This window comes from Pleurodeles waltl, chromosome 8, assembly GCF_031143425.1.
Source record: "Pleurodeles waltl isolate 20211129_DDA chromosome 8, aPleWal1.hap1.20221129, whole genome shotgun sequence".
NCBI lineage: Eukaryota > Metazoa > Chordata > Amphibia > Caudata > Salamandridae > Pleurodeles > Pleurodeles waltl.
Window position 1 is genome coordinate 1,713,160 of NC_090447.1, and position 265,434 is coordinate 1,978,593.

At 47.9% G+C, this 265,434-nt stretch overlaps 2 protein-coding genes across 6 annotated transcripts in view; both read left to right on the forward strand.

Moving 5' to 3' along the window:
* Nucleotides 1-1,071: 1,071 nt before the first annotated feature.
* LOC138249651 (cytochrome P450 2J4-like) lies at nt 1,072-175,903 on the forward strand. 2 transcript variants are annotated; one of them, XM_069203606.1, is made up of 10 exons: nt 1,072-1,286; nt 23,191-23,353; nt 39,744-39,893; nt 75,958-76,118; nt 76,570-76,743; nt 91,545-91,686; nt 115,365-115,552; nt 147,301-147,442; nt 164,437-164,515; nt 165,587-165,700. In XM_069203606.1, exons 1-9 carry the CDS (start codon nt 1,110-1,112, stop codon nt 164,484-164,486), a joined length of 1,347 nt encoding a protein of 448 aa, XP_069059707.1. In that variant the 5' UTR covers nt 1,072-1,109; the 3' UTR covers nt 164,487-164,515; nt 165,587-165,700. The 2 variants fall into 2 exon arrangements, with proteins under 2 accessions (XP_069059707.1, XP_069059706.1); XM_069203605.1 differs by lacking the exon at nt 164,437-164,515 and having other exon boundaries at nt 165,587-175,903.
* A 74,243-nt stretch (nt 175,904-250,146) lies between these two features.
* Nucleotides 250,147-265,434, forward strand: part of LOC138249652 (zinc finger protein ZFP2-like) — a 125,944-nt gene continuing 110,656 nt past the window's right edge. For 2 of the 4 annotated variants that reach the window (XM_069203607.1, XM_069203610.1), the window contains exon 1: nt 250,147-250,285. The gene's annotated coding sequence lies outside the window, so the exon portion shown is untranslated. Of the gene's footprint in view, nt 250,295-265,434 lie in introns of all 4 variants that reach the window. The other 2 variants (XM_069203608.1, XM_069203609.1) reach the window with 2 other exon arrangements.

Genomic DNA, 265,434 nt, shown 5'->3' on the forward strand with positions numbered 1-265,434 from the left:
AAGTGGGCGTGCATGAGAGTGGGAAGAGGGAAGCGGGCGCGCATGAGAGTGGGATGAGGGAAGCGGGCGCGCATGAGAGTGGGAAGAGGGAAGTGGGCGTGCATGAGAGTGGGAAGAGGGAAGTGGGCGTGCATGAGAGTGGGAAGAGGGAAGCGGGCGCGCATGAGAGTGGGAAGAGGGAAGTGGGCGCGCATGAGAGTGGGAAGAGGGAAGTGGGCGTGCATGAGAGTGGGAAGAGGGAAGTGAGTGAGCATGAGAGTGGGAAGAGGGAAGCGGGCGTGCATGAGAGTGGGAAGAGGGAAGTGGGCGTGCATGAGAGTGGGAAGAGGGAAGCGGGCGCGCATGAGAGTGGGATGAGGGAAGCGGGCGCGCATGAGAGTGGGAAGAGGGAAGTGGGCGTGCATGAGAGTGGGAAGAGGGAAGCGGGCGTGCATGAGAGGGGGAAGAGGGAAGTGAGTGAGCATGAGAGTGGGAAGAGGGAAGCGGGTGCGCATGAGAGTGGGAAGAGGGAAGCGGGCGCGCATGAGAGTGGGAAGAGGGAAGTGGGCGTGCATGAGAGTGGGAAGAGGGAAGCGGGCGTGCATGAGAGGGGGAAGAGGGAAGTGAGTGAGCATGAGAGTGGGAAGAGGGAAGCGGGCGCGCATGAGAGTGGGAAGAGGGAAGCGGGCGCGCATGAGAGTGGGAAGAGGGAAGCGGGCGCGCATGAGAGTGGGAAGAGGGAAGTGGGCGCGCATGAGAGTGGGAAGAGGGAAGTGGGATGATGGAAGTGGGTGCGCATGAGAGTAGGATGAGGGAAGAAAGTGAGCATGAGAGTGGGATGAGGGAAGCGGGCGCGCATGAGAGTGGGAAGAGGGAAGTGGGCGCGCATGAGAGTGGGAAGAGGGAAGTGGGATGATGGAAGTGGGTGCGCATGAGAGTAGGATGAGGGAAGAAAGTGAGCATGAGAGTGGGATGAGGGAAGCGGGCGCGCATGAGAGCGGAAGGGAAAGGCTGTGTGTGTGAGAGGGGAGGGGCGCGAGAGCGAGAAGAGGGAGGAGCGCTCTGCCAGTGCCTGGGAGGAGCCCCTCACACTCCTCAGATCGCTTCCAGGCGCTTTGGCCGGCTGTGCGATGGAGGCGCTGGGACTGGCCGCGGGGGCGCTCACTCTGCTGGCAATTCTGCTCCTAACGCAGTTTATGAAAGTCCGAGGCGCTGCTAGGAGACTCCCCCCGGGGCCGCCCCCCCTCCCCATCCTGGGCAACCTGTGGGCGCTGAACTTCACTCTGCACCACGAGAGCCTCGTGCAGGTGGGTGGAAGCCTCGGGGTAGCGATGCCACCCAAGGGGGAGCGCGACCTCCATCCGTGGCAGACATAGGACACTGAGGGGCTGAGTGACCATAGAGACTGATACAGCCGTGAAGGACACTGATCTTCACGGGAGCTCACACCCTCCTTTTAATCAAAGGTGCAAAGCATTATTACGGCAGCAAACACTTCAATTCAGAGTCAGCGACCCTAAAAATGTTTTATTTTTTTTATACGTATGAATCCCACTCTGGGAATCTGTAAACTTTTGCAGATTCCTAAAACGGGACGGCGACCCCATCAGATCCACTATTTGGAAGGGGCGGGTTGTGTTTTAGGCAAACCTTCCAAGTACCAATTTGGTTAGGAATGTATCAGTGTTTTGTAATCGAAATGTTGAAGTGGTTTCCCTATTCGCAAAAGGGAAGTAGGCCAGGGGGGGCTGTTTTCCTTTGTGAATGTTAAGATTTAAAAAAGTTTATTGGGGAGCAGGCAGTGGTCTCGGGGACCACGGGCAATCCTGAAAGTGAATAAAGTAAACATGTGTTAAACACACAGCACTGAAGTGTACAATATTACTGATGTGGTGGCCGACTGACTCTAGCAGATCCCCCCCCCGTAGGTAGCACAAGGGGCAGTCCCCCCCCCCCCCCGTAGGTAGCACAAGGGGAAGCCCCCCCCCCCCGTAGGAAGCACAAGGGGAAGCCCCCCCCCGTAGGTAGCACAAGGGGCAGTCCCCCCCCCCCCCCGTAGGTAGCACAAGGGGCAGCCCCCCCCGTAGGTAGCACAAGGGGCAGTCCCCCCCCCCCCCGTAGGTAGCACAAGGGGCAGCCCCCCCCCGTAGGTAGCACAAGGGGCAGCCCCCCCCCGTAGGTAGCACAAGGGGCAGCCCCCCCCCCCCGTAGGTAGCACAAGGGGCAGCCCCCCCCCGTAGGAAGCACAAGGGGCACGCCCCCCCCCGTAGGTAGCACAAGGGGCAGTCCCCCCCCCCCCCGTAGGTAGCACAAGGGGAAGCCCCCCCCCCGTAGGAAGCACAAGGGGAAGCCCCCCCCCGTAGGTAGCACAAGGGGCAGCCCCCCCCGTAGGTAGCACAAGGGGCAGCCCCCCCCGTAGGTAGCACAAGGGGCAGTCCCCCCCCCCCCGTAGGTAGCACAAGGGGAAGCCCCCCCCCCGTAGGAAGCACAAGGGGAAGCCCCCCCCCGTAGGTAGCACAAGGGGCAGCCCCCCCCCGTAGGTAGCACAAGGGGCAGCCCCCCCCGTAGGTAGCACAAGGGGCAGTCCCCCCCCCCCGTAGGTAGCACAAGGGGAAGCCCCCCCCCGTAGGAAGCACAAGGGGAAGCCCCCCCCCGTAGGTAGCACAAGGGGCAGCCCCCCCCGTAGGTAGCACAAGGGGCAGCCCCCCCCCCCCCGTAGGTAGCACAAGGGGCAGCCCCCCCCCCCCCCCGTAGGTAGCACAAGGGGCAGCCCCCCCCGTAGGTAGCACAAGGGGCAGCCCCCCCGTAGGTAGCACAAGGGGCAGCCCCCCCCGTAGGAAGCACAAGGGGAAGCCCCCCCCCGTAGGTAGCACAAGGGGCAGCCCCCCCCGTAGGTAGCACAAGGGGCAGCCCCCCCCGTAGGAAGCACAAGGGGCAGCCCCCCCCCGTAGGTAGCACAAGGGGCAGCCCCCCCCCCCCCCCGTAGGTAGCACAAGGGGCAGCCCCCCCCGTAGGTAGCACAAGGGGAAGCCCCCCCCCCGTAGGTAGCACTAGGGGCACCCCCCCCCCCCCCGGCCACACCCGGGTAGCACCCCATGAAAGTAAGCCACAATTTGCGTCTTGCCTCATTAACATTCATGACGTTACTCCAAACTAGAGTGTACAACTCACCTACCGGTGGATACAAAAGATTGGACGCGATTCCAAGGAGTAAATAGTCCATCCGCCCTTTGCTCCTTGTTATGCATGATGGCGCCATCGCGACCATGAGATCCCTGTTCTCTTGCTTCCGCTTATGAAAGAGACACGTGATTGCAGATATGTAGAAATAAATGTGCAGTATATACTATGAAGATTAATATGTCTATGTGCAGTTTTACACAAACGTGTTGTAATATTGCGAAGCACGTCGATGCCTGGCAGTGTACACACTTGGTAGCAGTCAGATCACGAGCTCCAGGGGCACATTACAGAGTGTGACCCCAAGTGGTAACAGGCGTCTCCCGACTTTTTACTCCCCTGGGACACTTTGGTATTACACAAGGGGAGCAAACATTCGCATTGACCCTTCTTTAAGAGATGGAGCGCGTGCTCTTTTGTGTGCAGACCCAATAACAAGGGGTCATTAATGGGAGCCTGGCCCCATGAAAATGACGGCATCTCTTGTCTAATGCGCTAAAGTATAAAAACAGCAGCTGCTCAATGCTGGGACTGAAGAGTCAGCACATTCTAGCCAGACCTACTGGCTTTGACAGTGCTTGCTTGCTGCAGATTCCTGGCCTCCTTCGGTTTAGTTGGTCCAGTGACCCATGGCCCTTCAGCAGCCTCGCCCCACTCATCACCTTACACGTTAGCGAAGAGCCTGCAGTTGATCGTCACACCTGCTCCAGCGCCTAGACACCCCTCGAGTCGGAAGTCTCGCTTTACAAATCCCAACAACATGACATTCACAGCGACAAGTCCGAACGGTGAAAGCCACTCTCTAGTGCATTCAGCAATAACCCGTACAGGTCCCGGCGTGTTTCTACAAAACATTTACTGTGGTATCCGCATCTTATCCTAGAAGTGCAACGAATCCCGTGGCGGTCACGATAAGAGCCACGTTGTTATTCATGGCGAGCCCCTCCCGCGACGCACAAAGCTTGAGTTGCATTGCAGCGGCTTGTTGAGGCCTGCATGTCTGTGATCAGAGGGGTGCATCCTGCCTGACACGCCCCACCCTCCCCTCGCCAAACACCCCTGAGAAGCTCGGGTTCTGCTCAGCCCCCTTCAACAGGAACAAGCATGTGCAATGCAAGGACTTTTCTTGCCGCATAAACTGAAAAGTAAAACTTTCACATAAGGGAGCTGATGGCCGCCATCAGCGCAAAACAAACACACAAAGGGAAATCTAAAGAGGGGGTAGTAAGGGCGAGAGAGGCCGCACTCATGGGAAGTAAACATAATTGTTCAAAAATGTAGAACGTACAAACAAGGTGCTGGTGAACTTGATGCCCTACCACCCATGGGCAAAGTCAAGTGTCAAAGGAGGGGGAAACGGAAAAATTCCAAAACGAAGCCCAGGTGTGTGGGTACTATGGACCATGATAAATCCAGGAGCTAACTCAAGAGAAATTACAATCCCAGGCGAACAGGAACGTGCCGAACATGAACGGCACGATTCTCATCGCCTGGGATTGTAATTTCTCTTGAATTGGCTCCTGGATTTATCACACCTGTGCCTTGTTTTGGAATTTTTCAGTTTGACTGATTTTCTTGTATTTGGACTAGCCTAATCTCAGACGCATGGACTCTGATTTCTTGTCTTATTGACGCTTTGAGTTGTCGTGCCAGTATTACGTTCAAATAGCCTTGAAAAAGTCACCAGCGTGACGAAACACGTGTTGGCTGTGTTTGCAGTGAAGCACTGTGTGTACCCTGAACACCACAATCCTGTCAATAAAGAACATCACCTGCCAAGATTTGACTGACCTGGACATTATGCATTACTTGTCCCGTCTATTCAATGGACACTAGACATCATTTGCTGTATATATGGGATTTTTTGCTTTACCTACATTTTTGTTTGTGTGCAGTGTTCTATTTCTGTTTAACACAAAGGGAAATAAAAGGTTGCTCCCAGTGAAACCTATCAGCAAAAGTGCAATTTTCCATGTAACTGCAACTACCTGTGTAACAGGATCGATGTCATGCAAAGCGCTAGACTACTGCCCAGCGAGATCGCACTGCAAAATCAAGAGAAAAAGTAGTCCAGAAGCCAGACGGAAAACATCGAGCCTTGTATGTTTTCAGAAGTTGTCCCGTGCGCTCAAGGAGGGCTAAACACCGGAAATGGCATGACGAATGACTAATGAAAGCAAGCAGATTTTAAAAGGCAAGCCCACAAACCAATAAAAGTGACTGACGTGACATGGGCATGGTTGGAAGCCCAAAGAGAGATTACTACGGGGGACGGAGCGCTTTGCGCTCGCCCCTAAAAAAGGGATACTTTTACCAAGCAGAGAAAGCAGGTATGCCCAATGGAAGGGGCGTCTCGGAGGTTGGTCGCACAATACTGCGGCGACTCACCCAGCACGAGAAGAAACTGCCCGCCAACAGGAACATGCTGTTTGCTCTTGTGTTTTCTCCCACTGGGGCGCTTTACATGGGAACCAGTTACATTTCACAAAGTCAAATCCACTATTTAGCCGGCGGACAGTAAGTTATTTGCCCAGAATCAGAGGATGTCGAGCAGAGGCCGGGACTTGAGCCTGGTTCCCCAGCTCCATGGTCTGTGGCTCTGGCCGTAATGCTAATAATGACTTTTTCTTAGAGTCTTAGCCCAGTCAACTACCAGGGAGTAGAACTATATCATTCACTAAACATATATGTACTCATTTTGTCCACTGGAATGTACAGAAAGCCACAGACTACCCTTCCTGGACTCAAATCTGGGGCCCACAGGTATTTGTATACGAGGATGGCATGTTAACCCAAACGTCCTGTCGGGCACCTTAGCACAGGGTGCTACAGGAGGACATGGCATGCCTCAATGTAAACGTTAAAACTTGTTTTAAAATGGTTGAAGCTGTACCTTATCAGCAAGTCTTGACTAAAAGCGATTTCAGCTATTCCTTTTACAGAACAATTTGTTTTTTTAGTTTGGGCCCTGGCAGCGCACAAGCCCTGGCTCTCGACATGTTGTAATCTACATCTGTGGGCTTGTAACACACCCATCTCACACCCATCAATTTCATTTGCTCCTGAACCTGCTTTTCAAATTTCTCTTGATTTCGTAGGTTAAAGCTTTAAGTTTGTCCCACCTTTAGGCTGCTTTTCCACCACCTTGGAGGCTGACCCTGTTACGTAGATTATTTCACAATCAGCCATACACTTTAGTGTGGGCACACTATATTTTAGGTGCGAGCGCAAAGTGATCCGTCCCCCGTAGTAATCTCTCTTCGGGCTTCCAACCACGCCCATGTCACGTCAGTCACTTTCATTGGTTCGTGGACTTGCCTTTTAAAATCCGCTTGCTTTCATTTGTGAAAGGCATGCAAACGTCATGCCTTTTCCGGTGTTTAGCCCACCTACACAGCACCGTTAAACTACTGAAAACATACGAGGCTCGATGTTTTCAGCATGGTTTCTGGACTACTTTATCTGTTTATTTCCATGCAGCGTGATCACGCTGGGGTTTACATAGCGCGATCGCGCTGAGTTCTTCCATTTTCAATTTCAGCACGATCGCGCTGCATTCTACATAGTGAGATCGCACTGCATCTTTAAATTTTTATTTTGTGTTGCAACAAAAGTCTGGTTAGGAGTTTGCACTGCTAATAGCTCTAACTCGAGCAAATGCGAGACCCATTGCATTGAAAATGCTTGTTTCTTTTGCCTCTCCGCTTCGCGATGCGTCGCCATATGTTGTTTATTCCTCGTTCTTAATTTGGGTATACCGCTGTTTCTTTGTGGTGTCTTCGCACAAAAGCTGCAAGCTGGAGGGGGGTTCTTTTTATTTTTTTAAAATTATTTAAAAAAAAAAGTTTGCACCTCAGACAAAGACTGTCGCTCACCATCTTCAGGAAGAACCTCAAGATGTGGCTCTTTGGATGAGGCCCTGTCCTGCCATTTGATAAAGTTTTGTTTTGACCAATGACTTTGTGTTTCACCACTGCGCATATTAGTTGCTCAATGTTCACCAGTAGCACATGGTATGTTTTGTTCAGTTGAGCCGCCTATGGGCTTTGACATTGCATTAGTCATTACATTCTGTATTCTGCCTATTGGCTTTGACATGGCATTAGCCATTACTTTCTGTATTCAGTTGAGCCGCCTATGGGCTTTGACATTGCATTAGTCATTACATTCTGTATTCTGCCTATTGGCTTTGACATGGCATTAGCCATTACTTTCTGTATTCAGTTTAGCCGTCTATGGGCTTTGACATTGCATTAGCCATTACATTCTGTATTCTGCCTATTGACTTTGACATGCTATTAGATATTCTGCCTATTGGCTTTGACATGATATTATACATTACATTTTGTTTTCAGCTCAGCTGCCTATTGGCTTTGACATGATATTATACATTGCATTTTGTATTCAGCTCAGCTGCCTATGGGCTTTGACATGATATAAGACATTGCATTTTGTATTCAGCTTAGATGCCTATTGGCTTTGACATGACACTAGACATTGCATTTGATATTTAGGTTAGCTGCCTATTGCCTTTAACATGACATTGCATTTGATATTTAGGTTAGCTGCCCATTGCCTTTAACGTGGAGTTAGACATGGCAGTTGAGAATCTAAGCTGTATTTTTCCAAGCTGTGTTTTTGCACCAGAGAACCAAGATGTTTTGCTCTCACAGTAGACTAGACCTGATAAGAGAGAGTACATGGGCGTCGTTTCTCTTCCCTTGAGCTTGGGAACAGGAGTAGTCTTGGAGACCTGGCCAGTCTCCAAAAGGCTTGCTCAGTTTCCCAGGTCTGAGAGGAGGGGGCACACCTTTGTAACGAATGTAACAGGCTGCAGAGAGTCAGATTTGAATCTGCCGGACCTCGTGCTGGAGCTTGGCGCCAGCTGCCAGCATCCCGTGTGGGTAGATGACACTCTTTCTCGCGGCTGACAGGGGTCATCAGCTTGCAGACCTTAGAAAGATGTAGCTGTAAATAGTTCCTACACGGTGAAGTATTTGTTTTGCTTTGCATTCAATATCTTATAAATATAACCTGCTGTGTATATTGCAAACTGATATATTTTGTTTGGTTAACGCGGACTTGAAAGCTACTAATTCGTCATTCATTCATAAACATTGTGGTTGGGGAAGAATAAAATAACAATAAAAGTCTTCTTTGACCTCAGAAGTGCATTTCTGTTGTGTTATGTTAGTGCTTAGAGACTAAATAAGAGGAAAGCACTACAGGCCCCTCCCCGCCCCTCCAGCGCCTTGAGACCCTCATGGGTGAGTAGCCATGCTTCACAAAAACTGATTGATTGATTGAATGTGTGCATTTGGTTTTCAGTTGGTAGGGGCACTATATTGGATGAAGTGTCGTGCTGACATCACATGGCGGAAGCCTACAGCTGTGAATGAAATGTTAAGAAAAGCACAGAAACCCAATTTAATTTAAGACCTAAATATATAGATAAGCCACACAGACAGAACTTCAGCACTTTTAACTGGGCGGATGAAAGATGCAGAAGTGACTACATAGACTGGGGCACCAAAAGCCCAGAACCAGCGAGCTCAGTGCACTATGTAAATGAGGACTGTCACTAGATCGCTGTGTAACAAAGAGACCTTGGGTACAAAGTCAGCTCGCCCACTGCCATCCTGCACTGCTATGGCCGTCACAACACGTTGTTGTACCCGAGTGAGGTATTTACAGATTATGTTACCAATACAATGCAAACAACTAGACATTATCATTTCAGTACTACTCACTGTAAAAACAAACCTCAGAACCAAGGGACCTGAAACATGGATTGGGTGGAGGTTGGGTTGGTGGTGCTGAAGAAAAGGACAGGTGGGGGGGGGGTTAAAGAAACAGGGTGGGTGGCCAGTGGGTGAAAGCAAAAAAAACACTATGACTCAGCGAACTTTAACTGCATCATAGTGTTTTAAAAAAATAGGTTGCCTGAATTTCAATGTGAGCAGCCGATGGGCAGAGAAAGAAAACTAACTACATTTGATCAATCTGTGCTTAGTCCATGCGCCGCAGAAAGAAAAGGAAGTGACATATGGTAAGAACTGCCCAATTAGAAGGCAGCATAGAAGAGTGACAAGGCTGGAAACAAATGGTAAGCAATGGGTTGATTCCAAGCCCGTTATAGAACTTAAGAGTCTCGCAAGCAAGATCGCATGCAAGACCTAAAAATGAGAAATGCCCACAATTCTTGTACAATGTCTGCATATTCACAATCCAAAACACTTCCTTTAAATTCTCACAGGAACAATGCGTTCACTATTCTGTAATCATCTTCTGTGTGGATATCTCCACCCAAGTGCAGAGTCTCTGCACATGTAATTATACGTTCTAGAAACACATTTGGAATGGACACAGGAGAGTGGGTGGAAAATGAAAATAACTTACTACTGAAGGGAGGAGTATAGAAAGGGATTAAGGAAGGGACAAGGGGTGGTTTGGGGAGGAATATGGACCCAACCAGAGAAGAGTAAGCTCACTGCTATTCATAAACTGTCCTTCTAAGAACACTACAGCCAAAAAGTGACCCAAAACTATAATAGATTACTCCATCACAGAGCTGCAGTAGGCCCAGCATCACACATTGCCATCCACTGGTACCACAACATCCTCCCGTCGAAATCAATGCAGTCAGGAATGAAAAATAAAACCCAATAGGACATTATGGTCAATTAAATTAAACAGTTAAACATATAAATGGTTTTAATTGGATGTTAAAAAACGGTATAGATTGAAAGTACACATTTTTAATTTTAACATTTTATTAACTCTTTTTACATTAACAGTAGAACAATGTTATTAAATATAAATAAGTTATGTATTCGCAATTGCAAGCATCACTTGTAACTATATATTTTTTTACTTTAGGTTGGAATTTAAGTTACAATTGGGAAAACACATTTTTATATTTTAATTTAATACATTTACATTACTTAAAGGTTTTTCAAAATGTGGTAATAGTACTATAGGATGTTTCCCTTAATTTCACATCTGATATATATATATATATATATATATATATATATATATATATATATATATATACCATTTCTCTGCCTCTTAGGTGGAGATCTCCAAATGGTAAAGTGTAAGGGGAGGTGTTCTCCATACTTTAACATAGGGAGCTACCCACCCGGTGGCCAAAATATAGTTAAGTTTAGGAAAAAGTCGAAAAGTTTACCATACTTGGAAAAAGTTTGTAAAAATAATTTTATGTTAAATATCAATGTATATTAATTAATTTACTTTTTTTTAAATGTAGAACTAAAAAAAACCTTTAGTGTACATTTGTTAAATTAAAATTATTTTCTCAAGTTTAATTTAAAACATAAATTCCCATCTAAAAGAAAAAAATATATATGCATTAGAAATTATTTAAATTGAATGTATAGAATTGCTTAAATAAATGTAATTATATTTTAATAAAATGTAATGTTACAGTAATTTTTAACAGCTATTAAAATATTTTATAATTAAATAAAATTATGCACTTTTTCTATTTTTAAACATTAAATTATAAATAATTCTATTTTCACTATTTTAAATAATCATATTTTACATCATTTTCTATGGGATTTACGTTGACGTCCTTGCCTCCATGATTTTCAACAAGACAGTGTTGCAGTACCAGGGGTTGGCAATGTGTGGTGCTAGACAGACAGTTTTTTTAACACAGTAACATACTCATAAATTCGGCTCCACCCCCTTCTTGAGTGGTTGGAGATGTTCAAGCCTACACATTTGAGCAACTTTACAGGCAAATTTGGTGAACTGCCAAAAGTAGCAAAGTTACTCAAAAGAGTAGACTTACACATCTCCAACCCCTGAAAAAGGGGTTGGAGCCCAGTAAAGATACACACATAATTTACTCAAAAGAAAATACGTTACTTACCCTTAACTGTTTCTCCAGTATTGCCATCTTTCATTGATTCACATGTTTAAATCATTCCCCATCATCGAGGTGGGAGTCCAACGGTGTAATTGAAAATGCAGTACAGGTTATATACATAGTCCAGTAGAACTACAAAGCATTCACTACAGTAAATTAACCACATCATTCCAATGAGGCAACAGCACTTTCTAGAACAATTCCCGCAAAGGCTTGACTCCCTCAGATCTTCAAGCACCAATGAGAAAAAAAAATCCTATGAAGAGAAGGAAAGCCTCTTAGGGGAGGAGGGTGGTCGCATGTGAATGGATGAAAGATGGTAATACTGAAGAACCAAAGTTACAGGTAAGTAACTTATTTTTTTCTACAGTCAGCAGCAGTTTCTGCGTGAGGGCCTCAGGGCTCTGCTCCCGTTACTTTCACCCCTCAGGGTCGGACATTACAAAAATAAAAAAAAACTCTATCTGTAAAAATATGGACACACACCTCTTGCTTGGGGCCAGGCTGTGGGCTGTTTTTGCTGTGATCATAACTGATGACAGGTCTCATGTCAAATCACACTGGCAGAGATATTGATGCGTTCCATTTTCTGTGTGTGGGCCCTTAGTCTGAGTATTTGCTGGACTGACAAGCTCACAGCCCTGAGGGTTGTGAGGTTATCAGCTCGGCAAAGATATAGCGACGATGACCATTCTCCACCCACTAATGACATGGGGGTAAAGTTAGCCCAGGAGCTTTAGGCTGAAGCCCTGTGGCCCCAGTGGCTTCGCATCAGTCAGGGAGTGGAGAGGGTGGTCATCTCACTCTTTCCCAACTCCTCACGCAGGGTGAGACCAGCCCTGTGACAAGTTGGGAAAGGGTGAGGTAGAGGCTGCAGGCATGCTGAAAGCTAAGAAACTGTGGCCCGTATTTATACTTCGTTTGCGCCGAATTTGCGTCGTTTTTTTCGACGCAAATTCGGCGCAAAACTAACGCCATATTTATACTTTGGCGTTAGACGCGTCTAGCGCCAAAGTATGGGCAAATAGCGTCATTTTTTTGCGTGAACGCCTTCCTTGCGTTAATGAGATGCAAGGAAGGCGTTCCCGTCTTAAAAAATGACGGCGACGCAAATGCGTCGTATTTATACTCCCGGGCAAAAATCACGCCCGGGAGTGGGCGGGTCAAAAAACCCCGCATTTGCGCCACTTTTTAACGCCTGCTCAGGGCAGGCGTTAAGGGGCCTGTGGGCTCAAAATGAGCCCACAGGTGCCCTCCCCTGCCCCCAGGGACCCCCCCTGCCACCCTTGCCCACCCCAGGAGGACACCCAAGGATGGAGGGACCCACCCCAGGGACATTCAGGTAAGTTCAGGTAAGTATAATTTTTTATTTTTTTTAATTTTTTTGGGTGGCATAGGGGGGCCTTATTTGTGCCCCCCTACATGCCACTATGCCCAATGACCATGCCCAGGGGACATAAGTCCCCTGGGCATGGCCATTGGGCAAGGGGGCATGACTCCTGTCTTTACTAAGACAGGAGTCATTTAAATGGCGTCTGGGCGTCGAAAAAAAATGGCGCAAATCGGGTTGAGGCGATTTTTTTGCCTCAACCTGACTTGCCCCATTTTAAGACGCCCTAACGCCATTTTCCCCCTACGCCGGCGCAGCCTGGTCTACGTGGTTTTTTTCCACGCACACCAGGCAGCGCCGGTCCGCTTGCGCCGGCTAACGCCATTCCATAAATACGGCGCCCGCATGGTGCTTCAGAATGGCGTTAGACGGCGCTAAATTTTTTGACGCAAAACTGCGTTAGCGCAGTTTAGCGTCAAAAAGTATAAATATGGGCCTGAGTCTGCACAGTATGTCATCAGGACCTTTGAAAGCATAATGCACAGACTGAGGTGTCTGCTTCCCGCACTGCTGTTGCAGGAGTCAGACGGTGTGGACACAATCATTCATGCTTCCCGCACTGCTGTTGCAGGAGTCGGACAGTGTGGACACAATCATTCATGCTTCCCGCACTGCTGTTGCAGGAGTCGGACAGTGTGGACACAATCATTCATGCTTCCCGCACTGCTGTTGCAGGAGTCGGACAGTGTGGACACAATCATTCATTTGCAGCTCCAGCTCCAGTGTTTCACAGGCAGTCAGGAACTGAGGAGCAGACAAGGTGATGAGCACTGCAGGTGCGTGTCGACATCACCTAGAAGCGTACCCGTCCTGGCCTGATCCAAACATGCGGCTTGCCAGCGCCCTAGTGAAGTACAAACATTTCCCTGACAAATTTGTTTTGTTTGTGTCTTTGCTGGTTGTTACACAATTAGCATGCAACCCTGTCAAACTTTGTTAACGGATGACCAGTCTGTGTGACTCAGCTCGTGGCCTGTTTTAAAAGGTGGGACGATGTGAATGACAGATGCTGAAACCAGCTCAACAGGACCATTTAAATACTTCTATGCATGATGGGAAGGGAATGGGTGGCAGTGTGGGTGGCTATACCTTCTCTGCATGGCAAAGTACATCCTCCAGGCTGGCCTTGAGTGGTAGAGCTGAGAGGTCGGGGCTCATTACATGGATTCTGGCTGTAGGCGCTCGATGCGTGAAAGAAGAGGCATCGCGGTTGAACAGCCCACGTGGAGCACACTCTCGTCTCCCGTAGGAAAGTGGAGCATTATATGGTGTCAGGGTTAGTCCTCACCATGTAATATTTTCACAACACCCCAAAGATGGTCCTTAGATTCACACTAGTAAAACCTTAGCTCAGTCCTGGTAGTGTGGCAAAGAGCCGTCCGGCTTTACTTAAAGGAACATGTGTTAAGAATTTCAGAGCAACAACATGGACAATAAGTAATTGATACAACTCGAAAGAAATCCAACACCACTTTTTAAAAATAGAGCATATTTTTATCCTAATTTAGACACCAAAACTAACAGAATTGAATCAGTCTAACCGGAGTTATAGATTTGAGAAGAAATATTAAATCACAGCAGAACTGGCATTCAAACTTGCATTGAAGTCCATGGAGAAAATATTACTGGTTGCGAAATAGCACTTAGAAAGTGAGTTACGTGCAACCCTTCTAGGGTTAAGATTTTGCAGTCCCTAGGACCAGATCACAACAGTCAGTTCAGTTAAACCTGGCCCGTGGCATCCAGGCGCAGTGTTGCCCTGGTTGTGCATGGTGCTAAGCGGAACTCGAGTTAAAGTCAATGGCGGGAGGCCACTGGTGATGAACGACCACTTAAAGGTCGAGCTGCCGGTAACACTTGCAGGGTTAAGGTTGTGCGGGTCCTAGGAGTGGGCTACGACAGTCAATTCACTTCTACCTGGTCTGTGAGGTGTGGGGGCGGAGTTGTCCTGGCTGTCCGTGGTGCTGAACGTGACTCACGCTGGTGCTGTTTTTACCGCTTACACGACAGTGCTGAAAAAGGGATGCAAAATCTAAGTTTTGGCTGGGTTGCAGATTTCAGTTGCAGGCTGCATGCTGTGCCCTGCACCTGCAGCAATAAGTGTGGGGCTACCGCACTGGCAGCCAACAAGGTGTTGAAATCCTTTCAAAACTTCACAGGGTCCAGGGGAGAGGTGAGTAGCCAGAAAGATGGAGGCAGACAGGACTACAACTCCCAGAAGACACTGGAACACCTAGCTTTCATTGATCCCATGGCAGGCCCGATGGCTGGTGAAACTTTGGATCCTGTGAGCGTTTTTACCTGCAGTTTGCAGAGGACTAGTGCCAGTCGTTCAAGGGAGTCTGAGGGTGCTTCTGGCTTCCACAAGGGTCCCTGTGGTCAGGTCTATGGAAGAGGGTCATTCACCCAGTTCCCAGTCTGTTGCCTCAGGGACAGAGTGTCCCTCTTTTGCTTTGCTGCAGTGGGCAGAGACTGATTGTCGGTGATGCAGAGCTCCTCTTTGTCCTTCTTTGAAGTTAGTCGGTCAGAACTGAGGTTCTGGTGTCAGGGATGTCCCTTAAATCCTGGCTTTATGGGACCTAGGGGTGTGGAGACTAGAGCCAGCTAGCTCCTACAGCTAATCTGCCCCTGAGGTGATCACATCCGGTGGGGTAGGTCATCGTTAGCTACCCAGAACCCTCCTTCCTGCCACTCCTAAGATGGCAGTAATCACAACTTAGCACACAAACCGGGCTGCTCGCTTAAGAGGTGTGGTCAGCCTGCTGGGGGAGTATACAGTTCCTGCATGCCTAATTTCCCACCTGGCCACAAACAAATGTGCCTGGGGCAGGGGGAAGGCTGGCAGGAGGTCAGAAACCTGTCTTGGCAACAACAAGCACGGTAAAAACACACAGGCTGACTGGCCAAAGCACGAAGAAGGGTGGCAAACAGGTGTGCAGCCTCTAGTGTGCCACCTGGGTGCATGCCAGCCATCTCCTGACACCAAATTCATGTTGGGAAGGATAAAGAAAGTTGTTTGACACAATACTTGACATATCTAGGCGGTAACATAATGGAACTAGCAACCCGGGTCTGCCCAGGCTTAATTCCCATGTTATCATTTGGACCGCGCTGCACTTACAGTGTACCTTAAGGGAAAGGATGATATAGAGGCATATGTGCTCGTGCTTACATGCCTGCACCTGTAAATATAATGTACCCTGCCTCCTGGGCTGCAGAGGCCTTCCTTAGGGGTGTCTGAAGTATATGTAAGCCAGTGCATGGGGCTGCGCCCTCATACAGTCGAATTTGAGCAGTTTGCACCAGTCTGGCAGTCTGCAATGGCAGGCCTGCCATCAGCCATTTGCGTGGGTCACCTAGGGTGGCACAAACTCATGCAGCAGCTCTGGGGACCCCTTCACCACCTATGCCCTGGGTACCCTATATACTTCTTACTAGGGGCTTATAAGGGGGTTCTACTGTGTTCAAGAGCCTGGCTGATAAGTGTAGGGATGTCAGATCCGGATGAAGTATCAGGTTGTTGTTCATCATCAACAAAGCCTGAAAGCTTTTTACGAAAATGTGGTGTGTCTCCAATAGCAGGATTAATTCAGTGAACCAATACACCCTGAGCCATTTCGGAGTATTAGACTGTAAAGGATCATCAATATGCCCACCAAATAATGTTTCCCCATCATGTGGCATATCTTACTTTGGACTTCGGGTCTGAAGGAAGTAGCGCTAAGCCACCCTTGTCTGCGGAGGACAGCAGCACCTGCTGTGTATATCCTGTAAAAGCAAGATCCAATCCACAGACAATCATTTCCAATGAGGCCTTTTCATCCCCAGTAAAATCTTTATTCTTTCATCTTTAAGTCCTCAGGAAGGCAATCTATGAACAGAGCAATATCTGACTATATTTGCCCGTCACAGCGGCCAAGCATCATTAGAGAATTGGCTGCTTTAACAGTATTCGCTGCCATGGTGGAAACATTATTCCTTTTGTTATCTAAATGCCTGACCACTCCATCAGGTGGCTTTAGGGTGGATGTAGAGGGTTGTTTTTGCAGTGGCACTGAGCTCCTTCAGGTATGATGGAGATCAGTTTCAGGTGTCATATTTAGCAAGCTGGTGGACTCTCAGGTGCCTTGCATATTTTATCTTATCCTGGTACGACAGCAGAGACTATGAAATCCACAACAGGGATAGCGGTAATCGATTTTCTAGAACTTCATTCATACAAAAACAATCTAATTGGTTTACTGGTGTTGGAAGCCCAAACATTTTTGCTGCTCTTTCTATGTGTGTATGAAATCCCCCAAAGATCGCCTGGAGGAGAATCTACCTAACGAGGAGCTGGTGTTGATGGTGCCGGAGGCAGGTAGTCACCCCATTCATTGGATTCACTTTGGATGTCTGGTACTTCACTTTCCTCTTAGAAGATGTTCCATAGCTGCAGGTGGAGCTGTGATTGTAGATGCTGGTGTCATGCTTAGTGTATTCACCATAGAATATTATGTGGTGTGCTCGAAGTAGGACGTCATACCCGAAGAGATTTGAGGATTGAATTGGTTGTGGTGACAGTATAACCTTTGAGGGTTCTGGAAATCTCTTGTAATAGTCTTGCAGCATACTTTGTAGATCATGAACCAAGGCTCTTGGTATTTGGACCCTTTTTCTCTTCAGGATGATAATGGCATATGGCTGATAATATTCCAAGTATGGAATAGGTTTATTAGGAAACTGTGCCTCTGAAGAGTAACAGACCTGCACAAAATGTCCTAAATTTTCCCCTGATATTGAAGATTTAGTACAGGACTATGGCTGTTGCAAAGGGCCCTTCATCTTCCGAACCCTCCTCATCCAGCAAATGAGTAGGCGGAAATGGTGTAACTTTGCTTTGAGAGGTGTGTTCTGGTGTCAGTAAAGTTGATTGGGAATGTATTGGCTGTATTGTCGATGATCACGTTGATTTCATCGTCAACATAATCAGTGTTTTCATCGCCGATGGTGTTATTGTCACTGCTATGAAATGAGTCAGTGGTTTCCTCATCAGCGATGTTTCCGTGGACAATGTAGGTGTCGATCTCGACAACGGTATTATCCTTGCCTTCGGCATTGACTACATTTCCGACTGCGATCGTCTTGTCACAATTACAGCAAATTTCTCAGTCAACAGTACATTTTTAAATGTAAAGTCAACTTTGAAGAAGTTGTTGTAGGTTCTGATTTTTACATTTTTGCGGAGATATCCCCATATGAATGTTTGTGGAAATGTTCAATTGATGAAATATGCTCTTTAAGTGACCCATGATAAGTCTTTTTTAGAGCTTTCTTAGGTGGTTCATGAGGCATTGAGCCTTCTGATCTTTCCCTTTTTTGAAGCTACCTCTGAGATTTCCAAGAATATTCTTCATCTTCTTCTGAAAGTGAAGCGTCCTTGGCTTTAAGTTTTTGAAGCCATGTCAAAAGCCTCTCCTCCCTGCCTTTAAGGGTTTTTGAAGGAAAGGTATGCCAAATTTTACAATCTTTTACTTTATGAGATGGTTCGAGGTAGTAAATGTATTCCTTGTGAGGATCTTCTGAGTCTAACCTTTTCTTCCCATTAGTTCCACAAGGTCTGAAAAGTCCTTTTTTGGTTAACTTTGACATCTTGAGTAGTCAGGTTTGAACAGCAGAAGATGTATCTTGTCTGGAATAGTGTACGTATATATATATATTTATATATATATATTTTTTTTTAACTACTTTTTTGTTTTGCCAATAACTTTGGTGCTGTTTGACAAATCTTCACAAAGGTTTTCAAACTAATACGACAGTCAGTTCAGCTGCTGTCCTGAAAGTTTTGGGGTGATCTGTCAAGCAGGGGCTAAGAAAAAGAGGGGGTCCCAAAATATGTTTTCCCCTTGCATTTTCCCATATGGTCTTTAGACATGACTACCGCCCAAACCGCTGAACGGAATTACACCAAATTTGTCAGGAAACTAGATCTTGATTTGCAGATTGTGCTTTTTGTGATTTTGTGTCCATAGTTTTAGAGATATTAAAGGAAAAAGAAATATAGCTATCTAGGGACGCAGAGGCTCTGCGGATCCTGGCTATCGCATGCTGAGATCTGATTGGTTGCCAACAATTCAACCAGGAAGTGTTGGCAGCCATTTTGGGACTCAGCTTCAGCCGATTCCCAAACAAAAACGTAAAAAAAAGAAAAAAGGGTAGGAATACCCTAACTCCCTAGACTTGGTGCTGGACCCCCCTCCCCCGGAAGGCCTGGGATAAAAAGCATTTTTTAAAAACATTTTGGCAAAATCTGCGGTGGATCTGCGGATGTGCCAAAAAGTAAAAAAAAAACAAGCATGGTCTCCTGCGCTTGTTCTTCATATAGTCCCCGGGTAGGCCAGGTCCTGGGGGCGTGCCATTTAAAAAAAAAAAAGGAGCAGTGGTGCATGCCCTCCCAAGACTCTTAAGAGTCCCGGCAACCACCACTTACCCGTGGCTATGCAAAACAAATACACAGGGGGGAACAGACCCCCTTTCTGGGGCTGTTTATAGCCCCAGGGGCCCCATCTCCTTGGGCAAAAGCAAAGTAATTACAGCGGGGGCACAGACCCCCTACAACTTGAGGACCACCACCAACCTGGGGCCATTTCAATTTTCACAGAAGGGAGAGGGGCCGTTTGGTCCCCCTTATGGGCCATATACGGTCCTGGGGACCACCAACCTCCCGGGGGTGGCCCCTACAAAAGACAGGGGGGTCCTCTTGGAGCCATATGTATGGCCCTGGGAGCTGCTATCCCCAGGGCCGGCTCCTGCTGTCTCCTGAGGTGCCCACCCTCGGGCGACAGCTGTTTGCTTTTGCTTGGCAGGGGCTGTGACAGCAGCAGATCTGTGGGCAGGGAAAGAGATTAAAGTATTGCTCCTGCACGCAGGGAGCTGCATTTCCATTTCCATTGTTTCGGTTTGCCCCGGGGAGGTGGTGGTCCCTGGGGCGGGGGGGGGGGGATCGTAAAGGATGAAAAGGAGATAAACAGCTAAGAAGCTGCCACTGACCAGCATGAAGTGGAGAACTACCACTTTCACACCACGTAATAAAGAACAATAATAAAAGTAGTCTTGAAACATCAGGCATGAAACCTCCTGTCGAGGGTTCCAGGGTAATATATACCCCCCTCTGTTATAATTGACAATTTTAAGAAAATAACACCTGCCGAAAGCAAAAACAGCCACTGGGTGCCACCATTAGTTGAAACAGACATAGTACAGAAACATTCTCACCAAACTGGTAAAGCATGGCTCATGTGCCAGTACAGGCAGTATTAACTATATCAAATGGGAGAGAGGAACAAAGCTAATTCCCTGTTCCACCCCTACTGTCTCAAAAACGTCTTAAAGCGGAATCAGCTTGTGCACCAAATAAACGGGCACCATCAAAAGGCATGTTAATTTATGTGGCTTGAACTGCCTCTGAAAATCCAGAGGTGCGTAACCATGCACAGCAACGTAGTGCCACTGAAGAAGCCATGGACCTAGCCACACAGTCAGTAGTATCCATACCACAGCGAATAATCAGTTTAGCTGCCTGCTGGCCATCTTAAATGATGGGGGCAAGATTGCTCCTGATATTATCTGGAAGCACAGGCAAGATGCTTGCCAAAGAGTCCCATAACTAATGTGAAAAACGTGTAAGAACACAAGATGTATTCACAGAACATAAGGCAGAACTCGTGGAGGAAAAATATGCCTTCCACAAAGATCTAGACTCCTGGATTCTTTGTCAGATGGAACACGTAGTAGAGCCTCAATATCATGGGAGGCTAAAGCAGCCTGTACCGCCAAACTACAGTGAGTGGGATGTTTAATTAAGCAACCTGCATCACTCAGGGGCTGGTTGGTACTTATGAGATATAGCCCAATCAGGAGAGGCCCCTGTATCAGGCTGAGGCCAAACCCCCAACAAAACATCATGTAGAGCTTCACTGTAAGGAGGCACGGGCTCAACTCCCATTTGTCTTTGATGTAGAACATCAGTAAGTGGATCACAGGATAATGCCACTGAAGGAAGTGTCAAATCCAAAATTACAGCAGCGCTTCTCAGCATGTCAGCTAGAGAGGAACATGCCTCCTTAGCAAGGTCAGGGGGTGAAAGTAGGCCTGGGGCTGGGGAAGAATCCAAACCTCCAGCCGTAGCTGGATGAGCTATCCAGCTGTCATCTATAAGAGGCCGCTTCACATATGACATGTGTGGTATAACTACCACAGCCTCTTGACAATGTTCCTTGGAAATAAAAACATGAGGGGACTCCCCAGAATGTGGAGTATGGTCAGCAATATTTGATATGACTGGCGCCATTCCCCATGTCAAACGGCGCAGAGAACGTGAATCCTTGACGTTGATGTCAACTTCAGGTGGCGAAAGGGATACAACGTTGATGGTGACACCAGCAGAGTCACTTTGGCTGATCGGATTCCTGCACCAAAGGTGTGAACCCCGAAGGGCTGTGCACCAGCACGTGACAGCTTTGTCAACTGATGCCAGAGGTCTACCTGAAGCCAAGGGCGAGCCCGCTGGCGTGGACACTTCCTTGGGGGCCCCAGGCACTCCAGGGGAAGGTGACTTCCCAAAGATAGGATGAAGGAAGTTGTAGAATTCCCACTTCTGGGTCATAGTTGACCCAGCACTAGGAAAGAGAGGGAAACGCAGGGCAGACTCAAGCCTCGACTCCTCAGCTGAGTAATGCTGGGAGGTCGAACGTCGGGACATCGATGGAGATGGACATCTATGAGAATGGCTCCTTAAATGGCCCACGAACGGAGCTCGGTACAAAAAGGAGACAATGACCAACCTGGGACAGCTCTGACATCTGCGCCACTAAAAGCTTCATATGGCGCTCCCACAGTGCTTTAGGTCGGAGACGCTGACAGGAGTTGCACTCTTCTGCGCTGTGGGGCTTGCCCAGGCACCACAGTCAAACAAAGTGGGGGACCGTAGCCAACATTTATCGACAACAGGACCCATGGGGCTTAAGGCCTGAGGACATGGACAGAAAAAAGCACACTGTTCTGTCGACGAAAATATTGATGTAGGCCAAAACGGCCTAATCAACCGTCACCAGATCCGCATTGCAAGTGTGGAAAAGAAGGAACTGACATCAGCACTTTGGTGAGGGGGTCATATGGACTCCATTGATGTCACATCTGGTGGACGACATTGATACGGAGTTGCGAGACACCCTCTTCCAATGCGCAGACATATTATGAGAAAAAAGTTTCCAGATCCAGTCTTGCGCCTGTGATAGATTCTAAAGTAAGGAATTGGCAGCTGGATGTCTCTATCAGATAGAATTTTCAGAAGTCTGTTGCATTTGGTTGCCAAACGGTTCCTGTGGAGGTCATCCGGGTCCTCTAGTGTTATTGCCTTATTGAAATTGTGGACTTTAAGTAAACCTTTAACATCTCTGCAAAGATAAATAAAACAGAGCCTGTTAGTAATAAAAATATATAAAGAGCTTGGTTTACAAAGGGAATCAATTTGCATTTGTTGTAGTACTGCTTGTAAAGATTACGAATTTCCCTTAGTCGCAAAACTCAGCAGTAGTACTGCTGGAGAGCTGTAACAGGAGCAACTTTCCATGAATACTACACAGCGAACCATTATTTTTGTAATGGCTTCCATTGCTCCAACGCATAATTGTACATAGTATACAATTAAGCACTTTGGAAATGCAATCCTTTCCCCCACAGCCCTCCAGGTTTTTGGATGATGCAGCAGTTTGCTAGAGCAGTGGTTCCCAACCTGTGGTCTAGGGACCCCTGGGGTTCCGCAAAGCCTCCTCAGGGGGTCAGCGACTTACAAAATTCAATAATATTAACAGATTAGGTCCCCAGCTTTTATTAATGACTCAGTAGGGGGTCCCTGGATTCCAATGACGACTCAATGGGGGTTCCTGGGTTCCAGTAATGATAAAGTGGGGGTCCACAGATGTCAAAAGGTTGGGAACCTCTGCGCTAGAGTAAAACCCCACTCGTGTGCAGGGTGGGAAAGAGTCAGATGATAGTTCGTGTATGCCAACAATCTGTCACTGTTTTTCTGTCTTCTTCTTCCTTTATCCTTTCCTGCCTTTCTCTCTTGCTGAGGGTAAAAGTCTGATGATGAAAAGTAAGTCAAGGTTCTCAAAAATGAGCACTGGTGTCCCCCACCTAAAACCACAGCACAGGTTAGGCACTGGATTCCTTGACTTCCACCCACCAGCTGAATAGACTGCATTGCACGTGCCACCTTCCGTTCCACTCATACCAGCCATCAGACAGGGCATAGCTTGGGTCAGTAAACTCAATGCAGCCAAATGCCAATTAATTAGGCTGTTCAGAAGACCACGATAACTTGTAAGAAAAGGTGTGGTTCTTCATGGAGGAGATCTAGCCAAGGGACAAAAGAGGCTACCTTTATGTTAGTCACCAGGGTCAGCTGAATGACCCATGGTCAACCCACCCCTAAACTCACAAATATGTGATATGTCCTAGTTTTGTTGTAGTTTTTAGTAAATAAACCACTTCAATGCCTAAAGCTGTATATTTTAACAAAGCAGATCTACACAGCAGTCTGAAACACAAACCCTGTCCACATTACACATACTTAGGAAACGATTTACTTATCAGATCAGGGCCCACAACAAAACCATGTGTTGCTCACAAGGAAACCAATGGTACTTTTCAGGCAGTCTGGTGTCATGCACATACTAGCAGTACTTTTGTATCTTTTCAGCTAACAAAAAAATATGGGAACACAATCACTGTGTGGGTCGGACAAAGCCCCATAGTGGTGGTCCATGGATATGAAGCCGTGAGGGATGCCCTGGTGACCAGCTCAGAGGCGACGAACAACCGCCCATTAACCCCATCTCTTAAGGACTATGCGAAGGACAGGGGTAAGCTTGCTCCATTTTAATGCATCATTATAAGCGTAAAGCTCACATTAACAATTGATTTGTTTCTTGCCAATCACATCAGGTGTACTGAAGCAAAAATAAAACAAACAAGCATTTGCAATGCAATGGGTCTCGCATTTGCTTGAGTTAGAGCTATTATCGTTGAAAATTCCTAACTTTATGATTTGTGAGTTTTTGTAAGTCTGGAAGTCTGTATAAAATTGCTTATGTGTTTCCACTGGCTTTACCATTACTAATTAATGGCACTTATATATGGTCTAAATAGCCAACAGTAAAAACAAATGTTTTACTAGCCAGTTAATTGCATTTTCAGGCTGCACAAGATACAGGTTCGGAATTCTGTGATAATGTGTGCTATTGGAATGTGATGTCTTAGTGGTCAGCTTGACAAGGATGTTCAAGTCTCATTATCTCTGCTGGAATGGGTTTGGTGTTCTGGCAAATATAGATATATATAATGTCATGTTTGTGATTGTTTTATTCTTCTTTGCCCTTTTTCCTCTGCCTTTCGTTTGCCTCCCTCCATATCCTTTTCACATGGCATGTGCCTTGGACACTGGAACCCGAGCATGGCGGGAAGAGGGATACATTGGGAAGGATGGTCAAACCAACATGGGTACTGTTGTCGATATACTGATATCTAACTATCTGGCATGTATTTTTGGGGTTGGGCCATCCATTCGTGGTCACAGCTGTGCACAGCTCTGCATGACAGCTCTGAATACCAATCTGAAGTGAGGCCTCAACGAAGCAGGAACATTTTCCTTGGAGAGAGGTCTAATGACCTGCCATTTCCATAACTTTCTACTTTATTTTTTTATTTGCTAGATCCTTTCATATCAACGTTGTCTGCTCCAAAGACAACATAGAGATAAGCTCAACGCCATTATATCACACTGCTACACATCCTTATGTTCTTTCAAAATAATGTCATAATCTAAACGTGAAGCAAATGAGGGTATCATTTGCTGCAGCTCACGAATTGCATTTTAAGCCTTTGTTGACTCGAGCGCCAACAGGGGCTCTTGTTAGTGGTCCCTTCTTGCGGGAGCATTTACTGAACATCTCTGAGATTACTGACGGTCGTACCTTTGCAGATTCCTAATAAACTATATGTTTGATATACAACTTAACCGACGTTTGTCATAGTTAGGTCCAACAGTTTTATGGTTTTTATTTTTTTAACATTTCCATCTGTATTTATCCATATTTATTTTGTGGTCATTTTATCTGTATTTATCCACTTTTTATTTTGTCACAAGGAAAGAATACGCTGTGGCTAGTATTTTTTCAAACTTCTTTAAATAGGCGATGCACGCTTGTTTGTTATAGGTTTAGATAGATTTATGTAGATGGGTAAATGGGTTACTGCTTTTAACAAAGAGATCCTTTTGTTACTTGTAGTTAATACATCACAATCCTTCTAATATAGCACAGTGAGCTATGAAGGACCTTGTAACCCTCACTGTCTTATGTAACATATCCTACACATTCATTTACACACATATGATTTATTGTCAAATAACGTGTGATGTAAGCGCTCTGACACCCTAAACTGGGATGAATAGCGCTATAGTGATATTTGTTTAAAGACAAGGACAGACCAACAAATCTAACATTCCTACAGTGCATCCTCATCTCATGGATGCAGGGACTGAACAAAGTCAAAAGGATGCCTCTCTTAAGTATCTGTGAAGTGATAAAGTGATAACCTCTGTGCATTTGTTTTCCCTCAATTGCTTTTAGGTGTGCTCCCCTCTCCACCTCCCCCCTCATAGCTCCCAGCCAGGATAGTTAAACAAACGGAGGCCTGATGGCCCCTTAACTTGGGCCTTTGTTATTGACTCAGCTGAAATTGGATAAACCCTGTCCCTACCTGCACTCACAAAGGCTCCTCTTCTCCTAGTAAACAGCAGCAAAGTTAAACATATTTTTTGGCATTTTTCTGTTTCTATTTATAAATACAGACAAAGGAAAACATTTTTTCGTCTCTGTTTATATGCAAAAATCTGTTTAAGCTGAAAACCGGGAGCCTTAGTCATAGCGTACCAACACCAATCGATATAATGCATCTCTACCTTTTTTAGTAATTAAAACTTTTGCATACTTGCGTTTTTCATTGTGTTTACTTATTTAGAAGCAATAACACGTCCATCAGAAACGGTTTACAACTATGTTACCCATCACCAATCTGCCACGCAAAATAATCAGTGCCAGCTTAAATAGCTAATTGCCCATCTTTTGTGAGGTGGAATTTGGCCAACAACATTTATTCAAGAACTCTAAATCGTAGCTTTCAGGGGCACACTGATATCAGGCTAAAATCAATATTTGATTACAAATTAGTTAGAGAAAAGCAGCATCACCGAATCCCACCCTGTAAATGTAGTGAAACTGATCAATCAACATCCTTGCACACACGTTTCCCAAAAGACCAGACCCCAGAAAGTTGTCAACTGCCGGCTGCCGACCCCCAGACGTGCATGTTTTTAGTTCAAGGGTGATCAACAACACCTCCTCCCCGGCCCCCCACACAAATTACAACCCTTGTCCTCACGTGTAGGAGGCTGGCCTTGTTTGTAGTGGGTACCTGTGGTACTTACACCTTATACCAGGTATCCCCTATTAGTGTAGTCAGTGTCTAGAAGCCAGACTCTCTAGGGGTAGCTGTAGCTGAGCATCCAAGGCTTATCTAGGACACATGCAAAGCTCACACAATACCACTGTAGTCACACAGTAATCACACTCATGACAAAATACTCAGTGTTACAAAATTAAAGGTACTTTATTTCAGTGACACAAATGCCCAAAATACCATAGACACTAAACTCCCTTAGGAGGTAAGTAATACACAAATTATATACACTAGTATGCAAAAACAGGTGTAAACAAAGTTAGAAAACAGTGCAATTAGTGAAAATCACAATAGTTAGAAATGGGCCTGGGGGAACACAAACCATATACTAAAATAGTGGAATGCGAATGTCGGTTTCCCATCATGGCAAGTGTAGCGTGTAGAGGGGCGCTAGGAGTATTAGAAAACACCAAAGGTAAGTAATAGAACCCACCCCAGAGCCCAGGAAAGCATGAGTATATCACAGTAACTTTCCTAGAACACACAAGAACACGAGAAAGGAGATAATACAAGAACTAGAAGAGACTGCAAGACACCAACAATGGATTCCTGGACATGAAGACCTGAGGAAGAAGGGAACCAAGTCCAAGAAGCACAGAAGAGTCCAGTGAGAACAGGAGCCCCTGAGAAGAACCACAGGTGAAGAACAACAGTCAGTATTGCACCCAAGAAGACAGATGCGGGTTCCTGGTTGGTGCGGATGATGTCCCATGCTGGATGGAAGATTGCAGTCTGGTTTGCATCACTTCATTCCGCCAACAAGCCTTGGCACATGCAAAGCTCACTGTTAGTGGAAAAAGGCACTGCTCGGGACCAGGAGGGACCTGGTGGACTCTAACCAGAAGGGGGCGTCATAGGGGGCTCTCAGCAACTCAGAGAGCCCATGAAAGACCAGGCAGCATGTGCAGGAGTCTCACAGCACGGGGACAAGGAAGGTACAAAAGGAGGCCCACGCAGCACTACAACAAAGTATCCCACGCCGCCGGAGAGCCACTCAGGAAGCTGTGTGTCACAGGGTAGAGTGCTGGGGGCCGGAGCTGCATGGTGCACGAAGAACTTTGTGGAAGGATGCCAACAAGCCTTGGCAACTGCAAAGACACGCGGTCCACGGGAGTACTGTCTTGTGTGGAAAGGCAAGTTCTTACCTCCACCAGAGTTGGACAGTAGGACGTCAGGACCGTCAGGACCACTTCAGCCCACCACCCATGATGCGGGATCCACGCAACTCATCAGGAGAGGGGACCCTCGCAGCCGGTCGTTGTTGCAGAGAGGGTGCCTGCTGAAGCAGGGGAGTGACTCCTTCACTCCAAGGGAGATTCCTTCATTCTTCTGGTGCAGGCTGAAGACAGGCTGTCCTCTGAGGATACACAACTGAGAAACAGTTGCAGTTGCTGGCAGGAGCTGAAGATACAATGTTGCAGAATTCATCTTTGCTTCTTTGTTGCAGTTTGTAGAGTTCCTGGAGGGTCCAGATACAGTTTCTTCGGTGAGAAGTTGAAGTATAGGACACAGAGGATTCCTGCTGGAGTCTTGCAATCTGAATCTGAAGAACCACCCAAGAGAGAGACCCTAAATACTCTGAAAGGGGGATTGGTCAGCTAAACAGGTAAGTACCTATCAGGGGAGGGCTCTGATGTCAACTGCTGGCACTGGCCACTCAGATGCTCCCAGAGTTCCCTGCCAACTTGGAATCCAAGATGGCAAAACCCAGGGACCCTCTGGAGGAGCTCTGAGCACCACCCCTGGGGTGGTGATGGACAGGGGAGTGGTCACTCCCCTTTCTCTTGTCCAGTTTCACGTCAGAGCAGGGACTGGGGTCCCTGAACCGGTGTAGACTGGATCATGCAAGAAGGCTACCCCTCCCAAGCTTGTAACACCTGTTTCCAAAGGGAGAGGGTGTTACAACCCTTTCCCAAAGGAATTCCTTTGTTCTGCCTTCCTGGGCTTGAGCTGCTCAAACAACAGGAGGGCAGAAATCTGTCTGTGAGGTGGCAGTAGCTGGGGCTGCCTGGAAAACCTCAGAAGGCTGGAATGGCAATACTGGGGGTCCTCTAAGGAGCCCCCAGAGTGCATGGAATCATACAACCAATGCTTGTGAAAGCATTGGGGTATGATTCCGATATGTTTGATACCAAACATGCCTATGTTCAGAGTTACCATTATGTAGCTGGACATAGGTAGTGACCGATGCCCAGTACACGCGTAAAATGGATGCAGGGGTGCCCTCACACACAGGTACTCTGCACCCTGCCCTCATGGCTAGAGGGCCTGCTATGGGGGTGACTTATAAGTGACCTGGTGCAGTGTAAATGGCATTGAAATGGTGCATACATCTTTTCCCGCAGGCTGCAATGTCAGTCCTGCAGGAGCCTTTGCGTGGGCTCCCTATGGGTGGCAAAAGAAATGCTACAGCCCATAGGGATCCCCTGGAACCCCAAAGCCCTGGGTATATAGGTACCATATACTAGGGACTTATAAGGGGGCACCAGTGTGCCGATTTTAAGTGAAATAATGGGTTACCAGTATGCAACAACAAAGGTTAGAAGAGAAAGCATAATCACTGGGGTCCTGGTTAGCAGGATCCCAGTGAACACAGTCAAACACACTGACATCAGGCAGAAAAAGGGGGTAACCATGGCAAAAAGAGGGTACTTTCCTACATTAAGTTGTTGGAATTAAGAAATCTCTTGGGTTCCTTTCCTAATTGAACGTTCTAAATGTTGGCAGAGATATTTTGTTATTTTCTGGGCGCACCCAATGCATTGGTTATGTCAGAATATACAGTATAGAAATATCATGCTACAAACACTGTCAGAAATACATTTAGAAAATGAGTTATGGTTCTGGCTCAAACGTGGCAAACCACAGAAACCCCCCATTTGCGCTCTGCGGTGCAAACCTACATTCTACCATCAATGATGACATCACAAGTGACATTAGTTGCATTACCAATGCTTTTCGGTTTTGTTTTAAGTTAGTTTTTTTTTACCCGAAGTCTTAGTGTATGGCTTGTATTTTTCATTTGACCTCGTTTCCTGTTTTCTTTGAATTTTGTGATTTTTCCTTTTGTATCCAATTCTTTCCTCTCTATTCTGCCATGCTTCATTTCTTTGTGTATTTATGCAAGTACCACAATGTTTCTTGTGTTTTGAATCATGTCATTTTTTATGTCACTGTCGCTATTGATGTCACATTCAGCGGAAGGGTGTGGCATCGCAAACCATAACTGCCAAATTTCTGTGATTTCTTTTTGCATTTGACCTAGAACTATATCTCGAATTCAGACCGTATTTTTCAGTTAATTGCACTTAATTACAAACCCTGGCTGTGCCCAGGCTCATGCTGTGTGCTCTGGAGGCTGCAGGTTGGACCTGGCTTGTGGTCAGGCCACGCACCCACCATTCCACGGGATCCACCTCCGCTGCACATGACTCGTCGCATTGGATGCAGCTGGATCCTACTGTACACACGTGACTTGGCCACATGGCCAGGACTGCAGAAAGGCCCCGTGCCTAAACCCCTGCACCCAACCTCACTAAACAGAGCTTGGAAAGAACAGCTTGTCCTTTGATCAAAGATTTTGATTTGCAGATCCTTTTTTGGTGCCAGTAATCAGGGCAAGAGCCATAACTTTGTACAGCGAAACCAGGACAAGCTTCACCAATCCATGTGGTGCCTTTCAAGGGATTATGGTTCTAAATCCATATCTGCAAAACCTCGTTAGGTAGTGAATGAGTCAGTGAATCTTGACCTGGGTTCATAGAACCTGGGAATGAACCTTTCCCTGGACCCACAAATATTTTTTTTAGGGATTTGTGGATCCCCGGCACCTAGAGTGACAGCTGAGATCTGTGGGTCCTGGCAATCAACTTAGATGTCAGAGATTCACAAATCCCTAAAATAGGATCTGAAGAGCCGGAGACTGATTTTGATCTTTTTTTTTATTTTCACCAGGAGGGGCATTTCAGGACCGCTCTTCCAAGGTCTGGGAGTGAGGGTGGGCGCACATTGACCCCCATATACAGCATGATTTACTTTTTTGTGTGCTGATACCATGACCCGTATCCTGAATTTCCTAATAGGGGAATGCATAATTCAACCAAAATGAACCCTATTCAAATGAACAATGTTCAGTTTTCAAAGCAACTGCATTTACTTTGAAAACTTGGAATTAATATGTTTCATTCTAGATAGATTGTGTATCACCCTATTATGAAATTCTATAATTCAGAATAACACTACAGTGAACTACTGCTTTGTGATACCACTTCAAGTTCCTGACCCATCCTCTGTCTCTAGCCCCTCGAAAGGGCTGTCTTTTGTACTGCAATCTGCCCAGAGATCTAGCTGTGTCTGTGTCTGCCTTGATAGATCACAAAGCTTCATCCACATGTTTGCCGAAGAGGCATTCCCCATCATATGCCATATCGAGTATCTTTCTCTGTACCTTCAGTCTAAAGGAGGTCGATTTCAGCCAAACCTGCCTGCGCAACACTGCTGCCCCTGCCAGCTGCCTGCATGCCATCAGGGAGATGTCAATAACAAAATCAATTATTTCGGCTGCAATCTGTTCCCCCTCTTGTAGTACCTTCTTTGCCTCCAGTTTAGCGTCCTCAGGTAGGTGGTCGATGTATGTGGATATATCTGACCACATTTGTCTATCGTATCTCCCTAGAATGGCTAAAGAATTTGCCGCTTTGACTGTTATTGCTGCAACAGAGAACTTTTTACCAATATTATCTAGACAACGTCCTTCTCTCTCTGGCAGGGAGGATATTGGCGCGGAGGGATTCTTTGAGCGGCGTTGTGCCACCTGAGAGACCACGGAATCCGGCTTAGGTTGTCCTATTTAGCAAGTTGGAGAGTCTTCTGGGGCTTTATACTTTCTCTATAAGCGTGGTATTTGAAAAGGTATTGTAGCTGGATTCTTTATCAGCTTTAGGCCTGCTTGCCACATAAAATTCACAATAGGTATGGCTCTCACTGACTTCTTTGAGGGCTCTTTAAACTCGTAGAGGAAACAGTCTGTCTCCCTAGATAGGATGGGTAACTCGAAGTGTTTAGCTGCTCTCTCCATCAGGTTATGGAGCCCACCTATATCTTCAGGAGGAGAGTCTAGGGGTCCTGCGAAAGGTGGTGATGGAGTAGGCATTAGTTATTCATCCCACTCACTAGGTGTAGCATCTGGTACTTCTCCTTCTTCCCTTTCTTCGTCTGTGGTCTGAGGGTCATCCTGAGGTGGGTGTTCAAAAGGCATATCCAAATCTGGTCTGAGTGGCGTTCCCGGATGAATAGGGACAGGAGTCTGTGGTTCTGCTTCTAGTTCATAAGGTTGCGGTACCGGTGTTGCTGGTACTGAGGGTGGAAACCTTTTATGGTAATCGCCCAACATGTTTTGAAGACTCGTCTTGCTGAACAATAGTTGTCCTGGTAGTGATCATCATCATCATCTAGATCTTGACATTAGACGTTGAGCTGTAATGGACTGTTGGCTACCCCAAACATTTCTTCCTCCTGAGAGTATACATCATCCTCATCGTCTAAGAGGTGTTGAGGAGGGTACAGTAACACCTTACTTGGCGTGGTATGCATAGGTAAACTTGTAGAGGATTTTTTCCTCACAGTTATCGATGATAGTAGCAAAAATGTGGGTTTCCCAGTGTTTGTCATTGACGGGTCCATCGTCGACGGGTCGCTCGTTATCAAGTCTTTTACGATTACCTAGTTTGATTCCCTCAGGAGCAGATGATTAGTCCTCAGTCCCCACCTGGACTACCCGCAACGGATCTATTCCTCCGTTTCGAGCACCCGCAGGGGGGGGGAGGGGAAAAGAGGGACTGCCTCAGATGTAGGGTTCTTCTTTGGCTTGACCTGTCTGGCCCTTCTCAAGTGTCCATTGGAGCAGGAACTAAAAAGATTACATTAATTACTTGGGGCAAACAACTTTCTATTCCAACCTACATCCAACTAAATAATCACTATATTTACTTATTTAAACCAAGAAACCTTTACCAGAGATTTAGCTGAGGAATTGCCTCTCTCTTAATTGCTGAGCTTCACTCATAATAATTGATAGTATAGAAGCTCAGCAGTTTCTAGTGTTGCTTTTATAGATAGTAGTTTGAATATGATTAGATTCTTATGACTCACTCCCTAATAGGGATTGCTGACATGTACACCTGTGTGATCGTATGTAATTATCGATGTTGCTCCATCTCTTGGTTGTGTTACTCATAAGAGTTTAATTACAGTCTTTTCTCATTTGCAATCTCTTCTGACTTAAATTGTAATTCTCTGTTTCTCTGAGCATTTACATAACGCTATGACTACTTCCTGAGTCTTTGAATATTTCCACAGTGATAAGGAAAGTCTCTATTCTCTGATTCTCTGAATATCCACCCTGAGCTGAAGCAAAACACTTTTCTCTGAGTCTCTGAATTACTGCACTTCTGCTGAGGAACAAACGCTACTCTCTGAGCCTCTTAAAAGTTAATGTCCTGGAAGGAGACACCGATCTCCAAACTCTCTAGTAGATGTTAATTATTCTCCTTCACTCTCTAATTGCTAATTTATCTTTTGACTTCCAAACAATCGAAATTATTTTGGCTTACTTGAATTCTCCACTTGCGATTCCCAAATTTTTATGTTCTGACTTGAATTTCTCTTCAAGGAATACGTGCACTCTCAAAACACTACCCTATTCTCGTCAGGAAACAGTTGAAGTGCGCAGCACAGAATTTGCGTGTGCCCGTCGACAATTGTCTTGGTTCCTGAAGATGCGAACACTAGACCAAGTGTCTAGCGTCTGCACATTCCGTTGGCCATCTTAGATCTCTCTCACAGTTTTTCCCTTGTAATCCCTGTAGTAAGACTCGAAGCACAATTTTCCAAGAAGGACATTGCCTCCTCCATTGTGGATACTTCTTGACCTTCGCATACTTAGTCTTTCTTTTATGCTCAGAAAAGTCAGGACATTGCATCTCAGTGGGTTCTTGACACTCGTCGACGAATCTTTAGTCACTGTGTCTCTCGTCAACTGGTCTCTTGTCGATGGGTCCCTCGTCGACGGGTCCATCGTCGACGGGTTCGTCGTTGATGGGTGCCTCGTCAACAGACTCTTTGGTATTGTGCTTCTCGTTGGTATGTCCCTCGTCAACGATTACCTCATCAATGCGTGTTTTGTCATCGGTTGAGTAGTCATTGATGGTGTCTTTTATATATTCTAGCAGTTGATGTGACAATCATAGGAGACACCACAGTGGTAAACATCAGCGTGATTGTCATCGTCGTTATCGTAGATGCGGTCGTCGATGCCTATGTCATCAACACTTTTTTCGGCGACAAGGATTTTTTGTCAGACTCTAGTGGGAATTTCTTTAGTTTTGTAGGCAACGGTAAAGACAGTGAAGCAATTTTTGTGGGTGCTTTCTTCACTGATGGAGTTGTAGGCTCTGAGTGAACCTTTTTTCAGGCTTTTGAATGAGTGTCTTTTGATGAGGCACTTTCTTAGGTGGCTCTGAAGAAAGTTTACCCTTATTTGTAGGCCTTTTAAGAGATTGAGAGACCTGTGACGAGGCCTCACTCTCATCAGAAGGGCATTCCATTGCTTTTTGCCTCTGCAGCTATAATAAAAGTCTCCCTTCTCTGTCCTTAAGAGCCTTATGAGTAAAGGTGCGACATATTTTGCAATCTCTCACCTTATGATCCGGATGTAGACAGTATATACACTTGTTGTGTGGGTCATCAATAGGAAGCCTTTTCTTCCCACAAGTGTCACAAATCCTGAAGAGTCCTTTTCAGGGTCAAGCCTGCGTTGCATGCGCTCGCGCATGCGTATCGCAGCGAGACTCTTTAGTGTTCAGAAAAGGGCTCGGAGACCTGTCAACTTCATGTCAGTGTTTTTTATTGGTTCGTAGGTTGCCTAATAAAATCTGCTTGCTTTCCTTAGTCGAAGGCACGCATATGTCATGCCTTTTCCGGTGGCTAGCCCTCCTCGAGCGCAGCAACCAAGTACAGAAAACATGCGAGGCTCGCTGTTTTCCATCGGGCTTGTGGACTTCTTTTTCTCTAATTTATGAGCGCGATCTCGCTTGGCAGAAGTCGAGCGCTTTACATAGTTAATTGCACTTTTTCGGGTTGCTTATATAAATGCATTTTTGCCCGATAGGTGAAAAGTCGGGTTAGGAGTTAATAATGCTATCAGCTCTAACATGAGCAAACACGAGACTTGTTGCATTGCAAATGCTTGTTTAGACTATTGGGACATCTTGTCCAATGGAAAAAACGATATATCGGACTGAAATTCTCCTGTCAGTGTAGCTGTAGAGAACAGAAGCTGAGCAGAGCTCAGAGAGACTCCCTTCACACAACGTGCATTAGAAAATCTAAGGGAATCAGCCTCTGTGGGGAGTGTTCTAGAGGGTGCTGTCGCCTGATTGATTGTAGTTCAGATTTGGTTTTTTTTTCAAAAAGAACATAGATAGGCTATAGCAGTGCCTGTCTATACCATTGAGGCCTAGTGTAGTACACTTACTGCTATATATATTTAAGGTTACCGTGGAACTTCCACCTCGACGACAGGGATGATTCAAGCATGTGAATCTATGAAAGATCCAATACTGGAGAACTATAGAGTGGTGCCAAGTATTATGTAACTCTAATCAGAATAATGATTACTGCAATATTGCGCCTGTATGTATAAATAGGTAAGTACAAATTTACGGAATATGAGTATTGGTAAGAGTGATAGATATCTATACTTAGCTAATATTTTTTACATATTTTTTTTACTTCACAGTAGCTTGATAGTCTATAATCTGGATATGATATTTTGTAGAACGATTTTTCAAGTAAAACTATGACAGAATACTGCCCAGAAGTTAACAGAATATTAAAGAAGAACACCTAAAAGAGATAAATTGATAGGTTAAAAAGGAAATGAGCAGAACAATCAAGAACATATGTATTTTTGGCATACAAATGAAGAACCAATCGCTGGGGAAGAAGGACACTTACAAAATTAGTGCTTTGAAGCCCCTTATGAGTGGCATAAGCCTCTATCCAATTCAAACACACATAAACTGCAGTAGCTTGTTCCCCTCTGTGCAATCTAGAAGGAAAGCTACCAAGGTGTGTTGCTTTCAAAGAAGTCCCTGTGATACAATGTGGCACATGTTTGGGAAATGCAGTGGCTAATGAAGTTTACTTATTGCTCACCTACTCTGAAAATAAGGCATTGTACATAGTAAAAACCCATACATAAAATGGTCATTGCAGTTATTGGCTCCAACTACAGTTCAAAAATTCAAAAATGTAATGTTCTTTATCAGCCTGCATTTTGCAGCTTTAACAACCAAGATTGAGACTGAATTTCCTTGCCAGGTTTTTGATGATAGGACCAGGTCTTAGTGAAAGGACAGAACTTTGGGTTCAGAATATATGACGGAACAACGGATGCTGGAACCACGCATGCCTGAGCAACGCGGTCGGAACAACAACTGTGTTGTTACTACTAATGCCTTTACCACAAATTCCTTAACAACACTTTTTCATTGTAAAGGCATGCCTGGTAAAGGCATGCGTGGAACGGCATGCATGGTTCCAGCATGCAACCCCTCCTGACCCCCAAACCCGCCACTAAAACAATCCTATCCCTACCCCCCCACCCCTGGCCCTAAAAACTAAAACTACCCTGACCCCCACCCCGCCCCTAAAACTTAAACTACCCTGACCCCCCCACCCCCACCTAAAACCTAAAATGACCCTGACCCCCACCCACCCCTAAAACTACCACGACCCCCCACCCCACACCTAAAACTACCCCGACCGCCCACCCCGCCCCTAAAACTTAAACTACCTGGACCCCTACCCCGCCCATAAAACCTAAAACTACCCCGACCCTGAAAACTAAAATTAGACCACCCCCCTACCCCTGCCCCTAAAACTACTGCGACCCCCCGGCCCTAAAAGTTAAACTACCCCGACCCCCCACCCTGTCCTTAAAAACTAAAATTACTCCAAACCCGCCCCTAAAACTACAGTGACCGCCCACCCCCGCCCTAAAACCTAAAACTACCCTGAACCCCCATCCCCACCCCTAAAAACTAAGATTACCCCAACACCCCCACCCACCCCTAAAACCTAAAACAAAACTACCCCCACCCCCAACCCCGCCCCTAAAACTTAAACTACCCGATCCCCACCCCTAAAAACAAAAATTACCCCAACGCCTAAAAAACTAAAACTACCCGACCCCCGCCCCCACCCTTAAAAACTAAAACTACCTCACCCCTAAAACTACCCCAACCCTCCCCCAGCCCCACTTACCAGACCGCGTCTTCTACTGATCCTGAGTCTGTTTTCCTCTACCTTAACCACGCGTGTTCATTGGTCAGGACATGCGTGGTTAAGGCAGAGAAAAACAGAGTCGTTCATGAAAGCGTGGTTCCGCTTTTGTGGAGAACGCACCTCGTTGTTAAGGAGTCATGGTTTAGGCTGATTTTTCTAAAAGGCACGTGCTTGCCCCCAAATATTAATTAAAATCTAGGGTCCATGGAGAGATCAGGAGGTTGGGACGGTGTAGGGATTCAGCACCAGACCCGTCATTTACTCGATAACTGAGACCCGTTCAATGAGCATATGGTTTTCATATGGACAATAAGACAGAATTGTTGAGGCTGTGCAGAGAGGCAATCCCAAAAGCCTGGAAGAGACGTCAAGGTTGGGATAGACTGCAGGACTGTTCTTCTGTTTTAAGGGTTGCACATGTATGCTGTGATGCCGGAGTCATTGTTTTCATTATGAGATGTATTGAGTAAAATAAAAGAAGATTTCAAAAACAAAAAAACAATTTACCATGTTTGAAGGAGAGAGCAGAAGCACTTTGGCACTAGTTAGCAGTGATAAAGTGCACAGAGTCCTAAAGCCAACAAAACAAATGTCATTGAACCGGAGAGGTGAAAGCAAAAGGTTTGGGGCACTACCACACCAAGGATGGCCAATCTAATGTGTACCCCCCCAGCTGAAAGTAAGGAGAACTACCCACCCTCATGGGAGTTTTCATCACTAAGTTGGAAAGACTCCCAGCACTGACATGACCAGACCCAGGGCAGTGTTCCACCATGGAGTTCAAGTCCTGTAGGGAGATGAACCACCTCAACAGTCTGGGATTCTCACCCCTCATCTGCATATCATCTGTATAATCATCTGAGGGGTCTGTGGTCTGTCTCAACCCAGAAGGGAGTCCCAAACAGGTCTGGTCTTTACTCTTCAGTGCCCAAACCACTCATTCCCTTTCAATGGCACTCCATCTTAGTTCACTGGGAAGTAACTTACTACTGGTTAAGACTACAGGTTGGTCCAGATCACCTTTTGGGCTCCTTTTAGATAGTCAGTTTTTTCAAGGAGGCAACAGTGGTGCCCTCTGGGGTGAAGAATACAGACCTCTCCTTAGCACCCTCAGTTAAGGTAATCTGATAGTGCATTGACATTAAGTCAAACATACTCAGGAATATGGCCAGCACAAACTGCAGTCACTCTTGCAGGCGATGCACTGGAAGAGGTTGAGGCCTTCACCTACCTGGGCAGTGTCATAAACAAACAGGGTGGAAACAATGCTGATTTCAAGTCAAGAATTGGCAAAGCAAGGGATGCCTTCATTCAGATAAAGGAGATTCAAAGCTCCAAGGACCAAAAGCTGTAAACCAAGATCAGGCTTATTAACACCAATGTAAAACCAGTCCTTTTGTGTGGAGCAGAAACTTGGAGGACAATAGCTCAGAAGGCTGTAATGTAGGTACTGGTACAGACAGTTACCCTTAACAACAGGACTTACCCCCCCCGAGCATCCATGGTGTACGGACCTAACAAGCTATAAAAACTCAAACGAAGTAAAACACAGACTAAACCATAAGTGACACACTGTGATATTATCACATGCCTTAGTGAGAACGTAATTCTGGTCCTGAAGAAAGCCATACTGACCCTTGGGCAGCTTAAACATTATGGCTGAAACATGTTGACCCACATTAAGGATGTGAGTGTTCATTGGGTTCTCACCACACATTCAGCAATGCTTTTAATCCTTGTCCACAGTTGCCAATATTAAAACATACCATACCAGTGGGTAACCTTAAGACAATTTTAGATTCACTTCTTATCTCATTGGAGATAGAAAAAGATCCGCTCAGCTGTAATCAGGCATTGAAGCACACCCCTTACATGCTAAGTGTCTCGGGTGGGACCCCAATGATGAAACAAGCCACTAACTAGGTTGGTGGGTGAGGGGTCTTTAAATAAAACCTAAGAGCGTTTTTTTCACAGTTGGGTGTGAGGGACATCTCAGAAGAAGAAATAATAAGGAAGTTGGTAGCATTCTCGCTTCTATTGGTTGTGGACAATAGTGACCACCACCAACAAAGTCCAAACCTTCATCAACACTCAAATCCGCTGGCCAAACACCATCAGCAACAACGACTTAGGGCAGCAGGTGGTCCAACTCCCGGTTCATGAAGAAATCATGAACTGAAAAATGCCTAGAAAATTCTTCTTTGAATAAGAGCTTCTCCAGAGGGTTCCTGACTGTGATATGCTGTAGAAAATCTGACAGTTGGAAACCTCTGGCAAGAGAACATCATAGGGTGCTAGTCTCTGATTGGCTGCATTTGGGATCATCTATAATGATGTGGATGGGTTACTAGAGTGTATTGGAAAGATCATTTTTATTGAGTGTAAGGCCCATACTGCTACGCTAAAATTGTTACTGGTGGTTTCCAGTCTGGCGACATTATAATTCAAGCATGTGAATCTATGAACGATCCAATACAGAGAACAGATAACCTACAGGAAACATAGTTGGAAGAATGACTTGGGATCACTGCCTAGCAATATCAATTTGTTGCTGGCTTTTTATCGGTTAGTAGTCCTCACCTGTGTTTTTCCCTAATTGGTTACATTTGCAAGTGTTAGTTCATTAGAATGTTAAACTGTGTGGTATTTGTGCTTTCTGTACCTCGTCATTTCCTATTTTCCACAGTTCCTCCTGGAGATGCCTTCTGCAAAACCATGAATCAATAAGGACATTGGTACTGCTATTTGTGTTCTTACAGGAATCCAGAAGATGCCCAGCTGGTATAGCGAAAACCCATAATCATCAGAAAGCTGTGTTTTGTTGGTTCCCTTGCTCTTCTTCTAGTTTCTTGGGTGCTCATAGTGAATTATCATCTTGTATATTAGCAGGGTTTAGTAACACAAAAGGGTTTACCAGAGCCGAATATTAGAGATACTTGAGCTGATCTGACAGTCAAGTCAAGGCATGAGATTAGGTTTACACTTTCAGACCAGTGCCCATTATCTATCCGCCACATAAGTATTATCACACCATCTGACACTAGTTTCAGTTCAGGAATGCCTACTATTGCTAGTAGTAATACCTTCTACTAACAGTCCTAAACAGTTTTCCTCTGAATGACTGATGTCCTAGGGAGGTATGCAGTCTTCGATACTAGGAGGGTTCAGAAGATCTACAGAAGGTAAGGGTAAATTATCAAAAGAAAGATATGTTTAAGTGTATACATCTGGTTATGTGAAAGGAGGAAGTCTCAACTATAGGTGTGAAATCCAATGTGAGGAAGGAGTGACATTGTCATGAAATCTTATAAACTGGCATCAAATAAACAAGGGTTATCTGGGCCAGATATCCCTAAACAGTAAATAATGGGCATGTTATCACAACAGGTGTCAGTTTCTCCAATGGGAATACGTGGAAGCAGCAGAGGCGCTTTTGCGTGATGGTGCTACGCAACCTGGGAACTGGGAAGAAGACTCTTGAACAGAGGATCCAGGAGGAGGCCAGGCACATGGTGAAACACTTCACCTCTCAGCAAGGTAGGCTCCCTGGACACTACGTAAGTAAGGCTAAAATATGTGCACTTCATTGATGAGTGAGGCGTTAGAAGGTCATGCGTGAAGCAATGAGCCTCTGAGATTTCCGTATCAACCATGCGGTTACATCTTTCGAGGCATCCTACAGGACTGAGAAGCATATTTCTAAGTTATGTACATTGCGTACAAGAAGCCTCCTATTATTCATACAAGGCTTCTGTGGTCCTCTCATCAACTCCATCATTATCCACATGAATGGCAGTTAGGCAGCTGCTACTCCTGGTGTGTGCTTTGATCTCCCTTGGTCTCTGGGGTCATGAAGGCAAGAACAAGGAGCTAACATGTCCCTATAAGAAATATGCACTTTCTGCAGTTTGCACTCTGCAGCAAGCACAGGTCTGTTTTTGAACTAAGGATGGAACAGTGGATCAACCACGTGATATCTGTGGTATTACAAGGTGTTGAGGAGTTTATGATGTAATTTCTGCTCTATGTTAGCATTTTGGTGAATTCACATCATGAGTGTCCATATGATGGCAATGCTGAGTTTATTATTATTATATAATGATTACTTCTTAAGCTTTAATTATAGTTGTCACAGTGAATTGCATAACATGCTTTAATAACTTATACTAAAGACAGCATCTCTTTGGCACCCGGTTATGCTCTGACTCAAATTCTCCTATTCCAAGTGAAGATTTTAGGACAAAGTGGTAACTTCCCAGCTACCGGTTCAAATCATCAAAAGTCCTCTGGATCACCCCCAGTACTATCCTGGGCTGTCTCTTAATCTGGGCCACTACTGTGAATTTCTATGATGAAGTCAACCACGTCTGACTTTGACATTTCCATACTCTAAACTTCCTGCAACAGTTCAACAGGTTTCCAGAACTCCAACCACTTGCACTTCTTATGTTGTCTTTACGATGAATTGCAAAAACTAAGCTGGCTCTCTGGCTTCCTCTGAGAAAATACTTCTTTTACTGTGGCCGGAGGTTATGCTTACTGCCCTGAGCTCTAAATTTCCACCTCAACTTATGTGATTAGTTGACAGATATGTGTTTTTCAATTAATGTAATTAGGTGTGAAACACAGGCATGTTTGAATCCTGGTACAAATGTCTTGAGACAAATCTTGTTTCTACTGAATTGTATTTCAAATTGTCTGTTCTGAGAGACTGGTCCTCTTTGTCTATGACAATGAACATGAAGGTGCACTTGGTAGTCAATAAGTCTTAGCTGGGGATAGAAGCTCCTGCCCTTGGCTCACCCATGGCACGCCTAGTCTGTCAGTCATGAGTACAACCAGATAGCAACAGGTCTTTAAGAGCCCTATTATTCACTTCTGCTGCTTTCTTTTTCAGTAATCCATCATCAGCAAGTAGGATGCTGTTGATGGCTTGTTGCCTGACAACGGGTCAAAGTTGTGAGTCCTGTGATACCCTGTGGTGGTGTGAAATTCTATGTGGGCACAGCTGTGGTGGTGTTAGGATCAGGCTCACACTTCAGTCATGACAAAATCTATCACACATGCCAGCCGAAGTAAAAAAGAAGATTGCTTTCTGTTTAACTGCATGCAAGAGATTTAGAACTGAATTTGACCAAACGTGTGATGATTGAATGTACTATGAAGCATGGATGTAAAATAATTCCTCATGCATTGCTATGGAAGTACTCCACAGAGGCAGGCTATCGCACCAGACAGCCAATAGAATCACTATGAGAGTTAAATACCCCATGTAGTTGATTTAAGATGTGCGTGACAATGTCCCAAGCCAGTGACTGAAGGAGGTTAATGTAAATAAGCCAATGATTGACCAGAGTCCAATTATGTATTTGATAAGCAAGAGACACAACATTGCTCATTGAGGCCAGGTGCTCCCAACCCAGACCCAAAGACTACAATAGATTTAATTCAGTATATTTTACATTATTGCTTTTTATCCTCTCAATGTCCCATATGGGATCTCTGGTACTTATATTTAACAGACTGTGTGGACTCCCAAAAATAGTTAACACAGCTCTACATGATAGGCACATATGAGGGCACCTTCCTCAGCACGTGGATGGAGATCCAAACAATCAGCATAATTATAGTTACTCCAGTATTGGAACTTTCATAGATTCACATGTTTGAATCATTCCCCATTGCCGAGATAGTAGTGTTAAAATAGGCCTAAACCTTAAAGTACCTAGGCGGACCAGTTTAGTATTCTATCAGAGTCATTTTGAAAAAAGGACTAAAGCTGAGAGTCCACCAATCAGGCAACACCATCTTTTAGAACACTCTTAAGAGAAGCCCCACTCCCTCAGATTTTCTACTGCACGTCATGCTAGGGAGTCTCAACTGAGCACTGCTCAGCTTTTCTCTGGTTTTGGGATATTCTAGAAGACTTTGCTTCACTTCTTCTGTGTTCTAAAGGTTTTGGCTTCAGTCCTTCCATTTATACATTCTCAGAAGACTGTTATCATGTCTGACAAGTAAAAGAAGACGTTCATTCAGACCCTGTAAAGCTTGTGGTAAAAAGAGATTACATTCTGAGGGCCCACACCAGAATTGTATCTACTGCCCCTACCCAGATCATTTGGCGAGGGACCGTAAGGTATGTCATACCTTTTCCACCATTACTCTGAAGGACAGAGAAGGCAGGCTGTTAATTTGGCTGCAAAAACATAAATCTAGAAAACAGCCACTATCTGATTCTGGTAGTGAGGACTCCTCTTCCTTTTCCAGAAGATCACAAAAGAGAGAGCAAGATCTCCTCAGGTAAGGTCCTCTGCAGGGTCTTACAAAGACCGCAGCACTCACTCATCTAAGGAGAAAATAGAGCATACTATAAGTGCTGACCGGGTTTAAAAAAATCCTCTTCAGAGCCTCCTACACCACCTCCAGGGCCAGAGCAGCCAGCACTGACAAAACTTACTCATGTAAGTGGTACAGATTTTGTCTATGGTGTCGACAACAACAGATACATCCTATATCTTCTTCACCTGAGCAAATATTGCCATACCTGTGGCAGCTGGCACGCTCGGGCCCAGCTCATGCCAAATTCAGGGTTCATCTATCGGCCATCTAGTCTTTTAGATGCTAATATAATTCACCCTCTTTCTGGTCCTCCAGACTCATCAAGCAATTTCTAAAGGGCTTATTCAGGGTCTTCCCACCTTTCACTCCTCTTACCCCACCATGGCATCTTAACATAGTCCTTGTGCAGCTCATGAAACAGACATTTGAGCCAATCCACAGAGCTACTTTAAAATTTCTTTCATGGAAGGTAGTTCTTCTGGTACCTCTCACATCAGGCAGACGTGTCAGTGAGATTCAAGCACTGACAATTCAGGAACCCTTCTGACAAATTAAAGAAGATAGAATAGTTCTACGCACAAACCCACGATTCATACCTAAAGTTCCCTCGGACTTTCATATCAATGAACTCCTTGTCCTAAAGACATTCTTCCTTAATCCTACAACGCCAGCAGACAGGGCTCTTCCTTCGTCAGATGTAAAAGGTGTATAAAGTTCTACCTGATGGGGCTTGGCCCGACGGCAAGATGGCCTCATCTCTGTGAGGCTCTACCGGATGGGGAGAATTGATCCTACATCTCTTGTACTCATTGTTCCTTGTTAACGGGTGGCGATTATTGCCTACATTGCCTGTAGACTGGTGTACTGTAGGCCATGGCCCCTGTGGTAGTACGGGGCTGCGGAACCTTGGACCTTGCTGAGACGCTGCTGACTCAAATGGCGCAGCCTACAATCCCATGCTTTGTGCTGTGTGGACCCCGACCCCTTTTCCCTGGAGTTAGGCCTGTGGGCGGGCTCCGTCTGGCAAGAAAGGGCCCGCGGAGCTGATGCAGTGGACAGATCCCCGGTCCCACAGGGGTGAGGGGGGCGGCCCCAATCAGCACAGTGTGCTGATCACTGCAGGACTGTGGCTGCGGCCTGGCAGGTGGAGCTTGGAGGGGGTTTCCCCATCAGGGTGACCTGGAGGAGGACTTCGCCGGTTGATTGGAGGGCCCGTGGCAGTGGTTGAGGGGGCTGATCCTTGGCCGTGGGCAGAGCTGTGACCGGGCTTGCGCTGGCTGGGCCCGGCCCGCTGCAAGGCCAGTGGTCGTAGCCTGTACATGGAGGTGCACGGCTGAGCTCTTCTGTTGCAAGCAGCCCTGCTGATAGCTCTGTTGGGCTAGAGCCGTGCCCACGGACTTAAGTGAGCTGATTATTATCTCTGGCCTGTAGGTTGGGTGCAGAAGTGGCTTGCTAGTGATTGGTGTAGCTCACTGCGAGAGTTATGATAGTGCCTGCACTCAGGTGACAAGGACTGCGCCAGCCACTGCACATGGTGCCTCAACTTAGTCCATGCTCAGCGCGCTTGGTCGTCTCTTAGCTTGCCCTGACTAGAGCCTGTATCGTAGCTGCGGCAGGGACTACCGGACTGGATTTGCTGGACTCCTGTACTGGTGGCAGCTATGCTCCCGTTGTCCTGGCAGTAGCTGCTTGCCCCTTCCCTGGGAACTGGAGTGGCTATGTGCCCCTGCTGGCGAACCTGGTGGGAAGGAGGTGTCTGTGACCCTTCCTTGGCTCGCTCTGACTGTGGGCCCTGGCTGTCTGAAACAATGTCTTTAAAGACTATAGGCCAGATGTACAAGACCTTCTTCTTGTCGCACCGTTTGCAACAAGAAAAAATCAGACCCAATTTTGTGATTCAGTAATCTATTTACCGAATCGCAAAAAGGGTTTGTGAGTCGCAATTAGGAAGGGGCGTTCCCTTCCTAATTGGTAGTCGCAGTGCAATGTATGATTGTTTTATGACCTTGAATGTGGTCACAAAATAATCACTTTTAGCACCAATTTCAAATTGGAGCTAAACCATTCGTAAACGGGAAGGGGTCCCCATGGGACCCCTTCCCCTTGGTGCATGGAAGGGAAAATATTTTTTCAGAACAGGCAGTGGTCCTATGGACCACTGCCTGCTCTGAAAAAAATGAAAAGAAAACTTTTTATTTTTTGTTTTTAAATGCATCCCATTTTCCCTTAAGGAAAACGGGATGCATTTAAAAAAACCTGCTTTATTTAAAAGCAGTCACAGACATGGTGGTTTGCTGTCCCCAGCAGGCCATCATCCCTGTGAGGGTGGCCACTTCAATTGGGGTCGCAAATTGCAACCTAACTCATGAATATTTATGAGGTAGGTAATTTGCGACCCCATTGGAAAACGCAAATAGTGTAATTGACACTGTTGTACATCAGGTTTTGCGACTCACAATTTGCGAGTTGCAAAACCTGATATTTGTACATGTGGCCCTATGTTCCTTGAGTTGAAGCAAAGTCTGGCAGGCATAGACTCAAAGTTGGATCTGCTCACCAATAGAACGGATAGGGTAGATGATCAGGATCAGTGACTCAACCAACTGGAGTGCCGTACATCAGACCTGGATGATGGGCAGCACTTCTCGTCTGAGTTCCTTCTCCAGATGGAAAAGGTTTTGGAGGTAATCAGAAACATAAATGAAGACCTGGAGGCGTGCTCGTGGAAAATATCTTGGTGTCCCAGAGACCAGGGCAATGGGACGAATGGAAGACTTTGTAGAGGATTTCTTAAGACGCTCTTCCCAGAGGGTCCGTCCTCAATTATGGTAGTTGAGCGTGTCCATTGTTCTCTTGGTTCAAGGCCGCCCCAAGGGGCTCCACCTCGCCCTAAGATAGCCAGGCTATTTAACTATTGAGACTTTGATGCTTTGCTGCACTTGGCATGGGAGCGGTGCCTGAATAGCATCTCACCATTTTTTTTTAGATTATACAAAGGAGGTTCAGGCTGCGCACAAGGAGTTCTTGGCTGTGAGACGGTCTCTGCTCCAAGCAGACGCGTCATATTCACTATCTACCCAGCACAGATGAGAGTGCAGGTTGGGGGCAAGTAGCATTTCTTTACAGACCATAAGAAGGCTGCAAAATTTGTGAAATCGATCTCAAAGAGACCCACGGCCGAGCTAGCGGCTCGGTAGGCTGATGGAGAGGGCATCCGAGCGACAATGACTACATTTGATTGCTGGCTCGGCTACTTACACAGGTGATTGACTCCCAGTCTTTGACGATTGTTCACCACCACCTGGTTGAAACGCACACTGTTGACTGCTCTCCCTAACCACCAGTCTCCTTCTGGGTGCATGATTTTGTGGCCTCTTCATCGCACCAGGTTTAGTTCGATGTGGTGTGACTACTCCCATTAATCAGGAGATTCTATGGGCTGTCCTTTATGGGGGTTTAGTAGGCCAGGCCCGATTTTGGAGTCAGCGTGGGTGTGTGGGGTGTTTGTGGCTCGTTACTTCTTGTTTTTGACCCTAGGTTTCCTGAACCCACTCTGACCTTAATCGGCGCCATTGAGCTATCCCTTGGCGCACCGGGCCACAGTATGATCTATGTATTTGAGTCCCTCATGATAATGTGATGGGATGCACTTCTAAATCATTGAAATGTATGACATGGAATATCTGTGGCCTTAATGATGCATGAAAAAATGTGCCAGGTATCAGCTTCTCATCACCGGCATGTGTTAGACATTTGTTTGCTACAAGAGACTCACTTTACTGATCAGACTGGGTCTCGCCTGCAAGCGAGATGGAGGGCAAAGTTCATGCAGCCCATTATTCTTGCTATGCACAGGGGGTGGCTATCCTCATCCGCAGGGACCTGCCGTGGCGGACCCGGTGGTAATTTATGACTCGGCTGGCAGGTATGTGATACTGGCAGGTGGACTTTATGACTGCCCATTCAGGCTGATTTCTATTTACGGCACCAATGTGGACCCTCCCAATTACTTCACTGAGGCTTGGCGGCTGGCCATGTTGCTTGGGCCGGGTACTTTACTGTGCAGGTGATTTCAACAATATACTTGACCCCAGTTTTGATAGAGGGAACGATAAGCATCTGCCCCACCTGACAGCGGCGAGAGTTCTTCACTCCATTATAGCGGAGCATCCTCTCCCATTGACTCGTGGTGAAGAAGCCATTGGGATGTTCGGGAGAGTACGTGCATTAATACCACCCACAACACCTGGTGATGCATAGACATGTGGCTGGTCACCAGGGATGCCAAATTCTGGACTACAGCAGTCTCACATAATCCTCTTACTCTGTCTGCCCACTTTGCGAGCTTTCACTTGGTGGCCGCTTGCTGGTGCATTGTAAGATCATGTCTTCCGCACGGAGGTGTGGGAAGCCACTGTGGACTTCTTTACCTGGGGACACTCTGGGAGACATTTAAAGTGTTTAATAGGGGGGTATGGTTGGCTGGATCCTCCGTGCGCTGCGACGCGAGTTGGCAGAGCTGGAACGGCAGCTCCTGGAGCTTGACCATAAATACTTTTGAGTCATGCCGAGGCTAGGTCTTAACTTATATGAGGAGGCTGCACACGGAGAGATATGCTATCTTGCGAAGGGTTATGTGTGCCAGAAGATATAGTGAGGGCGACAGGGCTGGGGAGACGCTAGCCACCTTGCTTCGCAAGCTTTGGGCCAGTGAATATATTCTTGAATTGCAGGAAGAGGATCTGTCATTGCAGGCGGGCATCGCCGAAGTTCAGCAGATTATGACTGACATTTACTCTTGCCTGTATTCTTCTTCCCTGGGACTGAAGAACACAATGCCTACTTTGACTAGATCAGTCTTCTCTGGCTGGAGGATGGGCATAGCCAAGACCTAGATAATCCTTTTACTGAAGAGGACATAATACAGGCCATAAAGAGCCTGCCTGGCGATAAGGCTCCCGGCCTAGAGGGGTTAACTGCTGCCTTCTATAAGGAGTATGCAAACATCCTGAAGCCCTCATAGTTATGTATGAGTAATTGATAGAGAAGGGCCGGCATCCATCTTCGTTAAGATAAGCATTAATTGTTACTGTCCTCAAGCCAAGGAAGTACCCAACTAGTTGCTATTCGGATCGCCCCTTATCGCTAATTAATCATGGATAAATTCATTGCATCCAGACTCCTCCTGTTATTGCTATCCATAGTACTACCAGACCAATCCGGGTTTGTCCCCAGCAGGTCTACCTCCTACAACCTCAGAACTTACTTTGCAGTTGCCCAATCACTTGACCCGTTAAAATCGGGCTGCAGTGATCTTTCTTGGCGCTACTAAAGCATTTGAATCGCTTGAATGCTCCTTACTCTTCCCTCTCCTTTCCAGGCTGGGCGTTAGTTCAAAATATTTACAATTAATCAAACTACTATATACTGATCCCTCGGGACGGTTGCATATCAATAGCACTGTGACAGAGCCTTTCCTAGTCCTTTGAGGCACCTGGCAGGGGTGTCACTTGTCACCGATTTTATTTGCGTTTGCGGTTGATGGCCCCTAGAGGCCCGGCTACGGCAGCATCACAGGCATTGAGGACTACTGTATACGCCTCGTCCTATACTAGTGTCAATGTACGTGGACGATGTCATGCTCTATGTACAGGACCCGCACAAAAATTTAGATCCCCTTTTGCATGAGTTCCTCTGCTTTGGAGATCTTTCTGGTATAAGGATCAATTGGGCTGAATCAGTGAAATTCCTGCTGATGGATTCTACCACCCCTTTCGCCTCCGAGTACCCTTTATGCTGGGCTACGGAGCCCGTGCGGTACTTGGGTATATGGCTTAGTAGAAATCTTGACGAGCTGTGGGTGGCAAACTATGGCTGCATGATCTCCTGGCTTGAAGACAAGGTGGAGTGCTAGCTCTCCTTGCCGCTATCGCTGATTGAGAGAATTGCCATTGCCAAGATGATTGTCTTACCCAAGTTTCTGTATCTATTTCTTAATTTACCAGTCCTGCTTACGTCCAGTTTCAGATCCATGCTGCGCTCCTAGTTGATATCCTTAGTCTTGGCAGGTGGACAGCCCTGAATCACGTGGGCGCTGCTCACGCAGCCTTTTGCTCTGGGCGGACTCATCGCACCTGTCCTAGACCTATATTACTATTGTGCCCAGGCTCTATTTGCTCACTTCTAGATCCACCCAATACTGCACCAGAGCATGACTTGATCAGGTCAGTGGTTCCTTCCTCTTCGTTGATTGCCCTCCTAGGTTATGAGAAAGATGTATTGAGGGGTGTGCGTAAACTGGTGGGTATGATGTTTCTGTTGGCGAAACGCAGAATCACGGTTCATTGGGGTCATAGGGGCCCCCGCTAGATCGGATTGGCAAGTGATGTGTCCTATTGCCAGGAGCTGCTCCAGTTGTACTGGGACAACATGCCTGCCCGGGCGCGCCCACCCTGATACATGGGCCCCTTACCAGAACTATTTGCTAACACTAACAAATTACGCCAACACGTAATTAGCGTGGCTCTTTAGGTACTTTAAGTTGAGGTGCAATTATGTGGTCTAGAGGTTATGTGCGCTATATAACACAAATATGCTCCTCTAGCCAATTTTACAGCAATAGTGCCAATTTTGATCTTTTCCCCCTGTTTTTTTGGTTTGTTAGCCTTCCCTTGTTTATTTCCCTATACGTTTCCGGTCCACTTGACCTACTTGGCTAAGTACCCACATGTGCAATATCGTACTGCAAATTATATTACTAGTGGATGTTGCATGCAGCAATTATTCTTCACCAGGTTTCATAAAATATTATTTTGCTGTGCAGATAGATTTCTCCACGTCTACTGTGGGATTTCCGAGATGTAATCTTGGTTTGTGAATTTGTATAGTTGTATTGCATGGTTGTTGCACAATAATGAAAATCCCAATAAATAAATATTTTTTTAAAAAGTTCTACCTGGGCAGGACCAAATACTTCCGTAAGACTAGCCAATTGGTTGTGGCTTACAGTACACCTAGAAATGGTCAACCTTTTTCCAAACAAAGCATCGCAAGATGGATTGAACAGCAATTCGTTTTTGCCACAAGCAGCCGGAAACCAATAAAAAACTTCTATTTGTGCTCCCTCCACCATAGCGGTATCAACATCCACTGCGCTGTTTGTGGGGGTACTGCTCCAGGACATTTGCAGGGCAGCAACCTGAAAGAACTGCCACACATTCACATGGCATTACTGTCTTGATGCCACTCCTCAAGGGAAAGTAGCTGTGGGCCAGGCTGTCTTAAGACATATTTTCCAGTAAAGTTGAGCTATCTCTTCCATCCCACCATCCTATGGTTAGATCTGAACATTGTTTATCTTAAAATGTATCAAAAAGTAAATGTTAATATACTGTATAGTTTCTAGTTCTCTTCCATGGGATCCTCATCAAAAGTCATAATCATTGAATTATTCCCCGCCGCGTGTGGGACCCCGGAGCACATAACACAGATACATACATATACATATATAAATGCAGCCTATATTACCAAGGTAAAAAACATGTCTAATTTTTGTTAATAAAAATCAAAGAGAACTCACTAATTTCTGAAACTCAGAAAAAAGGAGACATAGTGGGCAATACTATGTTTTATTGAAGAGAAAACTGTATTAAAAAACACAGACATTTTTAGCCAATTGGCTGCATTCAGATTAACATGGTAAAGTAAATAAATGGCACTGCGCCTTTAAGGCCTCAGAGACCTCCCTGTATCCCACCATGCCTCAGAAGTCAGGGAAAGGTGAGAATTAGGTGACAGGTCAGTACTTTTTTCTGGCTCCTTCAGAAAGGATCCCAGAGCACTTGCTCCTGAGTCTTTGTGACTAAAAAGTAACATTTCTCACATAAATTCTAAAGATTTTGTACTTTTAAACATTTTTCTGACTGAAAAGTATATTTTTTATCAGTTAAAATGCCATCTATTTTTAACAAATGTCCCTCCTGTGGGAGGAAGATGGCAATTTCTGACCCACATTCGTTATGCATTGCTTGTTTACCAGTTTCTCATAATCCTGAGGCTGGTTACCACTGCAAAACCCTCTCAAAAAGGACTCTCTGAGGCAGAGAGAAGAGCAGACGTCATGCACTTTAAGACAGAGGAAAGGTAAGACCTTCAAGTGGCCTGTGGAGGGGAGCAGGGGTCCTTTACAGAGCCCTCCTCTCTGGGACATCGAAGAAGATCAAGACAAAAACGACGTTCCTCACCACAGTCATCAGTTAGGAGAAAAGAAATACCTATCTGTTCCCCGTCAGCTTCGGGACTGACGTCAAGAGTGCCAGTCCGGTCGATGTGACACGACCGATGTCAGAGATATCACCGTCGAGGCATGGTCAGTTGACATCCAGAGTGCCAGTCCGACTGCTGTCGACACAACCGATGTTGGAGAAGTCACCGTCGAGACATGGTCATTCGATGTCGAGGCAAGCTATGTCATCTGCGCCAGGCTCACCGTCGACTAATCCAGCGCCACAAGAGATGTCGACCGCACAGGATTCGACATCAAAGCCTATCTCACATCGCACAACATCAACACGCCCTAAGGAGAGTCCAATATCTAGGTCAGGAGACACTCGATGTCAAGCACTGTCGAGTCAGATACAACATCAGCAAGACAGACACAGATCAACGTCACATCCAAGATTCTCAACGTCGAGAAGCAGATCTCTTTCCTCAGAGATCAGATCCATTCATGAAGAGACGGTACTAGGGGCAGAAAAGTTCCCATTACAATCTCCACGTCTCCCTTGATGACACCTGACTTCAGGTTCGGACTGTTCAAGAACCTATTCTCCATCCAGACCTACACCTACGTCTGCACGTCCACCATGAAGGATGCCAGGCAGATCTAGGAGTCCACTCAGATGGAGAATACCAAGTAAAGAACCACAATCTCTCAGATCGGCGTCTAGATTTAAGCATACCAGATCTCGTCCCAGTTCCTGTCACTTTACTGTTCCAGGTCTAGAAGAAGTCATAGATCACCTTCTTGGACTTCAGCTTCTCGTTCCTCCATAAGGGACTATTCACCACCGCTATTAGACTCCCCTCCAACTAGAGTCTCACCTGTGGACAACCTGGTTATATTTAATGATGTGCTGATTAGGGGAGCAACAAAGCTAAACATAGACATTGCATCGTCTGTGATTTTTGAAACACGCCATCACAGGTCTTCCTCCAGACCACTGCTCCCTCTCGTACCCAGCCTTCTTGATCCTGCTATGCAGACTTTTCTCACTCCAGTGTCTCTTTGAGCTGTACCATCAAGGTTTCAGAAAAAATATAAGGGACCTGACCTAGACTCCTTGTTCCTCTGATCAGATCCTCCCCCTTATTCGGTGATTAATGCCACTGCTTCATCCTCGATGGAACCACCGGATAAAGACAGTAAGGGGGTCATTACGACCCCGGCAGTCGGTGGTATAGTGGAGGTATTACCGCCAACAGGCTGGCGGTACCTACCTCCACTATTATAACATTGGCGGTTTGGCCATAGCCAAACCACCAATGTACCAAACCGACCACCACGGCAGCCGTCACTAGGCCGCCCATGGCATTATGACCCAGCCCACCATCATGGTTTCAGTGGTTTTGGTACCGCCACTGAAACCATGGTGGTAGGCACTATCAGTTCCAGGGAATTACTTCCCTGGCACTGACAGGGGTCTCCCCCACCCGACCCCCTCCCCAGAAGCCTCCCCCACCCTTCCCCTCTCTCTCCCGACCCCCGGCACATTTACATACACGCACCTACATACACACCCATACACACACGCATACACACATTCACCCACACATTCATACACACTCACAGCAACACTCACAAACATACATCCAGGCACACACGCAATCTCACGACACAACATGCACGTACACTCACACCCACTCATGCACACATGCATTACACAACCATGCATGCATTCAAACACAGTCACACACCCCCCCCACTCACGCTCACAATACCCCCACCCCCCTCTCATGTCAGAGAACCCGACTTACCTGCTTGCAGGGGGTCCTCTGGCAGGAGACAGGACACGGCGCTGCTGCCAGCATCAGTGTCCGCCAGCAAAACACCGTCAGGCCGAACAAGATATGGTAGGCGGTGTTTTGCTGGCATGGTGCTGCTGCTGGCAGCAGCGCCACCTTACCGCCGTACGCTGCCATGACCGTAGATGGAATTCCACCAGCCTTCTGGTGGTATTCCGTCTACGGCCATAATGCCATGGACGGTCGGTAGCCGCGGCGACGGTATGTTGGCAGCCATCGCCGTGGCGGTAGGCGGCATTTGCCACCAAGGTCCTAATGAGGGCCTAAGTAATTTGACTCAATGGGGAAGAAAATGTGTAATACCTCGGCATCATACATGAAGGTCTCCAGTGCAAATCATTACTTGGCAGCTGCGATCGGTCATTGTGGGACTCCCTTTCCAGGTTTACACAAAAACTGCCAAAGGAAGACAGGCAAGATTTTCAGGAAATCTTAATGGAGGGCGGTCTAGTGGCATACCAAATCATCAGCGTTGCAGCTGATCCCTCTGATCTCTCCACCCATGGTTATTCTCACGCATCACTACAAGGCATTTATCATGGCTAAGACTTACAGGGTTAAAGCCTGAAGTACAACAATGGATATTGAATCTTCCCTTCACCGGATCGTCTCTTTTCGACACACATACCGATGATGAAATGGCCAGAATGAAAGCGGAGACAGACACTTTCAAGGCAGTGGGGCTTGAGAAACGAAAAGATTTCAGACAAAGATACAGGTCTTATGACTGATGCCATATGCATCAGAGGGTTCAAACCCCTCACTGGGTACCACAACAGCAACAACATAGTCGGTTGCATCAGTATCCTCAATGTCTAAGGAGAGGAAGGAGTGCTCCCCGTCCCTCCTTATCCTTGTCCAAAGGACAGTCAAAGCAATGAGTCCTGGCTTCCCTCTTCTCTGTCTCCCGCTCCAGTGGGGGGAAACATCACCAAGCCATTAAAAGAGTTGCACAAGATAATAGACTGCAAATGGGTTTTGTACATTGTTCAAAATGGTTACTCAATCGAGTTCAAAACATCTCAACCGGAAGTGCCACCAAAAGCAGCATTCGCCTGTTAACAAATCTTGTTACGAACAGAAGTAGACATGTTACTTCATAAAGAGGCATTAGAGGAAGTTCTACTCTCGCAAAGGGGTAGAGGAGTTTATTCACATTATTTTCTCATCAAGAAAAAAAGGCCCGACTCAAGAATACACACCGATCCTAGACCTGAGGCTCCTTAAGGAGTTCATCCAAAAAGAAAAATTCTGAATGCTTGCTCTTCATCAAATTTACCCCCAACTCCATCGGGGGGACTGGATGTGCTCAATAGATCTTCAGGATGCCTACTTCCATATTCCAATCGCAATAAGACATCAGAAGTATCTTCACTTCAGGGCAGCATCCAAGCACTACGAGTACAAAGTCTTACCCTTTGGCCTACAATTTGGCCCTCAAACTCTCTTGAAATGCATGGCAGTAGTTGCTGCACATCTGAGGAGAAAGCGAATCTTCATCTATCAATACCTAGATAACTGGACGATCAAGAGTGCCTCCCCAGTACTAGCACAACAGCATTATCAGATTTGCCTCCAAACTATGCAGACACTGGGCTTACAGATCATTATAAAAAAATCCACACTGATACCAACTCAAAGTATCCATTATCTAGGAGTAACAGTGGATGCAAACCACGCAAGAGTGTATCCTTCGGAGGAAAGGGTATACTCAATCAGCATGACATGTCAAACTCTCCTCTGCACTCTTTGCCCATCAGCCAGATATGTGGCATCGCTGCTAGGATCAATGGCCTCCTGCATCTTCATTGTTTCCAATGCCAGACTACACATGAGACCTCTCCAGCTAGTTCTGGAAGATCAGCCGTCTCAATATTCCAACCAATGGGACGACAATATACTTCGCACAAGAGTACTCAAACAATAACTCCAGTGGTGGATGCAGAATAGGCATTTATGGATAGGAGTTCCTTTTCACCAGGAGCTTCCTACACAAACTTTGATCACAGACGCTTCCTCTCAGCGTTGGGGGGCTCACATGGGTCCTTTGCAAGTTCAGGGCCTGTGGTCGGACAAGGAACAACTTTATCATATAAACATGCTGGAACTCAGAGCAGTCCATCTAGCACTGAAATCCCACTATCCATCCATACAAATGAACTCTCTTTTTGTTCAAAAGGACGACACCACAACAATGTATTACCTGAACAAGCAAGGAGGGACCCGCTCATGACCTCTATCGTTAGAAGCGCAAGCAATCTGGAAGTGGCTACTAGACAGACTTTACCAACCAGGGACAAAGGGGAATGCCCTTTTGATCAGCTGGTCAGAAAGTTTTCTGTATGCGTTTCCCCCCATTCCTCTAATTCCGAAGGTCATCAACAAGTTCTACAGAGTCAGGACCAGGATGATTCTGATAGCCTCCGCATGGCCTCGCCAGTGGTGGTATATGGACCTACTCCATCTGTCAGAGACACCACACATGAGGTTGCTGTGCAGACCGGATCTCTTTCACAAGCTGGGGGGATGATACTCCATCCCAACCTTCCTTCGTTGAGCTTGACAGCTTGGCTCCTGAATTCCTGCAATAGGTCATCTAGGTATTTCGCAGGGATGCATGACCATTCGCAAGGAGTCCAAAAGACCATCAACGAGACATTCATATGCTTTTAAATGGAAAAGATTTTATATGTGGTGCATCCAGAATAATTTTCATCTGATTCTGGGGCAGGAGATTGGCATTTTACCTTACCTCCTCCACCTAGCAAAATCAGGTTTACGGTTTTCCTCCATAAAGGTACATCTTGCAACTATAACTGCTTATCGAAAATTGCCTTCTCAAACATCCTATTTTCAGATGCCTGTTTTTAAAGATTTTTTAGAGGACTTAAGAAAAGTTTTTCCTCATGTTCGTTCACCCTCTACTCCCTGGGAGCTGAATGTAGTACTTTCACAGCTGATGGGTCTACCCTTTGAGCCCATACATAGGTCCTCTCTACAAAATATTACATGGAAAACAGCATTTCTTGTAGCTATTAGCTCAGCGTGCAGAGTAATTGAAATTCAGGCTCTCTATGCAAAAAAGCCTTACACAGTGTTCTATGATAATAGGGTAGAAATTAGAATCCATCCTAGTTTCCTCCCAAAAGTAGTTTCTAATTTCCATATTAACCAAACTACTTCACTCCCTACGTTTTTCCCCAAATTATCCACGCCAGTAGAAAGAGCTCTACACTCTTTGTATCTAAAAAGAGTTCTAAAGTTCTATTTGGATAAAAAGAAGGACATTAGACAGTCTGGTCATTTATTTGTGAACTATGGTCCAATGAGAACAGGCATGGCTGCTTCCAAGCAAACTATCTCTAGATGGATAGTTTCCTGAATTGTGTTTACCTACCAGTTGCCTAGTAACAATTGACTGCCAGGCCCAAAGCCCATTCTACCAGAGGTAAGGCAGCAACAATAGCTCTTCTGAAAAATGTCACCATCTGAAAAATCTGCAAAGCAGCGACATGGAGATCTGTGCATACTTTCATAAGACACTACTGTCTCGATTCAGATACTAGAGCTGACACCCAAGTGGGACAGGCCTCATTATGAAATGTATTTAAATAAAGAGGTCAACTTCTGTAGCTTACTCTAGCTTTGTCCGCAGGGGTATGGGATCAGCTTGCTACTCTATTCAATGCTTATGACTATTGATGAGGATCCCCTGGAAGAAAAGGATAAGTTACTTACCTGTAATCCTAGTTCTCTTCCAGGGGAATCCTCATCAAAGACATAAGCAACCCTCTCATCTCCCTGGACGAACCTCACATACAGCAGTTCATGCTTAGTGGAGATTTTCATTCTACACTTCACCGTAAAAAAGCACTGCACCCAACTGTCACCTTTTGCTAACCTCTGAGGCATGGTGGGATACTGGAGGTCTCTGAGGCCTCAAAGCCACAGTGCAATTTATTTACTTTACCATGTTAATCTGAATGCAGCATATTGGCAAAAAATTTCTGTGGTTTTCATTACAGTTTTCACTTCAATAAAACATACTATGGCCCTCATTATGACTTCAGGGGTCTTTCAAAAAGACCGCCGAAGCCGAGGGCGCCACTATAGCCCCAGTGCTGGCGGTATTTGGAGCTCCCTATTTGGATATTTCCGCTGGGCCAGCGGACGGAAACAGCGTTTTCCGTCCGCCGGACCAGCGGAAAAGTCACATAAACATTGCAGCCGGCTCATAATAGAGCTGGCGGCTATGTTGATGTGCAGCGGGTGCAGCAGCACCTGTCGCACATTTCACTGCCTGAAATTCGGGCAGTGAAATGCGCGATGGGGCTGTGCCTGGGGGCCCCTGCACTGCCCATGCCAAGTGCGGCAGTGGCTCCATGGCCAGCCGGCCGGCAAAGGAAAAGGAGCCGTGCCGTGTGAAGGGCTGCAGGGCTCACGGTGAGAGAAGAATTGAGACCCGAGAGTCGCAGCGGCAGGATGCTTGAGGGTGTGCCTGCTTGTTGGCTATTGACCGGGGGTAAGCACAGAAGAAGGCATGGAGACTTTCAAGGGGTCTCAGTCCTCCTGGGCCCCCAAGTTCCCTGGCTCTATCTCACTGGGTAGCAGGGGCCCTTCAGACCTTCAACAGTAGTTCTTTTGGTATGGGGGGACATTTGTTGACTCCAGAGCCACGCGGGTACCCTCCATCTGGAAACTCCTCGTGCTTGTTCCCGGACCCTTATGAGAAACTTCGTTTGAACACAATCCAGTTGTAAGAGCATCCAAGGATCGTGGAACCGACTCGAGCGCCCTTCAAAGCTCAGTGACATTAAAGTGCTTTAAAAGCGTGAAAAAGTTGGCGAAGAGATCAAAGGGGACAAAAAAGGGGAAAAGGATGACTGCTAAAGGCCCGCGAAGGAACAGGTCCTTTCTCAGTCGGGTCTGAAAAAAGACCAAATCCAATCCTCTAAGAAATAAGGGAATCACTCATTTGAATATCAAAATTTTTAATTCCATTCTACCATTTGTCCAAAAGGACTCTCCTAAGACATTAGATGGTAAGGTAGTAAATTGTCCTGCTTCTAGTAACAAGGATTCTCTAAGAAAGGACAAGGATGGAGCCTTAAGTCCTGTGATTGGCTTCCCTGTGTCCACAGTGGGGGGGGTCCGGGAACTACCCCGAGGATTTTTCCTCCAACGAGTCTAACGATGCCCTCGCTTCCCCAATCTAAATTAGGTTCCCCTGTTCTAAGAATTTCAAGCAATACCCCATCTGCTAATTTCCTTTTTTCTCTAAGAAACTCAGAAACTCCGGCCCTTGTAAGCTCGGATCACTTACCTAGTGGCCCCCCCAGACCCACATATACTTTTATCGGAGTCCTTCAAGTGTCTTGAAAGAATCCTTTCGGCGGTTTTGGCCCTCCTAGAAAATTGAATAAAAAATTCAGATCATACTCAAGCCATTTTGTTATCGATACTGAAAGCTCTCTCAGACCAAAAAAATACGAAGTTCTGCGTAGATGAAAATGCAATGAGAGCCGCAGAGCGAATACATCAAAACCAGGGGCTAATTATTGCTGGCTCGAATTTGCAATCCTCACTTTCTGGTGCCCCTGTGTTCATAAGATCCAAGCCTTCCCACTCTGATAAAGGAACGCAGATGGGTAAGCCTCACATATCTACACAAGGTGGTAACTTATGTGAACCAACCTCCCAAGAGGGTATGGTTTTCTCCCTGGAGAATCTTTTATCTAGCCCCTTTTCGGCTAGCAACTCTGCTCTCGAACCCTTTGCCATGGAAAATACTCAAAATCCTGAGGTGGCTCCCTTCCCCATTTTTCTGCCGAAAGGGTATGTCAACTTAATAAAGGAGGACCAGTACGGGACCCCGGCTGGAAAGGCCGCCAAAAGGAAGAAAATGAGCAGGAAAAAAGGGGAGGAAAAAGGGATAGCGCCGAATCTTTAAGAAGAATCCAAGAAAGGTCAAGTTCGAGAACATGAAGTCCGGAGAAAGCCCGGAAGACCTTGATCTGTTCCAGACAAAGGTGAAGTCTAAACACAGTGGAAAAGATGGCTCTTCTATTACTCAGCGATCGCCTGGCAAGGCCTACTTACTTATGCCTTGAGTTCTGCCTTGGCTGTATTTTGAAGAACGCACTATCTGTATTGAGGCGAACTTTGCCTCCAATTAAAGACACCTTCTCCAACGGACTTGGGACAGTAACGTATTATTTCTCCAACTCCTGCATCCTACTAGGGATACAAATCCTTGTTATTTGATCAGACTTTACATATGTGTGCTGTGGTCGCATTGTGCCTTGAGTTCTGGGCTCTACTTGATTCAAACTTAAGTTTAAATCGTTCTTTACTACTCTCATGCTTTGCCGATATAGAGGAGTTCAAATTTCTTGAGATTAGGGACATTATTCGGGTTTATCTTGACCAGAGTGAGGGAGGGACTAAGGCAAAAGTTTAGTTTTGTTCTAAAACTGTTACAAACCTGATCTTGGCTAACAGCACACAGCTACAGCGTAAAGGCATTGATGTGATCCCAGTTTGAGGCAAAGTAAGCCCATTTAGTTGGCATCAACCATACCGTACCTTATGCCCCCCCGGTAGTACCTTTCCCCAACTAGGCAATTGTTCATTGTCTTCTTGTGAAAATGTGCAAGTTTCCCTCTTACAGGGGGTAAGGGCGGTGAAACTAATGGAAGGTGCACCTTCGCATTTCTTGGGGCCCAAAGAGGAAAACTGGAGCTGGCTGTCGGGGACCTTAAATAGCATCTGGGCGAAGGGAAAGCCTGTACTTCCCAATCAGTAACCTTAATATCTCCATGCTCTCTTGGAATGCAGCAGGAATAGGAAATTAGCCAGAAAAAATGTAAATTTATATGCTCGCTGAAAGCGGATTTAATCTGCATCCAAGAGACCTGGAGTTTATCTGACCTTATTTGTCCCGGCTATTTGGTCCTTAGTTCACAGGCCCAGGCCCACCCCCCCCCAAAAAAAGGGCACGCAAAAGGGGGTATTGCCGTGTTGTTAAGCTACAACCATAAATGGGAATGCATTTGCCATTACGCCTCTACAAACTTCTACTAGATAGTGAGAATGTATCCAAAAGTGGGAAATGGTGGGAACCCCCTCCTACTAATTGTAAATGTTTATATCCCCCGCTGAAAGAGAGTATGATATAATTATGCAACGGATGTTTAATTAAATCTCGGCTGTCAGCTCAGACTTGCAAGGAAATGCCCTGGAGGTATTGATAATGGGGGACTTAAATTGTAAAATTTCAAATTCAACACTTTCCATCTATTGTGATTTAGAGAGGGAAGTTGCGTCTAATATTCCGCCTATTCTATTTCCCCCTAGGATTAGAACTGATAAAAGAGGGTATCTCCTATTGAAAGGCCTAAGGAATCTTGGGTGTACTATTTTAATTGGGCGTTTTCCCTCAGACTCTCTGGCAGCCTATACCCACCAGTCTTCTCAGAGTAGCTCTATCATAGGCTACCATGTGGCTTCTTATAATATTGTACAACTAGTCGAGGATATGACAATGATTGACACCTCAATAAGTGATCACATGATCCTTAAGCTAAAGTTAAAAATTCAGTTGCCTTCCATAGAGTCTCGGAACTTAAAATGTGGAAATCTTACTATTAATGGGCAAACTGGGAGATTGTACTGGGCACCAGCTAAAATATTAACTGCGAAAGAATCACTAGAAAAAATGGTGGCACACATTGATGCATGGAGGGGGGACCCATTAAACTATTTCACCAAATTTATGGGACACATTACTGCTAATAGTCAGCCTGAGAGCATCAAGTCTACCCATAAGAAAGTTCAGTCTTTCATCCTAAAGTTAAACAGCGAAATTAATAAATTGGTAAGGCAGCAGCACATGCGGGAGTCTAAGGATAGGGGTAGGAAAATATCCCTCTTAAAAATAAGAAGAGCTCGGAAGAAGGTGGCTCCCCGGCAGAAGATGGCTGACCAGAAATGGGTCGCTTTGAGGAAAGCTGCTGTGTCTAGAAACTCTAGCAAATTTTGGGCTATTATCTCTGGCGGTTGTGGAAATTGTAAATCCCCTACGGCTCCCCGGATAGCAGAGGAAGATTGGAGAAAGTATATTCTTGCCCTCTATGCAGAAAATGGGTAATTGAAGATAGGGGAAGAGGACTTGTCTCTAAGTAATGGTGTTAATCTCGCCAATGGCTCTCCCTCCGTGCAAGAGATAGAGGGACTCATCGAGTCCATGCGGGCATCCAGTGCCATGGGCCCTGACGAGGCCCAGACGGCAGTCATTAAACGAGAACCCCAACTTTGGGCAAGGATCCTCCATCTGGTTTTCCGTGCTTGCTATCTTCAAGGTAGTGTTCCGGATTCTTGGACTGGGAGTGTCATAGTCCACTCTATTTAAAAAGGGAGGTAGATCAATACCCTAAAATTATCGCCAAATTGCTTTGTTAGATGCAGTGGATAAGATATTTGCGAAAAGCATATTAAAGCACCTAACAAGATGGGTTGAGGAAAATGCAATTCTACCCGTGGAACAAGCAGGCTTTAGAAAGGCACATAAACACTCTCAATAACATCCTATTAATGCAGACGATAAATGAAAAATACGTTCAGGTTAGGGGAGGAGCAGTATATGGTGCATTTATAGACTATTCTACTTCGTTCAATGGAGTGGATAGGAAGCTTCTTTGGAGGAAACTGCTCGGGTTGGGGGACCCACCTTGCCTGCTACGCCTAGTTATAGTTTTGCACTCATCCACCTGGTGCAAAGTCCTTTTGGGAGGAGAGCAGGGTTTCTCCTCCAAATTCATCACAAAAAAATGGGCTGAAGCAGGGATGCATACTGGCACCACTGCTATTTTCCCTTTGCATATATGACTTGCATGCTGCTTTAGGGAAGGCTGATGGTTATGCGCCTAGAATAGGTGGCCGTTCCATCGCCTGCCTTTTATACGTGGATGACATAGTAGTGATGGACCTTACCCCTAAAGGCCTAAACCACCGTCTGGCCGCCCTGAATCAATACTTTATGCAGCACAACCTGAAAATTAATACACTCAAATCTCATGTAATATTTTTCGTTGGGAACAAAGTTGGGAAACAAGCTAAGTTTTTTGTGGTGACTTGGGCAACATAAGCTAGAGCAAGTAAACTCATATTGTTTTTGAGGTAACATTATTTCTGGCTCTCTTAGTGATCAAGATCATATCTGGAATAATATCAGCAAGGCCCTATCTCAAGCGCAAGGTTTAGTGGCTTTTTATAATGCAGTTGGCTGGCATCATTTTCTTCATTCACTCGCAGCTTACCAAGCTAAGATCCCGGCCACCCTCCTGCATGCGATAGAATGTATTGAAATCTCGAATGGGATTTCCTTAATAAGATAGAAGGGCTGATTCTTAGACGTCTCGGCTCTTGTAAAAAGTTGGCCCCAGTGGCGGCTCTAAGGCTAGAATTTGGCATTAAGAATCTCTTTGTCCAGGGCCTTGCGGCGGTGGTCCGGAGGGCCCACTACCTAGCACATGGTGAGGAACAAACTCTGAGAAACCTGGCTTTCACAGAAATCTTTAATGGTCTGAGAGGGAAATCCAGGTTTTTCAGAAATTATACTTGTGTGGTTGAGTTGTTAGAGTTGGATCCGGTCCTTTTAACAACAGAAACGCATAGTATTTAAAAAAAAAAAAAACCTGAGGGAGGTGACATGGTCCAAGGGTTTTTCAATGGATTATGAGTCTTGTCTCCTTAAGAGGAGTCTTGAGAAAGCAACCAAAACTCTGACCCCCAAACATGCTCAGCCCTATCTCGCGTGGAATCTTCCTCATGCAGTGAGGCGCCTCTTCATCTTGATTAGATTAGATAGAGTGCCACTCAGGGAACTTATCTCCAAATGGGACGGAGCCATGAATATTTGTGATCTGTGCCAAAGGGGGGTGCAGAATATTAAGCACATATTATTTATTTGTCCTGCTCTAACTATTCACGGGAAAAAATGGCTGAAACCCCTCTATTTGTGACTAAATATCGAATCAGCCCTAAACGCTTTATATAAACCACCAAATGACATGTTTTGTATTAGGATCTTCAAATTCTTTAGGTCCTTTTTAAATTTATATTAAATCCCTCTCGTTTGGTGGGTGTAGGGGGGTTTACCAGCAGTGACTCAAGACAGTTCTACTGGATCGCTGCTGGGCGATTCCCTAGACTTACTTGGGAGAAGGGACCTCACAAGGACTGTTGATTTTAAATGTGTTTTGTACATACATGCTGATTGGTAAGAGGGTAGCATGCCTATGTTAGAGCTTTGGCTTATGGTATCAGGGACATACTGTAATTATTCAATTGTGATTATAATTTGGATATCCTCCTAAGGTGATCAGGGAAGCCAATAAGAATGATCTCTTTTGGAGTCTGTTTTCTGCAAACATAGTACCCGGCTGCCATAGATGAAGTATACGGCAAAGGGTGGGAGGGGAGGATTTTCCTTTTATGATTTTAGAGAACGCAATTGAAAGAATTAAATTTTAAACAGAATTGTATTTATATTATTTTATTGGTGTGGTTATGATTTTTGCATGTGGACCTCTTCGGAGTTCCAAATCATGGAATAAATAAATTGAATGTATGATATATATATATATATATATATATATATATGTATATATATATTATATATATATATGTATATATATGTTATATATATATGTGTGTGTTTGTGTGTGTATATATGTGTTATGCGCTAAGCAGCTGTCTTTTGAGTTATCTTATGTATGTATATTAACTTAAAGATCTTGTTCATATTCTTTTGAAGCACTCATAGCTAATACTGCAATGTGCATCACTACTGCTTACTACTCTGATTCAAGCATGGGAATCTATGAAAGTTCCAATACTGGAGTAAGAAAATGTGGGCCAGATGTACAAAGCCCTTTTGCATTTCTTAATGGTCAGAATCAGTATTAAGGGCCAGATGTATCAAAATATTTTGCACTCGCAAACGGCGAAATCGGCCGTTTGCGAGTGCAAAATAGTGGTCTGCAATGCATCAAAGGCATTCGCAGACCATAAAATAGAAATCGCAAACATTGCGATTTTTTGCGTTGCGACCAGGATTTTGCGAATCGCAATTTGCGATTCGCAAAATCCAGGTCGCAAGGCAATTCTGCAAAAAATCGCAAATTGCGATTTTTCGCAGAATGGTATTTTGCACATGCAAAATACCATTGTCTGCAACCAGTAAAACTGCATTTTTAAATGTAACATGTAAAGCACACATGCCCTTTTGGCATGTGTGTACTTTACATGTTAAAAAAAAAAAATTGGGGTGCAGCAGAGGGGGCCTTAGGCCCCCAGCATCCTGGCCTTTTGCAATTCCAAAATTGCGATTTCTGGTTCAGAAATTGCAATTTTGGAAGTGCAAAAAATTCACAGCTATGGGCCAACAGGCCCATAGCTGCGAATGGGGCCAGTATCGCAATTTGCGATTCGGTAATTGCATTTGCGATTTTTAAGAAATCGCAATTACCGAATCGCAAATGTGATACATGGCCCTTTGCGAGTCGGTAAGTGCGATTTCTTAAAAATCGCAATTACCGAATCGCAATGGGCCAGAATCATACATCTGACCCTTAGGGCCTTTAGGAAATGAAAACGGCCTTTTCTTAGGTACCCTGTAGAAATCGCAATTTGCGACTCCCTGAATAGGAAATCACAAATAATGATAACCTATTTGCTATTCCTATTTTGATGCACAAAGAATTTCCTAAATGTGACTTGGGCATTTGGAAGATGCGAGTACCACTGACTTGAAGTCAGTGGTATCCAGGTGCAATTTAAAACAAGCATTTGCAATGCTACGGGTCTTGCATTTGCTCGAGTTAGAGCTATCAGCGTTGTAAACTCCTAACCGGACTTTTCTTGCCACATAAATCGAAAATGAAGAGTAAAACAGTTTAACATAAGTGAGCCGATTCACTGCACCAAGGCTGCCAAGAGCATCAGCGTGAAGAGACACACAAAAGGAAAAAGAAGTTCCCTCACAGTCAAACTTATCGTCAAAAGTGCAGTTAGGCATGTAACAGGGGCGATAGCCAACACATTAACAAAACCTCCCCAAGGAAGGACAAATGTAAGCCATTTACCAATGTCGTCAAAGATGTTTTGAAGGGCAAGCCCATGAACGAGTGACAGTGATGGGCGTGATGTGGGCGTTGTTAAAAGCCCAGATACATACCATCACGTCGGAAAAGCAGCGCTTACACGCTGCTATGCTCGACTTAAAAAACACCCCCAGGTGCCTTTTTTTAATTGCAATAGAGCACACACATGCCCCTTAGGCATATGTGTGCTCTACAAGTGGACCCCTATTTATGGGGTGCACAAAGGAGGCCATTTACCCTTAGCCATCCCTGGTGTTGCATTTCCCTAAATAGTGGTTTCTTAATAAGAAATCGCTGATAGGAAATGCAAAACCGGCCCACTGAGTAAAATGCATTGGGATTTCTCAATACCGATTTCCTAATAGTGATTCCTACTTTGTTTGAATCGCTATCAGGAAACCTGTATCTCTGTACCTAACATTTTGCATTTCTTAAATAGCGATCCCTATGAAGTCGCTATTAATAAATGCAAAATAGCATTTTTGTACAAGTGGCCCTAAGTTACTTACCAGTAACTATAATTCTTGGAATCTTTCATAGATTCACATGTGACCCAACTACCTCCCCGGAGAAGCTCACGTTACCTCTCTCACTTACTTGTTATGTGTATGCACTAGTGCTCGGAGGGACAAAAACGTTTCTCAGGAGTGGTGGCCTCTCAGCTTTAGTCCTTTTCTCAAAGTGACTCTGATGGAACTCTGAATTGATGGACCGAGGGCCTTTAGCTCTAGGCCTATTTTAACACTACTTTGTAAAGGTACCGAGGACTCCCATTTCGATGACCAGGAATGATTTCAGCATATGAATCTATGAAATATTCCAATACTGTAGAACTACAGTTATGGGTAAGTAACTTATTTTCTTCTTCTCACTTATGGAAAGATGATTACCTAGAATGTAGTAATAAATTATATGAAACCGGTTCGGAATCCATTACCATTTTTTCAGGACACTATGCAAACAACATCCTTCAGCACTTTTTCTTTCCTCTTTTTGACAATCACTGCCTTAAACATTACAATTCTTGTGTCAATAAAGCAAGGCGTCCTTTTCAATTTCCACATAGGCAACAACATTCTACTAGACCCTATAATACTTCCTAACACAGTAGCTGATCACTGCTCATTATGGCCACTGTCCACAGACCTAGTTTTTCACCTAAAAGTAATTTGTTTCAGAGGTGTTAGACTAACACCCAGACTGCAGGTGGCAATCAAGCACAAGTCGAGGGGTGAAATCAGAGTCTTTAATGATCTGGATCGAGGTGATCATCCTATAGAGCACTCCATTGCTTTCTCTCATCACTTTAATTGTTCTGCATGTTTCCATACCACATAGGGAGATCTGATTTACACATACTCATCATTTGTTCAGTTGATTTTAAACTTATTTGGGGCATTTCTAAGAACATTATTAGTCCAGTACGTTATCCACAAATATTTCATGAAATGCCAAAAGAGAACAAGGGAATTGCCAATTTGCAGCCCAGTCAAAAGTGCCTCTCCACCTTTTAAATGTCTGTTTGATCAGTCCAGTCTTCTAAATAGTACTTTAGCTTTCATGTCTTCAGCAGAAACCTCTTTGCAACCCTTACCCATGAATTTTATATTTTTTTATTTTTTAAATTAATTTAATCTCTTATTTTCAACAATATAAAAACAGTGTAATCAATAACATAAAACATGTCAATGGCATCCACTTGAGGTTGGCACACATAACACGTTTTGTTGTACAGTGTATGCCAGATGATGGACGCATGTAGTCTGCAGAGGAGGCATACAGTGTTCTAAAGGAAAGGTGAGGGAGGCCCGATAACCACCACAATATCAGCGTGAAGACATACAGCAGACAAATCTTGGCCTCAACATGACACCATCTTCAGCAGTCCACTGGACTGTCATCAGGTTCACATAATAGATATGATTTCAATGACTGCCAGATGTCTCTAGGTCTGGTGGGGGTGGGAAACCGTTCTGCATACAGGTCTAGCTGTTTGCAACAATATATTAGGTCAGAGAGCCATTGTGTGAACTTGAGGGCCTTTCCCCTGGCCATCTGCAAGCCGCTAACCTTCTATCCATCAGAAGGGCCAGGGCCCCAAACTTTCTAGGCAGCACTGCTATTTCCTTAACATACCCCAACAGTGCTACAATAGGATCGGCTGCACTACACCGTCTATCAGATTTGACAAAGTAGCAATAACATCCGTCCAGTATGACTGCACTCTGGGCTAGGACCAAACCAGATGAAGAATTTCAAATCTAGCACAATGATACAATGATCACCCCCGAACCAAATTTATGCAAGCTTGCCGGTGCATAGTAGGTAAGTGTAAGAATTTGTAGTGCATGATCTAAGACGGCTGCTGGAGGAGGTCAATCCAGTTTGTGGCTGATGCAAACATAGGAGCTGAGGAACCCACCTCCATTGCCAGTCACCCACACACAACACCCACCCAATGTAGCACTGCCTCACTGTCACCACAGGCAGCATCAATGGAGTACGATGATGTCCCTGTGCAAACCAGTCTCATCCAGCACCCTTGTGTGAAGCGACAACACCAGCAGGTTCCAGGGTGTGGGCTCAGTCAGTGCCATGAAGCACACCATGCTGTAGATTCTGAAGCCAATGCACCGGGGTGCTGACCATGCATCTCAAAGGGGTTGTGTTTGTAGCACTGCTGCTAGTGTGCATGGCCTAACCCGTTCCATTGGTCTTTTGGCGAATGCCACTTTCACCCCATCATCGAGAAGTTACATTGCAAGTGGACACTTTAGTGGTGACTGTGTCAGGGGCCTAGGGCAGATCACCTCTGCAGTTGAAGAGCTACGAAACGCACAGATAGCAGGAGCCTTTGGAGATGCTCCTCAGGATAATGAGGACATCATCTCAAGTGTGAGTAGTGTCTCTACCAGTGATGCAAGTGTCCTGCAACGTAGCAGCAGCCATACTCCTGCCGGAGAACAAACAGGGGCTACCCATCTTAGACATGCCGCAGAAAACTGTGATGGACACATCATTTTGTTGTCATATTGGTGCGGTTGTAGTTATTTTGGTGATGTAACCAACATTTGTTTGTACTTTGCTGACCACGTGGTTATCATACAGTTTACAACTTAAACTATGCCTATGGTAGCCTGGCATTAAAGGTTGCTTTAGTGTGCTGCATCTACTCTTCTTTCATCATTTCAGTGAGTGTGGTGTCACACAGAACTTACCTTGATAAGTAATTTGTTGCAATGTGATCCCTTCATCATCTCGCCTCCGCTCCTGTACTCTATGCTGCTGAAGAGGTGGTTCTGCATCCTCAACTTCCGAATCCATATCCTCAAAAGTGATGGGAAGTCCACAATTGGTTAATGTGTTGTCACAGTTTTGCAGGCTGTCTCAGGAGCTGTTGTTCACCACCACTCTTGTGAATGCACTGAAATCTTGTTTTCAGCATGCCAATGCCTGTTCAATCACCACTCTGGGCCTCAACGAGCAGTGTTAAAATGCCTTTCATTTTGGTTTGCTGGGGCTAGGTATGGGGTCAGTATTCAAGGCCTTAACACATAGATAGTGTCACGTGGAACAAAAAACATAATTGTGAGCATGGCAGAACCTGAGATTTGACGGTCACTTTCATGTGTTATTGCATTAGCTAATAAATAGCCATCCTCAAACTCTACTCTATCCAGTTGTTGGTGTATTCCACTGTGCCTGAAGATGTATGAGTCCTGGGTGCTCCCTGGGTATTTTGCCACTATGTCTGCGATTACATTATGTGCATCACATACAACAAGGATATTGAGGGTGTGTCTATTTTTCCTGTTCCGAAACAGGTATTCTATATGGGCTGGGGTTCCATTTACACACCCTAAGACTTTAGGTAATTTGGCCACCCTGTAAAAGTTTAATTTTGTAATTTACATTTCCTCTGCATTCCTGGGTAGATATATGAACCTGCTTATGTTTAGTAATATGATGGCTAGGAATCTTTGCAAAAAAATGCAACAGCGTTCTTTGGGATTCCCCACCAACAACAGCAATAATGCCCTGGTAGCTGCCAGAAGCCAAAAGGCGCAGTGAGCTCAACACCTGCACATGAGTGGGGATGGAAGTGCCTCGCAGGGTAGTGCTTTCAAGACGTGATTTCAGTAATTCAATCACGTCTAATATCACTACACTACTTAGTCTGCATTTATCAAAGATTTCCTTCTCTGTTGGAAAATTGTAAGCCTGGTTCTAAAGATCCTCTCCTGATTCCTTCTCCTGCTCCTTTGCTGAGCAGCCAGTAGTCGCATCCTCGCAATCACATAGAGAGCAGCCATTGTGGAAACCCCTGATGCATTCTGGGCCAGTTTCTATTGTTTGCACACAGTTACCTCCTGAAAGGAATCAGTGCAAAATTGCATGTGCAAACGGGCATTTTTCCAACTATTCACTGATTGGGACTGCCTCAAACATAAGGTTTGGAAGTCGCAAATAATGATTCTGTATTTGCGACTCACAAATATCGGTTGATAAAAATAGTGATTCGCAAATCAGTCGCATCCCTACTTTTGGTTAGCGAATGCCTTGCTTAATTCACACAAAGTTCTCACTGACACACAGAAGCATAGTGATTTCAAGCTGTTTTCAAGAGTTTTTCACTTGAGGGGGTCTTCTCTGACACTTTCTTTTGGTTACCCCCTCCAGTTCTAGTTTTGGACACCCTAGTTCTCACCCAATGATCAGCCTTCCTCCCAAACTCTTGTGGGAAGACTGGTCCCAAATCTACTAGATACTGGTGCAACCTGTCATGGACACAATTACTCAAAAAGTGTTCTTTCAACATCAAATTGTACAGCCCTTCATAATCATGTACTTCTTGCCTTCTAACCATCCACCTAGCACAATTTCACAAATTCTCCCCAGGACTGACTCTGGGAATTTTGAGTCCCCCTGAATTTTATGAGGTATCCTCAGTTGTAAATCCAAAGCCCTCAATCATTGTATCCTTCATGAAGTCGAAGGATTTAGCATCTGTTTCACTCAGTGTCTGGAGCCTTTCTCTGCACTGTCCTGAGAACAATTCCCATAACAGAGTGCTCCAGTGCTTTTTTTTGGAAATCCTTCCCAGTGCAGGCTCTTTCAAACGCAATGACCATTTCTGGATATCATCTCCTTCTTGGTAGTGGGGGACAACTCCTTTTGGAAATCTTATGTTGAAAGGTTTCCCTTCTGTAGAAAGCTGGCCTGGTGTGTAGTGAGCACCTATGGTGTTATCACCTTATACCAGGACCAGGTATCCCCTAGTAGTGAGGTTTAGTCAGTGTCTAGGAAGCCAGGCTCTCTAGAGGTAGCTGTGGATGAGCAGCCAAGACTTATCTAGGAGACATGCAAAGCTTATGCAATACCACTGTAGTCACACAGCACTTACACACATGAAAGAACCACACAGTGTTACAAAAATAAGGGTACTTTATTATGGTAACACAATTACTAAAATACAATATAGGCAATACTCCACTAGCAGGTGAGTAAACACACTATTATATACACATTAGAAGTCAGGAATTAGCATAAAAGGCAATAGAAAACAGTGAAAGCAATAGTAAGTACTGAAGGCCCGGGGGGGGGGGCAAACCATATACTAAGAAAGTGGTATGCGAAAGTTGGGCCCCCACTCAAGGCACTGGAATCGGTAGAGGGGAGCTGGAGGAACTCGGAACCCCAAAAGGTAAGTACCAGATTGCCCCCCAGCGACCAGGAGAAGAGAGATAAGTATCTGGTTCTCCCCAAACCCACCAAAAGGACTTCAGAAAAGGATAATGCAAGACCCAGACAAGACTCCAAGAAACCAAAGGTGGATCCTGGTAGGAGGAAGGCCTGGAAAGGAAAGGGACCAAGTCCAGTTCTTGTTGGAGTGTCAGGTGGTGGCAGGAGCCACTACCCACCGGTGGATGCAGAACCAGGCCGACGGTGGACGACGACAGTCAGCAATGCAGCACTGGAGTAGCTGAAGAGTACCTGAAGTGATGCAATCAACGTCCCATGCCGGAAGAAGGAATGCAGTTTGTCAGTGGTGTGGAAAAACCACAAACAAGCCTTGGCAAAGGCAAATGTCGCTGGAGAAGAAATGCGGAGCTGCTGGAACAGCAAGGTCCAGGAGGACTCAACCCATGGAGGGGATTCCCGGGTGACCCTCAGCCATGATGAGAGTCACAGGAAGATGAGGCAACCCCCACAGGCGTCCCACAGGCAGGCAGCACAGGAGTCGAGGTGAGGCCCACGCAGCACACCTAGGAAGGTATCCCACATCGCAGGAGATGCTAACAGAGGGCTGTGCATCGCAGAGAAGAGTGCTGGGGGCTGGGACTATATGGAGCCCAAAGATCCCTTGGAGGAGATGCCAACAAGCCTTGGTAGCTGCAAGAATTGCGATGCACAGTGGTACTGTCCTGCGTGGAGAGTCAAGGGCTTACTGTCTCCGAAGTTGGATAGCTGGTAGAGAGGTCCAAGGTGCCCACTTCAGACTACCACTCACTGATGCAGGATCCACGCAGCTCTGGAGGAGAGGAGACACGCAGCCGTTCCTCATTGCAGTTGGCGCCTACAGATGCAGGGGAGTGGCTACTTCACTCCAAGGGAGATTCCTTCTTGCTTCTTTTGCAGACTGAAGACTCATTGCCATCAGAGGATGCACAGCCGGGAAAATGTTGCAGTTGCTGGAAGAGCCAGGGAAACAATGTTGCGAGCAGAGTCGTCGCTGTGGATGCGGATTGTAGGTTCCTGGAGGGTCCACTCGCAGTTCCAGTGGCCAGAAGAAGAAGTAAACAAAGCAGAGGAGTCCTGCTGGAATCTTGCATGTCGAATCTGAGGACCCACCCACAAGGGAGAGCCTAAAAAGCCCTGGAAGGGGATTGGTCACCTGGCAAGATGACCACGTATCAGGAGGGGGGGCTGTGACGTCACCTGCCTGACCTGGCCACTTAGATGCTCCCAGAGGACTCTGCCCGCCTTGGATTCAAGATGGCAGAATCAAGTGGCCACCTGGAGGAGCTCTGGGCACCACCCCTGGGTGGTTACTCCCCTTTGTATTGTCCAGTTTCACACCAGAGCAGAGACCGGGGTCCCTGGGCTAGTGCAAACCAGTTTATGCACTGAGGGCACGAAATGTGCCCTTCAAAGCATACCAGTAGCTTGGGGAGGCTACCCCTCCCAAGCCATGTAACACCTATTTCCAAAGGGAGAGGGTGTTAACTCCCTCTCCCAAAGGAAATCCTTTGTTCTGCCTTCCTGAGCTTGAGCTGGTCAAGCAGCAGGAGGGCAAAAACCTGTCTGTAAGATGGCAGCAGGGCGGGTTGCCCAGGAAAACTCTGAAAACTGGTAGGACCAAAGCTGGGGCCTGTCTAAGAAGCCCCCAGCGTGCATGGAATCATACACCAATACTGGCAACAGTGTTGGGGTATGATTCCGACATGTTTGATACAAAACATGCCCAGGTTCGGAGTTACCATTATGTAGCTGGACATAGGTAGTGACCTATGTCCAGTACACGGGTAAAATGGCTTCCCCTCACTTACGAAGTCCAGGAAAATGGAGCTGGAATTTGTAGGGGCACCTCTTCTCATCCAGGGGTGCCCTCACACCAAGGAGGGCCTACCATAGGGGTGACTTTCAGTGACCTGGTGCAGTGACCTGAAGTGAAAGGGTGCATGCACCTTTTCATGCAGGCTTCAATGGCAGGCCTGCAGACACACTTTACATGGGCTCACATGGATGAAAGACAGTGGGTGATTCCTGTCTCCTAAAGGTGGGAGAAGCTACCCTATCAAGCTCTTGAAAATTGTTTCTTTCAGGTATGGACCATACCAGTAAAAAATCCTTCAAGACTTTTTGAGAATCCACCAATAAATCATAATGTATAAACAAACAACATCAACCTGCAATCACTGTGGGCCCACCTTGCCCAGTTTACACACCAGGCCACCAGGGGCTAGCCAAAACCTAAGCCAGGTTGAAAGAAAAAGTCTGGTTTCCCCCCTTGGATACAGTAGTAGAATATATATGTTCTAGATGACCAGTGGGCAGAATGGCCTACACCGGTAATCACAGAAAAGAATGCCAGAAACCCTGAAATGAAGGCAGACAATGGGCTTCTGTTATAGAATTTCAGGATCTCCTCAGATCCCTTGGAAGTGGGTGTATGAAGATTACACTCAGCTGGCCTCAAGCCAACAAGTAGATCGATAGATTAATGAGAAGGATAAGCAAGTTATTTCGAACATGCATAGAACAAGGCTCTTATATGGAATGGGTCACCCACATTTTCTCACAATGTATCACAACATTTCACACTGCTCTACTCAGCAAGCCCTGGCAGCCCTCTTGTTCAGGAGACCACTCCAGGAAACCATCCCTGCATTGTCCCACTGCACCATGTGACCACCCCATGAGCCAACAACACAAGCAGGGGAATAATGATGTAGCCTGCATGGTTGGACGAGGCTGAATCAGAGACTTTCAAGTTGGTAATGTTCTGGGTTTTTTTTTTTTTTTTTTTAAAGTTAAATAAACTTTTTTATTTTTCCCTATAACTTACCATGCGGAAATGAGTTCCCTGACTATGGTGTCTCCCTATGGTAAAGTATTGAGAAAATTGAGAAAATATTTAACTAAAGATTTTAAATATTTGTGAGTTAAATATCATTGTAAACTAATTTTATAGAAATATTTTAAATGCAGAACGAAATAATAACTGATATAGCACTATTACATTAAATTCGAATATATTCCTTTACATATATTCAATTAACCTATTTTTTCTGAAGTTTAAATTCGAAAATAAATTCCCAACTACAGGAAAAATATTGTTAATGAGCATTAATAATTATTAAAAGTTACGTATGGAACTCATTAAAATTAGTTTAATTTTTTTAATAAAATTTATTTGTTCATTATTTTTTAAATTCAAAATAGCTTCATAAATTATTTAACAGGTAAATAATAAATAAGTATTATTTTTAGGTTTTTTATAAGCATTCATTTATATTTATTTATATTTGTAACTTAATTTACTGTAAACTTATTCCTAAACGGTTTTATTTTAAGTCAGTACCTTCATTACTAGATCTGGTGTTAGCCAAGACCTTTGGATTTTACTAAACTTATGTGTATAATATTCTTACTTGAAGGAACTTTCATCCACCTCTCTTCATCCATTGGCCTGTTGCTGTGTCATTCACATTTTGCTTCCACCCACTGCCACACATAGCGTAGGGCTGTGGGTCAGACTACTTCAGCTATTGGTTAACTTCACTTTGAGTGATTGCATTTTACTCTCTCACAATGGGCACGTCCACACACAACGTAGTTCCCTTTAGTTCCTATGTTTTTGTTTTTATTTAATAATCACTTTAGTGTTGCCTTTATGTTTAGACCCCGAGATGAAAGCAAGACTCTTTATACCAGATGTGAGCACAGGTCACATTCCATGCTTTATCAGTTCCAGTCTCCTGCCAATGTGTTGTAAATTCCTTTTGGTGTGTCTTTTGTTTATCGGACTACTGGTATTTTCACAGCCTCCGTATGAAACTGTTGCATTAAGTGGTCTTCTTTTTACTATGCATGCAGAAAACAAACCAAAAACCTCAATATTAAACATGTGAAATCTTAAGCAAGCATTCTTCCGAACATGTTTATTCTAGACTCCATTTCACCAGCGGTTCTTTAATAAACTTTCCACTGGTAGAAATTAAGCCTTCATCGTATTTAATTTATTGGATTTGTAGCACTTTAAAAAAATATTTTTTTTCTTTCTTTCTTTCTTTCTTTCTTTCTTTCTTTCTTTCTTTCTTTCTTTCTTTCTTTCTTTTCTTCTTTCTTTCTTTCCTTCTTCCTTCCTTCCTTGTTGCTTTCCTGCTCCCTCTTCCTTTCTTTTCTTTCTTTCTTTTTTCTTTCTTTCTTTTGTTCTTTCTTTCTCTATTTCTTTCTTTCTTCCTTCCTTCCTTGTTTCTTTCCTTCTCCATCTTCCTTTCTTTTCTTTCTTTTTTGTTTCTTTCATTTGTCTTTCTTTCTTTTGTTCTTTCTTTCCTTATTTCCTACTTTCCTTTGTTTTTCAACCTTCTTTCGTTCTTTCTTTGTTTCCTTCTTTTTTCTTCCTTTTCCTTTCCTTTCCTTTCCTCTCCTTTCTTTCCTTTCCTTTCCCTTTCCTTTCCTTTCCTTTTGTTCTTTTTTCAAGGCAAGAGTTTAGCAGCTAGTGGCGGAGCTATGGATCTGTGTTAGCTAAGACCTTTTGATCTTATTCAAATTATGCGTCTGATTTAGCTACTTATAGGGGTTTTCAGCCACACTTCATTCATTTGTCTGTGGTTGTGTCATTCACATTTTTCTCCCACCCACTCGAGCATGCATCAGGGAGCAACGCAGGAGCACATTGCAGCTATTGGTTGACTTCTGTGTGAGTTATGGCACGCTGATTTCACAAGAAGCACGTCCTTCAGTATCGGGAGTACAATGGTAATGTGTGCTTTTTCGAGAACAAAACATTTTTGCCTTTATTGTTTTTAGATTGATGAACGCCCAGCAGCTTCCCAAACAATAAAAAATTGCAAAAACAATGACAAAAAAGCATTTAAAAAAGGCTGGAAACAACGCAAGAGCTATTGGCTTTATCAATGAGTATTTCCGATGGGAGAGTGTTGCTGTACTAGCGATTTACCATACATAAGGCTGTACTTACTACAAAAGTGTAAGTTACTACAGAATTGTAGTTTGTGAAAAGTGGTAAACTTACTCAAAAGTGCAGGTTGGGTATCAGGCCCTATCAGTAACTTTGGGTTAAAATTAATTTGATTGGATGAAGCCCCTGACTGTCAATAGGCTATCAGTTTGAACAAGTTTACTTTTGGGTTTTCCACAATGGCATCCAAGACCACTTTTAGTATAGGCACTGACATTTTGTACCTTGTACCTTGTTGGTTTTGATCATTTGTGATCATAGACACTGGAGTTGCATGAACACATGATTTTGTCTTCTCTGTTCCAAGGGACTCCCACGAATCCGTTTTCTCTCATCGAGTGTTATGTTTCCAACGTGATCTCTTCTGTGGTGTTTGGACATCGTTTTGACATCAACGATAGCTCATTCCATCAGCTGATCGAAGATGCAGGATACATCACTTATTTCCTGGGCTCGGTCTGGAGTCAGGTAAGGAAGCTAACTTTCGTAGGTGCTTACATACTGCAGATCTTTTGTGAATTAGGCCACTTCTGTGCTTATTGGAGTGAACGGAGAGGTCAATTTATTTCAACAACAATGGAGTTCTCTTCCCTCCAAGATTATGGTCCACCTGCCCAATTCAAATGCAGATGACCTGTAGATTGACAACTGTGGACACTTCTCTGTCTCCACTGTGGTAGGAGGTTCAGCGTTTTTCAGTGCCTGTCACAGCCACGAAAAACCTGGCTGGTAAAGGATTTTGTAATTTGCTCAGCCCCCCTCACCATAGGAGAATACATTGTTGCGGCAGAGTTCCCTCTCCTCCAAGAAACAAGTCCGACCTGAGTCTGTGCTACTCATAATGTACACTTTCATGCAGTAACAGAGCAGATTAAGATAATGACCATTTATAAAGATGCGTCCTTGTTCTTTGCTGCAGGTGCATAATGCTTTTCCTTGGCTGGCGCGGAATTTCTTAGGACCCACCAAGACACTGAATGCGCATGTAGAGAGAATAAACATCTACGTAAAGAAAGAGATCAAGGAACATCAGGAGAAACCAGAAAGTGAACCAGAGGACCTCATTGACTTCTACCTGGATCAGATGTTGAAGGTCAGTAGCTGGAAAGTTGTAGGTCATGTGTAAAACATCCGTAAGTAATCTTGACTGAAATTAGGATTTACCAGTCTCTCATCATTAACAATCACTAACAATAGGCATTTCAGAATGTGGCTTTGTCTGATGATGTGTGTTTGGGTTTTCAAACTATTGTGACACCATTCACCTGACGACCCCTTTAAGATGTGGCAATACTCCTGAGCTCTAAAAGCTATTTCATGCTGTGTTCCCCTGTGTTCTCTTATTATGAGGTTGCCAAATTAGCATGAGAGCACTGGAGCAGATGGAAAAAAGTGGTTATTCGCTAGGAACATATAACCCGTCTGCCCCATTTTGCATACGCTCATGAACCGGGTAAAAACACGTCACAAATACAGTTTACTTTTTTTTGTATACTATTCAGGAAATGGACATTATTTTTAGCGCAGATCATAAGAAATGTTAAAGCACTTTTGGGAGGGGGATTTTATCAAATGGATATTTTTAAAATGTGGTAATGGTAATTAAAGTACATGGGATACCTATGATTACATATTTTTAAAGCAATCTGAATTGCTTCAGTATTTTTTATGTGTGTGTATTTTTTTTATACTTTTATGCTACGGGAGAGTAGCGAATAAAGTTTTATTTACTGACTGACGTCACAAATAATCTTCACCAGCATCTTTGCCATGGTAGGTGTGTCTGTCCTCTTTTGAGTTACTAGTGCCTTGAGTTATGTTTGATACTATATGTTCGGTAGCATGTGTAGCTGCAGATACACATGCTGTGCATAGTCCGCCATCTGGTGTTGGGTCGGAGTGTTACAAGTTGTTTTTCTTCGAAGAAGTCTTTTCGAGTCACGAGACCGAGGGACTCCTCCCACTTCGGTTCCATTGCGCATGGATGTCGACTCCATCTTAGATTGTTTTTTTTCCGCCATCGGGTTCGGACGTGTTCCTTTTCGCTCCGTGTTTCGGGTCGGAAAGTTAGTCAGAATCAACGGAAAATTCGTCGGTATTGTTTTGTTCGGTATCGGAATAGTTAGGGCAAATCGACACCGAGCCTTAAAGAGCTCCGGTAACCCTTTGGGGTATTTTCGATCCCCCGTCGGGGCCTGGTCGGCCCGACCGCGTGCAACATCGAGACTGATGGAACGGACCCCGTTCCGATTCTGTCCTAAATGCCACAGTAAATATCCTTATACAGACCAACATTTGGTCTGTAACTTGTGCCTGTCCCCCGAGCACAAGGAAGAGTCGTGTGAGGCCTGTCGCGCGTTTCGGTCGAGAAAAACGCTCAGGGACCGAAGAGCCAGGAGGTTGCAGATGGCTTCCACGCCGACAGGACAACAAGGGTTCGAGGAGGAGGAAGAAGAAGAAACTTTCTCCATCCGCGAATCGGATTCCGAAGAATTCGACGTCGACGAGCAACCAACCGTGAGTAAGACGTCGAAAGAAAGATAACAAGAAAAAACAGACAAAGCCCAGGGGACGCCACTGCCAACAGGCCATGGCATAACCCATAAAGTAGGTGACTGTCCATCGGCACCGAAAAAGGGCGAGCTGGTGCCGAAGTCGTCCGACTCAGGTCGAGACACAGGCACGCAACACTCTCGGGACCGAGAGAGTGCTGCAGAAAAGGCTCGACACCGAGATAGTGGCACCAAAGCTACTCGACACAGAGACAGCGGCACCGAAGCTGCTCGGCACAGAGATAGCGGCACCGAAGATGGTCGCACCGAGAGGCCAAGACACCGAAAAAGAGAAAGATCTCGTCGGAGCCGACAACAACTAAAGACACGGTTTCGGTGCCAAAACACCCGGCAATCGAACCAAAAACCAGTTCCTACTCAGAGGAACAATCACTGTCCTCCCAACTAAAAAGACACCGATTTGAGGAGGAATTACAAACTACAGAGGTAGATCACACGCAAAAGCGGATCTTTATCCAAAGGGGTACAGGGAAAATCAGCACTCTTCCCCCAATCAGAAGGAAAAGGAAACTTGACTTCCAACAACAAGACAAGCCACCACAAGCAAAGGTGGTAAAGAGGGTAACTCCACCACCCTCTCCACCACAGTCAACTCATGTATCACCGGCACAGACTCCACCACAATCACCAGCTCATACCACCATGAGCCAGGATGATCAGGAAGTATGGGACCTCTATGATGCTCCAGTATCGGACAATAGTCCAGAGTCGTACCCAACTAAACCCTCACCACCTGAGGACAGTACAGCATATGCACAGGTGGTAGCTAGGGCAGCCGAATTTCATAATGTATCTCTACATTCGGAGCCTATTGAGGATGACTTCCTCTTTAACACCCTGTCCTCCACCCACAGCCATTATCAAAGCCTTCCCATGCTCCCGGGAATGCTAAGGCACGCTAAACAGATTTTCAAGGAGCCTGTTAAAAGCAGAGCAATAACTCCAAGGGTGGAGAAAAAATACAAGGCACCGCCCACAGACCCTGCTTTTATTACATCACAACTGACACCAGATTCAGTAGTCGTAGGAGCAGCTCGTAAAAGAGCCAACTCGCATACATCAGGCGACGCACCACCTCCGGACAAGGAGAGCCGCAAGTTTGATGCAGCTGGGAAAAGGGTTGCAGCACAAGCTGCAAATCAGTGGCGCATCGCCAACTCGCAAGCACTCCTAGCACGATACGACAGGGCCCATTGGGACGAGATGCAGCATCTCATCGAGCACCTCCCCAAAGAATTCCAGAAACGAGCGAAACAAGTGGTTGAAGAGGGGCAAAATATCTCCAACAACCAAATACGTTCTTCTATGGATGCAGCAGATACAGCTGCAAGAACAATAAATACTGCTGTGACAATAAGGAGGCACGCATGGCTGCGCACATCTGGCTTCAAACCTGAGATACAACAGGCAGTGTTCAATATGCCGTTCAATGAACAGCAATTGTTTGGCCCAGAAGTGGACACTGCAATTGAAAAATTAAAGAAGGACACTGACACAGCCAAAGCCATGGGCGCACTCTATTCCCCGCAGGGCAGAGGCACATTTGGCACATTTTGCAAAACAACTTTCAGAGGAGGGTTTCGATGTCAAGCCACAGAAGCCAGCACCTCACAAACAAGACCACCTACCTACCAGGGACAATATCAAAGGGGTGGCTTTCGAGGCCAATACAGAGGGGGCCAATTCCCAAGAAACCGGGGAAAGTTTCAAGGTCCCAAAACCCCTCAAAATAAACAGTGACTCACAGGTCACACAATCCCTTCACACAACACCAGTGGGGGGAAGACTAAGCCAGTTCCACAGATCATGGGAGGAAATAACAACAGACACTTGGGTCTTAGCAATTATCCAACATGGTTATTGCATAGAATTTCTCCAACTCCCTCCAAACGTCCCATCGAAAATACACAATATGTCAAAACAGCATATAGACCTTCTAGGACTAGAAGTTCAAGCACTACTGCAAAAAGACGCAATAGAATTAGTACCAAAAACACAGAAGAACACAGGAGTTTACTCACTGTACTTTCTAAAACCGAAAAAGGACAAAAGTCTGAGACCAATATTAGATCTCAGAACACTAAACACCTACATCAAATCAGACCCCTTTCACATGGTCACGTTACAAGACGTAATACCACTACTGAAACAGCAAGACTACATGACAACGTTAGATCTAAAAGACGCGTATTTCCATATACCGATACATCCCTCGCACAGGAAATACCTAAGGTTCGTATTCAAAGGAATACATTACCAATTCAAAGTGTTGCCATTCGGAATAACGACAGCACCAAGAGTCTTTACAAAATGTCTAGCAGTAGTAGCTGCACATATCAGGAGGCAGCAAATACACGTGTTCCCGTACCTAGACGATTGGTTAATCAAAACCAACTCGCTAACAAAGTGTTCACACCACACAGATTATGTTATACAAACCCTTTACAAACTGGGTTTCTCCATCAACTATGCAAAGTCACACCTTTTGCCGTCTCAAACACAGCAATACTTAGGAGCGACAATCAACACAACAAAAGGGATAGCCACTCCAAGTCCACAAAGGGTTCAAAATTTTCACAAGGTGATACAAGCTATGTATCCAACACAAAAGATACACGCAAAGATGGTATTAAAACTCCTAGGCATGATGTCCTCATGCATAGCCATTTTCCCAAACGCAAGATTGCACATGCGGCCCTTACAACAGTGCCTAGCATCACAATGGTCACATGCACAGGGTCAACTTCTAGATCTGGTGTTGATAGACCGCCAAACATACATCTCGCTTCTATGGTGGAACAGTACAAATTTAAACAAAGGGCGGCCTTTCCAAGACCCAGTGCCACAATACGTGATAACAACAGATGCTTCCATGACAGGGTGGGGAGCACACCTCAATCAACACAGCACCCAAGGACAATGGGACGTACATCAAAGAAAGTTTCATATAAATCACCTAGAATTGTTAGCAGTATTTCTAGCGTTGAAAGCATTCCGTAACCCACAAATACATTCTTGTCAAAACAGACAAAATGACGACAATGTATTATTTAAACAAACAAGGGGGAACACACTCGACACAGTTGTGTCTCCTAACACAAAAAATATGGCATTGGGCAATTCACAACCACATTCGCCTAATAGCACAGTTTATTCCAGGGATCCAGAACCAGCTAGCAGACAATCTCTCTCGGGATCACCAACAGGTCCACGAATGGGAAATTCACCCCCAGATCCTGAACACTTACTTCCAAATTTGGGGAACACCTCAAATAGATCTATTTGCAACAAAAGAAAACGCAAAATGCCAAAACTTCGCATCCAGGTACCCACACCGGCAATCTCAAGGCAATGCTCTATAGGCTGTCGGACATGATACGGTAGCGTTAGCACGCGCTGCTTTTTTCTCGTGCACACACACTGGTGTGTTAGTTTCCCGGATTCTGGGGAAACACTGATTGCTCTCACCAAGACTACAATCAGAGTGTTCTTCCTATTACGGACACACTCGATTTTTACTACTTACTACTCGCGTATTATAATACTCGTCTCTGGATCATCAAGGGACTTTGTGACTATTACGGAGAACCCCTCGGTCTCCCTGAACTTTCACTTGGAACTCCAACGGAAACATTGTGATTCCTAATTACAATTCAGTTCATGAGCCTTGAAGAAGTCCTTTGAGGACGAAACACGTGTTGGCTGTTACCGAATTTGCATGTATTGGTCACTACATATGGACATGATTATTCCTGTATGAACAGGCTGTTACTGAACTTTTCATGTATTGATCATAAGATATGGAAAGTATCATCATGGAGTTTTACCAATAAATCTTGCTGTTATTCTACGTATCTCGGTTCCATGAGTTTGGAGTGCCCTGGTCGCCTTCTTTCTTTACATTTTGTCTAGTACAGCGCAGGACATAGGTGGCTCTTTTACAGGACCACCTGTGTTTTTGTGCACTTTGAAACCCGTGGTGGTTGGGTTTACCTACCAGGCTGGCACCCTCCACTTAGACTTACCAATATCGGATGTGCGACGCCTCAACATCAACCACCGAATTGAATACTCTATGGATGAATTGGTCAGGGATATTTGCGTACGCTTTTCCCCCTCTCCCTCTCCTTCCATATCTAGTAAACAGATTGAGTCAAAACAAACTCAAACTCATACTAATAGCACCAACATGGGCAAGAAAACCTTGGTATACCACACTACTAGACCTGTCAGTAGTACCTCATGTCAAACTACCCAACAGGCCAGATCTGTTAACACAACACAAACAACAGATCAGGCATCCAAACCCAGCATCGCTGAATCTAGCAATTTGGCTCCTGAAATCCTAGAATTTGGACACTTAAACCTTACACAAGAGTGTATGGAGGTCATAAAACAAGCTAGAAGACCATCCACTAGACACTGCTATGCAAGTAAATGGAAAAGATTTGTTTGTTACTGCCATAATAATCAAGTCCAACCATTGCATGCATCTCCAAAAGATGTAGTAGGATATTTACTACATTTACAAAAATCAAATCTAGCTTTCTCTTCCATAAAAATACATCTCGCAGCAATATCTGCTTACATGCAGATTACTCATTCAACTTCCCTATTTAGAATACCTGTCATTAAAGCGTTTATGGAGGGCCTAAAGAGAATTATACCACCAAGGACACCACCTGTTCCTTCATGGAACCTCAACATTGTCTTGACAAGGCTCATGGGCCCACCTTTCGAACCCATGCATTCTTGTTAAATGCAATACTTAACGTGGAAAGTTGCATTTCTCATTGCCATCACATCTCTAAGAAGAGTAAGTGAAATACAGGCGTTTACCATACAAGAACCATTTATTCAAATACACAAAAATAAGGTAGTTCTAAGAACAAATCCAAAATTCTTACCAAAGGTTATCTCACCGTTCCACTTAAACCAAACAGTGGAATTACCAGTGTTCTTCCCACAGCCAGATTCAATAGCTGAAAGAGCACTACATACATTAGACATCAAAAGAGCACTAATGTACTACATTGACAGGACAAAAGACATTAGGAAGACAAAACAACTATTTATTGCCTTCCAAAAACCTCATACAGGAAATCCAATTTCAAAACAAGGTATCGCCAGATGGATAGTTAGGTGCATCTAAACCTGCTATCTTAAAGCAAAGAGAGAGCTGCCTATTACACCAAAGGCACACTCAACCAGAAAGAAAGGCGCTACCAGGGCCTTCCTAGGAAACATTCCAATGACCGAAATATGTAAGGCAGCCACATGGTCTACGCCTCATACATTTACCAAGCACTACTGTGTAGACGTGTTATCTGCACAACAGGCCACAGTAGGTCAAGCAGTACTAAGAACTTTATTTCAAACTACTTCCACTCCTACAGGCTGAGCCACCGCTTTGGGGAGATAACTGCTTACTAGTCTATGCAAAACATGTGTATCTACAGCGACAGATGCCATCGAACTGAAAATGTCACTTACCCAGTGTACATCTGTTCGTGGCATTAGTCGCTGCAGATTCACATGCGCCCACCCTCCTCCCCGGGAGCCTGTAGCCGTTTAGAAGTAGATCTTGAACTTTTGTACATTTGTAAATATATTACATTAAACCTTCATTTTGTACATACGTATTTATTCCATTGCATGGGCACTATTATTAGCATACACAACTCCTACCTCACCCTCTGCGGGGAAAACAATCTAAGATGGAGTCGACGCCCATGCGCAATGGAACCGAAGTGGGAGGAGTCCCTCAGTCTCTTGACTCGAAAAGACTTCTTCGAAGAAAAACAACTTGTAACACTCCGACCCAACACCAGACGGCGGACTATGCACAGCATGTGAATCTGCAGCGACTAATGCCACGAACAGATGTACACTAGGTAAGTGACATTTTCCTTCCATTGAAAAAGCATTTGATTTACCTATAACATGGTGGACGGATTTTCACAAAACTTGGCAGTCTATTAGGTGTTGATCTACCAAGTTTCACGAAGTTCTGTCCACACTGAAGCGGGAATAGTAAATTTAACCCCTCTGAAGCCCATCATTTTCCTTACTGGTGTGCTGTTTCAAGTAGGAATAGTAAATTAACTCCTCTGAAGTCACTTTTCCTACTATTGCTCTAACTGGAGTAAAAATAGTACATCTAATCCAAAGTCCAACACTTTCCCTACTGCTGTGCTGTTTGGTGTGAAAAATAAATGTAACGTCTCAGAAGTCCAACACTTTCCCTACTGTTGCATAAACTGAAGTGGGAATGGTATATCTAATTTTCCAAGACTCCAGTACTTTTCCTATTATTGGTTACATATAGTTTTTATATTTATCTTTTTTAGTTTTATATTATTTGTTTGCATTTTCTTTTTTTTTTTAATTTATGTGATGTTTTGTATAATTGTGTTTTTTTTTTGTTTGTTTTTTTGTTATTTGGTCGTTTAATATTTTGTAATTGAATTTTTTATATTTTTCAAGTTTTACATATATATATATATATATATTAGACAAGTATAGATATATATATATATATATATAAATATAAATATATATAAACACACATACATATATATATATATATATATATGAGTAAATTAAACATATTTAACAAATACATTGAAAATATTTAACAAGTGCATTTAATGTAATGTAATGTGAAATATAATGTAAAACATATATTTTTAATAATTGTTTTATACCTTACATAAATATTTATAAACACACATATCCACACATACGCACATATGACATATATAGTTACATAGGTATTTATTTACTTATACAGTGTAAAGTATTAGTGGAATGTAGGTAATTTACAATATATTAATGTTATATACTAAACTATTTATGATGTACCATTTTAAGCTATAGATATGTGTCTTAAAACAATGTTTGTGCATGTTTTTGGACAATATTAGTGATAAACGATATTTTATTTCCAATGTTTTTTAACTTACCCATGTAGCTCTAGGGACATCTAGAGACATCTTTTTTTGGCGTAAATTATCCAAATGTATTTCTATATAGTGTAGGCAGTGATCCACCTACACTGTGTAAAAGTTTGAATTGAAAACAGTCAGGAAAGAGGTATCACCTAAGGAAATAATACCACCCAAAAACATATTACTACTGGAGCACACAGAGAAAGCTAGGACCGTACTGGCCATTTTGTCAGCTGGTCTACAGGCAAGGAAGGGGGCTGCGTTCAGAGCTGGGTGACATGCAAGGACACGACCATGAAAATCTCCATAGCTCTATTCTAGAAGCGACCCCAGAATCATTAACTGCTTACATATTTGTAGTTTTGTACATGTAACTAATTGAATTTTAATGGCGTGGATGGTAGCTCTCCACTAGTATAAAAGTCACCAACTTGTTAGGTCTGCCACAATGTTTAAATATTTTAAAACTGAGCACAACACCTGGTAGCTATTGCACAGAGCAGCCATTCTTAACTTACAGAAAATATCTAAAACAAGCACTAAAGCAGTTAAAAGGTAAAAAAACACAGCATAATAAAACTCCAATTTATAAACATAGTGTAAAATGTCATAAATAAAGAGACACCAAAACAAAAAAAATCCAAAAATGGGAACCAGAGATATGCATTTTTAACAATTAAGGTCGTCCTGCAAGGGAAATAATTAGACTTCAAAAACACAGGCAGTTTTAACCACTCATGAAGGTCAAGCAGTGGCTAGGCAGCTGCTATCAGGCTAATGCAAATTAGCCTCCAGGAGCTTCAGGAAGGTAAAAGGGAACTTTCTAAAAGTTACTTTTCCTAAATAGTTATAAAAAATCCAACTTTACCATTAGATTGGATTTTTAACAGATGGTAAAATTAGTAGTTGAATCATTTTTATGGCTGACCCCCAAAACCGAGATGGAAGAATTAATCTGTAGTTTAGTTTTCTCATAGTACAGTCAGACTTTTCCACAGTGAAAATAGCTTTGAGTGGCTAGTCACCACAGAGCTATGATAATATTACATTTTTACATGTCCCATTTTGACATACCATGAGCCCTACCTTGTGGGCTACAAGGCATACAAAGGAGTGACTTTTTAATAACTAAAAGCAATTTTTTTCCCCTGTGGAAGGGGTTATGGTGACTGGTCTGGCTGCAGGTTTAATCATCAGCACCCAGGCTGATGTCATGTTTCCCTTGCGACATTAATGGATGGTACAATAAGTGCTGCAGTGCATAGGTGACCTTTAGCTTTCCATGCCATAGATGTATTTCTAATTCAGATTCAGAGGGTTCAGATCAAATACACTGGGAACTGAACAGCAATGCCCCAGTGTGCAGAGTCTAAACACCAGCAGTAAAATTCAGCCACAAAATAGGACCATGCAAAAAGGGGCATTTTAACACAGTAATGTATTGTACAATATATATATTTCTGCATACCCTATTGCAGGGCGCTGAAGCACATTTTCAGAAGGGTAGCCGACTACACGATGGGAGATTGCATGGTTGGCAGGGCGTTGTATTTATTGTGACTCTGTGTCAGAAGACTTCCAATGTCATGCGTAAGGGATCAGACAGGTGCTCCTTTCTTTCCTTTTTTCTATAATTTTAAATACATTTTACAATGTGATATATAGGTGTCTGGAATATTGACCACTTTTACATTCCTTTTATTTATTTATTCTATGTTGATACTGTCTACATATTTGTACAATGTGAAGTATATGTATTTCTACAATGACTAAATTCATATGACCATTTTATTTATTTATTTGCATTTTGGGGTTGGTGCTGGTAGTTTCATTCTCTGCTTCCATTGATTTCTACCTTATTCCCTAATACAAAGGCAATAGAAAGTCTGATGTCCCTAGGTAACAACCATCCCAGCATTTGCAGACAGTCACAACCGGGGTCACCAATTGCAGGGGGTCTATTAGAGTCTTAGAGCCCGCCATAGAGGGCTCTACCAGCTATTAAAGGCCCCCTCCAGCGTCGGCGAGGGCCTTTAACAAGGGAGAAGGCCTTTAATTGCCGGTAGAGCCTGCTAGGGCGGGCTCCAAGGCTATTAGAACATTGTGGCACTAGAGGGCAGAATGTTGTACTAAATAAAACAAAGTTCTCAAGGAGCCCGAGGGGATTAAAATCCCCTTGAGCTCTGTGAGGCCTTTGTTCACAGCTGTTGCTGTGAACAAAGAGAACATTGGAATGTTGACGCTCCGGGTTTTTACCGGAAAGTAAAAGTCCGGAGCACTCCATTGTCTGTAATGGAGAACCCAACATTCCAATGTTCTAATACTTATTAGATGCATTGTTTTGAAAACCCTTGGGATGGTACAATGTGAGCTTTGACTATAAACACATATGTTACATCTCAAATTCCACACCCATTGCTAAGCATCAGCGTGCAGACTGATCATCCTAGTTTGCAAATGGGTGTTGTTGCACTGGGCATTTAATATTTTCAGGGTTCACGGCACACACCTGGTTGGTCAGGAAATATGTCTTCAGGCTTTTTGATCACTTAACACTTGCACGTTTTCACTTACGATATGTTAAGTTGAAACCATATTGGAGGGAAGAAAAAAGTGGAAAAATACAGATGTTCTAAAAACCATTAAAAACTGCTGCTATGCTGCAAAGTATCTGCCCAACAATAAAAGTAACAGTAATGCCCAAGGTTATGGTCAATCACATAATAAATTAAGACACCAACATTCAGTCAATAGTCTCGTCTGCTTGAGGAAGAACTGCGACAGAGCATTTGATGTTGTGGCCTCTAAATTATTCAAATAACCTCTCACCTCTCAACCACAGATACCATTCTGGCCTTTGAAAGAGCCTGAAGACACTTCTCATGTAGTCTCCAAACCCTGATAGTGCTGTGCACGTGTCATAAACTGTAGGAAGCTGGCTCTTTATATGATATATCAACATGAGATAGATTGTGCAAAGAGTCCAGAGTTTCCCTTATGAGTGGACAGGGGCTTGCTCTAGCAATCCAGATGTGCCCTTTTAAGGGGTAGTGTGGGTGAGCAGGATTATCGGAGAGTAGTCGGAGACACCCGCAAATACGCAGTCTGTAAATGAGACACACAACTCGATAAGGAGATCCACACCAATTTACAAAAATAACACATACCTTTATATATGTGCAGGCGCCAGAATCATTATGATCAGGTAAGTGGGTGTTACAAGAGAAATCTTTACAGTTTTGAAAAGTGCAATTCTTGAAAACTACAATGTTCTCCTATGGAGGAAAAACAAATAGGACAAACAGGTACTGTACATCGACTTACTGGACCAGTCTCCTGGACTTAAGGTGAGTATAGGGCAAGGGTCAGGACCACAGCAACAAGTCGCACCAGGTGGCACTGGGGTGGCCGGATGCATAGGTGAAGTATGGCGTCCGGTGCCCAATGTTAGTCAATAGGGATTGTTCCAGTTGAAAAGAGGCTGCAGATTTGGACTGGGGATCCAGTCTGGGTGAACCAACAGGTGGGTTCAAATCTTGAGATGCTTGTGGATAAGGGGACACCTTGGGTCCTCTTCTCCATGGGCCAGTGGCGATGGGTGTAGAGGTGTCCTGAGGCGTCGGGTTTTCTCCACCGGATCACTCGCGGTTGAGGGGACCTGCTGACAGAGGCTGCAGGTGCCGTTGGTGAGTCCACAGGGGTTAGGTCGAAGGTGAGCTTTCTCTCTGGAGGGCCGGGGGACCACACTGGCACCGTTAGTCCACTTCAACTCATGCTGGGCGGCACAGGGGCAGTGGTTCTTTCAGGTGTCGGGTTTTCCCTATCCAGAGTCCTCTCAGGTCTCTTGGGGTGCCTGCAGGATGCAGGAAAGCAGCTCAGCTGTTCCACAGGAGTTCCTGGGTCTTTGTTGAAGGCAGGCAGTCCTCCCAGGCTTTTGGAGGCACAACAGTAGCATAACAAGTTGACTTTGGCACAGTTTGGCGGGAGCAGCAGACAGGGAGGCAGGCTGGGTCCAAGTCAGGTGCTGCTTCCTTTGCTTTTGCGTCTCTTGAGTGTCTTTCTTTGTTGGTCGTCAGGAATCAGATTTTCTGGTGCAGGAGGCTCCCCTAAATACTGAACTTAGGGGTGTTTGGGGGAGTGTAGGGTAGTAGCCAATGGGCTATCTATCCCTGGGGTCACTACATCTCCTGTGTGACCAAATCCTGTGGAAAGTGGGCATAACCCTGTCCCAGACGTCCTAAATCTGCCAACACCAAGATGGCAGGTTTCTAAATGTTGGGTCCACATCAGGAGGCGCAACTTAGAGGTGGGACTGACCTGATGGGTGGACACACCTCTCTGAATACTAAATATCACACCTGTCCTGGTGCCAAATGGGCCCTGGGGCAGGGGGATCAGCATCTCTCTAAAAGCCAGATCTGCATACTAAGGGTGGTGGGCTTTTTTGAAGCCCCCTGCCTTGGAATGCAGTTTCACAGGTCATCCTGTTGGGTGGGGTGTGTAAATACCTCTCTCAGAGCAGGCTTTGTTTCTGACCGCCTGAGAGCAAAGGCTCTCACCCTCAGGGTCAGAAACGCGTCTGGTGGTGGCAGGCTGGCTAAAACAAGTCAGTCTGCCCGTGGTAGTTGGTAGGTTTTCAGGGAGCTCCTCTGAGGTTCCCTCTGGGTGCATTTATTAATAAATACATCTCTGACATTAGTGAGGGTTTATTAATATGAGATGTTTGATACCAAACATCCCTATTCTCAGTGAAGCCATCATATAGCTGGGGAACTCGTATTGACCAGTGTCCAGCACATGTACTTAAAAGGCTTCCCCGTCCACTCACTATTTCTAAGAATCGACAATGACATAGCAGGGGCAGATCTGCTCTCGCAGATATGCTCTCAAATGTAATATAATGCACCTTGCCTAAGGCCTGTAAGGCCTGCTGTGGGGGGGGGGCTTACATATCTTGCATGCAGTGTTAGAGGACAGGGCACACAGGCTGTGTGCCATGTCATGGTTTCACTTTTAGAAACACCAAGACACGCAGCCTGCAATGGCAGTTTGCATGTGCTAGATGAGGGCTCCCTGATGGTGGCACAATACATGCTGCAGCCCTTAGGGACCATCTATGATGTCCATGCCCTAGGTACCATGTGTACCATTTACTAGTAACTTACAGGGGGCTAAAGGTATTGCTAAATTGAGGAATAATTGCACAGTTTTAGGGAAAGAGATCTGGCACTGGGGACCTGGTTAGCAGAAACCCAGTGCACCTTCTGTCAAAATAGTGTCAAATACTAGGCAGAAAGTAGGGGTCACCATGTCAGAAAGAGGTGTTTTCCTACATAAGCCACTACCTTTTGATAGTGATGAAAAGGGTATTGTTGTCTTCATCTAAGTGCAACATCCTCAAAGATGTGCTCTTAGAGGCCAAATTTAGAATTTGGAAGACTAGCCACGCTACAGAACGGGTGGCAGGGGCACCACCTCTGCCACTCGAACTGTGGTCTGCCAGAGCTGGCATAAGAGCAGGTGGCATTTTCCTCTGAAGTGACTCCCTTCTCCAATGAAGATGCTGCTGTTCAGAAGGACCATTTATCACTTATTATACTATGGTGGACTTGTGGACAATCAGCAATTCTGTTCTGTTCTGAAGACCAGCCCACAAGCAGGTGTCCATCTTGTGGACTTTTCTTTGTCAAAACACTGTGGTAGGTATAGTGATCACAGAAACTACACTGGTTAGAATGGCATGAGAGGGGCTCCATAAACTAAAGCTAACCCCCTCAGTTTTTATTTCCAACAGTGTCAAATGCCGCTTTCCCTTTGATGGGACCAGCAATGGCTCCACTTTTACGAATGGATGGGAAACATTTGGAGGAGGTCCCACAACTCCCACATGTCTAGCACAGCAGGGACACTTCTGTGATGTGGGTGTGTGAAATATACCACCAATATGAGTACACACTGGTCATTTAATACTGTTCCTCAAAGTCATGATGATTGCTGTGGAAGTAAATTTTATTCAGGGCCAGTTCAATGCAATACAATACAACACAATACAACGCAACACAATGCAATGGAATGCAAAGCAATACAATACAATGCAATGCAATACAATATAGTACAATACGGGAGTGAGTCAACCCTGAAGAGAAAAGACCTCCTGTAACAACACGAAGCGCAACATACTCTACTCCATCACCTGGTGGTACATGAAGACCATTCCTCTGCCACACCAATGGTTGGTGTGCCCACCTATACATTAGGAACATTAGGCAATTTGACATTTTGCAGCAATGAACTGCTGAAATGCCTGAAATCTATTTATTCTGCAATATCCATGCCAACCATTTTAATAATCTTTTTCCTGTCCTCTACAGAACAAAGGTGACAAAGAGTCCATATTTGATGATGCAAACCTGTTTCAGCTTGTGATAGACTTTTTCATTGCTGGTAGTGAGACAGTTGCCACAACTCTGATGTGGGCTCTCTTATATATGATAAAATATCCAGACATTCAAGGTGAGGCAATAAAATAACTCTTTAATTGTTTTAACCCTATTTTCTGAAGTGCATGGCTGCAAAACTTAGGTCATCTGTACCTGGATAACAGAATTGTGATTGTTCGTAAATTTGGGGTATGATTTACGAAGATTTTATTGTGACCTACTATTGTAGTACTTCTGTCTTCCACCTGAATTTCAGCCATTAGTAAGTCAAGAGTTGTAGTAAGCCATGAGTAAGTCAGGAGTTGTCACATCTCCTGTTAGCAAAATCTCCTTGTGAAGCATTTTATAAATTAAATACACTGCACTAATGAGTAAGTAATGGTGCAGGATTCTGCAGGATATTTACATTGATCGACCTGGGCACAAAGATAGTGCCATTAAATGAAAATTACATTTTGCACTGGTTGAAATCTAAAGTGCAAGCACATGAACCTTAAACAAAAATGATAATAATACTCTTTACAGTTATTTTAGTTGGTTAATTCAACCATCCTTTCCACTGCAGTTATAAAATAATTGCAGTGTCACTAGTTTTCTTTGTGACCTAAACGCTGTGCAGGCAATTCACTTTCATCTCACTTTCAATTTTTCAATACAAATGTATCTCATCTACACGATTCACTGTATTTTCAAAAATATCTCTTCTTGGGGGGGGTGAGGCCGAGCCCTGTATAAGATGGCCAAACCTAGAGTGGCTCCCGATCCCCACTGGCCCAATCCCACTTAAATCCTTTCACAGATCTGGCATCCGTGACCCTCCACTTTGTGATTGGTGGTTGGTAGCTGCAGCGCTACCCACGAGTCGTCTTTCAGCCTCAGCAGCCGCAACTTGCTGGGGTACTCCAGTGGGGCCTAGTGCGGTGTGGGCAGCTGCGGCTTCAACTAATTGACCTGCCCCGGTACCTCGGAGCCCTGCACTGGCCGGCAAGCCACCTTACATCCGGGGAGAGCAAGAAACATCAGCAGGCCCGGGGCTGAGCAACTCTCCAGCTTCACAGACTTGAGATAGCGGGGCAACGGATGGCATCAGTGACGGCGGCAGACCCTCGGCCTATGTGACTCGCCCTCCAGTGGCCTGCCAAGCTGGTGTGGCCTTTGCCTTGGGTGTCTGAGGCAGGTAAGTGTGCCCAAGCTTGGACTGGCAACACCTGGGTGGGAGCAGGCCAGGCTTGCCACTGTGAGGGCCCCTAGTGAGTGAAAGGGGACCCCAGAGTTGGAACTGGGTGGCCGCAGCACAACCCTCCATCTGCGGCTCAGTGCTTCCTGCACACATTAATCAGCTGTATGGGGCGATATTGAGAGGCACTACATTGGGTCCTCAGGCACATCTTGTTGTTGTAGGTGCCCTGCGGAGACTTTGGAGCAGCGGGCACCCATTTCTCCACTTCTTTCCTGCCGCCCCTACCTGGGACTTCACACTATGGGCCTGATTCTAACTTTGGAGGACGGTGTTAAACCGTCCCAAAAGTGGCGGATATACCACCTACCGTATTACGAGTCCATTATATCCTATGGAACTCGTAATACGGTAGGTGGTATATCCGCCACTTTTGGGACGGTTTAACACCGTCCTCCAAAGTTAGAATCAGGCCCTATGTCTGCAGGGCCCCTGGCATTTGCTGACACATGAGGATGACCCCTGGACAATAGCTCCAACACAAGTTGGCCCTTGGATCTGCCGAGGCCCCTGGTGCATTGTGGAGGAACTGAAGAGTGCGATTGTGTAGATGGGTGTTTCCCACCTACCTCGCTAGGACACCTTCACTATGGGCCTGGCCTATTATATACACCAGAAACGGACTAGGGGTTCTTAGACCATTGGGGGACCCTGTGGAGCAAGTGGAGGGATGCATGCAGCGGGAGGATGAAGATTAAATGCGTTGGACTTGGTTGAGGAGATCACACAGCATGCCTCACTGGGCCCTGTGACTGTTCTCAGACTCTGGTGAAATCTGTGGTGGAAACCCTGAGAGGCAGCAAGGAGATATCCCAGAAACAAATGCTCCCTGGCAGGCAGCGGTGAGTACCTCTGTGGAGATCTATGCCCCCCTCCTTCCCAACTGGACAAGGGTGTTCCTTGACAACAATGATTGGCAGCCGAGGTGCCCAAGTGGCCCATCAGACCAAACTGGACATGTTCTCACTTCACCACGAAGGTGCTGGTGGAACAAGAATGGAGGGTGCGCCTAGCCCGATAGAAAAGGCTTCACAAAGAAGCAAAGGAGATTTTCTCTACAATGGACGCCGTGGGAGTAAAACTCAATGATTTTGAGGGTTGCGTGTGGAGAAACAATATACTCATAGTCGGGATATCAGAGTAGGCATGAAGCTCAGCGGTTGATCTCTTCGTTGAAGATCTTATGCTGAATGACCTCCAACCTCGTAAACTATCCAGTTACTTCTCCATCGAGCAGGTCCATAGAATTCCGACACTATGCCCAAACCAGGTGTGCCACCCTGTACAATAATTGCTCGCATCTTCAATTTCAGGGTTCGCAATGTCATCCTGCAAACTGCATGCAGTGCCTCTGCAATCAAATGTGAGAATGTGTCCATCAGTTTCTTACCGGACTTCACACTTCCTGTCCAACGGCTGCACCGTAGCTTCCTGGAAGTGAAATGTGTCCTCCGAGACAAGGGCTTCAAGTATGCATGCTGTTTATTCCCTGAGCAGCTGTGAGTGGTGGCAGAGGGGAAGTCTAGGCACTTCACTACCCCTGAGGAGACCTGGGACTGGCTCGAAGGATAGAGGCCAGCTGGTGGGGCAAGACCCAAAAATCAGTCCAAGGACAGCACTGGAAACATGATGCCTCAGCTTCAGGAGACAAACTGCCCGCCCAACATAAACAGTGTAAAATGACCATAGGTCTTAAACACCATAAGGCCTGATTCAGAATTTGGGGGATGGTGTTACACCGTCCCAAACATGACAGATATCCCACCCACCATATTACGATCCCATTATATCCTATGACACTCATAGTATGGTGGATGGAATATCCATCATGTTTGTGATGGAGTAACCCATCCGACAAATTCTAAATCGGGCCTCACAGTGTGTTTAGTAACACATCCACCTCATTTGAAAGATCCTAAACTTCAGCCAATGAGGTGGAAGCTTAAGCACTGCGACTCCCACTAGAGGCCACCATCGCTCAGATTTCTACCTCACGTTATGTGAGTCCCCTGGGAGAGCGCTGCTGTAACCTTTTATTGAACCTGAAATTGTTTCCATTTTGGTCTGCCCTGGAATTGAACCAGGCCTTTCTTTAGCTCTTCTGTACTGTGATTTGTTTAAAGAGACAATTGTTACAATTTCTGGACCAGGGATATCTTTTATCTGTTGGGCAACTGTTACCAACTGTCACCCTGGCTGACAAGAAGAAGAGGTCTCTATTTAAAACCTGTTTATCATGTGACAGCAGGAAAATTTACGTTGACACTCTCAGTGTATTTACTGTCGTTATCCTAAGCATAATACAGCAGACTGCAAGATTTGTAAGTCGTTTTCCTCAAAGACTCTTAAAGACAAAGAAAGGAGGTTGGTATTATTTCTAACAAATAAGGAGAATGTTCTTCCTTCTAAAGCAGATGCCCCGTTTTCAGTGGAAGATTTTGTGAGAAGTGACCCCCCCCAGCACCTCCACAAAGGCAGTGCATAAGAGGAGACTTTTACAGTTTCCTGAATATGATTTATTAAGATTTGCGCTTGCAGCCACTCCCTCTTCTGGTAAATCAGAGACTAGGGGCCTCAGAGACTCACTGGTGCCAAATAAGGAAACATCCTCAAGGAAAGCTTTGTCAACATCAACACAGTCGAAGTCGAAGACATTGACCCCGTCATCGACAACAAAGTTTCTGTCGACAGTGGCACCGTCGACAACAACACAGTTGATGGCAGTGCCATCGACGTCAAGGCCACCTTCTGCATCGAGTATGCCGTCGATGTCAAAGAGTCTGTCGACATATGTCACATCGTCGTCAGTGTCATTCACACCATCATCAACGATGACCATACTGTCCCTGGTGACCATACCTGTACCAACGATGTCCATGCCCTCGCAGTCGAGGTCCATGAATGTTGATGTCCTTGCCATCGACATTGATGATCATGCTGTTGATGTCAAAGCCTATTCTGTCGACGGCGATAACCAATTCAGCGACAGAATCATCATTTGGAGCCATAAAGTCAATGGAAGACTTGGGTGGAGATGTTTTTTCACCCTTAAGAGTCACGGTTGAGCTTCCAATACAATTATTGCAGTCAGACCAGGAAGAAGAGGCCAGTGGTGATGCCTCACTTACTGCTTATAGTCCAACACAATTGGATGTCAGATATATCCCAGATTTTGAAGAAGACAAAATGCATGATGAAGAGTCCTACAGTGGATATGTTTTTCAGCTGGAGTACAAGTCTGGAAGCACTGGAATGGACTAAATACAGGATCCACCTATATACTACAGAGAGCTGGATGTGGTCTAAGTGCCAGTGTCCTTCTTATCGACATTGCAGCAGATGATAAGTATATTTACAAAGTATGTGCCAACTAATAATCCAGTTATAGGTTTGTCTGCTGCTCCCATCCTTCTGCTGCCTCAACCTGCTCCTTTGCCAATTTTGCCTCCTAAGCAGCCACGGCCTCTACCTCCTCCACCAATGCTAAGGGGACCAGTCTAGGGAAGCAATCAATTACAGTGAGACAATACAAACCCATGTTAGGCCTGATGGCATCATACCCAGGCCTCATTCCATTTTGCAGACTTCATATGAGACCCATTCAGCAAGAGTTGGATTTGCAATGGGAGCGAGCAGAAGGCTTATGGCAACATACGATCCATGTCACAGGGCACTTGAAATAAGCTCTAATGTGGTGGAGGATTCTGGAAAACCTAAACGCAGGTATTTCTTTCCTACTAATAACAGAAAGGTTTTTACTCACCACAGATGCATCCATGGACGTATAGTGAACTCATCTCCAAGTGCTTTCACCTAGAGATCTTTGGTCGGATGTAGAAAATAAGCTATGCTTCAATGTGTTAGAGCTCTGTGCCATAAGGTTAGGCTTACAGGCGTTCCTCCCCAGGTTGACAGGTCAAACAGTCCTGATCAGAACAGACAACAAAACATCCATGTTCTTCATGGCCAAGCAAGGAGGAACACGGTCCAGTATTCTTTCAGAAGAAGCACACCTGCTGTGGGTTGGGCCGTTTCTCACAGGATAGACACTGCTGTGGAACACCTTCCAGACTGCCAGAATGATTAGGAGGATGCGCTCAGCGTGAAAATGACTGATTGCCATCAGTGGAAATTGGAACAGGAGCAGGTGGATTGCATCTTCAGTCAGTGGGGTCACCCCACAATCAATCTGTTTACCACTCTAAATAACAGGAAATGCCTGTGCTTTGCAAGCAGGTTCTGGCACCCATAGACAATGAGCAATGCTCTTTCTATCATTTGGTCTAATATATTTGCTTACGCCCTTCTGCCTTTTCCCCTGATCCTAAGAGTTTTGAAGAAAGTGAAGATAGAACATAGCACTCTAATTCTCATTGCAATGATATGGCCTTTCCAATGCTGGCACAACAAGTTGCTGCAGTTGGCAGTACATCCAGCCTTTCAGTTGAAGATACTTCCCAGGATATTGTCTGGACATCAAGGAGAGATTATTCACCATTATCTCAAGCTGCTGAGAGCATGGTACCTGACCACCCAGAATGTGGCCCTCTGGATCCCTCTCAAGAGTGCAAACTGATTCTGCTATAGGTTTGTGCTCCAGCTACCAATAAGGCTTACAATGCCAAGTGGAAATGTTTCTTTCTCTGTGCAAGAATACCGGTCATCATCCACTTGAAATAAATCCTTCTTCGATCTTGCCATATCTGTTAATTTTGGCCAAAAGTGGTCTCAAATATTCTTCAGTCAGAGTCGATCTGGCTGCAATCTCCAGATTTTATAGGCCTGACAGTTCAACAACTACTTTGTTTTCCAAAGGATCATTAAGCATTTTATGAAAGGTCTCTTCAGAGATTTCCACCTCTTTGGCCTCCTCCAGTCCCATGGGAGCTTAATACAGTCCTCAGTCAGCTGACGTTACCTCCTTTTGACCCGATACATAGAGCGGGCTTAAAATTTGTTTCAAGGAAGACAGCATTACTCTTGGCTCCAACATCTGCTAAGAGAGTGGGCGAGATTCAGGTATTCACCATTAGAGAACCCTTTCTCAGGTTCACTAAGGATAACGTGATGTTCAGAACCACTCCAAAGTTAATTCCTAAGGTGGTTACTGACCTCCATCTGAATGAGCTTATCATTCATAGATTTTCCTTTCCTAGTCTGTCCTCACCAACAGAAACATCTTTGCATTCTTTGGACTTCCATAGATGTCTCAAATTTTATCTAGAGAGAACTAAGGACATACGCACATCAGGGCAGCCGTTCGTTTCGTTTGCTCATCCATAAAAAGGTCAAGCTCTGTTCAAACAAGGTGTAGCCCATTGGCTCTCAGCCGCATAGCTTTCTGTCATGCCAAAGCCAATTGTCCTCTTCATGGGAGAGTGAGGGCACATTCCACCAGGGGCATAGCTTCAACTGAGGCACTCTATGCTGAGATGATGCTCTTGAAGGAATTCTGCTGTGCAGCCACCTCGAGCTGCAGGCACATGTTTACGAACCACTGCTGCCTAGATGTGGATGCAGAAGCTAACACAGCAGTGGGACAGGCAGTCCTAAGAAGCTGTTTCGTTAAAGGTGAGCCTGCTTCCCGCTTTGTTTTATACTATAATATGTACTGCATGCTATTCTGAATCAAACATGTGAATATATAAACGATCCATTGTTGGAGAAGAAATTAATTACTTACCTGTAACTCCAGTTCTCAAACATTGATACCTTTAATATAGTCTCATGCGACCCTCCCTCCTCCACGGTCAGAGGCTCATCACTTTGGTTATCTTACTTATGCTTTGAAATCTGATCTAGGGTGGCCTCTAGAGGGAGGAGGAATGCTTAAGCTTCCATCTCAATGGCTGGAGTTTGGCTTCTTTCAAATAAGGTGGATGAATGCCTATGGCAGTTTTACACTGTTTATTGAATGTTGTATTTATTTTTCACTGTGTACTGCTATTTTGATGTCCCGGGGATTCCCAGACAGGGAATATTTCAAGCAAATAAATATGTAAACGATACCAATATTAGAGAACTAGAGCTACAGGTAAGTAACCAATTTCTTGTCCCCTTTCTGTAAGCACATACAATTGAGTTTCATTATGCTCCCTGGTTATATGGCAACAAACACTGCATATTGTAGATTCTATGTGATATTTTTATTTGTAACTGATTACGTTAAATTATTATCCAATCCTAAGGTCTTATTTCCTGCTATTTTATCATTTTTAAAAAAGGTGTGTGTCAATATGTTCTGTCAATAATTGTTATATGTTTCCCCTTTCATATTCTATTTGCTGTAAATATTTTGTTTGGAATAGTTGCTAACAATACTTGACCTTCATGACGTAAGGTATAAATTATAGAAAATCTGCTGATTCAAGAGATTCATTCATTCATGTCTCATGGAGACATGCTATTTAGTCTATTGACCTTTCAAATTTCTTTTAGGTGAAGTGATCTTTCTGGATTACTTCCTATTTTCAGTGACTTTGTGGTACCAATTATTTGTAGTCTAATCAAGTCTATAGTGTGTAGCCAATATTTATCTAAATCACACAAGAACAAAACAACAAAAAATCCAACATTCACAAAAAGAGCTATCACATTTTAAAGTACAAAGAGTCTTAATCCATAAGTATCAATGAATGCATTGTTTTAGCACAAAGTACCTGGTGGGCGTCAAAAATAAAGCCGCAGGGGCGAAGGTGCGTTAGAAAAGCATGCGATGCATTGATTCCTTTCTCGCAAGTGAGGCTGTGCGTTGATTCTTTCCCTGCCGGGTTAGCGATGCGTCAATTCTTTCCTCGCAGAGAAGGGATGCATTGATTTCGGGACAAGCAGCCTCGGGTCCGTGCGGTTATGTTGAAGATTTTGACGCCCAGGGACGATGTATGGAAAATCCAGATGCACAGCATGATGAAGTCATGCTGAGCTGGCGATGTGTTGATTTCTGCAGCCACGAGGCAAGAGCTGCAGTGATTTTACAGCTGCGAGGTGGGTGCTGCTTCGATTTTTCTGCCGCTCTGCTCCAGTGCATGGATTTTCACTCAGGTTCTGCCAGCTTCTCCTTCCAGGGGCCTAGTGACTGGATGTGACACTACTTGGCAAGTCAAGGGTCTCAGCAAGAAAGCCCAGGTGCTGGCAGGTGAAGACTTTGATGTCCCTGAGACTTCTTAACAGGAGGCAAGCTCAGTTCAAGCACTTGGAGAAACTTCACAAGCAGGTTACACAGCAAAGTCCAGTCTTTGTCCTCTCTAAGGCAGAAGCAGCAACTGCAGGCCAACCCAACAAAGCACACACAGCAAAGGGGCAGTACTCCTCCTTACAGCTCTCCATCTCTTCTCATTGGCAGAGGAATCTGTTGATCCAGAAGTGTTCTAATGTTGTGAAGTCAGCAGTCCAATACTAATGTCTGCCTTTGAAGTAGGCAATCTTCAAAGGAAAGTCTTCGTATCGCACACAACCCTGCCTCTTCCTTGCCCTGCCCCAGCCACACTCTAGGGGGTTGGAGACTGTATTGTGTGAGGTCAGGCACAGCCTTTTCAAGTGCAGGAGTCAGCTCCGCCCTCCCACTTTAGCCCACGAAGACCCATCAGGAAATGCAGGACACACCTCAGCTCCATTTGTGTCACTGTCGAGAGTGAATTCACAAACAGCCCAACTGTCAGTTGGACTCAGACGTGGATTCAGCAGCCAAGCAGAGGCACAGAATACATAAGCAAGAAAATGCCCTCTTTCTAAAAGTGGCATTTTCAAACTTACAATCTAAAAACAAACTTTACCAAAAGGTGTATTTTAAAATTGTGAGTTCAAAGACCCCAAACTCCATATTTCTATCCGCTCTCTCTGGGAAATTACACTTAACAGGTAATTAAAGACAATCCCCAAGTTAACCTAAGGGAGAGATAGGCCTTGCAGTAGTAAAAAACCGAATTTGACAGTATGTCACTATACACTAGTACATGTCCTACCTTTTAAATACACCGCACCTTGCCAATGGGGCTACCTAGGGCCTACCTTAGGGGTGCCTTACATGGACTAAAAGGGAGAAGATTTGGGCCTGGTAAGTGAGTGCACTTGCCAGGTTGACATGGCAGTTTAAAACTGCACACACAGACATGGCAAAGGCATGTCTGAGACATTTTTACAGGGCTACTCAGATGGGTGGCACAATCAGTGCTGCAGGCCCACTAGAAGCTCTTGGTTTAAAGACCCTGGGTGCACATGGTGCACTATACTAGGGACTTACTGGTAAATCAAACATGTCAATCATGGATAACCAATCATAAGCACAATTTACACAGGGAGCACTTGCACTTCAGCACTGGTCAGCAGTGGTAAAGTGCCCAGAGTACCAAAAAACAGCAAAAACGATATCTGGCACATTCAGAAAAATACAGGAAGCAGAGGCAAAAAGACATGAGAAACCACACCAAGGATGCCAGGTCTAAGAGCGGGTCTCTTCCTTAAGTACCATGGATGTAAAGTTTCAGTATGATCCCACTCTTCGTACACTAGCTTTTATCTAATATGATTAGCATGTTTCTCCTACTCTCTGTTTTAACCATTGAGTTTTACCAGAGTGTGTTCTACAAGGATGGCTCTGCCCAACCTGTGGGGAAATGAAATGCAAGTGCTTTGCAGCTTATGCAGCGATGCAAGGTGTAGTGAAAGACTGTGAGTTGCATCCGCAAAGCTCCCACAATAGAATATTAGGTGACAGCACAGCAGAACGCGCAGAACTTCACCCCTGTTACTAGCAGTGCAGAAGACTGCATCGTCAGTGTGTGACTCATCCTTCTGTGTGCAAGGTTATAATGTTGACATGGAACATTGACGTTTTGAATGGATTCAAGGATTCAAAGAGGAAACTCATTAAGAATAAACAGCTTTCGGGAAAGATAGCCATCTTACAAGAAACGCTGGCATTGGTACATGTGAGGCACACTTGGACTATCAGCATGATGGTGTGTACTGTGCAGAACTGTGCAGCCAGTGACAGGGGCTGCAAATCAGACTGTTTGAGTAGTAGTTTTAATCCTATCTCAGACACAACCCTGGTAACTTAACAGCGATAACCATAACTGAACAAGGTGGGCAGCCTCTCGCAAGCTTTCCCCCCAAAATACTCCTACATGTTTATTTCAGACAATGTTCCTGTAATTACTCTTCCTAGAGTAGGAGACAGGATAAGACCTAACAATCTTTCTCACATAGATTTAACTAGGGAAGCCCATGAGGACCTACCATTTGCTTGTGCTGGGGTTAATGCAACCGTAGCAATGCTACGGGTAGCCTGGTTTATACAAACAGACTAGGGATTATGTTAGGTAGTGTGACATTTGTCAACAGGCTAAGCCTTGCCCTGTCAAACGATGCTTGCCTGCACCTTCACAGTCTGCAGCATCCCATTCTGGGTGATTTATTTGGACCATATCGGTCCAACCCACTCCGTCACCTGATACCGATACATATTGATTGCAGTAGATACATGTTCTTGATTGCTATGGGTATAGTCACAGGAAAATGCATGTGCTTCAGCAGTAGTAATAGAGTTGCAATGTCTTGTGGCAATTGGGGAAGTTTCATTCAGATAACACTACTGTGTTTGCCTCCAAGACTTACAGGGATTTAGTACAGATGCTGATAGGGAGTTTGTCTACAGCTCAGCAACCCATTTAGAACCAAGTCTAACGGCGCTGTTGAAAGAGCTAACAGCATGGTTAAACAAGCCTTGACGGCTAAGGCGCTAAGTTCAGATCTTAGTTGGCACCATAACCTGTATCGGTTTCAGAGAGCATTGAATAACTTTCCTAGACGAGTATTGGGATGACCTACTCCATATGAGGTTCTCTTCAGTATTCCTATGTATGTGCCTGGCTTAGATAATCCTGGGAAGTTGGTGGATGAAGATAAATTTGACTTTTAGAAGTGTTTCAATGTTTTACAGAGTATCCAAGAAGTCAGAAGCAAGCTGTTCAATGTGAACCACTGTAGCGCCACCACCAGAGAAGGTAGAGTTATCACTGTTTTTAATAAGTGGGTTCCCAAACCTGGGGACCTAGTCCAGGATAAAATCCACAACAAATAAGCCTTTAACCATTCCTACAGACCGGCTGTGGCTGTCTTTTGGGTAAAAGGCAATAGAAATGTCATTCTGTGTTCTTTGTCTGCCTCGAGGAGAAACAGACAGTTCTCCAACATTGGATATTTTATATATTCACATGCTTGAATCATTCTCTGTCGTCACACTGGGAATCCCCGGTACCCTAACATAGCAGTATACAGTGTAAAATATACAGGATACTATGTACAATTTAAAAAGGCCATAGGCCCAAAACAGCATAGACTCTTTAGTAGCACATCCATCTCATTTGAAAGAACCCAAACTTCAGCCAATGAGGTGGAAGCTTAAGCTCTCCTTCTCACCCTAGGGGCCACCATAGCTCAGATTTCAAAGCACAAGTGTGAGAGTAAATATGATAAGCCGCTGACCGGGGAGGGAGGAGGGTCGCATATGAATAAATAAAATATACTAATGTTGGAGAACTGGAGTTACAGGTAAGTAACTGATTTCTTCTCCAACAGTGGATCTTTTAAATATTCACATGCTTGACTGAATAGCAAGCAGTACACATTATAAAATAAAACAAAGTGGGAAGCAGGCTCACCTTTAATTCAACAGGTTTCTCAGAACTGCCCCTCCCACTGCTATGTCAACTTCACCATTCACGTCAAGGAGTTAGCGCTTCGTGAATGTATGTCTGCTCCTCCAGGTGACTGCATGGCAGATGCCCTTCATACACTATATGAAGATGATATATGGTGTCCACAGAGTCCAGGGGTTCCCCAGAGGCTTAACAGAGGCTAAAGTAGATAATATTAATGCTCTCTTTTGTGATAGTGTGGATGAGCAGTTAGGCTTATCAGAGGGTAGTGCAAAGCATTTGTTGTACACACACACACACACACACACAGTCAATAAACGAGGCACACACTCAATGACTAACTCCAGGCCAATTGTTTTTATATAGCAAAAATATATTTTGTTACTTTATTTCTAGAACCAAAAGGATCTTGTTGCAGGTAAATGCATTAGCAAGTAAGTATCAAACATATGTATCAAATGCACTTTATTTAGATTTTGGCAAAGAAAACTTTTTACAGGCAAGTAACACTTTTCACTTTACAAAGTTGACAGGTTAAATTCTTAATACAGTACTAGAGGGAGAAAAGTGTTAGTGCTGTTTTGCGGTAAGTACTCTACTTACAATTCCAGTCTCCAGGATTTAGGATGTCCACAGGATGTTCAGGTTGACCCCAAACATACACCACCAGCAACACAGGGCCAGCCGGGTGCAGAGGTCAAAGTTGGTGTCAGATTTAAAATGGGATCCTTTGGGAGTCTGGGGCACCCATCAGGTAGGTACCCACGACTTCGGAGGGCAGGCCAGGTGGGTTTTGGTGAGCACCAGGGGGAGGGCCACAGGTCAGCACCAAACACACACCCTCAGCGGCACAGGGGTGGGCAGGTGCAGGGTTCAAACACAAACCTGGGGGTCACAAGGATGCTGCAGGCTGGGTCCAGGTGGTCGGTCCTGGAAAACCACAGGCTGGTCAAGGAGGAGGGCCGCCTGCTGACTGTTGCTGGACCAGTGGTCGGATTCCCCAAGGCTAGAGGACTGTGGGTGCACATTGAGGCATTGGGAATCTTTGTGCGGCTCTCTTGCAGTCAGGGGGTCCTCTGGATGTAGGCAGAAGGTGTCGTTGTGTTGGCCAGGAGGGGTCAACTCAGGGTGAACAGAAGGTCAGAATCACCTGGGGACTTGCTCTGGACCGGGGGGCCACCTGGACATGGGCTGTAGGCATCAGGTGCAGAGTGGGGAGGACTCGTGGATCCGGTCGGGCCTGGAGTCCTTGTTGGAGTTTCCAGTGGACAGGGCTGCTATCCTCGGGAGTTCTTGGTCCTCTGGTGGGCAGGCAGTCCTCTGAGGGTTTGGGTGAGAGATGGGAAGAGAGATGGGGGAGATGGGGAAAAAGGTGGGGGAGATTGGGATGATGGGTGAGATGGAGAGAGAGGGGGGGTGGGGAGATGGGGAGAGAGATGGGGACGATGTGGGAGATGGGGAGAGAGATTAGCTGTGTGTCAGGGGTGTGCCAATTGTTGAAACAATGGTACATGTTTGAGAAAGAATACTGGTTCTGGGGCCTGGCCTAGTTAGCAGGATCCCTGCACACTCTCAGTCAAGTCAGCATCAATATCAGGCAAAAAGTGTGATGGTAACCATGCCAAAAGTGGCACTTTCCAACACACCCCAGTGTAAAGTGCTGCAGTTTAAGCCATGCAACCTGGTGGAATGTGCCATCACTCTTCCCTGGAGAGGAAGTTTGGGTTTGGCATGACAGAAAGCAATACATGCTCAAAGCCCACAAGATATCCCCTGTTTGGACTGGGCTGGGCACATGGGGCTTGGGGCTGATGGGCCTCCCTGAAGCTCCCACCCCACCTCCAAGACAACCCCACTCTTCCCTGTGAGTGCTGAGGTAACTGCTGCAATCCATCAAGACAGAAGTGCGGAGATGATGCATGCCAAACCTGGAAAAACCCCTTCGGGCTCAGAGAGTGCTGGGCAGCCACACAAGGACATGGCGCTAGCCTCTGTGACAGCTGGAGCAATGTTGCAGGCTAAGCAGGATCTTCTGTCTGCCAAGCTGGATGTCATCCTCAGTGCCATCTCAGAGACCAGGCTGGATCTCGGGGGGGCAGAGTTATTACCGTGGCACTGGAGCTGGGGCTCCCCCAAGAAGATCAAAGGAAACTGTCAGAGAGGGTAAAACACAGAAGCAGCTGTACAGAAGTGCAGCTGCTGGCACAGGCGCACACCCAGACTTTGGCTCTTCCTGAAAGGGTCCAGCAGCTGGAGGACAAACAAAATGAATGACTTATAGTGCCACTCCTGGCACAACAATATTAGGGTGATTGGATTCCTGGAGGGAGTGGAGGTTGACGACCCCACAGGTTTTGTGGAATCTTGGCTCCCTGTGCATGTTGCGCCAGTCAGTCTGTCACCATACTTTGTTGTGGAACATGCACACAGGGTACCGGAGAGGTGCCTGCCGCAGGGTGTCCCGCTTAGACCAATGGTGGCCAATATGCTTAACTTCAGAGACAAAGTTCTGCAGGCCACCAGGTGACTGGAGCACATTACCTTTTAAAATGCTACCATCCTCTTGTTCCCTGTTTACACTCTTGTGCTTCAGCGCAGGAGAGTGTTCTTCCTTGGTGTAAAGCACAAACTGAGGGAGGCTGGTCTTAAATATTTTCTCCTGTTCACAGCAAAGCAGAAAGTGCTGGTTAGCTAGAAAATAAAAAATTTTATGGTGCCCAGCAATGCATGGGATTGGGTTAAGTAGTGACGGTACACCTCTCCAGGGGAAAGCGATGCCACTATGCAGAAATCTTCTTTGGACCGCCTTCGAATGCACTGCTGTGGGAAGACGCCTCAGAGTGATGGCAGAGTGTCTGAGAGCTACCACGGTAGCGCAGTTACAGTGCAAGCAGATATCAGCGTTTACAGCAGCGAACTGATTCAGAGATAAGTGCAAAAAGAACAGATGATGGACAGAATGCTGAACAAGTCAAACATTCACCCTCAGTCACCTATCTCGGTGAAATCCATTGCTTTTGTGCTCGCCATGCCATTCCAGTTTGGACCCAGCCATATGCAAATGATTCTTGACCCTGCTCCCCATAGAAACAGTCCAGCCAGAACTGCCAGGCCAGTTCCTCCCTGGACTGGAAGCAAGCTTCCTGGGACCTGTTTCGGGTTATCACCCCTTATCAGCCAGGCTACCTTGAATCCAGTGGCACAGTGAGCATGGCACCCATGTCTGGGCACATCCTTCCCACTTATGGTGACAAATGCAAAAATGACAGATGATGGACGGAATGCTAAATAAATCAGAGATTCACCCTGAGTCACAGATCTAGGTTCCACAGCACGGATACAGTGATAGATCTGGAGGGACGATATGTGTTTGTGGCGGGAAGGCTGGGTGGGCGGGAGGTAGTATTAGGCAGTGTGTATATACCTATCACTATACAACCGCAGTTCTTGGCATGCATGTCATCATTGCTGACAAAGTGTTCTCCCCTGCTGTGGATTATTGGGGGGACTTTAATTCCTTTCATAGGTCCTCTCTCCCCACTTTACTTCTCCTACGGCATGGTGCAACATATTTCTTACAGTGGATCTCACATTGGTCAATAGTGGAAAACTGAAGGTTACTGAACCCAGCGATCCAAGACTATTTCTTTTATTCTCCACCCCATGACCTCCTCATTTGACTTAACCACATATTTTGCCACCCTACTATACAGCCCAACGTCACAGGGGCAGAGTACCTGTGCGAGACACTATCAGATCATAATCCACTATTACTTCACAGTGACTGGGGAGACCTCGCCCTGCCGATGCCTACCTGGCACCTGCTGTGCTTGAAGACTCATCTTTCTGCAAAACGGTCCACGAGACTCTAGCTCATTACATAGCTGACAGCAGCAACAAAGGCCACTATGTGTTTAGTGGAGTGGGAGGCCTTGAAAACTGTGATCCACATATATCATTCATGCAGTCATAGGGGAGCGAGGTGGCCTTAGTAGGGAACTCGCACAAGTGGAAGTGTCGTTGGGTAGTCTTGAGAGGGCAGTGCTGGAAGGCGCTACGGCATGAGCCGCCTTGACTGCTGCACAATATCGCCTCTCACAACTGCTAGAGTCGTTGCGCTGCTTGGACTATAAAACGTTACCGAACTAAGATGCACGCAGAAGGAGATAAACCAGGTCACCGGTTGGCATGGCTCTTGAAGCATGTGTCAGACGCTGACCCAAGTACTTGTATTTGCCTGTCTCCTGACTCGGTTGTCACCACCCAGGGAGCGATACATGGTGCGTTCTGTGACCATTACTGGACCCTGAATGGCCCTGCATCTGACCAGCAGGGGTTTAGGTTACACAACTTTTTGCTTACGATTGAATTGCCACGCATCCCTGTGGAACACTTCGAAGCCTTGAACAGCCCAATAACTGACCAAGAGATACGGGGTGGTATAGGTGCTTCCCCTACATGCAAGCCTCCATGCCGAGATGGCCTACTCTTTGAATTTTACAAAGCCTACGAAGCCCTCCTAGTTCCTAAGCTGGTAGAACTTTACGCACCCTCCCTAGTGAATGGACGCCTACCCACATCCATGAGGGAAGCGCTGGTGGTTTAGCTACGAGGCCCAGGTGTGTCCCAGAGAGAGTCGTCCAGGTTGGGCAGCAATTATAAAATTATTAGCAAAATACTGACAGTGCGTCTGTTGGAACTTATGCCCACATTGAATGAGTTTGTATTGGGAAGGTCCACATTGCTCAACATCCGGAGACTACAAAGGTTGTTGCACGAGGCCCGAGTATGCTGGCCTTACTGTCCTGGATGTTGAGAAAGCATTAAATACCCTGGACTGGGAGTATCTATTTGAGGTGCTGCAAAGGATGGGAATACGAGGCAAGTTCCTAAGAATGACTGAACTCCTGTACACACAGCCTTCAGCACAAGTTAAGGTAGGGTGGAGGATTTTGCAGCCGACCCCGATAAGTAGAGACACGTGCCAGTGTTGTGCCTTCATGCCACTTCTGTTCTACCTGGTGATGTAATCCCTGGCACATCTGCTGTAGCAGTCTGGGCTGTCTGCGTTATACAAGTTGGAGGTCAACTACATTCGGTCTCCATATATGCTGATGATGTTACATTAGGGACATGAGTGCTGACATAGCTGATGTAACAGAGATTCTGCACCACTTCAAACTCAGCTCTGTACTAGGTTCTCGTTGACCGAGACCTGTATTTTTCTGCTGCACCTGGACTGCCCTGCTCAGACTGTCATGGCTGAGAACCAGGTGATCTGATAGGAGACGTAGACTTTTAGGTATTTAATTTCTTTCATTCAGGACGCAACCTACTTGATGGCAACCTCACAAGGGCTATATCTTCCCTGAGCCCCCCGATCGCTTTCTGGTCTTCACTTCTCCTCTCAGTTCAGGGCCATGTGGCACTCGCCAAAATGATGATGCTGCCCAGGCTCCTCTCACACTTTCCAAACCTGGCATTCTGCCTCCCCTGTGGCACTTTGCGTGTTTTGGGAGCAATGTGACCATTTTGCTCTGGAACAAGTGGAGTGTAGCGTGGCTCTCTCCAAACTGTAGCTGCCGCCCAAGGATGGGAGGTTGGGGACCTTGGTGTTCCGACACTATAACTTGGCGGTCCAACTGCAGTGGCCGGTTTGCTGGTCACAGAGTGGTGGAGGTGAGCGCGGGGACAGAGGCTAAGGTGCAGACCCAGATACAAGAGCTATTTCTTCCAGGTACCGGTGTCCCTGAACAATTCCCTCTGAGTGACACACAAGAGTCTTTGCAGGGTGTTGCGGATGATGTCAGGAAATCCCAGATATGCCTCCGAGATACCCCTCACATTTTTATGTGTCATTCGGGTTGTGGTGGACCAGGGAGGGACAGGTTTCTGGGTGGCCACAGGGGTGAGTACACTGGGCAACATCTTTCAGGACAAAGCACTCATCCTGTTCGACTTACTGACAGAGCAGATGCATCTTCCGGTGGATTAGTTCCTGATGCATAGACACCTGTTGGCGGAGTTAGAGTTCCATTTGGGCATTACGGACACGGAACCAGACTCACAATCCCTAATGCAGACTCTGTATACAGTGGGGGGCAAGCGCCACTTGATTTCCTGGCTTGCAAAAGCATGTCTCACAGGACAAAGGATCCCTTGGCAAAGCCGCCTTTCTTCTGGGAGCAGGACATTAGCCGCTTTCCGACTGAGAAGGAATGGATCAGAGCTATGATCTGCTTCCATAAAGTTTTCTACAAAGTCCAGTGTCAGTACATTCAACATAACATTTTACACAGGGCCTACTTAATGCCACTCAAATTGCATAAAATGTACCCTGGAGTACAACAGGAGTGAAGGCGCTGTCGCGCTGGAGACAGATATTGTACATATGTTTTGGAGTTGCCCGAGTACGTGCGGGTTGTGGACGGAAGTCAGTGCAGCCCATGCATGTGTCACTGGTCGTACTGACCTTGGCAATGCAGCTAGCTGCCTTCTGTGCCTCTACAGGCACAGCACGACGAGCAGTGCATCGACTCCCTTCAAAGACTTGCCGTTGCTTTAGTCAGGGGGGCAATTGCAGTGCAGTGGACGGCCTACTCGCTTCTGAGCGTGGTGCAGTGGCGGGGACTAATGGACTGTGGGTGGTGACAGAGGCAGCAGCACGCCGACGCAAGGAGGTGCGGCCAGGAACTGAAGAGGTGTCCCATGCAGCCGTGTGGGAAGGGCTCCTCATAGCACTTTAGGGAACCTCAGAGGGCAGTGACAGTTCTGCTTAAAGCCCACCCCAGTCCCCGCCCCCCACCCACCCTGTGTATCCCCCACTGCCCGCTTGTTCCCCTTGTGCCCCGGCTCTCCCCACCCCTGCAGGAACCTGATGCCTAGCCGTCAGGGTTCCCCCACCCTCCTGGACACATCCTTTTTCATCCTCGCATACTACTCCATCCACGATGGTTAGATCCCTTGGGACACAGTGGGATTCCCCTCATGACCAGTCCTGCCACATTGAGGGCCCGCCCAGACAGTCCTAAAGTCATCCTAGTGTGTGTAGGTGTCAGACTGATAGTTGACGTTCTGGATTTCCTGGTTAGCAGTTACTATTCCATCTCACTGGAAAGAGTAACGTGGGCATTGAGCGTCTGCTAGTACAATGCTAAGTTTATGCCTACAATGCAATATCTGACATGTTTGCTGTACAAAGACTATCTCAAAACCCAATAAAAATGGTATATAAAAATAAGAAAACAAAGATTCAGATTAGTACCTCTCAAGCTCTCCTTATTCAGAATACAGTGACCCTTAAACTAAGCAGCTCGAGGATGACCTCTTGTTCTGCTTGACTGCCCAGGGTTTAAATGTTGCCATGCCCACAGCCCGGATGCCTTTAGTCCTCTCACATCAGTCGGGCCACCCTAGATTTGCCTTCTCTTTGCACCCGATTCCCATCCCCCCATTTGATAATCACTCTGCTCTTCCCTACACAATGAGATGAAAAGACATATTCCTTCTAGGTCATCCTTCTGGTTGCACCACTAGGTCCTAGTTCCATTTTACTCTCTCCTTCACACTCTTCCTCTAATATCCTGCAAGATCAGACCATTGAGTCTTCTACCCACAGCATTGCCCTCACCACGTAACGTTCCCCTTCCTGCTTTGCCCTGTTCATCACCTCCGCCTTATATCTCACTTGCTCCTACTTATCTCTCCATGCAATCATTTCCTATCCCAATGTCTTCTGGGGTCATCATTCTCTACATAACACCTACAGGCTAATTGTTCCTTATTCTTTCTAATGAATATGTTGTTTACCACTGACAATTCTTGGCTTGTGCCCTGCTCAGTGCCTGAACCCTTTAGATCTCTTCATTTTGTTAGACAAAAATCCTGGTAAGCAGTCAACTTCCTGACTTTATTCTCTTAGGTACACAGATGATCAAAAGACTCTCCTGTTGGGGACGGGCGCAGTTTATATTTCTTTTACTTTGCTTCACATCGGCCTTTGAGGAGATTCTCCTTTTGAAAGGTGTCCTCCCTTGCATCTCTTTTAATGTCATAAACTCACATCTATTATTTGAACCACTTTTTACCAGTAGTTTTATTAGCTTAAGTATAGACCTATTGCAAGGCTTCCACTGTGGAGAACAATCCTAGCTCATAGCTCACCTCATTCATTTACCCTCCAGTTTACTCAGAAGACTTGTGTGTGTGAATCGTCTCATCTGAGGTCCATTGTAATTATTCCAGGCAAACAGATATTGAGCTACCTGTTGAGCAAAGCCCCATCTTAAACCGCTTTTGTATTCCTCAGGCATTCATGGTTTCAGAGGCCCCACCTCTTGGGGTAACTTTAGTTAATGCTGCTTTACTTTCATTTGCAAAGCAAGAAGGTTGATGGATGGACTTCTTGAATTAATCTCAGCCACTGGCAATCGCTTGGGCTGCATTCCAATCCCGGTTTTGTGCCCACCATGCCACCTCAGTTTGGACCCAGCTAGAGACGGCAGGCCTATGGTGAAAAATCCTCGGTGCCATTGTGAAAAAGCAATGGTCCTCCGTGAGGTTAAATAAATCTTCTTTATTCAGGTAAAACAGTACAACAGAAACGTCTCATCCATGTCAGGAGCAGGGACCATCTGCACCAACATTCCAGTGTTGCTTAGAAACCCTATTATACATTCTAAGCTCTCTACAGACTATTAAAATACATTGGCCTGGCTACAGCTAGGGGCAGATACCAAACAGACAGGATACTACACCTATCTTTTTATGTGTGGAGACCCTGCAGGCGTAAAGATACTGCTAGTAAAAAATCATTCTGAATAGCAAACAGTCGTAAACTTACACAAAAGTGCAAGTTTACATTTTTGAATCAGGCCCATTGAGTGTACACATTTCAAAAACAATATTCTGTTCAAATTGCATTTATTAATGAAACACACCTGATGGAAGAGGAGGTAACTGAACTCCGGAAAAAATGGAGAAGGCTGATGTTTTCAGCTACATACTCCTCTTACACCAGAGTAGCTCTTATGTGGGTTGCCCCATGTACACCTTTTCATCACCGCTATTCTAGTGGCAATGTAAACTGGAGATATGGCCTGGTGTATGGCCTTCTGGACTGTGCTGAAATATGCTACTAAACAAATATGCTCCTAATATGGATGATGCATTCTATTTTCGATCACCTTATGCTATTGTCACTATTGTTTGCTTTGGCTGTAGACTTCTTGCAATCTATCTCTGTGAACATATCAAGGACTAGGGGATAGAAATAGTTGATATGATCCATGTTGTGTCTACGAATGCTGATATACCTGACCCACTCCACATAGGTAGTCCCTATACTCCTACAATATGAACAGAGTTCTTGAAGTGCTAAAAACTTCTGTTCGCTTCTGGAATTCACTACCAGAGTTGGTGATGGGCACAACGGCACTGGCAAGCATGGTTTTTCTCCTTTAATGCTTGTACACCATACAGAATTCTGTATATCCTATCCACAGATCAACAATCAAGGAAACTCGATAGGCTATTGATATTGGTGTAGACAGGGAAAAGTAGCTGAGTGAAGAAAGCAAATCTGAAAATGGATAAACTGCAAGGAGGTTTGGGTCTTCCCGAAATGGTGTTATATTACATAGCCAAGCAACTCCAATCTGCCATGCAATGGTGCAGTGAAGATGAAAATTGGGAGAAAAAACCCCTATGAGGCAGAATAGATTTAGAACTGCTACTGCATTGCTTGATGGAAAGGACAAACTAGACAATAGACTCCCGATGATTGTTAAAAAGATGACATCAGCCTGGGACACAAAGGTCAAAAGAATACTCCAACAACCACCATTTTCCAGATCCTTACAGATATGGTGGCTGAAGACATTTTGAAATATTACCCATCGCAATGGAAGGAAGGCAGATGTCTCTTGTTGGGAGACTTGTACCTGTTTTATAAGCCCATTACATTTAGAGATCCCAACAGGTCATTTGGGATTAGTAATATTCTGTTACTTACCAATAATCTTCATTACCCCAAAAGGTGTCCTCCTTGTCCCAGTCCTAACCAATGAGGCTTGTCCTCTTCCCGACAGGAGTAACACTGCAGTCCTGTTTCTATTTTTAGGTTTTTTTTTATAAACAACTCCTCCCCCTTGCATCGTCTTGTATGTTACCAAGCAGAGCCAGGCAAGGTGCAACAGGGCAGAACCAAAATGGCCATCAAGATCCTCACACACAGGCAGACGGTAATGACTGAGGAACGTATGAGGAGATGACCATGTGGCTACCCGGGAAACCCCCGAGCCTCTGCCCGGGAAGTGGACTCTGCCAGAGTGGATCTTCCATAGATATTATCAGGAAGAGACTCCCCCACAGCAATATAATCTCAGGTGATAGCCTGCCTGACTCATCTACTCAGAGTCTGGGTGGAAACATTGGAACCTTTGGAGACAAAACCACAACCAACAAACAGGGACTGAGACACCCTGAATGGTTTTGTACGATCCAAATAGATCCAAAGAGCGCTCTTGACATCCAGGGTAGAAGAGAGGGGAGAGAGAAGTCAGAAAAAACAGGCAAAACAACCTCCTGTGAAAAATGAAAAGAAGAAGAAACCTAGTTATAAATCTAGGATCCAACCGGAGCACCACCCGATCCGGGAAGAATTTCAAGTAGGGAAAAACAGCCATAAGGGCACCCAACTCACCCAACCGTCTGGCCGAGGTAATGGCCACCAGAAAAACCACTTTCGCTGACTGCCAAATGAAATCAGCCTCTTCCAGAGGTTCAAATGGTGCCTCCTTCAACCCCTGCAATACAATGGTCAAATCACACGAACGAACCAACCGTCAGACAGGAGACCGCTGCAACTTGAAGCTCAAACATTTGAAACAGCCCCAGTTACTGGCCACTCCAGTCGAGGGACTTCAGAAACCACCAGGACCTCCCATCAGAGTGCCGATGCTGACCTGCAAGTGACCCTCCAAGCGGCCTACTGCCTGCTTCCAAGAGCACCTTTGCGCACAGCTCCTCTCTCACTGATTCATTCTGCACCCGGCCACCCTATGCCCTGCATCATAGATCCTAAGCGACCTTGACACTCCAAGGGGACCCCCACGACTCACCTTAAAGTCCACCTGTGTTGTGCTTTTCCAAGTGTCCCCCACAGTGGTCTGCACCAGTTCCAAAGATCTTGTACAGCTGCTCCAACCGAAACAGGGAGCCACCTGAACTTCTCCAGCTGGTCCACAGGGCCCACCGACAACCTCAACCTATGTACAAAAGGAGACATTGGTAAACACATTGCCTTATTTTATGTGCATTCTTTAAAGTATTTCTCCATTGAGTCCTGTGGGGCGTAATTACACACAGAACTGAGACATTTTCTAAATTTTAAAAATTAATAACTTAAAAAACTGCTAACCGATTTTGATGATGTTGGTCGTAAAAATGTTACAAAAAATCTGATGTATTTTTGTAAATTGGTCTCCAGTTATTCTTTTGAATGTGTTTTGCTTCATTGATACTGTGGGTACAACAAAGGGTTTGCACTTCTCCAAGTTTAGCCTAGCTGTTCGACCAAGCTACCATAAAAATTACTGCATTAGGTGGTGTAATTTTTGCTTTGTAAACCAACGTGTGGTTGCCCAGACCCTCTACACATTGTGCCTAGTTTTGCACACTACGTAGATGGCCAGCCTCCTACACTTACCTGTGCTCCTAGGTAAGGAGCACTGAGAGGCATGGCATCCCAGGCCTCCAAGGATAAGAGGCTTGGGATGCCTCTTATCCTGAGAGGATACATCAACTTAGCATCGGTGTGTCTTTCTGCAGTTTCTAACACTGATGGTGTATTTTCAGCTAAGGTGCAGAAGGAGCTGGATTTTGTACTCAGTGACTCCCAGACTATTTGCTACGAGGACAACAAGAGACTGCCTTACACAAAGGCGGTGATACATGAAATCCAGAGACACTGCAATCTTGTTCCATTAGGAGTGCCACACCAGTGTGGACAACACACCACAATCCAGGGATTCAACATCCAGAAGGTAAAGATCCTTTGTTGGGCGTCATGTCTCACTGACTTTATTACAGATATAGCAGACAGCATTTAATTTATTGGTTCATATTCATAATTGCCACATGCCTTATTATTGCATAACTGTGTCTTTCAACAGAACTAAAGTTGCAGGCACACATGTGGAAAAATGTGGAACCACATTTCAGATGTAATACTATTATCCTTAATGGTCCAGGAATGCAAGAATGTGAGTTTAACTGCATCAGCACCCATTGCACATTAAACATAGAGCTGTGCTGACTTGAGGAGGGTGGGTGATACTGAGAAGCCAGAAGAATGAGACACCTGCACTGTGTAGCATTTGGGACATTGTCACAAGAGTGTAGCTGTATACGAAACCCATAAGTGGACCTACATCCACATATCCCCAAGGTATCTTTCAAAGTATATATTTTTGTTATAGGTTAGCACTATTGTTCCACTCTTTCAGATGACCACAAAATCAATATTACCAGACACCCAATTTCTCAGTTCAGTCTTTATTTATGTGAATCGCCTTGTGATCTACAACTTTTAAGCCAATTATTTCAAATGAGGTGAGCCAGGGCTACAACTCCCAGCATATACTGAGTCAAATGAAAGACCCGTACTGGTACATAAGGCTTCCAAAGAGATGTAAGTAACCTTAATTGTGCCGTGTTAAACAATGGAATATAGGAGCTTCTCTTTAAAATGCAAATGTGCTAAAAGGCAGGCTTTTTTACTATTTGTATTCATTTTTGGAGGATTTTTGCTGAGTCAATTCAACATCATAGGGAGCCCTTGAAGTATCTTATCTGAAGCTTCACTTCCTGTACGCTGGGAATCAGTGTAGGGAATCATACAGGTAAAGGGAAGTATGTATTGCAGTCAGATAAGGACCACCAGAGCAGACCCTTCAAATTAAACTGGTTCCACCTTCAAGCCTGCTGAAGAAGTGACTACGTTTCCAGGCTTGCCTTTGTTCTTATTGAGCTGTATGTCTTGGCTTCTTCCTACGTGTAAGTAAATTTCAATAATTAATTGTCTTTCATATGTAGAATTATAGATGGGTAACAATTAACTACCGGATGTTTTTCACTGACGGGTTCTGAGTGACATCAAATAGACATGAGCGAAGCTCGAGTTGTCTACGATGTCATCTGCCCCGGCTTTCAACTACTATGTAGTGGCGGAGCAGTAATCGGGAAGCCATAAGTAAAATGGCTTCTGTTATGTATCCCCGTCCCAAAGGTTAAAAATGATGACCTACCATCCTTCACCAGTCACACTTCCTTCCCCCTCCTGCAGCTTTGCTTTCTGCTTTCCTTCAAAGCAGGCAAGCGGAGCTGCCCCAAGAGGCTACCAAGGAAGCCTGTCAGCCTGGCCTGGCAGGCCTTTATGACATCACAACTCTGGGTAACCAGTTTGGGTATCCATTCTTGCTATGTCACAGCAGTAGGTAATGAGATTCAGATACTGAAATAAACAGTAGTGACTCTCCATGACAGCCATACAAACATAGCAATTCATCCCAAAGTTCTTCCTTTTCTTAGGAGGTCTTTTAGCCTGCGGTGTCAGTCTGCAGAAGCTGATTAAGTGGCAAATGTTTTGCTTCTATCAGCCCCGATGCACGAGGCCTATCCTATTGAAAGCTAACCATCACAATTAATTGAACGTGCTTCATGCGCAACAGAAATTAATGCTAAGCAAGCTCCATGATTTCCTGGACCATTCAGTGTTAATTTTTTAATTTTCCTTAAACAAACTCCCAAAGCGGGATTTTGTTTGTGAAGGACAAAAAAGCACCATCCTCGAGGTGCTGGGTTTTCTCCCTACACATGCGGCATAGTTTGTTACCCAGGCCTGGGATGCCCATGCCTCTCAGGGCAGAGAAAATATGAATGACTAAGTCTGCCCTAAATTTTAGTTTTCATTGACCAGGACTGTCATGCCTTGCATGGCGGAACTGGTCTGATAAAATATGCATGAGGATGACTGCCCTAAATTGTCAGTTTTTCCCATCTTGGAACACCATGTCTCGCCTTGCAGCACCGGGAATGGATCACAGACATTTTGAAGACTACCATAAATAGAGTTGACCTTTCTAAATCTTTAAAGGTGTATTAGAAATGGGGTTTCTGGTTCACAGTCAATTTGCACTCTGTCCAAGCAGGAACCCTCACTCTAGTCAGGGCAATGGAGATACACACTTAAGATAACCCCTGCTCACCCCCTCGGTAGCTTGGCACAAGCAGTCAGGCTTATCTCAAAGGCAATGTGTAAAGTATTTGTACCAACACACGCAGTAATACAGTGAAAACACTACGAATTGGACACCACACCAGTTTAGAAGGATAGGCAATATTTTTCTAAATCAAACAAGACCAAAATGACAAAAAACCAACATATAGAAGTAAAGATATGATTTTTTTTTTTTAAAGATTCTTACTCCATAGAAAACAATGGAAACGTTGTTTCAAAAAGTAGCTGGTTTGCGTCAAAAATAAAGCTGCACGGTCGAGCATGTGTTGAAAAAGTCAGTGATGATTCATTTTTTTCTCCCGCAAGGGAGCGATGCGTCAATTTCCGGAGGGAGCACATCAGGGCCGCACAGGTTCATGTTGATTTTGACACCCAGTGATGATGCATGCAAAATCCGGCCTCACAGTGATGGAAAACCACGCTGCGTTGGGTTTGCATTGTTTTTACCAACTGCAAGCCGGTGTTGCATCGTTCCTCCCGCTACGATACAGGGGGCGCATCATTTTAGCAGCCGCGTTGCAGGTGGTGCGTCACAATTTTACCCGCGCAGCTTCCTGTGCAGGGATTTCAGTCCTTGTTCTACCAGCTTCACCTTTCAAGTGACCAGGAACTGGAGTGGGCACCACTTGGCAGGGCAGGAGTCTCAGCAGAGAGTCCAAATGCTGGCAGAGGAAGTCTTTGTTGGCCCTGAGACTTCAACAACAGGAGGCAAGCTCTATCCAAGCTCTTGGAGACCCTTCACAAGCAGGAATATACCACAAAGTATTTGTCCTCTTTCAGGCAGAAGCAGCAACTGCAGGCCAACAAAGCACAATCACAGGCAAAGTGGCATTACTCCTCCTCCACCTCTTCAGCACTTCTCATTGGCAGAGGTTCCGCTTGCATCCAAAAGTAATCTAATAATCTGGGGGGGTTGGGTCCAGGCAAACGTCAAAGGAAAGTCTCTGTTGTTCACAAGATCCTGCCTTGCCCAGGCCTGGCCCCAGACACACACTAGGGGGGTTTGAGACTGCATTGTGTGAGGGCAGGCACAGCCCTTTCAGGTATAAGTGACCACTCCACCCTCCATTCTAGTCCAAATTGCCCATCAGGATATGCAGGCTACAACCCAGCTCCCTTTGTGTCACATGTGTAGTGGAGATTCACAAACAGCCCAACTGTCAGTCTGACCCAGACAGGGAATACACAAGCAGGCAGAGTCACAGAATGGTTTGAGCAAGAAAATGCCCACTTTCTAAAAGTGGCCTTTTGAAACTGACAATCTAGAAATCAACTTTATCAAAGGATGTATTTTTAAAATGTGAGTTCAAAGACCCCAAATTTTATATATGTATCTGCTCCCAAAGGGAAATTACACTTAAAAGATATTTAAAGGCAGCCCCCGTGTGGACCTATGAGAGAGATAGTCCTTGCAACAGTGAAAAATTAATTTGGCCGTATTTCACTGTTAGTACATGTAAAACACATCAGTACACGTCCTAACTTTAACATACACTGCACCCTGCCCATGGGGCTACCAAGGGGTGCCCTACATGTGTAAAAAGGGAAGGTTTGGGCCTCTCAAGTGGGTAAACTTGACAGGTCGATTTGGCAGTTTAAAACTGCACACACAGACACTGCAGTGGCAGGAGTGAGCCTTGTTTACAGGGCTACTAATGTGGGTGGCACAACCAGTGCTGCAGGCCCACTAGTAGCATTTGATTTACAAGCCCTGGGCACCTCTAGTGCTAGGGAGTTACTAGTAAATCAAATATGCCAATCATGGAAAAGCCAATTACACATACATTTTACTCAGCGAGCACTTGCACTTTAGCACTGGTCAGAAGTGGTAAAGTGCCCAGAGTAACAAAACCAGCAAAAACAGAGTCCAGGCCACACAGTCAAAACATGGGAAGCAGAGGCAAAAAAGATAGGTGAGACTCTTCCAAGGATGCCAGGTGTAACAAGATGTTAACACTGTGGTGGACCGGTCGCCACCTTTGATTAACCACCAGCCGAGGCTTCACCAGGGGTCAATCACAGTTCCCCCATCTCTAAATAAGGTACCGAAGGAGTGAGCTGGCGGGGCAAGAGAATCACAAGCTTACTGCAGTTCTCCCATTCACCAAGCTCTAGACTAATCCTTAGGTGCTGTACATAACAGATGGTATTATTACTCATAGCAGAGGTACCGAAAAAACTGACCTCCAAAATGATGATGGCTGAGCTGGTCTTGCCTCCATGTTATCTTGTAACCCAGTGGCGGATCCTTTGCTGGGGCGGAGGAGCGTCACCCCCTCCCCCCATCGCCAGCAGCAACCGCTGCAGATCCTTTCACAATGAAAGGATAGTAAACCATGTTTATTATCCTTTCCTTGTAAAAAGGGCGGGCCTTGTGGGATGACCTGGACGAGGGGCGTGCACTGTGCACTCCCTTCAGAGCGCATGTGTGTTTAGTCGGCCGTCTTGGGCCGGCCAAACACATATGGGCAATAGGCTCCCACTCTGCCTGGGAACGCCCTGGCTGGACGCTCTCAGCCAATCCTGACGCTGCTCTGAGCCACATCAGGATTGGCGCAGGGTAGGCTGGGAGCCTGTTCCTGCAGCGTTGTTGAGGGAGAGGATTGGCGGGTTGCGGCAACTGAGGAGGTAAGTGTAATTATTTGTAATTTTATTAATTCCCCTCCCCCCCCCCCCCCGGCACGTCGCCTCATCCCCAGTTACACCCACGAGCTGCGAATGTTGTAACCTGTAGACGACGAAATGTTTTGACAGTCTGCATTCATCCCCCTCAGCCATCTGCCTGGCCTAATTCAAATACTGATCCTAAATTTGTATTAAATCCAACGTAAATCATTTAAATCAAATTAACTTAACTTTTGTTATATTACTCTCAACCACACCTTTCCGACAAATTAAATAGAAATTAAATAATTCTGAAACATATACTTAGCCGAACGCAAACCATCGCCTTGTATTATGTTAAATAAACGTTTTTAATTAAATCTATTTAATTATGTTAATGCTCACACTCATTCTAAAAGTATTATAATTATTTTGAATTAAGTACATTTATTAAACATGATTAAACCATTAAATAATTGCATTCTATTGTTAACAAAGAAGTGTGTGGCTTTTAGGCCTAATGCTGAAATTATGTGTAATTTAAAAGTAATTTACCTTATGCTGAGGGTGAAATTACGCTGCACCTCTGGACAGACAGTAAACGTGTTGCCTCTGTAATTAATGGGGAGTAACTGCCAGACCAGGAATGGTGAGTAAAGTTTTTTCCCTGATACTTGAATTCTGCTCCTTTCATCCTGCAGAGACACTTGACAAACTATAAAGCGTCTGAAATATGACCTTTGTTGTAAGTGAATATAAGCGTTGTCAAGGTTACCGCATCAAGAAGCACGCCTTGTCCTATCTCGACTTGGAAGACCTTTCCTTGCTACTTCTTAAAAGAGCTGAAATATCCAGGCAATACCTCGTCTTAGGGTACCAAATGAAGCCAGCAGTGCTTAAATCGTGTTTGTTTCCGGTCCGGAGCACCGATTCTTATTTTTTAGGCCGGCGCTTATTTTTCTGCTTCCAGCATTTACTGCGAGCAAAAGACACATATGGGAAAGACGGAGGAAGAAAAACACGAAAAAACGTCCCAAAGCGAAACAGCAGAAAGCGGCAAGAGTGAGTTGAAGGGGCAGGGAGTGGCTGAAAATGGATTAAAGAGGCCCGAGATGGCTTCGGGATTACGCTGCCTCAGTATTCCGTGTTCGCATACATAGTTGCAGCTGCCGTGTTTTTCAGAGGAGGGGTTTGGGCACCGGCACATTTTTATTTACAAGCACTGGATGCCAGATCACCCCTGAAGAGTTCCCAGTACCACCTCTTCCCGATAACCCCTCCCATCTCCCGTTCTGCCAACCTCCCTGTGAGCCTCATCCCAGCACCCTTTCCGTCTGCACTGTACACCCCGCCATTGTTGTTATAGCCCACACCCCATCCTTCACACTATTCACTGGTAAAAGGTCATTGTGCAGAGCACTGCCTTGCGTTGTGGACTTGCTTGTGCTATACGTCACCCGCATGCAAACCTCCAAGACAACAGAATCTTGAACAGACACTGGTTCAAAGCACTTACACAGAATACATTGCAGATTTTGGGAAACACATCCTATTTTTCTTTAAAATGCCCTTGTTTGTGCATTTCAGAAATTATATTTCGTCGGCTGGATAGCCCCACAGAATACTGAAAAGACATTTCCATGATTATGTAGTAATTTGGCAGCACCGCTAGGGGGTGCCCTAAAGCTGGTTATTGCCTTCACTCATTGTGTGGGAGTCCAGTGCGGCCTCGTGTTGAGTTGTGGTGAAAGCAGGCTCCATCCGACCACAATCCCTTCAAGATGACAGATTTTTGAGCCCCGTAACTTGACTTGCACACGTTTTGGCGCAGGGGTAACACTATTCTTGGTGGAAGGTCGTTACTTCCAGAATTAGAAACGTGCTACTTAAGATCCGAACAGGTGAGAGAGTTCTCTGAAAGATTTTCTTGCCAGATTTACTCACTAGTTTCGTTTAAAACACAGGAAGATGAAAGACCCAGGAAGTTCAATTTATAAGCGAACTGTAATCATAAAATTATGTTTATTACACACTAAGCCAACAAAAGGCGCGTATCAGCGTGCTTTGGGTGCAGAAAATCGTCTGTTTTGCTACAAATAACGTAGTTTTAAATTAGGCCGAGCAGCAACCCTACACAATTTAGAGGTGAAAACAAATCTGTTTGCATGTGGCATCCTTAACCACAGTTGTATATATTAAGATGCTTATAATATGTGTTGCCACAGTTTACAGACTGTCCGTTAATTTGTTTTCACAGTACAGATTGCACTTTTTATTTTGTATATCTGCGCCTGTACGCTCTCTTTTATTGAAGGACTGAAAGGCCAAGAGGGAACAGTAATTGTGTGGCCATAGTCTAAGGAATCAAATCTATCCCCTCATCAATGCAGACGGGTTACTTCAAGTTATATTGGAGTTTCCTGACTTTACAAAATAAATCCCTCAGAGGAAGTGATAAGATGTTGATTCTAAAGCAGGGACATACACATTATAAGGCACCCTGAGGGGGTTATTAAATACCAGATGTTGAGCTGAAGTGGATGCCAACAGCTGTCAACACAGTGAGATGATCCCTATGTGGTTCAACGACAGGCACAAAAAACTGCATCCATTCAGAGCCTTCTTTACTGAAGGACCATGCCAACTCCCCACAAGGCCAACAGAGAAACAGTCAAGGAAATCAGGAACCCCTGGGCTGGAATGCCTATAAGGGTAGTAATTCCAGGTCCCTTGTGCGATCTTTAATTCAGGTATAGGGACTCGAAAAGGACGAATAAGTCCCAGGCTACGGATAACATATGTCAGTGGTTCCTAAACTTTTGACTTCTGTGGACCCCCGCTTTATCAGTACTGGAACCAGAGCACCCCCACTGAATCATTACTGGAATCTGGGGACTCCCGCAATGAGTCATTTGACTTAAAGCTGGGGACCTAATCAGTTAATATTATTACATTTTCTAAGCAGTCAGGGACCCCCTGAGAAGGCTTTGCGGATCTCCAGGGGTCTCCGGACCACAGGTTGGGAACCACTGCCATTTGGGATGACATCTGTGGAACAAACAATCATATTTATACTGGATATCCAACCTGGAGCACAGATTCTACCTTTCATGCTTTAGGCTAACACAGCTAATTTTTGGGTGGCCATTCCACATCAGGGTAGTCGGTTTCCATCTTTGACCTGCTGACTTTGCGATAATAATATCTAGCAATCTTTCATCCATCTTGTGTTCATTTGTAGTTTTTTAGGGCGAGCGCAAAGCACTCCGTCCCCTGCTGTAATCTCTCTTTGGGCTTGTAACCACACCCATGTCACGCCAGCCACTTTCATTGGTTCGTGGGCTTGCCTTTTAAAATTTGCTTGCTCTCATTTGTGAAAGGCATGCATACGTCATGCCTTTTCCGGTGTTTAGCCTGCCTCAAGCACACCGGCCAACTACTGAAAACATACGAGGCTCGATGTTTTCAGCATGATTTCTGGACTACTTAATCTTTTTATTTTCCACGCACTGCGATTGCGCTCGGTTTTTCTGTTTTCAATTTCAGCACGATTGCGCTGCATTTTCCATAGCGTGATCGCGCTGCATTTTTTTTCTTTAGATTTGTGTGGCAAGATAAGTCTGGTTAGGAGTTTACAACGCTAATAGCTCTAACTCAAGCAAATGCGAGACCCGTTGCATTGCAAATGCTTGTATATCATTCCTAGAATTCGCATCCTACATCCTATTTTAAGCACAACAGATTTTTGATTGGCTGGAATGAGCTTTAAATTCTTGCAGTGCCTGAATACTGAGTAAATTGTTCAAGTTGTAACCAGTTATGAGTGTCAATCTCTAAACATTAGAAGAGACATAAGGATTTCGGTTCATCCTGCACCGCAGTCTTAAGTTCTAATTTTTATTTAAAATTGGTCTGCTCTGCACTCATTTTATTGATGTATTATCTTTATTTTAAATTGCAATGCTTTTATATTGTGTGATGTCTTTTAATGGCTATATTAGCCGAAAAAAGGTATATTGACTTACTGATTTGCCTATGAGGATTCATTTATTTTATGAAATATGATTTTAATTGTGGTTACTGGTCAATGGAAACACGTTTTTGACGTCATGTGTGAGATTCTTTTAATTAACTATACTCGTGCCTGCATATTCTGGAGAGCAGGGCTTAACAGTGAGCAACGAGGCACTATACTGTTTCGCACAACATGGGTTCTCTTCCAGTGGATCCTGATCAATAGTCAGAAGCACTGAATAGTCCCACCCAAGCACCCAGATCTCGGAGCACTGTCAAAACTATATAGTTATGTGTATAGTATCACCCTTCATCAGCCAGGCTAGCTTGACTCCAGTGGCATGGGGAGCACGGGACCCACATCTGGGCATACCCTTCCCACTTCAAGCTAGCCTGGCTGATGAAGGGTGATACCCTGAAACCGGTCCCAGGATGCTTGTTTCCTGTCCTGGGAGGACCTGGCTTGGCATTTCGGGCTGGACTGTTCCCATGGGGAACAGGGTCAAGACTGATTTGCATATGGCTGGGTTCAAACTGGAATGGCATGGGTGGCAAAAAAAATGGTGGATTTAGGTCCTGATCTCTGTACTGGGGTTGAATGTTTGACATTGTTCAGCATTCCATCCATCACTTGTTCTTTTTGCATTTGCAGAGAAAAACTGCCTATAAGAACCTCTCAACACACCCCGCATCTCATCGTGTCCCACAGCTGACTGGTCAGGTCATTTTTCCAATGACTGGAAACAGGACCCTGGGGCACTGAGCTCTGCCTTTGTTGGCCACAAAAAATTGGAAATCTTTTCAAAACTTTCTAATTATATTTTCACTCAATGTCTTGACATTTAGAGTAGTCTACAATCTTTTTCTAATAGGAAAATATTTATTTTTCCACAAAAAAAATGCCTTCAGTTTTTGGCTAGTGTCCTTGTTGTGGAAAAAAGTAGGCACAAACAGATCCTCACAAGATCTGTATCCTGTGTTTTCCATAAGATCACCTTCCTGGTTTCCTGCAGCTACTGCCAGATCTTATCAAGAAGAGCTCTGAAGAGCAGACATAGGATTAGGCTGCATAGACTGCAAAAAAGAAAATAGCTTGAAGATACTGCTAGATATACTGGATATATATATATATAATGGAGATGGTCAGTCTTCTACCAGAGTGCTTTCTTCCTGCTTCAAGGACTCCCACAGGGATATATCCATTGAGGGAAAACACTTGAGGAAGAGACATTGCTCCTGATCAGTTCTGAGGAGCTTGATGTTGAAGAGCATGAAGATGAAGCCTGCCACTTTGCCTTCATTTTCACCATCATCAGACATGACATCTAGACACCACTCAGCGACAAAAGAATCCTGGCTTTTGCTGTCAAAACATCCATTGACTGTTAAGTCACCACCTTTGACATTATGGGAAGCCACTGTAGACATCGAAGTTGCTGCTGTTGAAATCACCATTGTCGATGTTAAAGCCACCACCTGACATCGAAACCACCATCGACAACGACAAAAATACCATCCAAATCTCTTTTGCCAGCCAGAACAAGGTCTCTATCACCACCTAGCCGTCTCTCACAGAGATGGCTACAAGACCTGGGGAAAAAGCAAGTACCTGGTGTAAGGAAATGGCTCCCTGTTGCAGTTACCCCCCACTTTTTGCCTGATACTGATGCTGACTTGACTGAGAAGTGTGCTGGGACCCTGCTAACCAGGCCCCAGCACCAGTGTTCTTTCACCTAAAATGTACCATTGTCTCCACAATTGGCAGAACCCTGGCACCCAGGTATGTCCCTTGTAACTGGTACCCCTGGTACCAAGGGCCCTGATGCCAGGGAAGGTCTCTAAGGGCTGCAGCATGTCTTATGCCACCCTAGGGACCCCTCACTCAGCACAGACACACTGCTTGCCAGCTTGTATGTGCTGGTGGGGAGAAAATTATTAAGTCGACATGGCACTCCCCTCAGGGTGCCATGCCAACCTCACACTGCCTGTGGCATAGGTAAGTCACCCCTCTAGCAGGCCTTAAAGCCCTAAGGCAGGGTGCACTATACCACAGGTGAGGGCATAGGTGCATGAGCACTATGCCCCTACAGTGTCTAAGCAAAACCTTAGACATTGTAAGTGCAGGGTAGCCATAAGAGTATATGGTCTGGGAGTCTGTCAAAAACGAACTCCACAGCTCCATAATGGCTAAACTGAATACTGAGAAGGTTGGCATCAAACTTCTCAGATTAATAAACCCACACTGATGCCAGTGTTGGATTTATTAAAAAATGCACACAGAGGGCATCTTAGAAATGGCCACTGTATTTTACCCAATTGTTCAGTGCAGGACTGACTGGTCTGTGCCAGCCTGCTGCTGAGAGACAAGTTTCTGACCCCATGTGGTGAGAGCCTTTGTGCTTTCTGAGGACAGAAGCAAAGCCTGCTCTGGGTGGAGGTGCTTCACACCTCCCCCCTGAAGGAACTGTAACACCTAGCAGTGAGCCTCAAAGGCTCAGGCTTCGTGTTACAATGCCCCAGGGCACTCCAGCTAGTGGAGATGCCCGCCCCCTGGACACAGCCCCCACTTTTGGCGGCAAGTCCAGGAGAGATAATGAGAAAAACAAAGAGGAGTCACTGGCCAGTCAGGACAACCCCTAAGGTGTCCTGAGCTGAGGTGACTCTGACTTTTAGAAATCCTCCATCTTGCAGATGGAGGATTCCCCCAATAGGATTAGGGATGTGCCCCCCTCCCCTCAGGGAGGAGGCACAAAGAGGGTGTAGCCACTCTCAGGGCTAGTAGCCATTGGCTACTAACCCCCCAGACCTAAACACACCCCTAAATTGAGTATTTAGGGGCCCCCAGAACCAAGCAAGATAGATTCCTGCAACCTGAAGACGAAGAAGGACTGCTGACCTGAAAATCCTGCAGAGAAGACGGAGACACCAACTGCTTTGGCCCCAGCTCTACCGGCCTGTCTCCCCACTTCAAGAAAAACTGCAACAGCGACGCGTTCAACAGGGTCCAGCGACCTCTGAAGCCTCAGAGGACTACCCTGCATCTAAAAGGACCAAGAACTCCCGAGGACAGGGGCTCTGCTCCAAAGAAGAAACATCTTTGCAACAAAGAAGTAACTTTTAAAGAGCACACGATTCCCGCCGGAAGCGTGAGACTTTGCACTCTGCACCCGACCCCCCCGGCTCGACCTGTGAAGAACCAACACTACAGGGAGGACTCCCCGGTGACTGCGACCCTGTGAGTAGCCAGAGTTGACCCCCCTGGTCCCCCCCAGTGACGCCTGCAGAGGGAATCCAGAGGCTCCACCTAACCGCAACTGCCTGCTTCAAAGAACCCGACGCCTGGTAAAGATACTGCACCCGCAGCCCCTTGACCTGAAGGATCCAACCTCCAGTGCAGAAGCGACCCCCTGGTGGCCCTCTCCCTTGCCCAGGTGGTGGCTTCCCCGAGGAGCCCCCCCCTTGCCTGCCTGCTTCGCTGAAGAGACCCCTGGGACTCCCAATGAACTCCTTTGCAAACCCGACGCCTGTTTGCACACTGCACCCGGCCGCCCCGTGCCGCTGAGGGTGTATTTTTTGTGCTGACTTGTGTCCCCCCCGGTGCCCTACAAAGCCCCCCTGGTCTGCCCTCCGAAGACGCAGGTACTTACCTGCTGGCTGACTGGAACTGGGGCACCCCCTTCTCCATTGAAGCCTATGTGTTTTGGGCACCACTTTGACCTCTGCACCTGACCGGCCCTGAGCTGCTGGTGTGGTAACTTTGGGGTTGCTCTGAACCCCCAACGGTGGGCTACCTTGGACCCAACTTTGAACCCTGTAGGTGGTTTACTTACCTGCAAAACTAACAAACACTTACCTCCCCCAGGAACTGTTGAAAATTGCAGTGTCCATTTTTAAAATAGCCTATTGCCATTTGTGTGAAAACTGTATATGCTATTTTGCTAATTCAATGTTCCTAAAGTTCCTAAGTGAAATACCTTTCATTTAAAGTATTGTTTGTAAATCTTGAACCTGTGGTTCTTAAAATAAACTAAGAAAATATATTTTTCTATATAAAAACCTATTGGCCTGGAATTGTCTTTGAGTGTGTGTTCCCTTTTATTGCCTGTGTGTGTACAACAAATGCTTAACACTACCCTCTGATAAGCCTACTGCTCGACCACACTACCACAAAATAGAGCATTAGAATTATCTCTTTTTGCCACTATCTTACCTCTAAGGGGAACCCTTGGACTCTGTGCATGCTATTTCTTACTTTGAAATAGTGCATACAGAGCCAACTTCCTACACCTGGCACCACTCCAGGCTCAGATTATTCAGAGACATACTTACATAAGTGGTCATTACAACCCTGGTGGAAGGCGGAGAACCTGGGTCTCCAGCCCGGTGGCCGTCACTATACCGCTGGCGGTATTTGGACCCGGCTTACCGCCGTGGATTTCCAGTGGTTTGAACCGCCATGAAATCCATGGCGGTAAGCACTATCAGTGCCAGGGAATTCCTTCCCTGGTACTGATAGGGGTCTCCCCCATCCTTCACCCCCAGCCCGACTCCCTCCCCTACACCCCCCACCACCCCTGCCACCCCCCAAAGGTGAAGGGCCCCCATCCACACCCCGACCCCCAACATCACATAACTCACACACACCGGACACGCATGCAGGCACCACCAACACACACACGCACACACCCCGACATACATGCCAACATCCGCACACACAGTCAGACATGCACACCCACATTCAAACATACACGCAAACATCCATACAGACATACCCACAGACACACACGCACTCATTCCCAAACACTCATCACCCCCACAAGCATACACGCACTCACACACCCCCTCTACATACTCAGACGCACACCCCCATGCACGCACACAACACCCCCCCTCCTAACGGACGATCGACTTACCTGGTCCATCGATCCTCCGGGAGGGGACGGGAGCCATGGGGGCAGCTCCGCCGACACCACACCGCCAACAAAACTCCGCCACAGCGAATCACAGGACATGATTCGCTGGGCAGTGTTCTGTTGGCGTGGAGGTGGAGCAACCTCCACTTCCCCGCCGCCCGCCAGTATGGCTGTTGGCGGCTCTCCATCCGTAAAGGGACAGAGAGCTGCCAACGGTCATAATAGGCCGAGCGACAAACCGCCTGACCTGGCGTTCTTCCGCACGGCGGTCCCTCGGCGGTCTTTAAAAAAGACCGCTGAGGTCAAAATGACCCCCATATTGTTTGGTACACCATTACCGGGGGAGCAACACCATCTAGATTCTCACCAGGTTCAATAACATCCCCTAAGTTTTTACCTAGGATCTCCCTGTTAGAATCTCCTTCTGTTTCCACAAGGCTACAGGAACATATCACGTTCATCTGATTCAACACAAAGGTCTGAAAAACAGAGGAGACATCGTGTAGGATCCAAATCAAAATCTAGATCTCAGAGAAGGTCTAGTGGAAGATCTTCTCACTCTCGGTCAAGAAGAAGGTCACGATCTCTACATAGAACACAAACTCCATCTTGACAACTAGTTTGAAATCCTCAATCAGACATTACTCTCTGACAAACACACCTCCAGCAACGATGTCACCAGTTGATGACCTTACCTTATTTAAAGATGTGCCAGATGGAGTAGCAACAAAGTTCAACATTGCAATGCTTACTCCTACAACATCAACCTCATTCATTTTTGAAACATTGAATCAGAGGACCATGTCCGGACTTTCTTGTTCCCGGCCTTCTAGAGCCTGCAGTGCAGTTATTTGTTACTCCTACAGCAATAAGGTATACTCCCTATAGGCCCCTGAAAAATATAAACCACCTGACCAGCATCCTCTGTTCCTCTCGTCAGCTCCTCCAACGGATTCAGCAACTATAGCTGCAGCAAGAAAGTAACACCCAATAGTTACTTCTTCTTCAGTATCACTGCACATGGAAATTAAAGAAAGAACGTGTGTGCAACATCAGCTTTCACTATGATTGCAGCCAGTGCTAGTGCTCTATTGCGAAGATTTGATCCATCTGTTTGGGACTCTCTACAAAGGTGTACTGACAGATTTCCTGAAGAGGATAAACTAGAATTTCAAGAAGAACTTAATGAGGATATGCTGGTCTTGGACCAATTATTTGTGCACCAGCCGATTTATTATATCTGGCCGCTCATGGCTACTGCCACGGTATTTGCACTACAAGAAGTCCATGCCTTAGGTGAATAGGTCTTAAATCGGAAGCGCAACAAACAATTCTGAACCTACCATTCTCAAGGAATACACTCTTTGGGTCACACGCTGATGATGAAATGTCGCACATGAAAGCAGAGCTAAACACATTGAAATCTGTGGGCTTAGAAAAGAAGAAAGAAGGAGATACAGGCCAGAGGATACTACCCTCAGAGGGTTAAAACCCCTCTTTGGTCTAATCAGTACCAATAACAACAAACGCAGCCTTTCCTCCAATGTAAGACCTCCAGAGGGAAAGGAGGACAACATCAACAACTTACAGACTCAAGCAAGCCTCCCACTAAACAATTATTCTCTTCTGCCGCTGTCTCTGTTAGTCGCTCTGATGGGGAGAAGCGTAGTTGAACTTTTTTCAAAGTGGCTTCTTAGAACTGCAGATGAATGGGTCTTGAATAATTTCAATTTGAATATTCTCTTCAGTTCAAATCCCATCCTCCAAATGTGCCACCAGCAGAAACAATGGTCCATCCATCCACAAAACTTATTGCAAAAAGAGGTCAGTATCAAATTCCAAAAAAATGCAGTGGAGGAGGTTCTGTTTCATTAAAATGGATTGAATTTGTACTACCTTTTAAGTGGAAGAAAAAGTCAAAAGAAGAGATGTGACCCATCCTGGATCTCAGAGTACTGAACAAGTACATAAGAAAAGAAAAATTCAGGATGCATACATTACTCCAGCTTTATACTCCACTATACCAAGGAGACTGGATGCAAGCAATAGACTTGGAGAATGGCTACTTTCATATTCTGATAATAGCAAAGCATCAAAAGTTTCTCAGATTTATAGCAGGCTCTAGACATTTTTTTATAAAAGGTCCAACCTTTCGGCCTAAAATCTGCTCCTTGAACATTTGTCTAATGTATGACTGTGGGCGCAGGACACGCAAGGAAACAAAAGATCTTTGTCTATTCTTACCTAGACAACTGGTTAATAAAAGGTTCATCATAGGAGGCATTGAAGCATTTGTAAATATACCTCACTATTATATAATTAGGTATTTGGGTAAACCTCAGGAAGCCTTCAATTCACTCAGTGCAGGGAATACAATACTTTGGAGCTATACTAGATACCCAGTCTGTGACAGAGTATTCTTTGGAGAAGAGACATCATCAGGCCAACTGAAACGTCACAATCTATTGCAATCTTGTCATCCATCGGAACAACAGATATCATCCCTACAGGGATCAATGAGCTCTTGCATTTTTCAGTTTCTCATGCCAGGCTTCATATGAGGCTTTTGCAGCAATGTATAGAGGACCAGTGGAGCCAGTTCGTGGACAGTTTGGAAAAGAAACTGAGGTGGTCATTACAACCCTGGCGGACGGTGTTAAAGCTGCGGTAACACCGCAAACAGGCCGGCAGACAAAAAAAGGGAATTACGACCCTGGCGGAAACCGCCAACTAAGACAGCCACTTTAACACACCGCCTGCCACGGCGGTACAGACAAACAGCGCAGCGGTCACCGCCAACAGACAGGCGGAAGACAATATACCGCCCACACTATCACAACACACCAATCCGCCACCTTTTCCGGGGCGGATTCCCCGTGGATAAAAACACGGCGGAAACAGCTTTTGCCATGGGAAAACGCTCACCTCAACACATCCCACGAGGAACGAGGACACCATGGAGCCGGAACTACAAATACTCCTAGCCCTTGCATTCCTGCTCATCTACAACCAACAGCGACGTACGCGCAGAAGATACCGGTGAGTACTGCACCTACGACACGGGGGAGGGGGAAGGCAAAAGTTACGGGGACACCCACCAAACACCACCACCCTCGCATATCACAACATACACACCAATGCAGTCACAAAAATCACAGTAACAACCCACAATCCCCCCGGAAGAATGCAAAGACAAAGCGAATTGCGGTTAAACTTTGTATTGTGACAATATACTACCCATAAAAAAATAAACTGAGATATATCACGAAATCTGTGAAAAATAAATGTACAATACAAGAAGTAGTGCAGATATGTACACAACAATGTCCGTGCACCAACAGTCCAAAAATGCATGGGCGACGCCCACAATAGATACCTGACCAAAATCCGAGAGAACACTGCCGGGGCATCAGATAGAAACAATACAGGCACCTCAGGGGAAGGGGGGGCACCTCAGCCAGATGAATGCAAAGCCAGATCCACGACGGGGCACCATGCCCATTGATGTATCCTGGGGAGTGCAAAGCCACAGTCTCTCAAGTCTCTACAGTGGGTGGGTTGCCCACTGTGCCATCCTGGGGAGTGCAAAGACACATCTTCGCAAGTAGATGCAGTTCTCTACTGGTACTGGGTGGGACTGGTGCCCAAACTGGATGAGTCTCCCCGTGAAAGTACATGTCCTGTCACTGTGCCAGATGCACATGGGAGAACGATGCCTGACGTGCCGGACTATTCATACCCACACGGTCTTTGCCCTGTTCAGCGGTCTTCACCATGGCGCTCTTTGCCCTGTTCAGCGGTCTTCACCATGGCGGTCTTTGCCCTGTTCAGCAGTGCTTTACCATGGCCGTCTTTGCCCTGTTCAGCAGTGCTTTACCATGACCGTCTTTGGCCTGTTCAGCGGTGCTTTGCCATGGCAGTCTTTGGCCTGTTCAGCGGTGCTTTGCCATGGCAGTCTTTGCCCTGTTCAGCGGTCTTCACCATGGCAGTCTTGTCCCTGTTCAGCGGTCTTCACCATGGCGGTCTTTGCCCTGTTCAGCGGTGCTTTGCCATGGCAGTCTTTGCCCTGTTCAGCGGTCTTCACCATGGCAGTCTTTGGCCTGTTCAGCGGTGCTTCGCCATGGCAGTCTTTGCCCTGTTCAGCGATCTTCACCATGGCGGTCTTGTCCCTGTTCAGCGGTCTTCACCATGGCGGTCTTTGCCCTGTTCAGCGGTGCTTTGCCATGGCAGTCTTTGCCCTGTTCAGCGGTGCTTTGCCATGGCAGTCTTTGGCCTGTTCAGCGGTGCTTTGCCATGGCAGTCTTTGGCCTGTTCAGCGGTGCTTTGCCATGGCAGTCTTGTCCCTGTTCAGCGGTCTTCACCATGGCGGTCTTTGCCCTGTTCAGCGGTGCTTTGCCTTGGCGGTTCTGATACTGACATTGGTGTGTGGCATGACGCACTCCACACTGGACATTGGTGTGTGGCATGACGAACTCCACAATGGACATTGGTGTGTGGCATGACGAAGTCCACACTGGACGTCGGTGTGTGGCATGACGTTCCATCATTGCCCAGCGGGGCTGTGGGATTCTGGACCCTCCTGGGCTGTGACTCCGCCGGTGGCCTCCGGACCAGTAACAATACTTGAGCCCTCCTGGGCTGTGACTCTGGCGGTGGTCTCCTGACCAGTAACGATACTTGAGCCCTCCTGGGCTGTGACTCCGGCGGTGGCGGTGGTCTCCTGACCAGTAACGATACTTGGTCCCTCCTGGGCTGTGACTCTGGCGGTGGTCTCCTGACCAGTAACGATACTTGAGCCCTCCTGGGCTGTGACTCCGGCAGTGGCGGTGGTCTCCTGACCAGTAACAATACTTGAGCCCTCCTGGGCTGTGACTCTGGCGGTGGTCTCTGAACCAGGGACGATACTTGGGCCCTCCTGGGCTATGACTCTGGCGGTGGTCTCTGGACCAGTGACGATACTTGAGCCCTCCTGGGCTATGACTCTGGCGGTGGTCTCCTGACCAGTAACAACGGTGCTGGCGGTTGTGTCTGGACCACCGGAAATGATGGCGCACTTCTCCGCCGTGACACTCACAACAGGTTGGGGAGACTTTCTCGGGACCTTCCCCACCTTCTTTGGAGTTACAGATGACTCACCAATCGCCTTGGATCCCATTTCACTTTGTGTCCCACCAGGAGTCTTGACACGGTCCCGTCGTCCACTCTCCAATTTCGGAGCCTTTACAGGGGGTGGGCTGACAGTGCCTTGGCTCCGGGTCCTACTGCCTACCCTGGTAGACGGGGCACTCTAAAAACCTGGAACACGCACCACTGGTACTGGAGGCTTTTTGGCTGAGGCGCTACGACGGGACTGATGAATAGGGGAGGGGAGGTGGGGGCAAAATGGTCAATTTGACATAGGGACAGTTTCTGACGGACACTGGGATGGGTAGCTGGAGGGGCTCTGGGAGTGGAGGAAGAGGAGGTGGTTGTAGGTGGTGTCACTTTAGATGTTTTGGGTGCAGGTGCAGGTACTGGAGGCTGTCGTGAGGTGGATGGATGTTGGGTGAGTGATTGCCGGCGTTTGTGTACTTTGGGAGGGGGCGTCACAGACACACTGGGAGAGGACACAGGGGACGTGTATTTGGCAGTGGAGGTGGTGAGTGCAGGTGAGCGGCTTGTGGTGCTGGGTGTCCTGGTGTGAGTCCTAGTGCCTGTAGATGTGGTGCATGCAGGTGTGTGTGTAGACGACACTGGGAGGGAGGAGGGAGAAGAGGAGGAGGGGGACACAGTGGATGTTGCTGTATCTGTATGGGTCTGATGCTTGTGTGAGTGCCTGTGGTGTGTGTGGTGCCTATGTTTGCTTGAGCTACTTGTGTGTGTTGACTTGTGTGCATGCTGGTCTGTAGGTGTGCTTGGGATGGGCTGGGGTACAGGGGATTGGGTCTGGGTGGAGGAAGTTGGAGGGGGAAGCTGGACACAGGGACAATGGCTGCCATCAGTGCTGAGGCCAGAGATTGCAGGGTTCGCTGAAGGACAGCCTGACCAGAATGAATGCCTTCCAGGAATGCATTACCGTGTTTCAACTCTCGTTCTACACCCTGGATGGCATTCACAATGGTAGGCTGCCCAACAGTGAGTGACCTGAGGAGGTCAATGGCCTCCTCACTGAGGGCAGCAGGGGTGACTGGGGCAGGGCCTGAGGTGCCTGGGGCGAAGGTGATGCCCACCCTCCTGGGTGAGCGGGCACGGGGTGAACGCTGAGGGGCTGCTGGGAGGGCGGTGCTGGTAGGGGAGGTGGCGGCTGTGTAGGAAAGTACCATCTTGCCTGGCATGTTACCCCCATTTTTCACTGTATATATGTTGTTTTAGTTGTATGTGTCACTGGGACCCTGCCAGCCAGGGCCCCAGTGCTCATAAGTGTGCCTGAATGTGTTACCTGTGTTATGACTAACTGTCTCACTGAGGCTCTGCTATCCAGAACCTCAGTGGTTATGCTCTCTCATTTCTTTCCAAATTGTCACTAACAGGCTAGTGACCAATTTCACCAATTCACATTGGCACACTGGAACACCCTTATAATTCCCTAGTATATTGGGGTTCCAGGAGATCCCTATGGGCTGCAGCATTTCTTTTGCCACCCATAGGGAGCTCTGACAAATACTACGCAGGCCTGCCACTGCAGCCTGAGTGAAATAATGCACACATTATTTCACAGCCATTTTCACTGCAATTAAGTAACTTATAAGTCACCTATATGTCTAACCTTTACCTGGTAAAGGTTAGGTGCAAAGTTACTTAGTGTGTGGGCACCCTGGCACTAGCCAAGGTGCTCCCACATAGTTCAGGGCAAATTCCCCGGACTTTGTGAGTGCGGGGACACCATTACACGCGTGCACTACACATAGGTCAATACCTATGTGTAGCTTCACAATGGTAACTCCGAATATGGCCATGTAACATGTCTAAGATCATGGAATTGCCCCCTCTATGCCATCCTGGCATTGTTGGCACAATCCCATGATCCCACGGGTGTGTAGCTCAGACCCGGGTACTGCCAAACTGCCTTTTCAGGGGTTTCACTGCAGCTGCTGCCAACCCCTCAGACAGGTTTCTGCCCTCCTGGGGTCCAGCCAGGCTTGGCCCAGGATGGCAGAACAAAGGACCTCCTCAGAGAGAGGGTGTTACACCCTCTCCCTTTGGAAAAAGGTGTTAAGGCAGGGGAGGAGTAGCCTCCCCCAGCCTCTGGAAATGCTTTCATGGGCACAGATGCTGCCCATTTCTGCATAAGCCAGTCTACACCGGTTCAGGGACCCCTCAGCCGTGCTCTGGCGCGAAACTGGACAAAGGGAAGGGGAGGGACCACTCCCCTGACCTGCACCTCCCCTGGGAGGTGTCCAGAGCTCCTCCAGTATGCTCCAGACCTCTGCCATCTTGGAAACAGAGGTGCTGCTGGCACACTGGAATGCTCTGAGTGGCCAGGGCCAGCAGGTGACGTCAGAGACTCCTTCTGATAGGCTCCTTTAGGTGTTGCTAGCCATCCTCTCTCCTAAGTAGCCAAACCCTCTTTTCTGGCTATTTAGGGTCTCTGCTTTGGGGAATTCCTTAGATAACGAATGCAAGAGCTCATCAGAGTTCCTCTGCATCTCTCTCTTCACCTTCTGCCAAGGAATCGACTGCTGACCGCACTGGAAGCCTGCAAAACTGCAACAAAGTAGCTAAGATGACTACTGCAACTCTGTAACGCTGATCCTGCCGCCTTCTCGACTGTTTTCCTGGTGGTGCATGCTGTGGGGGTAGTCTGCCTCCTCTCTGCACTAGAAGCTCCGAAGAAATCTCCCGTGGGTCGACGGAATCTTCCCCCTGCTACCGCAGGCACCAAAGAACTGCATCACCGGTCCCCTGGGTCTCCTCTCAGCACGACGAGCGAGGTCCCTTGAATCCAGCAACTGTGTCCAAGTGACTCCCACAGTCCAGTGACTCTTCAGTCCAAGTTTGGTGGAGGTAAGTCCTTGCCTCCCCACGCCAGACTGCATTGCTAGGAAACGTGACTTTTGCAGCTACTCCAGCCTCTGTGCACTTCCGGCGGAAATCCTTTGTGCACAGCCAAGCCTGGGTCCACGGCACTCTAACCTGCATTGCACGACTTTCTAAGTGGCCCTCCGGCGACGTGGGACTCCTTTGTGCAACTTCGGGTGAGCACCATTTCACTCCTCTTCATAGTGCCTGTTCCGGCACTTCTGCAGGTGCTACCTGCTTCTGAGAGGGCTCCTTGTCTTGCTCGACGCCCCCTCTGTCCCCAGACGCAATTGGTGACATCCTGGTCCCTCCTGGGCCACAGCAGCATCCAAAAACCCTAACCGCACGATTTGCAGCTAGCAAGGCTTGTTGGTGGTCTTTCGGCAAGAAAACACTTCTGCACGACTCTCCACGTCGTGAGGGATCCATCCTCCAAAGGGGAAGTCTCTAGCCCTTGTCGTTCCTGCAGAATCCTCAGCTTCTACTGTCCAGTAGCAGCTTCTTTGCACCCACAGCTGGTATTTCCTGGGCATCTGCCCATCTCCGACTTGCTTGTGACTTTTGGACTTGGTCCCCTTGTTCCACAGGTACCCTCGACTGGAAATCCATCGTTGTTGCATTGCTGGTTTGTGTCTTTCCTGCAGAATTCCCCTATCACGACTTCTATGTCCTCTGGGGAACTTTAGTGCACTTTGCACTCACTTTTCAGGGTCTTGGGGTGGGATATTTTTCTAACCCTCACTGTTTTCTTACAGTCCCAGCAACCCTCTACAAGGTCACATAGGTTTGGGGTCCATTCGTGGTTCGCATTCCACTTTTGGAGTATATGGTTTGTGTTGCCCCTATCCCTATGTGTCCCCATTGCATCCTATTGTAACTATACATTGTTTGCACTGTTTTCTAAGACTATACTGCATATTTTTGGTATTGTGTACATATATCTTGTGTATATGTGCTATCCTCATACTGAGGGTACACTCTGAGATACTTTGGCATATTGTCATAAAAATAAAGTACCTTTATTTTTAGTATATCTGTGTATTGTTTTCTTATGATATTGTGCAAGTGACACTAGTGGTACTGTAGGAGCTTCACTCGTCTCCTAGTTCAGCCTAAGCTGCTCTGCTAAGCTACCATTAGCTACCATTATCTATCAGCCTAAGCTGCTAGACACCCTATACACTAATAAGGGATACCTGGCCTGGTGCAAGGTGTAAGTACCCCTTGGTACTCACTACAAGCCAGTCCAGCCTCCTACAGGCTGTACCTGTAGAAGTGGGGCACACAGATGGTGCCGCCACCACAGGGGAGCCCCCATCGGCGGACGAGTCTGTGTCGCTGTTTGGTGATCCTGTGGCCGAAGTGAAGCTCCCCTCGCCCTCCGTCCCACTGGTGAATTCAGAGTCTGTGGTGTGGCCCTCCATGGCCATGTGGGATGCAGCTCCCTCGTGCTCCGGTGCCACTGTACCTCCGCCTGTTGATGCTGATGTACAGAAGGACAGGGAGAGCAGAAAAAGGGGGGAGACATAAGAAAGAGAGTTTTAGTGCATGGCATACCGCTACCGTTGGCGGACAAGACAAACGCAGCAGCCCCCTGCATTACGCCGTGCTCCTGCCCTCTGCACATGCAATTTCTGGGATATGGCCTACATGGCAATGGTGGAAATCTGCCCACATGGATGGCAAAGGGGCAACTATACATCAATTTGGCTTTTTTTTGAGCTGGGGTAGAGTGCCACATGGCCTAGATAACGGAGGGGCCATGCCTACCCAACTCGCCCTGGCCTAGGGCCACCCACAGCCCACCACCCCCACCCAGACAGCTCCACTGCACGCAAAGTCCATAGGATGAGGTGGTACTCACCCCCTTATGTCTGCTGTGATGTCCTTAAGCGCCCATCCAACTCCGGGTAGGCCACCGCCAGGATCCGGAACATCAGGGGGGTCATGGTGCGACGGGCACCCCTCCCACGTTGGGAGGCCATCCCCAGCTAAGCCTCCGCCGTCTTCTTGCTGCAGCGGCGAATGTCCTCCCATCTCTTCCGGCAGTGGGTGCCCCGTCTCTGGTGGGCCCCCAGGGTCCAGACTTCCTTGGCGATGGCACGCGAAATGTCCCTCTTCTGGTGGGCGCTGACCTACATGACATGCACAAGGAAAGAGGAACAGTCATTACCTACAGCACCGTTGTTGTAATTGGCCCCCTCCCAACTCCATCCCTGCCCATTCATCCCCATGCATGACTGTTCTATGTACTCTGCCCCCTTCCCTCATCCACCCAGCCCTGTCCACCCAGGCCTAGCCCATACAACGTGCTCCCTGTGTACTAACCTGTTGGTCTGGAGGACCGTAGAGTTGCGTATACTGGGGGAGGACCCCATTCACAAGTTTCTCCAACTCCTGTGCAGTGAAGGCAGGGGCCCTTTCCCCAGACGCAGCAGCCATCGTCGCTTCCAGACCGAGGTCACAGCAGCACTAGTAGAGTGTAGGTCCTCTCCTGTCGAAGGTCAGGTATCTAGTGATTGAAGAGATAGAAAATGGTGGTGACGTCCGCGGCGGTGACGTCCGCGGCGGTGCGCATCATCAAACCCAGCGCACCTGTTCATTGGCTCCTGGGACCCATAGGGTCCAATGTTAACCAATGCAGCATTGCGCCGCGCTCTACGACCGCCTACCGCGACGGTGTCCAACTCCAGCGCTGTTACCCCACAATTCCATTGTCCCAGTTTAGAGGTCAGGCAGCCGCCATTTCAGGGGCCCACATGGTTTCAATTACTACTGCGTCACACATACCGAGGCCTACACTCAAAACCTTTCCCGGATGGGTTAATTGTCTGTTGTAGTCTTGTGTGTGACTGTGGGTACATACCTGGAGGAATGCTGACAGTTTCTTCACTGTTGTCCTTCTTAGGCACCATCAGCTGGGACATATTGGAAGATGGCGGAATCCGCCGGTGTACCGACCGCTGGTGGACCTGTTGACAATGGAAGAGCAACATGTCATCGTGACCTACCGGTTTGACCATGCCACAATCCAGGAACTGTGTACCCTGTTGGAGCCAGACCTGATGTCACCAATCCGCCACCCGACTGGAATCCCCCCTGACGTGCAGGTGCTGTCAGTGCTCCATTTCCTTGCAAGTGGCTCTTTTCAGACAACTGTGGCCATGGCATCAGGGATGTCCCAGCCTATGTTTTCCAACGTCTGCCCTGCTGAAACACGTAAGGAGATACATAATTTTCCCTTAGGTGGCGGATTTGCCTACAGTGAAAGGTGACTTCTATGCCCTTGGACATATCCCCAACGTCATAGGTGCCATTGATGGGACCCATGTAGCTCTGGTCCCCCCCGCAGGAATGAACAGGTGTACAGGAACAGGAAGAGTTATCATTCGATGAATGTCCAGATGGTCTGTTTGGCAGACCAGTACATCTCGCAGGTAAATGCAATGTTCCCTGGCTCAGTGCATGACGCCTACATCCTGCGCAATAGCAGCATCCCTGATATGATGGGTGAACTCCAGAGGCACCGTGTATGGCTATTGGGGGACTCTGGTTACCCCAACCTGTCCTGGCTACTGACCCCAGTGAGGAATCCCAGGGCAGAGGAACGCTACAATGAGGCCCATGGGCGGACTAGGAGGGTGATCGAGCGGACCTTCGGCCTCCTGAAGGCCAGGTTCAGGTGCCTCCATATGACAGGTGGGTCCCTATTCTACTCACCGAAGAAGGTGTGCGACATCATCATCGCCTGCTCCATGCTCCATAACTTGACATTGCGACGCCAGGTGCCTTTTCTGCAGGAGGATGATCCAGATGACGGTGTTGTTGCTGCGGGTGAGCCTGTGGACAGTGATGAGGAGGAAGCTGATGAAGATGAAAACGACAACAGGGAGTCAGTCATACAGCAATATTTTCAGTGAGACACAGGTGAGTACAATTTCATGGTTCACATAATATTACATTTCACACGTCTACCTCTATCCTGTACCTACATTTCACTCCCTATTTGGTAACTGAGTTGTCCCCTTCCATTTCAGTTTCAGTAATGTGGTAACCTACGTGTCAACAGCTTGCACCCTTGAAAGGCTTGTGATGTGTGACATTGGTATGTTGGCCTTCCAATGTGTAACCATTTTTAACACTGTAATTAACAATACACAGTTCACAATCATTGACTGACTCCAATATTATTATGGTTTCAAGGGTGTTTATTGAAGTGCATAAAAATGTAGGGGGGTTGTGAAATGGGGAGAGGTCATGGTGGAAGAATGTCCATGGCAGAGTCCAGTTTACTAGTCTCACAGGTACATTGCACATCTGGCCATTGGAAGTGGAGCTGGGGCAGTTCCGATTTGGACAGGGTAACAAAGTGGGACATTGGGGGGACAATCAGGGTGGTCTTATTTCCGGGCGGGGGTCTTGCCATCTTGCTTTGTCCTGTTCCTGGATCTCAGGGACCGCTTTCGTGGTGGTTGTCCATCTGCAGGGGGTGGGGTGCTGGTGTGGTGGTCCTGTGGCGGGGCATCCTGTCCACTAGCGCCGGCGGAGGTGGTGGGCATTTCATCGTCCTGGCTAGTGTCAGGGGCCCCTTGGAGTGCCACGGTGTCCCTCAAGGTCTTTTGAATGTCCGTCAGCACCCCTACGATGGTGCCCAGGGCGGAGCCGATGGTCCTGAGATCCTCCCTGAACCCCAAATACTGCTCCTCCTGCAGACGCAGGGTCTCCTGCAACTTGTCCAGGACCGTTGCCATCGTCTCCTGGGAGTGGTGGTATGCTCCCATGATGGAGGAGAGGGCCTCGTTGAGAGTTGATTCCCTTGGCCTGTCCTCCCTCTGTCGCACAGCAGCCCTCCCAGTTCCCCTATGTTCCTGTGCCTCCGTCCCCTGGACCGTGTGCCCACTACCACTGCCCCCAGGTCCCTGTTGTTGTTGGGGTGGTGGGTTACCCTGGGTGCCCTGTAGTGGTGGACACACCATTGATTGACCTGTCCTGGGGACGGGGGTATGGGCCCGCTGGGTGGGTGCTGTGCTGGTGTTACCAGAGGGTGGCAGCTCGGTGTTGGGCTGTGGCTGGGCAAGGGGAACCGACTGTCCTGAGACCCACGATGGTCCGGGCTGGTCATCAAGATCCAGTAGGGCAGAGCTGCTGTCGTCACTGTGGGCCTTTTCTGGGGGTGGAGTGGTGTTGTCTGGACCCTCTGGTGTGGTGACGTTCCTTCGGGTTCCTGCGGGGGTATAAGTACATGATTATTGCGTGTGTGTGTTTCATGGTGTGCAATGGTTGGGTGTGCGTGAACCCCAGTGCAGGCATTCCTGTGTGGGGGCTTGTGTGATGATGGTTGAGAGGGGTGTTGTGGGTCTGTGCAGTGGGCATGCTTTAGTGCTGGGTGTCCATGCTTAGTTGTGTCATGCAGGTCTTGGGGTTGGGATGGGTGGTTGGTGTTATGGGTAGATTAGTGAGGAGTTAGGGTGATAGGGAAGGGTGTGAGGGTGGGGTTGTGTAATGTCATGCAGGTAGGGTGGGGGATATGATAGTGAAGATTTGACTTACCAGTGTCCGTTCCTCCAACGACTCCTGCGAGGCCCTCAGGATGCAAGTTGGACAAGACTTGCTCCTCCCATGTTGTTAGTTGTGGGGGAGGAGGTGGGGGTCCGCCGCCAGTCCGCTGTACCGCAATGTTGTGCCTGGATACCGTGGAACGCACCATCCCCCGTAGGTCGTTCCACCTCTTCCTGATGCCCTCCCTATTTCTTGGGTGCTGTCCCACAGCGTTGACCCTGTCGACTATTCTTTGCCATAGCTCCATCTTCCTGGCTATGGATGTGTACTGTACCAGTGAGCCAAATAGCTGTGGCTCTACCCTGATGATTTCCTCCACCATGACCCTGAGCTCCTCCTCGGAGAAGCGGGGGTGTCTTTGGCGTGACATGGGGTGGTGTGTGTGAGGTGTGGGGTGGTGTATGTGTTGATGAGTGTGGTGAGTGTAGTGGTATGTGGTATTTTGTGCGTGGATGTTGTGTGGGTGATGGTGTAGTGTGCCTCTGTGTGATGGGGTTCTCTATTCTGTGGTGTCTCTCTCTGGCCTTCGTCTCTAATTTGTGGTCGTAGGGGTTTGTGGGTGATGTGGGTGTGTGTTTTATATTGTAATGGATGTGTGGGTGTGGTGTTTGTATGTGTATCAGGTGTGTGTATTTGTAATTGTCCAATGTGGCGGTGTTTTGGAGCTGTGTGTGTATTTTGAGCGCGGCGGTGTGTACCGCCAATGGAATACCGCGGTTGAAAGACCGCCGCGTGGATTAGTGTGTCGTAATAGCATGGGCGTGTTTCTGTTGGCGTGGAGGTGGAGGATATGTTTCCGCATGTTTATCGCTGACCTTTGGTGTGGCGGTATTGTGTGGGTGTCTGAATTTCGGCGGATTCCGAGATGTGTGTCATAATAACTGTGGCGGAATTCCGCGGCTGCGGCGGTGTATTGGCAGTCTTCTGCACAGCGGTAAGCGGCTTTTACCGCCAATGTTGTAATGAGGGCCTGAATCTTTTGCAATTGGCTATTCAGTCACTTACATGGTGGCCCAGACCAAAGAATCTAAAGAAAGGGAGCTCATTCTATCAGGATCTCACAGTACAAACTCTAGTCACAGATGCCTCTCTCCAAAGATGGGGTGCACACATGAGCCATTTAAGAGCTCAGGGGTTATTGTCAATCAGAGAGAAAACCTACCACATCAACCTGCTAGGTCTGGTAGAAGTTTATCTGGCGTAAAATTCTTTCTTCCTTCAATCACAACAACTTCTCTGTTTGGTCAGATGGACAACACAAGAACAATGTACTACCTGAACATGACCTCTGTCCTTCGAGTCACAAGCCGTATGGAAATGGACCATTGCAAGGAGCCTAACAATCACAGCGTTCCATCTCCCTCAATTGAACTTTCCAGGCAAATCACAACTGGATTCTAAATCAATTCTGAATGATGAAGTCATGGATTCAATTAGCCAAGAAAGGAGCTATCATCAAATATACTTGTTTGTCAACATAAAAACATAAAAATGCCATGATTTCGCCTCCAGATTCTTTCAGCCAGGGTCGAAGGGAAATGTTTTTTTGATAGATTGGTCAAAGAAATTTCTTTACACATTTCCTCCAATCCCCCACATAGCAACAGTTCTGATAAAGTTTTACCATTCTAATACCAGAATGTTAATCATAGCATTGTAATAGGGTTCACTGATCTCCTTCACCTCTTTGAGCATTCATACAAGAGACTGCCGTCCAGCCAGGATCGCCTGTACAAGTCTGGGGGCCTTATCTGTCACCCCAACATTCCATCACTGAACTCAGAGGTGTGGCTCCTGAATTGCTGCAATATGGTCATCGAAATTTACAACAGAATTGCATGTACATTTTACAAGAAGCTAAATGTTCCTCCCCTAGTAAATCATACGCCTTTAAGTAGAAGAGATTTTGCATTTGGTGCATTCAAAAGAACCATGATCCATCCACGTGCCTACAAGATATGGTAATCCTTTACTTACTTCACTTAACAAGGTCTAGTTATAATTTTCTTCTATTAAAGTACACCTTGTGGCTGTAACTAAAAAAAGCACGGTTCCTGGTTTTGCTTTTCTTCCTTCATTTATTTTCCGGATTAGATATATACATCCAAACCCTGGCAGATCACAGCAGCCACTGAGTCCACCTTACAATCCATCTTCATCATTCTAAATTCCATTCCTAGTTGCCAAGTAACCACCAAAATACTCTCTAAATACACATATACTTTCTGAATATAACAGTAACCACTTATAGGAAATCTCCCTCACAAACTTCCTTCTTTAGAATGCCGGTGGTTAAGGATTTCATAGAAGGCATTAAGAAAATATTCCCTCCTGGTAAGTCTCCTTCCCCTCTTTAGGAACTTAACAGTGTACTTTGTAAAGTAATGCTCCCACCCCCTTTGAACCATTCACAAAGCCTCCTCACAATGCCTCACATATAAGGCAGCTTTTTTAGTTGCTATTACCTCAAACCAGTGTTTAATTTGTAAAAGAATGTGTGCCGGTGCCCAAAGCTCTGCTCCGAAGCCCGCAGTCAGCGTTATTAAATGCCAGCACATCGAATACCAAAGCTGTGCAGTCTTCAATCCACCTCATGCCTCTTTAATCCACTGCCAGACACTTCCTGCCCCTTAATCTCACTCTAGCAGGTTTATTCTTTCTAAGAAGCCCCTACCTGGTAACCAAAAGCACATTCATGTGAGGGAAAGCTGCTAATATAACCCCCTTAGAAATGTTCCTATTTCAAAAATTTGGACGGCCACTACTTAGTGTTCACACTTTCACTAGGCACTATTCCAGAGCGGATACTCAATTAAGGTAGGTTTCTTTGAGGAACCTTTGCTGGTGATTGCTAGAGCTGCTATTTCTTGTTTCCTTATGTATAAGATGGACCTTCTGTTCTGTTCAGTGCTTATGACTAATGATGAGATACCACTGGACGAGAAAGAAAGGTTACTCACCTGTAATCCTCGTTCTCTTCTAGGGGAGTCCTCTTCAAAGTCATAATTCATCCCTTCAACTCCCCAGAGAAGAAATACTACGGTTTTTGTCAGTTTTTACCCAAGATCCTCGTATTTCCCAACAAAATTACCTAACCCAACTCTCAGCTGCGAGACATAATGGGATGCAGAATTTGTTTGAGGTTCTTAAAGGCACCATGCCAGTTTTTCTCTGCTATACTTTGCATTGCAGCCCACTAGCTAACAATGTCATATGTCCTCTTTCCTTTTCCTTTTAAAAAAAAGGTTAATGAAAGATTTTCTGTATTCAGTTTCCTATCAGTTTTATGTGATTGCCGTCTTTTTAAAAATGATCACCATTTGAAATTGCACCATTTGTAGCCTTTTTAGGCTGCAAATATTTATGTAGTGTACTATTTTACAAAGTTAGATATCCCTAAATGTATAATTTTAAAAGCTTTCCGGGATACGCGTGCATGGGCGGATTATTCAGTGCTTATGACTTTGATGAGAATTCCCTTGGAAGAAAACTAGGATTGCAGGTGAGTAACTTTTCCTTCTTTGGGCAGCAGAGGAAAAGATTCATGATAGTTAGCTTTGGTTCTACTGCCAGTCTTAGAATCTACATTTCAAATCCCAGGGGCACCCAAAACAGGGTATTCCCAGATGTGGGTCCCTTGCTCGTTGCCCCACTGGATTCAAGCTACCCTGGCTAATGAGTGGTGATACCCCAAAACCAGTCCCAGGGTGCTTGTTTCCGGTCCAGGGAGGACCTGGCTTGTCAGTTCAGGCTGGACTGTTCCCATGGGGAGCAGGGTTAAAACTGATTTGCATGTGGCTGGGTGCAAACTGGGGTGACGTGGCGAGCAAGACAATCATGGATTAAACCTAGATCTGTGACTGGGGGTGAGTGTTTGAAAAGTTTAAACACTCTGTCCATCATTTTATTTTGTGGTGTTGCTTTGTGTGCCCTAAGTGGACAGGGTTTGCACAGACGTGGGTCCCTTGTTTGCTGCACCACTGATTGAAGCTAGCCTGGCTGATGAGGGGTGATACCCCAAAACTTGTCCCAGGGTGCTTGATACAGGTCCAGGGAGGACCTGGTTTGGCAGTTCAGGCAGTTCAGGCTGGACTGTTCCCACTGGGAGCAGGTCAAGACTGATTTGCATATGGCTGGGTCTAAACTGGGGTGACATGGCGAGCAAACTAACAATGGATTAAACCCAGATCTGTGACAGGGAGTGAGTTTTTGAAAGGCTTCAGCACTCAATCCATCATCTTATTTTATTTTGTGGTGTTGCAGACTTTAGTGTACCCAAACAAGTTTCTGATCAGTAATTAGTAAATCCTAGCCACTTATAGTTAAGAGTTAGGTCCGTTGTCCACTCTTTCTGCCATGATGCCTGAATCCTAGTGTTTGGCAGTGATACATGTTTTTCTTCCAGGGAACCATCATTTTGGCTAACTTGAGCTCCGTCATGTACGACCCCAAGTACTGGGAGGAGCCTCAGCAGTTCAACCCGAATCGTTTCCTGGACGAGGATGGCAAATTTGTGAATCAGAAGGCGTTCCTCCCCTTCTCTGCAGGTAAAGGCAACATTGTAGAGTGTACAACATCCTGCAGACATTGATGTCACGTTCAAAGTTGACTCCATGTTTTTAAGCATCAAATCCTTTTTAAAGAAAGAGCTTCATCTTCTTATCAAACAGAGTCAATCATTTTATTAAAACTATTTAATTGTAAACACATTCCCATCCTTCATTATTATCCATCTATAATTCAATGTGCAAGAAAGGATTTCCACCAGTAATGTGTACAGTCACAAAGTTGTGCACAGGTAACCAAAGGTTTTCATAGATCGAGGTTGGAGGTGGTTGGCGACGATGGGTCAGTACCATGGCAGGAGACTGTATATCATTTATACTGTACACTTTCACACATTTTCTTATTATTTGTATATTACATTACAGATATTTACCACTCTAGCCACAGAGTGATTAAGTGAATTGCCAAGAATGACTTAATCCTTCAATCCTGGATGCTCAGTTCACGTCTTTAGCCTCTAGGGTCGAATATTAGATAAAATGGAGGCTTCAAAATAAATTATATATATAATTATCATTAGGAAGAACCCATGTGAAGAAATAAAGACCTACATTGCAATGACTTCATGGAAGACACAATTATGAAGAATACCAGGATGAAGAAAATCCTTGACAACGGCATTAATGATAATCCGTATATTCATCATAGCTCTGTTGCAACCCAAAACATTAAACAAAGCACAAACCTATCTTCGCTAAAACATAAACTCAAACCTACCCTTAAACATGGACCCTGGGCAATTGGGCCAAGTACACCTTCAACACTTAACTCTCAGTGATAGCTGTGGACCAGCAGTCAAAGGCTCCCTGTGCCGGTGAAGAACCAGAACCTTATGGGCCTGGCGGCGCAGGGTACGCCTGAAATCTCCTTGGATTCACCTGCCTCAACTAACAGAGACACGGGACACTCTGTCAGGCGTAAAAGATCAGATTTTATTAGCTGCAGCTAGTACAGTTGTCCAAGAAGTACACAAGGTATGTTCTCAGGAGACTGCCACTTTACTTTGTGGCGCACAATCTTATATACCGTATAAAAACATTTATTAACTACATACACTCCCAGAACACATAGAAAGGAGCCAGTAAGAATGATGTAAAGATAGAACAGAGTCAATAGAAATGTCGGAAAACAAGACAGAACAAAGTATCAAGTGACTTAAGGTTGCCTCCCCTCTAGCTGTGTTTGTCACCCCTCCCTTGAACTAATTCATTAACCGATCCACAACGAAGTTGCATGTGGTGCGATAAGTTTGTGTGCGTTTGGAAGACAGTTGTGAAATGAGAGAATACTAGCAAAGGACAGCGAAGGCCAGACGATAAGATAAGATCGGCGGAGAATAGTGTGAGCCTACAGATAGTTGAAACAAGGATTAGAAAACCAGACAGGAATTAGTGTACTCGGTCAGACCTTAATACCAGTCTTGTAAAGATAGAGGCAGAAGACTGTTTTGAACACCATGTTGCAGAATAAGCAGAAAAGGCAGAATGGACTTCGTTCGCTGTGCTGCCTGAGTGAAGGCAACATAAAATGGCGGCGGGCCACAAAATGGCGGGTCGATACGATCGTATTAAAAATCGAATTTCCTCAGACCCTCCTTTTGCCAGAACTCAGGCAAGATACACAAACTCATGTTAATCTGAGTCGATGTCTATGGCCATGAGGTCATCAAGCTGTTGCTGTACCATCATTTTGATATTCTCTGCTCTTTGTGACTTGGGTTTGGGAATACATGCAGTAGCACATAGGTTGCAGATGGCAGGACCGCAGTGCATACAAAGACAACAAGAGAATATAAAAGCTAAAATTACTCCAAAGAATGTCAATACCTTCCAACCCCATTTGGACAGTAATCCCCAAAACCACTCTGGAAAGGACCAATCTCCTTCGTCCTGATGAATCGACTCGGAGATTATGTGTAACTTAGAGATAGCTTGGTATACTGTCGGAGCGTCATTAGGTATGAAAATACAGCAACTTGATCCGATCAATTTGCATACTCCACCACGGTCCGCAAGAACAAAGTCTAAGGCAACACGGTTCTGCAAGGTCATAAGACGATCAGCCTGTAGTTCAGCTGTAATGTTACTTAAAGCTCCTACAGTGATGTCTATGGTGGTTTCTACGACACAAACCAATTGCCTTATATTTCTGCTGTTGGCCATTGGACCCCAGAAGGGAAGAAATCCTTTGAGGAAATCTCCTCCCTCTTGTCCTGCTGTGTCTTTCGAATCCACAATCCCTCTGCCATATCTATTTTTATGATGGTTCGCAGGAGCGGTGTATGTAGGGGGAAGAAGAAAGGCTATATAACAAGTACCAGAAAAATCAGCTGGCAACCATGTATAAGCCCTATCGTGGCAAACGAAGTATGTACCTTGAGATGGTACTAACGGCGGTGAATTCAGGGCTGAATAAACATATGTATGGGAACATAAACTTTCTCTTTGTCCGGTGTTTGGAGTTCTACCATTTATTTGCAGACAGAAATTTCCTTGTTGGGGTATGACCCGTATCGGAGGAGATTTTCCTTGCTCAACCTTATCATTGAGGCTGGAAATGTAATTAGTTATGTTCCAATTGGTATATGCTTTTCTTTCATCTATGGAAGCTTCACTTTTTTCCATGATTTTAGCCATAGCTACCATTCCCTTTATCAATAAACTATGACTGAAATCTGAACCAACACTATGTGAACTGACAGGTTGTTTAATTTTACTTTGATATGCATTATTGAAAATGACAAAATAAGCCCAAGCGGAACCTTCATAGGAGAATGGAAGAACTAAATATGGCATTCCATTTTCTACTGTATGTGGTATGAGTCCACACACCCAACAGTCAGTTGTATTGATCACTAACTGATGTTGATGTAACAACTGGACGAAGGAATTGTTAAAGTATTCAGTTCTTCTGATGAGTTCATGCTGGGGAAGAGTGTGAAATAGGTGCGGAGAGATAGTAGAAGAAGATGTAGAGGTAGGAGAAGAGACAACTTTTTGCTGCAGAGTAATAATGATCCAGTTTACAGATGCCAAAAGAATACACGACAATATAATGACGCATAGAGCAATACTACAACGACTATATATTTCTTTACAATTATTCTTTACATTTTTACTTTCTCTTTTATCTAATGTAGCCTCCATCTTTCTAAGTGGATGCTCACGGCAATCTTCCTCAATCACTGTAGTTACGATTATCTACCGTCCTATGACACTGTGAGGTCCTGCAGGCCTATTGCCACTTACTCAGGTCGTAACTAAGACTCCTACCGTGACCCTGCAACCGGGATAGAGTACTACATAGGAGAGAAATTTACAAGTTCTTTGGTCTTGGTCTCAAATTATAGCGTTCCTGTCCAGAGGCAGTCTGGTTTTGAAACAATGTTCCTGGATTTGTCGTGTTCAAGCGATGATGCGATGGTATTGCTTCTTGAAGGATGTCGTCGTCCTCTTTCTCAGAAAGTGTTCCAATTAGACGCGCATCACTGAATGGTACAAATTGCGGAACTTTCTCACTTTCAGAGTCACTGATGCCTCTACGGACCCACTGATCGAAAGGCAAGGGCAAAGGCACTTTCTTGCAGTGCACGGCATGCACCCAGTTTTTCTTTCCTTCGACTTTAACTGCTGTTCTTGTGGTCAAAAGAACCAGGCGTGGCTCTCTCCATCTGGGCTCCAAATTTCTCTGTCGTTGGAAATTTTTCGTGCAGACCCAGTCACCTGGTCGGATGGAATGACCTGGGTCTGTGGAAGCCTCTGGTAGAGCACTCTGAACCTGTTGATGAAGAACACGCAATTTAGTTGTAAGGTCATGCAAGTAGTCAATCAACATCGGGTATGGCAAGTCTGAGTATTTCTTAGGGCGAGGAACTCCCCATACATTAGCTGGGCGACCAAATATCACTTCGTAAGGGCTAAGCCCCAAACGAGAGTGTACTGCTGTTCTGGTGGACAGAAGAGCCAATGGTAAAGCATCAGGCCAATTAAGTCCTGTGCTAGCTTGCACCTTAGCAATTTTAAGCTTCAAGGTTCCATTGTAGCATTCTACTAAACCAGCCGACTGTGGGTGATTCGCCGCGTGGAACTTCTGTTTTATGCCAAGACCTGCACAAACTTTTTGCATGACTTGACCCACAAATTCGCTCCCATTGTCACTCCAGACAATGCGCGGCAAACCAAACCTAGGGAAGAATTCTTTCAAAAGTATTTTGGCAGTTGATAAAGCAGTATTGTCCTTCAGAGGGTAGGCTTCTACCCATCTAGAAAAAGCACATACTACCACCAGAACATATTTGAGGTTGTTGCATCGTTCCATGTGAATATAATCGATCTGCAACACCTCAAATGGATATGTTGGAGGAGCAAAATGACCTGCTGGAGTTGGGGTTCCCTTTCCCGGATTGTACATCAAGCAAACAATACAATGTTTTACTACATTATTTGCACACTTTGGGATCCCCTCATTTTGCCACACTGGAGCCAGAAGTTTACATATTCCTTTTGCACTTAGGTGAGCTGGACCATGTGCCATAGTAACTACAGGTAGTACATAAGCATCTGGTAACAGCCAACGTTGATGTTCTGATAATTCAACCCAACATCCCATCTCATCTAACATTCCTGTACTTTCCTTCCACTTTTTCAACTCATTCTCCGTAGCCTCTCCTTGAATTGATTTCACACTCTCTACTGTATCTTCACACATTCCCTTTTCTCTTACGCAGTTTGCGGGACCTGCAACATACATTCGACTTGTGTTGTCTCTGGCTGTCTTTTTCGCTACCTCATCTGCAAATGCATTTCCTCGACCAACATCGTCCACAATCTTTTTGTGTGCACTACACTTCACGATCGCTATCTGAGTAGGCATTGTAAGTGACTCAAGAAGTTCAGTCACTAATTGACCATGTTGTATCTTAGTACCATGGGAAGTAAAGAATCCTCTTTCCTTCCATAAACGCCCAAAGTTAAACGCTGCACCAAAAGCGTATTGGCTATCAGTGTACACGTTTACTCTTTTTCCTTCGGATAACACACACGCTCTAGTTAAGGCTATCAATTCAGCTGCCTGAGCTGAATTATGTCTAATGCGTGCTGTCTCCACAATCGTATGCAAAGTAGTAATAGCGTAGGCTGAAACTGTATCTCCATTCGGGAGCTTGAAACAAGAACCATCTACCCATAGTGTTCCATCTGGATTCACTAATGGCGTGTCTTTTAGGTCAATTCTACCCTTAGTCTCTTCTTCAGTACGGAGAAAACAATCATGCTGTTCAGAGACATCTCTCTCTTCTGGAAGAGGCAACAAAGTAGCTGGATTCAGGGTATTACATCGTTTGATGTGTATGTGACTAGCCAAAAGCGTCAGCTCATATCCGGACAACCGAGCACTCGTAAGATGCTGCGTTTTTGTCCTATTTAGTAAAGTATCCACTGCATGTGGCACCATAACAATGAGAGTATTATCTAGCACTACTCCAGCAGACTGTCGAATAGAAATTGCTGCTGCCGCTGTCGCCTTAAGACAACTAGGCAATGCTTTAGCTACTGGATCTAACGTAGCTGAGAAATATGCGCATGGTCGCTGTTGATCTCCAAAACGCTGCGTTAAGACTGACAATGCACAACCCTCTCTTTCGTGGACATAGAGCGTAAAGAGCTTACTGTAATCAGGAGTACCCAATACAGGAGCAGAACACAAAGCAATACGCAAATCAGTAAAACTCTTCTGACACTCGTCAGTCCACGGAAGAGGCTGAGGCGTATCTTTTAAAGTTAGCGCCAACAGCGGTTTAGCCAATAAAGAGAAACTCGGAATCCACTGTCTACAATAAGAAGTAATGCCCAAAAAAGCACGTACCTCTCTTTGTGTGGATGGGACTGACATTTGTGCAATTGCCTGAATTCGTTCGGGGGTCAATCGTCGTCCCTCCTTTGACAAGAGATGACCCAAATAAGTCACCTCGCGACAGACATATTGTAATTTAGAAGGAGAAACCTTGTGATTCAGATCAAACAAATGACGCAACAGTGCAACGGTCACGTTTTTGCAAATCTCCTCTGAATCAGCGGAAACTAATAAGTCATCCATGTACTGAATGAGAGCGGCACCGGACGGTAAGGAAAAAGCATCAAGATGACATTTTAGAGCTTGACTGTAAACAGAGGGACTTTCACAATAACCTTGAGGTGCGCGTTTAAACCGGAAGCTTCGGCCTCCGAGGGAAAAACCAAAAATATCTCTACTCTCTTCGGCGATGGGAATACTAAAGAAAGCATTCTTTAGATCAATAACTGAAAACCAAGTCGCTGTAGAAGGTATCATCGTCAACAGAGCAGTGATATCTGGGACTACAGGAAACTGCGGTACGACAATCTTGTTTACCTCCCGAAGATCAATTACAAAACGATAAACAGGAGGCTGAGAAGGATCAGTGCGTTTAAGAACCGGAAGAACAGGACTGTTACATGTATTTCCTCTCGTTTCCTCAACCACACCCTTCTGAATCAAATCATAGACAATTTCCAGAAGTGCTTTCTCACCTTCAGTAGAGATTCTGTATTGCGGAATACGTGGCATTTCAGCATTGGGCTTGAGAGTAACAACATAAGGTGGGATCTCAAGACAACCAACGTCATTCGGACCCGTAGCCCAAAGCGTTTCGGGAAGAGAAAGCAATTCAGGTGGGAATTGATCTTTTGATAAGTACATTGGACTAGTCATTTTCTGTCCTAGAGTGAGGTATACACCAGAAGGTGAACAATATATCGTAGCATGCATTCTTTTTAATAGATCTAAACCCAACAGATTTTCACCACAACCATTCGTCAGAAGAAGCGGAGCTTCTAAATCATAAGGGCCTATTGAAACAGGCAAAGGGCAAGAAACTGGATTGCGAACAGGGGCGCCAGAAAATCCTACAGATACATTCGTTAAGCCAGACAAAGGTGCGCCAGGGAGTTTAGAATGAATGATAGAGCTTCTCATGGCACCAGTATCTAAAAGAAATGGCTCTGAAACACCCATTGTAGTGACATTAACATAAGGTCCATTCTGATCCACTGGAATTGACGTAACCCCCTTACTTTGTCCATGGCTGTCCTATTCAAAATGAAGACTTTCATTCCCTCCTTCAATATACTGATCCTCACTGTAATACTGTGTAGACCTAACATTTTGCTGGTCAAAGTAATTTCCGGAATTTGGAGGAACAAAAGAACGCTGCCCTTGGGTTAACACACCTCGACCTCTACCTCTATTTGCTGACTGAAGACCACCACGACCTCGTGAAGCAGATGTTGCTCCATTACGCTGCAACAATGCCGGACAACTGTTCTTAAAATGACCTTCCTCCCTACAATAAGCACATTGATTGGGACCTAGCAAATGTCTTGGAATGAATGGTTCAGGCTTTTGATACAACCTCTGAAACTGCGGAGGCTGTTGAAACTGAGGCTGAACATAACGAGGAGGATAAGCCTGTTGCAAGAGAACTTTAGTTTTTAATTCTTTCGTCTTTTTCTCTTGTTTTTCCCTTTCTTCTTTGTCTCTATTTTCATAATATTGTGCAGTAGCCAATATCTGGGCGGAAGAAGAAACTGCCCATGAACTCTCGGAGTCTTTTAGCTTGTGTGATAGTTCAGGAAGCAAGTTATATACGAACTTATCCACAAATAATCGCTGTCCCCCTTCTGTAGCCATATCTTGACCACTGTGATCAATGAATGTCTCCTCGAATCGGGAAAAGAAATCGGAAACACTTTCATCTTTCTTTTGTTTACATGCTGCTAGCTTATCCCAATTAACTCTCAAAGCAGGCATCATTGTTTTCATTAATGTAATAATCCTACCAGGGAGTTCTGAGATCAAAGCAGCGTCGGGCTTTGCACCACCTACTTGACCTCTATCTGCGGCAATAATAGCATTCCAATCGCCGCCTAATTCTTGAGCGTGATCCTCTCTACGAATTTTAGCCCATATTGTCTGTGGAACTACACTTCCCATCAACATGTCAATATCTGCTAGATTCATAATACATGCATCAACTGTTTGCGACAACTCTTTATAGTAACCAGCAGGATTTTTGCGTGGATCTGGTAGTGACTGTTTAAGTGCTAAAACTTCAGACCTTTTCCAGGGGACATGTATCCATATGCGCTGAAAATGCGCAGGAATAGCTGGATTAGCACCTGCTGCTGCAACTTCTTCCTTCCATATTGGAGAAACCTCTCTCATGGGATAGTTTTTCAGTGCTGTCCTAACTGAAGGATCAGAATCAGGAAAAGTCTGTGAGAACAATAGGGATCTGAAAGAAATAAGTGTTCTGACAGCGTTTTCAACCTTAGGACCCACAATAAGTCCTTTGTCAAAGTCAGCCTGAACATCTAACAGATCCTGTGGGACCGAACCCAAATTCATATCCTCCCATTCTTTAGCGAGAGTATCGCACATAACTTTAAAAACATATCTCTGCGTAGGTGCATTCCATTGCAGAAAGGTGGACATAATATCAGACGTACTATATTGGGGACCCTTCTTGATCCATCTACAAGCAAGTGAGTCCAATTTTTCTCGCTCTTCGGAGTCTGGGAATTGACTACGAGACTGTCTTCGAGAAAAAGCTGGAGACACGTTTAAAGCTTCAAAGAAAGGTGATAAGAGACCAGAGACAGTATCTGCAAATTGCTTACGTATAGATGGAGAATTTGACATAACGATAGGGGACAAGGTATTAGGTGAATTAACTAAAGGAGCATTAGGAATCGCCAAAGGAGCAGAAGGCAAAGGAGTTAAAGGCAAAGCTGGCATAGGCAATACTTGAGGAGGCAAATGTGGAAAAGCTGGAGCAGGCGGAAGCACAACTGGCAGCTGAACAGGCTGTAACATCGGGGGTGCATTAGCACCTTGTACATAGGGCGGAGGCAATTTCAATAAGTGGGACATTAAGGAATCTTCCTCAAAATCTTTTCTCTTATCAAGGGAAGAGATAGGCAACGTCGGATAGCATTTATCTATTGCCATTCGATGCTGTCTGTCTGAAATTTCCATTGTATTATCTATTTCATCATCTTTGAATTGCTGAGCAGCCTGTATAATCGTCATTCCCTGTGTTTTCCTATCTCGTTTCGCTTGTTTAATTTCTCTCTGTTTGGCTTCCTTACGCCAAAGGCGAAAAGAGTCAAACATTGCCGGCCGGGCTTTTCTTTTAAATAACGTTGCTTCTAAATTATCTAGCACATCAGTTTCGAAACTACCATTTTCTGGCCATTTTAAAACACCATCTTTCTTTGTATATCGGGTCCATGTCTTATTAAAGGCAATAGGACCAACACCATGTTTAGAATAGAGCTCATATGTGGGAGTTCCAACCGAAGGAATCGGACAGGAGTCCTCAAGCTGGGAGTCCCTATTACAACCAAAGCAACAAAGTTTTCCAAACTTAGTCAGACCAGACATCTCACGATTTTTACTGGCTGTTCACAAACATCAAGGGGGTAAAACTTTCAGTTTACACAGCACAAATGCACTTACCCCTCGGCTTTGGCCACTGCAATGGCCAAATCTAAGGACCTAAGGACAAAACAAAGACCAAAATTTGTGGGCGCGACCCACCAAATACTTAACTAAGGATGTCTTCTTACACCAACAGAGGCCCGTCTATCGTCTCGCTTTACCATACATCATCAAAGAAAGGGCCAAGGCAGGGCGGCAGTCAGGGCAGCAGTCGTCAGTAGCCGTCAGGAAGGAGTAACCGCGCTGAAAAAGACCTTCGGACCACTTCGACATACAGGGGTCGCTTGACGTGGCTCGCGATTCCTCCAGAATTTTCCTGCGGGGTTCCTCACAACCTTCAGGCAGAACCGGTACCGCTGAAGCCGCCCCACGTTGGGTGCCAGTTGAAGAACCAGAACCTTATGGGCCTGGCGGCGCAGGGTACGCCTGAAATCTCCTTGGATTCACCTGCCTCAACTAACAGAGACACGGGACACTCTGTCAGGCGTAAAAGATCAGATTTTATTAGCTGCAGCTAGTACAGTTGTCCAAGAAGTACACAAGGTATGTTCTCAGGAGACTGCCACTTTACTTTGTGGCGCACAATCTTATATACCGTATGAAAACATTTATTAACTACATACACTCCCAGAACACATAGAAAGGAGCCAGTAAGAATGATGTAAAGATAGAACAGAGTCAATAGAAATGTCGGAAAACAAGACAGAACAAAGTATCAAGTGACTTAAGGTTGCCTCCCCTCCAGCTGTGTTTGTCACCCCTCCCTTGAACTAATTCATTAACCGATCCACAACGAAGTTGCATGTGGTGCGATAAGTTTGTGTGCGTTTGGAAGACAGTTGTGAAATGAGAGAATACTAGCAAAGGACAGCGAAGGCCAGACGATAAGATAAGATCGGCGGAGAATAGTGTGAGCCTACAGATAGTTGAAACAAGGATTAGAAAACCAGACAGGGATTAGTGTACTCGGTCAGACCTTAATACCAGTCTTGTAAAGATAGAGGCAGAAGACTGTTTTGAACACCATGTTGCAGAATAAGCAGAAAAGGCAGAATGGACTTCGTTCGCTGTGCTGCCTGAGTGAAGGCAACATAAAATGGCGGCGGGCCACAAAATGGCGGGTCGATACGATCGTATTAAAAATCGAATTTCCTCACCGGCAATGTAGATACAGGTTAGTGAGCTCGTCTCGTAGCTCAGAGTGCACTGAGTAACGCCAATAAATCAATGTCTAGTCAAATACTTGTTTTTATACTCAATTGGAGTATTTTATTTCTAACTTTAAACATTCAATGAAGTATTATGACATTCATAAGCAATAACACAATCCCCCTGAGGTCTGAAGTCTAGTGTCTATCTGGCAAATCCTTATCGCACCCTTTCCCTTGTAATGTGAATGGGTTACTCACAATTCACTGGTGGCTGCATCCAAGGAATGCTCACTAGTAGACCTTCCTAAAGAGTCTACTCTGATTCTTGGGAAATAGCCAAAAGTGTCTATGGTGCCGCAGCACTTTTAGCAGCGAGTCCCCTGGGCCCGGAAGGTCTGTATGAAGTCTTACCCGCTCCAGCAGCACATAAACATTCAGCAGGTGGCCCCACTGTGGACACTTGCAATGCTCCAGTCCTGCTGGGTCGAGTTGGTCTGCACACGGGATGCATAGCAGCACCCGGATGGTGCAGGCTTTCTCTCCTTAGAGGCACAGGTCGGCCTGAGCAGTGAACAGAGGGGCTCCAGGCTTCTGTTGGCACAGTAAGTTCAGTTTTCCCCACACAGGGAGAGGGGGTTCATCTTCATGCTCCCATTCCAGCGAAGGGGCAAAGTCCTCTCAATATCCTCCAGAGTTCCCAGTGCAGGTCAGAGGGCAGATCTTGTTGCTCAACTGAGACCTGTAGGTCGCAGCTTTAGCTTACCACGCGATGGCCCGAACTCAGCAATACTCAGTACCGACAGCCCCTCCTGGCATTCAGGGTTGCCGTAGTACCGGCTGGCAAGGTGTTGACTTCCCAGGTGCTGCCACTTATACCACAGGGGCCCCTCCTGTCCTATTGGGTTTGCCGCTAAGGTGCACATAAGTGTTGGTGCTTTGTTGGCACACTGACTTCTACTGTGGCCCCCTCTGGCATACTGGGTTACTGCAGCGAGGTGGTACTGGCTTCAGCCTCTCCACACAGCAATCAATTTATCGCTCAGTTCATGGTGGCTCTCTCCTGGCTTAGGGGGATCGCCGATTCAATCCTGCACATTGGCAATGACCCATTCAGTGCACAGCTGTCTCCTCACACTTCGCACCAGTATTCCTTCGGCAGGGCTCCCCACTGGACCTTCCTCCCTCCAACGGTCTACTCTTCCTTACAGGGCACCCTGGTTTTGCCAAGCATGCAGGCACTTGTGCTCCAGGTTTCAGGGCAGGTGGTCTAGGTTTCCCTGGGTGATGTCCCCTAGGCCAGCAGGGAGACCAGAAGGCTTTGGACCCCTGTCCTGGGCACAGGCAGAAGTCTTGCAGAGCTTCCCCTCCTCACAAAGCCCATCTGGCTGCTTTGCAAATGTCAAACTTCAGGTTCTCAACCTCCCCTTCTTATAGTTGATTTCCAGACACCAAGTGTGATTTAGGGTCTGAATCTTTGGAGTTTTATGTTGGAGGTCTGCTTCTTTTGAAATGTACACTTGTCTCTCTCTTCTTCCTCTTGAGTGGCTGTCTGTCTGTCACAGCAGGAGAGACTCCGAAGCTGGTGGTCCCACAGCACATGCCCTGGGAGTGACACCTGAATGTCAGCTGCAGTGACGTACATCAAACGATTAATCCCGGTCTCGCATCTCTACTATTTATGATTCCCTTATCAGCCCCATCTCCTTTGTGAGTTGAGATCTATCTGTGACTCAGAGAGCACCCCTTTGAAGTGTGCAGGAGGAGCCTCTCTCTCTTTCTTCTCCAGCGGGTCCCATGTCTTCAGCAGGCAGGCCTGATCTTCCTAAAATGGAACCCAGAGTCTTCCACGTAATGTATTTTTACAGGTACACTTGCACTCAGTGTATGGACACAGCACACACACTATGCAGTACTGTTTCCTTCATGCATTGTGCCCTCAATGACATACATACATTCAGCACACTAATTTACTCTGTGTGCGCTGCTCAGTACTTTAGCCTTTCTGTAATGTGCCATGGTGTGCTATTTGCAGACACACACACTACAACCACACACATTCACCATGCGATCACTGCACAACACTTAACAGAACAGACATCATAACGTCGAGGTATATCATTGCCAAGCAACGAGAAACAACATCCTGTCCTGGGTCAGAAGAGGCACAATTTCTATGGCCATTTTCCATCACGTGGACATGGCGGTGGAGCATCTCCTTGGATGCCCAAATGATTAGGCATACTCACTTAGTCTATCACTTTTGGACTGTCACAGATGGGAGATCCACTAAGACTAGGTGGACAACCTCTTCCTCAAATGGGGTTGCCCCACACTGGACTTGTTTTGCCACCCAGAACAAGAAACCCTAGTGTGACACCAGAGGTTTTTGGCATCTAGGGTCCAAATGCAATGCCTTTTCAATTAAGTGGTCCAATGTGTTTGTGTACTCCTTTCCACAGATACCCCCTTATCTCCAGGGTCATAAGGAAAGTAAAGATGGGCCATTCTACCTTGACTCAAATTTCCCAACCTAACCTCACCAGCACTGGGTAACGGAGCTCCTAAATCTATCTGTACATCCAGCAATACAATTGAAAATGCCTCCCAAGTTCCTCTCCAGGCACAGCGGAGACATCCTTGTACCAGGACCTCCGGTTGTTGAGCCTGACAACATGGTACCTGATGACCTACAGTACGGTCATCTGGACCTCAAAGCAGAGTGTACAGGCATCCTGGCAGAAGCCCAGAACCTATAACGCCTAATGGAAGTGTTCCTGTGCCTGGTACTAGGCTGAAGGATTCCATCCAGTGGCTATAACACTGTTAGAAATGGGGTTTCTGGTTGGCTAGGGTATGCACCTCAGCCAGGCAGAACCTACCCACTCTAGTCAGGGCTAGGGAGTTACACGTCCAAGATAGCCCCTGCTCACCCCCTAGGTAGCTTGACACGAGCAGTCAGGCTTAACCTGGAGGCAATGTGTAAAGCGTTTGCACAACACACAACACACGTGACGCAAAATGTACACCACAAAGTAAACACAACACTGAGCTATGTAAAAATAATCTGTATTGCACAGAACATTAGACCAACATTACACGTAAGTAATACCTGCTACCTTAGCAGTTGTCAGAAGGTTACACAAGTTACTAATACTCTGCAAGAATATGCAGTTGTCACAATTAGAACACGTAAGTACTCAGGATTCTACAACATAAGCAGTAGTCAGGAATTAGACTAAAAGATATATGCACTTGTAATGAACAATTCCTAAATACCCATAAAAAGAACATTAGAGAATATACCACAAGTCATATACGTACATATCAGCTAGACATGCCCATAAAAGGAACATTAGCACATATATGTATAACCCATCACCAGGTAGGAAATAGTAAGCGTCTACAAGTCTAAATTAGGCTCCAAGAGCCTAGATTTCCTAAAGAATACCTGGGTGTTGGTGGAAGAGGCACTTCCAGCGCCTAAGGAGGAGTATGGGGGCCCCCGGCGCTCCTATGCGTGGAAAACGGGGGCCTGGCCGGTCTCCTGGGAGAGAGGGGCGATTTGCACCCTGCCTACTGCAAATAGGGAACGGGCCCCTCCGGGGTCCTGCGATCCTTGTGTGGCCCCCCTGGCCTCTAGTGGCCCTCTCCAAAGGGGCGGGGGTCCCAAACCTCCAAAAAGATTCAAAGGGGGGGAGGGGAGATCTCATCCCTAGGGCAGTGACCGGGGAGAAGGGAACTCCCGTTTCTCCCCGTGTCCTGCGTGAAAGGGGGGCAGCCGCCCTTGTCCGTGGTGCGGCTGCCCAAAGGAGGTAGAGGGAGCAGGGGCCTCCGTTGGGGCTCCTTGTCTGCTCCCTTCTGCGGCCGCACCCGATCTGGTGCGCGAGCCGCCCTGCTGCCGTCCCTCGTCCTCGAGGGAGTCAGCTCCAAGAGTTGGTGCCGTCGTGTGCCCCGGGGGCACTCCGTAAAGCGCACGTCACCCGGGGGCACAATAGTAGTGGCCCAGCTCCTTTCTTTGGCTTTGGCAAGTGCCCCGGGGGCACTCCGAACAGCGCGGACCTCGCACTAATCGCAGACGCAGCGCCCGGGTCGCGGTGGTGATGTACACGGCAGAAAAGTGCTCCTTCAAGCGTGAGGGCACTTCTATAAGCCTGAGCTGCTGTGGTGATTCGGGCAGAAGGAAAGCGCTTTTCAGAGCGCTGGGGGGCAAAGTTAAAAGCCCGGGCTGCGGCGGTGATCCCTGGTCTGAAGTTCCAAGTGAGCGCTTTTTTCAGCGCTTAGTCCAGACCTACAGAGAGCCTGACAGGGATCAGGGGCACAGCACCCTGCCCTTGGGAGCAACCAGGAGACAAGGGGAGCACAGGCTGGTGGGCCAGCTACAGGCCAGCACAAGGTTTGCAGAGGGTGACAGTCCTTCTAGTGACCAGGCAGGTCACAGATCCGCACAGCAGCAGCAGTCCAAGGTGGTTTCCTGGTGAGTCCATTCATCAGCGTTCTGTGTCCAGTTTCAAGTTCCAAGAGTGTTCCAATTGTGGGGAAAATTCCCCTGTACTTATAGTCAGTTCTTACAGTGTTTCACAATGGCAGGGAGAGGAGGTTCCAGCCAGTTACAACTGGTTCTGGGAGTGCCCCCTCTCTCAGCACAGGCTCCAAACATCAGTGGGGGGTTAACGACCCTATTGTGTGAGTCCAGGGCACAGCCTTTACAAATGCAGGTGTGTTCCCTTCTCTCAGCCCAGGAAGGCTTTACAGTATGTAGATGCACCTCGGTGTCACCTCCACCCTCCCTGTGTTCAGGCTGTCTGAGTAGTATGCACAAAGCCCCAACTGTCAGTCTGCCCAGACGTTGATTGGAGACAAGCTGCAAAACACCAAAGTCATAAGCACAGATAAATGCGCACTTTCTATAAGTGGCATTTCTGTGATAGTAATAAAAACTACACCTACACCAGTAAGCAGCATTTCTTACCACTGTCACAACCATACCAAACATGCCTACGCTACCCCTCATAAATCAGACAATACCCCTTACACATAAGGCAGGGCATTTACAATGCACTCCTATGAGAAGGCAGCACTCTCAGCAGTGAGACACCAAGTTAGGCTGTTTGTCACTACCAGGACAGGCCACGCAACATGGTACATGTCCTGCCTTCTACATACATGGCACCCTGCCCAATGGGCTAGCTAGGGCGAACCTTAGGGGTGACTTACATGTGGTAGAAGGGGAGTTCTGGGCCTGGCAAGTACATTGAGATGCCAGGTCCCTTCGGCAGGAAACTGCGCACACATGCTCTGCGCTAGCAGGCCTTAGATAGGTTTGACAGGCAACTTCAGTGGGGGGGGGGGCGCAAGCAGCGCTGCAGGCCCACTAGTAGCATTTAATTTACAGGCCCTGGGTATAGGGATACCACTTTATAAGGGACTTATAGGTAAATTAAATATGCCAATCAGGTATAATCCAATCATACCAAATTTGTAAGAGTGAGCACATGCACTTTAGCACTGGTTAGCAGTGAAAAAGTGCTCAGAGTCAAAACGTCAGCCAACAAAGGTCAGAAAAATAAGGAGGCAAAAAGCAAAAAGCCTGGGGAATGACCCTGTAAAAGGGCCAGGTCCAACAAACACCCTAACAAATACTTCCATATTTGCTAAGCCTAACCAAAAATAGTCTAAAATACTCATCAGTGCAAGCACATCTAGTAGCAATCTCACAATCTTGGACACCAGAAGGCATCTCAAAGACTCTTTTCTCACAGAGAATCACAGGTCATCATTTTCACACAATGCTCCACATTTAAGCCACTATCTAGAGGTGCAATAACAGCAATGTGGTTGGAGTGAAATGGGGTGCAGTGTATCATGTAATGGCCCAACTACTGAACTGCAGGAACTTATGATATTTACCTGCTAAATGAAGTTTTACATTTAAGGTGGGTAATATTATCATCCTAACAACAGAAGGCACAAAAATAATATCATTCTAAAATGTAAAAAATGGTGAAGCAGGACTTCTTTGTAGATAAAAGATGACTCCTCTGCTCATCTGAAGCAGTGTCTATCTAGTAGTATAGAAATTAGTGAAGTTATTGGCGATAGTTTTCCATATAAACAATTAGCATTGATGCCTTTTGTGAAATTTGGAGGCAAGTTACCAAGAATACAAATTTCATGATATAGTTATAAGAATTATGTGCGGAAAATTATGAATTCTGCATGCAAAAGAGGACAGTGGTTTTATTAGAATTCTTTTTTACATGTCAAGTGTTTTTTTGATTAATTGATTGACCTGCCAGTTACACCTACAGCGTTCTGGTGGTGGCAGACCCGCCTCCAGGTGGAAGAAGGAACGAACTGAGGAGATGATTTAAAGTTTGGCGGGCGGAGGTAAGTCTGCCTGTATGGCGAAGTGCTTTACTCCCAGCATACTGAGGGTCCGCCGCCTGCCAAATTTAGGCCCCTATTTATACTTTTTTAGCGCCACATTTGCACCGCTTTTTGACGCAAAAACGGCGCAAACGTGCAAAATACAGTTGTATTTTGCAAGTTTGCGCTGCTTTTGCGTCAAAAAATTGCGCAAATGTGGCGCTAAAAAAGTATAAATATGGGCCTTCGAGTCGCCCTAAACATTGACAAGAACCATCGTCATTGCAGTTCCTGCCAGTGTATTCAAAGTATGACATACGGTACTGTCACAATGACGGTATCGTCTATCAATCTTTTAATATGTTTTTGTTTTTTTCAAAAACAAAATCCCAGAGCACATCAGGATTTAGTTTTTTGAAGAAATAAAAATGAATGGCCTGCAAACCATGAATGTTTTCACCTACGGTGCAGGGGTCATTAAAACTTTATTACAGTCCCTTATCCCCAAGTTTTTCATGGTGGTAAAGGAGAGTAAAAACTGGCCATTCCAGTGCCCACTCTAGATTTGGCGGGCAGTTGAATGGTCAAACCTTTGGCGGGCAGTTGAATGGTCAAACCTCTGACGGCCCTTACTCCATCAAAGTATGTCAGCAACAGAGCTGGAGTAGCCTCCCAGACTGTCATAGTTAAGATCTACCGTGTGTAAATCACGTGGGTGGACCTTCAGTTTGCAAGGAGGATACTCCTTTACCGTTGAAAAGATGTATCCTCTCCGTCAAACTCTAAATTAACCCTTGTGTCTTTATTCCACACATACCACTCCTTTAGGCCTTGGTGAAAAAGTAGAATGCAGATTGTGGGGGTTATTCTAACTTTGGAGGAGGTGTTAATCCGTCCCAAAAGTGACGGAAAAGTGACGGATTTACCACCAGCCGTATTACGAGTCCATTATATTCTATGGAACTCGTAATACGGCTGGTGGTATATCCGTCACTTTACCGTCACTTTTGGGATGGATTAACACTCCTCCAAAGTTAGAATAACCCCCTGTGTCATATGCCCATCTGGTGATACTGTTTCTTACTTTCACAGGACAGCGCATGTGCCTAGCGGAGCAGATGGCAAGGACCGAGCTTTTCCTCTTCTTCTCCAACCTCCTGCGAGAATTCACCTTTCAGCTGCCTGATGCAGGTGGCAAAATCAACTTAGACTATGTTTATGGCTTGACTTTGAAGCCACACCCATGTCAGATCAGGGCCTTGGTGAGACGGCCTGCAGCACATCAGTGAACACTAGAACATTTAGAAATGACAGTGAAACAGACATTTGCAGAAATAAATAATAACTGGGGATTCCAGCTCGTTATCTCAAGTAACTATAACTCGTGCCCGAAGGTAAATATAACTTGCTCCCCTGCCTTTAACAGTTTTTTCATCAACAATTTCATTGCAAATGTTAAAGTGATATTATCAATGATGTCATAGAAGAAGTTATGAGTGATGTAATGTGTGGGGTAATTAACGGGGCATGGCGACGGTGTGAGTTACAGTTACCTTGGCCACTAGTTATACTAACTTGAGATAGCTAAAACTATAACTGCTAAATTTCTGTGTTTTTTAGACTTTCACATGTTACGTTGTTACTTTAACCTTTGTTCTTTTCAGGTAATGTCTACGTTTTGTTAAATATCAAGTAACATTTTATTACTATATGTAAAGACAATCTTTGGCCATGTGCGGCAGGGGATTTGGCCGCAGGCCTGGCCTGTGTTCAACCCATGCAGTCACCCCCCAAAAGCAGCCAACTCCATGCTGCCTGGGCCTTCGGTCGTGCACGATTGGGATTTGGCCACAAGACCTGGCCTGCAACCAGGACCTGTGGCCAACCCCTGCAGGCAGATAACCCGACGGAGCACCCGGCCTGTGGTTATGTGCAGCGGGGTTGGACAAAGACAGACAACCCCACACCACTAGGGGCCTTCGGCCATGCATGGTGGCGGAGTTGGCTGCAGGGCCTGGCCAGCAGCCAGGCCCTGCAGCCATCCCCTGCAGCTACCACACCAAGGGCAACCTACCTCATGCTGTGCTGGGCCTTTGGCTATGCAGGACTGGGTGTTTGCCACAGAGTCAAGCCCTGCAGCCAACCCCTGCAGCTAAAAACCCTCCAAAGGCAGCCAACCTCATGCTTTGGTGGTGAATGGCTGGAGGTTCACCACAGGGCCTGGCCCACAGCCATGCCCTTTGGCCAATCTCCCAAAGGCAGCCCACCCCCCCACAGCAGCCTGCCAAACCCCACGCCATGCACAGCTTTTGGTGACATAGTGTAGGGGTGGAGTTTGAGCCCTAAGGACCTCATCCCCATATATAATAATGGGATGGGGCATTCAGTACCTCTCCTCAACCCCATCCCTGGGCCCAAATCCAACAAAAAAGGGGAGGGGGGCATGCAGCCCTCCTCCCTAAGCCTTAATATGCCCCAGGGACCCCATTCCCTAGGGCGGAATTCTAAGGGGCTGGGGCTGGGGCTTGCAGCTTCCATCTGTAAGTCTTATCAGTCCCTGGAGACACCATTTCCTGGGGCTGAATTCTTAGGAAAGGGGAGCATGCAGCCCCTCTCCCAGACCCTTTTCAGGCGAAAAAACAATTATAAAGGGCAGGGGACATTCTGTCTACCTCTCTGAACCTTCTGTGGCCCTGAGGGCAAAATTAATTTTAAAAAAGGAGAGGGGCTTGTGGGACCCCCTCCTTGAGCCTTATTAGGCTCCAGGGACCCCATCCTTTGTGGCTGAGTAATTAATAAAATGAGTGAGGTGAGCTGACCCCCTCCTTGAGCCTAATTAGGCCCCAGTAAGAGGCAGAGAAGAAAACATTGATGGACTGGATGCCAAACACATAGAAAATGTGGGAGGCATTAAAAAGAGAGTTCAAGTCAGAAAATCTAAGGGAGTCTAGAAAACGATAACTAATGTAAAGTGTGAGCTGTACATCTGTATTACAGAGAATGACTGGTTCAATCATTTACCTTTCTTCTCTATGTGTTAAATTCTAAGACTGATTTAAACTTTGTATAAACAGACTGAACAGGTTAACACCTATGTAGAAGAAATTGGGTTATTATTTGGGTGGGAGGGTAAGTACCCACCTCAAGTAATAATCACAATACTTTTACGCTAATTCAACGCAAACCTAACTCCATATTTATACTTTGGCGCTAGACCTGTCTAGTGCCAAAGTTATGGAGTTAGCGTAATTTTTTGACCGTGAAAACCTACCTTGCGTCAATGAGATGCAAGCTAGGTGTTCCCGGGCAAAAAATGACTCAAAGGCCCTAACACCTTATTTATCCTCCCATGCAAAAATCACGCACGGGAGGAGGAGGGCCTTAAATAATGGCGCTAAGCCTGCTTAGCGCCATTATTTAACGTCTGGGTATTGTCAGGCGTTAGGAGACCTGTGGTCCCATTTCCATGGTTAGAGACCATGGAAAGAGCCCACAGGTGCCCTTCCCTGCCCCCAGGGACACCTCCACCCACCCGCACTCACAGCTGAAGGACACCTAAGGATAGGGGCGACCCATCCCAGGTAAGTATATTTTTTTTGTTTTTAAAGTGCCATGGGGGGGGCTAACTTAGGCGCCCCTACATGGCACTGTGCCCAGTGGCCATGCCCAGTCAGACAGGAGTCATGTCCATGGGGGTTGTGCGTAAAAAAAATGACGCTAGTAAGGTCATTTTTTGACTCTAACCTGACTAGCGCCATTCTTTCACGCACAACCTCCAGTCTTCCCTACGCCTCCCCTACCCGGTTAGCGTCATTTATTTTGACGTTAACTGGGCCTTAGTGCTGGCTTGGCCATTCCTTAAATATGGTGCCCAGCTCGCATCCAATGTCGCTAGCTATCGGTATACTTTTTGACACAAACCTGCGCTAACTTTAATCTATAACAGCCAACCCTGCTACTGTGAAAATCGCTTAGAAGGCATTTTTACTGTACAGACATGTTTGACATTAAACTTCTACATGTCCTACACAATGTATGGAGGGGCATCCAACATGGCAGCTGTGTAGACGTGTTCGGCCAGAACTCCTCCAACCGCAAATCAGATGGGCAGTAGCAGGAAACTTAGCCCCCTAAGTCAGTACCCTGCTGAGCGGGGGCCCCTGCTTCCCTCCTGCTGGCACCGGTGGTGAACTACATCAGCAGCAGCCTAAACACGGTGGCTGCAACGGCTACCTGAATTTATTGAAGGCATGGCGCTGAAGGCGGGGGAGAGAATGACTGCATACACCAGCAATCGGCAGCGGGGGAAACTGAGTACAAGACAACAGGTACCAGTGCTTGCCTTCCAACCCTCAATAAACTAAATTCAGTGGCTGCCTGCTCTTGAGGACCCTGGGGTTGTGCCATTCACCTTGGTGTAGGGCCTGCTTTGACCCCAGCTGGGAGGCCCCCCTGCTACTGTGTACATGGGGCTTGGCATGGGAGGAAGCTTGGCAGACACAGGGCATTTATGCACTGAGGAACTGCACACCTTCTAGGGAATGGGCCTAATTGCAACAAGGAGGAGCCAGACTACTCGAACCAGTGTGCCATGCTCTTCGGGGTACTCCAAATATCTTTAGAGGCCGGCTGCTACTTGGGCCCTGGGGGACCATTTCTGTGCACTGCTTCTGGGCACATGGGGGTGACACCGGCTACTGACATCTGGCTTTGCTGCCCGCTGCAGCATTGGTGCAGCCCTCTGAGCAGCGCTCCTGTCGGTGGATTCATTGCTGCCTGGTTATGTCTTGCTGAGCTTCCTTTGGGAGGGCCTCAAGACACGCTCCTCATCATAAGGACACCACCTTTGCAATGGGTGCCGGACCTCGCATCCCTTACAGAGGGGGCCGCTCCATTCACCACAGGGGAACTTCCAGTCATGATTTATACTCCGCTACCTAAGCAAGAGCGGATTTGGGGACCGCAAGACACTACGTCCGTCTGGCAGCGCAGTAACTCTCTCTACCAGTATGTCCTCCAATCACAGCAGCAAGAAGGATGCCGTCCTGAAAGACATGTCCCGTAAACCTCATGCAAGGAAACCTGACCAAAGCACGGACACCGTGCTGGTTGTGCCTCTGCTCCCTGTGCCTCCTGGTACTGGGTAACAAGAAGTGGAAGATGCTCCAGTTACTTGGTCTTTCCTTGAACACTTGTATGGTGCTCTGGGGGACAATCTTGCTGCCCTCAAGCGCGCCATTGCGGCAGACGTCAAAGATCTGACAGGGCCCCACCACGTACGTGGTGCTTGAATCACAAGCTGCGCTCCTAAGCTGCAAATGTTCTGAGTTTACTAAAGCCATACACAGCATCTTAGACATCAACAACAACCCTGACACCCCTATTGCCATACTTTGGGACAGTCTGAAGCCCGTAATTCGAGGCCACTTTATCACAATTTCAACTCGTCTCAATAGGAAGCGGTGGGACATGTGCGCCCAGCTGGATAAGACTGTGAGGGACCTTGAGGATGTCCATGTGCGCACAGGCTCCCTTTAAAATGTTTCGCCATCTGGCAACGGCTCATAAACAACTTAAAGCCTTTGTCCCGGATAGGGTGGAGTATGCACTCCTGCACACAAAACAGAAATACTACCCAGGTGGGAATAAAGCAGGTTGCCTGCTGAAACAGTGGCTTTGTGCGCAAATTATATAGCACAGGATTCCCAAAAAAGAAGGACCACGGGTGCTCGAGTCCATCGGGATGAAGAAATTGCACAGGAGTTTGAGCATTTCTACTCCACCCTATACTCATCAGAAGCGCTCGACTTGAGGGCAGCTGAGGAATACTTAGACCAAGCACATGTTACCCAGCTCCCCCTGGTCTAATCTTCCAAAGTGGAAAAGGATATACAACAATCTGAGGTACTCGTGGCCATACAGCACCTGCCGCAGGGAAAAGTGTCCGGGCAAGACCGGTTCATGGCCGATTTCAATAAAACCTTTGCGGCCATCCTTGCCCACCCTCCTAGCTTGCTTATTCAACTCCTTTAGCAATACTGGTGCCCTTACGGACACCATAAAAATTGGCCATCATAACACTCCTCCCTAAACCTGGTAAGTACCTGGCACATTGCGAGTCGTACCAACCTATATCCCTATTAAATATGGATGCAAAGATTTTCACTAGCATACTGGCGTCTTGCCTAGCCCCATAAATGCAAGGTCTCATTGACCCGACCAATCTGGGTTTACAGCTGAGAGGGGGTGCAATGATAACACCAAACGTCTTAGCCATCTTTGAGATAAAGCACAATGTGTGCGTTTGCCCATGCTGCTTCTGCCTGTCGATGGCGAAAAGGCCTTTGACCGCGTCCACTGGCCATATCTACAACCTGTGATTGCAAAATTCGGGTTTGGGACTCGATTTAGATGCTGGTATGGAGCTAGCTGCGCCCACTCTCAAGCGAAAGACAGGGTTGTTGTCCAGTTCCCTTGAGATAGCACGCGGCATCCGTCAAGGATGTCCACTGTCCTTACTTTTATTTGCCCTATTCAAGGAACCCTTTGCCGGAAGAGTGAGGCAATACACAAACAGAACGGGTGTTCCAATGGGAGGAAGGGACCTTAAGTTGGCCTCCTTATATGCTGACGACATAATGATCTTGGTGACACAACCACTCGCCTCTTTGCCACACCTCATGGGGGAGATAGAAGACCTTGGACTGGCATCTGGTTTCAAAATTAATTTTAAAAAACACAGGTCCTCAACCTAACAAGCCTGAAAGCGAACAAGGCAGCACTGTAGAGCCTTCCCCCTTTGATTGGACCACACGGGGTGGGGTACCTGGGGTGCACTCCCTTCAAAATTATGCCACACTTCTCTCTAATACCAGTTCAGACCTGTCAGCCTGGAAGAAGCACACCCTGTCATGGGTGAGGCGCGTTGCTGCAGTTAAGATGACCTTACTTCCCAGGGTCCTATACATCATGCAGACATTACCCCTACAACCGCCCGCACACATACTAGACAAACTGTAACACCTGAGAGATGGTTTCATCTGGGCGGGGAAATGGCAAAGAAACAGACAAACTTGCGACAGGGAGAAGGGGGGCCTGGGTGTACCGCACTTACTGAGATACTGTCAGGTTGGTCAGCTTCTGTACTTGGTGAAATGGGCCAGAGCAAGCACTGGATAGCATTGGTGCTTCATAGACCACGCGGTTTCCAGGTTTAAAATCTGGAAGATCCCATGGTTACCTAAATTACATCACCCACTAGGAGTATATGTCTCCTCAGTGGTTCGAGCAACAATAGGTGTGTGGGATAAAGTGCAGAAGCTACACCATCTCTTCTCCTGTGTTTACCCCTCAACTCCGCTAATAGGCAGTACAGATTTTCCTCAAGCGCTCCCGAGGTCTGCCTTTCTGTGCTGGCAGGAAACCAGTTGCAAGAGGGTGGGAGACCTCTTTGATCCAGGAGATGATCATGGACAACACTCAACTCCAGACTGACTATGCCATTTCTGCTTTTGCTTATTGGCAATACCTTGACATTTGCCATTGGGTACTGCAGCCACATATTCAACCTTACGCCAGCCGAATCCCTGTGCCATTCGAAAAGAGGCTCCCCACACACCAATCTGACAAATGAATTCTGTCGGACATCAATACATTCCTACTGACTCCTATCAAACCCACCAAAACTCCAGCACAGTGGAGATGGGAACAGGAATGCAAATGCGAATTCACCCCCGAGAATGGCAGGACATTGTGCACCGAGCATGCGCTTCAGCCTGCAGCATGTCGGGTAAGGAAATGTTCCTAAAAATATCACACAATTGGTGCTACACACCGGCTGGGGTGGCTCAGTGGAGACTGGATGGGGACCCTAACTGTTGGAGGCAATGTGGACCACCAGATACCTCAACACACTTAGAAGCAGATTTACAAGCCCCTTGAGCCACCTTGAATCCATTCTAGCATAATTTTGTTTTATGCTAAGGCAGCGTTAAGAAGGCCATTCCCCCACACCATATGTGCACTTTGTAACCCTTGTGCCACATAATACCTGCGCCAGGCATGATGTATGCAAGGGGGCATTCCCCCGCAGGGAGGCAGTAAAAAATGGCGCAATTAAATTTACAAGACTTCACTGCCCCATTTTGTTTGTCATTTTTAACGCCTGCGTTAAAGTGATGCTCCTGCATTGGCCTATGGGCCCCCCTGTGCTTTGCTGCCCTAGCACCAACATTTTTGGGTCTAGTGTAGCACAGCGCCACAACAGAGCCAAAACGCTTGACACTGTTGTGGTAACGACCGCCATGGTGTGTGGTATTGTAAATATGGCACAAACATGGTGTCGTTAGGGAGGTGCAGGGGGACGCAAGAAAAGTGTCGCATCAGGACCGATGCGCCACTTTCTTGTAAATATGCCCTTTACTCTGGCACTGTCCTAAAATCCAAAGGTCCTGAATGGCTGTTTTAACAGATGTTGATAAAATGTATGACACTGATCTGCCTCGATTCCCCAGCTACATTCTGTTAGGCCTCCTGGACACATTGACCTACCCCTTGATATCCGCACGAGGGCGGGCTATTACACTAACCTTAGGCGCAGCCAAGCAGGTTCTCCTATCCCGTCGGGGCACTGATGCTGTGCAGACACACTTAGATCGGCTCCACAAACTGTGGGAACTTCGGAAGGTGGAGAAACTTACAGCAGTAGCCAACCACACTTTACCTCTGTTCGATTAAACCTGGGGTTCTTGTGGAGTTAACATGCCCCATCTATCTTTGCCTACTGCATCTCACACACTCGACACACCACAGTGACTGATCCCCCAAAGATTTGCTTTATCATGTGAGTTGTGGGTGCTCGACCACATGTTTCCTGGGCCTGTCGAGTTTCTCCCTTCTCCATCCTGGTCCATCCCTCGCCTCCCCTTCCACCCTCCTACCAACGTTATCCAGTGTTGTTGCTTCCTTTTCGTTCCCCATTGGCCCGTGGATGTAGGTGGGAGGATGTTGTATTGCACCTTGGTTAAAATCAATAAAACAGAATTAAACCTAAACACAATGTATGCTGCCCTATAGGCAATAAGGCCTACTTACAGGTGACTTATAAATATTTAAAAGAAAGGTTTAGGCCTTTCAAATTTAAAAGGAAGGTTTAGGCCTTTCAAAAAAGGTTTTTTTTTATGGCAGATCAAATTTGCAGTTTAAAACTTCACAACCAGGCTACAATGGTAGGTCTGGAGACATGCTGTACTGTGCCACTGCAGTGGGAGGCACAGTGGGTGATGCAGTTCACTGGTAACATTTAATTTACCAGCTATGGATATATTTGGTACCATATGTAGAGGTAAATTAAGTAAACAAGTCAGGTGCATACCAAATTAATCATGTTGAAAGGAGGAGTACAAGCACTTTACCATTGGTTAGCAGGGGTAAAGTGCACAGAGTTCTGTAGCCAGCAAAAGGAGGATTCAGCAAAAAGGCTGAAGATTTTTGAGTGACCCTGCAGAAAGCTCAAATTTCCAACAATATGATTATCCAGAGAGATGTATTTCAGATCAGGTCAACTGGTATCCACAAGTATGATTTGAAAAGGATGCAGTGTAGTGACCAGAGGAATCTGTTGAGCACAGGATTTTAGTTATGGAATAACCTGAGAATGTTAAATCTTCTTAGTAGAACCATTCTAGTCCTCTTGTTTTTAGAAGTGGATCAAATGGATGGGTTCTAGAGCATGCATGTGTTCGTTAGCTCATGCCTTCTGGAATGACCAAAAATGTAAGCCATATAATAAGATCACATAACACTACCAAGTTGCAGTAGAGTCCCATGCTTTAAATGCCTTAAAAAGATTTGTAATATAATCCGCCCTCTGACATTCTGGTAAAAGTGCTGTTACTCACCCTCAGAGCAGAAATGGTTCTTAAGCGGAGGTACTGGACCTATATGTGATCATGCTTAATAATCCAATATACGGATGTAAACCAAAGGTGGGGCAGGCAGTTTAACAAAATCATGTGTACTTGGCGCATGTCTATAAAAGATAAATCAAATAGCTGTCCAGCCTGTATTTCCCCTCAAGATAAAAAGACTACTTTCTCTTTTTGTTCCCATTACCCAAGACTCTAAGGCCCAGATTTACAAGATTGGCGCATCAGCACTGATGCGCCAGATTTCTTGCGCCCCCAACTGCCACCTAACGACACCAGGGTGCACGTTAGGACTATAGCGTCATCATTTATTATGCTATTGTGGTGGTTTGCTGCACTAGAGTCAAAAATGTTGATGCTAGTGCAGCTAAGTGCAAGGAGGCCCATTGATTTCAATGGGTGTGTACCTTTAAGGCCTGCTTTGAGCAGGCGCTAAACATGACGCCAAAAATGGGTCAATCTTGTAGATTTTATTGCACCATTTTTGACTGCCTCCTAACGCCAGAACGCCCCCTTGCATACATTATGCCTGGCTCAAGCATAATGTGGCACAAGGGGTCGCAAAGTGGGGCAATGCATGCATTGTGCCACTTTGTAAATAAGGTGCAGCGATTTTTGCCTCGTTGAGCATTATTAGCATTAAAATAATGATGCTAATGTGCGCAAGGGCCTCGTAAATCTGGCCCCAAGTTTGTAGTGGTTGTAACCATATCTTTTCAAATACTTTGTATATCCCCTAAATGACTAATAATCTAAGTTCAGTCATTGGAGCCCCAAAATAACAAAGGGGAAGAGAATTTAATTTATCAGCTCATCGCTGTGGTCATCTGAAAGAGAAGGGCCTTGCTGTGGAAACGTGTATGATTTCTGAGGTGGTGTTCTGTAAAAAGACCTTATAATTGTGTTATTTTCTATAATATTGCTAAACTTTAATCATTTGTTATGAATATAAAAACTATTATAGATAAGAATAGAGATGAGGAGTAATGAGTATTACTCTGCAGACTTTCTGATTTAACAAATAGCATTTGTATGAAAAGATTTCCTGGGATTTATGATTTTTTAATTGAACTTTCCTGTGGTTTTATTTATCTACATTATGCATTCTTCTAAGCAGTAGATAGTATTTTATATGAATTGGTTTTATTGCTCATGAAATCGGAATAAAACAAAGTCAGTGTTTGACTACCCAATACGGAATGATTTCTGCTAGATTTTGTATTTATGGTTGTCTTTGTTATTATGTAACATCTGTTATCATTTTCCAGTGTGCCTCAATTGATTAATTATGCTGAAATATCTTATTTGCTGTAGTAAATCCTCCAATGCTATAATTTGCTCTGTTATCACATTACTTCCTGAGTGATCTTAATTAAATTTCATAGGTTGTTACATATTTCATTGATATTCTCTACTGCTTAAGGTTTGTTATTTTACTTAATGAAATAAGCAGCATGTTTTCTTTGAAACCTTAATACATTTATTAAAATTAAAAAAGAATCTTCACAACCAGTGTGATTTGGTTTATCTGACATAGTCTGATTTCTTTTTTGTTGATATAAAACTTAAATATTAACACTTGTACACTAGAAACATGAGCAACTGTAATTAATCCTGATATATTTGTTAAATTGCCTAGATACAAATTGTTGCAAAGTGACCTGTTTTGGAGCAGGGACGTACAGTTTTTCATTTTTTTGAGACTCACCTGCTCTAAATATGGGACACTGCTATACAGTGTCCCAGTGTATGTGATCTTACCTCTAAAACATGTATGATGAAATTGGCCTAATCCTTTATTGGCACATTTAACCTTCCTACAAGGCTATCGTACAGACACCCATTGCAGAGAGCCAATTGCCACTTGTGGTCTGCAGCACTCATTGTGGAAACCACTACAGTGGCAGTGCAAACATGGCTTCAGGCCTCCCCTGCATAGCCTGACAGCCACAGCTTGAACCCTGCTGTCCCGTCCTGTCAAATCATCCTTTTGACACATAGGAAAACGTGATTTTAAATATGAAACAATTCACCCGTTAGCACACCTTGCTGCCCGCAGGGAAGGTGCATAATATTAAGGCGTGGAACATGTGTGACTTTAGGAATCGCATGTTCCCCAAGTGACTAGGCCCAAAACGGTATTGTCACCAGCCAGGATGTACCTTGTACATAGGAAAGTCCAAGCTATAGATTATATACTTAAACATAACTTTTGACCTGTACCCCCTCCACCTTAATAAAAATTCAATGTAATGATAAAGTCTTGGTGGGGTGGGCGCAGGAAGTTAATATAGTTCTTAGTCGCCTTCCCTTTCACAAGAAAATGTTAGGTGTTCTCCTAGCCAGGGTTGCATCAAACAGAGTGGAAGGAAGGCTCTTTTTTGAACCTGTCTTGTGTGACCACAGAGGAGGGGACTGTTCATTACCCTGGGCACACCTCTGGATGGGCACAGAGGCTCTGCACAAGGGGAGTAGTGGTGTCCCTGTTGGATTTGAACATGGTATTGTTTACACAAGTAAGTGCCAACTGGAACTTTTCCACATTGTTTAGGGCGAGCCCAGTAGTCACCCTTATCCATTAGCTGGTGCCAGGCATAAATGTGGCGCCTATTCACAACTCTTTCATGACTTGCGAAATATCATAAGAGGACTGGACTTGCTGGTGTTTACGTGAGAGGACCCCTGAAGGACCTGAATTAAAGAGGTGGACCTTAAAGTCATTGGCTTACCTTCTCTATGTAAAGGAATCACCCTTAACTCAGAGTCTACGGCACCATCTCAGCCTTCTCACCTGTGCCATTGCAGCCTCCAAATTCACAGCCTTCTCCGCACTTCACTTGGTCTTGCTTAGAGAATGGAATTGCGTCCTGGTTGAGGGCTGTCTTGCTTTCCCACGTGTGACGGCTAGAACTAAGTCTGCACAATAGTTTCTGGCCATTTCTTCCCACTGGGCGGAATGAGGAAATGCTGCATGCGGGATGATTATTTATTGTGCTGCAACAATTCTGTACAAAATATATACATGAATTATGTTGTAGCATATATTCAATGATGGTAAAAGTGTACATATTCTTATTCTGCCTGTTTATTTTTAGTGTTTTATGTTTTAAATCACTTACCAATCCGAGATGGCTGACACCTCTATGATGTTTGTCACATCCTGTTTGAGTCTGTAAAAGGAGTCCTTTGTGGGTCCACTTGTGTCACAATTGTTTCTGCATCATTGCTCGCTCACTGGACTCCATGGACTTCCTGCCTCCTCCCGTTCAAGTTATTCTGCTCTACACGTTGTTGCTGGCCCAATCAGCTGGAAGGTTTTTCTGGTCTCAGTTTTTTGCCTCTTTTCTGAATTTATTTAATAGAGCTTTGTTAGACTTCTATTTACAATCTTGCCTCTGGTTCTGCCTCTGGAGATAGGCGGCTGTATCTACAAACCAAGAAGACACCCCAAGAGTAGCCTGAAAGAACAGCTCTGGACAATCTGTGGCTACTAGTACACAACAAGCTGCAAGAGGCCTGAGCCTGGAAAGACAACTGAACCTGGACTGGTCTTTGCTGTTGATCCCTGAGACTTTAAGTGCCCTCTGCTGAGGTCCTGGGGAGACAGTTTACATGTCAAAAGTAAGATTTATAGGCAGCCTGACTGTAGGAGGCTGGACTGGCTTGTAGTGAGTACCAAGGGGTACTTGCACCTTGCACCAGGCCCAGTTATCCCTTATTAGTGTATAGGGTGTCTAGCAGCTTAGGCTGATAGATAATGGTAGCTTAGCAGAGCAGCTTAGGCTGAACTAGGAGACGTGTGAAGCTACTACAGTACCACTTAGTGTCATATGCACAATATCATAAGAAAACACAATACACAGTTATACTAAAAATAAAGGTACTTTATTTTTATGACAATATGCCAAAGTATCTTAGAGTGTACCCTCAGTGAGAGGATAGGAAATATACACAAGATATATATACACAATAGCAAAAATATGCAGTATAGTCTTAGAAAACAGTGCAAACAATGTATAGTTACATTAGGATGCAATGGGGAAACATAGGGATAGGGGCAACACAAACCATATACTCCAAAAGTGGAATGCGAACCACGAATGGACCCCAAACCTATGTGACCTTGTAGAGGGTCGCTGGGACTATTAGAAAATAGTGAGAGTTAGAAAAATAACCCTCCCCAAGACCCTGAAAAGTGAGTGCAAAGTGCACTAAAGTTCCCCTAAGGACAAAAGAGTCGTGTTAGAGGAATAATGCAGGAAAGACACAAACCAGCAATGCAACAACTGTGGATTTCCAATCTAGGGTACCTGTGGAACAAGGGGACCAAGTCCAAAAGTCACAAGCAAGTCGGAGATGGGCAGATGCCCAGGAAATGCCAGCTGCGGGTGCAAAGAAGCTTCGACTGGACAGAAGAAGCTGAGGTTTCTGCAGGAAAGAAAAGGGCTAGAGACTTCCCCTTTGGTGGACGGATCTCTCTCGCCTTGGAGAGTCGTGCAGAAGTGTTTTCCCGCCGAAAGAACGCCAACAAGCCTTGCTAGCCGCAAATCGTGCGTTTGGCGTTTTTGGACGCTGCTGGGGCCCAGGAGGGACCAGGAGGTCGCAAATTGGACCTGAAGAGAGAGGGGACGTCGAGCAAGGCAAAGAGCCCTCACTGAAGCAGGTAGCACCCAGAGAAGTGCCAGAAACAGGCACTACGAGGATGCGTGAAACGGTGCTCGCCGAAGTTGCACAAAGGAGTCCCACGTCGCCGGAGACCAACTTAGAAAGTCGTGCAATGCAGGTTAGAGTGCCGTGGACCCAGGCTTGGCTGTGCACGAAGGATTTCCGCCGGAAGTGCACAGGGGCCGGAGTAGCTGCAAAGTCGCGGTTCCCAGCAATGCAGCCCAGCGAGGTGAGGCAAGGACTTACCTCCACCAAACTTGGGCTGAAGAGTCACTGGACTGTGGGGGTCACTTGGACAGAGTCGCTGGATTCGAGGGACCTCGCTCGTCGTGCTGAGAGGAGACCCAAGGGACCGGTAATGCAGCTTTTTGGTGCCTGCGGTGGCAGGGGGAAGATTCCGTCGACCCACGGGAGATTTCTTTGGAGCTTCTGGTGCAGAGAGGAGGCAGGCTACCCCCACAGCATGCACAAGCAGGAAAACAGTCGAGAAGGCGGCAGGATCAGCGTTACAGAGTTGCAGTAGTCGTCTTTGCTACTATGTTGCAGGTTTGCAGGCTTCCAGCGCGGTCAGCGGTCGTTTCCTTATCAGAAGGTGAAGAGAGAGATGCAGAGGAACTCGGATGAGCTCTTGCATTCGTTATCTAAAGTTTCCCCAGAGACATAGACCCTAAATAGCCAGAAAAGAGGGTTTGGCTACCTAGGAGAGAGGATAGGCTACTAACACCTGAAGGAGCCTATCACAAGGAGTCTCTGACGTCACCTGGTGGCACTGGCCACTCAGAGCAGTCCAGTGTGCCAGCAGCACCTCTGTTTCCAAGATGGCAGAGGTCTGGAGCACACTGGAGGAGCTCTGGACACCTCCCAGGGGAGGTGCAGGTCAGGGGAGTGGTCACTCCCCTTTCCTTTGTCCAGTTTCGCGCCAGAGCAGGGGCTAAGGGGTCCCTGAACCGGTGTAGACTGGCTTATGCAGAATTGGGCACCTCTGTGCCCAACAAAGCATTTCCAGAGGCTGGGGGAGGCTACTCCTCCCCTGCCTTCACACCATTTTCCAAAGGGAGAGGGTGTCACACCCTCTCTCAGAGGAAGTTCTTTGTTCTGCCATCCTGGGCCAGGCCTGGCTGGACCCCAGGAGGGCAGCTGCCTGTCTGAGGGGTTGGCAGCAGCAGCAGCTGCAGTGAAACCCCAGGAAGGGCAGTTTGGCAGTACCAGGGTCTGTGCTACAGACCACTGGGATCATGGGATTGTGCCAACTATGCCAGGATGGTATAGAGGGGGCAATTCCATGATCATAGACATGTTACATGGCCATATTCGGAGTTACCATGGTGAAGCTACATATAGGTAGTGACCTATATGTAGTGCACGCGTGTAATGGTGTCCCCGCACTCACAAAGTTCAGGGAATTGGCTCTGAACAATGTGGGGGCACCTTGGCTAGTGCCAGGGTGCCCTCACACTAAGTAACTTTGCACCTAACCTTTACCAGGTAAAGGTTAGACATATAGGTGACTTATAAGTTACTTAAGTGCAGTGTAAAATGGCTGTGAAATAACGTGGACGTTATTTCACTCAGGCTGCAGTGGCAGGCCTGTGTAAGAATTGTCAGAGCTCCCCATGGGTGGCAAAAGAAATGCTGCAGCCCATAGGGATCTCCTGGAACCCCAATACCCTGGGTACCTCAGTACCATATACTAGGGAATTATAAGGGTGTTCCAGTAAGCCAATGTAAATTGGTAAAAATGGTCACTAGCCTGTCAGTGACAATTTGGAAAGAAATGAGAGAGCATAACCACTGAGGTTCTGATTAGCAGAGCCTCAGTGAGACAGTTAGTCACTACACAGGTAACACATTCAGGCACACTTATGAGCACTGGGGCCCTGGGTTACCAGGGTCCCAGTGACACATACAACTAAAACAACATATATACAGTGAAAAATGGGGGTAACATGCCAGGCAAGATGGTACTTTCCTACACAACCCCCCCCCAAACGAAGGACAATAAGACTAGCCATGACCTGATGAGTCTTCATTGTCTAAGTGGAAATATCTGGAGAGTCCATCTACATTGGAGTGGCTACTCCCAGGTCTATGTTCCACTGTATAGTCCATTCCCTCTAGGGATATGGACCACCTCAACAATTTAGGATTTTCACCTTTCATTTGTTTTAGCCAAAGTAGAGGTTTGTGGTCTGTCTGAACAATGAAGTGAGTGCCAAACAGGTATGGCCTCAACTTCTTCAGAGCCCAGACCACAGCAAAGGCCTCCCTCTCAATGGCAGACCAACGCTTTTCTCTAGGGGTCAACCTCCTACTAATAAAAGCAACAGGTTGATCCTGGCCCTCAGAATTAAGTTGTGATAGGACTGCCCCTACTCCTAATTCAGATGCATCAGTTTGGACATAGAATTTTTTAGAGTAACAAGGGCTTTTCAGGACAGGTGCAGAGCACATGGCCTGCTTCAGCTCCTCGAAAGCTTTCTGACAGTTTGCTGTCCATAATACCTTTTTAGGCATTTTCTTGGATGTGAGGTCATTAAGAGGGGCTGCAATGGAGCCATAGTTCTTAATGAACCTCCTGTAATACCCAGTGAGGCCTAGGAAGGCTCTCACCTGAGTCTGAGTGGTAGGGGGAACCCAATCAATAATAGTTTGGATTTTCCCCTGAAGTGGTGCAATCTGTTCCCCACCAACAAGGTGTCCCATATAAACCACCTTACCCTGCCCTATCTGGCACTTTGAAGCCTTGATAGTGAGGCCTGCCTTTTGCAGGGCCTCCAAAACTTTCCATAGGTGGACCAGGTGATCATCCCAGCTGGAGCTAAAGACAGCTATATCGTCCAAATATGCTGCACTGAAAGCTTCCAGCCCTTGCAGGACTGTGTTCACCAACCTCTGAAAAGTGGCAGGTGCATTTTTCAAACCAAAAGGCATTACAGTAAACTGGTAATGTCCTCCAATGGTAGAAAATGCAGTCTTAGGTTTAGCATCTTCTGATAATTTGATCTGCCAATACCCTGCAGTCAAATCAAAAGTGCTTAGATACTTGGCAGATGCCAGTGTATCTATAAGCTCATCTGCCCTGGGTATAGGGTGAGCATCAGTTTTGGTTACCAAGTTGAGACCTCTATAGTCTACACAAAACCGCATTTCTTTCTTTCCATCTTTAGAATTGGGTTTTGGTACCAGTACCACAGGAGAAGCCCATGGACTGTCAGAGTGCTCAACCACTCCTAATTCCAACATTTTCTGAACTTCTTGCTTTATGCAGTCCCTGACATTGTCAGGCTGCCTATAGATCTTACTTTTGACAGGTAAACTGTCTCCAGTATCTATAGTGTGCTCACACCAAGAAGTGGTGCCTGGCACAGTAGAGAAGAGTTCTGAAAATTGTCCTAGGAGATTTATGCAATTGTCTTTCTGCTCAGCAGTAAGACAATCAGCCAAAACTACACCTTCCATAAGAGCATCTTGATCTGTGGAAGAGAAGAGATCAGGTAGAGGATCACTATCTTCTTCCTGTCCCTCATCTGTTGCCATGAGCAGGGTGAGATCAGCCCTGTCATAGTAGGGTTTCAGGCGGTTGACATGGAGCACCCTAAGGGGACTCCTGGCAGTGCCTAAGTCAACCAAGTAGGTGACTTCACCCTTCTTTTCAACAATTGTGTGGGGTCCACTCCATTTATCTTGGAGTGCTCTTGGGGCCACAGGCTCCAAGACCCACACTTTCTGCCCTGGTTGGTACTGAACCAAAACAGCCTTCTGATCATGCCATTGCTTCTGGAGCTCTTGGCTGGCCTGAAGGTTTTTACTGGCCTTTTTCATGTACTCAGCCATCCTTGATCTGAGGCCAAGTACATAATCGACAATATCCTGCTTAGGAGCTTTTAAAGGTTGTTCCCAACCCTCCTTTACAAGTGTGAGTGGACCCCTAACAGGGTGTCCAAAAAGAAGTTCAAAGGGGCTGAAGCCCACTCCTTTCTGGGGTACCTCCCTGTAGGCAAAAAGGAGGCATGGTAGAAGGATATCCCATCTCCTGCGGAGTTTTTCAGGGAGACCCATAATCATGCCTTTGAGAGTTTTATTAAATCTCTCCACCAGTCCATTTGTTTGTGGATGATAGGGTGTTGTGAACTTGTACGTTACACCACACTCCTTCCACATGGCCTTTAAGTATGCAGACATGAAATTGCTTCCTCTGTCTGATACTACTTCCTTTGGGAAGCCCACCCTGGAAAATATTCCCAGGAGGGCCTTTGCCACTGCAGGTGCTGTAGTGGTCCTTAAAGGAATAGCTTCAGGATATCTTGTGGCATGGTCCACTACCACTAAGATAAACCTATTGCCTGAAGCAGTAGGAGGGTCAAGGGGGCCAACTATGTCAACCCCTACCCTTTCAAAGGGAACCCCAACCACAGGCAGTGGGATAAGGGGTGCCTTTGGGGTGCCACCTGTCTTGCCACTGGCTTGACAGGTTTCACAGGACTTACAAAATTATTTTGTGTCCTCAGACATCCTAGGCCAATGAAACAGGGGAACAAGCCTGTCCCAAGTTTTCATTTGTCCTAGATGCCCAGCTAAGGGAATGTCATGTGCCAGTGTTAGGAGGAACTTTCTGTACTCCTGAGGAATCACTAATCTCCTGGCAGCTCCAGGTTTAGGATCCCTATGCTCAGTGTACAAGAGGTTGTCCTCCCAGTAAACTCTGTGAGAGTCACTGACATCCCCATTAGCCTGTTTGACAGCTTGCTGTCTGAGACCCTGTAATGTGGGACAGGTTTGCTGTGCCACACCCAGCTCCTCTCTGGCGGGCCCCCCTTCACCCAAAAGCTCAGCAGTGTCTGCTTCCAGCTCCTCTGGTGTAGGTTCTGCACAGGGAGGGAATTCTTCTTCCTCAGAATTAGAATCCACTGTAGAGGGAGGGATAGTAGGAAGTGGTTTGCTTCTACTAGCCCTAGCTTTAGGGAGCACTTGGTCCATTGTTCCAGGATCCAAGCTTCCCTGTCCTTTTTGCTTTTTGGCCTGAGCCCTTGTCAAAGCAAAAATATGCCCTGGGATGCCCAGCATTGCTGCATGGGCCTCCAACTCCACATCTGACCAAGCTGATGTCTCCAAATCATTCCCTAATAGACAGTCTACAGGTAAATCTGAAGCTACCACAACTTTCTTTGGACCAGTTACCCCCCCCCAGTTGAGATTTACAACAGCCATGGGGTGGCTTTGTGTTATGTTGTGAGCATCGGTTACTTGGTACTGGTGTCCAAGTATGTGTTGTTCAGGGTGCACCAGTTTCTCAATCACCATTGTGACACTGGCACCTGTGTCCCTGTAGGCCTGGACCTCAACACCATTTATTAGGGTTAGTTGCTTGTACTTCTCCAAGTTATGGGGGCAAGCAACCAAAGTGGCTAAATCCCTACACTGACCATGTCAGGGACTGCTTTAAACAAGAAGTTCAGAAAATATTAGACTTAGGAGTGATTGAACCTTCAGAAAGCCCATGGGCTAGCCCAGTGGTGCTTGTCTCAAAACCTCACAATAAGGATGGTAAAAGAGAGATGAGGTTTTGTGTTGACTATAGAGGGCTCAACCAAGTAACCAAGACAGATGCTCACCCTATTCCCAGGGCAGATGAGCTGATAGATACACTGGCTTCTGCCAAGTATCTAAGCACTTTTGATTTAAGTGCAGGGTATTGGCAGATTAAATTATCAGATGTTAAACCCAAGACTGCATTTGCAACCATTAGAGGGCACTATCAATTCACTGTGATGCCCTTTTGTCTGAAGAATGCACCTGCCACTTTTCAAAGGTTGATGAATACAGTCCTGCAAGGGTTGGAGGCTTTTAGTGCAGCATATCTAGATGATATAGCTGTCTTTAGCTCCACCTGGGATGATCACCTGGTCCACCTATGGAAAGTTTTAGAGGCCCTGCAAAAGGCAGGCCTCACTATCAAGTCTTCAAAGTGCCAGATAGGGCAGGGGAAAGTGGTTTATCTGGGCCACCTGGTAGGTGAGAACAGATTGCACCACTGCAGGGGAAGATCCAGACCATTATGAAATGGGCTCCCCCTACAATTCAAACCCAGGTGAGAGCCTTTTTAGGCTTCACAGGGTACTACAGGAGGTGTATTAAGAATTATGGCTCCATTGCTGCTCCTCTTAATGACCTCACTAGTAAAAAGATGCCTAAGAAGGTATTGTGGACAGCTAGCTGTCAAAAAGCTCCGATGATGAGCTCAAACGGGCCATGTGCTCTGCACCTGTCCTGAAAAGCCCTTGTTACTCCAAGAAATTCATAGTCCAGACTAAAGCTTCTGAATTGGAGGTTGGGGCAGTGCTATCACAGCTTAACACTGACGGCCAGGATCAACCTGTTGCTTTTATCAGCAGGATGGTGCTCTCATTACATAAACCAGTCTACACTGGTTCAGGGATCCCCCCAGCCATGCTCTGGCGCGAAACTGGACAAAGGAAAGGGGAGTGACCACTCACCTGACCAGCACCTTCCCAGGGGAGGTGCCCAGAGCTCCTCCAGTGTGTCCTGGACCACTGCCATCTTGAATGCAGAGGTGTGAGGGCACAATGGAGACCTCTGAGTGGCCAGTGCCAGCAGGTGACGTCAGAGACCCCTCCTGATAGGTGCTTACCTCCCTCTGTAGCCAATCCTCCTCTGAGGGCTATTTAGGGCCTCTTCAGATAATGAATGCAAGAGCTCACCAGAGTTCCTCTGCACTTCTCTCTTCGACTTCTGCCAAGGATCGAGCGCTGACTGCTCCAGGACGCCTGCAAAACCGCAACAAAGTAGCAAGTAGACTACCAGCAACATTGTAGCGCCTAATCCTGACGGCTTTCTCAACTGTTTCCTGGTGGTGCATGTTCTGAGGGCTGTCTGCCTTCACCCTGCACTGGAAGCCAAGAAGAACTCTCCTGTGGATCGACAGAATCTTCCCCCTGCTACCGCAGGCACCAAACTTCTGCATCACCGGTCCTCTGGGTCCCCTCTCATCTTGCCGAGCGTGGTCCCTGCAACACAGGAGCTGGATCCAAGTGTCCCCGACAGTCCAGTGGCCCTTCTGTCCAAATTTGGTGGAGGTAAGTCCTTGCCTCTCCACGCCAGACAGTAATCCTGTGTACTGCGTGATCTGCAGCTGCTAGGGCTTCTGTGCACTCTTGCAAGGATTTCTTCATGCACAGCACAGCCCAGGTCCCCAGCACTCCGTCCTGCATTGCTCAACTCGCTGAGTTGACCCTCTGTTGTAGTGTTGAGACAACCTCTGTGCTCAGATTTCCTGAACACCTTTTCAGGTGCTTCTGTGGGTGTTGCCTGCTTCTGCGTGGGCTCTCTCTATTGCTGAGCGCCCCCTCTGTCTCCTCCTCCAAGGGGCGACCTCCTGGTCCTTCCTGGGCCCTAGCAGCACCTAAAACCTTCAACCGCGACTCTTGCAGCTAGCAAGGCTTGTTTGCGGTCTTTCTGTGTGGAAACAACTCTGCATCCTCCAGCACGCCGTGGGACATCTTCTGACCAAAGGAGAAAATCCTAGCACCTTCTGTTGTTGCAGAATCTTTGGCTTCTTTCACCCGGAGGCAGCACTTTTGCACCTTCATCCGGGGTTTAGTGGGCTCCTGACCCTCCCAGACACTTGCGTGACTCTTGGAGTTGGTCCCCTTCCTTTGCAGGTCCTCAGGTCCAAGAATCCGTCTTGCAGTCAGTTGTTGTCTTTGCAGAATCCCCTATCTCGACTTTACTGTCTTTCTGGGGTATTAGGGTAACTTTACTCCTACTTTTCAGGGTCTTGGGGTGGGGTATCTTGGACACCCTTAGTGTTTTCTTACACTCCCAGTGACCCTCTACACACTACACTAGGCCTGGGGTCCATTTGTGGTTCGCATTCCACTTTTGGAGTATATGGTTTGTGTTGCCCGTAGGCCTATTGCATTCTATTGTATTCTACAGTGTTTGCACTACTTTTCGAAGTGTTTTACTTACCTGATTTTGGTCTGTGTGTATATTTTGTGTATTTTACTTACCTCCTAAGGGGGTATATCCTCTGAGATATTTCTGAAACATTGTCACTAAATTAAAGTACCTTTATTTTTAGTAACTCTGAGTATTGTGATTCTTCTTAATAGTGCTATATAAGTGGTATAGTAGGAGCTTTGCATGTCTCCTAGTTCAGCCTAAGCTGCTCTTCTATAGCTACCTCTATCAGCCTAAGCTTCTAGAACACTACTAATCTACTAATAAGGGATAACTGGACCTGGCACAAGGTGGAAGTGCCATCAGATACCCACTATAAGCCAGGTCAGCCTCCTACAGTGATTTACTGTCTGACTACTGTGGTATTGCTAGTGCTTGACCTTCCTGGATAAGCTTTATCTGTTCACCTCGGCTACCCCTAGAGAGTTTTTGCTATCTGGACACCTATTCACTAATGCTAAGGGTTGCGTGGACTCAGTATAGGGTGCCACATCTTAGTTGTACACGTTAAACTGAGCCAGCTTCCTACAATGACCATCGATTCATGGGGTTTGTAGGTGCGAGGAAATGTTGGGCTATGCAGAAGTGGACCATTTCCAGTATTACAATTTTTAATGTATTGCCCTAGACGCAACATCCTGAAGCAGGCTTCCAGAAATCAACTTGCACAGTTGCTGCGACAAGTCAGATTTCATCGGGGCCACATATTTTAAGTTTACTCGCATGTTCTGGAAAGCCATACAGATGCCTTTAAATGTGGATAAAATCTAGTCACATTTGCTCAGAATTCAGAGACAGAGGTCAAAAGTCAGTTTGTTTTACTATATTTACTTTTCTTTCTCTCACAGTGAAGTTAGAGGATTTTGTAAAGCGAACTGTGTGACAATTGTGCCGTGCAATGCGTGTGAATGAAATGAGTCGGTAAGATTTCAGGCTTTTTTGCTAAAACAAAGGAAAGGAAGTTTTTTGCAATTGTTAAACCTGCTGATAAAGTGTACAAAGAAATTGCATATTCCTCCTCTCCGGTCCAGACATTGAATCATAGTTGTTACTTGCAGTAATTATCAAAAGTAAATGTGCTTTGCTAATCTGTCTTTCATTAGTGCTAATCTATCTTTAGTATTTTTTAGTGAAGACTAACTAACCAACTGCATCTTCAAAAACAATTTGTTATTATGCTGGATGTTCCGGAAAGTGGTATTCCGCAACAACTTCCTGGGGTATGTAAGTACTGTTTCCCACTCTTTCCTGGTCAACTCGCGACCCAGGACCCTTTCCTACTCTCTATGGACTATATTTAACAGGTTGTGTGTGGTGTATGGTAGTGCATGAACAAACCAGGTGACAAGTCTACGGGTTCCACCCATTATGTACTGTGTATGTATGAGAGAGTGCTGATGGGGTGGCCAAAGAGCCAAAGATGGCGGACACGGAGTAACTTAACTCCAGAGCCTGAATGCCACAATCCAAATAATTCATGCCATAAACGGGCACCAAGGAGGCTCCTTCCCCTCTTTACCCAACACGGCTGCATAGAGGGGAGCCATGGGCTGCGAACGCGACCCACCTGCCAGCTGATAGGGGACACCGAGACTGCCATAACAACATGAGCCGGCCACCTCACTTCCCCTCTCTGCACTTTTCTTCTGAGTGGAGATGCCTCATCACGATGATCCATGGAGAGTGGTCAGCTGACTCTGGGACTGTACTGATACCGGAGGTGAGGGATTCTGGTGCCATTGTCCGAAGACTGCCTCCCCCTCGTAGGCCAGCGGTGCGGGCCGGCTGCATCTCCCTGCTCAATACCTGACCCCCATGTGGGGTCACACAACCACGACAGGCCCCTGGGAGCGGATGATGGCGTGTATTGGCGGAAGGACCCATGCTGGCCCTGGACTGAGGGGTGAGGAGCCCCAGCGCCCGAAGGTACCTCTGCATCCTCAAGTCCCCTGGCTTTGGGGAATCTAACCACCAGTCCAGCAACGTCCAGCAGACAGCCCTCCTCCTTGTCCAGCATGTAGTTTCCCTAACCAACCCCCTGGGCCCAACCTGCAGCATCTTGGTGACCCTCGGGTCCCCCTACTGAAAAGCATTGGGAACCTGACTCTGTGTTTGCACCCTGCCGTCCCTGTGCTGCTGAGGGTGTGTGTTTGGTGCTGACCTGTGTATAAACCCCACCCCCCAGGTCTGCCCCCTCCAAAGTTGCTGGTAGTTACCTGCTGGCTGATCTATTTCGGAGTGCCCCCCCTTCACCCCTCTGTCTCCATAGAATTCCATTCTAAATCAAATACCAACTTTGACCTTTGCACCCGGCCAGCCCTGTATTGCTGGTGGTGTATGTTTGGGGTCAACCTGAATCTTGACCTATGGACATCCTAACCCTTGGAGACTGGAACTGTAAGTTGAGTACGTACCACAAAACAGCACTAACACTCCGCCCCCCCCCATCCCCGCGTTGCAGTCATATATAGGCGCCACCCCGGCATGCTGATGTCAGTCCTTTTCGTGCCAGCCTTCGTGCAGATCCAGAGAAAGAGCTACCTCTGTCACTTTTTGACTACTGTGATATTTTTGTCTAATCAATTTGACGAGATTGTGAATGCATCGAGGGATGTCCTGCAAGACCGGTTTTAAGCCTGCGACTCCTGTCACCTAATGATGTCGGTGACAGATCAGCACCTCGTGTGTCTCTGGTGCTTGGAGTGCGATCATGACCCAAAGTTGTGCTCCGAGTGTCGGGCCATGAACCAGAAAGCTTTGAGGGAGCGGTCCCTAAACTAATGGTGGCCCAACACTTGACTCTGTGTCGCTCCCGGTCTCGTTTGAGAGGAAGGTATTGAGACCGTCCACAGAGTCACCACCACTTCCCTTCATCCAAGTCATTTGGACATTCGGGTCACAATAAGAAGTAGTAGAAGGATAAACGTTGTTCGACTGCGCCCGTCGATCGAACAATGCGAAACGGGTAGAGCGTCGATGCTCTAGGGCTCCGTCCTTGGAGCCTACACCTGGGTCCCCTCCATGCCTCCCCGACTTCCCGGGAGCCGGAGCCACCCCTGCCCAACTTAAAGATTTTTATGAGGCCATGCGCCTAATTTTTTGGCAGACCGACCCAGCTCTGGTGCCCTCGGGCACAGGTGAGGGCCCCCTCGGGTTCCAAGTCGTCAGCTTCGGCCCCAACTCGGGAGGGCACCTCCGGATCCGCCCGATGTCTGTCGTGCCAACGCGACCTTCCCCTGGTCTGACGTCAGTTAAAGGGGAGGGATGCCTTCACCCCAAGGGAGATTGCTTCTTTTTCTCATGCAGGCTGAAGAGTTGCAGTCTTCTTAGGATGCACAGCCGGGGAAATGTTGGAAAGTTGGCAGGAAATCTGGACTTAATGTTGCAGACAAGTCGAACTCTTGGATCTGCATCTTGTAGGTTCTGGAGGCCAGAACTCGAAGCAGAGGTTACAGAGGAGTCCTGCTGGAATCTTGCAAGCCGAATCTGAGGACCCACCTCAGAGCAAGACCTTATATAGCCCAAAGAGGAGGCTTGGTCACTTAACCAGACAACTATCAGAGGGTGCCTCTGACGTCACATGCCTGCCCTGGCTACTCAGATGCTCCCAGAGTACCCTCCCAACTTTGGAATCAAGATGGTAGAACCCAGGGACCCTCCAGAGGACCTCTGGGCACCACCCCTGGGAGGGTGATAGACAGGGGAGTGGTCACTCCCCTATACATTGTACAGTTTTGTGCCAGAGTAGGAACTGGGGGTCCCTGAACTGGTGTGGACTGGTTTATACACAGAGGGCACCAAATGTGGCTGGAGTTCGTGGGGGCACCTCTGCTAGTGCAGGGGTGCCCTCACACTCAGATACCTGCACCCTGCCCTCTGGCCTGAGAGGGCCTACCATAGAGGTGTCTTACAGTGACCTGGTGCACTGACATGTAGTGATAACTGGGTGCGTGCACCCGGTTCACACAGACTGCAGTGGCAGGCCTCCAGAACCCTTTGCATGGGCTCCCTGTGTGTGGCAGAATAACTGCTGCAGCCCACCAATGCTCTGGGTAGCTAGGTACCATATACTAGGGACTTACATGGGTGCACCAGTAAGCCAATTGTGGAGATACAAATTAACCAGCAACCAAATTTAGAGAAGAGAGCACAGTCACTGGGATCCTGGTTAGCAGGGTCCCAGTGAACACAGACAAACACACTGACAAACAGGCCAAAAGTGGGGGTAACCAAGCTAGGAAGAGGATACTTTCCTACAATATCATTTTCTTCATTTTGGGTGGTCTGGGGGTGGGGGGCGACACACTAGTTTTTGTGTTTCCTGGTTCACCCAGCTCCCCTCTATATACACTACTTACCTAGGTGGGGGTCCCACATGTGCCTTCCATATTTTTTTTAGAATATAGTTTAGGCTCCCCCTAGACTCACTTTTGTCTATTGCTATTTGCACTGTTTTCTAATGCTTTTTATGTTTATCTCTGATTACTCAAATACATATTTAGTGTGTTACTTCCCTCCTATTGGAGAGTTGCCTTTAGTGTTTTTAGTAATTGTCACTAAAATAAAGTACCTTTATATCTGATAGAGACTTATGGTTACAGATTCCTTACCTTACAATTTTCCCCCAGGCGTCAGACTGACTGCGGAGATTTTTCTCCGAGCAGCCTTGCCTGTTGCATGTTAGGCGGTGTCTTGCAAGTCCGCAGGCACTGTGGTTGCCGTGATGACGTCAGGAGTCTGATATAGACGCTTCCTCAGCACGGTGACATTAGTTCTTTTCTTTCCGCGCCATGCGCTGATCCGGAGAAAGCTACCTTGGTCCATTTGTGACCGACCTCAAATCTTTTGTCGTGTTTTTGGTGAAGTCCTACACCATAGTGGAAAAGAAGGGTGAGGTCACCTATCTGGTAGACCTAGGCATTCCCAGAAGCCCCTTCAGGGTGCTTTATGTAAACCACCTAAAGCTCTACTATGACAGGGCTGATATGACCCTGCACATGGCCACTTATGAGGGACAGGAGGAAAAGAGTGACCCTATCTCCGTGACCTCTTCTCTAACTGTGCAGCTGATAGCTCAGTTGATGGCGTAGTCCTTGCTGACTGTCTTTGAGTCACAGAAAGTATATTATAGGAACCACCTCCAAGGACAGTTCTCAGTAATACCTGGTCAGACCACATGATGTGAACACACCCTTAATACAAGGGACAGTTTGCCCTTAAAAAGTAAAATCTATAGGCAACCTGACCATGTTAGAGACTGCATCAAAGCAGAAGAGCAAAAGATGCTGGGCCTAGGAGTCATTGAGCACTTTGACAGCCCCTGGGCAAGCCCAGTGGTGTTAATCCCAAAATCTCACTCTCAAAATGGGAAAAGAGAAATGAGGTTCTGTATTGACTATTGAGGGTTCAACACTGTGACAAAAACACATGCTCATTCAATCCCCAGAGGAGATGAGCTTAAAGATACACTAGCATCTCCCAGCCTTGACTATCATCTCACAAGCAGTTGCTGATGGGAGGCAAAGTTCACTATTCAATGTGGGCTGGACATGACCGCCTTTCTGGGTAGATCGGTTGCGTCAACGGTAGCCTTGAGGCGCCACGCCTGGTTGGGAACATCTGGTTTCTCAGGGGATGTCCAGCAGACCCTTATGGACATGCCCTTTGATGGCACCGTTGTGGTAGATGGTAGAATGTAAGGGATCTTATTCCTGAGGCTGATGTCATACATGACATCACATTAGAGTGTTGGGAGTGGAGGTTCCAGAGGAGCTGATGGAGAGCTGAGGGACAGAAGGTGGTCTTCGTAGGTTGTGGATAAGATACTCCTATTAAAGAACCTACTCGTCGATTTATGGACTCATTCAAAGAGGATGGCGACTTTAGGAGTATCTTAATGCTGTGTCAAGTCTCAAGGAAGCTTCTTTTGGAACTGTCATGACAGAGGAGATTTCAAAGTGAAACTGCTCCATCCTCTACGAAATAATTTTCTACAATCCGGTGAGCTGTTTATATATATATATATATATATATATATATATATATATTTTCTCTTCCTTCCCGTTTCCCTGCTCTTAAAGAATTATTTCAATTGGGGAAACCTGACTATTTTGAATTCAACCATTCAGTGTTGTCCTCGAGCGCTTGCATCGCGCGCGTGTATCAGCTTCATTACTACAAGTGCGCTGGTTATGCTCGAGCGCCTTCGCACGAAAAGGATCTTTCACACGTGCTCCCGTGCGCGTGTATCCACTCTGTTATTGTGCGGAGACTACAGACTGCACTCACAGTGCACATTCTTCTTACCTGCACGTTGTACATGAAGTCTTTCAGCTCTTGTGAGCTGTGAACCGCCGACGGGTGGATGATACCACAGGTGAGGCCATAGCTACATGAGCAATATGCCCCTACAGTATCTAAGTCCATTCTTAGACATTGTAAGTGTAGTGTGGCCATTTTAAGTATACGGTCTGGGAGTTTGTCATTACGAACTCCACAGATCCATGATGGCTTCACTGAATACTGGGAAGTATGGTACCAAACTTCTCATCACAATAAATCCACACTAATGCCAGAGTTGGATTTATTGAAAAATGCACACAGAGGGCATCTTAGAGATGCCCCCTGTATGTTAGCCAAACTTCTAGTGCAGGGATGACCAGTCTGTGCCAGCCTGCCACTTCCAGACACATTTCTGACCACATGGGGTGAGAGCATTGTTCTCTCAGTGGCCAGAAACACAGCCTGTCCTGTGTGAAGGTGCTTCACACCTCCCCCTCCCTCCCACCCCCCTGCAGGAACTCTAACACCTGGTGGAGAGCCTCAAAGGCACCTGACCTAGGGGCACCCTAGCTAGCGGAGTTGCCCGCCACCTGGACAAAGCCCCACTTTTGGCTGTAAGTTCGGCATGAATATTACTGAAAGCAGGGAGGAGTGACCCCTCCATCCAGGACCATCCCCAAGGTGTCCAAAGCGGAAGTGACCCCCCCTCCCTGCAGAATCCTCCATCTTGGTTTGAAGGACAGGGACCAACAGGGTTAGGTTTGTGTCCCCCTCCTCAAAGGGAGTGCACACAAGAAGGGTGTAGCAACCCTCAGGGACAATAGACATTGGCTACTGCCCTCTGACCCCTGCAACGCCCCTAAATCCAGGATTTAAGGGCTTCCCTGAACCCAGCTCACCAGATTCCTGGTGACCTGACAAAGAAAGAATGAGTGCTAGGCTGAACCCCCAGCAGAGAAGCAGGAAGGCGACAAATTACTTGGCCCCAGTCCTACCGGCCTGTCTCCTACTTCAAAGAACCTGCTTGTAGGAAGCTGGCTCTGTATATACTATATCAAAATTAGATATACGCCCTCATTATAAGTATGGCGGTCAGCGAACCTTCTTGGTGGAGTTGGCGGTCACACAGCTGTGACCCCGGTGGTGAAGACTGCCATATTACAAGTACTGGGAAGGCACCTGCAGAACACAGCCAAGTTACTATTTGGCCTGCCACAGCGGAGTCACGCGGCTGGCAGCAGTCATCTCCAGTCCGGCGGTCAGGCAGTATCCCAGGACCACATAATGAGGTTGCACACCGCCAGGATTTCCTGGGCAGATCCACCGCCACCAAAAGCCTTGTGTAAACTAACAATATAAGAGGGACCACCCACAGTCAGGAACACAGGCAGGTCCGTAGGTGCCATGGGAAATGAATTGCAATTCGTGCACCTGTGAGGCATCCAACTACAGATGCAGCTGACCGTTACAATGAGGCCCATGGTCGTACAAGATGGGTCATTGAGAGGTGCTTCGGCCTGCTGAAGGCCAGATTCCGGTGTCTGCATATCTTCAGGGGTGCCTGTAGGTGGCTTGCCTGGCTTATAATTGGGTAACAATGGTACTTACACCTTGTGCCAGCTCCAGTTATCCCTTATTAGTAGATTAGTAGTGTTCTAGCAGCTTAGGTTGATAGAGGTAGCTATAGCAGAGCAGCCAAGGCTGAATTAGGAGACATGCAAAGCTCCTACCCTGGCCCAGGAAGGCAGAACAAAAGATTTCCTCTGAGAGAGGGTGTTACCCCCTCTCCCTTTGGAAATAGGTGTGAAGGGCTGGGGAGGAGTAGACCCTAAATAGCCAGAAAAGGAGGGTTGGCTACCAAGAAAGGAGGATTGGCTACCAAGAAAGGTAAGAGCCTATCAGAGGGGGTCCCTGACGTCACCTGCTGGCACTGACCACTCAGAGCAGTCAAGTGTGCCCCCAACACCTCCGTTTCCAAGATGGCAGAAGTCTGGGACGCAATGGAGGAGCTCTGGGCACCTCCCCTGGGAGGTACTGGTCAGGGGAGTGGTCACTCCCCTTTCCTTTGTCCATTTTCGCGCCAGAGCAGGGCTGGGGGATCCCTGAGCCGGTGTAGACTGGCTTATGCAGAGATGGGCACCATCTGTGCCCATCAAAGCATTTCCAGAGGCTGGGGGAGGCTACTCCTCCCCAGCCCTTCACACCTATTTCCAAAGGGAGAAGGAAAATCCATTGTTCTGCCTTCCTGGGCTGGGGCTGCCCAGACCACAGGAGGGCAGAATTCTGTCTGAGGGGTTGGCTGCAGTGGAAACTCCGGAAAGTCAGTTTGTCAGTAGCCGGGTTCTGTGCTAGAGACCTGGGGGATCATGGAATTGTACCCCCAATACCAGAATGGTATTGGGGTGACAATTCCATGATCTTAGACATGTTACATGGCCATGTTCGGAGTTACCATTGTGACACTATACATAGGTAGTGACCTATGTATAGTGCACGCGTGTAATGGTGTCCCCGCACTCACAAAGTCCGGGGAATTTGCCCTGAACGATGTGGGGGCACCTTTGCTAGTGCCAGGGTGCCCACACACTAAGTAACTTGCCACCTAACCTTCACCAAGTGAGGGTTAGACATATAGGTAACTTATAAGTTTCTTATGTGCAGTGAAAAATGGCTGGGAAATAACGTGGACGTTATTTCACTCAGGCTGCAGCGGAAGGCCTGTGTAAGAATTGCCTGAGCTCCCTATGGGTGGCAAAAGAAATGCTGCAGCCCACAGGGATCTCCTGGAACCCCAATACCCAAGTACCTAAGTACCATATACAAGGGAATTATATGGGTGTACCAGTATGCCAATGAGAATTGGTACATTTAGTCACTAGCCTGCAGTGACAAATTTAGAAAGCAGAGAGAGCATAAACACTGAGGTTCTGGTTAGCAAAGCCTCAGTGATACAGTTAGGCACCACACAGGGAACATATACAGGGCACATACTATGAGCACTGGGGTCCTGCCTTGCAGGATCCGAGTGACACAAGGGCTAAAACAAACATATATACAGTGAAATTGGGGGTAACATGCCAGGCAAAATGGTACTTTCCTACAGAACCCCCCCCCCAAACGAAGGACAATAAGACTAGCCTTGTCCAGATGAGTCTTCATTGTCTAAGTGGAAATATCTAGAGAGTCCATCTACATTGGAGTGGGTACTCCCAGGTCTATGTTCCACTGTATAGTCCATTCCCTGTAGAGATATGGACCACCTCAACAATTTAGGGTTTTCACCTTTCATTTGCTTTAGCCACAGTAGAATTTTGCGGTCTGTCTGAACAATAAAGTGAGTACCAAACAGGTATGGTCTCAACTTTTTCAGTGCCCAGACCCCAGCAAAGGCCTCCCTCTCTATGGCAGACCAACGCTTTTCTCTAGGGGTCAACCTTCTGCTGATAAAAGCAACTGGTTGATCCTGGCCCTCAGAATTCAGTTGTGATAGTACTGCCCCTACCCCTAATTCAGATGCATCAGTTTGAACAATGAATTTCTTTGGAGTAACATGGGCTTTTTAGGACAGGTGCAGAGCACATGGCCTGTTTGAGCCCCTCAAAAGCTTTCTGACAGCCAGCTGTCCATAACACCTTCTTAGGCATTTTCATGCTAGTGAGATCATTAAGAGGGGCTGCTATGGAGCCATAATTCTTGATGAATCTCCTGTAGTACCCTGTGAGGCCTAAAAAGGCTCTCACCTGGGTCTGAGTTGTAGGGGGAACCCAATCCATGATAGTTTGGAGTTTCCCCTGTAGTGGTGCAATCTGTTCTCCACCAACCAGGTGGCCCAGATAAACCACTTTCCCCTGCCCTATGTGGCACTTTGAGGCCTTGATAGTGAGGCCTGACTTTTGCAGGGCCTCCAAAACTTTCCATAGGTGGGCCAGGTGAGCATCCCAGGTTGAGCTAAATACAGCAATATCATCTAGATATGCTGCACTGAAAGCCTCTAACCCTTGCAGGACTGTATTCACCAACCTCTGAAAAGTGGCAGGTGCATTTTTCAAACCAAAGGGCATTACTGTGAATTGGTAGTGCCCTCCAATTGTAGAAAATGCAGTCTTGGGTTTAGCATCTTCTGCCAATCTAATCTGCCAATACCCTGCAGTAAGATCAAAAGTGCTAAGATACTTGGCAGAAGCCAGTGTATGAATGAGCTCATCTGCCCTGGGTATAGGGTGAGCATCAGTTTTGGTTACCTGATTGAGCCCTCTGTAATCTACACAAAACCTAATCTCTCTCTTTCTATCTTTGGTGTGAGGTTTTGGTACAAGCACAACTGGGATAGACCAGGGGCTTTCAGAAGATTCAATCACCCCTAAATCCAACATTTTCTGCACCTCTTGTTTAATGCAGTCCCTGAGATGGTCAGGCTGCCTATACATTTTATTTCTGACAGGCAGGCTGTCTCCATTGTCAATTGTGTGTTCACACCAGGATGTTGTACCTGATACAAGTGAAAAGAGGTCTGAAAATTGGTTTAGGGAATTGATGCAGTTGTCTTTCTGTTCTGCATTCAGACAATCTGCTAAAACTACTCCCTCCACTAAGGCATCTGCTTCAGTGGTGGAGAAGAGATCAGGGAGAGGGTCACTCTCTTCTTCCTGTCCCTCATCTGTTGCCATGAGCAGGGGGAGATCAGCCCTGTCATAGTAGGGTTTTAGGCGGTTGACATGAATCACCCTAAGGGGACTCCTGGCAGTGCCCAGGTCTACCTTCTTCTCAACAATAGGATGGGGTCCACTTCAGTTGTCCTGGAGTGCTCTTGGGGCCACAGTCTCCAATATCCACACCTTCTGTCCTGGTTGGTACTGGATCAGGACAGCCTTCTGGTCATGCCATTGCTTTTGTAGTTCTTGGCTGGCCTGAAGGTTTTTACTGGCCTTTTTCATATACTCAGCCATTCTGGATCTTAGGCCAAGTACATAGCCTACTATGTCCTGTTTGGGAGCTTTTAAAGGTTGTTCCCAATCCTCCTTCACAAGAGTAAGTGGACCTCTTATAGGGTGCCCAAAGTGGAGTTCAAAGGGGCTGAAGCCCACTCCTTTCTGGGGTACCTCCCTGTAAGCAAAAAGGAGGCAAGGTAACAGGACATCCCATCTCCTCCTGAGTTTTTCAGGGAGTCCCATTATCATTCCTTTGAGAGTTTTATTAAACCTCTCTACCAGTCCATTTGTTTGTGGCTGATAAGGTGTGGCGAATTTGTATGTTACACCACATTCCTTCCACATGGCCTTCAAGTATGCAGACATGAAGTTTCTACCTCTGTCTGACACCACCTCTTTAGGAAAACCCACCCTGGAAAAGATTCCCAGGAGGGCCTTTGCCACTGCAGGACGGAGCTGTAGTGGTCCTTAAAGGTATGGCTTCAGGATATCTTGTGGCATGGTCCACTACCACCAAGATAAATCTATTGCTTGAAGCAGTTGGAGGGTCAAGGGGCCAACTATGTCAACCACTATCCTTTCAAAGGGCACTGGAAGTGGAATTAGAGGGGCCTTTGGAGTGCCACCAGTCTTGCCACTGGCTTGGCAGGTCACACAAGACTTGCAAAAATCTTTGGTGTTCTCTGACATATGAGGCCAGTGAAACAAGGGGAAAAGTATTTTCCAAGTTTTCGTCTGGCCCAAATGCCCAGCCAAAGGAATGTTATGTGCTAGGGTGAGAAGAAATTCTCTGTACTGCAGGGGAATTACCAATCTCCTGGTAGCTCCAGGTTTTGGGTCCCTTGACTCTGTGTACAAGAGGTTATCTTCCCAGTACACCCTATGACTGTCACTGACATCACCATTTTGCTGCTTGACAGCTTGCTGTCTGAGACCCTCTAATGTAGGACAGGTTTGCTGTGCCACACTCAGCTCTTCCCTGGCAGGCCCCCCTGCACCCAAAAGCTCAGCAGTGTCTGCTGCCAGCTCCTCTGGTGTAGGTTCTGCACAGAGAGGAAATTCCTCTTCCTCAGAAGGGGAATCATCTGTAGAGGGAGGGATAGTGGGTAGGGATTCACCCTTCTTACCCCTAGCTTTAGGGAGCACTTGGTCCATTGTTCCAGGATCCAAGTTACCCTATCCTTTTTGCTTCTTGGCCTGAGCCCTAGTTAAAGCAAAATATGCCTAGGAATGCCCAGCATTGCTGCATGGGCCTCCAACTCCACTTCTGCCCAAGCTGATGTCTCCAAATCATTTCCTAGTAGACAGTCTACAGGTAATTCAGTGGCTACCACAACTTTCTTTGGACCAGTAACACCCCCCACCCCCCCCCCCCCAGTTGAGATTCACAACAGCCATGGGGTGGCTAAGAGTGTTGTTATGAGCGTCTGTCACTTGGTACTGCTGACCAAATAGGTGTTGATCAGGGTGGACCAGTTTTTCTATCACCCTAGTTACACTGGCTCCTGTGTCCCTGTAGGCCTGAACCTCAACACCACTGATTAGGGGAAGTTGCTTGTACTTATCCATATTAAGGGGACAAGCAACCAAGGTGGCAAAATCAATGCCACCATCAGAGACTAAAACAGTCTCTGTGGTCTCCCTAACAAGACCAACCCCAACTACATTGCCAATAGTGAGCCCAACTACACCCTTGGATTGGCTATTAGTAGTAGATTTCCCACCACCACTGCTATTACTAGGGGTTGTGGTGGTGGGAGGTTTGGTGTTTTTCTTTGGACAAGTGGAATCACTTGCCCAATGGCCTTTGACTTTACACAAATAACACCAAGGCTTTTTAGGTTGATTATTAGAAGAGGATTTGGACCCACCTCCCCCAGAGGATTTTTGTGGCCCTGATGAAGACTCAGAATGCTTACTTTTGTCCCCACCTTTCTCAGAAGACTTACCATCCTTCTTCTTGCCATCCTTGTCACCCCCTGTATGTATTTTCTGTTCACCCTTGTTCTGACCCATTTGTCTGCCTTGTTTCCCAATTCTTGGGGAGAGGTCAGATCAGAGTCCACTAGGTACTGGTGCAACAAGTCAGACACACAATTGTTAAGAATATGCTCTCTCAGAATCAGATTGTACAGGCTTTCATAGTCAGAAACTTTACTGCCATGCAACCACCCCTCCAAGGCCTTCGCTGAACAGTCCACAAAATCTGTCCAGTGTTGAGAAGACTCTTTTCTGGTGTCTCTGAACTTAATCCTGTATTGTTCAGTGGTTAAGCCAAATCCATCCAAGAGTGCATCGTTCAAAACTTTGTAGTTATTGGCATCACTTTCTCTGACAGTAAGGAGCCTATCCCTACCCTTTCCAGTGAAAGATAGCCACAAAATAGCAGCTCACTGCCTTTGAGGGACCAACTGTACCATACAGGCCTTCTCAAGTGCAGCGAACCACTTATTAATGTCATCCCCCTCCTTGTAAGGGGGGACTATCTTGTGCAGATTCCTGGAATCTTGCTCTCTAACAGGATTGCTATCAGAAATACTGCTGCTGCCACCATGGGGAACTAACCCCAACCTCTGTCTTTCCCTCTCTATGTCTAGGGATTCCCTATCTAAGGCCAGCTGCTGCTGTTTAAGCTTCAGTCTGGTCTCTTCAACCCTCAACTTTTTGAGTTCCCTTTCTAACAAGTTATCCTCAGGGTGAGTGGGTTGGTAATGCTTTGACACAGAGGAAATGTAGGAAGTTCAGAGGGGGACCTGTCCCTAACTGTCTGGACCCTAACCTGGCCTCTAGGGATGAAGGATGCCCTACTGTTGTGGGAGCCTCTATCACTACCAGCATAACTAGGTGCCCTGCTAGGGGGTAGTACCTGAGAAGAACCCTCCCCAGCTTTCTCAAGGAACTTCCTTGAGTCAGACTAGGAAGCTTCCCCATTTTCTAACCTCTCCTGAGATGGGCCAGACTGGTTCTGGTCATCTACAATGAGCATGATAAAGAGAAACTCTTTTGTAGGATTCTTTCCTATACTCAAACCTCTATCCAGGCAGAGACCCCTTAAACTTTTATAGTTCAAACTCTCATATGTTGCATTAACAGTTTTGGGAGTGTGCTCTACAACAGACATGATAGTATAGGTTTAAAGATAGTGAGAAAGAAAAAAGTTTTAGAACTTTAGAAAGCACAGAAAAAACATTTTCAAACTTTGGGAAAACTTTTAGAAGTTTTCAAAAACTTTTCAGAACTTTGTTAAAAGTTTTAGAGCAGAAAAGTAAACTTTTTTGGTTAAGTGTACATATACTGAACTATTTGGTATATGATTCTCTTATGAAAAGTACCAAATGACAAAGTGGTAAAGCAGTTGCAAGTACTTATCCCACCGCTGCACCACCAATGTAGGAGGTTGGCCTGGCTTATAGTGGGTACCTTGTGGTACTTACACCCTGTGCCAGGTCCAGTTATCCCTTATTAGTAGAATAGAGGTGTTTCCAGCAGCTTAGGCTGATAGAAGGTAGCTATGGAAAAGCAGCTTAGGCTGAACTAGGAGACATGCAAAGCTCCTACTATTCCACTTATATCCTATAGCACAATATCATAAGAAAACACAATACTCAGAGTTACTAAAAATAAAGGTACTTTATTTTTATAACAATATGCCAAAAGTATCTCAGTGAGTACCCTCAGTTAGAAGGTAAGTAATATACACAAGTTATATGTACACAAACCCAAAACAGGTAAGTAATAGTAAGAAAAGTAATGCAAACAGTGTAGAATTACAATAGGATGCAATAGGTGAACATAGGTCTAGGGGCAACACAAACCATATACTCCAAAAGTGGAATGCCAATCACGAATGGGCCCCAGACCTATGGGAGCTTGTAGAGGGTACCTGGGACTGTAAGAAAACAGTCAGGGTGTCCAGAATACCCCACCCCAAGACCCTGAAAAGTAGGAGTAAAGTACTCCTACTACCCCAATAGGACACAATAGTCATGATAGGGGGATTCTGGAAGAACCACAAACACCAGCAAAGCACTGAAGACGGATTCCTGGACCTGAGGATAGATAGATATAAATAGAGCTAGGAACTTCTCCTTTGGATGGAAGATGTCCCACGGCGTGCTGAAGGTTGCAGAAGTATTTCCACGCAGAAATACCACAAACAAGTCTTGCTAGCTGCAAGGGTCGTGGTAGAGGTTTTTGGGTGCTGCTGGGAACCAGGAAGGACCAGGATGTCGCCCCTTGGAGGAGGAGACAGAGGGGGCGCTCAGCAACGCAGAGAGCCCCCACAGAAGCAGGCAGCACACACAGAAGTACCAGAGCAGGCACTTAGAAGATTTGTGAACCGGAGTCCACTCAGAGTCACAAAGGAGGGTCCCACGACGTCAGAGTCCAACTCAGAGGGTTGAGCACTGCAGGATGGAGTGCTAGGGACCCAGGCTAGGCTGTGCACAAAGGAATCCTTGGAGAAGTGCACAGGAGCCGGAGCAGCTGCAAATCACGCAGTACACAGGTTTGCAGTCTAGCGTAGGGAGGCAAGGACTTACCTCCACCAAACTTGGACTGAAGAATCACTGGACAGTGGTGGTCACTTCGATAGAGCTCCTGTGTTCCAGGGACCACGCTCATTGAGATGAGAGGGGACCAAGAGGACTGGTGATGCAGATGTTTGGTGCCTGCGCTAGCAGGGGGAAGACTCCGTCAACCCACGGGAGATTTCTTCGGGATTTCCAGTGCAGGGTGAAGGCAGACAGCCCCCAGAGCATGCACCACCAGGAAACAGTCTAGAAAGCCGGCAGGATGAGGCGCTACAATGTTGCTTGTAGTCGTCTTGCTACTTTGTTGTGGTTTTGCAGGCTTCCTGGAGCAGTCAGCGGTCGATCCTCGGCAGAAGTCGAAGAGGGAAGTGCAGAGGAACTCTGGTGAGCTCTTGCATTCATTATCTTAAGAATACCCCAGAGCAGAGACCCTAAATAGCCAGAAAAGGAGGTTTGGCTACCAAGAAAGGAGGATTGGCAACCAAGAAAGGTAAGAGCCTATCAGAGGGGGTCTCTGACGTCACCTGCTGGCACTGGCCACTCAGAGCAGTCCAGTGTGCCCCCAACACCTCCGTTTCCAAGATGGCAGAGGTCTGGGACACACTGGAGGAGCCTTGGGCACCTCCCCTGGGAGGTACTGGTCAGAGACCCGGGGAATCATGGAATTGTCCCCCCAATACCAGAATGGTATTGGGGTGACAATTCCATGATCTTAGACATGTTACATGGCCATGATCGGAGTTACCATTGTGACGCTATACATAGGTAGTGACCTATGTATAGAGCACGCGTGTAATGGTGTCCCCGCACTCACAAAGTTACTTATGTGCAGTGAAAAATGGCTGTGAAATAACGTGGATGTTATTTCACTCAGGCTGCAAGGGCAGGCCTGTGTAAGAATTGCCTGAGCTCCCTATGGGTGGCAAAAGAAATGCTGCAGCCCACAGGGATCTCCTGGAACCCCAATACCCTGGGTACCTAAGTACCATATACAAGGGAATTATATGGGTGTACCAGTGTCCCATGAGAATTGGTAAATTTAGTCACTGGGTTCTGGTTAGCAGAGCCTCAGTGATACAGTTAGGCACCACACAGGGAACACATACAGGGCACATACTATGAGCACTGGGGTCCTGCCTGGCAGGATCCCAGTGACACAAGGGCTAAAACAAACATATATACAGTGCAATTGGGGGTAACATGCCAGGCAAGATGGTACGTTCCTACACCCCCACTGTGTCCTTGCAAAACCTGGGACATAGTGAGTGAAAAGAGCAGCCATTTTAATATATGTGCTGAGCACTGGTGAATATAAGTTTCCTAGCTACATAATGGCTACTCTGAAACCTAGGTTGTTTGGTATCAAACCACGCAGAATGATAAATCCAAACTGGTACCGGTACTGGATTTATTATAAAATGTACCCAGGGCTCACCTTAGATGTACCCCCCTGCAAAAACTAACTATCTTGGCATGGTTGCTGACCCGTTCCAGCAGCCTAACACATTCAGACAGCCAATATACAAACCTGGGGGAGAGCCCAGTCTCTGGTGTGTAAAACAATGCTCTTCCTGGATGGAGGAGCTACACCCCCTCCCTCAGGAATGTGCACTGCCCTGGCAGTGAGCTTCAAAAGGATACCACCCTTGAAACTCGATCCCCAGGCCTGCTGCTAGCAGCAGATGGCCACCCGCTTGCAAACCCCCACTTTTGGAGGGAGCAAAGGTGGGGAAAACCACAGAAAGGGTAGGAGGAGTGGCCTCCCTAAGCATGCACCACCCCTAGGGGCTTGCAGGTGAAGTGGACCCTTCATTTCATTTTCCTCCATGTTAAATGACAGGAAAATAGCCAATTAGGTTTAGGGAAGTGACCCTTCCCACAGGAAGTGGTTAGTGTAGTGGGTGTAGCCACCAAGGGTAAGCGTCGAATTGGACACTACCAGGTTCCCCCTAATACACCCACCAAATTCAGTAGTTAGTAGGCTCCCCCGGACCAAGAAAACAGACTGGAAGAGACAAAGAAGACCAGCACCAAAGAAGATCCAAAGCAAGAGAAGTGTGGACCTGCTGCACAAGAAAAGGCGCCAAACCCTGCCTGCTGCACCCAGGACCCAAAAATCGCCACTGAGGAGATGGACACTGGACTGACCCCAAGAACCCCAGGGGGCATCGAGGCTTCAAGAATCACCCCAGATCGCGCTTCTGAGTGGAGGCACCACTCAAAAACCTACCAAGAACCAACAAACTGGTGAGGGTCACTTCACCAAACGGCTGATATCTCTGCAACCAAAAGTCGCAGCCGGACCCGACGACACACCGACGACTGCCTGGATGTGATCTACAAGTGTGCATAGTTTGGTAGCACTGCACCCTCCAGTGGTCGAGTTACGCCAATACCCTGGGTACTGGTCAGCTGACATCGGACAACCAGAAAACAAGCTCCCCCAGAGCTGAAAAAGGATCAGGAGGAAGCCTGAGTTAAGGATTTTCAGGAACACCCTGGACCTCTGACCAGAGTGCCCATGTTGTCCTTCAAGCAGTCCTCAAAGACACTCCCCTCCAACTCCAAAGGACTCCGTCGCGCAAAGCTCCGGGATCTCAAACCCGCCCTGCACCTGGCTGCCCCGGACCCTGCATTGCAGGATCTGCTGTGTGCCCTGGGTTTCCAGCCCCTTGCAACCTCAACAGCCCAAGGGGACCCCAAGGCACCATCTTTAAATCTGCAAACCAGCTCCTTTCCCAAGTGGCTCCTCCAGGTGGTCCTGTGCCAAGAGATGTTCCAATGCTGCTCCTGCTTGAGAACAATGCTCTTCCTGGATGGAGGAGCTACACCCCTTCCCTCAGAAATGTGCACTGCCTGGCAGGTCCCAGTCTTTGGGGCCTACTCACCACAGGTCGGATTTGGACCCTTTTTCCTATGGGTACGAATTCGGGAAAGGATTGAGGGGTCCTCAACCCTTATGAATCTCTCATGCACATGCCCTTTGATGGCTCCCATCTCTTTGGAGACAAAGCGGACTCGGCCTTGGAGAGATTCAAGGATTCCCGTGCTACGGCTCGGTCCCTTGGTGTTTCTGCTGCCCCTCGCCCCCTGCAGTACGCTTTTCGCCCCCTTTGTGGCCACGGAAGGGGCTCCCTGTTGTGCTTCTTTTAATGTCTGTGTGTGTACAACAAATGCTTTGCACTATCCTCTCATAAGTCTAACTGCTCGACCACACCAACACAAAAGAGAGCATTAGTATTATCTACCTCTGTTAAGCCTCAGGGGAACCCCTGGACTCTGTGCACACTATATTCTAAGGTATCCTGAGGTGACCCCTGCCTTAGGAAATCCTCCATCTTTTTTTGGAGGACTCCTCCCAATAGGATTAGGGATGTGCTCCCCTCTCCACTGGGAGGAGGCACAAAGCGGCTATAGCCACCCTCAAGGACAGTAGCCATTGGCTACTGGCCCCCAGACCTAAACACACACCCTAAATTGAGTAATTAGGGGGAAATCAGATTCCTGCAGCCTGAAACTTGAAGGACTGCTGACCTGAACGCCCCGCAGAGACGACAGAGACGACAACTGACTTGGCCCCAGCCCTACCAGCCTGTCTCCAGACTCAAAGAACCTGCACAGCGACGCATCCAGCGGAACCACGGCCTTCGGAGGACTCAGAGGACTGACCTTCACCCAAAGGACCAAGAATCTCCTGTGCACAGCGGCTCTGTCCAAAGAACAAAGAAACCATCTTTAAAGGGACTCCAGCCTCACTCCGGAAACGTGAGTCCCCAACACTCAGCACCTGACGCCCGAGCTCGTGTCCAGAAGAACCAGCACTGCAGAGAGGACCCCAGGTGACTCCAACGACGTGGACACCCTGAGTCGACCTCCCTGCACCCCCACAGCGACACCTGCAGAGAGGATCCAGAGGCTCCCCCTGACTGCAACGCCTGGAAGAAGCACTGCACCCGCAGCCCCCAGGCCTGAGAGAAATCAACTACTGGTGCAGGAGTGACCAGCAGGCAGCCCTCATCCGTGCCCAGTCGGTGGCTGGCCCGAGAAGCCCCCCTGTGTCCTGCCTGCATTGTCAGAGTGACCCCCGGGTCCCTCCATTCATTCCTATCTACAGCCCGACACCTACTTTGCACACTGCACCCGGCCGCCCCTGTGCTGCTGAGGGTGTATTTTGTGTGCCTGTTTGAGACCCCCCCAGTGCCCTATAAAACCCCCATGGTCTGCTCCCCGAGGACGCAGGTACTTAGCTGCTAACAGACTGGAACCAGTGCACTCCTGTTCTCCATAGGCGTCTATGCTATTTGGGCCCTACTTTGACCTCTGCACCTGACCTGCCCTGTGTTACTGGTGCTGGGTGTTTGGGGTTGACTTGAACCCCCAAGGGAGGGTTGCCTATGCCCCAGAGACTGAACTTGTAAGTGCTTTACTTACCTGCTAAACTAACTTGTACCTACCTCCCCCAGGAACTGTTGATTTATGCAGTGTCCACTTTTAAAATAGCTATTTGCCAGTTTTGCCAAAACTGTGTACATTACTGTTTTAATTCAAAGTTCCATACTTACCTGTGTGAAGTACCTTACAATTTATGTACTTACCTAAATTCTGAATCTTGTGGTTCTGAAATAAATTAAGAAAATAATATTTTTCTATATAAAAACCTATTGGCCTGGAGTTAAGTCCGGTAAGCCTACTGCTCTACCACACTACCACAAAAAAGAGGATTAGCATTATCTAATTTTGCCACTATCAACCTCTAAGGGGAACCCTTGGACTCTGTGCACACTTGTAGGAAGGTAGCCTCTTTCTAGCCTTGTTACCCCCACTTTTGGCCTGTTTGTGAGTATATGTCAGGGTGTTTTTACTGTCACACTGGGATCCTGCTAGCCAGGGCCCAGTGCTCATAGTGAAAGCCCAATGTTGTCAGTGTGTTTGTTATGTGTCACTGGGATCCTGCTAGCCAGGACCCCTGTGCTCATAAGGTTGTGGCCTGTATGTGTTCCCTGTCTGGTGCCTAACTGTATCACTGCGGCTCTGCTAACCAGAACCTCAGTGTTTATGCTCTCTCTGCTTTAAAATTGTCACTGCAGGATAGTGACTAATTTTACCCATTCTCATTGGCACACTGGAACACCCTTATAATTCCCTTGTATATGGTACCTAGGTACCCAGGGTATTGGGGTTCCAGGAGAACCCTATGGGCTGCAGCATTTCTTTTGCCACCCATAGGGAGCTCAGACAATTCTTACACAGGACTCGCACTGCAGCCTGAGTGAAATAACGTCCACGGTATTTGACAGCAATTTTCACTGCACATAAGTAACTTATAAGTCACCTATATGTCTAGCCCTCACTTGGTGAAGGTTAGGTGCCAAGTTACTTAGTGTATGGGCACCCCGGCACTAGCCAAGGTGCCCCCACATTGATTAGGGCATATTCCCTAGACTTTGTGAGTGCAGGGACACCATTACACACGTGCACTACATATAGGTCATTACCTATATGTAGCGTCACCATGGTAACTCCGAACATGGCCATGTAATATGTCTAGGATCATGGAATTGTCACCCCAATACCATTCTGGTATTGGGGGACAATCCCATGCATCCCCGGGTCTCTAGCACAGAACCCGGGTACTGCCAAACTGCCTTTCCGGGGTCTCCACTGCAGCTGCTGCCAACCCCTCAGACAGGTTTCTGCCCCCCTGGGGTTTGGGCAGCCCAGTCCCAGGAAGGCAGAACAAAGGATTTCCTCTGAGAGAGGGTGTTACACCCTCTCCCTTTGGAAATAGGTGTGAGGGGCTGGGGAGGAGTAGCCTCCCCCAGCCTCTGGAAATGCTTTGATGGGCAACAGATGGTGCCCATCTCTGCGTAAGCCATTCTACACCGATTCAGGTATCCCCCAGCTCTGCTCTGGCGCGACACTGGACAAAGGAAAGGGGAGTGACCACTCCCCTGACCTGCACCTCCCAGGGGAGGTGCCCAGAGCTCCTCCAATGAGGCCCAGATCTCTGCCATCTTGGATTCAGAGGTGTTGGGGCACAATGGACTGCTCTGAGTGGCCAGTGCCAGCAGGTGACGTCAGAGACTCCCTCTGATAAGTGCTTACTTTCTTCAGTAGCCTATCCTCCTTTTGGGACATTTTGGGGTCTCTCCTCTAGGCTATTCCTCAGATAACGAATGCAAGAGCTCACCAGAGTTTCTCTGCACGTCCCTCTTCGACTTCTGCCAAGGATCGACCGCTGACTGCTCCAGGACGCCTGCAAAACCGCAACAAAGTAGCAAGACGACTACCTGCAAAATTGTAGTGCCTCATCCTGCCGGCTTTCTCGACTGTTTACTGGTGGTGCATGCTCTGAGGGCTGTCTGCCTTCACCCTGCACTGGAAGCCAAGAAGCAATCTCCTGTGGGTCGACGGAATCTTCCCACTGCCAATGCAGGCACCAAACTTCTGCATCACCGGTCCTCTGGGTCCCCTCTCATCCTGATGAACGTGGTCCCCGGAACACAGGAGCTGGGTCCAAGTGTCTCCCACAGTCCAGTGGCCCTTCTGTCCAAATTTGGTGGAGGTAAGTCCTTGCCTCCCCACGCCAGACAGTAATCCTGTGTACTGCGTGATCTGCAGCTACTCTGGCTTGTGCACTTTTCTAAGGATTCCTTTGTGCACAGCCTAGCCCAGGTCCCCAGCACTCCGTCCCTCATTGCCCAACTCGCTGAGTTGGACTCCGACGTCGTGGGACCCTCCTTTGTGGCTCTGAGTCGACCTCTGTCCTTAGATCTTCTAAGTGCCTGTTCTGGTACTTCTGCGGGAGCTGCCTGCTTCTGCGGGAGCTCTCTGAGTTGCTGAGCGCCCCCTCTGTCTCCTCCTCCAAGGGGCGACATCCTGGTCCTTCCTGGTTTCCAGCAGCACCCAAAATCCTCAACCGCGACTCTTACAGCTAGCAAGGCTTGTTTGCGGTCTTTCTGCATGGAAACAACTCTGCATCTTCCAGCAACCCGTGGGACATCTTCTGACCAAAGGAGAAGTTCCTGGCACCTTCTGTTGTTGCAGAATCTTTGGCTTCTTCCACCCGGAGGCAGCCCTTTTGCACCTTCATCCGGGGTTTAGTGGGCTCTTGCCCCCCGTGGAGACTTGCGTGACTCTTGACTTGGTCCCCTTCCTTTACAGGTTCAAAGGTCCAGGAATCCGTCTTCAGTGTTTTGCTGGCAGTTGTTGTTCTTGCAGAATCCCCTATCTCGACTATACTGTCTTTCTGGAGTAGTAGGGTAACTTTACTCTTACTTTTCAGGGTCTTGGGGTGGGGTATTTTGGACACCCTTACTTTTTTCTCACAGTCCCAGCGACCCTCTACAACCTACACTAGGCCTGGGGCCCATTCGTGGTCCGCATTCCACTCTTGGAGTATATGGTTTGTGTTGCCCCTAGGCCTATTTCTACCTATTGCATCCTATTGGGATTCTACATTGTTTGCACTACTTTTCTTACTGTTACTTACCTGACTTTGGTTTGTGTACATATAATTTGTGTATATTACTTACCTCCTAAGTGAGGGTATCCTCTGAGAATCTTTTGGCATATTGTCACTAAAATAAAGTACCTTTATTTTTAGTAACTCTGAGTATTGTGTTTTCTTGTGATATTGTGCTATATGATATAAGTGGTATAGTAGGAGCTTTGCATGTCTCCTAGGTCAGCCTAAGCTGCTTTGCCATAGCTACCTCTATCAGCCTAAGCTGCTAGAAACACCTCTATTCTACTAATAAGGGGTAAATGGACATGGCACAAGGTGTAAGTACCACAAGGTACCCACTATAAGCCAGGCCAGCCTCCTACAGGGATGACATCAGGAAGAGGTAGAACGACCTACAGGGGAAGGTGCGTTCCGTGGTCTCCAGACACCAGATTGAAGTACAGAGGACTGGCGGTGGACCCCCACCTCCTCCCCCACAACTAACAACATGGGAGGAGCAAGTCTTGGCAATACTGCATCCTGAGGGCCTTGCAGGAGTAGCAGGAGGAATGGACTCTGGTAAGTCAACTCTTAACTATATCCCCCACCCTACCTGCATGCCATCACATACCCCCACCCTGACCCTCACCCCCATCACTCGAACACCTCACATATGTCCCACTATCATAGCCCACCCATCCCAACACCAAGCCCTGAATGCAACACCAAAGCATGGACACCCATCACCAAAGCATGTCCACTACAGATACCCACACAGACCACCAACCAACTATCACACAAGGACCAAGCCAAGAATGCAAGCACTGGAGTACAGGGCCACTCACCCATTGCACACGATGGCACACACAGAAACAATAATCGTGCCTTTACACCCCTGCAGGACCCCTACCCAACGTCACCGGAGAGGAGGTTCCAGACATAGCCAGTCCCCCCACAGAAGAAGCCCACAGTGATGACAGCAGATCTGCACAACTGGATCAAGATGACCAGCCCGGCCTAACTGGGACCTCGGGACAGTCGGTTCCCCTGACACTGGCATAAGCCACCACAGAGCCTCCCCTCTCAGGAAACACCACCACAGCACCCACCCAGTGGGCCCATCCCTCTGTCCCCAGGACACGTCAAGCAGCAGTGTGTCCACCACTACAGGGAACCCAGGGAAACCCACCACCCCAGGAAAATCAGGGACCTGGGGGCAGTGGCAGTGGGCACACGGTTCAGGGGACAGAGGAACAGGAAAACAGGGGAACTGAGAGGACTGCTGTGCGACAGGGGGAGGACAGGCCCAGGGAACCCACTCTCCACCACGAGGCCCTCGCTAACATCATGGGAGCGTACCATCATTCCCAGGAGACGATGGCAACGGTACTGGCCAACTTTCAGGAGACCCAGCGGCTGCAGGAGGAACACTATCTGGGGATCAGGGAGGAACTCAAGTCCATTAACACCACCCTGGTCACCATTGCAGGGGTACTGCAGGACCCTGTCAACACCAGGAGGGACACTGCGGCACAACAAGGGGCCCTTGACACTAGCCTGGATGATGAACAGCCCTCCACCTCCGCCGGTGCTAGTGGACAGGAGGCACCGCCACAGGACCACGACACCAGCACCCCACCCCCTGCAGATGGAGATCCACCCCGCAAACGGTCCCTGAGATCCAGGAACAAGACAGAGAACATTGCCAAGACCCCTGCCAGGAAATGAGACCCCCCTGAATGTCACCCTTCTGTCCCACTTTGTCATCCTGTCTATCCTACAACTGCCCATGCTCCACTTCCTATGCCCCATTGGACAATGCACCTGTGAAACACATAGACTGGACTCTGCCATGGACATTCCTCCACTATCAACCCTGCCCATTTTACAACCCCCTCCACTTATTTGCACAGAAATAAACACACATCAATCACAAAACAATCTGGAGTCAGTCTGTGCTTTCACAAACGTTTAATTGCAATAACTATGGAATATAGAAATGTCAATTTACTTGTTCACATACCAATGAAACACAGCTGTAGGGCTGGAGGAAATATAATAGAGGCCGCAAAGTGGGACCCTCATTCGTTAAATGGAAAGGCAAAGTGACAAGTCAGGGTCCATACACTGAGTGAAAATGACAGACTTATTCTAGCTCCAACAATAGTATGAGATGTGTGAGGCAGACTGTGGCTTTGCACTCCGCAGGAGAAAGCAGTGGGCAAACCACCCACTGGAGAGACTTGAGAGACTGTGGCTTTGCACTCCCCAGGATAACGCAGTGGGCAAACCACCCACTGAAAAGACTTGAGAGATTGTGGCTTTGCACTCCCCAGGATAATGCAGTGGGCAAACCACCCACTGGAGAGACTTGAGAGATTGTGGCTTTGCACTCCCCAGGATAAAGCAGTGGGAAAACCACCCACTGGAGAGACTTGAGAGACTGTGGCTTTGCACTCCCCAGGATACATCAATGGGAATGGAGCCACCTCGTGGAGCAGTGGCGTTGTGCATTCATCAGGCTGAGGTGCACCCCTCCCCCTGAGGTGCCTGTATATTTTCGGTCTGATGCCCCAGCAGTGTTCTCTCCATTTCCAGTAAGGTATCTAGTGTGGGCCTCGCCCATGCATTTTGGGCCCAGTGGTCCACGGACAATGAATGGTGCACTATCCGGACTTGTATAGTTCGTGTACATAATTGTATATACTGTATTTTGAGTTTTGACTACTGGATTTTTATTGATTACAATCGTTCAATTCAATTCCTTTTGTCCTTGCGTTATTCAAGAGGTGGTAGGGGGTGTATATGTAATGTTGCAGCATGTATTTGTGTGTATGGTGTTGTGGGTGAGGATGGGGCTGGGGGTGGGGGTGTTGAGTGTGTGTGTCACTCTCTTTTCCCTCCCCCCCTCCCCTGTGTTGTAGGTGCAGTTCTCACCGTGGTCATCGCCACCGTCGTTGGAGCTCCTGATAGAGGAGAAGGAAGACCATTGACGGCAGGATCTGCAGTTCTGGCTCCATGGTGTTCTGGTTCCTCGTGGGGTGTGGAGAGGTGAGTGATTTCCCCTTCTGTGTAATGTTTCCGCCATGTTTTTATTCACGTTGGTTCCGCCCCGGAAAAGGTGGCGGATTGCCGTGTTGTGATAGGATGGGTGGTACATTGTCTTCCGCCTGTCTGTTGGCCGCGCTGTTTGTTTCTACCGCTGTGGAGGTCGGAGTGTTAAAGTGGCTGTCTATGTTGGCGGTTTCCGCCATGGTCATAATTCAATTTTTTTTCCGCCGGCCTGTTGGCGGTATAACCGCCGCCTTAACACCGACCGCCAGGGTTGTAATGAGGGCCTAAATTTCTTGCTCTACACTTGAACGTCATATTCATTGTGAATGGAAGAGTTACGAGGCGTCATTTCTCTTCTAGGAACTGCCTGTCCTAAACAGGAACGAGCATGAAAGAACTGACGGCTTTCATCACAAGAACAAAATGTGGGCATAAACATCGACAATAGACTGTTATGAACTGTCAGTTTGATTGGTTATGTGGAATACTTCTTAATTTTAAATATATTTGCTGCTCCCTCAGAATTACTCTTTGTAGGAGGCTGGCCTGGCTTATATTGGGTACCTTGTGGTACTTACACCCTGTGCCAGGTCCAGTTTCCCTTATTAGTAGAATAGAGATGTTTCTAGCAGCTTAGGCTGATAGAAGGTAGCTATGGCAAAGCAGCTTACACTGAACTAGGAGACATGCAAAGCTCCTACTATACCACTTATATCATATAGCACAATATCATAAGAAGACACGATACTCAGAGTTGCTAAAAATAAAGGTACTTTATTTTAGTGACAATATGCCAAAAGTATCTCAGAGCATACCCTCACTTAAGAGGTAAGTAATATACACAAGTTGTAGGAAGTTGGCTCTGTATATACTATTTCAAAGTAAGAAATAGTGTGCACAGAGTCCAAGGGTTCCCCTTAGAGGTAAGATAGTGACAAAAAGAGATAAATCGAATGCTCTATTTTGTGGTAGTGTGGTCGAGCAGTAGGTCGAGCAGTAGGCTTATCAGAGGGTAGTGTTAAGCATTTGTTGTACACACACAGGAAATAAATGAGGAACACACACTCAAAGACTTATTCCAAGCCATTAGGTTTTTATATAGAAAAATATATTTTCTTAGTTTATTTTAAGAACCACAGGTTCAAGATTTACAAGTAATACTTCAAATGAAAGGTATTTCACTCAGGTATTCTAGGAACTCTGAATAATCACAATAGCATGTACAGTTTTGACAAAAATGACAGTAAGCTATTTTAAAAGTGGTCACAGTGCAAAAATCAACAGTTCCTGGGGGAGGTAAGTAATTGTTAAGTTCACAGGTAAGTAAAACACTTACAGGGTTCAAAGTTGGTTCCAAGGTAGCCCACCGTTGGGGGTTCAAGGCAACCCCAAAGTTACCACACCAGCAGCTCAGGGGCGGTCAGGTGCAGAGGTCAAAGTGGTGCCCAAAACACATAGGCTTCAATGGAAACAGGGGTGCCCCGGTTCCAGTCTGCCAGCAGGTAAGTACCCGCGTCCTCAGAGGGCAGACCAGGGGGGTTTTGTAGGGCACCGGGGGGGACACAAGCAGGCACAGAAAGTACACCCTCAGTTGCACAGGGGCGGCCGGGTGCAGAGTGCAAACAGGCGTCGGGTTTCAGATGGTAATCAATGGGGAGACCAGCAGGTCTCTTCAACAATGCAGGCAGGCACAGGGGGGGCTCCTCGGGGAAGCCACCACCTGGGCTAGGCAGAGGGTCACTTGGGGGTCGCTCCTGCACTGGAGTTCGGTTCCTTCAGGTCCTGGGGGCTGCGGGTGCAGTGCTGGTTCCAGGCGTCTGGTTCCTTGTTACAGGCAGTCGCGGTCAGGGGGAGCCTCTGGATTTCCTCTGCAGGCATCGCTGTGGGGGTTCGGGAGGGTCAACTGTGGCTACTCACGGGCTCGCAGTCGCCGGGGAGTCCTCTCTGTAGTGTTAGTTTTCCGCAGGTCAAGCAGGGGGCAGAGTGGAAAGTCTCATGCTTCCGGAGGGAAACGTGGGATCTTTAAAGTTGCTTCTTTGTTGAAGAAAGTTGCAGTTTCTTGAACAGGGCAGCTGTTCTCTGGAGCTTTTTGGTCCTTTAGATGCATGGCAGTCCTCTGAGGCTTCAGAGGTCGCTGGTCCCTGTTGGATGCGTCGCTGGTGCAGTTTTCGTCAAAGTAGGGAGACAGGCCGGTGGGGCTGGGGCAAAATCAGTTGTCGTCTCCGTCTTCACTGCAGGGCTTCAAGTCAGCAGTCCTTCTTCTTCTTTAGGTTGCAGGAATCTATTTTCCTTGGTTCTGGGAGCCCCTAAATACTGCATTTAGGGGTGTGTTTAGGTCTGGGAGGGCAGTAGCCAATGGCTACTGTCCTTGAGGGTGGCTACACCCTCTTTGTGCCTCCTCCCTGTGGGGAGGGTGGCACATCCCTAATCCTACTGGGGGGAATCCTCCTTCTACAAGATGGAGGATTTCTAAAAGTAAGAGTCACCTCAGCTCAGGACACCTTAGGAGCTGTCCTGACTGGGGGGTGACTCCTCGTTGTTTTCCTCATTATTTCTTCCAGCCTTGCCGCCAAAAGTGGGGGCAGTGGCCGGAGGGGTGGGCATCTCCACTAGCTGGGATGCCCTGTGGCGCTGTAACAAAGGGGGTGAGCCTTTGAGGCTCACCGCCAGGTGTTACAGTTCCTGCAGGGGGAGGTGAGAAGCACCTCCACCCAGTACAGGCTTTGTTCCTGGCCACAGAGTGAAAAAGGCACTCTCCCCATGTGGCCAGCAACATGTCTGGTGTGTGGCAGGCTAACAAAGCCTGTTTTCAGGGGGCATCTCTAAGATGCCCCCTGGGCGTATTTTACAATAAAGTGCACACTGGCATTAGTGTGCATTTATTGTGCAGAGAAGTTTGATACCAAACTTCCCATTTTTCAGTGTAGCCATTATGGTGTTGTGGAGTTCATGTTTGACAGACTCCCAGACCATATACTCTTATGGCTACCCTGCACTTACAATGTCTAAGGTTTTGCTGAGGCACTGTAGGGGCATAGGGCTCATGCACATATGCCCTCACCTTTGGTATAGTGCACCCTGCCTTAGGGCTGTAAGGCCTGCTAGAGGGGTGACTTACCTATACCACTGGCATGTGAGGTTGGCATGGCACTCTGAGGGGAGTGCCATGTCAACTTAGTCATTTTCTCCCCACCAGCACACACAAGCTGGCAAGCAGTGTGTATGTGCTGAGTTAGGGGTCGCTAGGGTGGCATAAAACACGCTGCAGCCCTTAGAGACCTTCCCTGGCATCAGGGCCCAGGGTACCAGTTACAAGGGACTTACCTGAGTGGCAGGGTTGTGCCAATTGTGGAGACAAAGGTACAGTTTAGGGAAAGAACACTGGTGCTGGGGCCTAGTTAGCAGGGTCCCTGCACACGTTCAAATCATAACTTAGCATCAGCAAAGTCAAAAAGTCAGGTGGTAACCATGCCAAGGAGGAATTTCCTTACACAAGTTATATGTACACAAACCCAAAATAGGTAAGTAACAGTAAGAAAAGTAGTGCAAACAATGTAGAATCACAATAGGATGCAATAGGTAACCATAGGTCTAGGGGCAACACAAACCATATACTCCAAAAGTGGAATGCAAATCACGAATGGACCCCAGACCTATGGGAGATTGTAGAGGGTCACTGGGACTGTAAGAAAACAGTAAGGGAGTCCAAAATACCCCACCCCAAGACCCTGAAAAGTAGAAGTAAAGTTACCCTACTACCCCAGAAAGACACAATAGTCGTGATAGGGGATTCTGCAAGAACCACAAGCACCAGCAAAACACTGAAGACGGATTTCTGGACCTGAGGACCTGTAAAGGAAGGGGACCAACTCCAAGAGTCGCGATAGTGTACGGGGGGGGCAGGAGCCCAGGAAACCCCGGATGAAGGTGCAAAAGGGCTGCCTCCGGGTGGAAGAAGCCAAAGATTCTGCAACAACGAAAAGGGCTAGGAACTTCTCCTTTGGATGGAAGATGTCCCACGGCGTGCTGGATGTTGCAGAAGTGTTTCAAGGCAAAAATACCACAAACAAGCCTTGCTAGCTGCAAGAGTCGCGGTGGAGGTTTTTGGGTGCTGCTGGGGACCAGGATGTTGCCCTGTAACGGGCCGGACGAGGCCGGCCCGCACAAGTCCACTACTGGTGCTGACTCTGCCACTGAGGACCCGGAAGTCCTCAGTCTGCTCGCCAATCCAGGCAAAGGATTGGGGTCATGGCAGGAAGACGGACGTTTAAAGAACCCGATCTCGGGTTTCCAAGGGTGCACAGCGATCAAGAAAGAAGACGGAGCGGAGAGGAGAGAAAGACCAGGAGGACGGAAGAACCCAGGAGCTCGAGGAGCCAAGTGTCCAAATCGGGGACGTGAGAAGAGTGAAGAGCCAGATGACGGTTGGCCCGATCAGGGGGAAGAAGAAGAGCCAGTCTCCGGGAGGCGGAATCCATTAATCTGCCACGCTTCTGGAGAAGCGTGGCATAACCAGGTGCGTGTTAGTGGCTGGGACTGAGGTAGGGAGGACGGGAGGAGAAATTAAAGAGGGATAGGAGAAAAGGGGCTGCACTTTATCAATAAATGACACGGGGCAGGGAGGGGCTGCACTTTAAATGACACGGGGCAAGGAGGGGGCTGCACTTTAAAACTAAATGAGACGGGTAGGGAGGAGGCTGCATATTAAAACAAAACAAGGCAGGGAGGAAAGGACGAGCAGAAAGAGTAAGAAAAGGATAGTAAAGAAAACAGAGCAGGTATTGCTCGTGAAAACCAAGAAAGAAAGGAAAAGTAAAGGCAACCTCCTGTTAGAAAAGGGAAAGCACAGGAGAAGCGCAGACACAAGAGAAGAAAAGAGAAGGAAAGATACAGCAGCAGGAGAGGGAAAGCCAGACAAAGAGAAAAACCCCAAAGGAAAATACCAGCACTTACCGAAACCTTTCTTCTTCTTTTCACATGTGCTTCCCGAGAGACCTGAAAAACAAAGAGAAAAGAGAGGGGAATGTGAACCACTACCCGGACAAGACGCATAAAGACTGTATGAACTACCCAAGAAGCCAGCGTTTTCATCCTTATCACTATATATAACCAATAAAAGAACCACTACCAGAGTATCAGACGCAGCCTTGTGTATTTATTTGCGCCATTCCTGCAACAAGTGGTGTCAGAAGTGGGATTTGAAACACAACGGAATGGAGGAGAAAACCACCATGGCTGACGTAATTGCACAGTTGGCGGAAGGTCAGCGTCACCTTCAACTGATGTGGGAACAGCAAATGAAGGAGGCCAGAGAGGAAAGGGAAGCTCTACAGACCGCTCTCAAAAGCCAAGCCACGTTAATGGCGAACAATCAACTCGTGCGCGAAACCACCCTGGGAAAGCTCACAGACACTATTGCACATACGAAAGTACATCCAAACATTCCTAGCAGTGTCTTACAAAGGTACCAGGAATATAAAGACCCGGATTCCTTTTTCACCAACTTCGAAAGAGTCACTAGTACTGCGAGCTGGCCAGAAGAGAAGTGGGGACAATATATTGCACCATTACTTACAGGGCATTTACAGGCCACCTATCAAGGCATCAACCCCAGTGGAACGCTCCCTTATAAGGAGATTAAGAAGACCATCCTGGAACGGGTAGGGCTAGACAGCGAAAGTTACCGCTCCCGATTCCGCCAAACCAAGTGGCAACAGCAGGAGAACCCACAAACCCTCTACTATAGGGTTCAACATGCAGCGGGGAGATGGCTACAACCTACCGAGAAAACTCAGGAAGAATTATTCGACACGGTAGTGTTGGAACAGTATTTGGATGCTTTACCCAGTACCACTCGTAACTGGGTTAGACAACACCCAGGTTTAACTAATGAAACCGCTATAGACCTTGCTTGTGCGTACCATAGGGGACTTGATTTCAGGGCCACCTCCAGCAGACATCCAGTCCAGGCCCCAGTGCGTCCAACTATCGGGCGAGGACCTTCCCAACGACCGATGTTAGGGCATGGCCAGGAACGTACCATGCCTAACCAGCCAACCAATACTAACTACCCAAACACCGGTCCTCAGTGCTTCCACTGCTATGAATGGGGGCATATTGCTCGGTATTGTCCCCATAAAAAGGATACTGAAGAACCCATGGAGATTGGGGTAGCAAAGGGAAGAGTCTTTTGGCCGGGGGGGGGGACAAACCCACTTATACCCTCTCTCTCATCCTCAATGGAGTTGAAAGAACCGCGTTGATTGATTCTGGGTGTAGCCAGAGTGTGATAAGACAGGACTTAGTCTTACATGGGCAAGAGATACCCCAGACGCAGGTCTTAATAGCATGTGTGCATGGGGATCAAAGATACTACCCAGTAGCTATAATCCACCTGAAGTGGAGGGAAGTGACTGAGACCCTAAAAGTGGAAATACTTCCCCACCTTGAGGAAGATACCATAACTGGAACAGATTACAGAGACTTCTCCACCCTTTTCACCCAAGCAGGGCAGGAACACACCCTCAAGACTTGGTGGGAAGAAGTACCCTTCGAGGCAGAGGAAGGAGTAAGTCGGATCCCAAAGATAACTCTCAGTAAATGGCAAAAAAGGGTCCAGAGACAAAACTATGCCCAAAAGAACTCTAATGAGTCAAAACCTACGTCAGGAATGGCCAGTCGGGTATGTACCATTCTGGGGGAGTTTCGACAGAATCAAAGAGACGATCCCTCCCGGAAAAATGCATGGCAACAAGCACTAAATCCAGATGAGCAGGCGGTAGATCCGTATTTTATAATACAAAACCACCTGCCTGTTATATAGAGTACGAAACTCAGGGAGAGAGCAGCAGAAACAGTTGGTAGTTCCCAGAAGTCACATGGGGATAAAGAGGAGGGACACCTTGGTAGGGAAAAAACAGAGGAGGCAGTACTCTGGCGGTTTTATTGGCCCAGACTATTCGGGGACATACGTAAACACTGTTCTGACTGTCCTAAATGCCAATTGTTTAACCCATCCTCGCACCCACCAGCTCCGCTTCATCCCTTACCGGTCATAGAAACCCCTTTTTGGATAGTAGGTATGGACCTCATTAGACCCCTTACCCCTTCTTGTTGGGGACGTCAATACGTCCTGGTATTGGTGAACTATGCCACCGATACCCAGAAGCCACTCCCCTTCCTAGCATGCACACCAAAGTCATTGCCCAAGCACTGATTGATTTCTTTTCATGGGTGGGATTTCCCAAAGAAATACTAACTGACCAGGGAACCCCTTTTATGTCAGATTAATGGCAGAAGTGAGCAAAACTCTGGGAATAAAGCAGATAAGAACATCGGTATACCACCCTCAAACGGACGGTTTAGTGGAGAGGTATAACAGGTCAATCAAACCTTCCTCAGGAAGAGCATCTCTGAAGGGGGTAAGGAGTGGGAAAAGAAATGGCCTCTCGTTCTATATGCTATTTGCACACACGTTCAGACCTCACTAAGACATAGCCCCTTCGAATTATTGTTCGGGCGACAACCCCGGACTCTCCTCGAGATGTTGGCCGAACAATGGGAGGAAACAGAGGAGGAGACAAAAGAGTTGTTGACCTATACCCAGGAGTTAAGGGACAATCTTCACACCGTGTGGGAAGAAGCCCACAAAACACTAAGAGAATCTCAAAATAAACAGAAGCAGTGGTATGATGCTAAAAGTGTGTTCCGCAGTCTACAAGTAGGAGACAAGGCCCTAATCCTAATGCCCAGTTGTGAAAACAAGCTATTGGCACAATGGCAAGGTCCATATGAAGTTATTGCGCAAATTAATCCCACCACGTATAAATTAGCTATTCCCTTTGGGCAAGGTAGAGAACAGATATATCATATAAACCTTCTAAAAAAGTGGCAAGAACCCACGGGCGATCAACCCATTCGTTATACCACAAATGCGGCCACAGATGAAATACCTCATCTTTCATTTCCCTCTAATATCCCTACGGAATGTCCTTTTCCCCAGACAAACATTGACCTCCCAGAACCCTATCAGAGACAACTCACATACATGATACAGCAGTATCAGGACGTGTTTTCCAAACAACCTGGTCGAACACAGTTAGTAGACCATCCAATAAGGACAAAAATAGACAAACTCTCCAGACAGCGGCCTTATCGTATCCCAGAGGCAAAAAAAGCAATTATCGAAAGCGAGGTCCATTCTATGCTTGAGGCTGGTATTATTGAACCCTCCAACAGCCCTTGGTGTTCCCCAGTGGTATTGGTACCAAAACCCAACGGGAGTACTCGTTTCTGTGTGGACTATAGACGAGTTAATGACTTAACACACTTCGATGCCTACCCAATGCCCTGCATTGATGAGCTCCTCGAGAGACTAGGTCAAGTCCGGTTTATGTCCACCCTAGACCTTCCAAAAAGGTATTGGCAAATCCCCTTGAAAAGAGAAGATAGAGAAAAAAAAAACATTTGCAGCCCCATCTGGTCTGTAACAGTTCACAGTCCTCCCTTTCGGGCTTAACGGGGCTCCCGCCACTTTCCAAAGACGTATGGATAGGATTTTAAGGCCCCATCAGCAATATGCAGCTGCATATCTGGACGATATAGTCATAAATAGTGATCCATGGGAGGATCACGTACAACAATTGGGGAAGGTATTGCAAGCACTAAGAGAAGCCCGTCTCACAGCCAACCCCGAAAAATGTCGGTTGGGATACACCAAAATCAAATACCTAGGATATATCTTGGGAGAAGTCAGGTCCGTCCACAAGTTGAAAAAATAGACGCTATCACAAAAATACCCGTGCAAAGAAGGATATTAGAGCATTCCTTGGCTTAGTAGGATACTATAGGCGGTTTATCCCTCAGTTTTCCACAGTAGCAGAACCCCTTACAAACCTGCTTAAGCATTCCTGTCCCAAAACACTGCCCCCTCTATCTGAGACTGAACGACGTAGTTTTGAACGACTACGAAATGCCTTGACTGAAGATCCAGTGTTAGGCTGTCCCAATTTCCAGAAACCGTTCCTGTTACAAACAGACGCCTCGGATGTGGGGCTTGGGACAGTGCTATCCCAGCCCCACGATGACGGGCACGTTTATCCGATATTGTATATTAGTCGGAAGCTTCTCCATAGGGAAATCCACTACCCCACAATCGAGAAAGAATGCTTAGCAATTAAATGGGCTGTGGAAGCGCTCCTGTACTATCTCACTGGTTGAACATTTACCCTGATCACGGATCACGCGCCACTCACATGGCTTGCTCGCCACAAAGATACTAATTCCCGGGTCCTGCGGTGGTTTCTTTCATTCCAACCTTTCTCCTTCCAGATAAGCCACTCACCTGGCATCCACATGACGAACGGTGACTTCTTGTCCCGCTATCCTGTCCCTGAGCGTCATCTACAGCCGCTCTCTAGGGGGAGTGTCTGTGACGGGCCGGACGAGGCCGGCCCGCACGAGTCCGCTACTGGTGCTGACTCTGCCACTGAGGACCCGGAAGTCCTCAGTCTGCTCGCCAATCCAGGCGAAGCATGGAGGTCATGGCGGGAAGACGGACGTTTAAGGAACCCGATCATCGGGTTTCCAAGGGCGCGCATCGATCAAGAAAGAAGACGGAGCGGAGAGGAGAGAAAGGCCAGGAGGACAGAAGAACCCAGGACCTCGAGGAGCCGACTGTCCAAATCGGGGATGTGAGGAGAGTGAAGAGCCAGGCGACGGTTGGCCCGATCATGCAGAAGAAGAAGAACCAGTCTTCGGGAGGTGGAATCCATTAACCTGCCACGCTTCTGGAGAAGAGTGGCATAACCAGGTGCGTGCTAGTGGCTGGGACAGGGGTAGGGAGGACGGGAGGAGGAATTAAAGAGGGATTGGAGAAAAGGGGCTGCACTTTATCAATAAATGACACGGGCAGGGAGAGGCTGCACTTTAAATAAATGACACGGGGCAAGGAGGGGGCTGCACTTTAAAACTAAATGAGAAGGGTAGGGAGGAGGCTGCATATTAAAACAAAACGAGGCGGGGAGGAAAGGACGAGCAGAAAGAGTAAGAAAAGGATAGTAAAGAAAACAGAGCAGGCATTGCTTGTGAGAACCAAGAAAGAAAGGAAAAGAAAAGTAAAGGCAACCTCCTGTTAGAAAAGGGAAAGCACAGGAGAAGCGCAGACAGAACTGGCCTGTGACTCTGTGACTCTGCCTGTTTGTGGATTGTCAGTCTGGGTCAGTTTGACAGTTGGGCTGTTTTGCACCTCTCTAGACATTGAGACAAAAGGGGGGGGGTGTAGCCTGCATATCCTGATGAGCCATCTGAGCTAGAGGGGAGGGAGGAGTGGTCGTTCACACCTAAAAGGACTGGGCCTGCCCTCACACAATGCAGTCTCCGACCCCCTGGTGTGCGTCTGGGGCCTGGCCTGGACAATGAAGGATCTTGCAAACACTTGAGACTTTGCTTTGAAGTTTGCCAACTTCAAATGCAGAACAGGGCATAAGAAGAAGACCCAAAACACCAGACTTTTAGAATCTTCCTGGAATCAAGAGGAACCTCTGCAAAGGAGAAGAGCTGGAGGAGTACTGTCCCTGTGCTGGACTGGCCTGCAGTTGCTGCTTCTGCCTGAAAAGAGTGCAAAGGGTGAACTTTGCTGTGTCTCCTGCTTGAGAAAGTTCTCTAAGGGCTTGGAGTAGAGCTTGCCTCCTGTTGGAAGTCTCAGGGACACCAAAGACTTCAGTTTTCTCAACCTGCAGCACTGGGAACTCTGTTCTGTGCTGTACAGGAAGAAAAACCACTGCGCCGCCGCCAACGAAGCCACTGGCCACACCGCGACCTGCCGACGCTGCACTGAGTCGCATTGCCCCGCTTTGCACCGCAACCCTGGTCTCACCGACGCCGTCCAGACGTCTTCACCGAGCTGCTGCTCGCACGTGACCTGTGGGCCCCACACTCCGGCATCACCTACTCACAGTGCACCCTGGGCCTCCCCGGTGACACTCCTGCTGACACCAGTGCCACTGCCTGCACTGTGACCTGTGGACACCACTCGTGAGAAGCACGAAGCACCATCCCGCACCGTAGCCCCGGTCCACCGACGCCAGTACCATCGACTCTAACGTCGTCAACAGGCATCCCTGCCTGCACTGTGGACACCGCTCGTGAGGGTCACAAAGCACTGTCCTGTCCCGCACCACTCGCTTGGGCCTACCGACGACAGCGCTTCTGCAACGAAGACAATGCTGCCTGCACTGTGACCTGTGGACACCGCATGTTGCACTGCCCTACTTCACACCACAGCCCTGGTCTCACCGACGCCGCTAGACGCAGTCACTGAGCCGCGGCCTGCACTGTGACCTGTGGGCACAGCACGTTGCATCGTCCTGCTTCGCACCGCAGCCCCAAAGCCATCAACACGGCGCCCCTGACTTCATCAGCCCAGAGTTCCATTCGCAACGCGTGTGACTTCAAGGGCCTGACGACTCCTGCACCGACTCTGGAACCGACACCGTGACATCAGCGACGCTGCTCTATGGAGCTCACCGCGAGGATCACGACGCCCTACAAATCCAAGGTACTGTTTGCAGGTCTTCCCAACACCGTAGCTGGCCCGCGAAGCCGCGGCTGTCCTGAACTGTTGGTTTTGTTGCTCATGATGCCGTGATAGCCCCAGGTGGAGCTACTGACTTCAAGGAACTGTATTTTTGAGTAAATTTTGCAGAATTCATATTTTTATTACTGTGTAGGCGGGTGTCGTCCACATCCCCTACCGACGCGCAGACATGGCGCCAACCGCGCACCTCTTCCGTCCCCATCCAGCGTCCTCTAGGAGACGCGTGGGGGCGGAGCACCCGATCGGCACCGGATTTCCGGGTTGCCGCATTGGGAATACGGGAGGACGCCACAAAAGGAAGAGACGCCGAACAGGAGGAGAGAGAGGCGAGCGAAGAAGACGAGACGGAGGAACCAACCGGACCAGAACGAAGCGCGACCAAAACGAGTGCTGAGGAGCGGAAGCCCAGCCCTTGCGCTGGAGCTGAAAAGAAACCGCAACAAAGAGAGACATCCTGCCACGACCCAGGAGTGTCGTGGCTATACAAGGTACGGGCCATATTCAGGGGCACCCACATTAAAGGGGTAAGGGGGAGGTGGAAGGAAGAAAAGGAGACTGGGGAGGGCAGAAAGGAAACAGGGCAGGCTGTTTTGGGTGCCGGGGATTTGGGAACCACGGACCACATTCCCACCCTATCACTAGCCTGAATCAGTCACAGTAACAGCCCGTTTTCCCCCTCTTCTTTTGACCTAACCTCAGTCAAAACACCACCTCCTGTAGTTCCTTCCCTCACCCCCCCCGTACTACAAAAATAATAGAGATAAAAAAACTACCGTCCTACTTACCTGGACATATCCTCTTGTTCTTCCGAGAGCCCACGGGAACCCAGAAGAAGCCACCTGAAGATCGGCACCTAACAGGAGAAAAGAAAGAACATTAAAGACCCGTACAAGGCATCCCACACCTATAACAGAAAATCCCCAAAGAAAGACCGAGAAGAAGTACAGCCATTATTACTACAATATCTTTACTATAATAAATAAACCGTGTCTACGCCCTCACAGGGCCCTAAAATCCGAGTCAGAGTCCTCTGTACCACTGAGCCCAACCCCACAGTGGTGTCAGAAGTGGGATCAGATTTTATATATTCACCCCCCCTCCTGGGCCGTACAGAGGTGTTGTAAGCATGGAGGAGAAACCTACCCACGAGGACATGATAAAACAACTGGCGAAGGGTCAACGCCACCTCCAACTAGTGTGGGAGGCGCAACAAAGGGAGGCCAAAGAAGAGAGAGAGGCCCTTCAAGCCGCCTTAAAAAGTCAGGCCACTATAATGGCCAATAATCAACTGGTTCATGAGACCGCTCTTAAAAAACTGACAGATACAATTGCTGCCAGTAAAGTGCACCCGAATGTGCCGAGCTCGGTATTACAAAAATATCAGGAGGGTGAGGATCCCGACTCCTTTTTTACGAACTTTGAAAGGGTAGCCTCATCAGCTCAATGGCCTGAAAACCGATGGGGCCAATAAATCGCTCCCCTCTTAACAGGCACACTCCAATCCTCTTATCAGGCTGCAAATCCCGGTGGCACCACCCCATATTCCGATATTAAGAAGAGTTTCCTAGAGCGAGTGTGGCATGATACTGAATATTATAGGACGAAGTTTCGCAAAGTTAAATGGGGACTGTAGGAAAGTACCATCTTACCTGGCATGTTACCCCCATTTTTCACTGTATATATGTTGTTTTAGTTGTATGTGTCACTGGGACCCTGGTAACCCAGGGCCCCAGTGCTCATAAGTGTGCCTGAATGTGTTACCTGTGTAGTGACTAACTGTCTCACTGAGGCTCTGCTAATCAGAACCTCAGTGGTTATGCTCTCTCATTTCTTTCCAAATTGTCACTAACAGGCTAGTGACCAATTTTACCAATTTACATTGGCTTACTGGAACACCCTTATAATTCCCTAGTATATGGTACTGAGGTACCCAGGGTATTGGGGTTCCAGGAGATCCCTGTGGGCTGCAGCATTTCTTTTGCCACCCATAGGGAGCTCAGGCAATTCTTACACAGGCCTGCCCTTGCAGCCTGAGTGAAATAACATCCACGTTATTTCACAGCCATTTTTCACTGCACATAAGTAACTTTGTGAGTGCGGGGACACCATTACACGCGTGCTCTATACATAGGTCACTACCTATGTATAGCGTCACAATGGTAACTCCGATCATGGCCATGTAACATGTCTAAGATCATGGAATTGTCACCCCAATACCATTCTGGTATTGGGGGGACAATTCCATGATTCCCCGGGTCTCTGACCAGTACCTCCCAGGGGAGGTGCCCAAGGCTCCTCCAGTGTGTCCCAGACCTCTGCCATCTTGGAAACGGAGGTGTTGGGGGCACACTGGACTGCTCTGAGTGGCCAGTGCCAGCAGGTGACGTCAGAGACCCCCTCTGATAGGCTCTTACCTTTCTTGGTTGCCAATCCTCCTTTCTTGGTAGCCAAACCTCCTTTTCTGGCTATTTAGGGTCTCTGCTCTGGGGTATTCTTAAGATAATGAATGCAAGAGCTCACCAGAGTTCCTCTGCACTTCCCTCTTACACAGGCCTGCCACTGCAGCCTGAGTGAAATAACGTCCACGTTATTTCACAGCCATTTTACACTGCACTTAAGTAACTTATAAGTCACCTATATGTCTAACCTTTACCTGGTAAAGGTTAGGTGCAAAGTTACTTAGTGTGAGGGCACCCTGGCACTAGCCAAGGTGCCCCCACATTGTTCAGGGCCAATTCCCCGGACTTTGTGAGTGCGGGGACACCATTACACGCGTGCACTACATATAGGTCACTACCTATAAGTAGCTTCACAATGGTAACTCCGAATATGGCCATGTAACATGTCTATGATCATGGAATTGCCCCCTCTATACCATCCTGGCATAGTTGGCACAATCCCATGATCCCAGTGGTCTGTAGCACAGACCCTGGTACTGCCAAACTGCCCTTCCTGGGGTTTCACTGAAGCTGCTGCTGCTGCCAACCCCTCAGACAGGCAGCTGCCCTCCTGGGGTCCAGCCAGGCCTGGCCTAGGATGGCAGAACAAAGGACTTCCTCTGAGAGAGGGTGTTACACCCTCTCTCTTTGGAAAATGGTGTGAAGGCAGGGGAGGAGTAGCCTCCCCCAGCCTCTGGAAATGCTTTCTTGGGCACAGATGTGCCCAATTCTGCATAAGCCAGTCTACACCGGTTCAGGGGACCCCTTAGCCCGGCTCTGGCGCGAAACTGGACAAAGGAAAGGGGAGTGACCACTCCCCTGACCTGCACCTCCCCTGGGAGGTGTCCAGACCTCCTCCAGTGTGCTCCAGACCTCTGCCATCTTGGAAACAGAGGTGCTGCTGGCACACTGGACTGCTCTGAGTGGCCAGTGCCACCAGGTGACGTCAGAGACTCCTTCTGATAGGCTCCTTCAGGTGTTAGTAGCCTATCCTCTCCCCTAGGTAGCCAAACCCTCTTTTCTGGCTATTTAGGGTCTCTGTCTCTGGGGAAACTTTAGATAACGAATGCAAGAGCTCATCCGAGTTCCTCTGCATCTCTCTCTTCACCTTCTGCCAAGGAATCGACTGCTGACCGCGCTGGAAGCCTGCAAACCTGCAACATAGTAGCAAAGACGACTACTGCAACTCTGTAACGCTGATCCTGCCGCCTTCTCGACTGTTTTCCTGGTGGTGCATGCTGTGGGGGTAGTCTTCCTCCTCTCTGCACTAGAAGCTCTGAAGAAATCTCCCGTGGGTCGACGGAATCTTCCCCCTGCAACCGCAGGCACCAAAAAGCTGCATTACCGGTCCCTTGGGTCTCCTCTCAGCACGACGAGCGAGGTCCCTCGAATCCAGCAACTCTGTCCAAGTGACCCCCACAGTCCAGTGACTCTTCAGTCCAAGTTTGGTGGAGGTAAGTCCTTGCCTCACCTCGCTAGACTGCATTGCTGGGAACCGCGACTTTTGCAGCTACTCCGGCCCCTGTGCACTTCCGGCGGAAATCCTTTGTGCACAGCCAAGCCTGGGTCCACGGCACTCTAACCTGCATTGCACGACTTTCTAAGTTGGTCTCCGGTGACGTGGGACTCCTTTGTGTAACTTCGGGTGAGCACTGTTTCACGCATCCTCGTAGTGCCTGTTTCTGGCACTTCTCCGGGGGCTACCTGCTGCTAAGAGGGCTCCTTGTCTTGCTCGATGTCCCCTCTACCTCCTGGTCCAATTTGCGACCTCCTGGTCCCTCCTGGGCCACAGCAGCATCCAAAAACGCTAGCCGCACGATTTGCAGCTAGCAAGGCTTGTTGGCATTCTTTCGGCGGGAAAATACTTCTGCACGACTCTCCACGGCGAGAGGGATCCGTCCACCAAAGGGGAAGTTTCTACCCCTTTTCGTTCCTGCAGAAACCTCAGCTTCTTCTGTCCAGTAGAAGCTTCTTTGCATCCACAGCTGGCATTTCCTGGGCATATGCCCATCTCCGACTTGCTTGTGACTTTTGGACTTGGTCCCCTTGTTCCACAGGTACCCTAGATTGGAAATCCATCGTGGTTGCATTGTTGGTTTGTGTCTTTCCTGCATTATTCCTCTAACACAACTTCTTTTTCCTTAGGGGAACTTTAGTGCACTTTGCACTCACTTTTCAGGGTCTTGAGGAGGGTTATTTTTCTAACTCTCACTATTTTCTAATAGTCCCAGCGACCCTCTACAAGGTCACATAGGTTTGGGGTCCATTTGTGGTTCGCATTCCACTTTTGGAGTATATGGTTTGTGTTGCCCCTATCCCTATGTGTCCCCATTGCATCCTATTGTAACTATACATTGTTTGCACTGTTTTCTAAGACTATACTGCATATTTTTGCTATTGTGTATATATATCTTGTGTATATTTCCTATCCTCTCACTGAGGGTACACTCTAAGATACTTTGGCATATTGTCATAAAAATAAAGTACCTTTATTTTTAGTATAACTGTGTATTGTGTTTTCTTATGATATTGTGCAAGTGACACTTGTGGTACTGTAGTAGCTTCACACGTCTCCTAGTTCAGCCTAAGCTGCTCTGCTAAGCTACCATTATCTATCAGCCTAAGCTGCTAGACACCCTATACACTAATAAGGGATAACTGGGCCTGGTGCAAGGTGCAAGTACCCCTTGGTACTCATTACAAGCCAGTCCAGCCTCCTACAGGGACCAAATGAAGATCCACGTACATTTTACTACCGGGTGAAGGACCTAGGACTGAAGTGGTTGGGGCCCTTAGGGACTAACCGTGAAGATGTAAAAAAGGCCATAATTTTAGAACAATATCTAGATTCACTTCCTACGAGCACCCGGAACTGGATAAGGCAGCACCCTAAAATCGACACTGAACTAGCTATCGACTTGGCGTGCGCCTATCACAGGTCCGTGGATGTGAAAAGCCAAACTTCCAGACCCCTGAGCAAAATACCTATAACTCCTCCTCAATATACAACAAGACGAACTCCTGAGGAGCCCGGATCCTCCCGGAGTACAGAGAGAAACCCCATGCAACAACCTCAGTGTTTCAGTTGTGGGGAGTGGGGTCACATAGCCCGAGGATGTCCAAAGAAACATGAGGGAGCGGAACCAATGGAGATAGGGGTTACTCGAGGGAGACTCCTGTGCATAGGGAAAGGTGATACGTCTTTCAAACAACCCCTGCGAATAAATGGACAATTGGTCATGGCCCTGATTGACTCAGGGTGTAGTCAATCAGTGATACGTCGAGGTATAGTCAAGTCTGTAAATACCACTGCAGATCACTGGGTGACAATATGTTGCATCCATGGGGACCGAGCTCATTATCCCCTTGAGTTGGTAGAAGTAGAGTGGAACACCTATCATGACTTCCTCTCCATGGGACTCATGGATAACTTGATAGAAGACTGTGTCTTTGGGACTGATTACCAGCGGTTTAATTACATTTTAGACCAAACACGGAAGCCCAACCCTATTGATGGCTGGTGGGTTGCCGCTCCATTTCGGGATACCCCCATTTATAGTCCCCCCGAACGGAACAAATTAACCAGAAAAGAGAAAAGGCCAGAAAAACAAAAATATGCTGTTAATCAAAGACAGAAGGAAGCAGAGAAAACAGTGGCCAATATAACCAGCGCCCCAGTGTCATTTAGAGTAAGCCAACGCGAAGATCCCACCCTCGAGCACGCCTGGAGAAATGCCAAAATTGACTCTACCGGAGAGGTAGGTCCCCACTTTATAGTACATAAGGACCTATTATATAGAGTTTCCACGACGGTAAATGGCGAGAAGAGACAACTAGTGGTCCCTGAGCCTTACCGGTCTCAGGTATTGTTCCTAGCTCACAACCAGCCGGGAGGAGGCCATTGTGGCCGTGAGAAAACAGAGGAATACTTATTGAGACGTTTCTACTGGCCGGGAGTCTATGCCCATATTCGAAGGTACTGTACCCACTGCCCAAAATGTCAATTAGTAGAACTGGGAGCCACAAGAAGAGCCCCGTTACATCTGCTACCAATTATAGATACCCCCTTCAAAAGAATAGGCATGGACTTGGTCGGACCTCTTTTACCATCTACTAAGGGCCACACCCATATCCTCGTTCTGGTTGATTATGCCAGTAGATATCCTGAGGCAATTCCCCTTACTAGTACCACTACCAAAGCCGTTGCACAAGCCATGATAACATTTTTTTCACGGGTTGGTTTCCCCGAAGAAATTCTTACCGATCAAGGGACACCATTCATATCTGGGCTTATGAAACAGATATGTAAGACCCTAGGCATTACCCAAATAAAGACATCGGTATATCATCCGCAAACAGATGGTTTAGTGGAGTGGTATAATCGCACCATCAAAACTCTCTTGCGGAAAATAGTAAGCGATTCGGGAAAAGACTGGGATCAGAAACTACCCCTAGTGCTTTATGCAATAAGGATACATGAACAATCCTCTACTGGGCATAGTCCGTTTGAACTAGTATTCGGGAGACAGCCCCGTAATTTACTAGATATGGCGGCAGAATTGTGGGAAGAAGAGAACAATGATGAGAGACCCCTCCTAGATTATATCCACAATTTAAAGACACACCTCCAGACGGTCTGGGAGGATGTAAGGCACCATTTAGAAAAAGCACAAGAAGCTCAAAAAAATTATTATGATCAGGGCACCAAACTGCGGGTTCTCCACCCCAACGATCAGGTCTTAATCATGCGACCCATCTCTGAACATAAGTTACTGGCAAAATGGCAGGGGCCGTATCGAGTAGTAAAAGCAGTCACCCCTGTTACTTACTTGATTGAACTAAATGATCACCCTAAACGGACTCAAATCTATCACATCAATTTAATAAAGAAATGGGAGAATCCTGGGAACGATAGTGGTCCTCCTGCTATAGGATACCTGGTAACACCGACCAACTCGCTAGGGTTAGAACTATGCCCCACCCTCCAACCAGAAAAACAAAAAAACCCTTGTGTAAATGATTCCCTCCCTGATACCGAGAAACGTCAATTATTCGAGTTAATTCAAAACCATTCCGAATTCTTTTCAGAACTTCCCGGACGAACGTCTTTGGTCCAACATCATATTCGAACACCTGAGGGCCAAACCGTACGCCTACGGACCTACCGAATTCCCGAAGCAAGAAAGATTCTTATAGAGGAGGAGATAACAAAGATGTTATCTTTAAATGTCATTGAACCTTCCACGAGTCCGTGGTGTTCCCCTGTAGTTTTAGTACCGAAACCGGATGGCTCGGTCCGGTTTTGTATCGACTTTAGAAAGCTCAATGAGATCTCACTTTTCGATACCTATCCTATTCCCCGGGTCGATGAGGTCCTAGAGAAGATAGGACATGTGCGTTTTATGTCCACTATTGATCTAACGAAGGGATATTGGCAGATTCCCTTAGCCCCACAAGACAAAGAAAAGACAGCGTTCGCAACCCCTTCGGGTTTATATCAGTTTACCGTCCTTCCCTTCGGACTTCACAGTGCCCCTGCGACATTCCAACGCTTGATGGACCGACTCCTACGGCCCTTCCAAGAGTTTACTGCCGCCTATCTTGACGACATTGTCATTTTTAGTACAACCTGGACAGACCATCTCCAACACCTAGAAAGTGTTCTCCGCCCTAGCAAAAGCAGGACTCACCGCCAATCCTACAAAGTGCGTCCTAGGGCAAACCCAAATAGCATATCTCGGATATGTCATCGGTATGGGAGTTTTGCGTCCTCAGAAAGATAAAGTAGACACCATTAGACGGATACCGCTCCCCAAAACAAAAAAAGAACTCCGTTCCTTCCTGGGGTTGGTGGGATATTATCGTAGATTCATACCACAATATTCTACCATTACTGCCCCCCTCACAGACCTGCTAAAGAAGCAGTATCCTGCCACCCTTCCTTCTTTTTCTCCTTCCCAACTTCAAGGCTTTCAATTACTTAAAGAGGCCCTCGCAACCGAACCCGTATTGAGATGTCCTGATTTTTCTAGGCCCTTTCACCTTTTTGCCGACGCTTCCAATGTCGGCCCGGGAGCAGTCCTAGCACAGCCAGACGATCAGGAGTATGACCACCCCATTGTCTATATTAGTCGTAAGCTGTTACCTAGGGAAACTCACTATCCCACTATCGAGAAGGAATGCCTTGCCATCAAATGGGCGATTGAGTGTCTACAATATTATCTCTTAGGTGGACCTTTCGTCCTCTATACCGATCATGCGCCATTGACTTGGTTGGCCTCCCATAAGGATACTAATTCCCGGGTGTTGCGCTGGTTCCTTGAACTCCAGCCCTTTACCTTTCAGGTCCGTCACATCCCTGGGTCCCGCCAGTGCCCCGCTGACTTTCTCTCCCGCTGCCCGGATTCCACGGTCCTATACCAGTCCCGTTCATGGGATGGGGTATGTAGGCGGGTGTCGTCCACCTCGCCTACCGACGCGCAGACATGGCGCCAACCGCGCACCTCCTCCGTCCCCATCCAGCGTCGTCTAGGAGATGCGTGGGGGCGGAGCACCCGATCAGCACCGGATTTCCGGGTTGCTGGATCGGGAATACGGGAGGACGCCACAAAAGGAAGAGACGCCGAACAGGAGGAGAGAGAGGCAAGCGAAGAAGACGAGACGGAGGAACCAACCGGACCAGAACGAAGCACGACCGAAACGAGTGCTGAGGAGCGGAAGCCCTGCCCTTGCGCTGGAGCTGAAGAGAAACCGCAACAAAGAGAGAAATCCTGCCACGACCCAGGAGGGTCGTGGCTATACAAGGTACGGGCCATATTCAGGGGCAACCACATTAAAGGGGTAGGGGGGAGGTGGAAGGAAGAAAAGGAGACTGGGGAGGGCAGAAAGGGAACAGGGCAGGCTGTTTTGGGTGCCGGGGATTTGGGAACCACGGACCACATTCCCACCCTATCACTAGCCTGAATCAGTCACAGTAACAGCCTGCTTTCCCCCTCTTCTTTTGACCTAACCTCAGTCAAAACACCACCTCCTGTAGTTCCTTCCCTCACACCCCCCCTGTACTAACAAAATAATAGAGATAATAAACTACCGTCCTACTTACCTGGACATATCCTCTTGTTCTTCCGAGAGTCCACGGGAACCCAGAAGAAGCCACCTGAAGATCGCCAACTAACAGGAGAAAAGAAAGAACATTAAAGACCCGTACAAGGCATCCCACACCTATAACAGAAAATCCCCAAAGAAAGACCGAGAAGAAGTACAGCCATTATTACTACAATATCTTTACTATAATAAATAAACCGTGTATACGCCCTCACAGGGCCCTAAAATCCGAGTCCGAGTCCTCTGTACCACTGAGCCCAACCCCACATACTGTGGGCCATATTTATACTTTTTGACGCAAACCTGCGGTATCGCAGCTTTGCGCCAAAAAGATTAGCGCCGGCTAACGCCATTCTGAAGCGCCATGTGGGCGCCGTATTTATTGAATGGCGTTAGCCGGCGCTAGCAGACCGGCGCTGCCTGGTGTGCGTGGAAAAAAACCACGTACACCAGGTAGCGCCGGCATTGGGGAAAATGGCGTTAGGGCGTCTTAAAATGGGGCAAGTCAGGTAGAGGCAAAAAAATCGCCTCCACTCGATTTGCGCCATTTTTAACGACGCTCAGACGCCATTGACATGACTCCTGTCTTAGTAAAGACAGGAGTCATGCTCCCTTGCCCAATGGCCATGCCCAGGGGACTTATGTCCCCTGGGCATGGTCATTGGGCATTGTGGCATGTAGGGGGGCACAAATCAGGCCCCCCTATGCCAAAAAAAAAAAAAAAAAAAAAAAAAATTATACTTACCTGAACTTACCTGAATGTCCCTGGGATGGGTCCCTCCATCCTTGGGTGTCCTCCTGGGGTGGGCAAGGGTGGCAGGGGGGGTCCCTGGGGGCATGGGAGGGCAGCTGTGGGCTCATTTTGAGCCCACAGGTCCCTTAACGCCTGCCCTGACCCAGGCGTTAAAAAGAGGCGCAAATGCGGGGTTTTTTGCCCCGCCCACTCCCGGGTGTGATTTTTGCCCGGGAGTATAAATACGACGCATTTGCGTCGCATTCATTTTTTTAGATGGGAACGCCTACCTTGCATCTCATTAACGCAAGGAAGGCGTTCACGCAAAAAAATGACGCTCATTCCTCATACTTTGGCGCTAGACGCGTCTAACGCCAAAGTATAAATATGGAGTTAGTTTTGCGTCGAATTTGCGTTGAAAAAAACGACGCAAATTCGGCGCAAACGGAGTATAAATATGCCCCTGTATGTTTGATTTTTATCGTATTTGGGGCCATATTTATACTTTTTGACACAAAACTGCGCTATCGCAGTTTTGCGCCAAAAAGATTAGCGCCGGCTAACGCCATTCTGAAGCACCATGCGGGCGCCGTATTTATTGAATGGCGTTAGCCGGCGCTAGCAGACCGGCGCTGCCTGGTGTGCGTGGAAAAAAACCACGTACACCAGGTAGCGCCGGCGTTGGGGAAAATGGCGTTAGGGCGTCTTAAAATGGGGCAAGTCAGGTAGAGGCAAAAAAAATCGCCTCCACCCGATTTGCGCCATTTTTAACGACGCTCAGACGCCATTGACATGACTCCTGTCTTAGTAAAGACAGGAGTCATGCCCCCTTGCCCAATGGCCATGCCCAGGGGACTTATGTCCCCTGGACATGGCCATTGGGCATTGTGGCATGTAGGGGGGCACAAATCAGGCCCCCCTTGCCAAAAAAAAATTAAAAAAATTATACTTACCTGAACTTACCTGAATGTCCCTGGGATGGGTCCCTCCATCCTTGGGTGTCCTCCTGGGGTGGGCAAGGGTGGCGGGGGGGTCCCTGGGGGCATGGGAGGGCAGCTGTGGGCTCATTTTGAGCCCACAGGTCCCTTAACGCCTGCCCTGACCCAGGCGTTAAAAAGAGGCGCAAATGCGGGGTTTTTTGCCCCGCCCACTCCCGGGCGTGATTTTTGCCCGGGAGTATAAATACGACGCATTTGCGTCGCATTCATTTTTTTAGACGGGAACGCCTACCTTGCATCTCATTAACGCAAGGAAGGCGATCACGCAAAAAAATGACGCTCATTCCTCATACTTTGGCGCTAGACGCGTCTAACGTCAAAGTATAAATATGGAGTTAGTTTTGCGTCGAATTTGCGTCGAAAAAAACGACGCAAATTCGGCGCAAACGGAGTATAAATATGCCCCTTGGTCTTGTTTTGAATAGATAAATATTGGCTATTTTTCTAAAACTGGCGTGGTGTCCTTTTGTAATGTTTTCACTGTGTTACTGTGTGTTTTGTTCAAATGCTTTACACATTGCTTCTGAGATAAGCCTGACTGCTCGTGCCAAGCTACCAAAGGGGTGAGCAGGGGTTATCTTAGCGGGTATTTCCCTTATCCTGACTAGAGTGAGGGTCCCTACTTGGACAGGTTTCAAACCGACTGCCAACTAGAGACCCCATTTCTAACAATGACCTTCCAAAATTTGACAAATGACTTCTCTCTCAATATTATAATTCTGTAACAGGTTTGCTCTTGCTACTAGACAGGTCCTTTAATGCTCCATAGTTTTGGTAATTCAAGCAATCCATTAATTTATGATGGTTAATCATATTCATGCTATTACGAAGATGGAACAGCACAAATGAGTGACACACTTGTAAAGCATAATCATTTTTTTTATTTGGGTAAATGCCAACGTTTTAAAACAAGCAACATTTTGACAATGAAATACAAGTTAAATACCAATGTACAGTATTCACAAACAAACATGAAAGTCTAAAGTATGCAAAAGGAACAGGTCGAACTCTAGGTAGTGGCTTTGTCCAAAGAGACACCACAACATTTCTAGATCCATGGAAAGTCATGTTTTAAGTAATCTCTGACTTCTATCATGTTGATGCCCACCTGCCACCACGCCTGTTGCCTAGCTGTTTCAGCCTCACTAGCGGGAGATGGGCCTAACAGAAATAGGCCCGTCTTCCTACAAGGAGGTGGGTGCAGGCATACTGACTTCTAGGGAGTGACCGCGCGCGGACACATACACACCAATCCGTGACTTCTGTCGGGTCGAGGGCAGCCTTCATCCATCCAGCACTTCTCCATATCTTCCGATTTTGTTATGGGCAGGTCTGTCACAGACTGCTCTGTCAATATTGTCCTTCTGCCAACACCTTTGGCACTGGTCCGCTTCTGAATAGAGGGGGCATCTCTTAAGATGACCTGTGTGTGCATATCCAGGCTCACCGTTTCTTGTAAGTTGCATTTATTGAGTAGCTTCTTTGGGGTTCAAATTGCCTCATTTTGGTTGAACCCACACCTGCTGTGCCTAGCTATTTCAGCCCAACTAGCGGGTGATGGGCCTAACAGAAATAGGCCTGTCTTCCTACAAGCAGGTAAGGAGCAGGCATATTGATTTCTAAGGAGTGACCGCGCCCACACGCATCACAATGATCCATGGAGAGTGGTCAGTTGACTGGGGCTGTACTGTTCCCAGAGGTGAGAAAATCTAGAGCCATGGTGCCATATTGGCTGGTAGGCAGTCTGAAGACTGCCTCCCCCTGATAGACTAGTGGTGCAGGCCTGCTGCATCTCCCGGCTCAGCACCTGACCCCTGAGTGGGAGTGGGTTGGGGGGGAATGGTGGGTGGTGGTCACACAACCCTTACAGGCCCCGGTGGAGGCGTATATTGGTGGAAGGACCCATGCAGGCCATTGACTGAGAGGTGAGGAGCCCCAGCGCCTAAAGGTACCACTGCACCCACAGCTCCCTGACCTTAGGGAATCCAACCACCAGTACAGCAACATCCAACAGGCAGCACAATTCCTTGTCCAGCCTGTGGCTTCCCGAAACCAAACCCCTTGACCTAGCCTAGAGCATCTTTTTATTGAAAAGTATTAGTAGCACTGTGTTTGCACCCTGCATCTGGCTGACCCTGTGTCGCTGATGGTGTGTGTTTGGTGCTAACCTGCCCACCCCCGATCTGCCCTCTGAAATCATAGGGAGTTGCCTGATGGCAGATCTATTTCTGAGTGCCCCCCGCATCTCCTTAGGATACCATTCTAAATCAAACACCAACTTTGACTTCTGCACCCATCCATCCCTGTGTTGCTGGTGGTAAATGTTTGGAGTCAACCTGAACCTTGACCTGTGGACATACTAACCCCCAGTGACTGTAACTGTAAATCAAGTACTTACCACAAAACTGCACTAACACTTTTCTCACCTTAGGACTGTTTAAAAATTGAAGTGTTGACTTTTTACAGTGAAAAGTGTTACTTGTCTGTAAACTGTTTTCTTTGCCAACTCTAAACAAAGTGCTGTTGATACATATGCTAGATACCTACTTGCTAATGTACTTACCTGCAAGAAGATCCGTTTATATATATTTTTGCTATATAAAATGCTACATAAAAACAATTGGCCTGGAGTTTGTCATTGATTGTTGGCCTCATTTATTGCCCGTGTGTGTACAACAAACGCTCTGCATTACCATCTGATAAGCCTAACTCACCACACTAACACAAAAGAGATCATTAGTATTGTATTCTTTAGCGTCTGTTAAGTCCCGGGGGAACATCTGTATTCTGTGCACACTATATATCATTTTGAACAACTATATACAGAACCAGAAGACTGAAAATTGCAGCAGGACCAAGCAAGTGCTGCAACGTGTCATCGACTCAGCAGACCTAACACTGCATACCATACAGGGGCGAGCATGGCACCCAGGGGGTAAGAGGGATGCTGGCTCCAATGCCACAACTGACACTTGGACACTTACACCATGAGCAATGGCTGGAGTCATCCCACATACAGTGAACAATAAACCTGTTAGCTGGACTGAGCAGGAACACGCCATGGGTAGACTGAAATCAACAAAACCTCACTCCTGTCCACCTTCATCCACACTCCATCCAGAATCCACTCATTAGGGGACAACCCTGGCCGACTGATGGTGTGGTTGGCCTAACAGGATTTACAAGCCCAACGATAACAGAAATCACCTTGCCTATATTCCAGACACTACGTTCGCAATCTGCCATACTTCAGTTTGTATTAATGTGACCTTACAGCCAGCTGCCCACCCCTATAGTAGCCACTGCCTATTCCGTGTAATGATTCAGACTTCCCTGCCATATCCTTGAGTGGCCTGTCTGATACTCAATATTAAAAAAAACATTTGATTAACTCTCCTGTGAGTACCTGTTTGCGACCCTACACCTAACTGTTATACACAAACCCCTTTTCCACAGTCCCAGCTGGCTGCCTAATCTTGTCCCCCCTTTCCTGTTGGTCGTTTCCCTCAGTCCTCGGCTAGTAGCCCCCCTTACTGAATCCCAATCTGTCTTATATGTTGAGTCCAATCCACATGAGGGTAGCCTTCCTAGAACCCTGAAAGGCCGTCAGACTGATCCATATAGAACCAGTGTTTCTCACTCTCGTAGACCAACCACGCAGAGATGTATTGTAAGTGGGCGGCCCATTAGTACTTGAGGATATTCGGGCAGGCCACTCCACCACTTTCTCTAGGCCACATCAGAAAAGTGTTACAGGTCCTCCATTGCTTACCATTCTTAATAAAGCAAAAGTCCTGCAGTAAGTGAGTGATATCATCTTGGGCAGCCTGGCTCTAGCAAAGACAAGCATTATGGTGAAAAAAGGGCTGTGTTACGCTGACAAAAATGAGCAGCAGCAAACCGGTCTCTCATGGGACATCACTAAGAAGTTTTGTCATTTATATCCAAACTTTGGACTGCGTGCCAAAAGGGAAGGGACTACAAATACTCTTCAAAAACCCAAGCCCAATCCCACTTCTAATAATTATACTGTGGATATTTTGACACATTTGTTATGTCTGCCAGACCAGAATAGTATGATAGGCATCATGTGTTTGAATGCATGTTTCAAAACATTAACAGAAGTTATCTGCAATGATGAAAACAGTTGAGATAAATTTAAAAATAGCCAATGAAACTGAATATTTGTGAACATTTCAGAGGGGGCCACAATTATTATTCCTCCACTGGGGGAGGGAGTGGCCTCACATTAAAAAATGTGAAAACTGGTGGTGTAGAGTGTAGTGGCTTGGTGCTGGTGGAGTTGGTATTGTGTGGATTGGTATGGAGAGTTGTACCGTTGTGTGGCGTGGGTTTGCAGGTAGTGACATTGTGTAGCTTAGAGTGTACTGGCATAGAATGGAGTGATATTTTGTGGTGTGAAGTGAGCTGTGGAATAGTGTTGCATTCAGTACAGTGGAGTGGCACTGTGTGGCTTGGAGTTGCACTTAGTGGAGAACAGCCCTCCTGAAACACACAGATCATACATAAGGGTGGAATTATGTCAAAATTTAAAATACTGATATTCCAGCCATAGAAATAAAGGATTAAACCATGTACGAAGAAGCATTTTGTAGGAAAATGGATCCTTGTTGCAGTTACCCCTCCTCCCTCACACTTTTTGCCTGATATTGGTACTGACTTGACTTGAGCGTGTGCTGGGATCCTGCTAACCAGGCCCCAGCACCAGTGTTCTTTCATTAAAAATGTACCATTGTTCCCCAATTGGCACACCCCTGGCACACAGATAAGTCCCTTGTAAAAGGTGCCAAGGGCGCTGTGAGCAGGGAAGGTCCCTAAGGGATGCAGCATGTGTTGTGACACCCTAAGGGGCCCCTCAACTAACACATGCACACGGCAGATTGTGTGTGTTGGTGGGGAGAACAAGGCAAAGTCGACATGGCATCCCCCCTCAGGATACCATGCAAACCAAATACTGCCTGTAGCATAGTTAAGTCACCCCGCTAGCAGGTCTTACAGCCCTAAGGCAGGGTGCACACAGGTGAGGTCATAGCTGCATGAGCAATATGCCTCTACAGTGTCTAAGTCTATTCTTAGACATTGTAAGTACAGTGTGGCCATGTTAAGTATATGGTCTGGGGGTTTGTCAAAACGAACTCCGCAGTTCCATAATGGCTACACTGAATACTGGGAAGTTTGGTATCAAACTTCTCAGAATAATCAACCCACACTGATGCCAGTGCTGGATTTATTACAAAATGCATACAGGGGGCATCTTAGAGATGCCCCCTGTATTTTACCAAGTCCTTCAGTGCAGGACTGACTGGTCTGTGCCAGCCTGCCACTGAGACAAGTTTCTTACCCCCTGGGGTGTGAGCCTCTGTGCTCTCTGAGGCCAGAAACAAAGCCTGCACTGGGTGGAGGTGCTTCATACCTCCCCCCTGCAAGAGTGAGTGAGCCTCAAAGGCTCAGGCTTCCTGTTACAATGCCTCAGTGCACTCCAGCTAGTGGAGATGCCCGCCCCCCCCCACTTTGGCGACAAGGTCAGCGGAGTTAATGAGAAAAACAAGGAGGAGTCACCCTCAGCCAGGACAGCCCCTGAGATGTCCTGAGCTGAGGTGACCTCTTCCTTAGAAAATCCTCCATTTTGCTTTGGAGGATTTCCCCTGACAGGATTAGGGATGTGCTCCTCCTCAAAGGGAGGAGGCACAAGGAGGGTGTAGCCACCCTGAGGGACAGTAGCCATTGGCTACTACCCTTCCGCCCTAAAACACACCCCTAAATTTAGTATTTAGGGGAGACCCTGAACCCAGGAAAACAGATTTCCTGACGACTTAAAGAAGAAGAAGGACTGCTGACTCAAAGAACCTGCGACGCCTCCTGCAGGACCAACGATCTCTGCCGACTCAGAGGACTGCCTTGCAACCTAAAGGACCAAGAAACTCCCAAGAACAGCGGCTCTGTCGGAACATCCAAGAAGAAACTATCTTTAAAGGGACTCCAGCCTCACTCCGGAAGCGTGAGTCTCCAACACTCTGCACCCATTGCCCTCGGCTTGTGTCCAGAGAAACCAACACTGCAGCGAGGACCCCCAGGCAACTCCAGCGACATGGACACCATGAGACGACCTCCCTGCACCCCCACGGCGACGCCTGCAGAGAGAATCCAGAGGATCCCCCTGACCGCGACTGCCCAGTAACAAAGAACACGACGCCTGGAACAAGCACTGCACCCACAGCCCCCAGGCCTGACAAGAACCAACTACCCATGAAGGAGTGACCAGCAGGCGGCCCTCATCTTTGCCCAGTCAGTGGCTGGCCCGAGAAGCCCCCCTGTGCCCTGCCTGCATCACCAAAGTGACCCCCGGGTCCCTCCATTGCTTTCAACGCAAAACCTGACACCTACTTTGCACACTGCACCCGGCCGCTCCTGTGCCGCTGAGGGTGTATTTTGTGTGCCTGTTTGTGACCCCCCCAGTGCTCTACAAAAAAACCCTGGTCTGCCCCCAAGGACGCAGGTACTAACCTGCTAGCAGACTGGAACCGGAGCACCCCTAGTCTCCATAGGCGCCTATGTTATTTAGGCCTTACTTTGACCTCTGTGCCTGACCGGCCCTGAGCTGCTGGTGTTGGGTGTTTGGGGTTGACTTTAACCCCCAAAGGTCGGCTGCCTATGCCCAGGAGACTGACTGTGTAAGTGCTTTACTTACCTGCCAATCTAACATTACTTACCTCCCCCAGGAACTGTTGATTTTTGCAGTGTCCGCTTTTAAAATAGCTATGTGCCATTTTTGCCAAAACTGTGTACATTACTGCTTTACTTCAACGTTCCATATTTACCTATGCCAAGTACCTTACAATTTATGTATTTACTTGAATTCTGAATCTTGTGGTTCTAAAATAAATTAAGAAAATAATATTTTTCTATATAAAAAACTATTGGCCTGGAGTTAAGTCTTTGAGTATGTGTTCTCATTTATTGCCTGTGTTTGTACAGCAAATGCTTAACACTACCTTCTGATAAGCCTACTGCTCGACCACACTACCACAAATAGAGCACTAGTATTATCTATTATTGCCACTATCAACCTCTAAGGGGAACCCTTGGACTCTGTGCACACTGTCTCTCACTTTGAGATAGTATATAAAGAGCCAACTTCCTATACATTTCCAGTGCAATTGGTCTCACATTTTCTCGAGTTAGAGCTATTGGCATTGTGAACTCCTAACCGTACTTTTCTTGCCATATAAATTGGAAATGAAAAGTAATACAAGGTCGAAGTCCAAGGCGGTAACCAAACCGCCACGAGGAGGGACAATCGTGAAACATTTACCATTGATGATAAAATGAACGAGCAATAGTGATTGGCATGGCTAAAAGCCCAAATAGATGACAACACGTCAGAAAAGCAGGACTTGCACTCTGCTACGCTCGATTTCAAAAGGACTAAACGTCAAAACATGAATACGACACTATTAAGTCAATGCAGTAGCAGGAGACTAAAAATTTGCAGACTAAAAGGTGAAGTGTGAGAAAGAAACACACACACACAAGCCAAGACACAACCAACAACAAGCATCAAGTGATGTAAATGGACTGTCTTTTGGCAGGAGCATAGTGCAGGTTAGAGTGGAGAAGGGAGAGGAATATAGTAGAGTGGAATATATTGAAGTGAAGAATCCCTTGCAAACCTCAAAATTTGTCTGAAAAAGCATATTTTATCACATTTCAGTGATGCAAAGATCTGAAATGTGAAGGCAGCAACAAACTTCCTTCCACCCAAAATTCCCCAAAGTGAATGGTACTTCGCTTGTGTCGGTAGGCCAAGTGCCTGCAACAGGGAAGGCCACAAAAGGTACTGTAGCGATAAGGACAACTGAGGTGAGTGCACTAATTAAGCCTGGGATCTGGAACCATTTATGGACACCTACAAAACCCAGTCAGTTCTAAAGAATGGACACCCAGGGGAGTGCACAGAGGTGTGGCTTGCGTGGTTTGCACAAAGTATTTCAACACAGAATACCATGAGCACTTATTCCTTGCAATTACTGTGAATTAAACTACAGAAATATGCATGGATCTACAAACATCTTACCGCCTAGCGTTCCCCAAGATGCACCAATAAAAACACTATCCCATATGTGTGCCTGGGCTTAGTGCCCGTGACAGGAATGGATCACACAAGGGTCAGTGGTAGCCCTTGCATGAGGGCTGCTGTTGAACCTGGAATGAGCCATTCGTAATGCAGAGACTAGACACAGGAAAACAAGAGGGGTTGTGTTTTTATCAGGACAAGTGGAGAAAGAAAGGGTGGTAGGGTTTTTGTGGATCCCTGCACATTCTTGTAGTTTACATAAAGGAGAAGGAAAATAAAAATAGTGTTTTAATTAAGGTTTCACCTTTGCAGGGTATTGTGGGTAAGCTAAGTTTGTGGGATCCACACACGCCACATCTCCGTGGACTGCCCGGGTGTCTATTTTTTGGGAATTTCCAGGTTTGGTAGCTTTGAGGAAATTCGATTTTTAATACGATCGTATCGACCCGCCATTTTGTGGCCCGCCGCCATTTTATGTTGCCTTCACTCAGGCAGCACAGCGAACGAAGTCCATTCTGCCTTTTCTGCTTATTCTGCAACATGGTGTTCAAAACAGCCTTCTGCCTCTATCTTTACAAGGCTGGTATTAAGGTCTGACCGAGTACACTAATCCCTGTCTGGTTTTCTAATCCTTGTTTCAACTATCTGTAGGCTCACACTATTCTCCGCCGATCTTATCTTATCGTCTGGCCTTCGCTGTCCTTTGCTAGTATTCTCTCATTTCACAACTGTCCTCCAAACGCACACAAACTTATCGCACCACATGCAACTTCGTTGTGGATCGGTTAATGAATTAGTTCAAGGGAGGGGTGACAAACACAGCTGGAGGGGAGGCAACCTTAAGTCACTTGATACTTTGTTTTCCAATTCCTTCTATTGGTGCTGTCTTGTTTTCCGACATTTCTATTGGCTCTGTTCTATCTTTACATTATTCTTACTGGCTCCTTTCTATGTGTTCTGGGAGTGTATGTAGTTAATAAATGGTTTTTATACGGTATATAAGATTGTGCGCCACAAAGTAAAGTGGCAGTCTCCTGAGAACATACCTTGTGTACTTCTTGGACAACTGTACTAGCTGCAGCTAATAAAATCTGATCTTTTACGCCTGACAGAGTGTCCCGTGTCTCTGTTAGTTGAGGCAGGTGAATCCAAGGAGATTTCAGGCGTACCCTGCGCCGCCAGGCCCATAAGGTTCTGGTTCTTCAGCTTCCCATATATGGCAACAGATCCCAGGACCAAAGACACAGTTGAACATCTTGCAAAACCAGCTGGTTTTGTGATAGGTAATTTTGATCATTCATTGTTACATTTTGGGCCCTTCCCTGTCATGGGCACTTGCACACCGAAACAGGTGTGGAAACGTTCCTCTCTGGAGTCTTGGAGGAACGCTAGGTGGTAGGAAATTTGTGGCTGCCTGCAGATTCCTGGACTTTCCCACACAGAAATCCACAACATTTTATTTTTTCTAATCATTACGTTATTATATCATTATGAATTATTATATGCATCATATTAATTTTTTACATATAAATATCATATATTATATGTAATTATACATCTTGTTATATATCGCATAGTTATTATGAACAAGTACAAATAATACTTTACACACAGGGATTCATGATAATTAACAATTTCCTTTCACCGTGGAAAATCACATCTAACTATAGTGTCCATATAACCTGTGTTTTTAAGGTAATTATTATATTATTCAGTAATAATAATAATACAATTTTCCCTTCCACTGTGGGAAGGAAACAGTTACTCAAACCCAGGAATGCTCAATGTGATGTTACAGTGCATACAATGCATTTAACCCCTTCTGTGCCGAGGACAGTCAGGGATGGAAGGGGAAGCCCTTCCCCTTCCATCCCCATCCCCCGTGACGTCAGCGCGCGCTGACAATCACAATGCCTCCTCCTTCGCGCTGGAAGCTCAGCTTCCAGCGCGATGATCGGAAGAGAAATGCAAAGCATTTCTCTTCCGATCACGGGGAGGAGGCAGAGAGGCTTCAAAGGGAAGGAAATGTATTTCCTTCCCTTTGAAGTCTCTCTCTACGTTTTGGCCCGGCTGTCAAAACGCCCACTAGACACCAGGGATGTCTGTTTCAAAAAGGAAAGTGGCATAAGGGAGCAACCCCTTGGGCAAGGGTCGCTTCCAGGGGGGGCATTTTTTTTTATGGCCTTTTCTGCCCCCAGGGATAATTTTTTTAATTTTTTTTTTTAGTTTTGTTTTTTGAGGTGGGGAGCGACCCCTTAGGCAAGGGTCGCTCCCCTAGCGGGCAAATTATATTTAGGCCATTTCTGCCCCCCTTGGGGGTATATTGGCCTATTTTTATGAGGCCAATCTGCCCCCAAGGGGGGCAGAAACCATTAGACACCAGGGAGTTTTTTTTGTTTGTTTGTTTTTCAAGTAAGGGGAGCAACCCCTTAGGCAAGGGTCGTTCCCCTGGGGGGCAAATTTATTTTAGGCCATTTCTACCCCCATGGGGGCAGATCAGCCTATTTTTATTAGGCCGATCATCCCCCACGGGAGCAGAAACCACTAGGCACCAGGGATTTTTGTTGTTGTTGTGTTTTACAGATGGGGAGCGTACCCTTAGGCAAGGGTCGCTCCCCTGGAGGGGCAAATTGTATTTAGGTCCCTTCTGCCCGCTTTGGGGGCAGATCGGCCGATTTTAGATTAATCTACCCCAAGGGGGGCAGAAACCACTAAGCACAGGGATCTTTTTTTTGCTATGTCACACAAGGGGAGCGACCTTGTAGGCAAGGGTCGCTGCCCGGGGGGGGGGGGAATTTATTTTAGGCCATTTCTGCCCCCCCTGGGGGCAGATCGGCCTATTGTTATTAGGCCGATCTGCCCCCAGGAGGGGCAGAAACCTCTAGGAGCCAGGGCAATTTTTATTATTATTTTTTTTTTTTTAGAGATGGGGAGCGACCCCTTAGGCAAGGGTCGATCCCCTTGAGGGGCAAATTGTATTTAGGCCATTTCTGCCCGCTCTTTGGGGGCAGATCGGCTGATTTTTAGGTCAATCTGCCCCCAAGGGGGCAGAAACCACTAGGCACCACAGATCTTTTTTTTGCGCCGACACGCGAGGGGAGCGACCTTGTAGGCAAGGGTCGCTCCGTGGGGGGAGTGGGGGCAAATTTATTTTAGGCCACTTCTGCCCCCTGGGGGCAGATCGGCCTATTGTTATTAGGCCGATCTGCCCCCAGGAGGGGCAGAAAGCTCTAGGCGCCAGGGCAAATTTTTTTTGTTTTTGTTTGTTTTTTTAGAGATGGGGAGCGACCCCTTAGGCAATGGGTCGCTCCCCTGGAGGGGCAAATTGTATTTAGGCCATTTCTGCCCGTCTTTGGGGGGCAGATCGGACGATTTTAGGTCAATCGGCCCCCAAGGGGGGCAGAAACCACTAGGCACCAGGGATCTTTTTTTTTGCGCCATCACGCAAGGGAAGCGACCTTGTAGGCAAGGGTCGCTCCCCGGTGGAGGTGGGGGGGCAAATTTATTTTAGGGCATTTCTGCCCCCTCTGGGGCCGGCTGAGCCAGAGGCCAAAATCCACAGGTAGGCACTGTTTTCTATGAAAAAATGTGATGTGTCCACGTTGTGTTTTGGGCCATTTTCTGTCGCGGGCGCTAGGCCTACCCACACCAGTGAGGTATCATTTTTATCGGGAGACTTGGGGGGAACGCTGGATGGAAGGAAATTTGTGGCTCCTCTCAGATTCCAGAACTTTCTGTCACTGAAATGTGAGGGAAAATGTGTTTATTTGCCAAATTTTTTGGTTTTCAAAGGATTCTGGGTAACAGAACCTGGTCAGAGCCCCACAAGTCCACCCCATCTTGGATTCCCCTTGGTCTCTAGTTTTTCAGAAATGCACAGGTTTGGTAGGTTCCCTAGGTGCCGGCTGAGCTAGAGGCAAAAATCTACAGGTAGGCACTTTGCTAAAAACACCTCTGTTTTCTTTCAAAAAATGTGATGTGTCCACGTTGCGTTTTGGGGCATCTCCTGTCGCGGGTGCTAGGCCTACCCACACAAGTGAGGTATCATTTGTATCGGGAGACTTGGAGGAACGCTGGGTGGAAGGAAATGTGTGACTCCTCTCAGATTCCAGAACTTTCTGTCACAGAAATGTGAGGAAAATGTGTTTTTTAGCCAAATTTTGAGGTTTGCAAAGGATTCTGGGGTAACAGAAACCTGGTCAGAGCCCTACAAGTCACCCATCGTGGATTCCCCTAGGTCTCCCCTTTCAAAAAATGTGATGTGTCCATGTTGCGCTTTGGGGCGTTTCCTGTCGCGGGCGCTAGGCCCTACCCACACAAGTGAGGTATAAATTTTTATCGGGAGACTTGGGGGAACATAGATTAGCAAAACAAGTGTTATTGCCCCTTGTCTTTCTCTCATTTTTTTCTTCCAAATATAAGAGAGTGTGTAAAGAAGACATCTATTTGAGAAATGCCCTGTAATTCACATGCTAGTATGGTCACCCCAAAATTCAGAGATGTGCAAATAACCACTGCTTCTCAACACCTTATCTTGTGCTCATTTTGGAAATACAGAAGGTTTTCTTGATAGCTATTTTTCACTCTTTATATTTTTCTGCAAATGAACTGCTGTATACCCGTTATAGAATGAAAACCCACTGCAGGATTGACTCTGGGAACCTAGAGTTCTTGAAGAACCTACAAGCCCTATATATCCCTGAAACCAGAAGAGTCCAGCAGACGTAACGGTATATTGCTTTAAAAAATCTGACATTGCAGGAAAAAGTTAGAGAAAAACGTAGAGAAAATTTGATGTTTTTTTCACGTCAATTTCAATATTTTTCTTTTTCAGTTATTTTCTGTAGGAAACCCTTGTAGGATCTGGACAAATGACCCCTTGCTGAATTCAGAATTTTGTTTACTTTTCAGAAATGTTGGGTTTCTGGGATCCAGCATTGGTTTCATGCCCATTTCTGTCACTGACTGGAAGGAGGCTGAAAGCACAAAAAATTGTAAAAATGGGGTATGTCCCAGTAAAATGCCAAAATTGTGTTGAAAAATTGGGCTTTCTGATTCAAGTCTGCCTGTTCCTGAAAGCTGGGAAGATGGTGATTTTAGCACCGCAAACCCTTTGTTGATGCCGTTTTCAGGGGAAAAACCACAAGCCTTCTTCTGCAGCCACTTTTTCCCATTTTTTGGGAAAAAACGAAATTTTCACTGTATTTTGGCCAATTTCTTGGCCTCCTTCTGGGGAACCCACAAAGTCTGGGTACCTCTAGAATCCCTAGGATGTTGGAAAAAAAGGACGCAAATTTGGACCGGGGTAGCTTATGTGGACAAAAAGTTATGAGGGACTAAGCGCGAACTGCTCCAAATAGCCAAAAAAAGGGCTGGCACCTAAGGGGGGAAGGCCTGGCAGCGAAGGGGTTAAAGATACTCCCTGAAAGACTATTGGTGCTCCTCGCATTGCGCTCAGGGGGACACGGGCAGACGGGGAGACACACACGTGCAGCTGTACGGCTCCGTCTCCCTCAGAGTCAGTGGGGACTCGCACGGATAGGAGACACATACGGTTAGAATACCGTCACTTCTCTCTCCCACAGGTCCTCGCGCTGCCCGAGGCCCGCCCCTCTCTTGCGTACTGAAAGACTATTGGTGCTCCTCGCATTGCGCTCGGGGAGGGGGACACGGGCAGACGGGGAGACACACACGTGCGGCTCCGTCTCCCTCAGAGTCAGTGGGGACTCGCACGGATAGGAGACACATACGGTTAGAACACCGTCACTTCTCTCTCCCGCAGGTCCACGCGCTGCCCGAGGCCCGCCCCTCTCTTGCGTCCTACACTTCCCGGCAGCCCCCGCGCCTCGCGTCATAACGCACGCCGACGCCTGACGTCAGGCGCTGGGCGGAGGGGAAGGAGCTCTGCAACCCGCGTCCTTTGATGGGAGTTCTCGGCGGACCCGGCGGAGGCGGCACCGGAGGCAGCGGCGGCCGCGCGGTGCGTGTGTGACGTGACGTGACGTGACGTGACGTACGTATTGTGAGTTGTGTCTAGGACATGACGTATTATTGTTATAGGTTATCCTGGGAAGCTGTGGGCGCAGGAGGCTGACGAGACCCCGCGGGGGCACAGGAGGGGCTCACCAGTGACATTACCCCCCGCACCGTGCACCCCCCCGGGTCACTCTCATGGGGTCCTCAGTACCCCCTGACCCCACCCCCCTGACCCCTCACCTTCCAACACCCCCAGGGACCACTACTCACCCCCCGTCACCTGGGGTCACAGTACCCCCTGACCTCACCCCCTGATTACCCCTCACCTTCCAGCACCCCCAGTGACCACTGCTCACCCCCCGTCACAGCACCCCCTGACCCCTCACCTTCCAGCACCCCCAGGGACCACTACTCACCCCCAGCCACCTGGTGTCACAGTACCCCCTGACCCCTCACCTTCCAGCACCCCCAGGGACCACTACTCACCCCCCAGCCACCTGGGGTCACAGTACCCCCTGACCCCACCCCCTGATTACCCCTCACCTTCCAGCACCCCCAGTGACCACTGCTCACCCCCCGTCACAGCACCCCCTGACCCCTCACCTTCCAGCACCCCCAGTGACCACTACTCACCCCCCAGCCACCTGGTGTCACAGTACCCCCTGACCCCTCACCTTCCAACACCCCCAGGGACCACTACTCACCCCCCCGCCACCTGGTGTCACAGCACCCCCTGACCCCTCACCTTCCAACACCCCCAGGGACCACTACTCACCCCCCCCGCCACCTGGTGTCACAGTACCCCCTGACCTCACCCCCTGATTACCCCTCACCTTCCAACACCCCCAGGGACCACTACTCACCCCCCAGCCACCTGGTGTCACAGTACCCCCTGACCTCACCCCCTGATGACCCCTCACCTTCCAGCACCCCCAGGGACCACTACTCACCCCCCCCCCGTCACTGTACCCCCTGACCCCTCACCTTCCAGCACCCCCAGGGACCACTACTCACCCCCAGCCACCTGGTGTCACAGTACCCCCTGACCCCTCACCTTCCAACACCCCCAGGGACCACTACTCACCCCCCCGCCACCTGGTGTCACAGCACCCCCTGACCCCTCACCTTCCAACACCCCCAGGGACCACTACTCACCCCCCAGCCACCTGGTGTCACAGTACCCCCTGACCTCACCCCCTGATGACCCCTCACCTTCCAGCACCCCCAGGGACCACTACTCACCCCCCCCCCGTCACTGTACCCCCTGACCCCTCACCTTCCAGCACCCCCAGGGACCACTACTCACCCCCAGCCACCTGGTGTCACAGTACCCCCTGACCCCTCACCTTCCAACACCCCCAGGGACCACTACTCACCCCCCCGCCACCTGGTGTCACAGTACCCCCTGACCCCACCCCCTGATGACCCCTCACCTTCCAGCACCCCCAGGGACCACTACTCACCCCCAGCCACAGTACCCCCTGACCCCTCACCTTCCAGCACCCCCAGGGACCACTACTCACCCCCCGTCACAGCACCCCCTGACCCCTCACCTTCCAGCACCCCCAGGGACCACTACTCACCCCCAGCCACCTGGTGTCACAGTACCCCCTGACCCCTCACCTTCCAACACCCCAGGGACCACTACTCACCCCCCCGCCACCTGGTGTCACAGCACCCCCTGACCCCTCACCTTCCAACACCCCCAGGGACCACTACTCACCCCCCAGCCACCTGGTGTCACAGTACCCCCTGACCTCACCCCCTGATGACCCCTCACCTTCCAGCACCCCCAGGGACCACTACTCACCCCCAGCCACAGTACCCCCTGACCCCTCACCTTCCAGCACCCCCAGGGACCACTACTCACCCCCCGTCACAGCACCCCCTGACCCCTCACCTTCCAGCACCCCCAGGGACCACTACTCACCCCCAGCCACCTGGTGTCACAGTACCCCCTGACCCCTCACCTTCCAACACCCCCAGGGACCACTACTCACCCCCCCCCCGCCACCTGGTGTCACAGCACCCCCTGACCCCTCACCTTCCAACACCCCCAGGGACCACTACTCACCCCCCAGCCACCTGGTGTCACAGTACCCCCTGACCCCTCACCTTCCAACACCCCCAGGGACCACTACTCACCCCCCAGCCACCTGGTGTCACAGTACCCCCTGACCCCTCACCTTCCAACACCCCCAGGGACCACTACTCACCCCCCCGCCACCTGGTGTCACAGTACCCCCTGACCCCTCACCTTCCAGCACCCCCAGGGACCACTACTCACCCCCCAGCCACCTGGGGTCACAGTACCCCCTGACCCCACCCCCTGATTACCCCTCACCTTCCAGCACCCCCAGTGACCACTGCTCACCCCCCGTCACAGCACCCCCTGACCCCTCACCTTCCAGCACCCCCAGTGACCACTACTCACCCCCCAGCCACCTGGTGTCACAGTACCCCCTGACCCCTCACCTTCCAACACCCCCAGGGACCACTACTCACCCCCAGCCACCTGGTGTCACAGTACCCCCTGACCCCTCACCTTCCAACACCCCCAGGGACCACTACTCACCCCCCAGCCACCTGGTGTCACAGTACCCCCCTGACCCCTCACCTTCCAACACCCCCAGGGACCACTACTCACCCCCCAGCCACCTGGTGTCACAGTACCCCCTGACCCCTCACCTTCCAACACCCCCAGGGACCACTACTCACCCCCCCCGCCACCTGGTGTCACAGTACCCCCTGACCCCTCACCTTCCAACACCCCCAGGGACCACTACTCACCCCCCCCGCCACCTGGTGTCACAGTACCCCCTGACCCCTCACCTTCCAACACCCCCAGGGACCACTACTCACCCCCCCCCGCCACCTGGTGTCACAGCACCCCCTGACCCCTCACCTTCCAACACCCCCAGGGACCACTACTCACCCCCCAGCCACCTGGTGTCACAGTACCCCCCTGACCCCTCACCTTCCAACACCCCCAGGGACCACTACTCACCCCCCAGCCACCTGGTGTCACAGTACCCCCTGACCCCTCACCTTCCAACACCCCCAGGGACCACTACTCACCCCCCCCGCCACCTGGTGTCACAGTACCCCCTGACCCCTCACCTTCCAGCACCCCCAGGGACCACTACTCACCCCCCAGCCACCTGGGGTCACAGTACCCCCTGACCCCACCCCCTGATTACCCCCTCACCTTCCAGCACCCCCAGTGACCACTGCTCACCCCCCGTCACAGCACCCCCTGACCCCTCACCTTCCAGCACCCCCAGTGACCACTACTCACCCCCCCAGCCACCTGGTGTCACAGTACCCCCTGACCCCTCACCTTCCAACACCCCCAGGGACCACTACTCACCCCCCAGCCACCTGGTGTCACAGTACCCCCTGACCCCTCACCTTCCAACACCCCCAGGGACCACTACTCACCCCCAGCCACCTGGTGTCACAGTACCCCCTGACCCCCTCACCTTCCAACACCCCCAGGGACCACTACTCACCCCCCCCCCGCCACCTGGTGTCACAGTACCCCCTGACCCCTCACCTTCCAGCACCCCCAGGGACCACTACTCACCCCCCAGCCACCTGGGGTCACAGTACCCCCTGACCCCACCCCCTGATTACCCCTCACCTTCCAGCACCCCCAGTGACCACTGCTCACCCCCCGTCACAGCACCCCCTGACCCCTCACCTTCCAGCACCCCCAGGGACCACTACTCACCCCCCAGCCACCTGGTGTCACAGTACCCCCTGACCCCTCACCTTCCAGCACCCCCAGGGACCACTACTCACCCCCAGCCACCTGGTGTCACAGTACCCCCTGACCCCTCACCTTCCAACACCCCCAGGGACCACTACTCACCCCCCAGCCACCTGGTGTCACAGTACCCCCTGACCCCTCACCTTCCAGCACCCCCAGTGACCACTACTCACCCCCCCGTCACAGCACCCCCTGACCCCACCCCCTGACCCCTCACCTTCCAGCACCCCCAGGGACCACTACTCACCCCCCCCCCCGTCACTGTACCCCCTGACCCCTCACCTTCCAGCACCCCCAGGGACCACTACTCACCCCCAGCCACCTGGTGTCACAGTACCCCCTGACCCCTCACCTTCCAACACCCCCAGGGACCACTACTCACCCCCCAGCCACCTGGTGTCACAGTACCCCCTGACCCCTCACCTTCCAACACCCCCAGGGACCACTACTCACCCCCCCCGCCACCTGGTGTCACAGTACCCCCTGACCCCTCACCTTCCAGCACCCCCAGGGACCACTACTCACCCCCCAGCCACCTGGGGTCACAGTACCCCCTGACCCCACCCCCTGATTACCCCTCACCTTCCAGCACCCCCAGTGACCACTGCTCACCCCCCGTCACAGCACCCCCTGACCCCTCACCTTCCAGCACCCCCAGGGACCACTACTCACCCCCCAGCCACCTGGTGTCACAGTACCCCCTGACCCCTCACCTTCCAGCACCCCCAGGGACCACTACTCACCCCCAGCCACCTGGTGTCACAGTACCCCCTGACCCCTCACCTTCCAACACCCCCAGGGACCACTACTCACCCCCCAGCCACCTGGTGTCACAGTACCCCCTGACCCCTCACCTTCCAGCACCCCCAGGGACCACTACTCACCCCCAGCCACCTGGTGTCACAGTACCCCCTGACCCCTCACCTTCCAGCACCCCCAGGGACCACTGCTCACCCCCCGTCACAGCACCCCCTGACCCCTCACCTTCCAGCACCCCCAGGGACCACTACTCACCCCCCAGCCACCTGGTGTCACAGTACCCCCTGACCCCTCACCTTCCAGCACCCCCAGGGACCACTACTCACCCCCCAGCCACCTGGTGTCACAACACCCCCTGACCCCTCACCTTCCAGCACCCCCAGGGACCACTGCTCACCCCCCGTCACAGCACCCCCTGACCCCTCACCTTCCAGCACCCCCAGGGACCACTACTCACCCCCCAGCCACCTGGTGTCACAACACCCCCTGACCCCTCACCTTCCAGCACCCCCAGTGACCACTACTCACCCCCCAGCCACCTGGTGTCACAGTACCCCCCTGACCCCTCACCTTCCAACACCCCCAGGGACCACTACTCACCCCCCAGCCACCTGGTGTCACAGTACCCCCTGACCCCTCACCTTCCAGCACCCCCAGGGACCACTGCTCACCCCCCGTCACAGCACCCCCTGACCCCTCACCTTCCAGCACCCCCAGTGACCACTACTCACCCCCCAGCCACCTGGTGTCACAGTACCCCCTGACCCCTCACCTTCCAGCACCCCCAGGGACCACTACTCACCCCCCAGCCACCTGGTGTCACAACACCCCCTGACCCCTCACCTTCCAGCACCCCCAGTGACCACTACTCACCCCCCAGCCACCTGGTGTCACAGTACCCCCTGACCCCTCACCTTCCAACACCCCCAGGGACCACTACTCACCCCCAGCCACCTGGTGTCACAGTACCCCCTGACCCCTCACCTTCCAACACCCCCAGGGACCACTACTCACCCCCCCGCCACCTGGTGTCACAGTACCCCCCTGACCCCTCACCTTCCAACACCCCCAGGGACCACTACTCACCCCCCAGCCACCTGGTGTCACAGTACCCCCTGACCCCTCACCTTCCAGCACCCCCAAGGACCACTACTCACCCCCCCAGCCACCTGGTGTCACAGTACCCCCTGACCCCACCCCCTGATTACCCCTCACCTTCCAGCACCCCCAGTGACCACTACTCACCCCCCAGCCACCTGGGGTCACAGCACCCCCTGACCCCACCCCCTGATTACCCCTCACCTTCCAGCACCCCCAGGGACCACTGCTCACCCCCCGTCACAGCACCCCCTGACCCCTCACCTTCCAGCACCCCCAGTGACCACTACTCACCCCCCAGCCACCTGGTGTCACAGTACCCCCTGACCCCTCACCTTCCAGCACCCCCAGGGACCACTACTCACCCCCCAGCCACCTGGTGTCACAACACCCCCTGACCCCTCACCTTCCAGCACCCCCAGTGACCACTACTCACCCCCCAGCCACCTGGTGTCACAGTACCCCCTGACCCCTCACCTTCCAACACCCCCAGGGACCACTACTCACCCCCCCCCCGCCACCTGGTGTCACAGTACCCCCCTGACCCCTCACCTTCCAACACCCCCAGGGACCACTACTCACCCCCCAGCCACCTGGTGTCACAGTACCCCCTGACCCCACCCCCTGATTACCCCTCACCTTCCAGCACCCCCAGTGACCACTACTCACCCCCCAGCCACCTGGGGTCACAGCACCCCCTGACCCCACCCCCTGATTACCCCTCACCTTCCAGCACCCCCAGTGACCACTACTCACCCCCAGCCACCTGGTGTCACAGTACCCCCTGACCCCTCACCTTCCAACACCCCCAGGGACCACTACTCACCCCCCAGCCACCTGGTGTCACAGTACCCCCCTGACCCCTCACCTTCCAGCACCCCCAGGGACCACTACTCACCCCCAGCCACCTGGTGTCACAGTACCCCCTGACCCCTCACCTTCCAACACCCCCAGGGACCACTACTCACCCCCCAGCCACCTGGTGTCACAGTACCCCCTGACCCCTCACCTTCCAACACCCCCAGGGACCACTACTCACCCCCCCCCGCCACCTGGTGTCACAGTACCCCCCTGACCCCTCACCTTCCAACACCCCCAGGGACCACTACTCACCCCCCCCGCCACCTGGTGTCACAGTACCCCCTGACCCCTCACCTTCCAACACCCCCAGGGACCACTACTCACCCCCCCCCGCCACCTGGTGTCACAGCACCCCCTGACCCCTCACCTTCCAACACCCCCAGGGACCACTACTCACCCCCCAGCCACCTGGTGTCACAGTACCCCCCTGACCCCTCACCTTCCAACACCCCCAGGGACCACTACTCACCCCCCAGCCACCTGGTGTCACAGTACCCCCTGACCCCTCACCTTCCAACACCCCCAGGGACCACTACTCACCCCCCCCGCCACCTGGTGTCACAGTACCCCCTGACCCCTCACCTTCCAGCACCCCCAGGGACCACTACTCACCCCCCAGCCACCTGGGGTCACAGTACCCCCTGACCCCACCCCCTGATTACCCCTCACCTTCCAGCACCCCCAGTGACCACTGCTCACCCCCCGTCACAGCACCCCCTGACCCCTCACCTTCCAGCACCCCCAGTGACCACTACTCACCCCCCAGCCACCTGGTGTCACAGTACCCCCTGACCCCTCACCTTCCAACACCCCCAGGGACCACTACTCACCCCCCAGCCACCTGGTGTCACAGTACCCCCTGACCCCTCACCTTCCAACACCCCCAGGGACCACTACTCACCCCCCAGCCACCTGGTGTCACAGTACCCCCTGACCCCTCACCTCCCAGCACCCCCAGGGACCACTACTCACCCCCCAGCCACCTGGTGTCACAGTACCCCCTGACCCCTCACCTTCCAGCACCCCCAGGGACCACTACTCACCCCCCAGCCACCTGGTGTCACAACACCCCCTGACCCCTCACCTTCCAACACCCCCAGGGACCACTACTCACCCCCCAGCCACCTGGTGTCACAGTACCCCCTGACCCCTCACCTTCCAACACCCCCAGGGACCACTACTCACCCCCCAGCCACCTGGTGTCACAGTACCCCCTGACCCCTCACCTTCCAACACCCCCAGGGACCACTACTCACCCCCAGCCACCTGGTGTCACAGTACCCCCCTGACCCCTCACCTCCCAGCACCCCCAGGGACCACTACTCACCCCCCAGCCACCTGGTGTCACAGTACCCCCTGACCCCTCACCTTCCAGCACCCCCAGGGACCACTACTCACCCCCCAGCCACCTGGTGTCACAGTACCCCCTGACCCCTCACCTTCCAGCACCCCCAGGGACCACTACTCACCCCCCAGCCACCTGGTGTCACAACACCCCCTGACCCCTCACCTTCCAACACCCCCAGGGACCACTACTCACCCCCCAGCCACCTGGTGTCACAGTACCCCCTGACCCCTCACCTTCCAGCACCCCCAGGGACCACTACTCACCCCCCAGCCACCTGGTGTCACAGTACCCCCTGACCCCTCACCTTCCAGCACCCCCAGGGACCACTGCTCACCCCCGTCACAGCACCCCCTGACCCCTCACCTTCCAGCACCCCCAGTGACCACTACTCACCCCCCAGCCACCTGGTGTCACAGCACCCCCTGACCCCTCACCTTCCAACACCCCCAGGGACCACTACTCACCCCCCAGCCACCTGGTGTCACAGTACCCCCTGACCCCTCACCTTCCAGCACCCCCAGTGACCACTACTCACCCCCCGTCACAGTACCCCCTGACCCCTCACCTTCCAGCACCCCCAGGGACCACTGCTCACCCCCCGTCACAGTACCCCCCTGACCCCTCACCTTCCAGCACCCCCAGTGACCACTACTCACCCCCCAGCCACCTGGTGTCACAGCACCCCCTGACCCCTCACCTTCCAACACCCCAGGGACCACCTACTCACCCCCCAGCCACCTGGTGTCACAGTACCCCCTGACCCCTCACCTCCCAGCACCCCCAGGGACCACTACTCACCCCCCAGCCACCTGGTGTCACAGTACCCCCTGACCCCTCACCTTCCAGCACCCCCAGGGACCACTACTCACCCCCCAGCCACCTGGTGTCACAGTACCCCCTGACCCCTCACCTTCCAGCACCCCCAGGGACCACTACTCACCCCCCAGCCACCTGGTGTCACAACACCCCCTGACCCCTCACCTTCCAACACCCCCAGGGACCACTACTCACCCCCCAGCCACCTGGTGTCACAGTACCCCCTGACCCCTCACCTTCCAGCACCCCCAGGGACCACTACTCACCCCCCAGCCACCTGGTGTCACAACACCCCCCTGACCCTCACCTTCCAGCACCCCCAGTGACCACTACTCACCCCCCAGCCACCTGGTGTCACAGTACCCCCTGACCCCTCACCTTCCCAGCACCCCCAGGGACCACCTACTCACCCCCCCAGCCACCTGGTGTCACAGTACCCCCTGACCCCACCCCCTGATTACCCCTCACCTTCCAGCACCCCCAGTGACCACTACTCACCCCCCAGCCACCTGGGTCACAGCACCCCCTGACCCCACCCCCTGATTACCCCTCACCTTCCAGCACCCCCAGTGACCCACTACTCACCCCCAGCCACCTGGTGTCACAGTACCCCCTGACCCCTCACCTTCCAACCACCCCCAGGGACCACTACTCACCCCCCAGCCACCTGGTGTCACAGTACCCCCTGACCCCTCACCTTCCAGCACCCCAGGGACCACTACTCACCCCCAGCCACCTGGTGTCACAGTACCCCCTGACCCCTCACCTTCCAACACCCCCAGGGACCACTACTCACCCCCCCAGCCACCTGGTGTCACAGTACCCCCTGACCCCTCACCTTCCAACACCCCCAGGGACCACTACTCACCCCCCCCCGCCACCTGGTGTCACAGTACCCCCTGACCCCTCACCTTCCAACACCCCCAGGGACCACTACTCACCCCCCCCCCGCCACCTGGTGTCACAGTACCCCCTGACCCCTCACCTTCCAACACCCCCAGGGACCACTACTCACCCCCCCCGCCACCTGGTGTCACAGCACCCCCTGACCCCTCACCTTCCAACACCCCCAGGGACCACTACTCACCCCCCAGCCACCTGGTGTCACAGTACCCCCTGACCCCTCACCTTCCAACACCCCCAGGGACCACTACTCACCCCCCCCGCCACCTGGTGTCACAGTACCCCCCTGACCCCCTCACCTTCCAGCACCCCCAGGGACCACTACTCACCCCCCAGCCACCTGGGGTCACAGTACCCCCTGACCCCCACCCCCTGATTACCCCTCACCTTCCAGCACCCCCAGTGACCACTGCTCACCCCCGTCACAGTACCCCTGACCCCTCACCTTCCAGCACCCCCAGGACCACTACTCACCCCCAGCCACCTGGTGTCACAGTACCCCCTGACCCCTCACCTTCCAACACCCCCAGGGACCACTACTCACCCCCCAGCCACCTGGTGTCACAGTACCCCCCTGACCCCTCACCTTCCAGCACCCCCAGGGACCACTACTCACCCCCCCAGCCACCTGGGGTCACAGTACCCCCTGACCCCTCACCTTCCAGCACCCCCAGGGACCACTACTCACCCCCAGCCACCTGGTGTCACAGTACCCCCTGACCCCACCCCCTGATTACCCCTCACCTTCCAACACCCCCAGTGACCACTGCTCACCCCCCAGCCACCTGGTGTCACAGCACCCCCTGACCCTCACCTTCCAACACCCCCAGGGACCACTACTCACCCCCCCCCGCCACCTGGTGTCCACAGTACCCCCTGACCCCTCACCTTCCAGCACCCCCAGGGACCACTACTCACCCCCAGCCACCTGGTGTCACAGTACCCCCCTGACCCCTCACCTTCCAACACCCCCAGGGACCACTACTCACCCCCCAGCCACCTGGTGTCACAGTACCCCCTGACCCCTCACCTTCCAACACCCCCAGGGACCACTACTCACCCCCCCCCGCCACCTGGTGTCACAGTACCCCCTGACCCCTCACCTTCCAACACCCCCAGGGACCACTACTCACCCCCCAGCCACCTGGTGTCACAGTACCCCCCTGACCCCTCACCTTCCAACACCCCCAGGGACCACTACTCACCCCCCCCCGCCACCTGGTGTCACAGTACCCCCCTGACCCCTCACCTTCCAGCACCCCCAGGGACCACTACTCACCCCCCAGCCACCTGGGGTCACAGTACCCCCTGACCCCACCCCCTGATTACCCCTCACCTTCCAGCACCCCCAGTGACCACTGCTCACCCCCGTCACAGTACCCCCTGACCCCTCACCTTCCAGCACCCCCAGGGACCACTACTCACCCCCCAGCCACCTGGTGTCACAGTACCCCCTGACCCCTCACCTTCCAACACCCCCAGGGACCACTACTCACCCCCCAGCCACCTGGTGTCACAGTACCCCCCTGACCCCTCACCTTCCAGCACCCCCAGGGACCACTACTCACCCCCCCAGCCACCTGGGGTCACAGTACCCCCTGACCCCTCACCTTCCAGCACCCCCAGGGACCACTACTCACCCCCAGCCACCTGGTGTCACAGTACCCCCTGACCCCACCCCCTGATTACCCCTCACCTTCCAACACCCCCAGTGACCACTGCTCACCCCCCCCAGCCACCTGGTGTCACAGCACCCCCTGACCCCCTCACCTTCCAACACCCCCAGGGACCACTACTCACCCCCCAGCCACCTGGTGTCACAGTACCCCCTGACCCCTCACCTTCCAACACCCCCAGGGACCACTACTCACCCCCCAGCCACCTGGTGTCACAGTACCCCCTGACCCCTCACCTTCCAACACCCCCAGGGACCACTACTCACCCCCCCGCCACCTGGTGTCACAGTACCCCCTGACCCCTCACCTTCCAGCACCCCCAGGGACCACTACTCACCCCCAGCCACCTGGTGTCACAGTACCCCCTGACCCCTCACCTTCCAACACCCCCAGGGACCACTACTCACCCCCCAGCCACCTGGTGTCACAGTACCCCCTGACCCCTCACCTTCCAACACCCCCAGGGACCACTACTCACCCCCCCCCCGCCACTGGTGTCACAGTACCCCCTGACCCCTCACCTTCCAGCACCCCCAGGGACCACTACTCACCCCCCAGCCACCTGGGGTCACAGTACCCCCCTGACCCCACCCCCTGATTACCCCTCACCTTCCAGCACCCCCAGTGACCACTGCTCACCCCCGTCACAGTACCCCCTGACCCCTCACCTTCCAGCACCCCCAGGGACCACTACTCACCCCCAGCCACCTGGTGTCACAGTACCCCCTGACCCCTCACCTTCCAACACCCCCAGGGACCACTACTCACCCCCCAGCCACCTGGTGTCACAGTACCCCCTGACCCCTCACCTTCCAGCACCCCCAGGGACCACTACTCACCCCCCAGCCACCTGGGGTCACAGTACCCCCTGACCCCTCACCTTCCAGCACCCCCAGGGACCACTACTCACCCCCAGCCACCTGGTGTCACAGTACCCCCTGACCCCACCCCCTGATTACCCCTCACCTTCCAACACCCCCAGTGACCACTGCTCACCCCCCCAGCCACCTGGTGTCACAGCACCCCCTGACCCCTCACCTTCCAACACCCCCAGGGACCACTACTCACCCCCCAGCCACCTGGTGTCACAGTACCCCCTGACCCCTCACCTTCCAACACCCCCAGGGACCACTACTCACCCCCCAGCCACCTGGTGTCACAGTACCCCCTGACCCCTCACCTTCCAACACCCCCAGGGACCACTACTCACCCCCCCCGCCACCTGGTGTCACAGTACCCCCTGACCCCTCACCTTCCAGCACCCCCAGGGACCACTACTCACCCCCAGCCACCTGGTGTCACAGTACCCCCTGACCCCTCACCTTCCAACACCCCCAGGGACCACTACTCACCCCCCAGCCACCTGGTGTCACAGTACCCCCTGACCCCTCACCTTCCAGCACCCCCAGGGACCACTACTCACCCCCCAGCCACCTGGTGTCACAGTACCCCTGACCCCTCACCTTCCAACACCCCCAGGGACCACTACTCACCCCCCAGCCACCTGGTGTCACAGTACCCCCTGACCCCTCACCTTCCAACACCCCCAGGGACCACTACTCACCCCCCCCGCCACCTGTGTCACAGTACCCCCTGACCCCTCACCTTCCAACACCCCCAGGGACCACTACTCACCCCCCCCCCCGCCACCTGGTGTCACAGTACCCCCTGACCCCTCACCTTCCAACACCCCCAGGGACCACTACTCACCCCCCCCGCCACCTGGTGTCACAGCACCCCCTGACCCCTCACCTTCCAACACCCCAGGGACCACTACTCACCCCCCCAGCCACCTGGTGTCACAGTACCCCCCTGACCCCTCACCTTCCAACACCCCCAGGGACCACTACTCACCCCCCAGCCACCTGGTGTCACAGTACCCCCTGACCCCTCACCTTCCAACACCCCCAGGGACCACTACTCACCCCCCCCCCGCCACCTGGTGTCACAGTACCCCCTGACCCCTCACCTTCCAGCACCCCCAGGGACACTACTCACCCCCCAGCCACCTGGGGTCACAGTACCCCCTGACCCCACCCCTGATTACCCCTCACCTTCCAGCACCCCAGTGACCACTGCTCACCCCCGTCACAGTACCCCTGACCCCTCACCTTCCAGCACCCCCAGGGACCACTACTCACCCCCCAGCCACCTGGTGTCACAGTACCCCCTGACCCCTCACCTTCCAACACCCCCAGGGACCACTACTCACCCCCCAGCCACCTGGTGTCACAGTACCCCCCTGACCCCTCACCTTCCAGCACCCCCCAGGGACCACTACTCACCCCCCAGCCACCTGGGGTCACAGTACCCCCTGACCCCTCACCTTCCAGCACCCCCAGGGACCACTACTCACCCCCAGCCACCTGGTGTCACAGTACCCCCTGACCCCACCCCCTGATTACCCCTCACCTTCCAACACCCCCAGTGACCACTGCTCACCCCCCCAGCCACCTGGTGTCACAGCACCCCCTGACCCCTCACCTTCCAACACCCCCCAGGACCACTACTCACCCCCCCCCGCCACCTGGTGTCACAGTACCCCCTGACCCCTCACCTTCCAGCACCCCCAGGGACCACTACTCACCCCCAGCCACCTGGTGTCACAGTACCCCCCTGACCCCTCACCTTCCAACACCCCCAGGGACCACTACTCACCCCCCAGCCACCTGGTGTCACAGTACCCCCTGACCCCTCACCTTCCAACACCCCCAGGGACCACTACTCACCCCCCCCCCGCCACCTGGTGTCACAGTACCCCCTGACCCCTCACCTTCCAACACCCCCAGGGACCACTACTCACCCCCCAGCCACCTGGTGTCACAGTACCCCCTGACCCCTCACCTTCCAACACCCCCAGGGACCACTACTCACCCCCCCCGCCACCTGGTGTCACAGTACCCCCTGACCCCTCACTTCCAACACCCCCAGGGACCACTACTCACCCCCCCCGCCACCTGGTGTCACAGCACCCCCTGACCCCTCACCTTCCAACACCCCCAGGGACCACTACTCACCCCCCAGCCACCTGGTGTCACAGTACCCCCTGACCCCTCACCTTCCAACACCCCCAGGGACCACTACTCACCCCCCAGCCACCTGGTGTCACAGTACCCCCTGACCCCTCACCTTCCAACACCCCCAGGGACCACTACTCACCCCCCCCCGCCACCTGGTGTCACAGTACCCCCTGACCCCTCACCTTCCAGCACCCCCAGGGACCACTACTCACCCCCCAGCCACCTGGGGTCACAGTACCCCCTGACCCCACCCCCTGATTACCCCTCACCTTCCAGCACCCCCAGTGACCACTGCTCACCCCCGTCACAGTACCCCCTGACCCCTCACCTTCCAGCACCCCCAGGGACCACTACTCACCCCCCAGCCACCTGGTGTCACAGTACCCCCTGACCCCTCACCTTCCAACACCCCCAGGGACCACTACTCACCCCCCAGCCACCTGGTGTCACAGTACCCCCTGACCCCTCACCTTCCAGCACCCCCAGGGACCACTACTCACCCCCAGCCACCTGGGGTCACAGTACCCCCTGACCCCTCACCTTCCAGCACCCCCAGGGACCACTACTCACCCCCAGCCACCTGGTGTCACAGTACCCCCTGACCCCACCCCCCTGATTACCCCTCACCTTCCAACACCCCCAGTGACCACTGCTCACCCCCCCAGCCACCTGGTGTCACAGCACCCCCTGACCCCTCACCTTCCAACACCCCCAGGGACCACTACTCACCCCCCCCCAGCCACCTGGTGTCACAGTACCCCCTGACCCCTCACCTTCCAACACCCCCAGGGACCACTACTCACCCCCCAGCCACCTGGTGTCACAGTACCCCCTGACCCCTCACCTTCCAACACCCCCAGGGACCACTACTCACCCCCCCCGCCACCTGGTGTCACAGTACCCCCTGACCCCTCACCTTCCAGCACCCCCAGG

Excerpts from the sequence above, each read along its gene's own strand:
- LOC138249651 (XM_069203605.1), top strand. The coding sequence starts at position 1,110 with ATGGAGGCGCTGGGACTGGCCGCGGGGGCGCTCACTCTGCTGGCAATT. Across the intron at positions 1,287-23,190 it reads ACCACGAGAGCCTCGTGCAG|CTAACAAAAAAATATGGGAA; the intron begins GTGGGTGGAAGC and ends GTATCTTTTCAG. Across the intron at positions 91,687-115,364 it reads AAAATATCCAGACATTCAAG|CTAAGGTGCAGAAGGAGCTG; the intron begins GTGAGGCAATAA and ends GTGTATTTTCAG.